The sequence below is a fragment of the Brassica napus genome, chromosome A6 (assembly GCF_020379485.1).
Source record: "Brassica napus cultivar Da-Ae chromosome A6, Da-Ae, whole genome shotgun sequence".
Taxonomy (NCBI): domain Eukaryota; kingdom Viridiplantae; phylum Streptophyta; class Magnoliopsida; order Brassicales; family Brassicaceae; genus Brassica; species Brassica napus.
This window is the reverse complement of record NC_063439.1, coordinates 5,693,435-5,963,216: the sequence shown is the minus strand read 5'-3', so window position 1 is coordinate 5,963,216 and position 269,782 is coordinate 5,693,435. Positions and strand designations below refer to the sequence as shown.

General features: G+C 35.8%; 48 protein-coding genes, 2 long non-coding RNA genes, 1 other non-coding gene and 2 pseudogenes across 71 annotated transcripts in view; 32 read left to right on the top strand and 21 right to left on the bottom strand.

The window, feature by feature from the left end:
• Positions 1 to 2,948, top strand: part of LOC106346619 (putative clathrin assembly protein At1g14910) — a 3,879-nt gene extending 931 nt beyond the window's left edge. Inside the window, exons 5-15 of one of the 2 annotated variants that reach the window (XM_013785990.3) lie at positions 1 to 129; positions 202 to 294; positions 415 to 465; positions 557 to 622; positions 717 to 782; positions 862 to 942; positions 1,033 to 1,113; positions 1,203 to 1,364; positions 1,454 to 1,532; positions 1,619 to 1,734; positions 1,846 to 2,948. The exon at positions 1 to 129 is cut by the window's left edge and continues 2 nt beyond it. In XM_013785990.3, coding sequence (XP_013641444.2) covers positions 1 to 129; positions 202 to 294; positions 415 to 465; positions 557 to 622; positions 717 to 782; positions 862 to 942; positions 1,033 to 1,113; positions 1,203 to 1,364; positions 1,454 to 1,532; positions 1,619 to 1,734; positions 1,846 to 2,772 — 1,851 coding nt within the window. In that variant the 3' untranslated portion in view covers positions 2,773 to 2,948. Of the gene's footprint in view, positions 295 to 414; positions 466 to 556; positions 623 to 716; positions 783 to 861; positions 943 to 1,032; positions 1,114 to 1,202; positions 1,365 to 1,453; positions 1,533 to 1,618; positions 1,735 to 1,845 lie in introns of both variants that reach the window. The other variant, XM_048782314.1, reaches the window with a different exon arrangement.
• A 795-nt stretch (positions 2,949 to 3,743) lies between these two features.
• On the bottom strand, positions 3,744 to 4,652 carry LOC106399415 (21 kDa protein-like). Its single transcript, XM_048782313.1, has one exon. The coding sequence runs from the start codon at positions 4,635 to 4,637 to the stop codon at positions 3,876 to 3,878; it is 762 nt and encodes a 253-aa protein (XP_048638270.1). The 5' UTR covers positions 4,638 to 4,652; the 3' UTR covers positions 3,744 to 3,875.
• Positions 4,653 to 11,043: 6,391 nt separating this feature from the next.
• On the top strand, positions 11,044 to 12,402 carry LOC106346618 (protein PLANT CADMIUM RESISTANCE 2). 2 transcript variants are annotated; one of them, XM_013785989.3, is made up of 4 exons: positions 11,213 to 11,367; positions 11,590 to 11,661; positions 11,781 to 11,993; positions 12,085 to 12,402. In XM_013785989.3, exons 1-4 carry the CDS (start codon positions 11,280 to 11,282, stop codon positions 12,165 to 12,167), a joined length of 456 nt encoding a protein of 151 aa, XP_013641443.2. In that variant the 5' UTR covers positions 11,213 to 11,279; the 3' UTR covers positions 12,168 to 12,402. The 2 variants fall into 2 exon arrangements, with proteins under 2 accessions (XP_048638269.1, XP_013641443.2); XM_048782312.1 differs by having other exon boundaries at positions 11,044 to 11,367; positions 11,781 to 12,402.
• Positions 12,403 to 15,057: 2,655 nt separating this feature from the next.
• On the bottom strand, positions 15,058 to 16,561 carry LOC106351305 (nudix hydrolase 18, mitochondrial). Its single transcript, XM_013791121.3, has 4 exons — positions 16,234 to 16,561; positions 16,029 to 16,134; positions 15,829 to 15,912; positions 15,058 to 15,735 (listed from the first exon to the last, which is right to left on the bottom strand). Exons 1-4 carry the CDS (start codon positions 16,302 to 16,304, stop codon positions 15,463 to 15,465), a joined length of 534 nt encoding a protein of 177 aa, XP_013646575.2. The 5' UTR covers positions 16,305 to 16,561; the 3' UTR covers positions 15,058 to 15,462.
• A 4,159-nt stretch (positions 16,562 to 20,720) lies between these two features.
• On the top strand, positions 20,721 to 21,972 carry LOC111198266 (UV-B-induced protein At3g17800, chloroplastic-like). The gene has a single exon (XM_048782311.1). It carries the CDS (start codon positions 21,343 to 21,345, stop codon positions 21,916 to 21,918), a length of 576 nt encoding a protein of 191 aa, XP_048638268.1. The 5' UTR covers positions 20,721 to 21,342; the 3' UTR covers positions 21,919 to 21,972.
• A 449-nt stretch (positions 21,973 to 22,421) lies between these two features.
• On the top strand, positions 22,422 to 24,032 carry LOC106413219. 5 transcript variants are annotated; one of them, XR_007340235.1, is made up of 5 exons: positions 22,422 to 22,478; positions 22,586 to 22,822; positions 23,007 to 23,064; positions 23,168 to 23,516; positions 23,655 to 24,032. It is a non-coding gene; the product is annotated as an uncharacterized LOC106413219 (long non-coding RNA). The 5 variants fall into 5 exon arrangements; XR_007340234.1 differs by having other exon boundaries at positions 23,165 to 23,516; XR_007340233.1 differs by having other exon boundaries at positions 22,995 to 23,064.
• A 4,898-nt stretch (positions 24,033 to 28,930) lies between these two features.
• Positions 28,931 to 35,649, top strand: LOC106349823 (nuclear pore complex protein NUP155). The gene is made up of 13 exons (XM_048782310.1): positions 28,931 to 29,315; positions 29,453 to 29,622; positions 29,687 to 29,813; positions 29,932 to 30,194; positions 30,347 to 31,952; positions 32,047 to 32,259; positions 32,355 to 32,602; positions 33,027 to 33,390; positions 33,532 to 33,725; positions 33,830 to 34,178; positions 34,499 to 34,717; positions 34,807 to 35,132; positions 35,241 to 35,649. The coding sequence occupies exons 1-13, from the start codon at positions 29,157 to 29,159 to the stop codon at positions 35,347 to 35,349; spliced, it is 4,347 nt and encodes a 1,448-aa protein (XP_048638267.1). The 5' UTR covers positions 28,931 to 29,156; the 3' UTR covers positions 35,350 to 35,649.
• Positions 35,650 to 36,409: 760 nt separating this feature from the next.
• LOC106346617 (microtubule-associated protein 70-4) lies at positions 36,410 to 39,832 on the top strand. The gene is made up of 10 exons (XM_013785988.3): positions 36,410 to 36,776; positions 36,851 to 36,936; positions 37,207 to 37,272; positions 37,341 to 37,511; positions 37,602 to 37,928; positions 38,011 to 38,157; positions 38,494 to 38,565; positions 38,649 to 39,167; positions 39,244 to 39,437; positions 39,517 to 39,832. Exons 1-10 carry the CDS (start codon positions 36,593 to 36,595, stop codon positions 39,551 to 39,553), a joined length of 1,803 nt encoding a protein of 600 aa, XP_013641442.2. The 5' UTR covers positions 36,410 to 36,592; the 3' UTR covers positions 39,554 to 39,832.
• An 807-nt stretch (positions 39,833 to 40,639) lies between these two features.
• LOC106346615 (CRAL-TRIO domain-containing protein YKL091C) lies at positions 40,640 to 42,201 on the top strand. Its single transcript, XM_013785987.3, has 6 exons — positions 40,640 to 40,857; positions 40,933 to 41,188; positions 41,388 to 41,424; positions 41,518 to 41,635; positions 41,731 to 41,841; positions 41,941 to 42,201. Exons 1-6 carry the CDS (start codon positions 40,786 to 40,788, stop codon positions 42,082 to 42,084), a joined length of 738 nt encoding a protein of 245 aa, XP_013641441.2. The 5' UTR covers positions 40,640 to 40,785; the 3' UTR covers positions 42,085 to 42,201.
• A 180-nt stretch (positions 42,202 to 42,381) lies between these two features.
• Positions 42,382 to 44,526, top strand: LOC106346612 (aspartate-semialdehyde dehydrogenase-like). Its single transcript, XM_013785984.3, has 7 exons — positions 42,382 to 43,053; positions 43,156 to 43,242; positions 43,344 to 43,388; positions 43,473 to 43,568; positions 43,684 to 43,785; positions 44,042 to 44,196; positions 44,293 to 44,526. Exons 1-7 carry the CDS (start codon positions 42,493 to 42,495, stop codon positions 44,372 to 44,374), a joined length of 1,128 nt encoding a protein of 375 aa, XP_013641438.2. The 5' UTR covers positions 42,382 to 42,492; the 3' UTR covers positions 44,375 to 44,526.
• Positions 44,527 to 44,971: 445 nt separating this feature from the next.
• On the top strand, positions 44,972 to 49,101 carry LOC106346610 (RNA-dependent RNA polymerase 1). The gene is made up of 4 exons (XM_013785982.3): positions 44,972 to 45,334; positions 45,441 to 47,816; positions 47,910 to 48,060; positions 48,154 to 49,101. Exons 2-4 carry the CDS (start codon positions 45,454 to 45,456, stop codon positions 48,970 to 48,972), a joined length of 3,333 nt encoding a protein of 1,110 aa, XP_013641436.2. The 5' UTR covers positions 44,972 to 45,334; positions 45,441 to 45,453; the 3' UTR covers positions 48,973 to 49,101.
• Positions 49,102 to 50,361: 1,260 nt separating this feature from the next.
• On the bottom strand, positions 50,362 to 53,739 carry LOC106346611 (MACPF domain-containing protein At1g14780). The gene is made up of 8 exons (XM_048782307.1): positions 53,324 to 53,739; positions 52,984 to 53,228; positions 52,329 to 52,512; positions 52,168 to 52,242; positions 51,903 to 52,086; positions 51,646 to 51,815; positions 51,496 to 51,560; positions 50,362 to 51,076 (listed from the first exon to the last, which is right to left on the bottom strand). Exons 1-8 carry the CDS (start codon positions 53,588 to 53,590, stop codon positions 50,410 to 50,412), a joined length of 1,857 nt encoding a protein of 618 aa, XP_048638264.1. The 5' UTR covers positions 53,591 to 53,739; the 3' UTR covers positions 50,362 to 50,409.
• Positions 53,740 to 55,417: 1,678 nt separating this feature from the next.
• LOC106351304 lies at positions 55,418 to 57,270 on the top strand. Its single transcript, XM_048734971.1, has 5 exons — positions 55,418 to 55,635; positions 55,732 to 55,940; positions 56,021 to 56,128; positions 56,231 to 56,534; positions 56,819 to 57,270. Exons 1-5 carry the CDS (start codon positions 55,494 to 55,496, stop codon positions 57,268 to 57,270), a joined length of 1,215 nt encoding a protein of 404 aa, XP_048590928.1. The 5' UTR covers positions 55,418 to 55,493.
• A 3,697-nt stretch (positions 57,271 to 60,967) lies between these two features.
• On the top strand, positions 60,968 to 61,870 carry LOC106351303 (protein KNATM). Its single transcript, XM_013791118.3, has 3 exons — positions 60,968 to 61,190; positions 61,271 to 61,396; positions 61,574 to 61,870. Exons 1-3 carry the CDS (start codon positions 61,029 to 61,031, stop codon positions 61,700 to 61,702), a joined length of 417 nt encoding a protein of 138 aa, XP_013646572.2. The 5' UTR covers positions 60,968 to 61,028; the 3' UTR covers positions 61,703 to 61,870.
• A 948-nt stretch (positions 61,871 to 62,818) lies between these two features.
• LOC106349822 (defensin-like protein 201) lies at positions 62,819 to 63,511 on the bottom strand. The gene is made up of 2 exons (XM_013789790.3): positions 63,387 to 63,511; positions 62,819 to 63,092 (listed from the first exon to the last, which is right to left on the bottom strand). The coding sequence occupies exons 1-2, from the start codon at positions 63,439 to 63,441 to the stop codon at positions 62,905 to 62,907; spliced, it is 243 nt and encodes an 80-aa protein (XP_013645244.2). The 5' UTR covers positions 63,442 to 63,511; the 3' UTR covers positions 62,819 to 62,904.
• A 1,904-nt stretch (positions 63,512 to 65,415) lies between these two features.
• On the bottom strand, positions 65,416 to 71,475 carry LOC125575844. Its single transcript, XM_048734970.1, has 2 exons — positions 69,598 to 71,475; positions 65,416 to 69,471 (listed from the first exon to the last, which is right to left on the bottom strand). The coding sequence occupies exons 1-2, from the start codon at positions 71,221 to 71,223 to the stop codon at positions 65,416 to 65,418; spliced, it is 5,682 nt and encodes a 1,893-aa protein (XP_048590927.1). The 5' UTR covers positions 71,224 to 71,475.
• Positions 71,476 to 71,500: 25 nt separating this feature from the next.
• On the top strand, positions 71,501 to 74,713 carry LOC106351302 (cyclin-SDS). The gene is made up of 7 exons (XM_013791117.3): positions 71,501 to 72,675; positions 72,792 to 72,959; positions 73,219 to 73,385; positions 73,648 to 73,776; positions 73,860 to 74,040; positions 74,148 to 74,192; positions 74,287 to 74,713. The coding sequence occupies exons 1-7, from the start codon at positions 71,800 to 71,802 to the stop codon at positions 74,311 to 74,313; spliced, it is 1,593 nt and encodes a 530-aa protein (XP_013646571.2). The 5' UTR covers positions 71,501 to 71,799; the 3' UTR covers positions 74,314 to 74,713.
• Positions 74,714 to 76,451: 1,738 nt separating this feature from the next.
• Positions 76,452 to 79,401, top strand: LOC106346608 (protein OBERON 3). The gene is made up of 2 exons (XM_013785980.3): positions 76,452 to 78,343; positions 78,741 to 79,401. Exons 1-2 carry the CDS (start codon positions 76,633 to 76,635, stop codon positions 79,211 to 79,213), a joined length of 2,184 nt encoding a protein of 727 aa, XP_013641434.2. The 5' UTR covers positions 76,452 to 76,632; the 3' UTR covers positions 79,214 to 79,401.
• A 247-nt stretch (positions 79,402 to 79,648) lies between these two features.
• On the bottom strand, positions 79,649 to 81,097 carry LOC106351301 (probable transmembrane ascorbate ferrireductase 3). The gene is made up of 4 exons (XM_013791116.3): positions 80,796 to 81,097; positions 80,626 to 80,674; positions 80,216 to 80,415; positions 79,649 to 80,138 (listed from the first exon to the last, which is right to left on the bottom strand). Exons 1-4 carry the CDS (start codon positions 80,958 to 80,960, stop codon positions 79,878 to 79,880), a joined length of 675 nt encoding a protein of 224 aa, XP_013646570.2. The 5' UTR covers positions 80,961 to 81,097; the 3' UTR covers positions 79,649 to 79,877.
• Positions 81,098 to 88,090: 6,993 nt separating this feature from the next.
• Positions 88,091 to 91,388, top strand: LOC106346607 (RNA demethylase ALKBH10B). 2 transcript variants are annotated; one of them, XM_048782306.1, is made up of 9 exons: positions 88,102 to 88,482; positions 88,593 to 89,279; positions 89,451 to 89,549; positions 89,630 to 89,733; positions 89,819 to 89,936; positions 90,007 to 90,114; positions 90,193 to 90,305; positions 90,383 to 90,537; positions 90,619 to 91,388. In XM_048782306.1, exons 2-9 carry the CDS (start codon positions 88,712 to 88,714, stop codon positions 91,160 to 91,162), a joined length of 1,809 nt encoding a protein of 602 aa, XP_048638263.1. In that variant the 5' UTR covers positions 88,102 to 88,482; positions 88,593 to 88,711; the 3' UTR covers positions 91,163 to 91,388. The 2 variants fall into 2 exon arrangements, with proteins under 2 accessions (XP_048638262.1, XP_048638263.1); XM_048782305.1 differs by having other exon boundaries at positions 88,091 to 89,279.
• Positions 91,389 to 91,616: 228 nt separating this feature from the next.
• LOC106346604 (putative clathrin assembly protein At1g14686) lies at positions 91,617 to 92,993 on the top strand. Its single transcript, XM_013785975.3, has one exon. It carries the CDS (start codon positions 91,723 to 91,725, stop codon positions 92,776 to 92,778), a length of 1,056 nt encoding a protein of 351 aa, XP_013641429.2. The 5' UTR covers positions 91,617 to 91,722; the 3' UTR covers positions 92,779 to 92,993.
• Positions 92,994 to 93,108: 115 nt separating this feature from the next.
• Positions 93,109 to 94,996, bottom strand: LOC106346606 (protein BASIC PENTACYSTEINE2). Its single transcript, XM_013785977.3, has 2 exons — positions 94,771 to 94,996; positions 93,109 to 94,236 (listed from the first exon to the last, which is right to left on the bottom strand). Exon 2 carries the CDS (start codon positions 94,225 to 94,227, stop codon positions 93,418 to 93,420), a length of 810 nt encoding a protein of 269 aa, XP_013641431.2. The 5' UTR covers positions 94,228 to 94,236; positions 94,771 to 94,996; the 3' UTR covers positions 93,109 to 93,417.
• A 394-nt stretch (positions 94,997 to 95,390) lies between these two features.
• On the bottom strand, positions 95,391 to 96,554 carry LOC106346605 (girdin-like). The gene has a single exon (XM_013785976.3). It carries the CDS (start codon positions 96,438 to 96,440, stop codon positions 95,571 to 95,573), a length of 870 nt encoding a protein of 289 aa, XP_013641430.2. The 5' UTR covers positions 96,441 to 96,554; the 3' UTR covers positions 95,391 to 95,570.
• Positions 96,555 to 103,693: 7,139 nt separating this feature from the next.
• Positions 103,694 to 108,555, top strand: LOC106346603 (sodium/hydrogen exchanger 8). Of its 6 annotated transcripts, none has more exons than XM_048782300.1 (19): positions 103,696 to 104,146; positions 104,228 to 104,278; positions 104,561 to 104,652; positions 104,756 to 104,833; positions 104,902 to 105,059; positions 105,138 to 105,239; positions 105,325 to 105,442; positions 105,526 to 105,578; positions 105,654 to 105,719; positions 105,814 to 105,858; positions 105,977 to 106,029; positions 106,135 to 106,319; positions 106,464 to 106,476; positions 106,543 to 106,691; positions 106,991 to 107,219; positions 107,301 to 107,603; positions 107,776 to 107,873; positions 107,954 to 108,085; positions 108,161 to 108,555. In XM_048782300.1, the coding sequence occupies exons 1-19, from the start codon at positions 103,927 to 103,929 to the stop codon at positions 108,254 to 108,256; spliced, it is 2,241 nt and encodes a 746-aa protein (XP_048638257.1). In that variant the 5' UTR covers positions 103,696 to 103,926; the 3' UTR covers positions 108,257 to 108,555. The 6 variants fall into 6 exon arrangements, with proteins under 6 accessions (XP_048638260.1, XP_048638256.1, XP_048638257.1 ...); XM_048782301.1 differs by having other exon boundaries at positions 103,697 to 104,146; positions 106,464 to 106,508; positions 106,584 to 106,691; XM_048782304.1 differs by having other exon boundaries at positions 103,923 to 104,157.
• A 1,087-nt stretch (positions 108,556 to 109,642) lies between these two features.
• LOC106346601 (probable splicing factor 3A subunit 1) lies at positions 109,643 to 112,542 on the bottom strand. The gene is made up of 3 exons (XM_013785973.3): positions 112,376 to 112,542; positions 110,166 to 112,266; positions 109,643 to 110,079 (listed from the first exon to the last, which is right to left on the bottom strand). Exons 2-3 carry the CDS (start codon positions 112,251 to 112,253, stop codon positions 109,822 to 109,824), a joined length of 2,346 nt encoding a protein of 781 aa, XP_013641427.2. The 5' UTR covers positions 112,254 to 112,266; positions 112,376 to 112,542; the 3' UTR covers positions 109,643 to 109,821.
• A 2,099-nt stretch (positions 112,543 to 114,641) lies between these two features.
• On the bottom strand, positions 114,642 to 116,131 carry LOC106351300. The gene is made up of 5 exons (XM_013791115.3): positions 115,976 to 116,131; positions 115,597 to 115,781; positions 115,413 to 115,464; positions 115,193 to 115,279; positions 114,642 to 115,054 (listed from the first exon to the last, which is right to left on the bottom strand). Exons 1-5 carry the CDS (start codon positions 116,052 to 116,054, stop codon positions 114,783 to 114,785), a joined length of 675 nt encoding a protein of 224 aa, XP_013646569.1. The 5' UTR covers positions 116,055 to 116,131; the 3' UTR covers positions 114,642 to 114,782.
• Positions 116,132 to 120,969: 4,838 nt separating this feature from the next.
• On the top strand, positions 120,970 to 126,790 carry LOC106346598 (valine--tRNA ligase, mitochondrial 1). The gene is made up of 21 exons (XM_013785972.3): positions 120,970 to 121,120; positions 121,197 to 121,262; positions 121,643 to 121,705; positions 121,799 to 121,977; positions 122,069 to 122,141; positions 122,321 to 122,386; positions 122,464 to 122,547; positions 122,698 to 122,775; positions 122,864 to 122,947; positions 123,040 to 123,119; positions 123,268 to 123,325; positions 123,398 to 123,700; positions 123,793 to 123,963; positions 124,102 to 124,301; positions 124,380 to 124,782; positions 124,887 to 125,138; positions 125,239 to 125,739; positions 125,825 to 125,931; positions 126,024 to 126,123; positions 126,197 to 126,345; positions 126,436 to 126,790. Exons 1-21 carry the CDS (start codon positions 121,001 to 121,003, stop codon positions 126,620 to 126,622), a joined length of 3,324 nt encoding a protein of 1,107 aa, XP_013641426.2. The 5' UTR covers positions 120,970 to 121,000; the 3' UTR covers positions 126,623 to 126,790.
• A 207-nt stretch (positions 126,791 to 126,997) lies between these two features.
• Positions 126,998 to 129,699, top strand: LOC106351299 (protein NRT1/ PTR FAMILY 8.3). The gene is made up of 5 exons (XM_013791113.3): positions 126,998 to 127,273; positions 127,501 to 127,603; positions 127,689 to 127,906; positions 127,991 to 128,541; positions 128,855 to 129,699. The coding sequence occupies exons 1-5, from the start codon at positions 127,223 to 127,225 to the stop codon at positions 129,657 to 129,659; spliced, it is 1,728 nt and encodes a 575-aa protein (XP_013646567.2). The 5' UTR covers positions 126,998 to 127,222; the 3' UTR covers positions 129,660 to 129,699.
• A 7,098-nt stretch (positions 129,700 to 136,797) lies between these two features.
• Positions 136,798 to 140,103, top strand: LOC111198841 (putative Myb family transcription factor At1g14600). 2 transcript variants are annotated; one of them, XM_022688164.2, is made up of 6 exons: positions 136,798 to 137,682; positions 137,877 to 137,953; positions 138,116 to 138,155; positions 138,596 to 138,716; positions 138,906 to 139,029; positions 139,790 to 140,103. In XM_022688164.2, exons 1-6 carry the CDS (start codon positions 137,541 to 137,543, stop codon positions 140,021 to 140,023), a joined length of 738 nt encoding a protein of 245 aa, XP_022543885.1. In that variant the 5' UTR covers positions 136,798 to 137,540; the 3' UTR covers positions 140,024 to 140,103. The 2 variants fall into 2 exon arrangements, with proteins under 2 accessions (XP_022543885.1, XP_022543884.1); XM_022688163.2 differs by having other exon boundaries at positions 136,801 to 137,682; positions 138,593 to 138,716.
• Positions 140,104 to 146,318: 6,215 nt separating this feature from the next.
• On the bottom strand, positions 146,319 to 146,425 carry LOC125576038. Its single transcript, XR_007314572.1, has one exon. It is a non-coding gene; the product is annotated as a small nucleolar RNA R71 (small nucleolar RNA).
• Positions 146,426 to 154,792: 8,367 nt separating this feature from the next.
• LOC125610211 (protein indeterminate-domain 6, chloroplastic-like) lies at positions 154,793 to 156,714 on the bottom strand. Its single transcript, XM_048782298.1, has 3 exons — positions 156,504 to 156,714; positions 155,821 to 156,217; positions 154,793 to 155,610 (listed from the first exon to the last, which is right to left on the bottom strand). The coding sequence occupies exons 1-3, from the start codon at positions 156,676 to 156,678 to the stop codon at positions 154,872 to 154,874; spliced, it is 1,311 nt and encodes a 436-aa protein (XP_048638255.1). The 5' UTR covers positions 156,679 to 156,714; the 3' UTR covers positions 154,793 to 154,871.
• A 186-nt stretch (positions 156,715 to 156,900) lies between these two features.
• Positions 156,901 to 162,426, bottom strand: LOC111198840 (protein indeterminate-domain 6, chloroplastic-like). The gene is made up of 4 exons (XM_022688162.2): positions 162,380 to 162,426; positions 161,762 to 161,959; positions 161,082 to 161,481; positions 156,901 to 160,814 (listed from the first exon to the last, which is right to left on the bottom strand). Exons 2-4 carry the CDS (start codon positions 161,931 to 161,933, stop codon positions 160,034 to 160,036), a joined length of 1,353 nt encoding a protein of 450 aa, XP_022543883.2. The 5' UTR covers positions 161,934 to 161,959; positions 162,380 to 162,426; the 3' UTR covers positions 156,901 to 160,033.
• Positions 162,427 to 164,678: 2,252 nt separating this feature from the next.
• On the bottom strand, positions 164,679 to 167,724 carry LOC125575039 (plant UBX domain-containing protein 7-like). Of its 3 annotated transcripts, none has more exons than XM_048782294.1 (10): positions 167,568 to 167,724; positions 167,304 to 167,435; positions 166,811 to 166,938; positions 166,612 to 166,716; positions 166,085 to 166,307; positions 165,931 to 166,008; positions 165,775 to 165,843; positions 165,443 to 165,692; positions 165,095 to 165,372; positions 164,679 to 165,006 (listed from the first exon to the last, which is right to left on the bottom strand). In XM_048782294.1, exons 2-10 carry the CDS (start codon positions 167,403 to 167,405, stop codon positions 164,839 to 164,841), a joined length of 1,401 nt encoding a protein of 466 aa, XP_048638251.1. In that variant the 5' UTR covers positions 167,406 to 167,435; positions 167,568 to 167,724; the 3' UTR covers positions 164,679 to 164,838. The 3 variants fall into 3 exon arrangements, with proteins under 3 accessions (XP_048638251.1, XP_048638253.1, XP_048638254.1); XM_048782296.1 differs by having other exon boundaries at positions 167,304 to 167,430; positions 167,567 to 167,658; XM_048782297.1 differs by having other exon boundaries at positions 167,304 to 167,430; positions 167,548 to 167,624.
• Positions 167,725 to 168,230: 506 nt separating this feature from the next.
• LOC106382325 (mitochondrial carrier protein CoAc1) lies at positions 168,231 to 170,452 on the bottom strand. The gene is made up of 7 exons (XM_013822332.3): positions 169,965 to 170,452; positions 169,782 to 169,867; positions 169,513 to 169,720; positions 169,301 to 169,433; positions 168,842 to 169,026; positions 168,615 to 168,749; positions 168,231 to 168,515 (listed from the first exon to the last, which is right to left on the bottom strand). Exons 1-7 carry the CDS (start codon positions 170,106 to 170,108, stop codon positions 168,423 to 168,425), a joined length of 984 nt encoding a protein of 327 aa, XP_013677786.3. The 5' UTR covers positions 170,109 to 170,452; the 3' UTR covers positions 168,231 to 168,422.
• Positions 170,453 to 172,622: 2,170 nt separating this feature from the next.
• Positions 172,623 to 174,502, top strand: LOC111198839 (peroxidase 4-like). The gene is made up of 4 exons (XM_022688161.2): positions 172,623 to 173,280; positions 173,379 to 173,570; positions 173,795 to 173,963; positions 174,050 to 174,502. The coding sequence occupies exons 1-4, from the start codon at positions 173,080 to 173,082 to the stop codon at positions 174,439 to 174,441; spliced, it is 954 nt and encodes a 317-aa protein (XP_022543882.2). The 5' UTR covers positions 172,623 to 173,079; the 3' UTR covers positions 174,442 to 174,502.
• A 1,674-nt stretch (positions 174,503 to 176,176) lies between these two features.
• LOC106380891 (protein TOM THREE HOMOLOG 1) lies at positions 176,177 to 178,368 on the top strand. 2 transcript variants are annotated; one of them, XR_007340230.1, is made up of 12 exons: positions 176,177 to 176,465; positions 176,546 to 176,636; positions 176,719 to 176,771; positions 176,847 to 176,939; positions 177,011 to 177,082; positions 177,190 to 177,262; positions 177,349 to 177,394; positions 177,529 to 177,592; positions 177,686 to 177,739; positions 177,829 to 177,906; positions 178,006 to 178,149; positions 178,229 to 178,368. XR_007340230.1 is itself a non-coding variant. In XM_048782291.1 (11 exons), exons 1-11 carry the CDS (start codon positions 176,289 to 176,291, stop codon positions 178,096 to 178,098), a joined length of 894 nt encoding a protein of 297 aa, XP_048638248.1. In that variant the 5' UTR covers positions 176,177 to 176,288; the 3' UTR covers positions 178,099 to 178,368. The 2 variants fall into 2 exon arrangements, 1 of the variants encoding a protein (XP_048638248.1); XM_048782291.1 differs by having other exon boundaries at positions 178,006 to 178,368.
• A 1,290-nt stretch (positions 178,369 to 179,658) lies between these two features.
• On the top strand, positions 179,659 to 181,710 carry LOC125610207 (inositol oxygenase 1-like). Of its 4 annotated transcripts, none has more exons than XM_048782289.1 (8): positions 179,659 to 179,964; positions 180,117 to 180,228; positions 180,342 to 180,610; positions 180,700 to 180,812; positions 180,894 to 181,016; positions 181,098 to 181,167; positions 181,258 to 181,418; positions 181,492 to 181,710. In XM_048782289.1, the coding sequence occupies exons 1-8, from the start codon at positions 179,931 to 179,933 to the stop codon at positions 181,516 to 181,518; spliced, it is 909 nt and encodes a 302-aa protein (XP_048638246.1). In that variant the 5' UTR covers positions 179,659 to 179,930; the 3' UTR covers positions 181,519 to 181,710. The 4 variants fall into 4 exon arrangements, with proteins under 4 accessions (XP_048638246.1, XP_048638247.1, XP_048638244.1 ...); XM_048782290.1 differs by having other exon boundaries at positions 179,665 to 179,964; positions 180,123 to 180,228; XM_048782287.1 differs by having other exon boundaries at positions 179,678 to 179,964; positions 180,324 to 180,610.
• Positions 181,711 to 182,642: 932 nt separating this feature from the next.
• LOC125610209 (PHD finger protein ALFIN-LIKE 7-like) lies at positions 182,643 to 184,366 on the top strand. Of its 2 annotated transcripts, none has more exons than XM_048782292.1 (5): positions 182,643 to 182,924; positions 183,116 to 183,148; positions 183,391 to 183,619; positions 183,729 to 183,849; positions 183,925 to 184,366. In XM_048782292.1, exons 1-5 carry the CDS (start codon positions 182,846 to 182,848, stop codon positions 184,213 to 184,215), a joined length of 753 nt encoding a protein of 250 aa, XP_048638249.1. In that variant the 5' UTR covers positions 182,643 to 182,845; the 3' UTR covers positions 184,216 to 184,366. The 2 variants fall into 2 exon arrangements, with proteins under 2 accessions (XP_048638249.1, XP_048638250.1); XM_048782293.1 differs by having other exon boundaries at positions 182,644 to 182,924; positions 183,946 to 184,366.
• A 175-nt stretch (positions 184,367 to 184,541) lies between these two features.
• LOC106346595 (AT-hook motif nuclear-localized protein 28) lies at positions 184,542 to 185,842 on the top strand. The gene has a single exon (XM_013785970.3). The coding sequence runs from the start codon at positions 185,046 to 185,048 to the stop codon at positions 185,661 to 185,663; it is 618 nt and encodes a 205-aa protein (XP_013641424.2). The 5' UTR covers positions 184,542 to 185,045; the 3' UTR covers positions 185,664 to 185,842.
• Positions 185,843 to 187,005: 1,163 nt separating this feature from the next.
• On the top strand, positions 187,006 to 188,434 carry LOC125610210. Its single transcript, XR_007340231.1, has 3 exons — positions 187,006 to 187,379; positions 187,457 to 187,603; positions 187,929 to 188,434. It is a non-coding gene; the product is annotated as an uncharacterized LOC125610210 (long non-coding RNA).
• A 3,634-nt stretch (positions 188,435 to 192,068) lies between these two features.
• On the top strand, positions 192,069 to 192,668 carry LOC125575843 (ankyrin repeat-containing protein BDA1-like). Its single transcript, XM_048734969.1, has 3 exons — positions 192,069 to 192,118; positions 192,169 to 192,279; positions 192,335 to 192,668. The coding sequence occupies exons 1-3, from the start codon at positions 192,069 to 192,071 to the stop codon at positions 192,666 to 192,668; spliced, it is 495 nt and encodes a 164-aa protein (XP_048590926.1).
• Positions 192,669 to 192,872: 204 nt separating this feature from the next.
• LOC125610206 (ankyrin repeat-containing protein BDA1-like) lies at positions 192,873 to 196,446 on the bottom strand. The gene is made up of 2 exons (XM_048782285.1): positions 195,491 to 196,446; positions 192,873 to 193,641 (listed from the first exon to the last, which is right to left on the bottom strand). Exons 1-2 carry the CDS (start codon positions 196,085 to 196,087, stop codon positions 192,952 to 192,954), a joined length of 1,287 nt encoding a protein of 428 aa, XP_048638242.1. The 5' UTR covers positions 196,088 to 196,446; the 3' UTR covers positions 192,873 to 192,951.
• Positions 196,447 to 196,905: 459 nt separating this feature from the next.
• On the bottom strand, positions 196,906 to 198,652 carry LOC125610205 (annotated as a pseudogene).
• Positions 198,653 to 201,067: 2,415 nt separating this feature from the next.
• On the bottom strand, positions 201,068 to 203,177 carry LOC125610204 (ankyrin repeat-containing protein BDA1-like). The gene is made up of 3 exons (XM_048782284.1): positions 202,935 to 203,177; positions 202,185 to 202,833; positions 201,068 to 202,007 (listed from the first exon to the last, which is right to left on the bottom strand). Exons 2-3 carry the CDS (start codon positions 202,779 to 202,781, stop codon positions 201,267 to 201,269), a joined length of 1,338 nt encoding a protein of 445 aa, XP_048638241.1. The 5' UTR covers positions 202,782 to 202,833; positions 202,935 to 203,177; the 3' UTR covers positions 201,068 to 201,266.
• An 807-nt stretch (positions 203,178 to 203,984) lies between these two features.
• On the bottom strand, positions 203,985 to 205,452 carry LOC106346597 (annotated as a pseudogene).
• Positions 205,453 to 210,660: 5,208 nt separating this feature from the next.
• On the top strand, positions 210,661 to 214,873 carry LOC106346588 (protein STICHEL-like 1). Its single transcript, XM_013785963.3, has 6 exons — positions 210,661 to 212,638; positions 212,713 to 212,932; positions 213,210 to 213,677; positions 213,751 to 214,273; positions 214,355 to 214,436; positions 214,537 to 214,873. Exons 1-6 carry the CDS (start codon positions 210,917 to 210,919, stop codon positions 214,618 to 214,620), a joined length of 3,099 nt encoding a protein of 1,032 aa, XP_013641417.2. The 5' UTR covers positions 210,661 to 210,916; the 3' UTR covers positions 214,621 to 214,873.
• Positions 214,874 to 214,968: 95 nt separating this feature from the next.
• Positions 214,969 to 216,729, top strand: LOC111198838. The gene is made up of 2 exons (XM_048782282.1): positions 214,969 to 216,141; positions 216,439 to 216,729. The coding sequence occupies exon 1, from the start codon at positions 215,222 to 215,224 to the stop codon at positions 215,459 to 215,461; it is 240 nt and encodes a 79-aa protein (XP_048638239.1). The 5' UTR covers positions 214,969 to 215,221; the 3' UTR covers positions 215,462 to 216,141; positions 216,439 to 216,729.
• On the top strand, positions 215,851 to 216,729 carry LOC106351298 (NADH dehydrogenase [ubiquinone] 1 beta subcomplex subunit 3-B). The gene is made up of 2 exons (XM_048782283.1): positions 215,851 to 216,141; positions 216,439 to 216,729. The coding sequence occupies exon 1, from the start codon at positions 215,890 to 215,892 to the stop codon at positions 216,112 to 216,114; it is 225 nt and encodes a 74-aa protein (XP_048638240.1). The 5' UTR covers positions 215,851 to 215,889; the 3' UTR covers positions 216,115 to 216,141; positions 216,439 to 216,729.
• A 3,975-nt stretch (positions 216,730 to 220,704) lies between these two features.
• Positions 220,705 to 223,365, top strand: LOC111216261 (zinc-finger homeodomain protein 4-like). Its single transcript, XM_022720724.2, has 2 exons — positions 220,705 to 221,599; positions 222,141 to 223,365. Exon 2 carries the CDS (start codon positions 222,203 to 222,205, stop codon positions 223,136 to 223,138), a length of 936 nt encoding a protein of 311 aa, XP_022576445.1. The 5' UTR covers positions 220,705 to 221,599; positions 222,141 to 222,202; the 3' UTR covers positions 223,139 to 223,365.
• A 1,755-nt stretch (positions 223,366 to 225,120) lies between these two features.
• On the bottom strand, positions 225,121 to 227,360 carry LOC106351297 (aldehyde oxidase GLOX-like). The gene has a single exon (XM_013791111.3). The coding sequence runs from the start codon at positions 226,925 to 226,927 to the stop codon at positions 225,251 to 225,253; it is 1,677 nt and encodes a 558-aa protein (XP_013646565.1). The 5' UTR covers positions 226,928 to 227,360; the 3' UTR covers positions 225,121 to 225,250.
• A 488-nt stretch (positions 227,361 to 227,848) lies between these two features.
• LOC106351296 (probable pectate lyase 3) lies at positions 227,849 to 229,851 on the top strand. Its single transcript, XM_013791110.3, has 3 exons — positions 227,849 to 228,162; positions 228,241 to 228,925; positions 229,185 to 229,851. The coding sequence occupies exons 1-3, from the start codon at positions 227,954 to 227,956 to the stop codon at positions 229,665 to 229,667; spliced, it is 1,377 nt and encodes a 458-aa protein (XP_013646564.2). The 5' UTR covers positions 227,849 to 227,953; the 3' UTR covers positions 229,668 to 229,851.
• A 1,568-nt stretch (positions 229,852 to 231,419) lies between these two features.
• On the top strand, positions 231,420 to 233,146 carry LOC106346586 (ubiquitin-conjugating enzyme E2 1). The gene is made up of 6 exons (XM_013785961.3): positions 231,420 to 231,667; positions 232,092 to 232,232; positions 232,326 to 232,351; positions 232,425 to 232,514; positions 232,621 to 232,709; positions 232,809 to 233,146. Exons 2-6 carry the CDS (start codon positions 232,108 to 232,110, stop codon positions 232,935 to 232,937), a joined length of 459 nt encoding a protein of 152 aa, XP_013641415.1. The 5' UTR covers positions 231,420 to 231,667; positions 232,092 to 232,107; the 3' UTR covers positions 232,938 to 233,146.
• A 179-nt stretch (positions 233,147 to 233,325) lies between these two features.
• Positions 233,326 to 236,447, bottom strand: LOC106346585 (probable LRR receptor-like serine/threonine-protein kinase At1g14390). The gene is made up of 5 exons (XM_013785960.3): positions 234,791 to 236,447; positions 234,590 to 234,711; positions 234,266 to 234,518; positions 233,991 to 234,184; positions 233,326 to 233,916 (listed from the first exon to the last, which is right to left on the bottom strand). The coding sequence occupies exons 1-5, from the start codon at positions 236,040 to 236,042 to the stop codon at positions 233,545 to 233,547; spliced, it is 2,193 nt and encodes a 730-aa protein (XP_013641414.1). The 5' UTR covers positions 236,043 to 236,447; the 3' UTR covers positions 233,326 to 233,544.
• Positions 236,448 to 269,782: the final 33,335 nt, after the last annotated feature.

Genomic DNA, 269,782 nt, shown 5'->3' with positions numbered 1-269,782 from the left:
TGGGATTGTTCTGTTTGGGTACGCGCTTATGCTTTGTTTCTGGAGGAACGGCTTCAATGCTTCAGAGTTTTGAAATATGATATCGAGGCTGAACGTCTTCCAAAAGTTTCCCCGGGGCAGGAGGAGAAGGTACCAACTTTTTTTGGTTTCTGTGGCCTCATGTACGTTAATGGTATTCTGTTTTGGGAATTTGATTGCCAGGGGTATAGCAAAACAAGGGATTTAGATGGTGAACAACTCTTGGAACAGTTGCCGGCTTTACAGCAGCTTCTGCATCGGCTCATGGGTTGTAAGGTGCTTCTTTGATGTCTTTTCTTGTGTCGTTCTTTAAAGTTTATTTTATTGTGAAATTGTATTGGAGCAGCTTTCTTTGACGAATGAACTGAGTTTTGCTATTTTGAGTTTTTTTTTCAGCCAGAAGGTGCTGCAAAGCACAATCATATCATACAGTATGCACTCGCTTTGGTATGTTAAACTAATCCCAGGCACACAACTTACATGTTCACATTTATCCCTTGAGTTAAGTTCTGAGATCTTTTACATTTTCTATTTGCAGGTATTGAAGGAGAGCTTTAAAGTGTATTGTGCCATCAACGAAGGTATTATCAATCTAGTAGAAAAGGTAGGCTCAGTTTTTTCTTCTCCCTCAGAAGTTACTCGCTCTCTTCATGTGGTCTTTGCTTTTTCCCTGTCTCATATATATGCATATATTGCAGTTCTTTGAAATGCCAAGACATGATGCCATCAAGGCCCTTGATATATACAAGCGCGCGGGTTCGCAGGTAACTTTGTTGAGTTTTTTTTTTCTCTCTATTGGGTCCATTTAGATTTCACTTAACGAGAGCTTGTCTATCTATGCAGGCTGGCAACCTTTCTCATTTCTACGAAGTATGCAAGGGATTAGAAATTGCTAGAAATTTCCAATTTCCTGTTTTAAGAGAGGTATCAGATAATAACTTATTTGTTACATTTCAATATTTAAGGGCAGGGACAATATTATTACGGTATAACTGTGTTTTTTCTTTTCTCAAGCCTCCACAATCTTTTCTTGCAACTATGGAGGAGTATATGAGAGACGCACCTCAAATGGTTGACGTCTCAGATGGGCCATTGGTATTGTCTATATTCTCATATTTATGGTCCTACTGAAACCATTACTTTTCTTTTGTAACTTATTTTCTAAATTCTCTGTCAACATACAGCTTCTGACGTATAGGCCGGATGATGAACTTTCTGATGAACCTGCGCATGAAGAACATGAACAATCATTGCCTTCAGATAGTACTGTTATTCCCTCTGAGGAGACCCAACCTCCTGCTTCAGCAGAAACTCCACAGAATTTAATTGATACAGATGATCTATTGGTGAAGTCTTATTGCAGATGATCTAGATTTTAGATTTTTTTTTATGTCCTTGTCATTCTCCTGTCTCTGATTCTCTCCGTGTTGCGCAGGGTCTAAACAACGATGCACCTGATCCATTAGAAATCCTGGATCAAAATGCGCTTGCTTTGGCGTTGGTTTCTACTGATGGTCAGCTTCTTAAACTACACACTGGAGCGCTAAGTTCGCCTTTTGTTGTTTATCTTTCGCATTTCTGATTCAGTTTCTGTTTCCAGTTGAGTCTTCGTTCTTTGATTTGGGTCAAGCAAGAGATTCGGATCCGTCAGGATGGGAGCTTGCCTTGGTTACAACACCTAGCAGTGATATATCCGCAACCACAGAGAGGCAATTGGTAAGATAATATTCCTACGTTAACATGCATCATTAGTTGCCATTATCCTGTTTGGGGCTGGTATATTGAATTCGTGGCTTCTTAGTTATAACCGTTTTTGTCGAATGCTAGGCGGGTGGCTTAGACACGCTCACCCTGAACAGCCTATATGACGATGTAACCTACAGAGCAGCCCAACAGCCTGCTTACGGGGCGCCAGCTCCAAATCCGTTTGAGGTTCAAGACCCGTTTGGATTTTCCAACAGCGTTTCGGCCCCTTCAGCCGAAAGCAACCCATTCGGCCCCTACCAGCCAGCCTATCAGCAACAACAGCAGCAAGAGCTTCAGGTTGCACCAGGCGCTGCAAATCCTTTTGGTGACTTTGAAGAATATCCGGTAGTTGCACTTCCAGAACCGCAAAAGACCATCGGTTTTGGGCAATTTCCAGTTGTTTCAGAACCACAGATGACCACCGGTTTCGGGGGAAATCCAGTATTCGCTGTTTCAGAACCACAAGTGACCACCGGTTTTGGGGAATTTCCAGTAGCAACGGTTTCAGAACCGCAGATGATGACATCCGGTTTAGGGGAACTTCCAGTAGCGGCGGTTTCAGAACCACAAATGACCACCGGTTTTGGGGAATTTCCAGTATTCGCTGTTTCAGAACCGCAAAAGACATCTGGTTTTGGGGATTTCTCAGTAGCTGCGGTTTCAGAACCGCAGATGATGACATCCGGTTATGGCGAATTTCCAGCATTCGCTGTTTCAGAACCGCAAAAGACATCTGGTTTTGGGGATTTCCCGGTAGCTGTGGTTTCAGAAGCGCAAATGATGACATCCGGTTTTGGGGAATTTCCAGCATTCGCGGTTTCAGAACCGCAAAAGACATCCGGTCCAGTAGTCCCAGTTTCAGAAGAGCAAAAGAACTCCAGTTTGGGGGAATTCTCAGTAATCACGGCTTCAGAGCCGCAAAAGACCACTGGTTTCGGGGAATTTCCAGCTAATGCAGCAGGTGCTCATAAGCAATATAACAGCAGCAACCCTTTTGGTGGCATGTGATCGCAGCTTAAGGTAAATGCTTCGTTTGTCACAAGTTTGCGAGTTATTTGTAAAGAAAGACTCCGAGAAACACACATAATTGTAAAACTGTCTCTCTTTGGTTGGGGTGAGCAAAGAAAGAAATAAGGTATCTGTTATGCATTTAAACAAATACAATCACTCCTAGTTCGCAAGCATTGCTTTGTTTTGAATGAGATTTACAAGCTTTGCAAAAATCCTACGCTTGGTGTAAACTGTTAGAGAGCATCATTAGTACCCCTCACTTTCTGAATAAATGTCAAACAACATTTTTCACACGGAGACCTTTTTCACACTGATTAAAAAAATTGTTGAAATATATGTAAATTGTTAATAGTTATACCTTTCTGTCTATTAGTGATGGACCTAACTCACACCCAAAAGCTAACTCAAGAGTGGAGGATTGCCCATACATATATATATGCCCAAGGACCACACATCTTTAACGATGTGGGACTCTAATAGCCCCTCTCGAGATGTGGATGGGAAACGGTCTAATCGGAAACAACCCAAGTCCAACATCTCGGAAATACCACAGCAAGATGGACCATTTTTATAGGCTACATAGGTAGACAACTATTTATATGGGAAATAATCTGCTGGGCTTAACCATGGGCTCTGATATCATATTAGTGATGGATCTAACTTACATCCAAAAGCTAGCTCAAGAGTGGAGGATTGCCCATACATATATATATGCCCAAGGACCACACATCTTTAACGATGTGGGACTCTAATACTGTCAAATAATAATAAATAAAATTATTTATAAATTTAATGTATTTTGCAATTAATTTTCAGCTGAAATTGTAAAATGATATTTTTTGTTTAACAAAAAAAATGTTAGAATAACATTTATTATGAAACAGAGTGAGTATTTAACGTATAGAATTATAACATTATTTCTTTTTGTAATCAAAGATTTTAACTAAATGAATAGTAAACTAGCAGGGGAAAGGAACGTTAGACTTGGTTTTGAATATAATTAAACTTTGCTTAATGCAACACAAAACTCGGAGTTCCAACGCAGTAAACTCTAAGCACACTGATCATACTTTATTATACACAAGTATTATAAATTCATATCAAGGCCTATAGTGGTAGGCTCCACTATTGGCGTATGTGTTGACTATAGCAAGCGCATTACTCGTGAACCTCTTGACGTCGGCGACTTTCTCGCAAACGGCTGTCTTCGTCTCTCCTTCCTCCATCTCCTCCGTGATCCCATCAGTACACGTCTCCTCGTCCGTCAACGCTGCACTCATCCACGTCTGCACGTTACTCATCTGGAACCTAAACGTCGGAGCTCCGGGACGACGGTGGTTCATCTCTCGGAGTTGACGGAGCGAGCCACGCATCTTCTCCATGGCGTCTCCCACATTTGAAACGCAGTCGTGGACGGCGGCGGAGGCTGAGGCGCGTGAGAGTTTTGAGAGATAAGTCGCCGTGTGTTTTGCGCGGGAAAGGGAAACGCCGACGGCGACCCTAGCTAGCCTCGCCGGGTTATATTGTACGGAGGAGGCGTAGCCAGCTAACGACGTGAAACACACGTCAGGGTAGAGCGTTGCGTTGCAACTCGTACGGATGAAATCTAGGTCGTAAGTTGTTGTTGGTCCAGGAGGGAAACGGACGGCTGAGATTGTCCGGAAGATGAAGAGTAAGCTGGCGAAGTGAAGAAAGGCTGACGTATAAAGCTGCCTTGCCATCTTTAAGACTTGTTTATGTTTTAAGGTTTTTGGTAGTTTACGAGAAAGATTGGAGGGTTTATGTAGGCATTGAGAAATGGAGATATCTGACATGTGTGCCCTTACAATGTTCATTATAATCACATTATTGCCACTAATCATTTTGTCTGGTGCATTTTATTCATGGCTGGTGTGTAAAAGAAGGCTTGATAGTTTTCAACTCTTACCTTTAAAGAAAGCCCATGCTTTTAGGTTTTTTAGGTGTGCACGTGAGTGAGATTTTGGATGGACATAACCAGTTGCAATTCGACCACGATAGAATCGTACGGTGAAGAATAAGATGATGGGATTCACCAAATTACGGAATGGACTATGCGGAGATTCGCCTACCCGCAATGTTTCTGCCCATATAAAAAGTTGTCCAAGAAGAAAATGTACGCACGCGTAATTATTAAACATTTCTAAACTTTTTTTTCAGAATGCTCCAACTAGAATGGGATTAAGATACAATCATATAGGAGATCAAACTATTAGGAAAATTTCTTATTTACTTTGTAGTCTCAAGAGACTATCATCGATTTGATAATAGAAACTAATATAGTTCATATAAGCTGTTGGAATTATACACAAAAATATATCGCTTTTAAGTTAGTGCGAAATATATATACGGGAACACAGGTTCAGGCATCTCTGCCGTCAATTCCTGGAAAATGGTGTTTTACAGATGGATCATGGAAAGAGGGGATATGTTTTCTGGTCAGGGCTGGTTCAGTGTTTTAGAGGGTTTTGAAGGTCTAATGGAAGCCAGGAATGTAAGGGATTCTTTAACTCCCTTGCATGCAGAGATGGACGCGCTACTATGAGCTATGGAATGTATGAAGAATTTACGTCAATTATAGGTTACATTTGCAACGGATTGTTCTCAATTGGTGAAGATGGTTTCGGAACCAGAAGAGTGGCCAGCTTTTGCAAGTTATTTAGAAAATATCAAGAGTCTGAAAGAGAGCTTCACACGATCAGAGATTATACATGTACCAAGAACGCAAAATACAAAGGCGGATAACCTAGCACGCAGTGTCAGGAAACAAACGTCTTTCGTCGTTCACATGGATCAATATCTTTCGGTGTGGTTTATAGAGTCAATATGAGTCTGTAATGTTATCGACAAAAAAAAAATATATATATATATATGTGTGTATGTGTGTGTGTGTGTGTATGAGTGAAAAAACATGTGATGCCACCATCGTTTTAGTAAGTGAAAAATCTATCGCTTCTCACCATGTTGCTTAAGAAGTAAAGTCCACTTAGAATGCCACTTCCGAAAAAATGAGTGTGTATAGCATGTAGTGGGGAGGTAGCCGACATTACATATAGTATATTATAAAACATCTGATTGGTAGTATTGTTTGAGGTAGGCTTACTTTTTGTGTAAATATTCAATAAGATGATGCAAAAAGTTAAAAAAAGAAGATATTTTAAAGTCTGTGGTAGTACACAATTTTGATGTATATATTTCCAATATAGTGTCAATTGTTGGTCTTCGAGAGAAATCTATTATGTTGCTGACTTGAATTGAACTTGTCCAACGACAATAAGAAGATTGTAATGTATCAGAAATAGGGAAGACTTTAGCAAACCCTACTACACTAGGCAAGAATGTGGTATTATGAACACAACAACAACACAACTATTGTGTATATTACTCTAAGGCCCATTACCACCAACCCTTTAGTTTTTATCATAACTAATTAACTATCACTGAAAGCCCGAAAGATGATTACCATGATGCTGTTAATCATTTTATCTTCCTTGGCCATGTACAGCATGGATTATCATTATGTCATTCCTACACTTTCTACAAGTGATCCACCTTCCAGTATGTGAAGGAAATGATTTCGATATATTATATAATATGTTTCTTTTCATTCTTCGTGAGCAATTTATTTCTCCATAAACAAGAAATCAAAGTGATTTTCCTCTTTTTTTTCCAATAGTCCGACGGCCTTACACCGTTGGGATACTTCGAATAAACTAGCATACAAATAAGATATTCTAGTGCTAAGAACTTTTCTCAAGAGATTTTCCAAACTGTTGGGTCCTTGCTTTGGATGGTCTTTCCCCGTGTGAAAGCAGTTGGTTCCATAATTTTAGAATTCTGATGATCCCAAGTATTACATCCCCGTCATTGCATTTAAAAGACTGAAAAGTAATATTTTATACCATCCCCATCATTGCATTTACGTGTTTTGGATTTTCTTGGTCATTTCTGAGTCTTCTGTCCAAACGAATTAAATTCCATACTATAATAAGAAGCATTTGTAATGAATTTTAAAATTAAACTTTTGCAAACCTTTTAAGTCATTGTTCAATTACTTTTTTTTATTTTTGTTAAAAATGTAAATATCATTTCAAGAAATGAAGATAAGCTGTTACAATAAGTTGTTGACAAACTGTAAAATCTAAGGTAATTGGTTCCACTGCAAAAAAAAAAGATAAAAAACATGGAAGCAAACGACAATCGGTAAAACCCAAAACTTCAACTTGTAAGGATCAGTAGAGAGTGATAGCGATAAACGAGCAAATTTCTAGCTAAGGGTAACATGAGAGAGCAGCAAGGAAAATATATGCCCAACCGCAAAGAAGGCAAAATGAATTTGTTTCATCTGGCAGCAATAGCGAAGTTCCTTTTGGGGACAAAACACCAAGACAACACAAACTAACAGAACTTAATAGAGTTGACAAAAAAAAAAAACAGAACTTAATAGCAGGAGCTCAATCGCGAAATCGAGCCGCATCTCCACTCCCAAATACTAACTTAAGTGCTTAATAGCAGGAGCTCGCACCAACCCAAGCCACATCTCCACCTCCAAAACCAGATCAAAGGGAGCTTAATAGCAGAAGCTCACTCACAAAGACAAGCCGCATCTTCCTTCTGAAGCCTTACTACCTCCTCCAAAAGCTAAGCAAAGCGGTAAGCAAAACCAAAACCAAGAGGTCCCCAAAGTCCGCAAAGCTGAACCGAGAATACTCCATATATGAACAAAAAGCGGGTCCAAAAACGATGTTGCATCGAGAGACCTAAGGACACATCAACCTTCACAAAGGATAATAGAGAGCTACTACCAACGGTTGCCAAGCGACCACGCCGGTGGCACTGGGATGCAGCAACTCCAAAACAGTGGAGCCAACGAAGAGAAAGCAACAGACCCAACAAACTAGTCTCTAAGCCACTGCTGCCTTTGAGAACCAAAGAGCTGTTTCACAAAGCAAAGCTGAGCACCGAACCCTATAAACCGACCATTGACTCAACAGTCACCACTCTCGACTCTTCTTGACACCAAAACGGAGGAAGAGACCACGGATTTACACCATCCCGAGCTGGAGGAGACGCCGGAGAGCTTCACACGCCCAGAACCAGAGACATATCGAAGAGAGAAGGTGAAAGGCAAGACAATAGCAAAGAGAACAAGAGGAAGGGTAAGAAGGAGCGCCTCCGGCACCGCAGACACCGGAGCAAGACGAAACAGAGGTTTGGGGGCTGGAGAGAAAGATTGGAGGAGAGAGAAAAGCTGGTTCAATTACTTCAATTACATTAAGTTTTTAACCAATTCACTTCAATTACATTAATTTTGAGTTTTTTTTTTCAGGTTAGTAAAGTGGTATTAAGATAAAAATAAGAATAGCAATAAACCAAGTTTTTGTTCCCAAAATAGCACTCAAGGCTCAAAGTCACAAAAATAGGTTTCATTAAAGAGGTAAATATACACTTATACCCCTTGGGTTAATTAATCCAAACCTTAGGGTTTAGAGTTAAGGGGTGAGGTTTTGGAATTAGGGTTTAAAATTTTATAAAAAATAAAATAAAAAATAAAAAATAAAAATTTTAAAAACAGTTTTAAAAAGTATTTTTAAATTATAAAAAAAAAATTTGAAAAAAATAAAAAAACAATTTGGAAAAAAATTTGAAAAAAAAATTTATAAAAATTTCGAATCTGAAAACATATAATCTGAAACTATAAAAAAATTCTTTTTTTATTTTATTTATTTTTATTTATTTTTGTTTGTTTATTTAATTTTAAACCAAGAGTATTAGGGATATTTTACCCTTCAATGAATGTCATTTTTGTGACTTTCTCCTTCTAGTGCTATTTTTGAGACATAAACTTCAAAAGGTGCTATTATTGACAATTGCCCAGGTATTAACTAGGGGCGGGAAAATAACCGAACGGAATGAAACCGAACCAACCGAACCGAAACTAATTCAAACCAAACCAAAGTCTATTTCAAACCATTCGGTTGAAGATTTTCCTAATCCGAATGGTTCGGTACGGTTTTAAACCGAACCGAGAAACCGATGTGTTTTTGTAATTATTTAAATTAAAAATATTAGTAATACCAATATACTAAAATTTTAATACTAAACCACATATTTTCCATTTTTTATTCATTAACATATATTCTTCTAACCTAATATGTAATCATCAAACTATTTGATTTAAAATATTTCATTCATTCTAGGCTTTTTAATTTTAATGATATAAGAGACATTACTAATGATGTTGTTGTTGTTTTTTTTTACTTTAGTTAACTTTCATTTGTTTTAATACTTATATACACTTTTTTATTTTTTAAAGTTTTTTGTTTCAGTTTTATATTGAATTTATTTCACATCGTTTATGTTTACATAAATTATGTTATAAAACATAATTTCTCTTCGAAAAGTTAAACTAAGAAGAATCTAATTAAACTGATTCGAAAAAAAAATAAACCGAACTGAATACAAACCATATTGAATATAAACCGAACCGAATACAAACCGAACCAAACTAACTATGGTTTACTTCAGTTGAAAATATACTAGAACCAAACTAATTAAACCGAACTCGAACCGAATCGAGAAAATAACCGAAGTGCCCACCCTACTATTAACTTCGAACATATAGAAAGAAAGTCTACTATGGTTAAAACTTTAAGTTGAGCCGTTTATAACAGTGGTCGGTAGATCCGCAAAATTTAATTTGAAGTTTCATTCTCAAATCTTATATGGCGGCTCAATAAGCTCCACCAAAGACTTTAAAGTATATCAAAAGCAAAAGTCCACTTGAAATATTATCAAATAAATAACATCTTACATACATGGCGGGTCCTATATCTTACTGGAACATCTTACGTTTACTGATTTCAGGTTTTGCCCCTCTTCAATCTTGTATATACTCATACATAAACAGAATAAACTATCATTATGCAATGTTATTTTAGTTTCCATGATTAATTTTACCTTTTTATTCTACATAAGTATTTATTTTCCACATTATGACAAATTGAAGCCTTTGTATTTATATTGTCTGAATGCTGGCGCGACTTCATCAATATCCTCGCGGCTCCACTGATCATGTTGTTATTACTTACTGATAGACATAAAAGGTGGCCAATGAGCTAGTATATGGTCCATGTTTAATAATGATACATACGCCTATAAGATTAATGATACATACATCCACTTGATTATCCAACTGAAACATAAAAGTTGTATGGCTAATAAATTCAACCCGTCTACTTGTAATTCATCAATGCCCCATTGATAGGAAGGAAAACAATACACAAGGTTTTAACCTCTCGAGATACTTTAGATACAAACTATATGAGACATCATATATAATATATTGGGTTAACATGTTAGCTTAATTAGTCTTCTAATATTCTCTCTCTATATATATTCTCCTACTTTAGTAATATACAGATATTAAAAATATATATAGATAAATTGTATGACACTAGTTTGCAAAATGATTGACGGGGACCTGGAAATAAAGATATTGGGTCAAAGATATGAAAATAGAAATAGTCACTTGCGTGCCATCAGACATCTTCTATATGATCCGGTCGTGATTTCTAACTAGAGATAATATTGAAACCGTCGACGTGAAATATTCATTCGTAATAACATTTTGGAGCAAAAACTTTCATGAGTTTTTTTTTTCTGAAAAAGGGCTTAACTTTCATGAGTTCTCACACATAGTTTTTTTTTCTTTCTAAAATTCCCCAATTTTGATATTTTAGAGTCATGCATGCAGGATTTCTTAACACATGGATAATGTAGTAAATAACTAAAGCCTATCTACCATATTGATATTTCATGTGGATATCTATAGAAAAGAGAGAGAGAATTAGGTTTATTTTTATTTTCCAAAAAAATAGTTTATAACTATAAACTTTTCTATCACTCTGAAATAGTAAAACTTACTTAAATAAATTAGAAAAGTCTTCTGATTAATTTCTTTTTCCCCAATGATACAGACTGTTTGGTTTAAAGACTTTACATATTCATAGTCATAGTTATCATTTCTAGCTCCATGTATCTAAATCTAAAATGAATTTTTCTGTTAGAGTTGATTGTTTTTATAAAAAAGATATTATATATTTTAATAAAATGAGTAGAGTTTCAAAGAAGTGCCGTCGTAGAAATGATTTTTTTTGTTGGAAATGATTAAAAACAGTGTTATATGTGTGTGTCATCAATCATCATCATCCATTTTAAATAAAATGGATTCCTTAAAACAAAACCTTAGAAGAAAGGGTAATTAAAGTCAAGAAGATATTAAGTAATCGCGATGGCTATATACTTTCATTTTAACAAATATAACTTATTATAATTTGAAATAGTCGAGGTTAATCCTGACGAGTTAAAAAGATAATGGACTCTAGTGTCCTTATAAATACAAGCATCATCCTTCGTTTTTTATCAAGATATTAAACATATTTTTCGTTACAAAAGTATCCTTCTCTCTATCACTCTCTTTCGTGATGGAAGCTAAACACCTTCATGACCAGCCTCAAGCTGAAGGAGAATGGTCCACAGGCTTCTGTGATTGCTTCTCCGATTGCGGAAACTGTAATAGCAAAAATCCGGCCGTTTTTATTTATTTATTTCCCTATCTCTTTGAACATATTTAATTGTACGTATGAAAAGATAATAAATAACTAATCATATGGTTGTTATCAGTCTACAGTTTATACTTTGATCTATTTTTAGTTAATTTGTCACCTGATACTTTATTATGGAAAAAAAGAACCCAACAAAACTTACTACTGATCTTCCAAAATGAATGAACAGGTTGTATCACATGCTGGTGTCCATGTATTACATTTGGCCAAGTCGCTGAGATTGTTGATCAAGGATCAACCAGTAAGTTTAATTACTTAAATCTTAGACCATATAACAAGACATATATATAAAATATTGTCAAATTTAAAGAAAGGCAGCAAGCGGTAGCGATAAATAAATTGCTGTTTTGGAAATCTCAGCGTGTGGTACGGCTGGAGCACTATACACGTTGATAAGTTTTTTCACGGGTTGCGGATGTCTCTACTCGTGTATCTATCGTGGAAAGATGAGAGCTCAATACAATATTGGAGGCAATGATTGTGGAGATTGCCTTAAACATTTCTTCTGCGAACTCTGTGCTCTCACTCAACAATACCGTGAACTCAAGAACCGTGGCTACAATATGAAACTTGGTATTGATTTCTTTATACCTGGTTTTTTTTTCTCATTTTGTATTGTAATCTCCAAACATTCACATTCACTAAAATTAATGTGGTATTTTAGGATGGGCCGGGAACGCACAGTTGCAACAGAACCAAGGCGTGGCGATGGGTGCTCCAGTCTTCCAAGGCGGCATGACCCGCTAAGACTCATTCCTTTACATGTAATTTATATATTATAAAGTGAGGTCTAATCTTCCGTGTGGATTTGTGTAATATGCTTGTTATGATTTATGAAAATGATTGTATATGTTTGTATAATACTCGGTCAAAGATATGTTACTTGGACTAACATGTCATTATACGTCTGTGATTTGGTTTGGTCGAGAATGTAATTGTGAGGTTGAATAGTCTACAAAAAATTTGCTTTTTTCTTTCAAAATTTATAGATTTGTTTATAGCTGTCGTTGATATTACCGTTCACTTTCTCCTTCAACATAGGAAAGGCAAATTAACATCCACGAATTATTGGGTACGCACCAATTTATTCGGATTTGGTTTAAATGATTTGGTTTGGTTCGATTTGATTTTATCAGTGTTTGATTCTGATGTACTTAACTTGGAGATGTGTAGAATTTGATGAAATATTATAATTAAAATGTGATTAAGATTGAGAAGTAAGAGCTGGATTAATTTTACACTTATTCAAGATGAATAATATAGTGTGTAATACTCCCTCTGTTTTTATATGATGTTTTAACACACAAATTAAAAAAAATTAATTTTAATAAAAGCACTTGATTACAACAAAAAAGTAACAAAAATTTACTAATCATTGCTATTCTGAACTAATAAGACAAAAACAACATATTAACATTTAATATTTTAATCATTTACTTTAATAGTTTTACATAAAAAAATTCAAAACATCATATATATTGAAACAAAAACATCTTCTAAAACATCATATAAAAAGAAATGGTGGAAGTATTAAATTCTATAACTGAAAACATTATCTCCTTTTATCTATTTCTGAAAAACAATTAATTACACTTACATGTGCCATTTAATGTACGAAAATTAATAACTAAACACAATGCTGATTTTACAAAATCAATTATGTTGCATGCATCACATGTTGGTGCCCGAATATTAACTACCTTTAGCCAAATAGATATAACTACTGATCGCGAGTCCACCTGTAAATTATCTAGACACATTCCATTGTGAGATAAGATTCCACCGGTAAATGATCTAGACACATTCCATAGTGAGAGGGTTCTTTCAAGTTATTCTAAATGTGAGATATAGCAATAAGTAATAGCGGTTTGAAAACGCAGCGTTAAGGTTGGAGCCTTCTATGCGTGTATAAGCAGTAACATGATGTATCTACTCATATTTGTACAGAGACAAAATGAGAGCTCAATACAATCTTCGTGGTGGTGATTTCGGAGATTCGTGTAGACATTTTTATGCAAGGTATGCGGCAGGCGATTTAACTCAAGAATACCGCGACCGCAGGATCAGTATAGCTTGTGGTATGTATTTTGCTCTTTCATGACCCCTTTTTAATGCATGCATTTTTTACATAGAAGTGTACGAGGTTTAAATTTTTGATGCAAGCTTGGCTCCAGTATTTTCAAAAGAAAAAAAGCTTGGCTCCAGTAGGACTCTTTTAGCTATTCTAGTAGGCCAATCTCTGTTTTTATTTCTTTTGGGCTCATATTGGCCTCTTGTCTACTTCTTTTTGTAATGTTACAAACCTTATCATTTGATAATGAAATTCACAAACTTATTTTAAGAAAGAACTACGGCATGACCTAGCAGTAGGCCGTTGCTAGATTTATTCATGCATTTTTACATAGCTATTTACTATTTTTTTAAAAGAAATTAACGACCAGTTTTTAATTATAAAAATTAACTTCATAGCAAATAGGGTTGTAGGAGTCGCCTTGTTAATTTTACAAATTCCTCAACTTAAGATTTGGGTCGGTCGGTGTCACAAAAAAAAAAAAAGATTTGGGTCGGTCTATTTATTATTGTGACCAACCTGAATCAGTTTTGAGTGGCAGACGGAACCGAGTTACTTTTTGCATGATCAGGAAGGTGTCAACAAAGAGTAGTGGGCCCGAAACAGTCGAATACTTCGTTTATCCCAATAAATCAATACTGTGTCTACGTTAACAACTACTAAGTTTAATAAAACTTGGATGATTTGGAAATTGTGGATGGCGTGTTTCGCACCGGATGGTATTTTTTTTCTGTGTACCGACAAAGCGGATGACATTTAAGACGTGGAACATCCGAGTTTCCACAAAATCGCTGTTTAACTAGAAGACTTATAAGTATTTTTGAACTTTTTTAGTTTTCATTAAAGTTGATGAAAAGTACCAATCAATGTAATATTTATTCAATGTTCTTGGCTGATGACACCTTCATGTAGTCGGGCAGAAACATGTTTATACTATATCTACAAATGTGAACGGAAGTTTTCCAAAAGATAAAGTCGAAGAAGCCAAATTTCAGTGGACGAGCTCACCACGTGTAATACATCACCCTCATCATGTCATCAATCATGTTCTTCGTGTTAATTTCATCGTCCTAACCTAATGTTACAGAATACTTGGTGGCATGTCTCTATTTAAACTAAAAATACTATTTTTTAATAAAGATGATATTTTTTTCTATTGTTAACATATACTATTAAAAAGAAACATTAATTTTATATCATAAATCCAACATTTTTATGTTATTATCAGTTCTCAAGAAAATTTAATCGATGGTAAATCAATTATCTCAATTTTTTTTTAAATATTATATTATTACTATTAAATAATAAAAATAGATTAAAAACACAAAAAATAGCTTTGTGAAATTTTTTCTTTTTCAAAACGTTTATTTTGGAACAGATGTATCGCTTCTTATAGGTATGCGTTGGTTTTGCAAAAAAAAAAACTTCACTTTATCATAAACATTATTTAAAAAAAAACTGTATGGTTACGAGTTATATAGATAAACTTAGTGTATTAATTTTGGCAAAATTATTTCATTTTCTAACTAATTATTTGGTTCAAAAATAAAATTAATTGCATCGTTATAAAATCCAGAGAGATTTCTTGTGAAAAATTATGTTCTACACATTATTATCGTTATAAGTTTATTTAGATCATAGTTACATTGTAAAATGACTCAGATCAGAAGATGGGGAGAGATCCAAAGAGAGAAAAGATAACTATACAACTTTTTGTTTGCGGTCTCTACCTTTTTATAATCTTCTTCCTCCCATCTTAAGCAGTCGCACAAGCATTATATAACAACAATCACAAAACGTTTTTCTTTGGTAACAAACCGAAGTTCAAACTAACCCCATGTGGCCACGTATCTGTCGGTCGGTCGAGTTCACATGGTGTAATGCTTCAAGCACCTAAAAAACTACATTCTTCTCGTTGCTCTGGCATAAGATGTTACTAATAACCACGAGCACGTGAGAATGGTCTTTATTTCAGCAGGTGGAGATCAATTGAATCTTCGTATCTTCTTCCATTGGCTTCATTGATGGTGATGAAGAAAGCCTGTCGACCAAAGCATCCAAAGCTTCTTTCATCCACCAATCTCTACAAGCTTCTCTTGCTTCATCTACTTTCATCCACATTCTTTGACGAAGATGTTGTTCAGGCCAAAGCTCAAGCTCTTCTTTCACAAGCATCGGAAACATAAGTCCTTCATAGAATGTTCCTCTGCTTTTGCTCAAAAAATCCCATTTTCCAAGTTGTCTCTGCTCGAAAATTAATATTTAAGAACTTAGAAGATCATCCAAATAAAATAATACCAAAAACGGTATATATAAAATGAGCAGCTTCAAGTTTACCTCAACGTTTCCAATAACTCCAGCTTCTTCCAGAGACTCTCTTGAAGCAGCTTCTTCTACAGATTCATCGAGCTCCCAACCACCCTGACATTATTCAAATAAATTAAAAGTACATAGTTAACACCCTGAAGACTAATAACCACAACTTAGGGTATTTTTTGTACTTCTTGTTGGGTGTTAAAAGTTAAAATAGTTATTACCTTTGGGAACATCAGAGCATGACCCTTCTGTGATGAGATAACCAATACTTCAAATTCTTCGCTGATCGTGCCATCTGTTGAAATCTTGAGTCTATACGGAATACACCTACAGTTTCACCCAATCTTCAAAAATCAGAAACTTAAATCACACGAAAGTCAAACCCTAGATTAGTTAATTTATATGATTTCAGATCTGTCTACGTACCCTACGACTAGACGGCGTCCCTTGTTGTACCTTTGGAACTGACGACCAGTACGAGAAACCACGCACACCATTTTTTTTAAAACAAATGGCTTGAAGAATCTGAACCTAAACTTTTGGATTGTATAAAAGAAGAATGGTCACGGTTTTGTCTGGACGGCTAAAACGGAAGATGAATCTGGACAAGAAAGAAGAACCCACGAATGTTTTGCCGGTTTGGAGATCGAAGTTACAAAAACTGTTTTGAGTGTTATAAAAAAAAAGAGTGGATAGGAGTTATGAAGTTATGATAGGTGAGTGAGAAACGATGTAGATGAGACAAAAGGCGTTGTCTCTAGCCTCTTGTGTGGCTTATCGTTTTTATAGAGAAACGGCCGATTTTCTAATCCTTTTTAATTTTAATTTTATTGTTTTTTATATTTGTCGTAATATTTTACTTTTAAAACATTTCTGTCGGTTTTCGATCGGATTTCGTTTTATTTGGTATTCTGTATTACCATGGTGGGGTAGATGTGTAGATTGTGTCTAGTGTAAATCTATTTAGAGAAAAAAGCAGGTGCAGTGAAAATTATGAATGCTGAATGACGTTACGTCGTTTCATCAACCATGCATATATACCTCAATGATTATGTTTTAGCACAAAATATTAAAATCAGTTGATAATGCATTTGTTGTTTTCAAAACCTAATTCGCTATTTCTATTTTCAGTAATTTTTTTTTGAACATAATTTCCATTTTTCAATATTTCTTGAGATATTTGGTGACTCTCTTTAAAAAAAAATCAAATGCAAATATGAACGTGAATAATATATAAAAAATTGTTGACGTATATCGATTTTTTTTTCTTTTTTATTTTGAAGTTTTGAACACTCGCTGACGTATATCGATTAAATGTGAATTACGAATTGAAAGTAAATATGATTTTTAAATAATGGAGGCCCATATAGTTGCGTAGCTAGAGAGTAAGGCATAAAAAATAAACAGAGGTATGCAAGAAAATGATAGAAGTATTAATAATTTAGAGCCGATGAGGACATCAGATAATAAAGAACACCATCTTTCGCGACTAATCGATGAGACTTCTGCAGAAATTTTTTTTTAAAAATTAGACACCGCATGTAAATTTCTCTGTCGTTTCGTGGTTTAGGTTGATGCATTATGTGGGTATTTAATAATGAAAGAGAGAGAGACATTATGTAATCATAATCTTACAGAACAAAATAAAGAAAAGTCGCTATCCGTACGCGGCTCGTTAATGTTTACACCAGGGACGACATCGCCTCTTTTGCCGCATCTGCGTCTAAGTCTGTTTCCGTAGCACATGAAAAAGGAAATACTGTCGACATGGAACAATGGTTTCACCAACTAGTGACAAAAGTGAAAATGTCACTTTACAAAAGGTCATCAGCTTCAAGATGTATTTCATTACGGTTTATTCGACAATTGTATACTAATAACAAGTTATCATTTAACCAGTTCACAGTAGTTAGAAAAGAGGTTAAATGGCTTGTCTTGAAAGTTGGAAGGGCCAAAGTTGGAATCATTCCATTATATATAAACCCTAACCATGTTTTGATACTACTAGTGCATTTTGATAAATAAGGCTATTTACAAATTAAAAGCCTAACTGATATAAGCAATCCATCTTGAATCATGTAAACAATCAATGTCAAATGAAAATTGAGAGGTATGTATGTCCGCTCAGGGCCGGACATTGAGATTTTGGGAACTGTAGACAACTTATTAAAGATTTCAATAATTTTTTTAAATAAATATTGTGAATCTTTTTCTATAATTTTGGGAATCTATGTTAACTTACTTTTTTCTCAAAAGAAAATTAGAGATCCTATACAAATGTTTCATCCGGCTTTGCCCGGGACCGGACGTACGTGTGTGTTGTTCAATGAGTTTTTAAGTCAGAATTACCAAAATGTAAAAATGATGATAAAGTAAGCTGTGAATACGAAACATATTATTTTCTTGCTGTTTTCAACTTTTAGCCACTCTTTTAGGAATTTTCATCCAAAATTGTTTCACTATCTTTCAAGTTTATATAAGATCCTGAATGATAAGATTCTATCTAAATACGACGACTCAAGAAATAACTACATGAAGTTTTGTAATATGTTAAAATGCTTAATCAAAAATTGTTAACAAGATAAAAAAACATGGGTTTAGGTTAGGTCAAATAAACTGGAGACGACATGGCCGTTAGTTCTTGAATCTTGAGAACACAAAATCACTTATATTTTTTTTTTGTTGTTACACAAATTTGATACGAACAATATTATATAATTTTCAAAAGAGAAAAACGAAATAACTTTTGTATCTTATTGACATGAAAACAAAAATATGCATAATAATGAGTGACATGCTATTTTTTTTTACATGCTATTTATTTTGTTATATATTTGAAATGCATTTTTTTGCCAACTTTGAAATGCTTTTAACCATAGAACATTAGGAATATATGTGACGTTATTAGCCTATGATACATATATATATATATATATATATTTCCTATGACATATTTGTCCATGTTTATTTGTTGTCGAACTTTAATATTGTTTATGTAATATGATTTTTTGTCATTTTGTACCTAGATGCAAGAAGGTTCAATGAACTTCAGTTCTTTATTATGTTTAATCAGAATGATCAAATGTGAAAATTGTGTATAAGGTAAGTGTGGATACAAATTCTAATTCTTGTTTTCCACTGTACCGCCACTCATTTAGAAAATTTCATCCCAAAACTATTCACCAGCCCACAGAGTTTATATGAGGTAAGTGGTAACGAGTGATTTGTTGTTCAAAGAAAAAAAGCTAACGAGTGATAAAATCCTCTCCAGATACGGCAACTCACATCACAACAAATGATGCATGAGATTTTAATTTAAATTGTTAGAATTCTAAATCTGTTTACAAGTAAAAACCCAAAGTAATAAAGGCATTTGAACCTGGAAATATAATGCATCACATATATTCATAAACATAATACTTTAAATCTTTAATATAACCCAAAAATGCAAATGCCGACAAACTCTGAAGTAGCCACGAGCACACGAGGCTATCCTATGATTTTATATGGGCACTGCCATAACTGTATGTTTCTTGTCATTTATCATTGGTTACTATAGTTTAATTTAATTATTTTCTATAAATCGTCAATGATTAATTACCCCGAAGGATCCTACTACTACTAAATTAAGAAAACTTGATACATGACTTTGTTTGGAAAATAAGTCAAACTAATTTAAGGCTATGTTAGTTAAGTGTTTGATCATCCTCCAACACGAATTAGGATTATGTAGCAATCATAACTAAAATATGATAATAAAAAAATGGTTAAGTGAGATTCAGTCCTGATTCTGCCGGTGAGGTTGTTCGTGCTTAAAACATGTGCACTGATAGACTGTCCCTAGACCAGTGACCAATGTGGGGGCAATTTTGTTGAACCAATCAAACATTTATTTGAAAAGTATATTTACAACAAGTATTACTACATTATTACAACCAATCGGTTGGGGTCAATTAGCATTATATAAGAAGTTATGCATGGTCCCAAAATCATAATAATATAGCTACTTAATTTCCATCAAAATTCATCATTAGTTAAGTGACTAGTTGACGTCATATTTAACCAGTGAATATTAAGTTGTTAACACATACGTTTAAAACTACTTGGTGATTTTTTAGAAGAAGACTTTCATATTTACCTTTTCTAAATGGAGGAGAAATTAGAAGTCAGTATTTTTGGGCCTAACTTAGTTCAATTCAATTGTGAGCTGCTTAATAAACAAAGATCTTAAAAGAACCAACTATAGCTTAGGGCCCAGCCCAACACAGAGAGAAAATATTTCAGTCGAGAGAGGAGGAGAGAACCGGTGAAAGGAAAAACACTTCAAAATTCATAATATTTTTTTGTATTTATTTTTAAAATAAAGTTTTTTTATCAACTTTTAAAATCAAGTTTATAATGGCAAAAACATAAAGTAAAAAACATAGGAACAAATACTAAGGGATAAAAGAAAACATGTTGATATTGTAAGACCAATAGTTTAAATCAATCAAAAGAGAAGTAAAATCAAATAAAATTTACCCCAAAATAATGAGTAAGTAAGTATATCGATATGAAAATCAAATATTAAAAATACAAGATGTTAAAGAAGATATGAAAATCAAATACATGATTGTGCATATACTAATTATTTTACTTCATACTCAATATTTCATAAATACTATCTCTGTTTTATATTAAATATCATTTTAACATTTTTTTGTTATATAAAAATTATAGTTCTACAATTTTAATGCAATTTATACTTATTTTTAACTAAATATTAATTGTAAAATGCATTGATCTTATAAATAAATATATTTATCTAAAATGTTGGTTAAATAGATGACATTAATAAAAATATAAATGTATTTTGAATTAGTTTTTTGGTACGTGTGAAAAATGTATAATTGATAGTTAAACAGAGATAGTATAATTGATAGTTAAAAATGTATAATTGATAGTTAAATATTGAGATAGTATTTATTAATTGAAATCTGAGATAGTAATTAGTTTTATTTTGTATGGTTTGTAAGAAGTGATTTTAGGTTTAATTTTCATCTACAACCTTAAATACTATCAATCATTTTTATCTTAATTTTTAAAGTTACAATAAAAAAACTAAAGGTACAACAAAAACACACAAAAAATCTAACATATACTAAAAGGGTTATATGAGGAGTACAGAGTGTGTCCACGTAGATAAATTAAATCTGCCAATCATATGTTCCCGTTTTCCCACGTCAGCATGGTTCTGAGTTCCTTTTAAACCAAAGTAATATGTCTTCTCCAATTCTTGCACTTCATTTTCATGGTTACGAATCCCTGCAAATTTTGGCATTTAATTGAAGATATTTACAGATCAATTCTATTGAGATTCACATAAATTCGACGATTCATGTCCTATATCTCTCCATCATTCTTAAAAACCGTGAGGGTGATCTCAACATTGTAGCGCAAATAAGCAAGCTCGGGGTTGGACAGGTGTACGCTGCCTCTGTGATGTATGTGTATTTCCTGAAGCGGATCGACCAAAGGTTTTAGCTCGAGAAGGCCATGAAGATTCTCCCAGGCGGGTCGGATGAAGGTGAGACTAGCATTGAGCAGGCGGGAAGGGAAGGAGAGAGAAGGTTCTATGAAAAAACGGAAGAGACGTATCAAGCTGTTTCCTCAAACCAAGAAGTTGGTTCGTTTGTGGGAGGGATCAATGCGAGGGGTGGTTCCAGCAGCGAAATGAAACAGTCCCGGTTGAAGACGTACGTCATGTCCTTTGACGGAGAAACTCTTCAGAGATACGCTACAATTAGATCAAGAGAAGCGGTTGGTATAATTGAGAGGCACACAGAGGCGTTGTTTGGGAGGCCAGAGATTGTGATAACTCCGCAAGGCATTGATTCGTCCAAGGACGAGCATATACAGATCAGTTTCAAGGGACCAAAGAGGCTTCTGTTGGAGGCTGTGACGTTTGGTTCGTTCCTATGGGATGTGGAGAGTCATGTAGATTCAAGGTATCACTTCGTACTGAACGGTATATATAAAGTTTTGACCTTTTGTGTGTGTTTTGTTGGTTTGTTGAATAAGCTTTGTGTGTTAACAGATAACAGAAAGTTTCGAGCTTTATGTGTTCTGTGAATCTATCGCTTGATCAATCATTGTATGAGAAGCAGTTTTACTCTTTGTGTGTGGTTTGTTCAGTTATAGGTATTAGCTGTTTCCTTTTACTTTATTCAGTTACACTTAGAGAACATGGTTACAAATTTTCTTTTTGGTATGTCAGTTTTTTGAAAGGACATGACCAGAAAGTAAACATTATTTATGTGGAAACATTCTTCAGATGGCTTGAGATTGGTATATTATCTGCTAAAAACGTGAAAGAGATGTCTGCAATAGTTTCCTGTTGATTGCTTGATTGGGTATAAGTTTTGTAAATATTGGGTATCTCCTTTTTACCGGTTGCTGCAGAGAAGGAGCTTTGGCCAAGGAAAGAGAAGAGTGAACAAAAGAACCAGCTTGGCTCATAAGGAAGATGTAATCAAAAGAACTGTTTATGTCTCTGACATCGATTAACATGTTAAAAAAGGGGAATCTGTTGGTTTTAACCTTTCGTCATTGGGATGGATCTACCCAGTACAAATTACTCTGTCATGAAGAGAGCATTTGATGAATGTTGTAGAAGCGTCATCGCTAAAACGGTAAGATTTTCTCAGTTTTAGAGTAGTTGAATCTTTTTTGTGCATGTTGACAAAATGTAATTGGAATTGAGATCACGTCATCACTCATATTGTATGCTAAAGAGCAGAATCAAAACAGCTGCTAGACAAGTTGTGCGCTTCTGGAGGACGTTTGCGGATGGATTAATGCTAAAGCCATTGTTCCAGTATGGGCTGAGAGCCTAAGATGACTTTTAACAGAGGTGTGTGGCTTGTGCCTGATTCTGACACTACATTTTTAGCCAATTAAATAGTTTAATCAGTTCTGATCATTTAGTATTCTGCTTCAGGGACGGACATCTTCCTCGCAGGCGGCTCAGATCATGGTACGTTCATATATTCTGTTTTTTTTTCAATTAAACAGGAGCCTTAGACATTAACTAATAACAATAGTTTCCTACACAGGGGAGATCACATAGTTAAATAAAAACTCTGTTTTTTTTTGCCAATTATCTCTAACAGTTTCTTCGTCCTCGGCTCTCTTAAAACACTGTTAAGTTATGGTTGTAGAGCTGTGAAGTTTAAGACAGCCGAGTCTATGTTTCCCAGTGCAGATCGAAGCTCTAAGGTAAGCTGTAATAAATAATTTTGCTTTTGTTAACGTTTTATGATTTGTAACAAGTGCCTCTTTGAGGACTTCTAACAAGCTGTTTTGAACTGTATTGAAGTAGGAGGAACAAGAGAATGATAGAAATAGATCTGTTATGGTTCAGAGCAGAACAGATTTAGATTTAAGTATGTGGATCTCATCAACAAATTGAACAAGTACAATTCCAAAGTTTAACATCTTGGGGGTAATGGCGGATGGGAGTTATAGGTTGCTGAAACGAGAGCGCTGAAGAAGGATTTAACAAATAAGGTGCAAGCTTCATTTCATAAACATTAACACACAGTCTTTGCATTGGCTGATGGAACAAGCTTTATTTTTCTTTGTGGTTACATGAATCTACTTGCTACTGGTTCGGGTTTGGTTTTGAACATGTTTCTGAGATTGACCTTGACAAAGATCCGCTAAAGAAGGTAAAATTGTAGGTGTATTTTTTACTAAAATTAGAATCACTATATTAGTGTCTTGCTCTTCCTCTTATTCTCTGTTTTATGAGTAGTAGGACGAACATAATATTTCTTGGAACAAAAATCATTGCTTTCTTTTTGTAGGACGGTTCTTCTTGAACGCCACGTCAGGGAGCAATATATTTTTCGACAAAGAGACTAATGCAGGGGAGAACATTGATTGTGGGAACATCTTCAAGTGGTCTCACCTCCAAAAGGTGGACGTAAGTGGTAAGATCGTTGGAAATCAGCAACTGTGAGAACATCTTCAAGTGGGCTCACCTCCAAAAGGCTAGCAATAGCAACTACCAAGGTGACCAAGAAGGACGAGTGGCTTAAGTGAAGATGATGAATTACCTGGATGCAGTACTTTTTGAATAATGCTTTGTATCGATGTTGTTTTTCTTATTTTTTTTAACCTTTGAGTACTCTAATGGGTTTTGATATGGTTTGAAACTCTCTATAAAATGCTTATTTATCAAATTTATCACATCTCATTAAATCAATAAGATTGGCTTCACATGCTAGCACATATTTTCATAACAAAATTAAAAATACTACATCTAAATAAGGATTAAAAACGATGTAATTCATATATGAGCTCTTCTGTGTCCAATGAACGTTCAATGTAGTAAAATGTGCGTCTAACAATTCAGGAGCATTAACAAATTTAACAATATATGTACATACATGTATGCTTTGAACATGATAACACCCTCTCTATGTACGCACATTTCAAAAGTGTTGAAAATTTATAACATACTTAGAAAAAAAAATTGTATAACAGAGGTGTTGTTATGCTTTCGTAAATGATCATGCATTACTTTCAAATATTTGTTATGCTTTCGTAATGGTGGTGACAGAGTGGCATTTGTACTCTAGGCACAAGCTTAAGACATTTCCAATATATATTTGAAATATAGGTGGTACAAATAAATCAAAATATATGTAGAACAGGTTGAAGAAAAAACTCAAAAAATAAATATTCTAAGACCCTTAAAAATTACTTCTAAAGCCAAAGTAAAATTTAGTTCGTGTATCTTTAACAATTATTTTAATTCATTATTTATTCGTTTTGCTCATTATGTAATACATAGCTTTTGATGATAAAAATAGCAAGTTTTTTTTCTGAAACACCTAAAAAGGTAAGTTTTATTATTAAAAATTTAGTTAGACAAAACAATGAAAATAACTAAGTTCAATGTTAAAAAACTAAGTTCAATACGATTTACATTAGATATATGATTGAATATGATTCCAAGTGTTGATTATATTAACTAAGTTCAATGTTAAAAAAACTTCATAAAGCCACTTAGAAATATACATATTCATAACCAATTTTTAAGGATTAAGTGTCTGTATTTTCTTGAGCCCTCATATAATATTTAAACTGAAATTATTCATATATACAATAAAAATTATCCCCTCCATAATACTTAAGAGGTATATTGTATCTTACAATCTGTTCACTGATAAATTCAGAATGTGGATAATATAAGGGCTACACGAGTATTTTTCCTGCAGCTTTTGAAACTGAAGGAATGGTGGAGAGCAACTATGATGCTGCTTCCAAACTAACTGGTGGACGTAGCTCTCAGGGGTCAATCATCAAGGGATCATCTCTTTTAGGGAGGGTAGGATCGGATTTAGAGTCAGAAGCAATGGTACTACTCTTAATTATTCCGAAGCTCATGTAATATCACCTCCTCCCCACCAAGCGCATGCTTATGAGATCATGAATATAAGCAGCAATATCAAATGGTGCGCCACGAAAAATATTTTACCGGAAGAAGATTCCTTTTGTGTTGCTCTTCGTTCTATCAATCACAACGCACATGATAATCCTATATGTATAAGTACATATGAGTCTTAATATTAGAAATTATGTGATGTAGCATAAATTTAATATTTTAAGAGGAAATTTATCATTTTAGTTATTAATCTAGACGAGATTTAAAACAATGCAAACATATCTTTTAATAAGAAACTAGGATTCAAATATTTTTTAACAGACAAATATAAATTATATTTGAAAATAATTTTTTATTAATACTGTAAATTTTCTTTTTTATCATTATTTTAATATATATTTGATTTAAATAAACATAAAATTTATATAAAAATAAAATAATTTTGTTTTTTTAAATTATATTTAATAATATGCATGTATATATTTAAAATTAATAGATAGATTTTATCTATTTATTTTAATTAAATATATTAAATAAATTTGTTAATTTTTTTATAAAATTATTAAAATTTAAAATTAAACAAAATTTATAAATATATATATATATAAGAAACTAATGATTTTACGATTAAATTTTTATAATTTTCTAAAAAAATCTATATACATTTTTGAAAATTTTAGTAATACAATTGTATAATTTAAAAATATATAATTAAATAATATTTCAAAATTTGTAATGCCTTATTTGAATATATTTATTTTAATAATGATTTATGAGTTATTATGATATTCTAAAAAATCCAAAAATATAAATCGACATTAAATGTAATATATGAGTTGTTACCATATTTTAAAAAATTTACAAAAAATATAAATTAAACATTAAATGTAATTGTCCATGTCATATTAAGTTATAAGCCATGTCATCAATTTTAGTAACTATGACATACTATTTTTGTGAAAATAATTGTAGAAAGACATATGGCAAAATCACTTCTCAAATAATGTAAAGTGGATGATCATAAAAATTAAACTGTTGACAAAACCTAAAAAAACAAAACATTAATTAAAAGGATTAGGGATGGTAAGTATAAGCTAAGAAACAAAGTTCTAGATAAGGAGGCCGGAGGCGCTATTTGCTCAAAAAAAAAAAGACAAGGAGGCCCTCAAGTTAAAGTGGCTGATTGTAACCCCAACTAAGTTGAATTGGAAACTGTAAAAAGATGTTTTAATTGTGAATGACACCATTTCTAAAGTATTTTCTATTTTTAATCTACAAAATATTAGATATCTATAACAGAAATGGAACTTACTTCAATGTATTATTATAAAATAGCAATTTCTATTTATAGAGTAGAAAATATAGGATTTCTACCTCTATTTCTATTTATAGAAAAATAGTAATCTCTATTTATTTAGATTAGAGTGAATTTACTTCTAAATGCTAGAAGCAAATATAAGGGTGGTTAGAGATGTAGTCGGAGCTAAGACTCTATATTTTCTTTCGGAATAGTTTGAACTAAGAAAATATACTTATTTCTAAAATTAATAATATGCTTGATTAAATTGACTATGAATAAATTGTTAAGATTTTTTTCTTATAAAAAAAATAACAAAACTGTGGATTTTGTAGGGCAAAACATACTATTATTATGTTTTTGATATTTTTATTTTGAATTTGTTTGCTGCATGGAAAGGAACGCATTTGACATGATCTCAGGATTCTTTTAATGTACATTGCTCTTAGATTTCAGCTGCTATTCATTTAGCCACTGCTTTTAACACAAGAACAAATTTATATTGATATTTTAGTAGCAAAGAATCAATAATCAATAGTTAAAATTTAAATATTCATATTGGTTAATATTAATATTAAAATAAAGTGAATTATATATTAGTTTAACCATATTTTCATTAAAAAAATTAATAAACGAGAAAAAGAATAATTGAATTTTAAATAAGAATAATTAAAAAAATATTCAACATGCGTACCAGCTTATGTGTATTTTCTGATATTGAAAAAAATATATTGAAATTTCAATAATTTCAAAATTGTTATTACCAAAACAATACAAAAAACTACAAATTTTTCTAATAGTTTTTATAGTGTAATTAGTATCAGTGAAAAAATATATTAAAAACACAAATTATAAATAATCTAAATTTAATTTGAATATACAGAAATCGCACTCTATAACCATACAAAAAACTAAAATTTGCCAAGTAACCAAAATCTCATTCTTTCTCCTCTCTTTTCTTCCTATCTCTCTCTATAAATTTAATTTTGTTTGTTTTGGTTATTTCACTAATTCACTTTTGAATATATGGGAAAAAAAACCCGGGCGTAGCCCGGGAAAATCTCTAGTAGTTATAAAAAACTTATTTTCTAAAGCTCCATCTTTTTAGCTGTAAAAAATTTTAAAGTTACGTCCATTAAAACTAAATCAGAAAATTCTACAGACTAAATTCTAAAGTAAATTTTCTATAGTTATAGTCCAACCAATCGCCCCCATAATTTGATAATTCAACGTTCGAAATAAAAGATACACACAAAAGACCTGTGCACTGCATATAGCAAGTAGACGAAAATTTAAAAGATGCTGAAAATTCTATAAATACAGCATGTGCGTGTAGTAAATCCGTTCTAAAACAAACAAACAGATTAACAATACAAACATTCGTGACATTTGTATTTTCCATGTTTTGATATTCACATTCAAAATTAGTGTAGATAGATCCACATTCAAAATTCAAACCCGTGATAATTAGAAAAAAAGACAATAATAATAAAAATCAAATGGATGATCATCAGTTTGCTCAGATGAATCATCTTTTTTGGAGAGTCTTTCTTCAGATGGATGATCATCAGTTTGTTTGGATATTATAGTACATTTGGAAATGAATGAATAATAAAGTCTTTAGCAATCTGGACATTGATCCTAGGGACACCCTTAAGTTGGCAGCAACAGAATCAACACTTTGGGCTGAGGCACAGATATTGAACGAACAGTGGACAACACAAACTGTGGAGGATAGGACACCCCCGGCGATTTCAGGCAGATGGTGTTTCACAGATGGTTCTTGGAAAGAAAATGATACCTTCTCCAGACAAGGTTGGTATAGTACGTTAGTAGGATTTGATGGGTTGTTGGGGGCGCGAAATGTTAGAGCTAGTCTCTCTCCTCTCCACGCAGAGATGGAAGCACTAATATGGGCAATGGAGTGTATGAGGAATTTACGGCAGTTTCAGGTCACGTTTGCAACAGATTGTTCTCAATTGGTGAAAATGGTTTCGGAACCAGATGAATGACCAGCTTTTGCAAATTATTTGGAAGATTTGAAAATCCTGAAAGCAAGTTTCCTCCGATCAGAGATTATCTATGTACCAAGAACGCAAAATACCAAGGCGGATAGCCTCGCCCGCAGTGCAAGGACACAATCGTCTTTCGTTGTTCACATGGATGCAGATCACCCGATGTGGTTTACAGAGTCAGTATGAGTCTGTAAAAGTCGATGACAAAAAAAAAAAAAAAACGATAGTTAAACAGAGAGAGTAATAATTTTCTGATAATTTCATAGTTAGCAAAATTAGAAATAGAAAGCTTGACCCGACCCGGAAAGCAACAAAGTTCGACCCGAAAAACTTACCAGAAAAAAAAAGGAAAGGCGAAGTTAGTCATAGTCATACCGAGAAGCCCTCCGTACTTAAATCATAAACCCTCTCTTACTCTGGGCTTTTGCTCGCACACACTCTCCCCCAATCGATTCTTTTCGCTCCGAGATTTGAACCAAAAAGTTCGAACCTTTTCTCTTCTTCCCGCTCTCTCAGGGAAGCCAAATTCGATCTAGGGTTCTGGGTCTCTCGCCCTCCAAGTATCCACCCCAAAAACTCGATTCCTTTTCAGATTTCAATCAACATGTCGCAAGACGAGGAGATTGTGATGCGAGACGTGACGAACGCGGGTCTCTGTGTCGGTGACCGCATTGGTCGAGAAGCCGCATCTCAGCTCGACCTAGAAGAGGCTCTAGAAGCTTCCAGATACGCTAGTCATCCGTACTCCACTCATCCCAGAGAGGTGAACGACTCGAGTCCCTCGTATATGGTTTTAATTGAAGAAGCAATTAGCTTGGTTTCTTGACATTACAAGAAGGGGATGTGTCGTTAGGGTTTTGAGCATTGACATGTATGTGTGTGTTTTATACTTTGATGCAGTGGCCACCGTTGATCGAAGTGGGTGACACGTGGGAGTTGCCTTCTGTACTTATTGATAGGTATAATACGGCAGGTGGCGAAGGGACGGCCTTGTGTGGGATTTTCCCAGAGATTCGACGGGCTTGGGCCTCCGTTGACAACTCTCTCTTCTTGTGGCGTTTTGACAAAAGGTAATTCTTTTGGAGTTTATGCCTTGTTTTCGTTGCTTTGTATTGATAAAGGAATGTATACTAGGGATGGGCAGTGTCCTGAGTATAGCGGGGAAGAGCAGGCTATTTGTGCGGTTGGATTAGCTAAATGTAGACCTGGAGTTTTTGTTGAAGCTATTCAATATCTTTTGGTGTTAGCCACTCCTGTTGAGGTAGGTGACACTTCTTTTTTTTTTTCTTTTTCAAAAGGCGCAATCTGATCACAACTTTTGTTAGTTTTGTGGTATTTTATATAATTTTCTGAGAGTAAAAACTGTACTTTCTTATCAGTTGGTTCTTGTTGGAGTTTGCTGCATTGAAGGACCTGATGGTAGAGATCCTTATGCTGAAATTTCAGTACAGCCTTTGCCTGACTATACAATATCGTCAGATGGAGTAGCCATGACATGCGTTTCATGTACTAATAAAGGGCGCATTTTCATGGCTGGACGTGATGGTCACATATATGAGCTTTTATATGCAACTGGCTCAGGCTGGCATAAACGTTGCCGTAAGGTGTGCCTTACTGCAGGTGTTGGTAGTATGATCTCGAGGTACCTATATTCTTTTTGTCTTTTCCCCCTTCTTTTTGTTCTCTTTGATTTATGGAATAATCTAGGACAAAAGCAAGATTCTAGCAATTATCTCTAACTCATTGTACTTCTGATCGTTTTAAAACATATATCTCTGATTCTGTCAATGTTAGGTGGGTTGTACCAAATGTATTCAAGTTTGGAGCTGTTGATCCTGTTGTGGAGATGGTAATTGATAATGAAAGGCAGATTTTATATGCCCGTACTGAGGAGATGAAACTTCAAGCATATGTCTTTGGGCCGAATGGGGAAGGCCCTCTCAAGATGGTTGCAGAAGAAAGGAATCTGTTAAACCAGAAGGACGTGAGCCAGTCAGCAGCGGCAGGTCGAGCTAACAAGCCAACTATAGTCAGCCTTTCACCATTGTCCATGTTGGAATCCAAGTGGTTGCACCTTGTTGCTTCCTTATCAGATGGTAGGAGGATGTATCTCTCCACCTCTTCAAGTGGAAGTAGTTTCAGTGGGTTCAGCAACCACCGCCAGGCTCCGAACTGTTTAAAAGTCGTTTCAACTAGGCCATCTCCTCCATTGGGGGCCGGTGTTGGGCTAGGTTTTGGAGCTGCATCTCTTGCTGGTAGAACTCCGAATGAGGATCTCTCCATGAAGGTTGACACAGCATTTTATTCTGTTGGAACCCTTGTCCTTTCAGATTCATCGCCACCTGCTATGTCTTCTCTTCTGGTTGTTAGCAAAGATTCAAGCGTGCATTCTCAGGTTGGCGGCACTTCAGGGTCAAGTTCAAGGAGTTCTCGGGCGTTACGTGAAGTAGTCTCCTCTCTACCCATTGAAGGCCGTATGCTTTTTGTAGCAGATGTGCTCCCCTCTCCCGACACTGCTGCTACTATTCAATCATTATATTCAGAACTTGAATACTGTGGACTCGAAGTCTCGGGAGAGTCTTATGAAAAGGCTTGCGGAAAACTCTGGGCCAGAGGTGATCTATCGACCCAGCATATTTTGCCAAGGAGAAAGATTGTCATTTTTACCACCATGGGTATGATGGAACTGATCTTTAACAGGCCTGTTGATATCTTGAGAAGACTTCTAGAATCTAACTCTCCAAGGTCCCTTCTGGAAGATTTCTTCACCCGCTTTGGAGCAGGCGAAGCAGCTGCAATGTGCTTGATGTTGGCTGCTCGGATAATAAATTTTGAAGATTTAATTAGTAACATTGTTGCCGATAAAGCAGCTGAGGCTTTTGAGGATCCGAGAATGGTAGGAATGCCACAATTTGATGGCAGTAGTGGATTGTCAAACACTAGAACAGCAACTGGAGGTTTCAGCATGGGCCAAGTTGTTCAAGAAGCTGAGCCCATTTTCTCAGGTGCTCATGAAGGGCTCTGCCTTTGTACGTCAAGATTACTTTTTCCCATATGGGAACTTTCTGTGATGTCTAAAAAACCCAGTTCTGATGCCATGTCTGGGGACGGTCTGGTGGTTTGTCGACTTTCTACCAGTGCTATGCATGTGCTGGAAAGCAAGATTCGATCTTTGGAGAAATTCTTAAGATCTAGAAGGAACCAGAGAAGGGGGCTTTATGGATATGTTGCTGGGCTAGGAGGTGCAACTGGCTCTATTTTGTATGGTACTGGTACAGAGTTGGGAGCAAGTGAAAGGAATATGGTTAGGAGCTTATTTGGAGCCTACTCCAATGGAGGCGAATCAGCAAATAAAAGACAGCGCTTGCCATATAGTCCTGCTGAATTGGCTGCCACGGAGGTAAGATTTGTTGAATTCTTAGAAATCTAGTGTACTTTCGTCCTCTTCAGCTGGTCCGTTTAGTAAGTCTTTAATTAGCCTTTCCCTCCTGCAGGTGAGGGCGATGGAGTGTATTAGGCAGTTGCTTCTCAGATCTGCAGAAGCCCTTTTCCTACTCCAACTTCTTTCTCAACATCATGTTGCTAGATTGGTTCAGGGCCTTGACGCAAACTTAAAGCAAGCTTTGGTTCAGTTGACATTCCATCAGTTAGTTTGTTCTGAAGAGGGTGACCAAATTACAACAAGGCTCATATCTGCCGTGATGGAGGTATCTCCCTTTATAATTTAAACTAGCCTTGGTGTCCCCCTCTTCTTAATTGTTTTGATTGTCTAACTTAAATCTGCTTCTATTGTTTGCCTCAGTATTATACTGGCTCTGATGGGAGAGGAACAGTCGACGATATTAGTGGGCGACTACGTGAAGGTTGCCCAAGCTACTTCAAGGAGTCGGATTACAAATTCTTCTTAGCTGTTGAACGCCTTGAAAGAGCGGCTTTAGCTGTAGATGCTGAGGAGAAAGAGAGTGTTGCTAGAGAGGCGTTCAGTTTCTTGAGTAAAGTCCCCGGATCTGCGGATCTCAGAACCGTCTGCAAACGTTTTGAGGAACTGAGGTTAGTTTTTCATTCAAGTAGATGTCCACACACTTGGTTAGTTTTAGTTTATGATCGTTAGTCGATAAACCTTAGTTTCCTTTTGCTTGTTAGAATTGTGTTAAAGCTTGTATTCTTAGTAGCAGTCAAAGGAAAGTTGAATCCTTTAAGCCCTTCTGAAACGAAGTTCAAAGAATATTCCAAAATTCTTTCTCAGTGACAGTCAAGCTAGCTTCTGATTAGAAAAAAATGTATTTGTAAAGATAGACAATGGAAGATAAATCTAGAAATTCGCAGTTAAGCATTCACACAAGAGTAGGGTATAAATCCTAAATCTAATTCATTGAGGTGAAACGGTCAGCTTAATGCAGATACATGATGCATGTTTTTTGCCTTTCTTCTAATATTTCATTTATTTGATATACACTTGAATCATTTTCTACAGGTTCTATGAAGCTGTTGTATGCTTGCCTTTGCAGAAAGCCCAAGCCCTTGATCCTGATGGCGATGCTTTCAACGACCAAATTGATGCTTCCATCAGAGAGCATGCTCTTGCCCAGCGAAAACAATGCTATGAAATTATTGCCAATGCCTTGCGATCTCTAGTTAGTTCCATGCTGGACGAGGCTTCACGTAGACAATATATATGCCAGATCGTTCATCTTGGTGTGCAATCAACTGACAAGGCATTCCGGGAGTACCTATATACGGCCATGATAGAACTCGGTCTTGAAAACGAGCTACTGGAGTACGGAGGTCCAGATTTGGTACCTTTTCTACAGAATGCTGGCATTCCTTCTGCATCAGAAGTATGCTCTTTATACGCTAGCGGCTAGCTCTTTAAATTATTTCTAATGTTATATTGTCAGGATTCCTATCGAATTTTGTAAATAAACGAGGTATAGGCAACTGTTTTCGAGGAATTATTCATTTCTCTTCTTATGCCATAGGTCGGAGCTGTTTCTGGATCATCTCCGCTGGGTCACTCAGGGACACAGATTTCATCAAATCAAGCAAAATACTTTGATCTACTTGTGAAATACTATGTGTCGAAGAGACAGCATGTGCTTGCTGCTCATGTGTTTCTACGGCTTGCAGAAAGACGCGCAATTGTTTCAGGGGACAATCCTACTCTTGAACAAAGGTAAGCAATCTATCTCGAACGTTGCCCTAGGTCACACATTACCTTGATTCTTTTACCCTCCCTTCTTTTTCTATCTCTAATGGGTTGCTGCCTTGTGAATTTAGGCGACAATACCTTAGTCACGCAGTTTTACAGGCCAAGAATGCAAGTAATAGCGATGGTCTAGCAGGTTCTGCTCAAGGTGGTTGTGACAGTGGGTTGCTTGATCTGCTTGAAGGCAAACTAGCAGTTCTTCAGTTCCAAATAAAAATCAGAGACAAACTTGAAGCTATTGCCTCCAGTTTTGAGTCCTCGGATGCCATGCAGGACTCTGAGCCAGTACTTAATGGTGATTCTAGTGATGATTCCAGCTTAGCAAATGCAGCAAATGAAAAGGCCTTGGAGCTCTCCGTGGAACTGAAAAGCATAACGCAGTTGTATAATGAATATGCTGTCCCGTTTGAGCTCTGGGAGGTAAGTTTAAAAATCATAAACTATCGTCTTTCAATGTAGTTTTGGACCATGTTTCTGGTTAACTGGTTTTCGAGCACTAAGTTTTGGAAAAGGGGAAGCCGATACTTCTCCATATCTATAACTTAGCTAATATTCTGTAAATTCATACGAATCTTTAGGCAAAGACAATAGTGACTGCTTCAGTATCCTGGTTTTAAAATGGAAATCATAAGATCAAACTATTTACATGGAGAGATTCAGTGCTTGTATCTTCGACTCTTTGTGAAGGCTCTATTTATATTGAATGTTTGCTTATCTGGCCTCATTCATATCATATGCAGATCTGTCTGGAAATGCTCTACTTTGCCAACTATTCTGGGGATGCTGATTCAAGCATAATAAGAGAAACGTGGTCTAGACTCATGGAGCAAGCTCTTTCACAAGGCGGGATAGCTGAAGCCTGTTCAGTTCTAAAGAGAGTGGGATCTCATGTATATCCTGGCGATGGAGTTGTTTTACCGCTCGACGTTTTGTGCCTTCACCTCGAGAAAGCTGCACTTGTAAGCTTCTCTCTACTCGTTATGTCGTTGATTCTTTCCATCAGGTTAAGAAACTAGATTTGAATACCAAACTGTGGTGGATTTTACAGGAGAGAGCAGAGAGGAATGAACTCGTAGGGGATGAAGACATAGCTCGAGCTCTACTAGCCGCCTGCAAAGGCGCAGCTGAACCTGTGCTCAACGCTTATGACCGTTTATTATCCAATGTAGCCATTGTACCATCTCCGAATCTAAGAATCCGTCTCCTTGGTTCGGTTCTGGTGGTGCTCCTGGAATGGGCAATGTCTGTATTGTCAGACAGAATGGGATCGAGTCCAGCCAGGTCTTCTCTGATACTAGGTGGCTCGTTTGCGCACGAGAACAAAGCCGTTGTTAACCAAGGGGCCCGTGATAAGATCGCAAGCGCCGCAAACAGGCAAGTTTCTCTCGCTTTCATCTTAAGTAGGTCTAGAGGCATTCACTCGTGTTACATATATATGTTCGGTGTTATCAGATGTAATTTTGCTTTTGGGATAATGGACAGGTACATGACAGAGGTTAGGAGACTGACTCTGCCACCGACGATGACGGAGAGTGTATACGCAGGTTTCAAAAAACTTGACGAGTCTCTTTTAAGTCCATTCTCCTTCTGATCCATCCATCATCACTCTTGTTTTTTTTCCCTCTCTATTTGCATCCAGTTTCTTCACTCTATATTAGGTGGCTTTTAGCAGCTTTCTTGTAACTTTAAAATCACTCCTGGGGGGAAAGTTCTCCCCTCTTTAGTTTGACTCTTGAGAAAGAATCAAAATACTAAAAGAGAAACAATTTTATTCTCTAGTTCCTCTTAAAAATTTGAGGCCTTGTGTGTCATTTTTAAATCTGTATTCTGTAATTTGTTTATCGAATGTTGTTGGTTATTAATGGCATACCGTACACTATTCAAGTGTTTAGTAAGTTTATTGTATTTGTGCTTACCTTTAAAAATAATGTATCAGAAGGTCTTTGCAAGTGCTAAGAGCATCTCCAATGTAAAACTCTATTTTTTCTTTTAAAATAGAGTAAAAGTGAAAATATAGTAAAATTGCTCTAACCCTACTTCATTTTCCACTACTCTATTTATGGAGTAAATTTCATTATGGAGTGAGATATGGAGTTGGGTTAGAGCATTCCTTACTTCATATCTATTTTTATTCTATTTAAAAGGAAAAAATGGAGTTGGGATGGAGATGCCCAGCACACTATTGTACACTTAATGAAATAATGATAAACAGTTATTCGTAATAATGTTTAAAGGTATGCGATTCTCGCCCAGTGTCGTATAATATGTGGATTGAAGAACATTTACACATGCTCCAAAGTTAATCTAAAGCCTGATAACAAAAATGTGATTAGGAGTAAACCCGGAATGATAAAACATGATGGTCTCTAGTGATTTGTCGTACATGTGTTTGGACAGAATAGCAAAATGGTCCCTAATAATCTGACAACACATACAAATCCAGATGGTCCCTAATCCTTCAATGTAATTATACGAACACCAGTGTTATCGATAAGCTATAAGATAAAACTTTGATTAAACGTTTGCTAATTTGTGACCATTAAACAAAACAAAATACCTTTTCAGATAATTGTTCATTATGCAAAAAAATAATAGTGGTGAAGCGAAAAGGACAAAATACTATTTCCCGCTAAACAAGCAGAAGGTACAATTAAAATGGTACACACTAAGATTAAACGTAATTAACAGTGACACGCCTATCGTTGTCAACCTCTAAACCTCCTCATTTAAATCTCTCTCTTTACCTTTCACTTCACAAAACTAAAAACCAAAAGTGTTCTTTCCTCTCGCGATTCTAAAAACCCTACTCTGCTTTGCGCCGATCTCCCTTCTTAATGGAGGAAAGAGGATTCATGTCACCTTCATTGGCGTCTTATCGAGAAGGAGGAGGAAGCAAGGGCTTGTCTCGACGGAGGCCAATGAGGCCGAGCTTTGACGCTGATAACGAGTTCATAACTTTACTCCACGGCTCGGATCCCGTCAGAATTGAGTTAAATCGTCTGGAGAACGAACTCAGAGGTAACTAGAATTGAAATTGTTTTTTTTTTAGATTATGATTCTAGGAACGTGTTGTTGACTTGGTGTGTGTACAGACAAGGATAGAGAGTTGTCTGAAGCTCAAGCTGAGATCAAAGCATTGAAGTTGTCTGAACGGCAAAGAGAGAAGGCTGTTGAAGAGGTTCATCATCCCTGGCTTACTTAAAAAAGCTCAAAAAGCTCCCAACATTTTTTTTAATTTTTTTTTAATTTTGCATAATATTTACTTCACTTCCTATTGAAACTTATGATATTCATATTCACAGAAGATGGAGTAGTAGTAGTCATGTACAATTATTTGGATAGTGGACAACCATCATATAGAAGAGCTTATAAGATCATTTAATTCTTACAGTTGCGTCCGTGTACTGACCTCTCTCTCTCTCTCTTGTGTTTAATTTGTGTGTTGAAGCTCACGGATGAGCTGGGAAAGATGTCGGCAAAACTCAAGTTGATTGAAAATCTTCTTGAGACTAAAGTATGTTTCTTTATTCATCTCTTTCGTTCCTTCTCTTGGATTCTATGTTTAATCGTTTGTTGTCACAGAACCTTGAGATCAGGAAAATTAATGAAGAAAAGAAGGCTTCCATGGCAGCTCAGTTTGCAGCAGAAGCCTCTCTCCGTAGGGTGCACGCTGCTCAAAAGGATGATGACATGCCTCCTATTGAAGCCATTCTTGCTCCTTTAGAGGCTGAACTCAAGCTCGCAAGACAAGAGGTTTTTTCCTTTTTTTTAATGTATCTTTGCTTAGTTTGATTCAGTTAAGCCATGAGACACTTTTAAACAGCATTATCATCTGATTGGTAGATTGCTAAACTTCAAGACGACAACAAATCACTGGACCGCCTTACCAAATCAAAGGAAGCAGCTTTGCTAGACGCTGAAAGGACAGTTCAGTCTGCATTGGCAAAGGCTTCCATGGTTGATGATCTACAGAACAAGAACCAAGAGTTGATGAAACAAATCGAAATTTGTCAGGAAGAGAATAGGATTATTGACAAGATGCACAGACAGAAGGTTGCAGAAGTTGAGAAGCTTATGCAGAGTGTGCGGGAGTTAGAAGAAGCTGTTCTTGCTGGTGGTGCAGCCGCAAACGCAGTGAGAGATTACCAGAGGAAATTCCAAGAAATGAATGTAAACTAACAACTCGAACGCTTCTAAAGTGCCACGGTAACTGTTTATTTCTTCTTAGTTTGGTCTTGTCTTTGTTCCTTAGGAAGAGAGAAAAATTCTGGAACGGGAACTGGCCCGTGCTAAGGTCAATGCAAACAGAGTTGCTACTGTAGTAGCAAATGAATGGAAAGATTCTAACGACCAAGTGATGCCTGTAAGACAGTGGCTCGAGGAACGGAGATTCATGCAGGTGTTGTTTTCTGTTTCTTGCTTCTCTTGTTGCTTCGAGTAGTATAACATAATTAAGCAGCTCAAATCGGTTTAAGCCGTCTTAAATCGGTTATAAATAGATCTAAATTTGTGCAAATTTTAGTGTAAGTCCACAAAATTATCTGGTTTCGTTTTTTATATATCTAATTTTTATAATTTATTAAAATAATTTTCCCCTGAAATCTAAAAAACTTAGAATATCGAATTTAAACAAATAATTCATAGGCCTATACAAAGCACTTAGTTACAGTTACAGTCTAGCCATTTCTTGAACTTTGACTAAAACTATAGTCGTCTCCTGTTTTTGTCTTGACAGGGAGAAATGCAGCAACTACGTGACAAACTTGCCATAGCTGACCGAGCTGCAAAATCTGAAGCTCAGCTGAAGGTAGAAGAACTATAGCTAACGGCACATCTGTAGATTTCTTTTTTTTATACGGACTTAATTTGGGACTGCTAATTTTATTGCAGGAGAAATTTCTACTGCGGCTTAGAGTGTTAGAAGAGAGTCTAAAGAAGCCTAGCAACAGAGGCACGCCTGGTGTTAGAAGTTCAAGCAACGGGCCTACACGAAGACAATCCCTTGTTGGAGCCGAGACGAGTCCAAAATATTCATCATCAAATGGTTCTGTGGCCAAGAGCAGACCAAGTTCTCAGCCGAGATCATCAACCGCTAGTGCGAGCACTGTACTGAAGAATGCTAGAGGAACATCTTCATCGTTCGATGGGGGAACCAGATCATTGGATAGAAACAAGGTGCTAATGAATAGACCTGGATCAAAGTTTCCTTCGAACCACCAGTCTTCTGAAGGAGCTAGCAGAGTCGAGTCGCCCAGCTCAATAAAAGTGGAAGAATCAGATGACAAGTCAACGGATAACGATAGTGTCCCAGGTGTGTTGTACGATTTGCTGCAGAAAGAGGTGATAACATTAAGAAAAGCTGCTCATGAGAAAGATCAAAGCCTGAGAGACAAGGATGATGCTATTGAGGTTGCTTACTTTAGCCTTCTCCTAGCCTTTAACTGAAATGTTATCTAACGTATTTGGTGTTTGTGATGTGTTTTAGATGTTGGCGAAGAAGGTTGAAACATTAACAAAGGCGATGGAAGTTGAGGCAAAGAAGATGAGAAGAGAAGTCGCTGTAATGGGGAAAGAAGTTGCTGCCATGCGAGTGGATAAAGGACATCAAGATACTAAAACCAGACGTCCCTCCTCCATCTCTAAAGGATCTTCAAACACTGCTCAACTGCTTTCTGGAAGGTATGGTAATCATATACTATGAGCTTTTATATATATAAGATGATGTCATTTTGTTTTACGTGTTTTGATTCTTTCGCAGAGTGTCTGGACGAATTGGGATGACAAAGAGCACATAACAACAAGCTCAACCAATTCGATCAATAACCGGTTGATCTATGTTCTTGTACCAAATGTGATGAACCATCACTAGGAAGAGGGGTTGGATGTGAAAGCTGAAAGAGAAAAAACCGGTTTGGTTCTGTGTAAAAAGAAATTGGCTTTATATATATTTGCCTGATAAGAGAGGTAAGGAGTAAATTTTCTTATTTTGTTGTGTTGGTATAACCGTATAAGAGAGGTGGTAAGGCTTTGTATTATGTAACGTTTTAAGCTTTTAGTGTGATTGTTTGTCCCTTGTTCGGTTAGTCAAGTATTTGGTAGCCTTAATATTTTCTTCCTTTTTCTTAAGAACTGATAAAACCCAAAACCAAATCTGGCAAAATGAGAATTGGGTCACAATTTAACCGAACTTAACCACATAAATTGAACCGTTTCCGTATCATTTCACCGGTACGCGTATCCCGGTTGAGTCATATTGGAAGTAGCTCGCATTAAGATCTTTAAGATAAAGAAAGAATTTGAGCCGCGGTTTGTATACTAATTAAGATTGTGATAGTAAATGAAGAAGAGAGGAAGTTGGACTAGATGCCTTGCAGGAAGAATACTGTGGCCGAGCTAATCTCACACTCGCAGCACTCACTACAAGATGTTCTTCTTCCTCAATCTGCTCAAGGAATAAACAAATAAAAACAAATTTACTAATGCGTAACTCTTAATTTTTTGGACCATTTAAACATTCAAACACTAAGCCTTGGCGCCGTGCACATTATTTAATTTTCGTACTGATTTATTTACTTAATTTATTCTCTCATTATGTTTGAACTTTTCAACTAGTTTAAATTTCCAAAAGAAGCAATCAAACACGTTAGAGAGTGGATTTAGTAGTTAAGTCATTGAATAAATCGCAGCTGTGTAGTGATTATAATAATCTTCAAGGGAATCAAATAAAAGTCAAAATGATAGAGAGAGATTCAACTTCCAGCCTGTCTGTTTTTGCCGTGAACCGGGGTAAAGACACACGAGTACACAAATCCTCTGTCCGGTCTTTTTGATATTTTTCAGGCTTCTGTCAACATCACAAACATAAAAGCTATTTACTTTTCAACTGACTTATTCGTATGTGCGTACTAGGTCTAGTGTGTGTACATAAACATCCCAACACACAAAAGGCTGTCTCTCTTTCTCTCTCTCTCCCTCCCTCTTTATAATCTTTGCAGAAGCCTTTGAAGATCTGAGAGCCAAAAAGACAATGGATGAAAGTCAAGAACTTGCTTTGACCCAGTTGAGAACATTGGTCGAGAAACTCTCTTCTTCCACAGAGGTAATTAAAGTTGTTGGTGTTCTTTTAGCCATTCTAATCCATATCAGAAAATCTGATTGTTTTTTCATCTGTAAGGGATATGAGAAACTGACGTTGATGAGGTTCTTGGTGGCAAGATCAATGAACCCTGACAAGGCAGCAAAGATGTTTGTAGATTGTCAAAAATGGAGAGCCTCCATGGTTCCTCCAAATGGGATCCCAGACGAAGAAGTGAGGGATGAGTTGGAGTTCGGAAAGATCTGTCTTCAGGGTCCAACCAAATCCGGACACCCTTTGGTGCTTGTCTTATGCTCTAAGCATTTTCCTGCCAAGAATGCAGTGAACTTCAAGAGTAATCAATCACCTCTTACTCTATTTTTGAATATAACTGTTCATTGAGTAGATAAGTATTCTGTTTGGGAACCCTAGTAAGCTTTCATGTTCTCTTGTTATTGATAGTCTACAAATGCAGAAAGTTTAGAGTAATTGAATTAGTGAATTTTTAAAATTAGTATCTATGGACTAATCTTTTAATGTGTTTGGTGTTGCAGAGTTTGTTGTTTATGTACTAGACAAAACAATTGCAAGGTTAACACACATCACTTTAACCAAAAACATTTCAAAACGCTGATATTTCGGTTCCTTGATTGTATTACAACCTTTTTGGTTCGTATGTTTCAGTGGCATCAAAGACAAAGAAGTAGGAGATGAGAAGTTAGTAGCCGTTTTCGATCTTGCAAACATTACTTACAAGAACCTTGATGCTCGTGGACTAATCACCAGCTTTCAATTCTTACAAGTAACTATCTCATCTTCCTCTCTCTAAAAAAATTGTCGATCACAACCAAGAAAACTCAGCATCTTGTTTTTAAATCTTGAACATGTTTTGTCCAGTCTTACTACCCGGAACGCCTTGCAAAATGCTACATGTTGCATATGCCTGGATTCTTCGTGTCCGTTTGGAGATTCGTCTGCCGTTTTCTAGAGAAATCTACTCAAGAAAAGGTTTTGATCTCTACTCTTCTAATGATGATGATCTACATATCTCCACATATTCTTGAGCAAATCTTAAGAACGTTACCTTTTTGTTTTGTTGTTGTATAGATTGTGATAGTAACGGATGGAGAAGAAGAGATAAAGTTCAAGGAGGAGATCGGAGTAGATGCCTTGCCGGAAGAATACCGTGGCCGAGCTAAGCTCACACTAATCCAAGATGTTCTTCTTCCTAAGACTGCCCCAGAAATGTGATGTGAACAAGCAAAAAATAATCATGTTTTTAACTCTTCTTGGGAGCAATTATTAATTTCAGTACTGCTTTAACTCTTTTTGTTCTGTAATGACTAGAACAAAAATATCGTTACAACTTTTCAACTACTTAAAAGTTCTCAAAAGAACCAATGGAACACACATGAGAAAAAGTTGTGGAATATATAACTCTGTTGCTTACCACTTTCAAACATCCTACTGTTTCACTATTCCAGATATAAAAAGCGTGTTGTTCTCATTTACTATATTAAAAAAGCCTGATGTTTCATTATGAAAAAATGATTAGTACTCTAAAGTCTCAACCTTTCTTCTTCTATCATCGCCGCCGCCAAAACCTCTCTGTCTCTCTCCCACTTCTTCTTCCTCCTCCTCCTCCTCGCGACGGCGACAATGGCGACACTCACTCATCAAACCCCACAGACCCATTTCCTCTCCAACCTTCCTCTCAAGCCCAAACCCAGAGCCATCTCCGCAAGAGTCAAAATGTCTCTCCACGAATCCGCGCCCTCTCTCGCCGTCGTCGGCGTCACCGGCGCCGTCGGGCAAGAGTTCCTCTCCGTCTTATCCGACCGAGACTTCCCTTACAGCTCCGTCAAGATGCTTGCCTCCAAACGCTCCGCCGGGAAACGCGTCGCCTTCGACGGGCGCGAGTACACGGTGGAGGAGCTCACGGCGGAGAGCTTCGACGGCGTCGACATCGCGCTCTTCAGCGCCGGAGGATCCATAAGCAAGGCCTTTGGGCCAATGGCGGCGGAGAAAGGAACCATCGTCGTTGATAACAGCTCTGCTTTTCGTATGGTTGACGGCGTCCCGCTTGTGATACCTGAAGTGAACCCTGAGGCGATGAGAGGGATTAAAGTCGGAAGTGGTAAAGGGGCGTTGATTGCGAACCCTAATTGCTCCACCATTATCTGTTTGATGGCTGTTACGCCTCTTCATCGTCACGCCAAGGTTCGATTTTTTATGAACGCTGAATCAATGAAACGACGACGTTTTTGATGACAAAGTATGCGTCTTTGTGCTCTGTGTAATGATCTTATTGGTTTGTAACAGGTGAAGAGGATGGTGGTTAGTACGTATCAAGCAGCTAGTGGCGCAGGTGCTGCAGCTATGGAGGAGCTCGTGCAGCAGACTCGCGAGGTTTGGTTTCTATTTAGACATTTTATTGACTTTGGTCTTAACGGTTGTGGTGAGTAGTGATTCTGAAGAAAGATTCTTTTTTTGGGTTGGTGTTGTGTTAGGTTTTAGCGGGCAGACCGCCGACTTGTAACATCTTCGGACAGCAGGTGAATACTCCTCTTCAGTTTCGTTATAGAATTATGTTTCGAAATGTTTTGATTCTGAATTTGATGGTTGTATGTTTTCTACAGTATGCATTTAACCTGTTCTCACATAATGCTCCCATTACTGAGAATGGTTACAACGAAGAGGAGGTGAAACTTGTTAAAGAAACAAGGAAGATCTGGGTGAGTGTCTTTACATAAAGAGCTGGCTACATCTAAATATCCACTTCACTGTGATCTTTTGTTCAAAATGTTGGTTGTATTAAAGAGGCTTCTTACCTTTCTTGCACTTTCCCAGAATGATACAGAAGTAAAAGTAACAGCGACGTGTATACGTGTTCCGGTTATGCGTGCTCATGCAGAGAGTGTGAATCTCCAGTTTGAGAATCCCCTGGACGAGGTAATAATAATACACATCAAACCCTTTTTTGCTACTAAATTTGTTATTCAATAGTTATTTGAAGCATTGGTTTCTTTAAGATTGTAGACTTGGATAGTGTTCTCTGAAGTTGTTATTTGGGCTTTTATCTGCTAGCTTGCATGTTAAGACGCTAGTGAGTAAATAAGTTTTGTGATTCTTCTTGGCGGCAAAAGAATATTATGATCAGTTTTTTTTATTCGGGCTATAACGGTTTTTTGTAACTGTAAATTAACAGAACACAGCAAGAGAGCTGTTGAAGAAAGCACCTGGAGTTTATATCATAGACGACCGCGCTTCTAACACCTTCCCTACTCCACTTGATGTCTCTAACAAAGACGATGTCGCCGTTGGTAGGATCAGGCGAGACGTGTCTCAAGATGGCAATTACGGGTAAGTAAAAAAAGCTTCACTCTTTCTATTGAACCGGTTGAGATTTTTACCATTTGGTTATTACTTAATAATAATAATAAACTTTGTGAAATACAGGCTTGACATATTCGTATGTGGAGATCAAATACGCAAAGGAGCTGCTCTCAATGCTGTTCAGATCGCTGAGATGCTCTTTTGATTTCGATTCTCTCACTTGCCATGACATCTCTGTATGAGATTTGAGCGAAGACTTTGTCTCTTTTTTTTTTGTTTCCCTTTGACGAATTTTTGTTACTTTCTTATACACGAAGTTGTCTCTGAAAATTAATCCATCCCTACGCTTGAACCTTACCAGTTACCGGTTCGAACCAGTACCGGTTTGGTCAATGGAAGATTCAATTTAGCAGGTGGTCTTCAGAAGTTCAGATTGCTTTATAATAGGTCTAGCCACAGAGGATCAAATCTTATGGTCCCTCAATTATTCTACGCACTAACCAGTCACCAATAGGCCCACATTGTCCTTCCTTTTCGCTTTGTAGTTTAGTTAGCCCGTACGATTCCTGCGAAATATTTTATTTTTCTATTAAGATTGAATAAAGTGTTATCCAATACTGATCAACTCCTTCGCTAAGAAGGTTGGTTACTTTGTCGTTATATCATTACCCCACATCAGAAAAAAATGATGAATGAAAAACAGAAAGTAATATCGTGATTATGAAAACGAATATCTCTCTACTTTCTGTTTTAATTGGCTCTTTAAATATTTAACCTATCTCCTCTTCAAATCTATGTTTCCTTTATCCTTTTAAAAATTCCTTTTTTACTAAAAAAAAAAATCTTCTAAATTGCGTCCTATAAACGACGCTTAATTCACATCATTGAGAGTTCCCGACCGTCCGATTAAGTTTCTAATACGATGACGTCAGCAATCGGACATAAGCAATTCGGGATACTCGAAGCAGAGTATTGAAGCTCAAACTAGTGGGACCCTTGAAGACGACGACGAAGAAGACGAAAAATCAAAACACTGTCTTCGGTCAATTCAGTGTTTATAAATAAGAATAAAATAATTGAGAATCCTAAAGCGATCACTCATCATCTACTTACTCGGCGACTATATCGGACATAAGTGATCGTAGATCTCTCATCTTCGTCTGTGGTAAGTCCTCTGTTTCCTTTTCACTGTCGGAAACCGCACTCTGTAGGTCGCGTAGTGATATTAGATTGTTTAGTAACATCGAGTCACTTGTTGTTGTTGTTGTTAGGTTTAATTCTAGAATGGGGAAAACGATTCAAGTGTTTGGTTTCCCTAACGGCGTGAGCGCAGAGGAAGTCAAAAACTTCCTCGAAAGACTCACTGGCCCAGGCACGGTCTACGCAATCAAAGTCAGACAACCGAAAAAAGGCGGTCCTAGAGTCTACGCCATCGTTCAGTTCACATCCGAGAGACTCGCTAGGCATATCGTCACTCTAGCCAGCCAGCGTCTCGACTACGGAAGATCTTACCTCAAGGCCTTCGAAGTCGAACAAGACATCGTCCCCAAACCTAGAGCTTCGTTGCACAACATGCCGAATTTAAAAATGTACTTCGGATGCCAAGTCTCTCCCATGAAGCTTTCCGTTTTCTGGAGTGCTCAAAACGTCGCCGTATCGTACGGAACGGGGATGCGGAAATTCCACTTCTCATTGTCTTGGTGCGAGAAAGAGTATCGCCTCGAGCTTCCTTACGAAAACATATGGCATATCGATTTGCATTTCCCTCAAGGACGTAGAGACTCCAAGTTTCTTGTGATTCAGGTCATTGGTGCTCCGAAGATCTTCGAGAAAGAAGATCAACCTGTTAACCTCTTGTTCGGGTTGCTAGACTTCTACCGCGACGGGTCCGACGAGCAGTGGATAAGAACTACAGACTTCACTTCCTCTTCATGTATAAGCCAATCATCAGCCTTCTGTTTAGAGCTTCCCTTTAATCTCAACGTCTCTGACTTCAGAGAGAACTTCGCCAACTACGCGGAACACGAAGCCAGCACTTTCGCCCTCGAATCCGGGCGTAGCTTCTCATCAAACGCGAACAAACTCGTCCCTGTTGTTGACCCTCCTCCAGGGTGTTACCTCCCTTTCGAGATCTTGTTCAAAGTCAACACACTGGTCCAAAACGCGTGCATCCCAGGGCCAGCTCTCGACCCCGCCTTCTATCAGCTCCTTAACCCGCAGAGATTCGATAGAGCTCTCATAGACCACTGCCTCGAGAAGCTTTTTCACCTTCCCGAATGTTGCTACGCTCCTGCTCGTTGGCTACGCGAAGAGTACTCAACATGGGTAACGAAAGGGAAGCTTCCACAGTCTCCTATGATATCTCTAGACGATGGGCTTGTGTACATGTATCGAGTTCAAGTCACGCCTACGAGAGTCTATTTCTCTGGCCCCGAGGTGAACGTTTCGAACCGCGTGCTACGTCACTACTCAGACTACATCAACAACTTCCTCAGGATCTCGTTTGTTGACGAAGATCTTGAGAAAGTTCGCTCCATGGATCTCTCTCCACGCTCCTCTACCGTGAAAAGAACAAAGTTATACGAGAGGATTAACTCTGTTCTTAGGGACGGCATCGTCATCGGTGATAAGAGGTTCGAGTTTCTGGCCTTCTCTTCCTCCCAGCTGAGGGAGAACTCCGCGTGGATGTTCGCGCCGGTCAACGGGATCACAGCAGCTAACATCAGAGCTTGGATGGGGGATTTCGACAATATACGAAACGTGGCTAAATACGCTGCGAGGCTAGGCCAGTCGTTTAGCTCGTCGAGGGAGACGCTTACTGTTAGGAGAGATGAGATTGAAGTGATTCCCGATGTCGAGATCAGATATTCTGACGTTCACTATGTGTTTTCCGACGGAATAGGGAAGATCTCAGCTGAGTTCGCTAGACGCGTAGCTAAGAAATGCGGCTTGACGGAGTTTTTCCCGTCTGCTTATCAAATCCGTTACGGCGGGTATAAAGGAGTGGTGGCTGTTGATCCGAACTCCTCGAAGAAACTGTCTTTGAGGAAGAGTATGAGCAAGTTCGAGTCGGAGAACACAAAGCTGGATGTGTTGGCGTGGAGTAAGTACCAACCTTGTTATATGAACAGACAGCTGATCACGCTGTTGTCTACTCTCGGAGTCGAAGACAATGTCTTCGAGAAGAAACAAAGAGAAGTTGTGAACCAGCTCGACGCGATCTTAACCGATCCTCTTGAGGCTTTTGAGGCTCTCGGTATGATGGCTCCAGGGGAGAACACGAAGATTCTCAAGGAGCTGATCTTGTGTGGTTACAAACCCGACGCCGAGCCTTTCCTCTCGATGATGCTTCAGAATTTCAGAGCGTCGAAACTGTTGGAACTGCGGACCAAAACTCGGGTTTTCATTCCTCGCGGAAGATCGATGATGGGATGCCTTGATGAGACCAGAACGCTTGAATACGGTCAAGTGGTGGTGCAGTATACGGATCCCACTAGGCCGGGAAGTAAATACATCGTCACGGGACTTGTTGTGGTTGCGAAAAACCCGTGTCTGCATCCCGGTGACGTGCGTGTTCTTCAAGCTGTCAACGTCCCAGCTTTGAGTCACATGGTGGATTGTGTTGTTTTCCCGCAGAAGGGCCCGCGGTAAACTCTTGTCTAATCTTGATTATAATTTTTGCCAAACTTCTTTAATAGTCTAGAACTTACATTGGAATCTGATGTTATTTTTGTGCATAGGCCACATCCGAATGAGTGTTCCGGGAGTGATTTAGATGGAGATATATACTTTGTATGTTGGGATCCTGAACTCATTCCACAAGGAACGTCTAACCCAATGGACTACACTCCTGAACCAGCTCAAATCTTGGATCATGATGTCACTATTGAGGTAAAAATATCTTTGATCGCTTGTTTATTTTATTTTATTTTTTGTTATTTTTGCATTTGGATAGTAATTTTGATATGCTAAACCTTTTTCCAGGAAATTGAAGAGTATTTCACGAACTACATTGTGAATGATAGTCTTGGAATCATCGCAAATGCTCATACCGCTTTCGCCGATAAGGAACCTCTCAAAGCATTCAGTGACCCGTGCATTGAGCTTGCACGAAAGTTCTCTATCGCTGTTGATTTCCCAAAAACAGGTGTTGCAGCTGAGATACCTCAGCATCTTTACGTGAAAGAGTATCCAGATTTTATGGAGAAGCCAGATAAACCAACGTACGAGTCGAAAAACGTGATTGGTAAGCTTTTCAGAGAGGTGAAAGAGCGAGCTCCTCCGTTGATCTCGATCAAATCGTTTACTCTTGATGTGGCCTCCAAGTCTTATGACAAAGACATGGAAGTCAACGGATTCGAGGAGTATGTTGACCAAGCTTTCTTCCACAAGGGAAATTATGATTACAAATTAGGTAATTTGATGGATTACTATGGGATTAAGACAGAGGCTGAGATACTTAGTGGCGGTATCATGAGGATGTCGAAGTCATTCACCAAGAGACGGGACGCGGAATCTATTGGAAGGGCGGTTCGGTCGCTTAGGAAAGAAGCTTTGTCGTGGTTCAATGCTTCTGAAGATGAAGAAGAGGTGGTTAATGAATCTGCAAAGGCCTCGGCTTGGTATCATGTGACGTACCACCGAAGTTACTGGGGAGTTTATAATGAGGGTTTGAACCGTGACCATTTCTTGAGCTTTGCGTGGTGCGTTTATGATAAGCTTGTGAGGATTAAGAAGGCTAATGTTGGGAGGCGTCAGCGGCAGGAGACTCTTGAGCGGTTAGGCCTCATGCGTTTGAGTTGATTCTTAGCCAGATTCTTTTAAGAACTTTTTTTTATCCTTTGGTTGGGTTTTTCTATGTACAAAATGTTTGGTGTGGAGTGCTCGTTGTACTAAATGTTTGGTTTGGACTTATAAATCGTAATTTTCGTATCATGCAATCAAATAAATTATGCTAATGACTAAGAATCTTTTTTTTATCACAAGACTAAGAATCTTATATATCTATAACATATAGCAGAAGACAAAAGCTTACTACAATAAATAACCTCATGAAAGCCTAAGTTACAAAAACAAAAAAAAATAACCCCTCAACATTATACGTACATGAACACTTTCTCTGGAATAGGCCAGGTCCATCAAACACGGACAAAACTTAGATTCACCTCCTAAAATGAACCTTTAAATTCACCCTACCATTTATAACCAATCAAATTTCCACTTAGATTATTAATTAAAAAACATTAAAATAAACAAAAAATAGCTATAAAAAATAAAAATGATAATTTTAGCGACGCTAACGTTTCCAGCGAACCCTAAACCCTAAATTTTAAATTCTAAACCCTATACCCTAAATTCTAAACCTAAATCCAAACCCCTAAACCCAAACCCTATACCCTAAACCCTAATCCTAGACCCCTAAACCCAAACTCTATACCCTAAACCTTAATCCTAGACCCTAAACCCAAACTCTATACCCTAAACCCAAAAACTAGACTATAAACCTAAACTCTATACCCTAAACCCAAGTCCTAAACCCTAAACCCAAACCGTAAACCTTAAACCCAAATTATATACCCTAAACTCAAAACTTTAACCATAAGTCCAAACGGTAAATCCTAAACCCAAACCGTAAATCCTAAACCCAAAACCTATACCCTAAATCTAAATCTTAGACCTAAAATCCAACCGGTAAACTCTAAACCCAAACCCCAAACTTAGATGCTATAGGGTTTGGGTTAAGGTTTACGGTTTAGGTTTAGGGTCTAAGACTTGGATATAGGGTTTAGAGTTTAGGTTTATAGTCTATTTTTTGGGTTTAAGGTATATAATTTGGGTTTAGAGTCTAGAATTAGGGTTTAGGGTATATAGTTTGGGTTTAGGGTCTAGGATTAGGGTTTAGGGTATAAGGTTTGGGTTTAGGGGTTTGGATTTGGGTTTAGAATTTAGGGTATAGGGTTTAGAATTTAAAATTTAGGGTTTAGAGATTCGCTGGAAGCGTTAGCGTCGTTAAAATTAGCATTTTTATTTTTTGTAGCTATTTTTTGTTTATTTTAATGTTTTTTAATTTATAATCTAAGTGAAAATTTGATTGGTTATAAATGATGGGCTGAATTTAAAGGTTTACTCTAGGGGGTGAACGTCCATCAAACACGCATGCGCAGCCTCCACATATACACACATCAAAATCAATAAAGAGAACAAACAAAATTATTCTAATCTTTTTGATATTTTTTTTTGTCAAGAAGCGCCAAGAAGGCGTTGGTGATGTAGTAGAGCAAACTTGACATGCAAGCAAAGTTTCCCTTTATCCAAATAAAGCCTAACACCCGTGACTAACCAATGACCAGGACTGTTTTGAGGTCCTCGACACAACTGCGAAAGATCCACGAATTTCACGATCTTGTTATTCGCCGGCACAGGAGGTCCTCTTGGGTAGACACCAGAGTCCAAAACGACCTCGTTTTTGTCTTTGTTAGTGACCATATTATGATGAACACTCCCACTGGTCAACGGTAAGCTCATGGAAGAGAAGATTCCAGATCTTTGGGAAGTTCCAGGTCCATAGGCCCAATCTTTCTGAACGACGTAGTGATCAGAGACTCCGGTAAAACGGAGACGGAGATGGAGAACGGATTTTGAGCCGTGTCTCTTCACTTCGAGCTGAGCTCCGGTGACTATGTAAGCTACGTTGCTTGAGTGTTTGCTTGTTGTTGTTGTTGTGGTCCAGTTTGGGTCGTACTTCACTGGAGCTGTACACACGTGTGAAAATTTCTTACCGTTTAATGGTTCGAAGTAACGATTGCTATCAGATATTTCGTCGGAGCCTCTCCATCTATGATTGTCGGTGATCTTTTCACCAACCGTTGTCCTCGTATTTTCTAGATGTTGCAAGTGTATAGCCAGCCTGATGAACATAACACATTACTATATTATATCGACGATATATAGCTACGTATATGAAGAGATATTTAATTACAAATCGCCTCGTTACGCAAATGATCAAACCTAGTTTCTTTTTCTTTTTGATAACCAAAAGTTTCTAGACTTCAAGCCATATATATATTATCTTCTTTTTTTCTTTTTGACAACTGTTGAATTAGTTCCTTCTCTGCGGCTCTGCCTAGTTTATGTTTGGCCAGCCATATTATCTTCAATTTTTTTTTTTTTTGAACTGATATCATCTTCAAGTTTAGCTCTAGACTCTAGTTCTAGACTTGATTCTTGATAACCAAGAAGTTCTAGCCAGTCCCTTCTTTGCTTAATAATCACAGTAATTTTCTAAAAACAAATGTCAAGTTTAAGTTTGCTTTGGTTGACTTTTACCTATTGCATTTCTTGCCTTCGAGGAACATTCGCAATCCTGTTACTGGGTTCTTCTCCGTGGTCACCTATAATTAGTTAACAATGTGAGTGACATTGTGAAAGAACTAAAAAGAAATGCAAGCAAGAACTAGGGATGTAATTTATACGTACGGGAGTGGTATTAACGTATAGTTTGGGACCCATGAAGTTGATATGAAGAGCTGGATACGCGGAAGCCATATTTGGCGCCGCGCCAAACGGAAGGTCGTTATGAATGGGAGCCCACGTTCTAGGCCCAGAGAAGTCCAAAAAGTACTGTAGGTCCATTAACGGCGGCTTGTCTGTCAAAATTACCAAATTAACTCCTTCAAAACTACTACTCCCTTCAATAGTCAAGTATTAAGGTTAGAGTAGGTAAGTAAAGTTACATCTAAGGTAGAGGGACATGGCATGAGCTAAAAGACCAGAGCCAGGGACGTCTTTCAGCAGTGATGTGATCGGAATAAAGTTGAAATTGATGGCGTCGGGCTTTTCCGGAACTGTTATTAGCCATTCGCTATGGCTTTTTGCTCTTCCGTCGCCCCCTCTTTTGGCGCATATAACCGTTATCCCCTGAAAATGTAAATGGCTTTTTCTAGTGATGAAAATGTTCATCATACAATATGTTGTTTAGCTTCTGTGAAACTTACTTACATCTTTGGAGTTCATCGAGAAATTATTGAAAGCGACCGTTTCTTTGTCGTCAAAGACATTGAACGCCTCTGGAAACTGCAATACCAAACTCCAATAATGAACAACAAAAAAAATGTGTTGTGCTTAAGTTGACTTTATCGACAACTTAAAATTGTGCTGACCTTATTAGGCCGGCGAGCGGAGAGAAGACAAGAGCCTGTGAACAATTGGTCGCCGAGATCGTAGAGATGGTAACGGAGGAGGTCGGTATCGAGATCGGATGACTTGTCTTGTCTCACAACAACCACGTCTTGTCCTCCTACGCTCACCCCAGTTATTACGTGTGTCCCATATCTCTCTATAAATCTATTCCATTTTTTTTGTCAGCAAATCTTATTACATTTAAAAATTAATTATTTACTATTACGATAATGCTGACAAAAATATTTTAACAAAATTATATACAAAAACAAGCTAGTGGTGGTTATAGTTTACATTATCGTTTAAAAGTCTTCGCAAATACTAACATCCAGTTCCTTCAGTTTACAGTTATTCAAAGTTTAATTAGTTTCTTAACCAAGTTTCTTCCTGATTACTCGGTATGATCTTTAGTTGGAAACGTTGAATTTGAGTAGTGAAGTTGAAAAAAATATTGAAGAAATACAGATATATTCCACATTAAATTATAACATAGAATTAGTCAAAAATGTCCCAACTGTTCTATCAGAATTCAACCCAGAACTTGAAATGTGTGCTCTTAGCGTAATGTGCCACCCCACACAATCGAATGGTAAAAAAAAAAGGTTTTATAAATAAGGAAAAATGCAATTATAATACCTGGCAAGTAACTGCGGGTTCCAGGAAGAAGGAACGGCGTTTCGAACACGATCAGTGAGACGCAAACGATTGGGATTGTGGATGTGTAGATTAAAAAGCGTTACCATAGAAGCGTCAAGACCTAAAGATTTAACGTTTGCGGCGTCAGTTGCCCATGACCCACTTTGAAACCCGAACGTCGCGTTGAAATTTCCCGACGGTATTTTTCCGGTCACCGACGATCTCTGATTAAAATACTCCGACATCTGAACTCCAAAAACAACACACACATATAAAACATATATATACTAATAAGAGTTTGATAGTTTTATATCAATAAAAACATGAAATGATCGAGGACCTTGTTGAAATCAAGAATGTCTGAACGGAACCGAGTGCGTTCTCCTTTGTCGCAGTTGATATCGGAGGAGACATTCTGAATAGCTCCGAAGCCAGGAACATGCAGTTCTCTGTTTTGAGTTTCGTCGAGGACAACCAATCTGTCATCTCCGGCGGCAGCGTCGCCTTCTTTGCAATATTTTAACCGGAAATCCGCCGTTAAATCGAAACCTTTGCCAAGACTCTTGACCACAGTTTCGACCACATCCCCGCCGCCTCCTCTGTTCATTTCTGTTTCCTATGGTAGTTATTAAGCTGCGAGTCTTCTGTAGGAAAAATGCATCATATATATATAGACAGGACTAAATAATGGTTGATTGCTTGTAATGTTGGTTAATCATCTACTTAATTATTATATAATAATTAATATATAATCTTGAACATAAGAAGAAAAAGAGCGTGATACTTTGATTTAAGTATGAAAACGACGAGAAACTTCAGCGTTTACGCAGTCTTCGGAGGAACACGCAAATAGATTACTTGCACCGGTGTAATTTCTAAAGTTATTATGATTTTGATTAGGTTAAATTGATTAGTGATATTAACTGAAAACCCTGATTAGTAAAGTGATTAATTTTTGCAAATTTGCTTTTTATTTGATTGGTCATGCTTACTGAATCATAGGAATCAGACATAGAATTGTATAAATACTAAATTAATATACAACTAGATTCTGAAATTTAATAATTTATATTTGTGTTTTTTTGTCATATTTGTGTTTTTTGTATAATATTTATTTTGAATGATTAATAATTTTATTAAAATAGTTGGATCACACTTATATCAATAGGTTATGTTCTTGTTTTAATAAAATAGATCTACGCAGTTGTTATGGTTGATGATGTAAATCGTCAGTATCGCTGTTGATGCGGTTTAAATGACTGTAATCCGGTCTAGATACCAACAGTTCCGGGTAAAATTGTTTTGTCGTTAAGAAAAGAAACAAAATAAACAACTTTGACCCTAACCCGCGTCTCAAGAACAATGGAACTTTCAAAATCCTATCACATGTCAACTGATATCGGTTTAGCTTAAATTATACTATGTATAAACAATTCGTACATGAGCTTCACAAGTAATCAAACAAGCTTACTGATTTTTTAGTCGATTCAAGTTCAATATGCGAGATTTAATCATTCCATTTTTGTAATGAACTAAAGTGAAAAACTGTACTTAAGCGTTCATCTGTAAAATATACTGAATATAATTAGTACTTAAGGGAGAAGTAGTCCGCACGGTCAGTTAACCCGATCCAATATAAGTGACAACACTTAAATGTAATCTGAACATGACTCTTGTTCAAAAGAGATATGACTCTTATTTCAAAACTTGTTTGACTGTTTTGATGGATGTGGATAACAATGTCTAAGGTCGCTTTCTTGCGTAATAAAAGCATCTTCAGAAAAAACATAAGAAGTTGCCTCCTATTCTTCTTTATGTACTCGTGCTTTCACACGACTATACAGAATCCCGTACACGCATTAAGGTACATATTATTATTGTTATGTCGGTATAAAGACCACTTCATTATTTACCTCTACTCAATATCATTTTTAATAAGTGGTTTTTGACGATGGGGGGTTTGGTCGTTTGTTTCGATGCGAGGTTACAGACAATTGAGAAACAGTAAAAAGAATATTTTTTTGTTTTTGAAAAAGGTGTCACAGACAGTGACAATAAACAAAAGGACACAAATGATTTGAATTGATATCAAACAGCTAATTTGCGTCTGTGTGAACGCGCAGCTAACGCGACGCGTCTTTTGTTGATTATATTTTAGTTTCTTTCCTTTTCATGCAGAATGGACTCCAACTAATGGGCCGGGCCTTTTTGAAATAATATTGTTATTTTGACATGGCCCTTTTACGGCCCATTTGTCTCTTCGTCTTCAACTAATCGATTCGAACATGGTGATTGAAGGCCGGTGAAGAAGCTCGCCGATTCAAAAGAAAAGTTTGAAATTCCAGGCGGGAGATTCGCGAATCAACAAATAACGGTTAGTAAATCGTCTCTCTGTTTGTGTATTTTCGCTTCTCCTGCTCTAAATCTGCAAATTCTACCGTTGCTAGTCTCTATGCTTTTGCCATTTAGTACGAATTGAGAGTTTTAGGGGAAGTGCAGATCTTGATGCTATGAATGACCATGGTGGAGCTTATGATTTGAGCCTTGAGGAACTGATGGATGAGTATGCTTCTCGACCTCCACAAGTAGCTGAATGGTTGTGGTGTATCGAATACGTAGCCAAGTTCGTTAAAGATATACGTTGCATTCTCGGTTTAACTTGATTCTTTAACCTTGCTTGTGGTTATTGTGTATGGATAAGAGCAAGTTTTTTTTTAAAACATGAAATCTCTTTTTTTTTTAATTCAGATTTGATGAACATGGGGTATCAATACTCGGATGATTATGGGAGGAGGATTAATGAAGTTTTGTCTCTTAGAGTCTTGGAGTTCATGTTTGATCCAAGCAAGAATGATTCTAGTGGTGTTGGTGTTGGTGTGGCTTCTGCTTCTGAGGAAAGAGTTGAGTTTGATTTGTCTTTAAGCAATGCTGATGTCCTCAGAGCGATTCTGAGAGAGGTGTGTGGAAGATGTAGATAAACTTGACTTGTAATATAGAATTAGGGTTCTGATTGTAGTCTTTTGTTTTCAAATGTTAGATTCCAGCTTCGGAACTGCGAGCAGGCATGCCGGAGTTATCAAAGTTCAACGTTCTTCCATTTATTGCTTACAAGAACATGTGTTTGCCACAGTGTGCACTGGAGAAGGTGATGAAGATTCCTTTTAACTTTATTCCTTTTGTTTCATGAATGCTTAATTAAGTGATTGAGATAGTGTGCGCTATTCTTTTTCTGTTTGGATTCGTGTAGCTGAGAGATTTGAGTTTAATGGAGAATGAGACAAGTGCAGCTCCTGAGATAGAAGCAAATGATCCTGTTTTTGGAGGTGATGGACCAGTGCACATGGATGCATGCGAGGAGGAGCCGATAGATGAGCAACAAGTGCATATTGGTTTGGATAAAGTAACTCTCACCGACGATGAAGATGAGGCAATGCACACCAATGGAAAAGATGAAGTCATTGTGATCGATGAAGATACAGAGAATGATCAAGACATAGATGGTGAACACATTAGCAACGGTTATACTCAGGGCCGGCTCAATACTGGTAGGGGCCCTAGGGCAAAAAAAATTTTTTACTCTCTAAAATTTATATAGAGATAATGTTTAAAATATTTTTATAATTTAATCAATAATATTTTGTATATTTTGTAATGAAAATAAAACTATATACATATCAAATAATTTTGGGCCCTTTTCAATTTTATTTATTGTATTTATAATTTTTTTATATATAAAAATATAGATTTATAAAAAATTGGGCCCCTTATTTATCATTACACGGGGGGACACGGGCTCGGACCCGGAGCGGTCGCACCGGTTGTCCCCCCTTGTAAGCCGGCCCTGGTTATACTACTGGTAATACATTTCTTACAAGCTCAAGGAGATGGCCAGAGAACGCACGTGTGAAATGTACAAAAGATGGAACCTGTTTAGTCGGTGGAAGCGATGATGATGTTGAGTCAGAAATGGTCAAAGATCCAGCATTAGCCAAGAAGAATAAAAACAGTTACACAAACCTTCCAAGAGCCGAGAATGTATGCTGGAAATGTGGAAAAGAAGGAACGTTGTTGAAATGTAGCAGAAACGAGTGTGCATCAAAAGTTCACAAGGAATGCTTGAATTGTGCGGTTAACTTTGATGAAGACGGGAACTTTCACTGTCCTGTGTGCTGGTATGATGGAGTCGTTGCAGAGTACTTAGAATCTCAGAAGTTGATGAGCTCTGCCAAGAGAAGACTGATGAATTTTATGCCTCTGCTTTCAACAAGAAGCAAGAGACTCAGGTGACTATAACTAAATATCGTCTCGTCTTTGAGGGTAACTGAGGTGGTCAATATTAGATCATGGATTTATAGATGGCAGTGTTTTTTTGTGCAGATCAATCAAAGCGATCTGAAACTCCCTTGTTCGTGGTGGATTTTGGTTAGGAGACGAGTTATGTTCATATGTGTTCTCTGGTGTAAAGAATTGAAGAGAATGGGGGGTAATTAATTAGAGGTGAAACTTAAAGGGTATGATTTGTTATTATTTAAAACTAGCGGGAAAAGGAGGAGTCTAATCGAACTTTGACTGAAGTTTTTCTTATTTCATCAGTAAAGATGAACACATTAATTGTGAAGCTAATACGAAGTCACTCATGAAATTGTTTGTTACAGAAAGCGAGGTTATCGGAAACTTAAGCTAATACTCGAGAACTCAAACTAAGGTTTATGCTAATGTTTTACACTGCAGAATGATTGGTTGATGGGCTACCACATGTAATAGTTAAATTTTATTGAACACTATAACGTGTAAGTGTTCTATTCAATTAAATTTAATCAATTTGGAAGCTTATGCGCAGTTTAACTAGTTGGTGTTCTTTTGCTATCATAAAAACAAAAAAAAACACATCAAATTTCTTAATAAAACAAAGTTAAAACAGTAATATAGCAGCAATATATCCGATTTCAGCTTTCTTATTCATCCAATGTCAGACAAAGATATCCAAAAACCGAAACAGAACGTCAGTTAATTAAAGAGATACCTCTATTGTATTATTTTTCCAGCTATTAATATTTAAGATGTACCTAAAAGCTACCCTCTCGATTATTAACACGAAGTTTCTTTTGGGCCTGTATTAGTATTTGAAGTATTATTAGTATTTTTTTTGTTTTTTACTGAGAAAATGGGTGAATATACTTATTTTAATCTGTGTGAAAAGGAAGAAGAAAGTGGATAGTACGAAAGGTCGTTATCCAGAGATCAATAATAGGGTTTGGGGCTCCAAAACTGGCAAATACATTACTCATCAAAGATGGAACCGTCCCATTGATACAACAGTTGTATTCCTATTTATGATCTTCTCACTGTTCACTATTCTGATTTTCCTTTTTCTTTCTTTCTTTCCAGCTTCCTTCATCTCTCTCTCTCTCTCTTCTCCAATATTCAAGATTATGCAAATAAAAAACAGCTTAATCGTTAGTTATTTCGTTAATCATGTGGCTATTTTATTGTTTCGGCCATCATTATAAAGCGTTTTGATTTCTATTAGCATACAAACACGCCAAATATATCAATTATAGGTCGGGGTATTTGGCCAAACAAGTATAATTTTTTTTAATTTATAGAGATATTAATTTACAAAAAGTTTTCTTATTTAGTTTTTATTTTATTTTAAGATATATTATTCTAAAAATATATATATATTTGATTTTGGTGTATAGACATTAATTGTTATTTTTTGAAATTTGACATTTATATTAATTTTATTATTATATTATTTTATGTATATAATATATATTACATAAAACTTAAACGTGGTTTTAGATATAATATTACTGAATCTCATCAAAAATATATGCAGTGTTGAAAAAATATAAAAATAATTCCATTGTAAATATAATACAAACAATATAATAATAAGTTATTACTTATATAAAATATGTATACATATAAATTATTAATTTATGCTGTCAAAAAAATATAAATTATTAATTTATAATTTCAAAGGGACTATATATATTTACATAGAACTTTTTTTAAAAAAATTATCTTATTATTTTATCGATTTGTGTCAAATTTTGAACCACCCCAAGTTAGGACCGGCCAAATTTATTAATTTATAGAAATTATTAATTTATCGAGTATTAATTTATAGATGTTCAACTGTATATGTATGAAGTATTGTAAATTTCAGATTATTAAGCAGTAGTTACAACTTATGAGCTTGTAATATGTAGATGCATGAATTTATAGAGGTAAGTGTCAATAGCTGTTTTTCATGTTTTGACATGTATTAGTTATATAAAATATTTTCATGTGTGACGATTTATCAAATTGCATTTTTAAATCGTTTGAAAATTAAATATGGATAAATTATACAAACGTTGTTCACCTTCTTATCCATATCTCAACTCTGAAGCCCCCATCCAGGATGGCGACAAAGAATGGTGGTGGTGGTCATCTCTCGGTGTCTACTAGCAACACGTCCTTCGCCGTCAGGCTCCTTTCTCCTGTGGTATACAGGTTCTTATTTGGGTTTGGGTGTGTCGATGACACTTCCTTTGCCTATGGGCTCCATTCTCATGTGATATACATGTCTCTATTTGGGTGTGTCGACTGGCCTTCCATCAGTTCTTGTTTCGACCTCCTTACCAATCGTCCTTGTAAGGTCCTTCATGCTCATCTTAACTCTTTATTTTTTACTTATTCTGCTACTGTATAATGGTTTAGACAGCTATTTGTATGGGTGATGTTGGAATTGAGGTTCATGATCTTAGCTGGTGATATAACAATGGGTTTAGTCTCATTTGGTTTTACCTTCGCGACCTCTAGTAGCATTTATATCGCCTTGGCGCGAGCATCTGCAATATGCAGTTTTCTTACGGGTTCCATTCTGGATGTTAGTGTTGTGTTTGTGTATCTCTCTTTTTGGTGGCAGATAGAAGAGAAGCTCATTGTCATCTTTATCCCGATGAATATAGATGTGGCGGGTTATGATTTTCCGTTTGTCCCCCGTTTGAATCAGTCTTCTTTCCTAATATTTCTTCTTATATGGAGTGAATTGGATAAACAAGTTTCGTTGGTATTGCAAGAATTTTCTTCCCATCGAATGCTCTTTTCTGCGTATGGTGCAGTATGTGTGGTCCTACCGATTACACTAGATGCAGTCTTTAAAAAAGTTTATGATGTTGTTGTGATACGATTTCATATGGCTCTTTCTTGTGATTTGTATCACCATTCTATTCCTTATGTTGTTTTTGTTTGTTTGGTTGTCAATAGTCTAATTGTATCCTTATTTGTTGAAGTGTAAACATATTTAAGATTAATGCAAGTTTAGTTTGATAAAAAAAAAAAACTATACAAACATTGTTTAGTCTCCTTCGTTTTTACATGTAATTTCCTATGAAACGAACTCATTATCAGCTATTATTAAGCAAATTTTAATTATTGGATAAAAACTGATGAAAACAAAAAAGGCAAAGATGGAAACAATGAAACTTGTGCATAATTCTATTTATCGACAGTCTGACTCAAAGTGCTTTCGTAAGCAACACCATAATGCTTCACCCTTTTCTTGATAATATTTTCTGCTTCCACTGTTCCTCCACTCTTCCCTCTCCTTTCACTTCATCTCGCCTTTTTCATTCTCATCCTTATTTATTTTCTTGATTAAGTACTTATATCATGTGATTAGTTTCATATACAAAGGAATCACAATCCAATCTAATAACTTGTTTTTTTTAAACGATTTATTTTTTGGTCTAATAAACGATTTTTTGTATATGAATATACATACAATCGCTTAATAATATGATATATATGTATACATGTTGTGATGTTGACCATATATAGTGTGACCGTTGACCAGTGACTAATGTAATCGTGATAATATATGTGTACAATAAATATGTGTAACAGTAATAAGAGTCTCGTATACCGACAAACAGACCAAAAGGTAATCTTAAACCCCTAGATTCACAAGCAGATTACATGTCTCTATACTATATATATGCATGTTATATATTGTATGTACTAGTAGAGCTTCTGTAATAAACTAACGAAACATGGAAATGAAGAAAGACGAGAACAGTTTCTTACAAAACATGAAACACGAGATCAATCAGAAAACAAAAGAAGAAGAAGAAGAAAACGAGATTCTAAAGGAGAGAATCTCAAGCCATCCTCTCTATGGGCTTCTTCTTCACTCACATCTCAGTTGTTTAAAGGTCCTCCTCTCTCTATCTTATTCAAATGGAATTTTATACACTATTTTAATTTCTAACGTATTTGGACCCATCAAAACCAGGTGTGTTCCGGCGACTTTGACTTGCCGGAGATGGTAAACACGGTGGATGATCTTGCCCTAACTAAACTCTCTCTCCACTCTGATTCTCCCTCCGATGCTACCTCTTCAGAGCTTGATCAATTCATGGTAATTCTCCCTTTATCTCCCTTTCTGTAAATTATAAACAATTTCAGCGAAAATGTAGTTCACAACAACAAACAACATTTTCACATGCCTTTTAAATTCACGCTTTTTTTTTCACAATTCTGATTTGATATTGTAGAAAAAAATATATAATACATGTCAAAATTGATTCGCATATAGGAAGCTTACTGCTTGACTCTACGGGAGTTGAAGGAAGCAATGGAGAAGCCTATTATCGAAACCCACCGTTTTATGGATGCGGTGTACAATCAGCTAAACGACATTGTTCTCTCATCATCACCTCCTTAAAATAGGGAGAAACGTGACAACGGTATTCGGTGCTATTAATTATGTTAAACGCATTTCGCCAAGTTTGTGAAATTACTAGTTTACTCGTGTTTTATTATGCTTCGTTTTGTGGAGCGCTTTGTAGAATCATGCAACGACAATCGTAATTTGAGAATTAAAAGTTCTATAGCGCGCGCATGCCGTCCTGCTTTGCGTTTAAGAAAAATAAAACCAAAAGTTTTTCGAAAATATTCACAGTTAACAACATATCTTTAGCAATTAGCATTGGAGAACGTGCATAAACCATTTAGATCATCTCCAATGTATTTTTCTATTTTATTTTTTATAATAAAAGTGAGTTTTTTTCCAATGTGTTTCTCTATTTTTTTCTCTAAAAAGGAATATTTTTAAGAGATTCTTATAAAATTTTACAATTAACACATTTTAACTTATAAATATTGAAAATTGACATATTCATTATATCTTTTGGATCTTTTTCATAAAAGTGCAATATTATTTAATTTAAACAGTTTGTTACAAAAAACATCAAACAAAAATAATAAAACAAAGTATACATTATCTAACCATCATTATGGAGATCCGGAAGTAATTTACCATAATATTAAGGTGTTTTAATATGTTGTATTAATTAATATTTAAATAAATATGTTATCAATATGTAAAGTTTATGTAGATTTTTTTAGTAATTAAACTATAATTAATAATTTTAGTTTTAAATATAAAATTAAGTATTATTTGTTAAAAATTAGACTTTCACATAAAATAATGTTATTATTTATTTATTTTATTTACTTATAACTGTAAAAATTAAAAATATTATGTAAACAAAAGATAATTGCGTTTTATATGTAAAATAATGTATTTCTACATAAACATGTATTTTCATTATAACTACAAAAAGTTAAAGGACTATTGTGTAAATAAAAAAGTATGTCTCTATTATAGAGGAATGCTATTTTTTTTTTTTTTTTTTTTTTTTTGGAACAGAGGAATGCTATTTTTTCCCCTAAATATAGAGGAGAAAATAATAATCTCTATTTTAGGAGAATAAATATAGGAGTGGGTTGGAAATGTTCTAAGAATGCATGCTCATCTACCTATGTTAGTAAAACAAAGTAATTAACGGTTGTTGTATAACTTATTTTTGGGTTACATAAACACACGATAATGCCTGTTAATGGATAAATCTATCTTAAGCATTATCAACAGTCTGTAAAAACACATACACATTGAGCGTTTGGGTCTCCGGGTTTATCACAGTAAGAGGAGGACACCTGTAGACCGTAAAAGTCAAGACACATCTTCTCGCATTTTTTAGCATCGCATGGAACCATTGGCCAGTACACGGGACAAGTTTTTTTCTCCTGATTCATTCGCATCTCTTTCGCACCTCAAACAATAAATAAAAATTCAGAATATTAATTAACCATAAGAATAAACACAATTTTGTGGTATAATGCACAAAGAACTAAACTTATAATTAGGTCATATTTCAGTTAGGTAGATCACCTCGTTTACATGTGCCAAAGTTTTTCAGAAGAGTCTATCACACAACCAAACCAATTGATTGATCTTATCAAACACATACAATAAATAAAGATCCAAGTAATTCTCAGCAATTATAACTATTTTGGTGTTAACCTTTACTTACGAGTAATTCATATACCTAAGATCAATTTAGTACCTGAAACAATGAAGATAGCCATGAAAAGAACAACAAAAAATTGGAGGTTCCTCATCCTTCTGCAGCTTTTGAAAAATACTAATCCAAACGTTATTGGGACCTTTAGTGAAAATGAAACTGATATATAGGGAAGATATAAGATATATACATATATATATTTTCCTTTAAAATATATCATAAACTTTTCTGTTGTAAGATTTGTTTATTTTGGAAAGTAATTAATTAATCTTTGGTCAAAGGGACTGGATCATTGACCTGATTAAATCAGAGTCCTTCAAATCTGTACATACCATATAATAAATCTTTTGATAACGTCGTAGTTATGAACTTACCAATTAAAGATTGAAATGGAGAGATATTCTGTAATGTATTTAAGTTTGGTTCGTATGCTGTAGTGTAATCCTAATCAGTGAATATAGATTTAAGTGGACTAAAATATCAGATTCAACTAAGGAGATTCACATTTTTGCCATCTTTGCCCCTTTTCAAAAAGGTTTTGGGTCCAAGTCTTATAAACTTAGAGCACCATTATCGCGGGCTCTTAAGGCCCGTATTCAATGTTTTCAGATTTAAAAAAAAAAAGAAAAATTAGCTAATTAAAGAGGAGACGTCGCTTAATAAGCCACACAAGAGACGGGTTTTGTGAACACGTGTCATTATCTCATCCCTCTCTCTCTCTACCAAAGCATTCTCTCTCTTTCTTTTGTGTCTCCTCGGCCACTCCGACTCCATCTGCTGATCTCTCCTCCACGATGACCTATCAGCAACGACTCCGACTCCATCAACCGGCGACTCCGACGATGACCTCTCCGCGACGACTCCGACGCCATCAGCCGACTCAGAGACTCACTTCTCGTCAACCTCACGTTTTCCTCCGCCGCCGCGTCTTCTTCGTACACAGGTTTCAAAACTCTCATCTGATTCTTTACCAAAAGTGATCGTAGACTTAAATCTAAAATCTCATTTAAATCCAATTGAATAAAAGATTAAAACGAGGATAGCAGCCGATAAAAGAGAAAGAAGTTAAAGAGAAAAAGGAGAAGAACGTGAGATGGAGAAAGGTGAACTAGAGAAGAAGAAGTACACAGTTTGAGATGGAGTTTCGAAAGAGAGATCCGGATCAGATATGAGTTTGGGAGATCACATGGAGTTTCTCTTAATAGAGGACGTGGCAGGGAAACCATAGAAACTGACGTCTCTGTCATTGGAGTAACGACTTCGTTGTGGTGTGCCTTGCTTCCTACGCAAGCATCAGAAGTAGCAGCTCAAATCTGGGAGGTTCAACTGTTCTGTTGCAGCAAATTCAAGAGAGCGTGGAAGGTTCATTTGTATGCTGATCTGACTGAAACTTTGTACAGATGTAGGGGACACTGCAGACTCAGAATTCAACGGTGTGATCGAAAAGTGGACGGTCAGTTTATTAGTTATTCATGTATTTCTGAACCGGTTTGGTACATTGTGAAACAGAGTGGTATGTTGATGGATCGTCTTGTTTGGTTGGGAAAATGAGCTCGGACTGAGCTCATATTTGGCAGGAACCTTATGGACTCGTGGATATATGTTCAACTATAAGGAGAGAGGGTCTGGAGTTTGGGAACATGGAAAACGAGCGGTACAACGGATCTGTCCAAAGTTGAGAAAATGAAAACTTGTTGTCAAGTGGCTAAGGTGAGGGATTTATGGGAGCATAGTTCATATTTTTCTGTTATACTACATGAGTTATAATATGTAGGCTTAGATCTGATTGTTAGTTAGGAATTCTATGATTATATGGTGAAGGTTGCAAAGTCTGTTACACTTAATAAGCTTAACTTTACTTGCTATCTCCTTGGACTTGTTATTAGTGAAATTGTTATAGGGAACATTGTTTTGAAGATGGTTAAGCTTTCTTATTTGTTTGTCCAGTTTATTGGTCTATACTTTGGTTTGTTTGGCTCCTTGTAGCTTTATTGTATCTTCCATTGATTTTTTTTTGGTAAACGGCAGGAGACCTGAGTCTCCTACACTTTATTTCAAAATAAATCAACAACTACAGGTAAACCCGCCGAGTTCTAGACATCCCATTACAATCCTCCAACAAAACAGGAGCAACATGCTCTGGAGCCGACTCAAAATAGTGTAAACCAAACGGTAAAGAAAACGCATAGTTAGCTAATTCATCTGCTAGACGATTAGCCTCCCTATACACGTGAGAAAATTTGACTAACCAGTCTCTTGAAACAAAGCCATAGCACAAACGTACTAGGAAGGACAAGGGATGTGCATCATGAATCCCTGTCTGAAGAAAGCCCACCACACTTTCAGAATCTACTTCAACCTCCAGCTGCCGAATACCACGGTCCCATGCTATGCACAGGCCATAGTACACACCCCACAATTCTGCTAACGGAGCAGAGCAAATACCAATGTTAACCGCAAAGCCCCCTTCCCACGTCCCGTACTCGCCCCGCACAACCCCTCCCGCAGTAGCCAGACCAGGATTACCTCGAGCTGCTCCATCCGTATTTAGTTTATACCAGCCACTCTCAGGACACTTCCATGCTATCTGCTTCTCTACCCGACCCCCAGCAACTGATCTCTTACTTAGGATCTTGTTCGCGTCCATCACTTCTCGGGCTTTATCTCTAACATACTGCACTCTATCTCGACATTTCCCTATATCACCGAAAACATACCCACATCTCCATTTCCAACACCACCACACCGTAACTGCAAAGATTGTTGGCCACTGGCTCCCATTACCTGACCTATCACTCGCGAGATTGTCATAGAGCCACTCTAGAAGAGGTAGGCTGAAGAAGCGATGCTGTCTACTCGGCATAACACTTTTCGTCCATAATCCCGCTGCTGCCGGGCAATCTCGAAGCACATGGAGGATAGTTTCATCTCCATTTTTACACAGACTGCACACTCCATTATCACTCAAGTGTCTACGCTTCCTCTCCATATTTGTCATGATAACCTGATGAGACACCAACCATAAGAAGACACGGACTCGTTCAGGAGCCACTAGGCGCCACACGCGATTATACAGAGCTTCCATATTCGGTCTTGGTACTCTATCTCTAGTCAAAAAGGCATATGCAGACTTAACCGAGAATAGACCATCCTTACTCTCCCCCCACGACATTCTATCACGGGCCCCAGTAACATCATCAATAACCATTGCAGCCAATCTTAACCGGTCATGTATTGATGTATATGGTTCGATAACTTGAGTTACCCAGCCAGTTCCACTGTGCCATAAATCCCGAGCCCTTGCCTCTAGTATCAGCTCCGGTATGTGCACCATACTCAAGTTCTGCAGAGGTTCGTCTAACAACCATTTGTCTTTCCAAAACCGGACCCTGCGACCATTCCCTAAGATCCAACGCGTCCCCGGAACAATCACATCTCTGATACCCACCGCTATGCTTCTCCAAGTCGGTGACCAAGTCCCCTGACCTATCAGCCATGTTGGATCATATAACTCACCTACTTTAAATTTTTTCCTCAGGATCTTGACCCACAAAGCATCCTCCGTAGTCAACAATCTCCATCCAAGTTTCGCTAGTAAAGCAATATTCATCTCCTTTGCCAACCTAATGCCAAGTCCCCCTTCTTTTTTAGGCTTACAAATTACGTCCCAAGACACCAAGTGTTGCTTTCTGTTCCCTTCACTACTTCCCCATATAAAGCCTCTAGCGATCTTATCCAGTTGGTTTAAAGTTGATATCGGCAGTGATATAGTGCTCATCGTATGAACCGGAATAGATGTGAGAACAGATTTGGTGAGCGTTATCCTTCCTGCCAAACTCAAAAATCTACTCTTCCATCCAGCGAGCTTAGATGAAATCTTCTCAATCACTTCCCCAAACGTCTCCTTATTAATTCTTTTCTGGAGAACTGGCATACCAAGGTACTTACCCAATTCCTTCGTTCCTTTGATACCACTCTCATTGCTTATCGAATTGGCTAGATCCCGGTGAATATTCTCAGAGAAAAAGATTACAGATTTTTCCAGATTAACTTTCTGCCCCGAAGCCCCACAAAACCTCTCTAGGACCTTGCGTATTACTCGAATCTGCGCTATCGAAGCCTCTGCAAATATGATCAGATCATCTGCGAAACAAACATGAGATAAAGATGGTCCACCCCTAGATAATCTGATCGGCTTCCACTCCTTATTAGCTACTGCGAACTCAATCTGATGGCACAGTCTCTCCATGCATAACACAAATAGGTATGGGGATAGGGGATCACCTTGTCGGAGTCCACGCTGAGGCGTAAATGATTCTGTCCTTTCTCCATTCCACAACAGGCTCATTCCAGGATTCGTAACACATTCCATGATCCATTTAATCCAAATCTGAGGTAGGTGTGCTGCATTGAGAGTATCTTCCAAGAAATCCCACCTGATTCTGTCATAAGCCTTCTCAAGATCCAGTTTAAGAAGCATCCAGCCTCTTCGCCCTTTCTTCCTCCTCATTGAGTGAACTGCTTCCTGGACGATTACAATATTATCCTGACTCAGACGACCAGGAATAAAGCTTGCTTGCGCAGGTCCTATAAGTTTAGGCATCAGATGCTTCAGTCTCAGCACCATCATCTTTGTTATGATCTTGAAAAGAACATTGCATAAGCTTATAGGCCGGAACTGCATAATTTTTTCTGGCTTGAGGACCTTCGGTATAAGAACCAGCATGGCATCATTCATGCCCTCTGCGAGAATTCCCGTTTCAAAAAACTTCAGCCCAAATCTAGTCACAGACTCACCCACCACGTCCCAGGATTCTTGGTAAAAGATAGGTTGGTAGCCATCCGGCCCTGGGGCCTTGTATTTACCCATCGATCTCACAGACCTCTCCACATCTACTCCCGAGAACTGTTTATTCAAACTCACCAACTCCTCCCGTGTAAAATCAGTGAAGCCTTGCTGAGGGAGCTTCTCTGTAACAAGATTGAGGTCCTCAGTCGAATACAGTCTCTTATAATATTTTGTAGCTAGCTTTTCCAGTTCCTCGGACTGATCCACCCAGCGGCCATCCTCATCCTTTAGCATCTCTATCTTATTTCTCTTCCGCCGTACTATTGTAGTTGTGTGATAGTACTTTGTGTTCCTGTCGCCCAGGACTATCCATTTTTCACGCGATTTTTGATACCACAAAACCTCCTCCTGCTCGAGGACCACATCAAACTCTTTCTGCAATACCGCTTCCTTCAAGAGTAAATCATCACATGGATTTCTCTCCAACTGCTCCTGAATCTCTTTAATATCTCCTAAAAGCTTTTCTTTTCGTTGAATAACATCTCCAAATATCTCCTTATTCCATTTTTTAAGTTTGGATTTTAGAGATACCAATGCCTCCGGAGTACTCAGTTCACCATTCCAAGATGTCGAGAGTAGCTCTTTAAAGCCTTCATGCTTGAACCACGCGGCTTCAAACCTAAACGGTCGCCTCTTCGGGTTCCCCCTCTGCTCAGGTTCTAGCTGCAGGTAGAGTGGTGCGTGGTCTGATGCCAGGAACGGGAGATGTGAAACCGCTGCCTCCTGCCACCTTACTCGCGCATGGGCATTACATAAGACCCTATCCAAACGCTTCGCCACAAAGTTCTGCGTCTCCTTTCCTCTTTTCCATGTGAATTTATTCCCCTTAAATCCCATGTCCACCAATGCAAGCTCATTAATCCATTCCCCAAATGTCAGAGAATCTGGTGAAAGCCTACCATTACCTCCAGTTCTTTCATCCAATCTCAAGATAGTATTAAAGTCTCCACCAACCAACACCGGTTCATCAATATTCTCCACTACTCTTTTAAGCTGCCCCCAAAGCCCACTACGACGACTTACTGTAGGAGCAGCGTAAACAGCGAGGAGATGAATGCCCTCCGTCCCAATCACCACCCTAGCATGAACAAACTGATCCGACGATTCCAATACCGTAAGAGCTCCCGCCTGATCTCTCCACAATAGCCAAATTCCACCACTTTGACCAGTGGCATCAACCCGAAAAGAATTATCAAATCCCAAATTCTGACATATCTTTCTCGCTTTTTCTCCACCCGCATGAGTTTCGAATAGCGCCAGGACGTCAGTATTGAACTTCTTCAAAATGTACCGAATCGAGCGTCTGAAATTGGGTTTATTTGCCCCCCGGCAATTCCAAAATAAGCAATTCATCATCATCAATATGTCAAGGTATATACGAATTACCGGGGCCCCCTGTTATGCAAGAGAGAAGATCCCTCCATCTCCCTGCAGGTTCGTCTGTGTATCAGCCATTTTTTGTTCCGCCACGCTGATAGTACTCTCCATGGGATTATCCACCTCTTCATCACGCAGTAGCAGAGTTTTAGATCTAGTCTGACCATTCTCCACGCTATTTTTGAACACACCCCCAGCTCTCCCTGTCGTAGTATTTTCCACTCTCAGTCTCTTTCCAGATTCTGATAGGCTAATTTCTCCCTTTGTCGGCCCAAACACCAGCCCTCGAACAGGCCTATTGTTCACTTTCTTGGGCTTTCCTCTACTACCCTCAATCAATTTTCTGTTAGCGGCCCACTTCTCCTTATGCGCTCCTTGTGAACTAGTTGAAGTACTAGCTTTCCCGCCAAAGATCAAACCTTCTTTCACTTGCGAGAAACCTTTACCTTTCCTGTTCTGAATATTCATGTCCTGATTCTCCTTATTCCCTTCACCAGTAACCATATCCTCCTTTGCTCCATCCACATTCATAGTCATCTCAAGGCTGCTATACTTGTTCGACAGTGCAATATTCGCGGTCTCCTTGATATTAGAGGTCTCATGAAGGCTCTGCTTAGTTACCTCACCTGGTTCTCGTATCACAATACCCACCTGCCTCGACACTTGCGTTCCTCTTCTCACTCCCTTTACTTGAGTAAACCCATCCTCCTGCGGAGAGATTTGTTTAGGTACCGATGTAGGGAGTACTGACGTCTCCGTCTGTAATGCCATATTAGCCACTCTCTCCGCAATAGTTTTTGGACACCCATGGACTAGATGTCCGTATATTCCACATTTAGAACATATTTCAGATAGCCCTTCATACGCTACAAAGTATCTCTCACCATTAATCAGCACTGTCCCTTTCAATGGCTTTGCTAAGTTGACTTCGACACAAATTCTTGCAAATCTTGCTCTCTCAAAGTTCAGTGTGGTTATGTCTACCCGAACTGGCTTCCCCAAACCCTTAGCAATCCCCATCAGGATCGACCGGTGATAGAAGTTCACTGGGATATTTTTTAGTCTAACCCAGACCGGCGTTGTAGCAATGTCATCTCTTAAGGGATCAAATTCTGGTGACCAAGCCCTCACCATGAGATAACTACCGAAAACTCTCCATGGACCTCCTGTCAGCGCTGCCATATATTCATCCTCCTTTTCGAAACAGACCATGAAAAACTGCCGAGGCAAGTCCATGACGTACATTGCTCCCTTCGGATTCCATAACTCTCGTAACTTCCTACTCAAGGCAGATATCGCAACACTCCTTCCCAGAACCCTAACGATCATGCACTGTTTCCACATCCCATTCATCGCTTCCAGCACCTCTGTCTCAATCGTGATAGACGGTTCACCATCTTCTCCATTAGGGAACTCCACTCGAAGTCTCTCCGTAATAAAGTCATCATCGATCAGTTTCTCCGGAACCGGCATCCCTCCCTCACTCGTCCCCGCTACCTTGGATGCATACGAGGGCACGCAGTCTGGTGGATCCCCTGGTGGTCTTGCTCTCTCTCCCACATCCATCATGGTCGCATCTCGATCTCCTGACTCTGAAACCCTAGTTTCGCCAATCGCCGAAACCCTAACGCCGCTCATCTCTGTATCTTCCATTGATGGAGTTGAACTCTTCTATATTTCAATGAAAGTAGTTTGATAAAAAAAACTTGATTTTAAAATACATTTAAGTTTCAGTGAAAATAGTTTTAACTTTTAAGAAACCTTAATTAAGAGACTTGCATTGGAGCATATAAATGTTCAAGTCTCTTAACTAAATCTCTTAATTCACTTTTACTACTTAAAAGTATTAAAAAAAAAATAAGAGACCTTAAATGGGTCTTTGGGATAATGATGCTCTTAGGCCATTGAAATTAGCGCAATCAGTCGCTCGGAGGTTCCAAACCGAAATAAACCGGTTTGCAATTTAAACCAGTTCAAGTAATCATCAAACCGCATGAATTCAAACGCAAACGCTAGCGTCAAGGGTTGCGATTTTCGACAGCTAAAAAACCAGATGAAAATGACGTTCACGTGGACGCACTCGCAGGGTATAATAAAAACCTCTCTCACTCGCCACCATCTCCTTCACACTCCTCTCTCTTTAACTTCCATAACTGCATCCCACTACTCTCTAACGCAACGAACCATAACAAACTTCCATTTTCAAAATTTCAAATTTTCGTCGAAAGCATGAAGGTGATCGCGTCGAGGAATTCAAAGCGTAAGGCTGAGGCGTCGCCGTTCGCCGGGAAGAAGCTTCGCTCACGCCAGAAGAGAGCTCAGATCTCTCCCTCACCTCTCCACCACAAGGAAGTAGGAGCACCCGCTGCTTCTGTAGATTCCTGCTCTGCGGTCGACGACACTGTTTCATGCGGTTCAAGCATAGTCGAGAAGAGCTCGAAGCTGAAGAAGACTCGAATCGAAGAGGTAGAAGTTTCTGATCGTGTGATTGCTGATCCGAAGTTTCGGAGGATCACAAGATCATACTCTAAGCTAAACAGGGAGAAGGACGCAGAGGAGATCGAAGTAAGCGAATCGTCCTTCACGCGATCCGACGTGACGTTCGCCGAGCACGTCTCCGATAGCCGGAATTTGAATTTCGTTTCGGAGAGCGACGTCGTTTCGTTCGTATCGGGTGTGGACTCTTGCTCCAAGTTCGGGAGCGTAACTGGAGGAGGAGCCGATAACAACGAAGAAACTGAAATCTCGAAACCGAGCGGATTCGCGGAACTGAAGCCGGAGCTCGTGACAGTCGGACGCGTCTCCGATCTCGCTTGCACGGAGACGTTCTCCGGCGAAGAGGTTTCGGAGTACGGCGAGGATGAATCGTCGGAGCCACGTTCCGAGACGCTTTCGCAGTACTCCTCCGACTTCGGTTTCTCGGATTACACTCCGTCGATGTTTTTCGATTCCGGCAGCGAATTCTCCGAGAAATCGAACTCTGACTCTCCCGTTTCGCATACTCGCTCTCTGTACCTCCAGTTCATGGGGCAGTTCTGTAGATCCACCGTTCCGAACGATCTCGAATCTTCTCGCCATGAAGAACACCGTGATATCCAGTCTGAAGTAAGTGTGGTTGATTGCTTGAGATCTTCACTCGATTGCTACTCTAATTTGATTTTGATGTTCTGATATGTCCTTAACATTTGAATCTGAATCGTAACTATACATTATTGTTTTAGCGGCTGAGGTTTGAAGATGAAGAGGTTGAAGAGAGCTATCAAAGGCTGAGGGAAAGGGAGAGAAGTCATGCATATCTGCGTGACTGTGCTAAGGCTTACTGCTCCACCATGGACCATACTGATCTCATCTCTCGTCTACGCTTGATCATGGTTCAATGGATTGTGCAGGTGAACATCATCATGATCTTCTTATATGCATTTGGCTATATAATTAGTGAACCCGAAGCTAATAAATATGTATGAGTGGAAATGCAGTTTCTAGATCGATTTAAGATAGTTACTGATGTTAAGAATGAATATTTTGAGATCTTGTTGCTGGCTTGTATGAAATCTATAGCTTATCTCAGAATCTTATACTGTGAATGGATGTATCAGTAAGCTATGGTATTCTTTTGTTGCTGATTGTCTTTTCGCTGACTATACGCAGCAATGTTCTGAAATGGAGCTTCAGCCAGAGACATTGTTTCTAGGAGTTAGTCTGCTGGATCGATTCCTGAGCAAGGGATCCTTCAACAACGAGAGGACTCTAGTACTAGTGGGGATCGCGAGTCTTACTCTGGCCACCAGAATTGAAGAAAATCAACCTTACAATAGGTACAAACCATTTTCGAGCTTCTTTATTCTGACTTCCAGTGTTCATTAGGTTGATTTTCTCAATAGGAAGAGTGCCATTTCAAGAAACTGAGTTTTACACTGAACAAATTCAGGGACTAATGATAGTGTAATACAAATCCTATATGGTTTCGATATTCACAAATCCTATATAGTCATGTTTGTTAAATATTTGATTCTGTTTCTCAAAAGCTCTTTTCTGTAAAAACCTTATGCTCGCCTGATACTTCCTCTATTTGATTAGCATCCGGAAAAGGAACTTCTACATCCAGAACCTAAAGTATAGCCGGCATGAAGTGGTGGCAATGGAGTGGCTGGTTCAAGAAGTCCTCAACTTCAAATGCTTCTCACCCACAATCTTTAGCTTCTTATGGTAAAATCCTCTGGTACTGTATGTTTTCTGTTCCAATACACATATACACACTGAAATATACAAATATCATTTGTGCATCTCAGGTTCTACCTAAAAGCTGCCCGAGCCAACCCAGAAGTTGAAAGGAAAGCCAAATCCTTGGCCGTTACCTCACTATCCGATCACACCCAACTCTGTTTTTGGCCCTCAACTGTAGCAGCCGGACTCGTAGTTCTCGCCTGCATTGAACACAACAAGATCTCAGCCTACCAACGAGTCATAAAGGTACCAAACTATTCAATACTTGAAAGGCTTTTTTATTTATTTCAAGAAAATACAGAATATTCACAATCCCATAACCTCTCTCTCTCTCTCTCTCTCTCTCTCTGCAGGTTCATGTTAGAACAGAAGATAACGAGCTGCCTGAATGCGTCAAGGTATGTATTAACATCACTCCCATCGTATGAGACCTTCTTTTATCTACGAAAAGGGTTTAGTGAATGTGTTTATAATTTATCTTTCTATATACAGAGCCTGGAATGGTTGCTTGAGCAGTAAGCAATCCACAACAACAAATACCCAACACCAGACCACACAGTATACTCAAACACGATCTCACAGGTTATTATTACAACTTACAAATATCATATATATGGTATATATAGCAATGCCTCTACAGCTTTATATACTTGATCTCTGGGCTTAATTACCTCTTGTTTTGGCATACTAATACCAATTACTAGACCACCATTTGTGTCGCCACACCCATTTTCTTCAACGAATATTTTTCGTGATCAGTATTTTTCCTCTTTCATAAAGTCTGATAGATTTATTCAGTTTCCTAATCGTCACTGTTTTTTAAGATCAAATGAGCCTTTTATCAGGTTCAGTGTGACTTTCTTTTTCCATGTAGTGGATGTATCGATATTTTTTTGGTTTATATTGTTTTCACCAGTCATAAGGCGTATTGCAATAATTTTGGATTCAAACATTTTCACTAATCGTGGTTCATGGCGCGAATACTTGTGATCCACGTGTTCACCAGTAATCACGAGATTGCCATCGCTTTGATAATGGGCCTTCGTTATTGCAGTTATCTTTTTTTTTTTTTGTTCTTTTTTTTTTTTTTTTGTCGGATTAATTATGTTGTTACAAATTATGAGAAATATTACATAGACGATATTACAGCCGACAATTCTACCTGTCTTATGAGGATTCACGCCTGACTGCATCACTCTGAGTAGTCCTATGAGATCCATTCCTGACGGTATTCCTTGCGCCATGCTGAAGATCTCTTGTAAGCAGTTTCTCTAATTTTCTGCATAATTCGCCTTCTCCGGGAATTGAAACCCAGACCTCTTCCTGTAGAAATTGCATTGCTTGGGGTTTGAACCCCATACCTGGATGTAGAAGCCTTTAAACCTTGACCACTAGGCCACGGTGCTTCCACATCTTTTTTTTTTGTTCAACTTCGTTATTGCATTTATCTTTTTTTTTTGTCGGAGATTTATTTAGATATTACAATTATGAGAAAGATTACAAAGACGATTCGATTACCGACAATACTACCTGCTTTATGAAGATCTACGTCTAACTGCCTCATTTGAGCCGTCCTATGAAGATCACGTCTGGCCGGATTTACTTGCACCATGTTGAGAAACTCTTGTAAGCCTTTCTTCCGTAATCGCATAATTGTTGAATAAATCGCTCGCTCCGGGAATTGAAACCTGGATTTCCTGTGCAATCTGCAAGAAATTGCATAGTCTGGGATTTGAACCCCAGACCTGGGTGTAGAAGCCTTTAAACCATAACCACTAGGCTACGGTGCTTCCACAAGTTATTGCATTTATCTAAAAGGGCAGAATCTTAGCTTGAGCTCAGTTACATTTACTGAATCAAGTAATAAAAAGTTAAAACCCCATGACCATAAATTGAGTTTTGTGTACGTATCTATAGTGATTATATTTATATCTAGTCATGCAATACATATCCAATAAAATAAGAATATGACAAGTGGGCATCAATAATACATAACGTGTTGACTTTTTAATCAAATTTATATATTTCGGGCCAGGTCCACTGTCCCATTATATTCTTGAGGCATACACCTCATAGTATTAGATTACAAGTTTGTTTTACCGATAATACAGTTAAAAATCTATTAATCAGCTAAGCCATTCAAGCTCTTACTTTATTCCTACGTCCGTCGATACTCGTATTCACCTTTTCTCGATCCCATTTATTTGTGTAGTGGAAATGATTATTAATTGTTTTCTGTAAACTTAGTTTTCTTTACAGCCTTGGATGGAAGTGGAACACATGTTTAATTCAATCAATTTTTTTCCGTTTTTTTTTCGTAGGTCTTAGATATAAATAAACGGCGTTATATTTTAAATGTATATTTTAGTATTTGTCAAAAATCATTATAATCTCTGGTCAAACAGACTAAAACATGGAAACTGTCAAAAAGAACAAATAAAATCAACGAATGTACTTGATCGTAGTAGCTAAAACATAACCACCAAAAGCTCTGTGTAAACTATGATTGAGTAGATGGAAATTATCGAAGGGAGGAAAACCCACAAGACATGACAAAAAAACCGCGTCTCGTGACCCGTGTGAAACACTTCGAACCAAAATTAAATTAAAACAGCCGTTAACTTTATTATGCTTGAAGTTGCTAAACGCTAATGACAATAACACCCTCGAGACTCTCACATTATTTCAGCTTCTTGCCATTGAGAGAGACGACCGAACTTTTCCCACCTTTTTACCCTCTCTCTCTCTCCGCATCATCGTAAAACTCACACACTCTCTCTCTCTCTCTTCGCCTCTGTTCATCCTCTCTTTCTCTCTCTTCATTCTCTCTCCATCACGATGAACGGAGAGAAAGATCTCGCCGGAGACGGAGAGTGCTCACGAACCAAAACCTCAAAGCCTCGATTCGCTCATCTCAACACCGACAACCAAGACGACAGAACCAACCAGTTTCAGAAAGGCGCCCGATCCAGCAACAACGTCGACGCGTTCTCCTCGAGATCATCGCCCAGATCCGGAAACGAGCTCACTCTCAGCTACCTCTGCGAGAACCGCGACCTCTCCGAGAGAATCGCCGAAAGTCAAAAGGGCAAAGAGGTCGTAACCTTCTCCGAGAATCCGACCCACCACCACGACAACGAGGAGGATGAGAAATGGATCGAGAGAGACTTCTTCAACCTCAGAGAACCCAATCCGAATCCTTCCAAGCGAAAGGCTCACGACGAGGTCAAACAAGAAGCGGACGAAGAAGAAGAGAAGAATAAAAACAAGATCGAGACTTTAAACCTCTCTCTAGCTTTACCCGACGTCTCTCTCTCGCTAACGGCCTCAAACGCCGTCAAAAGACCGAGGGTAAACAGCGAAAGAACAACGACGTCGTTTTCCAACGACTTCACGGCGACGACGGCGCCGTCGATGTCTTACTCCTACTCCCACCCTTTCTCCCACAACCTCAGCTGCTCCGCCGACTTCGACTGCTCCGTCGAGAAAGACGACCGCATCTGGTGCGCCGGCGAAGGAACCAACGGATCCGTTCACAGCCGGTTCAGACCCGTCGGCGACGGCGGCGTCGCGCTCGCCAGAACCCCAATCTCCGCCGCCAAACCGTCCTCCTCCTCCGACTACTCCTTCTTCCCTTCCGAGCTACCGGCTCGCCCGGGGATGGAGGTGACTCTCTCCGGCGACTCGAGGAAGAAGTTAGAAGAAAGCGATGACGTCAGATCTGAGAGGGTCCTATACGACATCGTTTCGAAGTCTATCTCCTCGGCAGCGTTGATTATTCAAGGGATGGCTGATGAGACACTCGAGTCAGCTAAAGAGTATTTAAGGAACCTGATCGATTCGCCTGAGAAGAAGGAGAGGCTGACGAGTCTTCAGAGCCAGATAGACAAAAGATCCGATCTTTGCAAAGAGACCTTGTCCAAATGCGTCAAGGATCAGTTAGACATCTTGGTCGCCGTGAGAACAGGGCTTAAGTACTTCCTCTCTGGTAAAATCCGTATCCCTATGAACGAGCTGGTGGAGATCTTTATGTTCCTGAGATGTAGGAACGTGAACTGCAAGTCTTTGTTGCCTGTTGATGACTGTGAGTGCAAGATCTGTTCCAACAACAAAGGCTTTTGTAGCTCGTGTATGTGTCCTGTCTGTTTGAAGTTTGATTCGGCTAGCAATACTTGTAGTTGGGTGGGATGTGATGTTTGTTCTCATTGGTGTCACGCTGCGTGTGGGATTCAGAAGAATCTTATCAAACCGGGACTTAGCTTGAAAAGTCCTCGGGGTAATAAGACGGAGATGCTGTTCCATTGCATTGGGTGCGCTCACAAGTCGGAGATGTTTGGTTTCGTTAAGGATGTGTTCGTGTGTTGCGCTAAGAATTGGGGACCTGAGACTCTGGTCAAGGAGCTTGATTGCGTTGGAAAGGTTTTCAGAGGGAGTGATGATGCTAAAGGCAAAACATTGCATCTCAAAGCTAATGAAATGGTCAAGAAGCTAGAGAGTAAACAGATTTCTCCTGCTGATGCATCTAACTTCATCATTCAGTTTTTCAACTGTAAGTTTCCACTCATCATGGTTCAGATCAGTGCTAAAAAAAATTTGTTAGACGGCAATTAGGCATTTTAAAAGAGATTATTGCTTAGGCGTACGTCTAGACCGATTTTTGTAAGGCCTACGGATTTATAAAAGGTCATTCTATAAAAGTTATAGAACTGTGTCATGCATAGACCGGTTAGAACACTGGTTCAGTTCAGAGATTAGCAACCTCAAGGCTTATGGATTCTATAGGTTAAAGTTTGACTTTTTCTTTCTTTTTCTTGTCACTTATTTTTTTTTTTTGATAAACTTTATATTACCAAAAGATCACGGTTACAAAAGCTATGTTAGCCTAAAACTTCTATGGCCCAAAGTTTGACTCTTTTTTTTCTTTCTCTTGTCACTAATTCTCGCAGATGCGGAGTCGGTATCAGAGTTTCCGGAACCTAAGGAGCAAACAGTTGTAACAGAGACAAGCTACAGAAAAGATGAAGCATCTGTGACGCCTTCAACATCCAAGGATCAAATTAAGAAGAGCTTTGCGTTGACCGATGCAATGATGAACAGTTTCGATAGTTTAGAGAGCATGGTGAGAATCAAGGAGGCTGAGACAAGAATGTTTCAGAAGAAAGCTGATGAGGCGAGGATAGAGGCAGAGAGTTTCAGGAGGATGATAGAAATGAAGACTGAGAAGATGGAGGAGGAGTACACAGAGAAGCTAGCGCGGCTGTGTCTGCAGGAGACGGAGGAGAGGAGGAGGAATAAGCTCGAGGAGTTGAAGAAGCTCGAGAACTCTCACTGTGATTACAGGAACATGAAGCTGAGGATGGAGGCTGAGATTGCAGGATTGTTGAAGAGAATGGAAAGTACAAGACAACAATTAGTATGAATGAATCTGAAATAACAGAGCTTTCTTAATTATCCATTTCTTTGTTTCTTGTTGTCTTTTTTTTTTTTGTCAAATGTTTCTTGTTGTCTTTTGTGGTAAAAATATCAGTGATAACTTCTTTATTTCTAAGGTTTTTTAAAATCTAAAACTTCAGTTATTTTACTAATAATAATTACACATAATTTTTATGTTTATATTTTCATATGATACATTTATTTTGTATAAAGTAAATCATATAAAAAAAATTTGAGTTAACTTACCGCGTAAAGAGATTTAAAAGTATTCTTTTGTTTCGTGGAACTTTGATTTTGTTTGTAAAGAAAAAATATTCTTTCGATAGAGAGTATAATATAGACAAGTGAATAATAGTGGCTGAATATTTTCTGGACCGTTGTAATTGCTTTATGACGTGGAAAATTAGCACTATAGTTAAAATATGCAAATAATAGCTTTTTTCGTAAGCATCAAAGATAAACAATATCAAGTTATCAACAAAAAACATACAAAAAGTAAAAAGAATCAAATATCAAGTAATCAACTCTCAGGGCCCAATCAGATATCACACCAACCACATTTTCACACCAGCACAAACGAGCAATAATTCATTGAATGATACAATAAAGAAAGATTTATTAAACGGTAGACTAATTAATAGAGGAATCCATCAATTATAACGGCCAAGAGCGACGGAGAAGTCGACTGAAACGCCAAAGAGTAGAATAGCTAAACCGGTGAAGTTAATGAGGCGTGACTCAGCGTTTGTGCTCTGACCAAGCATCGTGGCTCTCTGCGCGAGTCCTGTAAGTGCTGCGACAATACCCATATAAAGTAGAGCTCGACCACCTAAGACGTGCGACGGCATCATCCTCGTTCTTGTCCCTGATGAAGATTGTGGCGCAAGGAATGTGAACGCCCCGAGCAGCCACTATAAGATTACCACAATTTTTAATAATTTATGGTTTAGTTAACGTTATGATCCATATTCTATGAATTTAAGCTAACCTGGAGGCCGAGGAGGATGAAAGTGGTGAGACCGATCCAGGAGTGAAGAGAGACCATGTTTTTAAGGTTTAATTTATCGTGGAATCTAAAGGCGGCGCAGATTCCGACAATACCTAGAACTAATCCTATTAAGTGAAGTCCACCGTGAACCATTTTCTGTACTTGGTGCGAGGCATACGCCGTTTTGTACATCATCATCGCTGCACAATTGTTATTTTATGATTAACTCAGCATAAGTACGAATGTAACCCTTTTTTGGCAACGTGAATCATACCATTGATTACACTAAACCAAAAAAATATTAAATACTCGAACCATCCGTATACGAAATTAAATTGCATTCGCCATAAACCATAATTATACCTTCAATATTTCTTTTTGTTGTTTCTTAGGCAGTGATAAAAAATTACCTTGGCCCACGAGGAAGAGAAAACCACAGTACATGAGAAATGGATGCACCTATATATCAACCATTTCCGAACCCAAAAAAGACTAATTAGAAATATGTTAACTCAGTTAAAACATGATTAAGTATATATGCATACATACATGTACACAAAATTTAACAACAGAAACTTACATTTAAAACCTTAAGGGGATTGTCGGAGCCATACTCAATACCTTCACGGTAATGAAGAAGCCATATGAGCATTAGAATAACGGCTAAGATGCCAAAGAAATGAGCCACAAGTGTAGAAAGCGACGAGTGACGCTTAAAAGTTGTTCGATCTGCTGAGTGGTCCATTGTCTGATTTTAGTTTTGACTCAGACCACTTCTTGTGTCAAGAAGATGATGACTCCAATCAATGGTGGGAGAGAATGGAAGAGAAGAGAATGTGCTAGATTGTGTAGTACCTGCTCGGGTAAGGATGATATCTTAGAGGGTACTTTATACTATAATAATTGAGGTGTCAAAACAATCCGAAACTATATAAAACTAGAATTTTAGCAAAAAAAACCTATATAAAAATAGAAACATAAATTCGCACGTAAGTGTTTATGCCACATATATAATCTAATATACATTCCAAGACACTCTAACCAATGGCGTTGTTAAAGTTGGTCCGGCCGGTACGATTGATTTGACCACAATCCGGATAAAAGCTCAGTTAAAGCTGTGGTTTTAGATGAACAATCTTACCAGTCACACGATGCTTATTTTTCCTTGAAGGAAATAATAATATTTTAAAATTTTTAGTTCATAATTTGGTTCAAGAAAGTAACCAACAAATCAGCCAATTATACGAGAACAAAATGAAAAGATGACACATTTATTTTGCATTTTCACTATACAACAACAACTATACATACAAGTACATAAAACTGATTCGACCAGTACTGACCTACAACGCTACAATTACTATGACTGACTGACATAAAATATAACTTAATTCAGCTTTGATACTGTTTTGACTTTTGAGATTATTATTTGTTCCTAGCACTTTTTAATTAGTGTGACTATTCATGCAATATATTGGTCAACAAATGGATGAGTTGCTTACGTACAAGGGTTTGGAATATAAATGAAGGAGTTTCTATAGGGAAGACAGCTAAGGGTTTAAATCTTTTCGTAAACTTTCGTACGTTTGATTCTAATCTCATCTATCTACCTCACTTTGGCCCTACGTTCTGTTGCCTTTTTCTAAGATTGTAATCTTAATTGTTTTATGTAAGATACTGTTATTTATCTATAAGCTGTATAAAGAGAGAGCTCGGAGACGGGAAAATAGAGGTGTATTGTTTATTCTTGTGAGCTGAGAGGTGGGGAAGAATTAAAAGAGGAAAGAAACAAGGCTGGTGATCGCTTTTTGAACATAAAGAACTGCGTAATGATTAATCTTAAAGATGGATTCAAGTTTCAAGCAGGGTGATCAGGCAAGGCAAGTATCAGCAACCAAATCATTCCTAACGTTTTTCTATATGATAGTGAAAAAATGACTAAACGTCAGGCTGGCTTGGACACGCAAGAAAAAGTTAGAATTCGAGCCGAGTGTTTTCTTCTAGATTAAATTCCGAAGCAAAGTGAAAGAAAACGCCGAGCTATGATTTAATACGTTATCCACGTCCACGCTAACATTATTTTATGTGTCGACTGTCGAGTACAAGATCTGAATTATGTAAAGTTTCATTTAGCATAACGAAACTTTGAAATAGGTCTCGGTATATAAACCGAGAACCAAAAACCGTATCTAAAAACTTAAATCCAAAATCAAACCGAAATTCACAACTAACCGAACGGTTTCTAAAATTTTTAGAATTGAAAAATCAAAACCAAACCGAATAGATACCCAAATATCCGAAATACATTTTATATTCCTAAACTTATTAGTTATATTTAACTTTAGCATTACCAAGTATTCTGAAAACATTATTTATACACCAAACAACCCGAAAAATCTAGATTACCAAATATATTTTTTTATCTAAAATATTTAAAATTATTCAAATTACTCTTAAGAACTGAATCACTTGAATAATTGTCAATTAAACTATTAAAATTTATCTGAATTGCCCAATTTTTGGTCTGAAAAACCAAAAATTTTGTTCTTTTCATCCGAATTATCCAAATTAACCAAATATCCGGAACTGAACCGTAACCGAATTAGAACTAAAAGTTTATCAAATATTAGCCGATTCTTATAATTGTTACCCGAACTAAACTGAAAACCAAAATAATGAAAGCGAGACCGAACTAAATTTCATAAATAATCTAACGGTTCTTATATCTCCAGAATTAAAAAAAAAAAAACAAAAACTGAAATAACCAAACCGGATCCGAACTGAAAGCCGAACGCCCAGGTTTGAAACAACCCAAACGTAAATGTGGAATCTTGTAAGCCCATATGTTGATCTATATAATGTGTCATAAGACCCATTTGATAAAAAATAACATCATGCGGAATCTCGATTTCGTTACAACTACACTAAATATTGTTGGGAAATTAGGTGACATGTCCATAGCACAAAGAAAATTAAGTTTATAACCATTACTTCTTTGTGGCTATGATACGTTATATATTATGGTGATGTTTGACAAAAAGACCCTTGTTTGCGCGTAAAAAGGGAACCATGATTTTGTCTTTACACAGTAAATGAATCATCATCTTCACTTCTCACCCTTTTGCAAGATCGATGTATACCATGTTTGTTGGTGAATGTGAAGTTGTATTTTCCTGATATTTTTAGCATATATAATTTTGTTGTCATGCATATAGATGTATGCATGCACAGTTAACAGATGTTAGTTAGAAGATGTAGGTGTAAGCTTGAGTGGGTTTGATGGTTTTGAAAGCTCAGGCTATACTATGTGTGGAATGTTTGTAGTATAGTCAAAGAACTGTATTGTGCCTGCAAATATATACTTGGAATTGTATGGTGTATGCGCTAAACCATGTTGGTAGATTATTGTAAAGTAGTTGTGTTGCAATTGTTCTTTTGCATAATCCCAATAACATACTGAAGGAGTTAGGGTTGCCCGAGCGTTTGTATCAAATAGAGTTCAAACATACTGAACGGAAAAGAACCAACAATTACTTCAATTTGTGATGGATAAAAACATTAAAGTAGCTCTTTCAGATGCTCAGGAGGAGCAATAACTCTATTTACTATGGTTCAATAACTCTTATTACATACACTGAATTCCTTTGAACGTGGAGGTCTATGGTTTTTAACGATCTGTCCATACTACACTGAATATAGTATTGTCTCATTTCCGGTACGATTGATTTGACCACAATCCGGATAAAAGCTCAGTTAAAGCTGTGGTTTTAGATGAACAATCTTACCAGTCACACGATGCTTATTTTTCCTTGAAGGAAATAATAATATTTTAAAATTTTTAGTTCATAATTTGGTTCAAGAAAGTAACCAACAAATCAGCCAATTATACGAGAACAAAATGAAAAGATGACACATTTATTTTGCATTTTCACTATACAACAACAACTATACATACAAGTACATAAAACTGATTCGACCAGTACTGACCTACAACGCTACAATTACTATGACTGACTGACATAAAATATAACTTAATTCAGCTTTGATACTGTTTTGACTTTTGAGATTATTATTTGTTCCTAGCACTTTTTAATTAGTGTGACTATTCATGCAATATATTGGTCAACAAATGGATGAGTTGCTTACGTACAAGGGTTTGGAATATAAATGAAGGAGTTTCTATAGGGAAGACAGCTAAGGGTTTAAATCTTTTCGTAAACTTTCGTACGTTTGATTCTAATCTCATCTATCTACCTCACTTTGGCCCTACGTTCTGTTGCCTTTTTCTAAGATTGTAATCTTAATTGTTTTATGTAAGATACTGTTATTTATCTATAAGCTGTATAAAGAGAGAGCTCGGAGACGGGAAAATAGAGGTGTATTGTTTATTCTTGTGAGCTGAGAGGTGGGGAAGAATTAAAAGAGGAAAGAAACAAGGCTGGTGATCGCTTTTTGAACATAAAGAACTGCGTAATGATTAATCTTAAAGATAGTGAAAAAATGACTAAACGTCAGGCTGGCTTGGACACGCAAGAAAAAGTTAGAATTCGAGCCGAGTGTTTTCTTCTAGATTAAATTCCGAAGCAAAGTGAAAGAAAACGCCGAGCTATGATTTAATACGTTATCCACGTCCACGCTAACATTATTTTATGTGTCGACTGTCGAGTACAAGATCTGAATTATGTAAAGTTTCATTTAGCATAACGAAACTTTGAAATAGGTCTCGGTATATAAACCGAGAACCAAAAACCGTATCTAAAAACTTAAATCCAAAATCAAACCGAAATTCACAACTAACCGAACGGTTTCTAAAATTTTTAGAATTGAAAAATCAAAACCAAACCGAATAGATACCCAAATATCCGAAATACATTTTATATTCCTAAACTTATTAGTTATATTTAACTTTAGCATTACCAAGTATTCTGAAAACATTATTTATACACCAAACAACCCGAAAAATCTAGATTACCAAATATATTTTTTTATCTAAAATATTTAAAATTATTCAAATTACTCTTAAGAACTGAATCACTTGAATAATTGTCAATTAAACTATTAAAATTTATCTGAATTGCCCAATTTTTGGTCTGAAAAACCAAAAATTTTGTTCTTTTCATCCGAATTATCCAAATTAACCAAATATCCGGAACTGAACCGTAACCGAATTAGAACTAAAAGTTTATCAAATATTAGCCGATTCTTATAATTGTTACCCGAACTAAACTGAAAACCAAAATAATGAAAGCGAGACCGAACTAAATTTCATAAATAATCTAACGGTTCTTATATCTCCAGAATAAAAAAAAAAAACAAAAACTGAAATAACCAAACCGGATCCGAACTGAAAGCCGAACGCCCAGGTTTGAAACAACCCAAACGTAAATGTGGAATCTTGTAAGCCCATATGTTGATCTATATAATGTGTCATAAGACCCATTTGATAAAAAATAACATCATGCGGAATCTCGATTTCGTTACAACTACACTAAATATTGTTGGGAAATTAGGTGACATGTCCATAGCACAAAGAAAATTAAGTTTATAACCATTACTTCTTTGTGGCTATGATACGTTATATATTATGGTGATGTTTGACAAAAAGACCCTTGTTTGCGCGTAAAAAGGGAACCATGATTTTGTCTTTACACAGTAAATGAATCATCATCTTCACTTCTCACCCTTTTGCAAGATCGATGTATACCATGTTTGTTGGTGAATGTGAAGTTGTATTTTCCTGATATTTTTAGCATATATAATTTTGTTGTCATGCATATAGATGTATGCATGCACAGTTAACAGATGTTAGTTAGAAGATGTAGGTGTAAGCTTGAGTGGGTTTGATGGTTTTGAAAGCTCAGGCTATACTATGTGTGGAATGTTTGTAGTATAGTCAAAGAACTGTATTGTGCCTGCAAATATATACTTGGAATTGTATGGTGTATGCGCTAAACCATGTTGGTAGATTATTGTAAAGTAGTTGTGTTGCAATTGTTCTTTTGCATAATCCCAATAACATACTGAAGGAGTTAGGGTTGCCCGAGCGTTTGTATCAAATAGAGTTCAAACATACTGAACGGAAAAGAACCAACAATTACTTCAATTTGTGATGGATAAAAACATTAAAGTAGCTCTTTCAGATGCTCAGGAGGAGCAATAACTCTATTTGCTATGGTTCAATAACTCTTATTACATACACTGAATTCCTTTGAACGTGGAGGTCTATGGTTTTTAACGATCTGTCCATACTACACTGAATATAGTATTGTCTCATTTCCGTGTATTCCACCAACATAAATGCTGACATATATGTTGTGGTGCCTCCCGCGGCCACCATATTTCTAGTTTCGTTGCACATGTAACTTATGTTTGTTATGCTTCCTTTTGAACCCAACCTTATGCATTTTCCTTTTGTACCATATTTTCCTTTTAACTTCACCAATTATACCATATTTTCCTTTTGAAATCAGTGTAGAACTTGTATCAAACTGTACGTTACTATACTATACAACATATAGTATAGTCTGAAACAGCAACCATGTGTTTTTGCTTCCAGAGCCATCTCACGCGCACGCGCTAGGAGGGAGAAAACGGGAAAAATTAGGCTTTAGTTGTCACATCCATCATACGTTACTGTAGCATGGACATATTCTTAATTCTTTGTCTCTTATGAATATTCAGCAAAATCACCCAATATTGTTCTTTTTACTTTTTAAAAGAATTGTAACAACTTGCGTAATTATCGACAATGAATTAGCACAAGAATTTTCATAGAAAAGAACTAAATAGAATTGAGACAGATCTGAGGTGTGATCTACGGATCACCTTGCCTAATGCCTTGTTCCGGTCTTATAAATCCATGGGAATTTCTATTCAACAGTACCGAGAAAGACACAATCAACACACAAGCCATGATCCAACGAATCCATACTCTGTCAAACCCCATCTTTTCCATAAGAACTTCTAAGAAATTTCAGTCAACCCGATCACATGCTTTGGACATATCGTTTTTAATGGCCATACATTCCTCAGATACCTTCTGGTTAGTGCGCAAACCATGAAACATCTCGTGTGCGATTATAATTTTGTCCGATATCAGACGACCATAAACGAAAGCTCCCTGTGTATCTGATATAATCTTAGGAAAGATGACTTTGAGGCGGTTGCACAAAATTTTAGAGATAATCTTATACTGAACATAACATAAACTTATAGGTCTCATCTCTATCATGCGCGAAGGATTCAAGATCTTAGGAAGAAGACTTAGCGGAGTGTGGTTCCAGCCATCAAGAAGGATCGAAGTTGCAAAGAAATTCTGAATTTTCAGTGTTAACCGAGGGCCAACAATGTGCCAAAACTCTTGGTAGAACATTCCAGTAAGACCATTTTCACCTGGAGCACTGCTACCTTTTACCGTAATAGCTGCGCGTTTTATCTCTTCAGCAGTAACCGATGCAGTGAGGTGTAAGTTCATCTCTGGTGTAACCCTACTATTTGATATTGTTTTGACTTTTGAGATTATTATTTGCTCCTAGCACTTTTTAAAATAGTGTGACTATTCATGCAATATATTGGTCAACAAATGGATGAGTTGCTTATGTACAAGGATTTGGAATATAAGTGAAGGAGTTGCCTTTTTCTAAGATTGCAATCTTAATTATTTTGTGTAAGATATTATTTATATATAAGCTGTTTTGAAAGCTCATGTTTGAAACAACCCGTGGACTCTATTAACATATTACAATAAAAAAGCAAAACCCCTATAAATTATCTTGTAAGCCCATATGTTAGATCTATATACTGGGTCATAAGGCCTATTTGATAAAATAGCATCATTTAAAAGATGCGGAATCTCGATTTTGTTCCAGTTACCCTAAATATTGTTCATTTTACTTTTCAAAAGAACTTGCGTAATCAACGAAAAGGAATTAACACAAGAATTTCATGGAAAAGAAAAAAAAATGAGAATTGAGAAACAACAGATCTGAGGTGTGATCTATCTTATAAGCCACCGTTTTAGACTCTTGAAAACGGATGATGCGTCTTAACTAAGCCAACACTTTCCTCCTAAAAACCCTAGATCTCTCTCCTCTTTTCTCTCTCGTCTTGCCTTTAAGGAAGCTTCCCTTTAATCTATACATACATCACTTAACTCTTTCCTTTATTCAATCAGCGTCACCTTGAAGACGTGCTTACGCGTTTCCCCCTCAGATCTATACTGCTCCACTCTCTTCATTAAAACCTTCACATTCTTCGTGGATTCTTTTGTGAGTTTTCAATTTTCATTTCATCCGAAAAAATTCATCTACTTTCCTTCTGGGTTTTGTTTGAAATTACATTCAATTCGAGTTTTTTTTTTTTAATTTTGATTCTGCAGATCTGTTCAAAGGTCTTGTCTGATATCAAGACAGAACACAAACACAAAAAACACTTTTTTTTTGTTCTGTTACTCGAGATCGTTGCTTCTTTTTCTTCCCTTTATTGTTGCCACCACCAATGGCAATGCCACCTGGAAACGTTGCTCCTCCGTCTGATAAACTCCAGTTTACACCACCCATCGCCGTCGCCGGAAGCTGGATCCCCGACGAGAGAGACGTGTATATCTCGTGGATGCGCGGGGAGTTCGCCGCGGCTAACGCCATCATCGACACGCTCTGCCAACATCTGCAAGCAATCGGGGATCAAAGCCAATACGACGCCGTCATCTCAGCCATCCAACACCGTCAGTCAAGCTGGTCTCAAGCTATCTATATGCAGCCTTATTACACGATTGCTGATATTTACAAGGCTCTTCAGCACGCTGCTTGGGGGTGGAAACTGAAAACGCCTCAACAACAACAACAACAGCCTCAAAGGCATTACAATGCTGCTGATCAGAATTTGAAGTTTGGAGGAAAGAGATCAGGTTATGGATTTAACAAGCATCATCATGGTGGTGGTGGTGGTTACAGAGGAGCTGAATCTTTGGCGAGAAACGGGCATCACTTGAATTCAGATTCCCACAACGTTGAAGCTAAGCTAGCAAGTGATGTTAAGGGGTTGTCTATTGCTGAGGAGAAGAGAGGTAACGAAATAGTATTTTTTGGCTTGCTTGTTTGCTTGTAATAAAAGTTAACTACTTGGCTGCTAAATCTTGTTTAAGATAGGTGCAATGTGTACTGTAGTCTCTAGACTATTTTGTTGGTTTATATGTAAGTGGGGATGTAATGTACATCTATATCTGTTTGTGGGACAGATGGTAGCGAGAAACCAAAGAGTGATCGTAAAGATCTGGAAGAATCTGAGTCTGCTGGTGGTGAAACTCAAGCGGAGATAGTGAACCATGATTCTAAAGGTACTTTGGAAAACATGTTTCTTTGATATTTCACCTGATGTGTTAGACTTTCTTGATTCTGTGTTGTTTTTTTCTTTCAGATAACAATCTCTGTTCTGAGGAAAAGCAGGACGAGAAAGATAAAGAGTGTACTGCAAGCATGGCTAAGACTTTTGTTGTTGAAGAGATGTATGAAGCGAAAGTGGTGAGTTGATCTTCTTTAATTTCTACTTATAAATTTAAACCTACAACACTAAAAATCTGATTTTTTTTTTTTTCCTTATGTGTAGGTTAATGTCGTGGAAGGACTGAGGCTATATGAGAATATGGTTGACGCAAAGGAAGTTTCTCAACTCGTTTCTCTTGTAAACAATCTGAGAACCGCTGGAAGAAGAGGTCAACTTCAAAGTAAGAATCCTTTTTTTCTTCTTGTTATTATTAAGTCATGTCTTAAAACCGCTGTTTCATGGCAAAACAGCTGAGGCCTATGTGGGTTATAAACGTCCCAATAGAGGACATGGACGCGAGATGATCCAACTCGGTCTCCCCATAGCTGATACCATGCCTGATGATGAGAGTATCAAAGGCAAGTTCTTTGAAAAATGTTACTTTACTTTATAAGTTTCTGTATATTGGTTAACATTAAGCTATGAGTTTTAAGCAGGTCGAAGAATAGAGCCAATCCCGTCGTTTCTTTCGGACATCATTGAACGTCTGGTCACAAAACAAATCATACCTGTGAAACCAGATGCATGCATCATCGACTTCTTCAACGAGGTAAATTAGTTTAGTGTTCTTAACTAATTAATCTGTTTCTTTAACTAAGTAAAAGTCTTCTTTTGGAACTATAATAGGGAGATCACTCGCAGCCGCATATGTTAGCTCCATGGTTTGGAAGACCAGTTGGGATCTTGTCCTTGTCGGAATGTGATTTCACATTTGGCAGAGTCATTGTCTCTGATCATCCCGGTGACTACAAGGGCTCTCTCAAGCTTTCTCTCACTCCCGGGTAAGCGTTTCTCATCTTTCTCTCAAACACCTGAGATCATCATTCAAGTCAGTTAATCATCACATTGATGGTTTTGAACAGATCGGTTCTTCTGGTGGAAGGCAAATCAGCAGATCTTGCTAAGTTTGCAATTCACTCAATCCCAAAGCAGCGGATTCTCATCACCTTCACCAAATCTCAGCCTAGAAACTCCATAACCGGTTCTAACTGGGCTCCACCACCTAGCAGATCTCCACCGAATCAACACCACAACCGTCACCCAACCGCCCCACCTAAACATTATCCTGTCATCCCGACCACTGGTGTCTTCCCACCAAACGGAGCTGTTCAACCGATTTTCATAGCCCCTTCTCCTCCTCTTCCCCCTCAAATGCCTTTCCCAGGCGGTGTCCTTCCCGGGGCAACGGTCTGGCCTCATCCACGACATCAGCCACCACCACAGCCTAGACTGCCTGTTCCTGGCACCGGTGTGTTTCTCCCACCCGGTTCAGCACAAGAACAGGTGTTAAAAGGCTCCACGGAGAAATCCAACGGAAGCAACGCAGCAGAAGGAAAGTTGGAAATGAAGACTAAAGAAGAAGAAGCTGACAATAGCGGTAGCGGTGACGGTAAACAAAGCAATTAGCTAAAAGAAGAGAAGATACATAGAGAAACATCTTGGGAGATGAAATCTTGAACCTGCAGTTTGTAGAAACTGTGAACAGAGCGGCAAGAGTTCCACCAAACCCTGTCCTTTTTGCCACTTCAGACATTGTTTTTAGGAGAGAGACTAGCAAAATGTTACCACGTTTTGGCGTTTTATACTCTCTATAATCATTTTTATCTATCAATTTCCATTAAAATTATAATTATCTCCCTCGTGTCGCTTACACTTGACTAAAATATACATATACTAGAGAATTAAATCGTATCATAACCTATATAATTCTGTAACTATATGTATTTGGTTGAAACCGAAAAGAATGGAATGTGAAAGATAATACAAATTTAGAAAAACCAACAAAATAGAAGAATTCCCCTAGAAAAAACAAAAATGAGATTTCTTATTTTAGCTTATCCTTTATCTAATTTGTTTTAAAAACAAGCGAATACTTTTTTTTATTGGTTTTAAAAACCAGCAAATATTTCGAACTTATAAAGACTAAAAGAAAAAAGAAAAGTTTTAAAAAACCAAAAGCGAGGGAGATGAATATATGGAAACGAGCTTCCGTAGCTCTCAAGGACGGAACTAGCCTCATCGCGGCGGACGACCTCCTCAAGGCAGCCGTCGTCAAAGCCACAAACCACGACGAGTACTCCATCGATCCAGAGAACGCTCTCTTCATCTACCGCCAAGTCCGCGCCACCCCGGCCAGCCTCAAGCCTCTCATCAGCGCCATCTCCTCCCGCGTCACGCGCACGCGTAGCTGGGTGGTGGCGCTGAAAGGCTTGATGCTGATGCACGGCTTCTTCCTCTCCAAAACTACCGCCGCGGAGTCGATCGGACGGTTACCGTTCGATCTCTCCGCGTTCGGTAGAGAAGGAAACTCGCGCACTACCAGCAGCAGATCCGGCGGGTTCAACCTCTTCGTGCGCGCGTACTTCGCGTTCCTCGACAGGCGCTCGATCCTCTTCCACGACGGGAACCGTCACCGGTACGACGAGGAGTCGTCGGTTATGATAAGGCTCGTGATCATACGTAAGATGCAAGTTATCATCGATTCGTTGATTCGGATCAAACCTATCGGGGAGAGCGTGAGGATACCTGTGATCAACGAGGCGATGGAGAACGTGATCAGCGAGATTCTGGAGATCTACGGTTGGATCTGTCGCCGGATCGCGGAGGTGTTGCCGAATGTTAACTCGAAGTCGGGGAAACGGCAGGCTGACGTGGCGTTGAAGATTGTGGCGAAGTCGATGACGCAGGGGGAGGAGCTTGTGAAGTATTTCGTGTTCTGCAGAGATCTTGGAGTGGCGAATGCTCAGGAGATTCCGAATTTCGTGAGGATTCCGGTGGATGATGTGATTCATCTGCATGAGATCGTGTGGACGGATAAAGAAGAGGAGCAAGGGGGAGAGGAGGAGACGGATGAGGGTGAGAATGGTGAGGAGAGGACGAAGGGTTTAGAAGAGGAGATGGAGCGTGAACTGATTCCTGAGATTGATGATTTGATTAAACTTGATGATGATGAAGCCAAGGAGGAGGAGGAGAACTCAACTGCTCCTCCGGTAGTTAATGTTCCTGACTTAATTAGCCTCTAATTATGTTTATATTCTCTGTTTTAATTAACTTGGACTGGTTATTATCTTTGTTTATATGGTCCAAAAACTATAATTAATTTCATGATTCTACGATAATATAATGTTGTTGAACACGCATTGATTTTTTCAGTTTTTTTTTTTACAAATCAAATATATTGACGACAAAAACAATTTTATTACAACCACTAATTCAAATATAGATAATTCCAATAAAACAGTGGAGAATAACCAAACTTTCTTAAAGAAATCACAAATTAATATTTTTTTGTTTGAATATATGTAACCAACGTCAATATCAATATAGGAAAATTTAATTCAATTTATTGCTGATAATCTGAGAAATAGAAACATTTAATTAAAAGAATATCTGTTACAACTTACAAGTCAGTAAAATGTTTATAACGATAACAAAAGGAGGGAAAAATCAAACTTCATTTTCTAAGTCACCTTCTTCCCTCAGACAAACAAACAAACAAACAGACTCCAGCAAATGGTGGTTACCTGAAACCAGAATCAAACTCAGATTGTAGACAGAACTCAACAGGTCATAGACATCAGATTTGGTCTAGCATATACACGATCACTGACAGTCCCGGAAGAGATCTCTCCTTTTTTCCTTCTTTTTACTAATAAACTAAATCATCTGATCGTGACAAACTTGTTAGTCCCATGTCTAGCCCAATGGCTCTTAAGATCAATCGGATTCCCAAAGTTAAACCCATCAGAAGCGAGTTTCTCAAGAACCTTCTTAAACGCGCCTTGACTCATCTTCCTACCCGAGATCCTCGCTCCACGACGCTTAGTACTCATCGGTAACGGATGCATGGATATGTTTGTGGTGCAACACGCAGATTGCCAACCTCCACAGCCCCACCGGTAACACTGCTGAGGAGCTCCAGTGCAAGTGCAGACCGGTACAGGTAAACCCGAAATGTCCATGTTCACTCCGTTAATAACGAAGTCTACACTTTTCTTTGCCGGTTTCACTTTAATGCTCTTGTCACTCTCCTCCTTCGGTTTCCGAGGCTTCTTAGCCTTAGTTGTGGCGCCAGGTTTAGTATTAGGCTTTCTCTTCTTATTGGTCTGAATAATCTCTTCTACTTGTTCGTGTGTACCTGGGTATTCATCGGTGGTTTGATGATGACGCATCGACGGGGCTGATGAAGTTTCGGGAAGGATGTTTCCGTAATTAGGAGTTGTTGTTACAGGCAACATGTTGAAGAACTTATCCTTGTGTTGGTTAATCCAATTGTAGCTCATGTTGATAGGAGGCTCAGGGTGGTGGTGGTACGGTCCGTTTTGGCCGATCATTAGATTCGGGTCACGACCGGTTAAAAACGGTTTAGTGTTCCGATCAATGCTTGGCATTAGCTGCAAACCGAGATTACCTTTGAATGTAGCAGCTGCTGGTTCGTAGTAACCCCAGTTGCGAAACCCATCATCATCCATTTCAAAGATCTACAAAAATTGTCATTACAAAAACCCCAAAGATATTAAAAACAATTTCAGACAATCAGAGAATTTCAGACAAGACTGTTAATCTATGTTCGAATGCAAAATTCGAATTAGCCAAACTCGTAATATTTTTGATATTCACGGACAATGCAAATCATTAGAGTTGCATAGATAAACAACAGATCAGATCTTGGAGATGACCAGAAAACAAAATTAGAGTGTGTAAATCATGAGATCCACATATGAAATTCCGACAGCTTTTTGACATTTCTACCAGGAAACAAGCATGCATATGCAATAGAGCTTCTAGATCTGGAGAAACCAGAGCTAGATCTATGGAAGCTGGACATGGATCGAGTAATTCCGCAGCTGAATTCTAAGAAACCTCAATATATATGGTTCGATGGAGAGAGGTTTGAAAATTAAAAAAAAAAAGGCGTAGGTACACAGTACACAAAAAGGTCCAATTGTAAATTTTCAAAGGCGAGGAAAAGAGAGAGAGAGAGATGGAAATCGATTAGGAGAGAGAAAACTTACATGAGGATTGGGTTAAACGAACGGGGCTCTTTTAGGGAATTTTTTGCCTTGCTGAAGAGAGAGGAGAGAGAATTCTGAGAGAGATTGAGGAAAGAGAAGGAAGAGAGAGAAATATTTTATGAAAGAAGATAAGAAAGAAAGAGAGAGAGGAGAGAGATCTGAAGAAAGGGAAAGTTATAAAAAAAAAAAAATTTTGAGTGGAACAGAGACAGCCCTAAAAATGAAAACAATTTTCTAATTAAAAATAAATAAATAGCCTTCTTCTAAACTAAATAAATATCTAAAATGGCTTTTCCCATGCCATGAAGAAGACTATTTTCTAATGCTTGGTCAGTGTACATACAAAAAGATTAAAGCCATTTGTGAAAAAGACAAACCAAAGCCCACACTTCAAATCTTTGTTTGACTTCTTTTCAAAACGTATTTTAAAGGCAACGAGATTGTTCTTGAAAAAGGAAGAGATTAGAAATTTATTTGAATGAAACATATTCTTACTAAGACCTTCTTGTTCATTAAACTCTGAATGTACCATATGGATCGTGGATGTAACTAGGACATGTTATTAAAGACAATATATTAAAAAATACATTTCCAAATCCATTAGTCTAGTTTTGGCAACATATAAAATTGTATGTTCAGTGTAGTTTCATCTGTTACAATCTCATATTTTTATACATATTGCTTGTAGTCAGAGATTGTCCCTCAAAACAACAATTAACTTCAATTCGTCACTGATCTCCAGAGTTATCAAATCAGGTTCAAATAAATACATTGCAAAATGTATCATTCACTACACTACCTTATAAATCGTTGATAGATCCTGGGCTGCTGCTGCTCATCATCTTAGGACTCTTTCTCTTCTTGGACTTGCTTCTCTCAGCAGAACACTGTAGACAGCCACTACTACTGCATTGCTTCAACAGCTTTCGGTTCTCTTCATCTAGCTCTCTGTTTTGCTCGCACACAATCTCAACTTCTTGCTCCGCTTTCGCGAGATTCAAGATGAGGCACTCTTTCTCCTTTTCAATCCTCTTCACCATCGCAACCAAAGACACAGCCTTTCGCGTCGACGGCTTCAACTCCTCCCATCTGCTCAACAAAGACTGGTCTTGAATGTTCGCCTCCAAGAACACACGCCCGAACTTAATCTCCTCTTCGCTAACAAACGATGCCAAAACTGAATCAACCAAACGTTCCTCTTCTTCTAACTTCTTCTCAGATTCCACTTTACTCTTCTTCATTACATCAGACATCGTTCTCACTTGTTCCTCTAATTCCCGAACCTTAGATTCACTTTCTCTCGCCCTCTCGTCCGATTCGTTCCCGAAATCCATCAAAGCTTCACGGTCTTGATGGTAAAGAAAGCACTCTCTTTCCCATTTCTTACACTGCTTCACCAAATCCTCGCACTCGCCGCTCAGTTTCCGATTCTCTTCGACGAATTTCTTGACGGCCTGCGCGTTGATGCTCGATTCCGATCTCGCGAGTTCGATTACTTGTTCTTTCTCCTTCAACCTGGAGACTAGAGACGAGTACTGTTCGCGAAGACGACGCTGAGACTCTTGGGCCGCGGAGAGTTTCTTCTGGAGAGCGTCTATGGAGATCGGGATCCCTAAAGAGTGGTCGATCGTGTCCTTGATGTAGTCGTCGACGTCTCGCGGAAGATCCATTGTCGCTTGATCCAAAAGATATCTCGAGAAATCGCACACAGAGTTAGTTCGCCGAAGGATTCTAGGGTTCCTAAAGGAGGATCTGTAAATTCAAAATTGAAGAGGTTCTGTTTGCGAATCTATTTACTCGAAGAACCTTTTACTATTGGGCCGAAATTAAGTTTATTATTGGGCCAAAATTAAAAGCGCATACAGTTTTATTTCAATTTAAATAAGTTAATGACATTTGTTATTAGATTTTACTACTGGCAAATTTGGTAACTCTTTCATCAAAACTTTCAATTAGTAATTGTATAGAGAGAGAGAGAGAGAGAGAGAGAGAGACTCACCTAAAGTTAAGTCTCTAGAAGAGATGCTTTTCTCAGACAATAATCAGACATTTGTCTTTGTGTTTTCTCTCTTTTTTCTAACAACCAACCTTTCTGTCTTCTTTGTTCTAGCAAAATTCTTGAGGCAAAAGAAGGAAGATAGACTTCTTCTTACTCGCATTTGATCGACCGGTAAATGTGACGAACAAAGAGAAGTGCTGCGCGGAAGCCAGCAGGCAATTAAAAGAATCTGTAGCAAATGCAAACCACGTATCCGAAAAAGAACGAGGTTTGCATAAAACCTGACATGTCAGATCGTGCGTAGTAATAGTATAAGCAGTACGCGTAGATAAACAAACCAGTCGATCCACCACATAGGAATGATCTGCAAAATCGTTATTCAATAGCATCAGTCTCAGGTTATATTAATAAAGATAGAGACAAATAGACATAGTTTTAACGAACCTTCACCACCACTGGTGATCTTCAGCAACGAGCTGGAAATAAGTCAAGACAACGGCTATAAAGTCGTGACGATGATGAGGATGATGAACACGATGAAGAGGAGACTGTATATGGTGTAGATCCGGTGACCCCACACGCTAGCGAATATGTAGTAAAGCTCGATGTAGATGGCGCTGAAAGGAAGGAAATCAGCCATCGCCATCTGAGGAAGAGCGCTTCTGTACCAAGGGAGCGGCAGAACCTCGCGTGGGTATTTGATCGTGCGGCACGGTGCTTTGACCTCGGATTTACTGTTTTTACCGGCGATGCCACTTAAGACGAGGAGAGGAGACGTGACTAGTGTCCATATGCTAAGGTCCCTCTTCAAAGCTTAAAGAGATTGTAATAACACAAGTACTCAAGATATTTGTTGGTAGATAAGTCTACCTTTTTCTGGGTTTTTCATTAGCTTAAATAAGAAAACAAATGGAGTCATGACTCCTTACAATACGTGAATGAGGGAAAGTGGAAGTACTCAACTTCCTATAAAACAGGAATGCAACAAAGTGGAGAACTATCTCCTCAAGACTAGGTCTTTTATTGAATAAGAAATAACAAAATGAAATACTCCTTCCTTAGTCCACGTATCTTCTTGTTGGTACCTTTGCTCTAGTTGACTTACGTAGGACCATCTTGTCAACTCTGTTCTCAACTCCACCGTGTGCTATCCTATCAACACTCCCGCTGTCCAAAAGAACCTTGTCCTCAAGGTTCGAGACAAAGAAGGGAAAGCTCGCCACCAGTTGATCATATTCCTCCCAAGTTGCTTCCTCAATTGGCATGTTCTTCCACTTAATCAATGCTTCCTGAACTTCCTTAGTACCATGTTGAACTCGGCGCACAGACAATACTTCCACTGGTTCCAAGTGAAAAAATCCATCAGCTCGCAGCGGAGGTAACTCTACCGTCGACGGCTCATCTTCGCCTAAACGCTTTTTCAACAATGAAACATGAAACACAGGATGTATCTTGGCTCCCTCTGGTAACTTAAGACGGTAGGCTACCTGACCAATACGTTTCTCAATCTGAAAAGGACCAAAGTACCTGTTGGATAACTTCTGCGAAGATCGCCTGAAAACTGTTTTCTGCCGGTACGGTTGCAGACGCAAGAACACCCACTCCCCTTCTGTGAACTCAACATCTCTTCTCTTACGGTCAGCTATCTGTTTCATGCGGTTATTGGCTGATGCAAGGTGCAACTTCAGGTCTGTGAGTAGCTCGTCACGAGCTTGCAGCTGTTCATCAATTTCTTCTACTAAAGAAGATCCGAGCTCATACCGCGGCATCAGCGGCGGTTTGCGACCATACAAAGCTTCAAAAGGGCTCATCCCCGTAGAGACATGGAAGGTGGTATTGTACCAGTACTCAGCCCAAGGTAAGAAGACACTCCACTGCTTTGGTCGGCTCTGCACAAAGCACCGCAAGTACTGTTCAATACAGCGATTGACCACCTCTGTCTGTCCGTCCGATTGGGGGTGATAGGCTGTTGATCGTCGCAGTTTTGTGCCAGACAATTTCCACAACTCCGACCAAAAATTGCTGAGAAATATGGCATCGCGATCACTGAGGATTGATCTTGGGATTCCGTGAAGGCGAACCACCATGTCCACGAAGTGCTTAGCAACCTGAGATGCCGTATATGGGTGAGTAAGAGGCAAAAGATGTGCAGACTTACTGAGGCGATCCACCACAACCAAGATCGATGAGTATCCATTGGAGCGAGGCAAGCCATCCACGAAATCAAGTGATATATCTTCCCAGACTTGATCAGGCACTGGCAGTGGCTGCAAGAGTCCAGCAGGAGACATGGTCTGCGTTTTAGCTCGCTGGCAAGTGTCACAGCTTGATACGTATTCCAAGACAACCCGATGCATCGATGGCCAGTAGAACTGCCGAGATAAGCGCTTGAAGGTTCTGAGAATCCCGGAATGACCTCCCATCGTTGTGTTGTGATGCTCATAGATAAGTTGTTTGACGAGATGAGATGTTGGTGGAATGACTATGCGATTGTTGTAGCACAACAATCCATCTTTCCAAGCGTATGGCTTTCCTGGATTTGCTGTTGCTGCCTTTCCAATACGAAGCAAGTAAGGATCTGTTTGTGCTAGTTGGCGTAGTTCCTCCCATATCGTGACTGAAGGAGCAGAAAGAGTGTTGAGGACAGGGCTATCTGGTCGTCGTGACAATGCATCTGCTGCAGCGTTAGCTTTTCCCGGCTTGTAAACAATCTCATAATCATAGCCCACCAGCTTCCCCATCCATTTTTGTTGTTCGGGGGTGAGGATACGTTGCTCCAGGAGATAACGCAGGCTGCGTTGATCGGTCTGAATGATGAATCTGCGGCCAAGGATGTATGGTCTCCAGGTACGAATGGCCACAATGATAGCTAGCATTTCCCGAGCATAGGTTGACCAACTCTTCTTTGCCACACCCAATGATCTGCTCATGAAGGCGATGGGTTGATCATTTTGAGAGAGAATAGCCCCAATACCGTCGCCTGACGCATCGGTCTGAATGACAAAGGATTGTGTAAAGTCCGGTAAGGCCAGAGTCGGTGTTGTTGTCATAGCTGCCTTAAGTGCACAAAAACCTTGCTCCGCTTCAGAATCCCATGTAAATTGGCCTCTTCGCAGTCTGTTTGTCAAGGGACGAGCAATAATCCCATAATCTTTGACGAACTTGCGGTAGTAACCGGTTAAGCCCAAGAATCCACGAAGCTCTGTGATGTTTGTCGGAGGTGACCAGTCGAGCATGGCTTGAACCTTCGATTGATCCACCTTGACTCCTTGGCGAGATATAATATGCCCCAAGTATTCCAATTCTTCTCTGCCAAAGTCACATTTTTTGAATTTCACAGCAAGCTTGTGTTCACGCAAGAGTCGAAATACCTCATGTACATGCCGTAAATGGGACTCCCAATCTGAGCTGTAGATTAGAATGTCGTCGAAGAAGACGAGAACTGATTTGCGCATCAATGGCCGAAAGATAGAGTTCATGAGCGCCTGGAAAGTAGATGGTGCGTTGCACAAGCCGAACGGCATGACCAGATACTCATAGTGTCCGTTGTGTGTCCGAAAGGCTGTCTTAGAGATGTCGTTGGGGTTCATGCGAACCTGATGATACCCAGCAGTAAGATCGAGCTTGGTGAAGTACGCAGCGCCGTGTAGCTCGTCCAACATATCGTCTACGGTCGGGATTGGAAAACGATCCTTGATGGTTGCAGCGTTAAGAGCACGGTAGTCAGTACAAAAGTGCCAAGTTCCGTCCTTTTTCTTGACCAGAAGAACCGGCGACGAGAATGGACTGGAGCTAGTGCGGACGATTCCCGATTTCAGCATGTCTTCCACTTGTCTCTCGATCTCTTCTTTCTGGAAGTATGCATATCGGTACGGCCGGACATTCACAGGATCGGTTCCTTCCTTAAGAGTGATTGTGTGCTCAATCTCATGGTGTGGTGGTAGACCAGTTGGGGCCTGAAACAAATCGTCGAAGTCATGAATCAATGCTTTCATGTCGTCGGCTACTTGAGAAATCTGTGTCTCGGTGTCGGAGAGACAGAGAGCATACAGAAGGTGGCCTTGACGGGCTTCCTTAATGATTTCTTGTGGCCCAATTGCGTGAATGGTTGCAGCTTGGATCCCTTGGAGAAGATGGGCTTGGCCTTCCCACGCTATCTGTATAGATTGGGCCTTCCAATCGCAAATAGTTGGGCCTAGGGTTTCCAACCACTTAACTCCCAAAACAATGTCGAGGCCTGCTAAGGGAAGGACATGTAGGGTTATCGTGAAAGACGCCGTCCCAATCCTCATAGCTACTGCTTCATATCGCTGGTGACACTTCAGCGGAGTTCCGTTGGCCACCCGGACCGTGAAAGGCGTCGTACGCGTCGCTGATAAGTGTAATCGCTGTGCTGCCTTGTCGCTGATGAAGTTATGTGTGGAGCCACTGTCCACAAGAGCTAGCAAATGTTGCTGTTCGATCTTAGTGTGGAGGCGAAGAGTTGATGGTGTATCCCATCCTGTCAAAGCGTGTAATGAGATCTCAGGTTGCTGCTCTTCCTCGTTTTGATCCTCATCGCTGCTATCACCATCTTGTGTACTCTCCATGATGAACAACTGGGGTTGCTTACACTTGTGACCCGGAGCGAATTTGTCATCGCAGCTAAAGCACAATCCCAAACTTCGCTTCCTCTTCATCTCCTCCCACGTCAATTTCCGCGGCTCTGTTGGTGATTTCTCACTTCTGCGCTCCTGATTAGTTGGAGCCGATGAACTTGATGGATATTGTCGGGGATTATTCCAACGTTTCTCCTTCTGTAGTTGATCGTCCCGTAATCGTGCGAGATTGATGATCTCTGTCAAGGTTTTGGGCTTGAATATGCGTATAGCATTGGAGATGTTGGTGTGGAGACCTCCCATGAATGCACCAACCAGAGCTTTCTCCGTCCAGCCTTCCACCTTGTTCTGGAGTCGTTCAAACTCTCTCTGGTACTCCAATAGTGATCCTTTTTGTCGTATATGCGAAAGCGCTTCGTCGAAGTTTTCGCCGTCCATTGGACCAAACCGGGTCCACAACTCTGTGTCAAACGTCGCCCATGGGACCTGGGATGGATCGGTTCCCCGTGCTTTGGAAATCGCCTGCCACCACTCATTGGCCTCGTCGGTGAGATGATATGAGGCAAAGCTCACGCGTTTCTCCAGCGACATCTCATGGTACGCAAAGTATTGTTTCGCCTTGCTTATCCATTCGGTGGGATCTCCTCCACTGAACTTAGGGAATTCCAGCTTCACACGGTGCGGATTATATCGAACCGGAGCGAAGGGATTCACCGTTTCCTCCTGAGGAGTGGTTTGTGGTCGTATGTCAGGCTCTCTGCTCTGACGTGTTGCACTGGAGTCACCTGCACGACTATTGGCGACCATCTCCCGCATTCGTCCTAGAGTTTCCTCTAGAGTTCGTTGGAATGAGCTCTCAATTCCTCGGAGTCTGTCATCGATCCCGACGGTAAGCTTCTGGAACTCATCCTGCATCATTCCCAGTCCTGCTTCCAGGTCACCGAGTCTCTCCTTGTTGGTCATGGTCGTATCTCTTAGATTTTTTTTTTTTGGTTTTTGTTTTGTTTTTTTGTTTTTGTTTTGTTTTTGGTGATTGTAGATGGAATGGTGGTGGAAAAAAAATGAAATGGTGATGGAAAGAAAATATGTTCTTGATGGACGTTGATTCACGTGAATGAATGTCGTCGCAAGAACAAACGGGCTTTGATACCAAATTGCTAAGGTCCCTCTTCAAAGCTTAAAGAGATTGTAATAACACAAGTACTCAAGATATTTGTTGGTAGATAAGTCTAGCTTTTTCTGGGTTTTTCATTAGCTTAAATAAGAAAACAAATGGAGTCATGACTCCTTACAATACGTGAATGAGGGAAAGTGGAAGTACTCAACTTCCTACAAAACAGGAATGCAACAAAGTGGAGAACTATCTCCTCAAGACTAGGTCTTTTATTGAATAAGAAATAACAAAATGAAATACTCCTTCCTTATTCCACGTATCTTCTTGTTGGTACCTTTGCTCTAGTTGACTTACGTAGGACCATCTTGTCAACTCTGTTCTCAACTCCACCGTGTGCTATCCTATCACCATATAAGGACGATTACAACGATGGTTCCGAAGGGTAGTGCTGCGGTTGCGGTGTAGGTGATGGTGACGGTGTTGAGAAAGCAGAAGGTTAGGAATAGAGGAACGCATAAGAGACATCCTGTGAGTAACAAGAAAGGGAATTTTTTTTTTTTTTTAAACTAAAACCTATAAAACTGGGCCTGACTGGTTCAAACGCAGCGGTTGCAGTTGCGGTTGCGGGAGTTTGTGGATGCGGACGGTTGCGGTTTCTAGCGGTTTTAAGAGATTTGTACGACTGGTACTGTGGTTAAAAATTGGTGCGTTTGCGGGTGACTTATGACTGGTTAACTACCTAATGTGGTAACAGTCAAATAATAAATTAACAATATTTATATTTAATATAATTATAAAAATATCAAAAATCATAAAATTATAATAAATATAAAATTTATATTTAGAAAGTTATAATTTTAATTTTTGAAAATTTATTGAAATTTTTTTTATTATAAAATTTTATAATATTATTTAAATATAATAGATATATTTTAATATTTTCATAATTTTAATTTTAAATTTTTTATTAAATATTTTTACTTTTGTATATATATTGTTTTAAAAAAAAAGAAAAAAATTTACTCTTCCGTAACCGTCCCAACCGCAAACGCTAGCTGGAGCCAGCTTTTGAATTTATGAGATTCAGAGCGGTTTGAAGCAATTTAGAGCGATTTGAATGATTGTTGCAAACCGTCGATAATCAATACCAATCGCAAAAGCTGCGTTTGCGGGTGGTAGCGGAAAAACCAGTCGTCCCAAAATCAGGATGCGAGCCAATTAAACCTTATCCTAGTCGTTATTCAGAAACCGTACAAAAACCGGTATACGCAAACAAAATTCGGTTGGACATCGATTACATTCGGTCCAATAAATAAATTTCGGCTAGGTTATTTTAATTTTCGTACCAAAGATAAACACAAACCGCTTCAGTCCTCAGTCACTACCCCCATTAAATCGAGAGTCCCCCCATTCATTTATCTTCCTTCTGCTTCCGTTTGACGGAGATGACGAGTATCACCGACGCGGCGTTGCCGTACTTTTCACCGGAGAAAACAAGTTTGTCGTTGTCGTATTCCGCCGAGAGCGGTTCGAGACCTGTAGATGCAGTTATATTCGCGGGAGTTTCGCTGGTTCTCGGCACAGCCTGCAGACAACTGTTTAACGGCACCAGAGTTCCGTATACCGTCGTTCTCCTCGTCATCGGCATCGTTCTCGGATCTCTAGGTTTTCATTAGGTCCACGTTGCTGTTTCTTTGTTTGCTTCCAATACTACTAATATCTCAGTATATATATTTGATTCTGCAGAGTACGGGACTAATCACAGCCTTGGGAAGATGGGCCATGGTATTCGTATCTGTAAGCTGACGTGTTCTTTCTCTACACTGTTACATTACAAGCTTTTGAACATGACTGGCCATAAACATTTTAAAATAATTTTTAATATTAAAATTCTTAGAACATTTTCTCATGGTGGGATTCTTAGTAAAATATAAAATACCGTTTATTAATTTTTTAGTAACCTGTTCTTACATTCTTTTAGTTAAAAGTTAAAAAACGGTTTCTTATATTCCGCTAATAACTCTACCTAAGAATCTCTCATTAATCATGCTCTTATAATTTAAGGTTTCTTTTATACAGGGAATGATATTAACCCTGACCTACTTTTGGCTGTTTTTCTCCCTGCTCTTCTTTTTGAGAGCTCATTCTCCATGGATGTTCACCAGATCAAGGTTTTCTTTCTTATCTTATATGTAAAGTCTGTGGTTTTGAGCTACTTTTTTGGTGTTTTTGGTTCTTGCTATTTGATTGATTGATTGTCTATATCATTTGTAGAGATGTCTTGGACAAATGGTTCTGCTTGCTGGCCCTGGAGTTTTGATTTCCACGTTTTGGATTGGTTCTCTCTTGAAGGTATGTATGCGTTTGATATGGAGACCTATCTAGTCCATGACGTTGTAAGTGTGTTGTGTTACCTGCAGCTTACTTTTCCATATAACTGGGATTGGAAAACATCATTGTTGCTTGGAGCACTTTTAGGTGCTACCGACCCTGTGGCTGTTGTTGCTTTGCTGAAGGAGCTTGGTGCTAGTAAGAAGATGACCACTATAATTGACGGGGAGTCCTTGATGAATGACGGGTAATCATCTCAAACGTGCCTAATCTAAAGGTGACTTTATGTCTTTTATGCTCAGCCTTGATTGTTTTATAAATTCAGGGTGTCAGTTGTGGTCTTCCAGTTATTCTTGAAGATGGTGATGGGGAGTACCTCTGATTGGAGTTTCATAATCAAATTTCTTACTCAAAACTCGTTTGGAGCGTATGAACTATTTTTCCCTTTGTTAGTGGCTTCGTATGTCATTGCTATTTTCTCAGATTATGTTGTTTGGTTCTTTTTGTTTTAGTGTAGGCATTGGTGTAGCTTTGGGCATTGCATCAGTTTTTTGGCTTAGATTCGTGTTTAATGACATAGTGGTTCAGATCACTGTAACGCTTTCAGTTAGCTATTTCGCGTATTACACTGTATGGTCTCTTCTCCACACGTTAATCTCCAATGCGAGAATCTTAGATCTCTAGAAATTCTGAGAGTTTTCTAACATGTACAGGCTCAAGAGTGGGCTGGGGTTTCTGGAATTTTGACTGTGATGACTTTGGGGATGTAAGTCGTGGTGAATTATCCCTTCTTTCTTTTTTTTTTGTATTAAAAAGTAACTTTGGTATATACTTGTTATAGGTTTTTCGCTGCATTTGCAAGGACAGCATTTAAGGGTGAGAACCACCAGAGTTTGCATCACTTCTGGTATTTTACAACTCAAGAGTTCTTACGTTCATCATAAGTAAGGAAATTATTTAAATATATATGTAAATATATGACTGTCTTCTTGATTATGTAGGGAAATGGTCGCTTATATTGCAAACACATTAGTTTTTATACTCAGGTAAATGTATCTGGAATCGTATATCTTTCATCTGTTATGAACTCTTCTTGCTATACTGCTGTCAATGTTTAGCTGGTTGATACAATTACATTGGATTTGTTTCTCTTGTGAATTGCAGTGGTGTTATTATTGCTGTAGGCGACTTTAGCAGTCGGAAAATATCTTACGAAGGTGCCTTTCACATTTGATGTGATTTAGTTTTTGTTCTGTTTCCTCTTTTTTTACATAATATTTGTTCCAAGGAACAATCATGACTCATTAGCCTTTTCTTACCAGGAGCCTCGTGGGGCTTTCTTTTCCTCTTATACTTGTATGTCCAACTATCCCGATGTGTAATGGTTGGAGTTTTGTACCCATTGCTACGTCGTTTTGGCTATGGCTTAGATTGGAAGGAATCCATCATACTCACGTGGTCTGGATTAAGGGGTGCTGTGTCCCTATCACTCGCTCTATCTGTAAAAGTGAGTTCTGTTATAAACGATCATTTTGTTCTTGCAAGAGCTATATGAACTTATATCTAGTTGTGTCTCTTTTTGCTGTCCTTTATACTCATGTCCTCAGTTCCTTAGCTTTGACACACTATGGCTCTCTGTCATAAATTTCAGCAATCAAGTGGCAATTCGTATATTAGTTCGGAGACGGGAACAAGGGTGAGGTTTAAATTTTATTTTTATTTTTGGGATTATTTTTTTTTGGGTTATCTTGAGGTTGCAGCTGTTTTGCAGTTTCTGTTCTTTACTGGTGGGATTGTGTTCCTAACTTTGGTTGTTAATGGATCCACTACCCAATTCCTCTTGCACCTTCTTCGCATGGACACTTTAACGGGCACCAAGGTGTGGATTTTAATCATATGTTCTCTTGAAATGCTACTTTTCAAAATTTAGATGCTAATGTTTGCGATCTTACTCTGGTAGATGATTGAACTTTTGATCATTTGTGTTTGTGCTTATACATACACAAGTGACTGCATCTTTCCATCAGTGTGTGTATATTGTCTTACGTTTGTGTGTGTTTCACCATCCGGTAATAGTATACATTGGATTCAACCTGATTCGGAATGTTTCTGATTCCTTATGTAGTGTTTTATAATGATTGTGTGTTTCCCCTCTGATTTGTGTTTTCCTGTTGGCAGAAAAGAATACTGGAGTATACAAAGTTTCAAATGATGAACACCGCCTTCAAAGCTTTTGAAAACCTTGGAGATGACGAGGAGCTTGGATCTGCTGACTGGCATACAGTTATAGGACATATTCCAAGTTTGAAAAATTTACAAGGGGAACAAGTTGATCCTCATGATGGGTGTGAAGCTGGCAATGTTGACCCAACGAATATAATGGACATACGTATACGCTTCTTAAATGGTATTTCACAATGCCTACATGAATCTTCTTGTTGTCAAACTATTTAGCTAGCTATCGATTCGAGACCCTTGCATGTATCAGGTGTTCAGGCAGCTTACTGGGAGATGCTTGATGATGGGAGGATTACACAAGGTACTGCCAACGTTTTGATGCAATCAGTAGATGAGGCACTCGACCTTGTTTCTACAGAGTCTTTATGCGACTGGAGAGGTTTAAAACCGTGTGTTCATTTCCCAAAGTACTACAAGTTTCTTCAATCAAGAATTATCCCCCGCAAGTTCGTCAGTTATTTAATCGTTGAAAGACTCGAATCTGCTTGTTACATTTCCTCTGCATTTCTCCGTGCTCATAGGATTGCGCGACAGCAATTGCATGGCTTTCTAGGTATGCGTCACCCCTGTTGTGTTATATCTTAATGTTTAATATTGGTTAAAACTCTGGACAACATTTCGGAAATAAAGACTAAAACCTTACCGGTTAGATCTATCTGATGTGAGCCTCAAATGAAACCATTTGCTTCATCATTTACTCAGTCATATTTGTTTCCTTTGCACAGGTGACAGTGACATTGCTTCTGTTGTAATCAATGAAAGTGAGGTGGAGGGAGAAGAAGCAAAACAATTCTTGGAAGATGTCCGAGATTCATTTCCTCAGGTTTGTTTTTTGAAACCCATGACATACGTTAGGTATTAGTTTATATATTCCTATATTACATCTAACTTGTGAGCGTCCAGGTTTTGAGTGTTTTGAAAACAAGACAAGTAACACATTACGTGCTGAACCATCTAAATGGGTATATCAAAAATCTTGAGAAGGTTGGGCTTTTAGAAGGAAAAGAGGTTTCTCATCTTCATGATGCTGTCCAGGTACGGTACCCACACAATTGTTTAGATTCTTTTGTCCTCACTGTTCTTTATATTTTTGTCTCTTAAATTTTTCAGTCTGACTTGAAGAAGCTCCTGAGAAATCCTCCTTCACTAAAACTTCCAAATGCACACGATTTGATCACCACCAATCCTTTATTGAGACCTCTCTGAGCATTAGCAATGTTAGCTCAAGCTTCATGGATTTTTTGGCCATGGACGAGACAGTCATGAACCTTTCGTGTTCGTTTCATGATTTCAATTAAGACTCTCCTTGTCAGAATCAACTCGAGAAGACTCAGTTTCATGAGCGGTTCAGCAACTCGTTCTTTTTACTTTTTTGAGTAGTTTAAGGATCCGAGTTCGTATGCGTATAGTTTTACTTGTAGGGAAAATACATTTTCAAGGGGAAATTGTAAAATAGTTATTGAATAAATTTGAGAGGCAAAAAATAAATAAATAAATTTAAGCTATTATGGTTTAATTGGGACTCAAGGAAAATTAATATCAATATTAATAACAAAACTAAAAACGCGTTAACTTGGTACCATAGAAAAAAAGAGAGTCTAGGACCACTTCAAACTATGAACAGTAACTATTCGAAAATAAACCTATCAAGTATTAATCACTTTTATGCAACATATATTATCCCAAAATATATACAAATTTCCAAAATCATAAATGAATTTGCATGAAAAGAAGAAAAATAAGAACGAGCCAACGCGTATTGAGAATTTTAACGCGGTCACTGTATATCGTTACAACGCTTCCTATATTAGAGTCATGTCGGCAGTTCCAGCTTGCAGACACATATCTCATCACTACTACTACTAAACCAAATCAAACCGACATAAACCGAGCAGAAAGACAAAAAGAAATGGCTGGAAGAGGAGCTAGTCTAGTCCCAAAGAGAGGAGAAGTCCTGAGAAGAGTTTTGAGAGTTGTTTTCTCTTCTTGTCTTTGGTTCTCTTCCCGGACAAGTGGACAGTCTCGCGTCCGATCATCTTCTTTTGTCACACCTTCTCTTGAAATCATCAAGCATTAGGGAAACTTTATTATATATTAGGATCAACCAAATAAGGATGAACCCCAACTCTCTGTTTTCTTCTTTCAACTTGTTTCTTGATAAAGAGTCGACGACCCATACGATACACGATGGTTTCAGAGTCATCCAGAGGGCACTTCAAAAATGTTCTAGTAGTTATTTATAGGCCACTGTAGTGTTTACTTTATTTTTTTTGTGTAGTCGTAAATCTCATTATAGAAACTTAAAGTCTGTTTTATTTTCTATTAATGTTTCATATTGTTTCAAACATGTCTCATCTATTTTTACGTTGTTTGATACAATCGAAGTGAAGCAAGTAAAATAGTACCATGGTTAAAAGCAAGAGTTTGGTTCTGCGAGCTTATGCTGGTAATTAACCATGCTATATGTTTCAGTATTGTAATATCGTGTACCATAGTAGGAAGACGCATGATTAAGGCAAATGCAAAACAAAGTATCAGATGGTAAAAAGGAGTTTGCCAAAACGTTACCTCAGAAACTAGCTGCAAAACGAATTTAAGTCTGTAATAATCTTTCCTCTTCAATCTAAAACTTCAATAGATACTAGATGCAATGGGCCAAGAGTAAGGATGTGCGAAAAAGATAGCAGTACATATAGTTTTGGCCACCAAGTTTTGAAAACATCTAAAGAAGGAATAAAAAGCATTTCTCTGCGTCCAACAGCTTACCCTCTCTATCTCTTTCTCCCACCACGTTCTCTCAAAGACAGTGTTAACATTTCACCTGCTCCAACATTGTAATGTGCAAGTGACAAGTTGTCCTTTAAGAACCCAGCTTTTCCACTCAACTTCTGTTTGTTTGCTGGAATCTGTGTTTCACCAGCTATCTTCTCTTTCAAACTTCCCACGTTTTCTGATAATGAATGCACTGTGATCTCAATGACTTGCCCATCATCCACGTTTGGAACAGAGACCCTGATCGTAGCAGGACCCTGCATACATAGAAAACAAATTATGTAAGATATAACTCAGACAAAAGATAAAAGAAAAGGATTGAAGGGTTTATAGAAAACATTACCGGATGCTGAGCAAGGAATTGTTCTTCTGGAACGAGAGCTGACTCGTCGAATTTCTGTCTCTTTGGCTCTGGCTCCTCAGGAAGAGGTGGTGCCTCCTCATGTGGTGGTGGAGGCGGCATCCCATGCATAGGTGGTGGTTGCATCATCCCATGCATAGTTGGTGGAAGCTGACCATAAGGTCTTGGAACTTGAAGATGAGCAAACTGTGATCCCGGTGGAGGTGGCACAGGCATGCCATGCTGCATCTGTGGAGGCCGGTTCATCATCATCGGCTGGTGTCCAGGTGGCCCAGGCATCGAGAGCTGGTGCTGTGGATGCATGGGTTGCATCATTGGAACACCTAATGGCCTGGGGGGACCGGGGTACTGAACAGACGGAGGAGGGCGAGGGAGGTTCAAGGCGAGATTGGGAGGTGGTGGCAATGACCTGATTATTGGGACACCTGGTCGAGGAGGAGGAAGAGCAGCTGGACCAGGGAAGCTATTCGGATCTCCATATTGCTCCTCTCCATTAGCATTCTGAGCCAAGGCTTGGTTTGCTGTGCGACCTATACTTCCTGTGTGACCATCCCATATTACTTGACTTGGCTGCTCATCTTTCTTCTTCTCAATCTCTGCTTTTACAGCGTTTGAGACTTCTTCTTCAGTTGTCCCGAAAATATCAGGACGCAGACGCGCAAGCCCGACTATGTTCTTTGCAATCTCGTCGTCTTGCGCAAGAGTAGTCTCGCGAATCTTAGCAAACATCCGATCCTTCTGCTCTTTGAACTTAGGATCAATAAGCGAGATCCGCATGTGCTCAGACATCTCGCTAATGGGAATCAGCTCGCCAGTAATTGGAGATATAACAACTTTAGTAGGATCTCTCTCTGTCGGGATCCTATCTTCTGGCCTCTTCCAGTTCTTAACAATCCTCATAGGTGCTTCCTCATCGTTCAAAGTTTCAATCTTTACAGAGCTACCGTTAGCTTCCAAGTTCGCTGCTCTCATTCCTTCCGCAACAAGCCTGACTTCTTCTTCATCCATTTCCATCTCGACTTCCTTGCCAGGCTCCACAACTTCATCCTCCTCCATCGCTGATGATACTTTGCTCCTCCTTATGACTTCCTCGAGCGTCATAGGCGGTGGCAACTCATCGTCCTCCTCGTCAGCAAAATCAATCGATTCAACAACCACGAAATCATGCCAATCAATCATAGCCATCTGCACTCTCTCCTGCTCTTTCTCGTCCTCTTCCTTCTTCCTCTGCTGCTCCTGAGAACGATCCCATTCAAGACGATGCAAACAACGCTCAAGAACAGTAGTCAAATCAGCAGCGCTCTTCCTCAGCTTCTCCTTCAAGTCTTCCGGAGGCTTTAACACATCAAAATACGCATCAACCAGAGCAGTGAAAAAAGAGAACAAACTATGAGTCGGCTTCATAAAATGAAACTGAGGATTGTTACTCTCCCTACTCTGCAACCCAGTCAAGAAAGACTTGCCATTCCTTGCCACAAACTGCGCCGTGAGCTTAATATACTCAAGCTCCTCCCCTGTAATCCCTTCAGGAAGTCTAACAGTATACTTCTCAGGCTCAGGAGGTTCCAAAGGCTTAGGAGGAACCCGAAACTGAGCCTGAAGGTCCGGCTGTCCCTCACCTGCTTCACCATCACCACCACCACCAGCATCAAGCTGAAGACTTGCACCATCAGGACCATCAGTATCATCACCCTGAGCTCCATCTTGATTCTGAGCACGGTACTCAGCGAGCTTGTGCTGGTAAAAGGCGTGATAAGGATCTGAGCTCGTCAAAAAGTTGAACTTAGCGTTCTTGGCATTGCTGGCGATGATCCTCTTCTCAAACTCCAAACCGTTCTTGGAGACGAACTGAGCAGTCTTCTCTACAATACTTCTGATATCCGGAGGCGGGTGGATGATTCCGATGGTCCTCGTGTGAGTCGCTACAGACTCCGGAGCTTGGTTTGAGCTGCTGCTTTGAAGCTCTCTCTCTTCGGCTTCCTGATCCGTTAGCTGCGAAGGAGGAAGTGGACCGAGGTTCCCGTCGGTGGGAGGAGCCTCGAGTGGGAGTATCTGCGACGAGCTGAACATCTTTTTTTTCTTCCTGCGAATGGATTCAAATCAGATCTTCGTTTCGACCTAATTGAACTCGGCTCTAGAATCTATCGAAGATGCGATAATCGATTTGGAGAGAGGGATGAGAAACTTAGTACCTCAGCTGTTAAGTAAGAGCTCCGCCGCGAGAAACGTCGTGAAGTAGAGGAGAAGCGGAGGAGGAAGCAGTTCGAGATTCGACGAGCAAACGGGAAGGAGATGGAGAAATCCTCCTGAGTAGAATTGAACTGAGCCCTAGGAGATTAATGAACAAGAGAGTTGTATTCAGATTTTAAATGGGCTTTTAAAAATGGGCTTTTAAAATTGGGCTGCAAGACGGCCTTTTAAGTAGTTCGCCTCCATTGTATTCTTTTCAATGTAAATTTTTATAGTTCTAGCCTGAACTGAGATATTAATTTGAATTTTGGTCCAGTGAATCTCTGTGTCAAATTAATGTAGTTATGTTCTAATACACTACTGATTTAAACTTTTACTCAAGATTAAGCTTTATTAGATCGAAAGTTAACAAGCCTGAAATGATAATTGCAGTTAAATAATACACAAACTTAAGTGTGAGGACAAACATAAATTATTTTTAACGGGATACTAAATATACTACTAGTTAGAATTTCACACGTTTGATTTTGAAATTGTTTGTTTCATTATAAATTAGTGTAACTTTACAAGATCTTTAAATTGCTCTATTGATTTACACTGTAATTTTCTAATAAAAAGACTTGCGGAGAGATCATTCAAAATATTATAGTTTTTTTCTCATCGTTATTAAATTTAGCTAGTGGTCTTATGAAGTGGACCCAAGCCACTAAGGTCAAAAGCTACACTGGTCCTTTGCAGGAGGAAAAATAATCGTAGCGACCAGTCGATTAGTAACTAATGTTCAATTTAATTTTGATTAGTCTAGCAAAGAGCACATTAAGTATTGTTGATTTGTTAACCAATCCACGTCACTTTCCACCTGAAGATATGTATGTTTTGTACACATGCTAAACACTTGTTTATCAGAGGAAACAGCAGTGCAACTTAAATTTTTTGCAGTATAACCCATGTTCGAAACTACGCTAGGCGTGAGTCGGGCGGCTGGTCCAAGCCTAGCGAGTTAACAGAAAATCGGAGAGTAATCGGACATTAATCGGCGCCTAGTTTTAAGTGATTAACCAATTTATATAAATAAAACGGATATTGTCTTGTAGTCTGGTGGAAGGTTAGCTGCTTTAAAAGCATTGTTTCACGTCTTCAAATCCCTAGAAACGTGTTTTTTAATCATTTTTTAAAAATAATGGCAAAACTGTAATTAAACTTTCTTCTTCCTTTACTGTCGCTTGGAGTTTCTGCAACTTTCACCATAGACATTAATTTAGATCCATCACCATTCACTCAAATCTTGCATTTTTCTTATTATTTTTTCATCAAACTCGTAGATCTAGCCTGTACAATTCGATTTAAGCATTTAAAATCTTCAAAAATCGAATTTTTTTGGTGAACCCGATTTTTTAACCGATTTTCATGAAATCGCCGCGGCTGACCTCCGCCGAACGCTTCGACGCTGCGTAATCGCTCTCCGCGTCCGCGTTTTCGAACATGGAGTATAACTCATGCCGACAAACGTCAGTTTTCATAAACATGACGCCATGTATGTATCTGACTGAGGGCAGATCGATCTGGGTCTTATCATAAATTATGTTGGATTTGGTTTCATTTTAATAAATTATATATACTTTGGAATAAAGTTTGAACTAAAGAGTGATTCAAATTAAAAATGATATTTAAAAATCATCAAGTTTATACGGAATTAAAATTTCTTCTCTTGTAACTTTTATTTTAATTTAAAATTTTCCTATGCCCTTTTGCACTTACTACATGGTAGACAAAAAGAATCAAGTATGTTGAACATATATGTAAGATAGTAATGATTTGTTGCCTTACAACTCTCTTAGAACATTGGAATTATAATGTCCTAAATACTCTCACTTTTTTTTCTTGCTTTTCAATACATTGATCTCTTTTACTTTATTTTCTGTAGTATTTATTCTTCTTCACGCTTCGTTTACTTATCGGGACCTTTATTTATTTATTTTGGGGGTAAAATTGGACCTTTCTTTATTTGTTAGTCTCTACACTCTACTGGATATATTTTCTTAAAGAACAAAGGTGGGATGCTATGGTGGAAAAGAGTAAAGAACAAAAAAAAAGCACGAACATGCAAACACATAATAAACCGAAACGAATATTTTAGAACTTTTTTGTTGATTCAAATTTTTGGCTAGTAAGTTTGTAAATAATTCTTGGTTCTTTGTCGAATAAACAAAAAAAAACAGAAAAAAAAATCTCAATAGCAAAAAAAACACGAACAAAAAGAAACAGAAAAACGCATAACCATTTTTTCATTATACACACGAAGACGTTTAAACATGACAACCAATGATTAACGTTGTTTTATCATCTCGAGTACACACTACTTACTATCTATAAAGATTGCCCTGTCTAGGTACTAGTATTACATATATCTCATCCCTTGGTTCTTATTATAGTAATTGTACCCCTCCCTGATGTTTGTATCTTTGTGAAAGCAACCACGGCTTTGCCTGAAAGACCCGGTCCATGAGCAGAGAGACACGGACGGCATGCAAAGGCTCCAACCGGATGCCGAACTGGCCGAGCCGACGGCATGAGAATCTTCTTATTTATGTCGTTTAGGGTTACATCTTCTTCTCGACCACCTGGTTTCACCAGTCCAAATGGATACACTACTCTCTTCTTATTGTCACAGTAATGTTTCTCTGTACACATGTGAAATTAGTATGTATTTAAAGATTAACACAGAATATCATATTATGTAGACAGCTAAACGCAAATGAGAATAAATAATCTGATCCCAGATTATACAATTCATTCTGAATGAAATAAAGCATACATACCTGAAGTGGATGAAGATGGCTCGAAAGAGTGCTTCGGCTGATTTGAAGATTCTGGAAAAATATTAATGGATGAATTTGGAGATTCATCTGCTCAATATATAAGAAAATCAAGTCAAAAACATAAAATTTATTCACGAAGACTGTGAAACACCAGTACTAAAATAGTAAGCATACACACACACATATTATATGGGTGACAATTATAAAAAGTAGAACTCACCTGCAAACTGACTACTCGTGCAGCTATAATTCTCAGAGATTCTCCAATCATTCTGCATAATTATAATCCGCAGTCAACCAAATCAGTTTCACAATAATTTTAAAATGTCATTTAACCAGATAGTTAGAATTTTTGAACAATTATGTTAATGACTAACAAAAAAAAACAGAGTAAATATGCAAACCTGATAATTGTCAAAGTGATTATTTGGTTTGTCCTCGGCGTTGAACGAAAGACGTCTCCGCTTGCTTTTCACACGGAATTCGATGAGTGCGTCTTCGAGGTAGCCGGTGGATACATCACCGATAATATCCACCTCCGGCGAACGGAGTATATGCTCCGGCGATTCATCAATGTTGTAACATGCATCTACAAGTACATTGCACGGCCAAATTCCTCGCGAGCATTATTATATGGAATTTATAGAATTACTCAAATACATCATATTCAACAAAAAAATACATTATTTTGTCTGCATGAAGCCATCCACTTATGTATATCAGCATGCCTAACATAAATCATACATATATATACATACATGAGTGTGTGGCAGTTGTATATACCTAAGTTGAAGTTTTGGTTGAAGAGTGATCCAAGGTTATGGAGATCCCAAGTGGGGAGAGTGTCGAAAAGCTCACTCATTGTTTTTATTTTCTTTACGAGATGTTCGTTGTGTGAATATGTTGAATTCAGGGGATACCATGTACCTATTTATCTTGGTGGGTTGTGAGGAAAAAAATTAAATTAAATTAAATAACTAAAAAGGAGAAAAAGGCAAACCACTGAAGAAATTAAGGAGAAAAATTATTTCTTAACGCAGTCAAATTGTAAAGAATATGTTGATGACAATAGTGGTTGGATAGTGTGTGTCCATCATCACGATTAATTTCAACAAGATAAAATTTACTGGTTTATCCGTGAGATAGTGAATTGTCATTTTTGTATATACTAATTCTTATACCGCATTGTAAGTTTTTTTTAAGAAAAATATCATTTATATGTATTCCTCCAGTACAGATTTTACAATATATTGACATTTACCAGTGTATAAGACAAAAATGAAAAAAAAAAAGGACATTAACGTTTTAAAATTTGAGTGTGGTTAGGTAAATAGGGAACTGAATGGCTAAAGGCGATGATATTATCATCATGATTTCTATGTTCTATTGCTTCTCATGCATGTTATTCATGGAAGATAGATAGCGTGGTAGATACATGACATACAACTTGATTTGTGGTTCTGTACTACGTACGTACTAGACTATTAGTACTACATATAAAGCAATGATATGTTATTTTATGTTTGGTTTGTACATCTACATGAATGAGATCATCAATAATATTTATGATGGTTTCAGAAGGAGAAAGCTACTTATCGCCAGTTGTGAATATTGTCCTTGAGCTGGGTTTTGAAGTTTGAATTAGACTGCTAGTGAATATACAAGACCTTCAAAATTAGGAACATGAAAATTAAAGTGGGTTCAACTACAATAAAAACGTAAAAGAACAAAAAATGATCAAAATCTAACCAAGGCTCTATAATTGAAACGAGAAACTTCGTTAATTAATTAATTTTTGATGTTCATGTTTGATCCAACCACATAATGCGAAAAAAATCTGCATATTCTTCATTATTTGTCATTGTGTACTGTGAAAGATTCACATTATATAAAGAAAAATGTAACTAGTAAATAAAACGTCAAGCCATTTAAATATGAACGTAGCAAGTTGTGAAGTAAAGAAAGAAGGTTTATCAGGGTCATGCATGCTGATCAGTTGTTGACCAAACAAAAACATAAAAATTCAAAAGTTACAAGATAAATTCAAATTTGCAGCTTTATCTTTGTATGTAATATTTATTCTTCGAAATAATTTTTGCTTTCAGATTTGGGGAACAACCTGTTCTTCTATCATTAGGTACTTTTTCTAATGTTTTTACTTTCATTTCTTCGCCATCGTGGGGTCATGTCAAACCTATCACGTTTACTCCATCATTGCCCACCTTTATTTATTTCAATATATTGTTATTTATATCTTGCACATCTCTATACTAATATGATGAGAATATAGCAAGCACATCACAAGCATACTAATTACTAACTCTATGACAATTTTAGCGTTATAAGATTAATGAAGCTTATGTTTGAGGTCATTGGATTATAAGATTATATAATTTAGCTATTTGTTTGAAAAATGTATAATTATGACTTTACACGTATTTATACAGTGACTATTAGTGCGACAAAAGAAAAACATATGTCTTTTGTCTCCCAGTATGCTTTTTATCGATTGCAATGCATATAGCCGGCACATAATTTTCAGTGGGCCCGAATGTATGCATGCCGGCGGGGCCCATTTGGAAAATCAGAAAGATGGCAACCGGATCATTTGTAGGGCATACTTCTTCAAATTCGCCTTTGAATGGTCCAAATGCACACCTAGGTTTAAAACCATCTATATATTACAGTAACTCTTTGGTCAAGTTTGATGATTGTAGTTTACTTAATTTTCTTCATGGTGATGCGTAAAAGTGAGAATTATGTACATATATCAGTCACATGGTTATATGTTGTATTATTTTCTCATTTTTTAAATTATGTTTATATATTAAAGTTTGGTTGACAATCCTTCTTTTTGTTTGGTTGTTTGTATCGAAGTCAATAACAATAAACATGCCCCACCACATAGTTACTCACTTGATTCAACCATTGAGGCTCGTATACTTAGTGCAATATATGTTGTATATAATGCAGAAATAGCCGGTTGTTGAAAATCACAAACCATTAGATTTATTTTCATTCGCAGCACAGAAAATACATACAATTTTAACGATATGATTGATCCATGATATAAACATCTTTTATTTTGTATGGGTCCGAGTTGGATTTTCAAAATCTTATGTTGCTGGATCCTGTGATTATGCACCAACACACTGTTTATACATAAATATTTTAATGGGGGTAGATTCCAACCAAGGTTTTCTGGCATTATGATATAATTACACAATATAGGACATAAAAAGTTAATAATCAGTAGCTCAAACAATAATATATATATATATATATATATATATAATATTTACTAAACCTAATCATCGATAATTTGAATCTTTGTTTCAGTAACAATGATTTTCATTCTACTTTTTTTTTTGCATGAAATTCAATCTACCTTCCAAGACTTGCAACTGCTATATAAAACTTGTAATTAGAAAAACATTCAAACGAAAAATCAATGTTTAATATCAACCAGAAAAGTACGACGGATACATTCCCTTTTCATTATTAATTTGGGGTATTCTGGATCTATAGAAATGCAAGATCTTCAAATGGAGATGTAATCCATGAATATATTCTTTTTTTTCAGGTATTTCAATAGGCCAAAAACAAAAGTTCATATTCATACAGTTGTTCAGAAAAGATGTGACTTAGTTTCGAATAACAAATTGATCGAACCTAAAACATGTTAACGTATCAATTATGTTCCTTTACACTCAATCACAAGATCCCAAACACTAAATAATTGCCATATATCAGTTGAACACCTTTTTGTAAATTATACATTCATAAACAAATCCATTATATATTAAACGAGAAACATTGTAATAAATGCGTTAGCACTATGATAGATATGTGACAGCCTCACAACGATTTGAGAATGAGCACGTTGACGTGTCACGTGTAGAAAACTTCTCAGCCAAACTCTACATAAATGTATTCATACTATATACTTTACGTTTTGTTCTAAGTGGGGGTTATTGGTTGGTGTATTTTGATGGATTTGAAAATCTAAACTAAATCTAGTGTTATTAATTCTATGATTTTAAAATATGTATTGAAATCATGTGTTATTCGTTTAATGATTCATAAATTCTAATTCAAATCAAGTGTTATTCAATCATACGGATTTATTAATAGATTTGATTTCATAATGTATTTGAATGAATTTGTATGAATTTCTTTGTTAAAAATACAAAGGCTCAAATCCGAGGGAAAACCTCCGGATTTGTAAATACTAATCCGAGAGAATTAGAAAATTTGTATATTTTACTTGGATTTATAAATATTGTATGAATTTCTACATCAATCAAAATATATAAACCAATAATATCTCCTAAATATAAAATTCACATGTAAGGTTCCAATAAAACTCACACTATCCATATTTTTTTATTCGAATCAAAACGGACAATGAATCGAAATTCCAATTATACATATATTACTTTTATTATTTACGGATAAGTTGGACAAAATATTTGTAAATTTTTTGTTTTGATTCGTTATCCATTTTGATTCGAACAAAAAAATTGGATATTCGTAACACTACGAAGCAAATCAAATACTAAAATGCACTATCTGTAAAACATGAAGCAAATAAAAAATACTAATATTTTTAGGAATGTATATCCGATTCGATCCGATTTATGCATATATATACATATATTAAAAATATATATATATATATGTTATAAATATATTATAGTTTATATAATTTTTAGAATATTTTTTGTATTAAATTTATTATATTAGGTATCAGAATTTTAAAATTTAAATAATAATTTATTTTTGTAAAGAAATATTATTATTTTATATTATTTTTAGATTTTCATTTATTTTTTAAAAAATTATTTTATTTACGTATCAAATCGGATATTCGTGAAACTAAAATTTTCTGGATATCCGAGACACAGGATATCCGAGACACCAGATATTCGGGTAGCTACGAATCAAATCGACACTAATACCTCCAAATATCTGGATATTCGATCCGTACCAACCCCTATTTACGGATACAATTTTATTTTCTTTATATGAAAGAAAATTCACAAATGTCTAGGCTTATTTTATTTTTTGTTATCACCGGAAAACCAAAAAACATCAACGATTTGAACCGAACAAATTAAAATAAATATTAATTTAGAATTATAGCTATATTTTAGGAGATTTAAAAAACAACATAAAACCGAACCGATATTCAAATTAAAACAAATTTAATGTCTTTTTATTAAAAAATAACAAAACTAATAATCACATTCTATGGAGAGACGCATGTTATTACCTAGTTCATATCAAGAGAGCTTTTGTCTTTATTAAAGATAGTGCTATATTTATCGTTGCATGTGTATTTGTACGTAGAGTTGCGCATCGGACGGTTCGAGATCGGTAATTATGGTGAATCAAACGGCCATGATTGATGCCCATGTTCATCTTCAGTTGAAAATTTTGGCCGTTGCTATGACTTGGACCCATTGCTTTCAATACTATCCAAGTAAAGTTATGGCCACACTAAAAGTTGCCTTGAGTAATTTTCACAATCTACAAATGACATGAGACAAGAACTCCAAACACATGGACTCTGTCTTCTCGTGTGTTGCTTGCTTGCTTGTGTTCTGCTCCCAGCAAATCGACGTTACACAAATATAAGTCAAACTTACGTTAGTCAAATATAAAATCACAAGTCTGAAAAAGTCAATTGTAATTCCTAGCCCACTGGGCCTAAACGACCCGTTTTACTAACCCAAATCTCTATTTTTCTTTCAATAAAAATAAATATAAAACATTTCAATCAGCCCTAGCAGGTTTGGTTAGTCTATGTCACTCTTCTTCCTCAGAAGAGCCAAGCCGTTATTTACATCTCCTTCTCAGGCCAGCTTCGTATCTCCGACGCTTACGAATCTAATCCATCGTTCGTTTCACGGTTCGAGAATAATGGTACGGATGATTCTGAATTGTTTCTGCCTGTTGTTTAAGCTCAGAGAATCTAATGTTTGTTTTCATGAATTCGCAGTCCGAAGCTGAGAAGAAGATCCTCACAGAGGAGGAGCTTGAGAGAAAGAAGAAGAAGGATGAGAAGGTTTGACTTCTTAATCTTCTTTTTTTTTTACAGTTGTGATAAAGTTAGAATCAGCCTTGTTTATGTTGCTCTCCTGCAGCTTGATTACAAGAATTTTAACACTTCGAATCTTATAGACCAATGCAGTTTGATTTTGTTGCTCAATCAAAGAGATCCTTAGAGAGATTAGATAGTGATGCAATTGATGAATGACGATAAGGACATTGATAGATAGATAGATAGATAGATAGATAGATAGATAGATAGATAGATAGATAGATAGAATACGTTGTTGCTTAAGATAAGAAAGTTAGTTCAACTGTTCAACCATCTTTGCTATATCAGAATTTAATTAGTACAGTATCAACTTTGAAAGTGACTTTTAAAGAGCATTTTAATAGGCTAGAGAAAAGGAGTTGAAGAAGCAAAAGGCTGCGGAGAAAGCAAAGCTTGCAGAACTCAAGGTAACCTCTGAGGAAAGATACATACTTTTTTTTCCCCTGGAACATGGAATAATGAATTCGTTTATCATGGTGATGGTGTGATTGTGGTATTAGGCAAAGCAGGCGAAAGATGGAACCAGTGCCCCTAAAAAGAGCACAAAGAAGAGTTCCAAACGGGATGCAATCGAAGAGAATCCTGCGGATTTTGTTGACCCTGAAACTCCTCTTGGTGAGAGGAAAAGACTCTCTTCACAGATGGCTAAACAGTACAGTCCTGCTGCCGTTGAGAAATCGTAAGTGTGTAGAGCTTTGAGCTTTTTGTGTTCATTAATCTCACAAAACAACTCTAGGTAATCTTTGTGTTATACTTTGATTGCGTGTCAGATGGTATGCTTGGTGGGAGAATTCTGACTTCTTTAAGGCGGATGCTAAGAGTTCTAAGCCACCGTTTGTTATTGTAAGGCCTCATTTCTTGAATTCATGTTCATTCTGGATTAGACCTTGTTTCTATTGTCTTCACGAATACTTTAACCGTCCAACGAAATTCAGTTGAGAAAGTCTTGAGCATTTGGAAGTTATTAGTTACAATTCTAAATTCTGTAAAGGGTTTCTCTAATCCTATTGTTGATTGTGCAGGTTCTTCCTCCTCCAAATGTGACTGGGGCCTTGCATATTGGCCATGCCCTCACATCTGCCATTGAGGTTTCATTTTATATTGGTGCTATTGCTCTGTCTATTGTAACTCCTGATGATCACCGACATGAAATTATCTGATGCAGGATTTGATTATTCGTTGGAAGAGAATGTCTGGTTATAATGCTCTGTGGGTGCCCGGGATGGACCATGCTGGTATTGCTACACAGGTTCGTCATTACCGTCATTGTTCTTAACTTATCTCTGGTCCCAAATTGATATAAGTTTAGCCTATAGAGCAAACATCTTCTTTTGGCATGATTGTAGAATATTTTTATTTGCACATTGTTATATGCTATTTGATTGGATGTACATTCTAGGTTGTGGTTGAGAAAAAGCTCATGCGTGAAAGAGGATTGACTAGGCATGACGTTGGCCGTGAAGACTTCATAAACGAAGTAAGTTGAAAATAAATTTCGCTCACGAATCATTTTCCATTTTGCATTGCTAAAAAACATTTGTGGTTCCTTTATGATCATGTAAAAGGTTTGGAAGTGGAAGAACCAACATGGTAGCACGATTCTAACACAACTACGGCGTCTAGGAGCTTCTCTTGATTGGTCTCGTGAGGTAAAATTCGCTGAACCGACCTTTGTTGGTCAAATGTTATGGAAAATTGGCAATGTTATTATTTACTACTACATTCTGCCTGTATTTTGTAGTGTTTTACAATGGACGAGCAAAGATCAAAAGCTGTTACTGAGGGCTTTGTACGGTTATACAAGGAAGGGCTTATCTATAGGTTTGTTTAAGACTGACTTTGTTCTTTTAGGCTATAGAATTACCTTTAGTAAAAGTACTTGGAAACAGAAATGTACAAAAACCAGGAGTAGTACTCTTTTATTTTTTCAGTTACTTTGTTGATAGAAACCACATGTGAACTTGTGCAGGGATGTTCGACTTGTTAATTGGGATTGTGTTTTGAAAACAGCCGTATCTGACGTTGAGGTAAGCCAACAACTGTTGGACTATGATTATTAGACGGCATCCTTCTTATACGGAGTGTGTCTGTTTCTGTAGGTTGAGCATATCGATATCAAAGAAAAAACGCTGTTAAAAGTTCCTGGCTATGAGAAGCCAGTAGAATTTGGTCTGCTAACTTCATTTGCTTACCCTCTGGAGGGAGGCTTGGGCGAGGTTGTCGTTGCCACTACTAGGGTGGAAACAATGCTTGGGGATACTGCCATTGCTATTCATCCTGATGATGCAAGATACAAGCATCTTCATGGAAAATTCGTTGTGCACCCATTTAATGGACGGAGGTTGCCAATTATTTGTGATGGTATACTTGTTGATCCAAACTTTGGTACTGGTTGTGTTAAGGTACATGCTCGCTCTTATATATTTCGATGCTTCGTTTGTGCCTCTATTAGTTGGTTTACTTGCGTTAAAGTTGCGTTATTCTTCTTTTGTAGATCACTCCAGCCCATGACCCCAATGATTGTGAGGTCGGAAAGCGTCACAATCTTGAATTTATAAACATATTTACGGATGATGGAATGATCAACACAAATGGCGGTTCTGACTTCACAGGGATGCCACGCTTTGCAGCGCGTGAGGCAGTTGTTGAAGCTCTGAAGAATAAGGTAATTCACTAATACTTCACGTAACAAATCATAGCAACTTGATTCTTCGTTTGAGAAGATATTGTTACCGAGGGTGGTTGCTTGTAGGTGTCTTTCATATCTTACCTTAACTGTTTCTTTCACTATATAATATTCCAGGGGCTGTACAGAGGTGCCCAAAACAATGAAATGAGGCTTGGACTTTGCCAGAGAACGGGTGATGTCATTGAGCCTATGATTAAGCCTCAATGGTACGTCAACTGCAGCATGATTGCAAAGGAGGCTCTCGATGTTGCCATCACTGATGAAAACAAGAAGCTCGAGTTTATACCAAAGCAGTACACGGCGGAGTGGAGAAGGTTTCTTTCATTTACCATTTTCTCTATGGTTCTATCATTAGACTACCATCTATTAATAATTTCAATGAACCTTAACAGATGGCTAGAGAACATACGTGACTGGTGTATTTCAAGACAGCTTTGGTGGGGCCACCGGATTCCAGCATGGTACGCAACACTATTGGAAGATGAGCGCAAGGAGGTCGGTGCGTACAGTGACCATTGGGTTGTTGCAAGAACCGAGGAAGAAGCTCGAAAAGAGGCTGCTGAAAAGTTTTCTGGGAAGAAGTTTGAACTCACCCAAGATCATGATGTGCTTGATACGTGGTTCTCTTCTGGGCTCTTTCCGTTATCTGTTCTGGGATGGCCTGATGAAACTGAGGACTTCAAAGCCTTCTATCCGACATCTGTCCTAGAAACTGGGCATGATATTCTCTTTTTTTGGGTTGCTCGTATGGTTATGATGGGAATGAAACTAGGTGGTGACGTTCCATTCAGTAAGGTACGTGTGGGATGTTACCCTTCTTAACAATCCTTTTCGATGCCAAGTCTTATCTTGTGACCTCTCGTTTATATGCCTAAACATATTTGTTGTTTTTGCTGTAGGTTTATTTGCACCCTATGATACGTGATGCACATGGGCGTAAGATGTCAAAATCTCTTGGAAATGTCATTGATCCGCTTGAAGTAATAAACGGGGTAACTCTCGATGGTCTTCATAAGAGATTAGAGGAGGGTAACTTGGATCCGAAAGAGCTGGTTGTTGCCAAAGAAGGACAAGTGAAGGACTTTCCAAATGGTATTTCCGAATGTGGTGCGGACGCTCTTCGGTTTGCACTCGTCTCTTACACTGCTCAGGTACTATCCATTGCACGCAGCGTCAGAACCTCTTATTTGCTCCTTCAGTTTGTTGTCTTGTAAACTAAGAATATTGCTCTACTCTTGCTTGTTTTTATAGTCTGACAAAATAAACCTGGACATCCTCCGAGTGGTTGGTTACCGTCAATGGTGCAACAAGCTTTGGAACGCTGTCAGATTTGCGATGATGAGGCTTGGCGATGATTATTCACCTCCCCTGACTCTAAGCCCTGAAACGATGCCATTCAGCTGCCAGTGGATTCTCTCTGTACTGAACAAAGCAATATCAAAGACAGTGGATTCACTAAATGCATTTGAGTTCTCGGATGCTGCCAACACAGTATATGCATGGTGGCAATATCAGTTCTGTGATGTGTACATTGAAGCCATCAAGCCTTACTTTGCGGGTGACAACCCTGCGTTTGCTTCGGAGAGGGCTCATGCACAGCATGCTCTCTGGGTATCGTTGGAGACTGGTTTGAGACTGCTTCACCCTCTGATGCCTTTTGTTACGGAAGAGCTATGGCAACGTCTGCCTTCACCCAAAAACTCTGAAAGAAAGGCGTCTATCATGATATGTGACTACCCCTCTGCTATAGAGGTTTGTAAGATCTTCTTAGTGACTTTTCTCTCATTGTTTATTCGGTTTTAAAACTCTTTTCTTCTGATGTTTGATGTCCGCTCAGAATTGGACAAATGAAAAAGTGGAGACTGAAATGGAAACCGTTCTAGCGAGCGTGAAGTGCCTGAGAGCACTCCGTGCAGAGTTGCTAGAGAAACAGAAAAATGAAAGGTCTGAGTATCTTAATTAATGTCCCATTCGAGCAACACTTCGAGACATTTTTATAACCATCCTGCATTCGTTGTTTACATTTTTTGTCTCAGGTTACCTGCCTTTGCTCTCTGTGAAAACAACGTAACTTCTGAAATTGTAAAATCTCACGAGTTGGAGATTAGAACACTTGCAAATCTATCGTCGTTAGAGGTAAGACAAGTCCACCTTTGGTTATGGTTACTCTACTTTTTTTCTGTTTCTTTTCTGAGTTATTTTGGTATAGGTTCTGTTAAAGGGAGAACACGCAGCCCCAGCTGGATCTGCAGTTGAGACAGTGAACGAGAACCTTAAGGTGTATCTCAAAGTGGACAGAGCCATTAACACAGAAGCAGAGCAAGAAAAGATCAGAAACAAGATTGACGAACTACAAAAGTAAATCCCTTAATCTCATAACCAAATCAAAACAAAAATGTTTGTCAGAACGTAGATCTCGTTTGACCATTTGATTTCTCTTTTCATCAGACAAAAGGAGAAGTTGCAGAAGATGATGAGTGTGTCCGGGTACGAGGAGAAGGTCCCCGCAAACATTAAAGAAGACAACGCCACAAAGCTCGCTAAGATTCTCCAAGAATTCGATTTCTTTGAGAAAGAGAGTGCTCGTCTCGTTGCAGAGACAGAAAACTCGGGAAATGAACAGCAGAAGAAGTGAGAACACACAAAGCCACGGTTTGGCTGGAAAAATGTTGATCCACAACTAGATGTTTTTGTGAACCGGGTTTTACTACAGTTTTTGAAATAAAGGAAAAATGTTGTGGACTAATTTGTTTTTGTGAAACGTCAAGATCACTTTGAATCGTTCTTATAAGAGTTGATTACATTAAGAGACACTTTTGAGCTTAGGGGTGATATGTATCTAATGACTAATGAGACGAGGAAGGGGGATAATTGTAGTTAGAGAAGTTTATGGGTCATGTGTAAACAAAACAAAATATATTGGTCAAAAAAGATATTTTATGGTCTTAAATGGGGTTTCGTGTATGATTAATCACGTGGCTTGAATGTCCTCACACAGTTCACCGTTTGTCTCTATACAGTTTCATTAGATAGGAAAAGTAAAACAAGAAAAAAGTACGAGAAAAGGACACTTTATATCAAGTTTTGAGAGATTCTCCTAACACCTGTCGCTGTTTCAACGGTCAATTTTTATAAAATATTGGAATGACTTTGTCCGATAATGATTACAACACCAACTAAAATGCACAATTGAGTAAAGGAGTTGTTTTCATCAAAGTTTGTCTGAAAAAAAACTATGGGTTCCGTTGAAGAAGAGCAATCCCTCATCGAACAAGGTTCAATACAGGTTCAAGCTCTCCTTGGGATCGCTTTTGTGTATTTGTTCATTATTTTTTTTCCATCTGGGTAAAGCTATGTGATGGTCTTGTGGATTGTGTACATCAATTCCTTATTAGTTTGCTGATTTTATTCATAATATTGTCTCTCTAATTCTACTTAATTACTCTACCATATTATGACTAAAGTTAGATTAGTGTGGGCTAAAAATTCGATTGCATTTTCAAATTTTACTAGGAGGAACTGAAACTATATGCAGAAGATGGCTCCATCGACATCAATGGAAACCCACCGTTAAAGGACAGAACTGGGAACTGGAAAGCTTGTCCTTTTATTCTAGGTCAACACTTTGACTTGCTTCTGTTTGTCATAACTTTTTAACTCTTTTTTTTTTTTTTGAGTTCTCGTCTCTGTAAAATGTGCAGGCAACGAATGTTGTGAGCGGTTGGCTTACTACGGTATTGCTATTAATCTCATTACTTATCTCACCGCTGAACTCCACCAAGGAAACGTTTCCGCCGCTAGAAACGTCACGACATGGCAAGGAACTTGTTACATCACTTCTCTCATTGGAGCCGTCTTAGCTGACGCTTACTGGGGTAGATACTGGACCATTGCTTCTTTCTCCTCCATTTATTTCATCGTAAGTCTCACCTTTTACAAGCATATGCTAGATCCCTCTTTTTTGTTGTTCTTGAACTCTGTTTTGGTCTTTCTTGATGTTTAGGGAATGTCTGCTCTGACTCTCTCCGCAACAGTTCCATACCTGAAACCCTCTGACTGCATCGGAGACTTCTGCCCGTCGCCAACAACACCTCAGTACTTAACCTTCTTCCTCGGGCTTTACCTTATAGCTCTTGGCACCGGGGGAATCAAACCGTGCGTCTCCTCCTTTGGTGCAGACCAGTTTGACGAAAAGGACCCGAGTGAACGTGTTAGAAAGTCTTCTTTCTTCAACTGGTTCTACTTCTGCATCAATACCGGAGCGTTTGGATCCTTTCTTCTTGTCTTGGTTCAAGAGAATATCGGCTGGGGGTTAGGTTTCGGGATACCGACTGTGTTCATGGGATTAGCTATCATCAGTTTCTTCTTTGGCACTCCTCTTTATAGGTTTCAGAAACCTAAAGGTAGTCCCATCACAAGGATCTGCCAAGTTCTTGTGGCTTCATACCGTAAGACCAATCTCAAAGTCCCTGAAGACAGAACACTTCTGTATGAAACTGAAACACAAGAGCTGTTCGTTGCAAGTAGGAAACTCGAGCATACAGATGATTACAAGTAAACCTTTTGTCCTCTCATCATTCACTTGGTTCGGTTTGTATAAGGCCGGTTCTAGGCACAACCGGATGAAACATTCGTCTCGGTTCCCAAATTTTAAAAAGCTATTATATGGAGTCGAGGCGAAAGTATATAGAGCAAGATCCTTAGAGTTATACAATCAATTGAAACATTCAAAAATTAAAAAGCTATTATATATTGTTACATTCAAAATCTAAATTGTCGATTTTTTTTAATTAAGATTAACCTAAAAATGTTTATGGTCCTATAAATATTTGTTTAGACATAACTCGTATATACAATGTCCATGCAGGTATCTTGATAAAGCTGCTGTTTTATCATTAGAAGAAGCAAGATCCTTAGAATTTTTCAATCCATGGAGTCTATGCACCGTTACACAGGTCGAAGAAGTCAAGATTCTAATCCGAATGCTCCCTATATGGGCTTCAGGTATCATCTTCTCATCTCTCTACGCCCAAGCAACCACCATGTTTGTCCAACAAGGAAGAGCCATGAACTGCAACATCGGCTCCTTCAAGATTCCACCAGCGACTCTCGGGGTCTTCGACTGCGTCACCGTCCTTATTTGGGTCCCACTCTACGACCGGTTCAACGTCCCGGTCGCTAAACTTCTCACAAAAACCGATAATGGGTTCACCGTGCTTCAACGAATGGGAATAGGTCTTTTCATTTCTATCTTCGGTATAGCAGCAGCAGCTGTGGTTGAGATGGTTCGGCTCGGTATGGCGGAAACCGGAACCGATGTTTCTTTAACCGTGTTTTGGCAGGTTCCGCAGATATTTATATTTGGTGCAGCAGAGGTTTTTTACTTTGTAGGACAGCTTGAGTTCTTTTATGGTCAGTCACCAGACTCGATGAGGAGTGTGTGTAGTGCGTTGGGACTACTGGCTAATGCGTTGGGGAGTTACTTGAGCTCGTTAATCCTCACGGTGGTGACGTATTTCACGACCAAGGACGGTGGAGATGGGTGGATTACGGATGATCTTAACGAGGGACATCTTGATTACTTCTTCTGGTTACTGGCCGGTTTAAGCACTTTGAATGCATTGGTTTATGTTTTTTCTGCTGTTAATTACAAACAAAAGATAACGTCGTAATTGTAGCTTTTGTTCCCCTTTTTTAGGAAATTGCCACAAATACCACATTCATAGTACCACTTTTCATGTTTACACTAACCACTTTTACCCTCACTTTTAATGAAGGGTAAAATACAATTATACCCTTAGGGTTAACTAATCTAGACTTAGGGTTTAGAGTTGAGGGGTGGGGTAGGGTTTTTGGAATGTAAAATTTATGATTCTAATAAATATATAAATACTTAAAAAACATAAAAAAAATTTAAAAAAAATAGTTTCAAACATAATTTTCGTTTTTCAAAAAGAAATTTGAAAAAAATTAAAAAAAAAATTCGAAAAAAAAAATTTGAAAAAAAAGTTTTATAAAAAAATTCGAATTTGAAAAAGTATATTTCGAAAAAAAAAAGTTTATTTTTTATTTTTTATTTTTTATTTTTTATTTTTTTTTTATATATATATATTTTTTATTTTTTTTTTATTTTTTTTTTATTTAAATAATACTTTATTATATATATAAATAACAAGGACATAAGAGTCTTTTGTCACTTAATGAAGAAGGTATTTTTGAAAATGTCTCATTAGTGATGGTAAAAATGAAAAGTGGTAGCATGAAAGTGGTAAACATGTAATTTTCCCTCGTTTTTTGCCCTTTATTTTTTATTTTTTTTGGTTTCCTATCAGAACATAATAACAATTGTCATATTTATCTGTAGAATTTAGTCACTTTCATTTGTAGTTTTCTCAATCTTCTGATTTATGATAGAAAGTTATCAAAGCTGACCAAAGCTTGAATGAATGATTCAAACCAAAACCGAATTAAATTTAAATAAACCAAATCTAAACGATAAGAGGATTAATGATGTTCTCTCACCAAAAATCGAATGGAATGTAAACCGGTTCGAATTAAGTTATTTGGCAAAACTAAAGTTCAAAATTGGTTAATGATATAGCCGGTATATATCGGTAAAAATTTTACAAATTAATAAACACGAATAAATTTTATTAATGAATTGCTAAATGGGATTTTCTACTATATAATCCCAAATTTGCAAAGCCTAAGCATATAATTATTGCCTTGTTTTATTTCCCATCATAAAGTATTTTCTTCCTTTTGCTTATGTTCTTCTTATTCTGGAACATTAGATCTGGTTTCAATAACTTGAATAAGTATTATTGGACCCACGATTACTTTGCCGCAGCCTTTTCATTTCTTCAGAGTATTATCTAACATTTGGTCTCGGTTTCATTCTTTTATGTAATGATACTATTTCTGATAACTCGTTGCATATTTCTTTATGCCCATTATTCCTCGTTACCGCTTTTCCCTGGAACATTAGGTAAGTGTCTGATTTTCTCTTTGTTGAGATCATTTGTTTGGTAAGAGGTTATTATTATTAGGCTGGTCAGGACTCCAAGTTGGCTATGTATGCACACTCTCATACGGTCATACCTTTATCTATAGATTTGAAAACATGTTTTCTGTTATCTAACAAATCGTGTAATGCAAATTTCCATACCAAATGTTGTGCATTCCAACAAATATATAGAACCAGAACAGATAGATACCCTCCTTCCTTATGGTCTAGAATACATGGCTTTGGCATCAAATCTTTAGAAATACGTCTTGATATACGTATATGTACGTTAAAGAAAATGAAATGAGCACATGTTTTAAGTTTTGGGCAGGGGCTACATAAACACTAGACCCGGTGTTAATAAGTTTTTAAGTAGACCGCCTAAAGACTCTGCATTTAGATATCGTATAGAAGAATCTGCAAAACAAAAAAAATGCAATTATGGATTGGTGGATAAGAGAACTTATATACAAAGCCTGTAAAGGGGGAATTATTCTCTCTATGTCCCTCTCCTTCTTCCTCTTCTCACCTGCCATATTACAATCTACACAATCAAACTTGTGTTGTTCTTCAATTATCTCTGTTGCTATGATTACAGCCATGTGTGCTGCCTCTTGAAAACCTAATTAGCTTCTCTCGAATTTTCAACGTGTTATGATTTCCCTTTATTTGAGTTATCTCATACTTTTGATATATCTGGACAGGAAGGTCTCAGCTTATGCTCCCAGTGTGCTATGTCATCAAATTCAATTGTGTGTCCAAAATTCTCCTTGTGACCTTTTTTCAGTGTTGCGTCTATTGTTTACATAGCCGTATCCTATGTCAGGATTCGGGTGGATTTAAACAACAATCTTAGAAGGATCTTCATAGTAAACTTCCAATTTTTAAGGAAAGAAAAAGTCAAAGGGTTGTTTGGTTTTTATTCCTACTAAATAGATATTCACATTACAACATCAATATCATTGTATATACTGAATAGTAATAATAACATACTAGGTTACGATCCGCGCCTTGCGCGGAATGAACATTATATATATAAATTATTTTATATATTATATGTTTATAACATATTATGAAATAATTAATATATATTAAATAATTAAAAAGTCATTATCTACTATTTATATAATTAAATTGGCGCGAACATATAAATAAATTTTATAAATCGAAATAAATATTTTTTCTATTTAATATGATATATAATTAAATTTAAATGATAATAACATATATATGGTATATTTTAATATTAATATTTATTAGATGATGCTTTTTGCTCATATTTTTTTTATCATTTGTATTTGTTATAGCAAAAAATCTAAATTAGTGATAACAAAATTTTCACTGTGGGATTAATGGTTTAAGTAATTTATAATATTTTAAAAAATTAAGTTGTCAATATTTTTTCAATTTTTTTTATCAAAAAAATGTTCAAAGTAAATTTCAAAATTAAAATATTTATGTATTTTTATATGGCATATAGTTTAAAAAATGATACATATATTTATATATCTTTTATTTTTGGTACTTATTAAATGAGACTTTCAACTTATATTATTTTCTAATTATTTGTATTTTAAATCATAGATCACAAAATTTGAATGTGAAACTTTTAACAGTTTTTGTAATTTATAGTCGTTTTTTAAAATTAAAAATATAATATATAAATAATTTTTTAATTTTTATTATATGGTTACTATGATTGTTTAATTTATTTTAATAGCTTAAAATATAACCAATATAATTATAATACACATTTATTTTTATCAAATTTTTATTATTCAAAATCATTAATTGTCATATATATACTTTAGCCACATTAGGCAATTTCGTAATCTTATTTAAGGAAATAATGAAACACATTAATAATGTATTTATTGTGGTTTAATGAAAAGTTTATTATATATTTAGATTGACCACCTATTTTTCTAAGGATTCTAAATATCATTCTAGTGATGACATGTGACTACAAAAAATGTTGCAATTCTTCTCAAATAATATATAAGGGATTGTGGACATATCATTTTATATATGGATTAGTAGTAATAGCATACTCTTTGGCATATTTTTTTTTATGTTAAACTGTTCTAAGTAGAAAGTTACGTATTAAATATGTTAATTTTGTGGACCATTTATTCTCAAATCACACTTTTAAACAAATCCTCTCCAGGTGTCTTTCTCGCTCGGTTGATTACACCTTTTATTATATTTTTCGAATTTTCTGTCGCTCGTGCATGTGCTATGATTGAAATCAATTAAAGTGTTTTTTTAACAATTAAATACCTCAAATAAAGTGTTAGGGCATCTCTATCTTTACTCCATTTTTTCTTTTAAAATGGAGTAAAAGTGAATATGAAATAAAGAATGTTCTAACCCAACTTTATATCTCACTCTATAATGAAATTTATTCCATAAATAGAGTAATATATTTTTTGTTTGTTCATCACTCCATTATGAAGTGAGAAATGAAGTAGGGTTGGAGTAATTTTACTCTATTTTTACTTTTACTCTATTTTAAAAGAATAAATAAAGTTTCACATTTGAAATGCTCTTAGGGAAATAATACGGTAAATAAAATAATCCTAATAATGGTCAATTCTTAATGGTTGGTTCGGTGAGAATTTCTGAATCAAAAATAGAATTTAGACGTTCTGATAATCCAAAACCTTTTCTCAACAGTCCTATATTGTCAAGCACTAAGGCTGGATTTATATACATATCCAAACACAAAAATATAATATCAGTCAAAGAAATTTATTGAATGTTGGATTGTAGCAAAATGCTAAAAGCCATGAATCATGGACTTCCAGTCAATTTCACATTAAAATTCTTTTGGAATTATTTGGGAATTCATTGCATGTCTGATTTTTCATTTTTCGTTTTCATAGATTTCAGAAAGCAAGACCAATGTGCGACATGTAGTCACAGAATCAATTTCTTCGTACCAGCTTAGTATGTGATAAATTGCTCTACGTAAGTTCAATATGAGTACAAACTTAACCAATCAATAACATTAATATTATATGTTAAAAGTCTTTATCTTGAAGGTCAATAACATCACCTTGACATATTCAAGTATGAGGTTCCGTGATTCATATGAGGTAAAAAGGTCCACTTTGTACGTAACCTCCGATTGGTTTTAGTATCATGGCTTGGTTTGATTTTTAGAATGTTATACGTAAAATTACTCATCTTGGTCGGGTTTGTTGGAATTCGTGCATATGTAGTTTCGTTGATTATATGGCATCTAAATGATACATATCTGAAAACAAGTATGAATGAACATTTTGAAGAAATGGTGTAAAATAAGTCCAACATGCGAATAAGTTATGCATACTGCAAAGCAAACGCAATGATTATAAAAATTGTCTAGATAATTTTGTCTACTCTATGCTTAGGCTCCGAATGGTGACTGCGGTTTGAGCGGTGCGGGACAAGCGGTTCAACTGCAGTGCGGTTTTAACAGTTATAAAAATATATAAATATATAGTATATGTATAGATTTTTGTTACTGTTAAGTGCGGGGCGGGACAGGACGATGGTCACCATTCAAAGCCTTAATTTCATTATTCTACAAAAACATAGAAAATCCCAAGGCCAGAGAAAAAAACTGATATAATATATAAATAAACAAGAGATTTTTTTTTTTTTTGAGAAATTAATTCAACCCTCGATAGTGTTGGACCGAACAGTCCAACACTACATATTTGTTTGGGTACTGGGGGTAGACTTAGAAGAATGCCTACCCCTTAGATTTTTTTTTTTTTTGATCGAAAATAATCAAGAGATAAAAAATAGGGGTTACGGTCAAGAAAACGACTGTGTACTACCAACATACTCATTTGGCCATTTCGTCATAGACGAAATTTACGTCCCACCTTCCCACTTTGAGCAACATCCTACGTTTTTCTCTTCCTCCTCCTCTTCTTCTTTTTATTTTATTTGGAATTTAATTTATCTGTAACAAATGACAGGATCACTTACACCAACGGCTAAGAGTTAAGATCACAATAGTTTTGCGGAAGCATTGCAATTTAATTTGCTGGTTTATTACTTTTACATGTTTAGATATCATCCCTTGTTGTTTAGGTACCCTATTCTTTAATACATTACGATGGATGCAAAGACTATATTTATTTAAAATATGAATATGAATTTGCACTAAGAAATTAAGGAAAAAAAAATCGGTTGAAGGAAAAAACGAAAAAACAAGAATTTCAAACCAGTTGTTTTAATGGGCTACCACATAGGGGGAATCATTTTGATTTGTTTCTCAATATGCAGGAAGAGATCAGATAAAAGTAAAAGGACAAACTAGAAAGAAGTATAAGCATAGGGGCATGTGTAATAATATCATTACATTTTTATTTTAAATTGCGTACATAGCTACAATATAGAAAAGAAAAACAAAAAGGAAAAAGAGAATTAATTGGAAATGGACGAAAATGAAAAATAGGGGAATGAAGTCAAAAGGTTTGGTTTAGATACGTACGAAGGACCATTAATATAACTTTTAGGGGAAGTGAATATTAAACAACACGAAAACCGAGAAAGAAAATAAGAAACTTAAAAACAAGGGAATGATGATCCTAAGGTCAAAGCTTAGCAGTTGGCCTATTTTCATTTTTGTTATATTTATTTTAATTTGGTCTAAAGAAAAATAAAGTTAAGCTTCTTCTTATGGGTAACTCCCAAATCCCAATATGGTAATTCTTTTAAGCTATTAGGAGACTGGACAAAACAAAAGCAATTATTTTGTTTTTCGCATTTCCAAAAAAAAAATTATATTTTACAAAATTTTATATTTAAAGTTTAAATGTGTTTTTTTTTCAAAAGCAAAACTCCAAACCTAATTTTAAAACTATTTGTATTTTATAATATAGTTCTTATATTTGTGATAACTAATTTGAATTCATAAAACTTTTGTATATAACTAGAACATATATAAACATATTACAACAATATTAATTAATAAAATATAAAATTAAAATATAAAATTTTAAACAAAATAACTTAATTAATATTAAACTTCAAGCAAAATATCATATTATTCCATAAAGTGATTTTCGTAATGCATATATGATATAGTAGTGCATTTCGAAGTAAAAATAACTCTCCTCATTTTTAATTTGTAGATTAGAGATAAAAATTGTTGAAATTGGGAGATATTAAACTTGTAAATACATTAGATCAGAACAAAAAGTAAAAGAGAAACATAAAATATTGCTAAAAGTCTAACTTTTATCGATGATATTAATACTCGTGAATATATTCAATATGAACAAGAAAGAATTGTACGAAAAGACATCATCAACAAAACCATCTTCACACCAAAAAAAATTAGACAATATTTAGAAATTTTGAAGGTTCCAGATCAAACTTACACGACTATTAGTGTTGTTGCAATATTTAAATCTGTGTAATAGTTATGTCTTCATGTAATTTTTAAAAGTTTTGTTGTTAAGTTTTTTTTTGTATATTTTTGTTATCTAAATCTAGTTTTAAATATTTTAAATCTTCTTTTAAAGTTTTATTTAATTTTATGTGTAAACTTAAATTTTGAAAACAAAACTTAAAATATTTATGAGATATAATTTTTATAAAGATTAAAATAATAAACAAAAAAATATTTATGAATTATAAATGTGATGTGTAATTGTAGGAGCCAAAATACAAATAAAAATATTGTTTTTTTGGAGAGTAAAAAACTTTATATTTTTGAAGTTATAAAATATCTTTTAGAGATGCTCTAAATAAACGGTGCTGGACTACTGGTTAATATTGTAGTGGTTGTTTACACTTTTTTAATACTATAATTAAGAAAATTGTATACTTTGGAAACCATTTCTCTGGTTAGTACTTAATTAACTTCGAAGAACAACATTCTCCAACGGGAGTGGTCCATGGATTATAACACCCAAAATTCAAAAGATTTTTAGAAAGCTGTTTTATACTAATGCATGCAAAGTCAAATGTATCATAAATTTGTGTTGAATGTATTATATTCTGTTAGGTCAAAAACACATGTCACCTCAAACTATATAAAAGTATGACAACAATCCAGCTGGTTACTAATTATAAAAATAAATATCCCATCCTTCCCTTTTTTCTATTTGGTCGACTAAGAGGTTATTTGGTCGACTAGAGGTTACTTATCATATCACAATTTCTATAAAAAAATTATTTTCTTTGCCCTTTGTGCACACACATATAAAAAATAAACGTATTCATATTATACAAACACATTTCTTTTTGTTCATCCTAGACAGCCACATAAACACGTACATATAAGCACGAGTTCTTCCAAAAAGAGACAAAAGGGACTAGAAGGAAAATAGAAACATTTATCTTTTGTAAAAACAGAAAAGTTTCGTCCTTATTAATTAATCTTTAACCTTACTTCACTCGCAGAAGATCATAATTTCCTCTTAGGATTCTTATTCTTCACCATCTCTCTTCTTCTGCTTCTTCTCTTCTTCAAGAAAATAAAGAAATAGTTCAGAGAGATACAAATCAAAAGGATTAGGGTTTTTCGTGGGTTCATATCTAAATGGGTAAGTGCGGAAGGAGCAGCGACGGAGGGATTAGTGGAGTTAGGCCGTACGTACGGTCTCCGGTTCCTCGCCTGAGATGGACGCCGGAGCTTCACCGGAGCTTTGTTCATGCCGTTGATTTGCTCGGTGGTCAATACAGTCAGTCTCATCAAACCAACTTATAACTTTTTTGCTATTCTATTTTCGAAATATCTTAAGTTCGGTTCTTTTACGTTTAATTTATAAAGTTTGGATGTTTTGTTTGCAGTATATAATTATCTTATCCATATTGATTATCGTCATATCATCTTGAAGATTTAATGTTCGTGTGTTTTTGGGTTTGAATGAAACAGAAGCAACTCCAAAACTTGTTCTTAAGATAATGGATGTGAAGGGACTAACTATTTCACACGTCAAGAGCCATCTCCAGGTCAAACCAATTGATAATAACATTACCATTTTTTTTACTGTCTTCTACTGCTTTGCACCGTCACGCTGCTTTCTTCACCTGAAGTTTCAATAATTTGATTTGTTTTGTTAAATTTTATGGTAATCTGAATATCTAAAATTCTTTGTTTTTATCATACCGCAGATGTATAGAGGATCCAGACCCACTCTTCTTGGAAGACTAGGTAATAAATTTTACATATGTCTTGGTTTAAATAAGACAGCATATTAGACTTTTAATTCTAATGCATAAATTTCAACTATAGATACACATCAAAACTCTAAATGTATAAATTTATTTAAGTCTTACTAGACCATTGTCATAAATAAACATATGCTGGTGAAATGTTAGCTAACGCAAGGAAAAATAATTTGGGTATACAGTTCTTGTCACCATTCACATTAAAACTGTAATCGTAATAAATGAAAGTATCACTAGACCGTTGCCATAAATATAAAAATGCTGGTAAATATTTATTAAAACAAAGAAAAAAGAATTTGGCTATAGCCTAATAGGTAAATAGATGTTTCTTTAATTTAATGGAACGACAACGATAGGGTGAAGAGAATATTCATCATGGTCATATTAATAATGTTTTTATTATATATTTTTGGGGGACAGAAGAGAGTTCTTCATCATCTTCAAGAAGAAGAAGAAGACAGGACAATGGAGATCAGCTTCATGACAACTTGTCTGAACACGCAAGGAATGATTGTCTTTTTGGGTTTCACTCTTTTAACTTCAGGTAATTTTTATTTTTGTTTCGTTTTACTTTTTGCAAGAAATGGAAAGACAATATTAATTTGTTTCTGACAAGTGTTTTAATTTTATTCCAGAAAATAGGTGTGCTATCATACAGTTTTGTTTGAATCTGAATTGTCGAGTTTCTATAATTTTTGTTTTCTGTTTTCTTTTTCTTTGTTTGGGCGAGAAGAGAGCAGAATTTAGGGACTGATAATGATGACGATGACTTTCTTAACATCATGAACATGGCGAGAACGAAGACATTTGCAGGCAATGGCGAGTCCATCAAATTTCAGCCTCATCAGTTTTTCGAGGTATTGAATATATTTAATTTTAATGTTTCATAAATAGCCGTTACGAAAAGTAACATCATTAGTAAAAAAATATTCAAGGCTCAAAGATAAACACTCTCTAGACCATTGAACATTGGTATGGGTCAACAGTAGGGTAGGAATGGGGCTGAGTACTGAATTTTTTAAAGATACTCAATTATCGAAGACTTATTTAGTAGTAGTAAGCAGTAAGCACTAATTGTTCAATTCTTTATCATTGTAAATTATTGTAAGTAATGATCTTTAGAAAAATAAAATCATCAGATATTGGAAGCATTGGATCAGGTTAGGCTAGTTCATTGCTTTTGGAATCCTAGACATGTCTAAGATTTTTCTTTTACAATGTTGATTTATGTCGAGGAGTTACAATTTTTTTTTTTTTTTGAAAAAGAGGAGTTACAATTATTGCAATACCGAATGTTATGTTTCACATTCTCAAATACATTTGACTTGTGACGATGCAACTCATCAATCAATTTCCTCATACAATAAATGGCCTCTAAAAATTAAACTAATAAATAAAACTAGGCCCCATTTTCTGATTTTTTGATAGAGATATTTATTATGCTCCATCAACAGTCAGTCAGTACGCGACGTTCCTGCGTGAATCATTGTAGATTTTATAACCTAATCGTAATATTTTCCGATTTTATTACTTACCTAGAGTATCTGTAATAAATATGACACATTTTAAAGTTTCGATTAGCAGAAACTAAGAACTTACTTCTTTGGAACTGATTAGGCTCAGAGCATGAAGAGTAACATGGGAAACGAACACGAAGAAGAAGAACTATCGCTCTCTCTGTCGTTGAATCATCCTCCTAATCATCAACAACGTTGGAGAAGCAATACGTCATCGTCACTCAGTGAAGCAAGCGAAGCAGTCTCATCTCCTTTCACCTCCAGAGATTGTTTTGCTTCTTCGAAGATTGATCTTAATCTTAATCTCTCTTTTTCTTCTCTATTCCGTAGCTGAAGCTTTGTTCTTATGTGTCACCATGGTCCTCGGATTACATTTGTTCTTGTATGAATGAAAGTTAACGTTTCATTTGGTGAGTAGTATGTGCGCGTCAAATTCTGTTGTATTCAAGAACAAAGCTGTTGACCGCATCGTTTTGTTCCTAAAACGCGCCGTTTAGTTGTAGGCGTGTGAATTATGAGACGCATTGATTTTTGTAAAGGTTTCTTTTGCGGACGAAAATGATAAAATAAATTAACTTAAATTAATAATAACTAGAAAAAGCGCCGGATAGCTATTTGGTTAAATTTTTCAATTCGAAGGTTATTAATTTTTTGGTTTGAATTTTACTATTTTAGTTTTGACATCTATAACTGAGATCAAATTAATTTTGATATCTTATAATGATGGTCATTCGAGTTTTAGATTTGTGTCGGTTCAGGTTATTCGGTTTTCAAGTTATAGGGGTTAGGTGTTTTAGACCCGTTTATGAACCACATTTTTCGGATCAGATCAGTTCGGTTAATGTTGGGTTTGAGTCGGTGTTTTACTATCCATAAATCCATAAACCTTGAAGTGAACCAAATTAAAAAAAAGTTTGGGGTTAATTTAGGTTTAAACCCAAAAATCTGACAAAAATCCAAAAATCCCAAATTAAATCTGAAAACCTGAAAAATTAGTTAATTCATGTAATTGGTGGTTTTAGATATTTGTATTTATAAATTAAATTATATATATATATATATATATATATATTATATTTTAGATATCCGGATACCCGTTAGTATTCGATGTGATTTTAGTTTTTCTAATTTAGAAAAATAGGACCTGTCCAGGTTATTGTAAACAGGCATGCGGGGGTTGTACATCGTAACTGATTTCGTTGAGCAGTTTCAAGAAACTTTGTTATTTAGAAAATTTTATTAATAAATTATTTTTCCTGTGGAGGTTCCTGATTCAAAACTCTCGAATGGCCTGGAATGCATTTTGATAGAAATTGAATTCATTAATTTTAAAGGCCCAAATTTAAATTCATACCTTTGTTTATATTTAGTCATGCAAAATGCCGTCTCCCGTAAGCCATGGCTAAACCATTCTTTATTTCTTATTACTCGAAGTCATCAGTCAAACTTTACAATAAAAACTGCGGGAAGTTTGTTTTTATCGAAGAAACCGTAATAAACGTTTCGAGTCAAAGACGGCCCAAAGAGACCTAAAATGCAGCTCGAAGCCCACTTACGATTTCTTAACCAAAAACCCATAAGCCTTATGATGGTTTATGCCTGGTTCGTAAGGCAAGATAAATGTCAAGTTTTCGTTGATAAATGTGAAGTTTCCGAAGATAATCACGAAGATCGGAAAAATCAGAATATCTCCATTTTTGAGCTATGACGGCTTAAGTGCAGAATAGAAAAAGCTAAAACTAACTCTGGAGGAGTATATAAGGAGTCCTAGGCGAGAGGCACAAGAGGATCCGTGATACACAGCAAACTTAGCACTTAGAACAATTTAGATAATTTTCCGTTTTTGTTATTCGAGCTTCGACTCAATTAGGTTTAGCAATTTTAGGGTTTTAGAACTAGGAATCTCGCCGACAGCTCTCGTGGTCCAGGCTCTTACCTTGTTGTAACGCTCAAACGCAAATTCAGAATAAGATCTACTTTGCTCACTCTTTTCGATTTCTTATCTTTTATTGTGTTTATTTCGTGTTCTGATTGCTTGACATGTGGTATTAGCAGATATCCGAAATTTCTGAAAAATTAGGGTTCTCCTACTTTTCTTATTTAAACAAAAATCGACAGTGCAAATTTCGGTTCCCCCAGCTATGCATAGGAGCGCAAGTTATTCAATATTAATTAATGAATACTTTTTTATAATTAAGGCGATTTGCTTTATCTAATATACCCTAGACCTTTATCATTACATATATAAATACAGAGTCGTATATCCACATCTCCTCACCACCGTCTGTTTCTCAAAACATCGTTACCAAAACATTTTCACAAGCACAAGACTCAAGGCATGCTTTAATTTCGTAGCTGATTTGAAACCTTTTAAGACAATGTGGAGTGTGAGGGTGAGTATTGTTCGATTGTGGAAGCAATACTCTGCTGGTGGTGGCCTAACCTGAAGTGGTTCTCATTGATTCTAATATAAGTTTCTACAATCTTCGCTATGTTAAATTATATTTATAATTTATTTTATAAAAATAATAATTTTATTGTCTATGTTTCGTTTTATCTTTACTTCATAATTTATTTTATATAAGTTTTAGCTTACTCTCGTAGATTCACTTCCACTAACTATAAATCAATTAAACAAAACAAATACACAAGTTTTAAAACAAATTGAAGCTTACTTTATATAGACATACACAATTTCGTTGAATCCTTTATTATATAACATGTAATATTTATTTCCATGACTTTTTATCTTCTAATACTTATAGATTCAAAGATATAATCACTTTAAGTCTCTTCATTCTATGCGGGGCGCAGATTATAACCTATTAAATAAATATTTCAAGAAATTTATTCATTTGTTATCCCAGATTTTTTTCTTTCAAATACTGTATATGCATATATTGTAACTTTTTCTGCTAAGTTTAAACTCCTATCCGGGAATGCACTAGATGCTAGTCGGATGGTCGGGTTGGACCTAGCGCCTAAAGAGAAAATCGAGGATTAATGGAAATTATGCGGACGAAATTTTTAGATTGTTTACTATGTTATAAAACATGTTAATCTTTAATTGTGTATAACATTAATACATTTTCATGTTTAAGATTGTATAAAATACACAAATAGATTATATATGTATACAATGTTGCAGTCATTAATTTATATTAAAATTAATATAGTCACTTTCCAATAATTAATGGAATTGACTCAACAGGTTGAAGAGATCAAATTTTACCAGAGGAACTCTGGTCCGAGATTCCCATTACATCATTAATAACAACTTAAAGGGATACTTATATATAGTTTTTTTTCTTTACTTAAAGATATTTTTTTTCCATACTTATAGATATTTTTTAATTAATAGATAGTTATATAGGCTTAAAAATAAAATCTCCAAGGAGCCAAGCAAGAACATAGGAGGTGTACGATCTCCTCAAACATTTCCGAATGGATTATTTGGATCTGAAAACTTCATGTCAAGGTCCAAAGGAGGTTCATTACGGCCACCACGACCATTAACGCCAAGAAAGTCCAAAGTCCGCCTATCAGGGCCTTCGATGCTTAGATTTGCGCAAGTTCAAGAAACTTTACTGAATTATATTAAACTTGCTTGATTTACAAAGATAACAATGATGCCAATATATAGGCTACAAGAGAACGATCTAGGTCTTTGAGCTAACAGCTGTAAAGCTAAAGCAGCTAGCCAGCGCAGCATATTGACAGAAGAGCAAATGAATTGTGAATCGGGAGCTGTGAGGTTGACTCCGTACTGAGCCTCTCTGTTACAGAAGACGACAAGACTTGATCTTGTTGAGAAGATGACCGTTGATGAAGGTGGGCTCTCTCGCTCGTATTGGGCTGGGCCTTGACTCGCGTAGATCCACTAACATCCCCCCTCAAACTTTGCGTGGGATTCACTTCAACGCCAAGTTTGCTTCGAAGATGTTCAAAAGCTTTCCGTGGCAAAGGCTTTGTGAAGATATCAGCTACCTGCTTCTCAGCCGGAATGTGCCTTGTTTCAATCAATCCTAGAGCCACTTGTTCTCTAGTGTAGTGCCAATCTCGCGCAAAATGTTTTGATTTCTTGTGGAGAGCTGGATTAGTTGTCAGGTACACAGCCGATAGATTATCACACAGCATTAAGGTAGCTTGGTCTTGAGGAATGTGTAGATCACGCAAAAGCTGAGAAATCCATGTTACTTCCTGAGCTGTCTCTGCCAAGGCCCTATACTCAGCTTCCGTAGAAGAACGTGACACTGTATCCTGCCTCTTAGCCGACCACGACACCAGATTAGACCCAAGAATCGTACAAAAACCCGTAGTCGATCTCTTCGTTTCTTCACAACCTCCCCAGTCACTATCACAGTATGCCATAAGAGACAAGTCTTCACACTTCTTGATGTGTAAACCATACTCCATTGTGCCCTTCAGATATCGGAGTATGCGTTTTAACAATGCAAAGTCTGTCATTGTAGGAGCATGCATTCTTTGACATACCAAATTGACTGCATACTGAATATCAGGGCGCGTGATTAAAAGAACAAGTTTGGGGGAGTTGATATCTTGCATATTTACATTGTTTTATCCATTCATTCATAAACATTTTCATCATATAGATTAGGATTTAGACATGTTTAGGTTGCATTTTGCATACATATATCTCTATCAGGTATTTGAGTACCACATCGAGTTTCTGGAGACATTTGGGTGCATTTGGAGCTCAAAAAGGAGTGTTTAGAGTGGTCATTGGGCGAGCAAGGCATGGAGCGACCAGTCCGGAGCGACACCACCAAGTCGCTCTGACCTCCCTATTGGAGCGACCTTACCAGAGCGACAGGGAGAAGTCGCTCGCGGTTTCATCACTCGGAGACGCGAGAACGAGCCCGGAGCGACCTCCCGGAGCGACACCCCGAGGTCGCTCGCGTCTCTATGGCGAGACGACACGAAGCGAAGCCTGAAGCGACCTCTCAGAGCGACCCACTGAGGTCGCTCCCGAAGGCCGGAGCGACATGCCGAGGTCGCTCCGCGCCTATTATCTGCTCGATTTCTATTTTACTTAAGGGCCTTTTGGTCATTTCATTATGCACGTTTTACATTTCAAAAACCTATGTTTTAAACATCTTTTGTAGCCACCAGTGGCAGATTATCTTTTATCTTTTGATCTATTGAGAAATACACAAGAACTCTCTTGAGAAGTTCATCTCTTGGATTTTGATTTGTTATGATCTTGTGTTCTTGTTGATTTCTTATCTATTTCTCTACATGGTTAATCTAAAATCCAATATGGGTTTAAGAGGAATCATGGAGATTAGTGAGTAATCACCTTTTGAATTCATGGGTTAGAGAGATTAAGGGTGATTAGGTTAGTTCTAGGATGTTTTAGTGTAGATCATTCTTGTTCCTTGCTAGTAGAGTATTCATAATGCATCTTCTGAGTTGGCCACTCAAAAGTTGATCAATAGACATTTCCCACCCAAAAGGTGTTTGATGAAATGCCTGAGACAACTCTCCTAGGCTTTTAGTATACTTTGCCAAAGACATTTGTTGTTAAAGATGCTAAGATAGCTAATAGACTTGTTAGTAATGATTGCTTTCATATTATTCAACCAAAGACATTTGATGTTTGAGATATGTTAGCAAATGAGCATTCATCTAGACATAGAGCTTGCTTAGAATTGTGTCTAGGCTTAAGGTTGATAGTTTGATTGATCATTTGCCATCCTTAGTTCGATACTTGATCACCCAAGGTCTAATCCCTATGCCCATGAGTTCTCTTTTCCCTTAGTCAAGAAAGTATCATTCTGTTATTGCTTTCTAGTATTAGTAGTAGTTTAAAACTCATCTAAATCATTGGTTGCACTTAGATTAAGTGAGTACTTGCATTCTCAGTGCTTTGATATCCCTCAGAACTGGTTCGACAATCATTTATACTACAACATTTGTCTTAGGAGCCTTGAAAACTCCTAACATCAAATTGGCGCCGTTGCCGGATTCTGAGTAGATTTGAACATTGAGATTTAGTCACTTGCTTGAGACTAAGTCATTTTTATTTTCTTTTGTTACTGATTCTCTTTCTTCACCTCCCTTTAATCTACAGGTGTATGAACTTGAGGAGCAGGGGTCCATCAAACCTAGTTCCAATAGCTGCAGACATCAGAGCTTTAGAGAGAGAGTGTGCTAGAAATAGAAGAGACGAAGAGCAACAGGCTCACTTGCAGAGATTGAGTACTGATATGGGAGACATACCTCAAAACCAACAGCGAGCAGCTCGACCCATTGGCACTTACGACCGCCCAAACATTCATGGTCATAGATTGGGAATCCGAGCACCCGCTGTGGCAGCCAACAACTTTGAGATCAAATCAGGACTCCTCAACGTGATCGAGAATAACAAGTATCATGGCTTGGCTCTAGAGGATCCATTTGATCACTTGGACAGGTTTGACAGCTACTGTGGGTTGTCAAAAACCAATGGTGTGTCCGAAGATGCCTTAAAGCTCAAGCTATTCCCTTTCTCTTTGGGGGATAAGGCACGTCAGTGGGAGAAGTCTCTGCCCAGCGACTCCATCACCACTTGGGTTGACTGCAAGAAAGCATTCTTGGAGAAGTTCTTCTCTACTTCAAGAACTGCTAAGCTGAGAAACGAGATTTCCAGCTTTCAACAGAAGAACTTGGAAGGCTTCAGTGAAGCCTGGGAGAGATTCAAGGGCTACCAAGCTCAATGCCCACACCATGGCTTTTCTAAGGAGAGCTTACTGAGCACATTCTACCGTGGTGCTCTTCCTAAGTACAGAGCCAGACTGGATACAGCTAGCAATGGGTTCTTCTTGGGAGAACTGAGGAGGATGCAGAAGAGCTGGTTGACAACATGGTAAAGAGTGATGCAGTCTACAGTGGAGACCACGACAGAGGCAGTAGGACAGATGATAAGCAGACGAGGAAAGAGATCAAAGCTTTGGAAGACAAGATCGACCTACTCATTGCTGAAAAAGCAACCCAAGAGCAGCTGAAGTTTGTTGGTAACTCCAAGCAAGAAGATCCACTTGCTGTCAATGAGGTTGAGGGTTTGGAAGGTCAAGAGGAGTTGTGTTTCATTAACAACAATGGTAGCTGGTACAAAAAGGAGCCCAACTTTCAGTACAACAACTACTAACAGAAATCCTATTCCAACAACCAACAGAGTGGTTATCCGCCTAGAAATAACCAGCAAGGCAGCTATCAGCCTCAGCAAAACCCCTCGTCTGGTTTCTCTGCTCCTCAAGAGAGCAGCACTGATACCTTACTGAAACAAATCTTGGAGTCTCAGACTAGAAGTGAGAAGCAAGTTGGTTATGAGTTGAAGAACCTTCATTCCAAGATTGATGGGAGCTACAATGAGCTCAACAACAAATTCTCACACCTTGCTTCTACAGTCAGGAATTTAGAGAATCAATTTGCTTCCATGAACACTCACCAGAATCGCCAGCAAGGATCTCTACCTGGAAAGTCTGACCAAAACCCCAAGGAGGCCAAAGCTATCACCCTTAGGAGTGGTAAGCAGTTACCTCCTAAAACCCTCACCAAGGATGCTGAGAAATTAGGTGAGGGGGTTGCCATCAACATAGATGATGAAGTGGTGATTGTTGATGAGAAGATCAATGACGAGATCTTGGAGAAGATAGTGGAAGCCAAAGGTAAAGGAAAGGTTGGAGAGGAGAAGAAGACAGTAAAGGATGGTGAAGTTGTTACTCCAGCAAGTGAAAGTTCATTTGTTCCTCCTCCCTATGAACCCAAACTTCCATTCCCTGGTAGATTCAAGAAGCAGCTGCTAGAGAAATACAAAGCTCTGTTTGAGAAGCAAATGAGTGAAGCTCAGGTTGCAATGCCCATCATCGATGCTTTCATGTTGATTCCTCAATACAACAATTTCCTGAAAGATGTTGTAGCTGCAAAGAAGAAGGAGATGGAAGGCATGATGATTCTTACCCATGAGTGCAATGCCATCATCCAGAGGCTTGATGTTCCAGAGAAATTAGAGGATCCAGGAAGCTTCACACTACCTTGTGCTCTTGGACCTATGGTATTTGAGAAAAGTCTCTGCGATTTGGGAGCTAGTGTCAGCTTGATGCCTTTGTCTGTTGCAAAGAAGCTTGGATTCACTCAGTACAAGAAGTGTAGACTCTCTCTGGTGTTAGCTGATCGTTCAGTGAAGTATCCTGTGGGCATCTTAGAGGACCTCCCTGTGAAGATTAGAAGGTATGAGATACCTACAGATTTTGTGGTGCTTGAGATGGGTGAGGAGGCTCAAGATCCATTGATTCTAGGAAGGCCATTCTTAGCTACAGCAGGAGCTATTGTTAATGTGAAGGAGGGCACGATTGATCTCCATTTGGGTAAAGAGAACATCCTCCACTTTGACATCAAGAGGAAAATGAGGAAACCAACTGTGTTCGGGCAAGCCTTCTACATTGAAGAGATGGGCACTCCTGCTGATGAGCACCTTGAAGAGTTACCACCTGAGGACGACGAGGAGGGAGCATCTCCCTCTACTCATTCCCTATAGAAGGTAACCCACCACACTCCCTTGTATATACCATTTCATTTTTGCATATTAGTCTTCTTTTCGGTATCTCTCTCTCTACTTGACGACACAGAGACTGTGTCACTCAAGTTTGGGGGAGGTACCAAGTATTTGATCATGTTTGCTTTAATGTTGTTTCATTGAGTCATGCATGGCATACCTATTTGCATAGATAAAAAAAAAAATCAATCATTTAGTTTGCATCATTTGCATTTTTAGGAGAGTCTAGAGCATATAGGTTGCATTCACTTGCATTGGGAGCAATGATTTTGAATGCCTTGTAAAGAACACTACGTTGCACTTGACTAGCTTTTGCACCTCTCAAAAAGACTTGTATGTTTCGAGCCTTGAAAACTCTTCCTGAAACTTGTTGATTGCTGAAACTCAGTATTTGAAGCCAACTACAACCTTATTTGAACTGAACGAACTTAATGCTTCTTGCTCATGGTCCCTTGTGTACTGAGTCATGGCTATACACACTTGAGTTGTCACATCTTTTATACCAATCTTTTTGACAAACTCTAGTGGTAGACCACTCCCAAAACCTTTTCCTCCTTTTAAGCTTTCATTGTTTGATGAGTGAGGCCTTTTTCGGAAAGTCTTACATGTGCATAATGTTGAGAGTATCAGGAACGACAATGCTTGATCTTCATTCTTGCTAGATTGGACACTCTATTGTCTAGCTATAGGTGGGGGTGAGTGTTGTGATTATGATTTGGGAGAAATGAAAAAGGAAAAGAATAGACTCTTTGTGCTTAAGTGAATTGTTTTATTGGGACCAGTATAGAAGCCTCTAGCTCAAGTTTTGAAAAGTCTTGGCCCCCAGCCTAAAAAAAAAAGGGAAAAAGAAAAACGAAAAAAAAAGAGAAAAGAAAAAAAAAAGAAAAAGAAAAGAAAAAGGGGGCTAGCAAAGTTGTTAGGAGCTAAGAAATATTTTGAGGTTGTGAAAAATCCCTTGTAGATTTCAAAGAGAAGGAGTTAAAGTTCTTAGGATCTTTTGGTGAGAGATGTGAGTTGGGTTTGACATTTGTGAATGATTGTGTAATTGTATGTTTGGGAAAAGGGTAGAACAATGGAGATTGAGCATTGTATGCATGAGTTGGTCCCTTTCTTAGATAAATTATGTGCAATGTCAAGGCTACTTGTTTTGAGAGTAAACCACCTTAAAGATCATATGTTTTGAACCTCTTGAATCACTTGAATAAAAGCCTTCCCTTACCCAACCAAATGACTTGGACCAACTGACCATTTGCAAGAATTCACCTGATGTTTTGTGCTTAATGAATGTGAGAGTTGGTTGATTTGAATGTGTGGATGCTTGATGATGAGTGTAAGAACAAAAAGAGTTAAGATAGGCCTAGAGAAGCTAGAGTGTAATAAGAGAGTGTGCTAGTTGTGTTTCTTTTGGCTATGTGCTCCCACCTTCAACCTCTCTCCCTATGAGTTCTAGAAAGTTCACTTGTGGACAAGTAAAAGAACAAGTTTGGGGGAGTAATTTGATGTTAGGAGTTTTCAAGGCTCCTAAGACAAATGTTGTAGTATAAATGATTGTCGAACCAGTTCTGAGGGATATCAAAGCACTGAGAATGCAAGTACTCACTTAATCTAAGTGCAACCAATGATTTAGATGAGTTTTAAACTACTACTAATACTAGAAAGCAATAACAGAATGATACTTTCTTGACTAAGGGAAAAGAGAACTCATGGGCATAGGGATTAGACCTTGGGTGATCAAGTATCGAACTAAGGATGGCAAATGATCAATCAAACTATCAACCTTAAGCCTAGACACAATTCTAAGCAAGCTCTATGTCTAGATGAATGCTCATTTGCTAACATATCTCAAACATAAAATGTCTTTGGTTGAATAATATGAAAGCAATCATTACTAACAAGTCTATTAGCTATCTTAGCATCTTTAACAACAAATGTCTTTGGCAAAGTATACTAAAAGCCTAGGAGAGTTGTCTCAGGCATTTCATCAAACACCTTTTGGGTGGAAAATGTCTATTGATCAACTTTTGTGTGGCCAACTCAGAAGATGCATTATGAATACTCTACTAGTAAGGAACAAGAATGATCTACACTAAAACATCCTAGAACTAACCTAATCACCCTTAATCTCCCTAACCCATGAATTCAAAAGGTGATTACTCACTAATCTCCACGATTCCTCTTAAACCCATATTGGATTTTAGATTAACCATGTAGAGAAATAGATAAGAAATCAACAAGAACACAAGATCATAACAAATCAAAATCCAAGAGATGAACTTCTCAAGAGAGTTCTTGTGTATTTCTCAATAGATCAAAAGATAAAAGATAATCTGCCACTGGTGGCTACAAAAGATGTTTAAAACATAGGTTTTTGAAATGTAAAACGTGCATAATGAAATGACCAAAAGGCCCTTAAGTAAAATAGAAATCGAGCAGATAATAGGCGCGGAGCGACCTCGGCATGTCGCTCCGACAAGTCGCTCCGGCCTTCGGGAGCGACCTCAGTGGGTCGCTCTGAGAGGTCGCTCCAGGCTTCGCTTCGTGTCGTCTCGCCATAGAGACGCGAGCGACCTCGGGGTGTCGCTTTGGGAGGTCGCTCCGAGAGGGGCGTGAGATGCGAGCGACTTCGTGGTGTCGCTCCGGGAGGTCGCTCCGGGCTCGTTCTCGCGTCTCCGAGTGATGAAACCGCGAGCGACTTCTCCCTGTCGCTCTGGTAAGGTCGCTCCAATAGGGAGGTCAGAGCGACTTGGTGGTGTCGCTCCGGACTGGTCGCTCCATGCCTTGCTCGCCCAATGACCACTCTAAACACTCCTTTTTGAGCTCCAAATGCACCCAAATGTCTCCAGAAACTCGATGTGGTACTCAAATACCTGATAGAGACATATGTATGCAAAATGCAACCTAAACATGTCTAAATCCTAATCTATATGATGAAAATGTTTATGAATGAATGGATAAAACAATGTAAATATGCAAGATATCAGTGATGGTGAGATACTGAAGCTTACCCGCAAGGCTGCGAAAGTATGTTGGTTCAGGGAAGAGACTCCTATCTTGTGCTTCAATACGTTGAGGCAGAGGAGTGGGCATTGCGTTACAATCTGACATAGCCGTTGTGTGCAGTATCTCCTTTATATACGCCTTTTGATGAAGCATAAGATCTGCTTGACTTGTCTCCATTTCAATACCCAGGAAATAAGAAGGCCTTCCCATGTCTTTCATTGAGAACCGAGTAGATAGAGATTCAACTAACTCTTGAAGCAGACTCTCTGAACTTCCAGTTAGTAGAATGTCATCCACATATAACAGTAACACCATGAAGCTGTTGTTTCTGTTGTACGTAAACAGAGAAGGATCAGACATACTACACACAAAGCCAAAATCAATCAGATAGTTTCTGAAAGTATCAAACCACGCTCTTGGTGCTTGTTTGAGTCCATACAACGCTTTGGTGAGTTTACACACATAGTCTGGTTTCTCTGGATCTACAAACCCAGCAGGTTGATGCATATATACCGGCTCTTGTAGCTCCCCATGAAGAAAAGCACTCGATACATCTAACTGCTTGATTATCCAACTTCTGGCTGTAGCTATATTTAACATCAACCGTATGGTAGCTGTCCTGACTACCGGACTGAATGTTTCCAAATAGTCTAGTCCTTCTTCTTGAGCACATCCCTTAGCCACCAGTCTTGATCTCAGCTTCTTGACTGTACCATCAGGGTTCAGTTTTACCGTGTGAACCCATCTGTTACTTAGAATGTTCATATCTTCAGTCGGTGGCACCAAAGACCAAGTGTTCAACATGTGAATGATACGCATTTCTTGAGAAACAGCATCATTCCACCCTGGGTGCTTCATTGCCTCCGCTATATTCTTCGCTATTGCTACTGAATACTTAGGAGCAAGCAGAGCATATTTGGTATTTGGTTTATGTATCCCCGCTTTAGCTCTTGTTTGCATTGGATGAGCATTCCCCACTGGAGCAGGTTCTACTGCTGGAGGAGCATTCTCCACTGGAGCAGGTTCTACTTCTGGAGGCACTTGGTTCTGGTTATTATTGACTTCTTGATCCATAACAGCTGGTACATTCAACGGAGGAGCAGTTTGAGCCTGTGGTGCTGGAAACACCTGAGACATCCTTGGTGCCTTTACTTCTTCTCCCATTGATTTTGTCATCAACTGCCAGGCCTTTAGTAGTGATGTATCATAGCGAGGTACCAACTGCTTATACTGCTCTCTAAACGGATACAACTCTTCATCAAAGATAGCATGCCTTGTGATATAGACTTTCCCTGTTGGAGGAAAGAGACATCGATATCCCTTATGCATACTGCTATATCCTACAAACACACACTGCAGAGACTTAGGATCAAACTTGTGGTCTTGTCTATCTCTCAAGCATGGGTAACACGCTGATCCAAAGGCTCTCAATGCTTTATAACTCGGTTTCATTTTGAATAAAGCTTCAAATGGACTCTTGTTGTCTAACGCTTGTGATGGCAGAATGTTACTTATGTAACTAGCCGTGGCGAAGGCTTCAACCCACAAGTGTAGAGGTAGATGACTCTGAAACATCATAGACAGTCCCAACTCAGTGAAGTGCCGATGTCTTCTTTCAGCAAGACCGTTTTGCTCAGGAGTGTAGGGGCATGACACTCGATGCAGAATACCATTTTCTTGTAGCATTGTCCTCATCTGAGTGTTTACAAACTCTCCACCATCATCAGACTGGAACACTTTTATTTTAGTATCAAATTGTGTCTCCACCAACTTCTTAAACGCCACAAAGATTTGAAAAAACTCTGATTTATTTTTCAACGGATATAACCAAGAGAAGCGAGTACAATCATCCACTAACACTGCGTAATAACGAAACCCTTGGCTAGATAAAACAGGAGAAAGCCCCCAAAGGTCACAATGAATCCTTTCTAATGGTTGAGAAACATGAGAATGTGACTGAAAAAACTGCAATTTATGACTTTTCCCCATCTGGCAAGGCTGACAAATGTGGCTTGTTCTGCTCTTATTTATATTTATTTCCTTGCTGCTCTGAAGTTGTTGAAGAACTCTGAAGTTTGCATGACCTAGTCTGAGATGCCAGAGATCTTCAGAAGCTGCAACTTGACGATCTGAGAAGTAAGCTGCAAACTCTTCATTCTTCAACATATACAACCCCTTATTTCGAGTTCCCTTTGCCACCACTTTCTCCTGAAGGAGATCAATGATACATACACTGTTAGCATCAAAAAATACTCCACAGGGATACTCTTCACACAGTTTTGATACTGACAATAGTGACTTCTGAATATTAGGACATACGAGAACTTCATTTAGCGTTATATTACCTGAAGTAGAAGACAAAGTGGTTGAGCCAACATGGGTTATGGGTAGATAAGCTCCATCTCCCACCATAACCGCATCTGTGCCTTCATAGGGATGAACTTCTTGTAGGTTCGTAGAGGACGAAGTGATGTGAGCAGTTGCTCCAGAGTCAGGATACCACTCTCTATCGTCTGATACACGCAACGAGTTGAACGCAGCTGTGGCTGACTGATAGTTGTTGTCAAACCTGTTGTAGCACTTCAACGCCGTGTGACCAACTCTACCACAGATTTGACATGTAGGTCTCTCTCCCTGCGTGTTGTTGCCACCAGACTGATGCTGAGGAAACCCTCGACCCCGACTCGTATAGCCTCCACGTCCTCTGTACTGTCCTGATCTGCCTCTTCCTCTGTAGTTGGGGTTGTAACCCGGACCCACGTTCTGAGAGTTAAACGCCATGTGAGTGTTAACAGCAGGAGTATCTTCATATGACTTCAACTTCAGATCAAATCCTTGAACTTCAGACACCACATCATTAAACGTTGGAGCCGGGAACTTCGTCAAGGAACTTTGGATCACCGTCGTGATGGGATCAAACTCACGTCCAAGACCGTTGAGAAACCCAAAAATCTTCATGGATTCATCAATCGGTTTCCCAATAGCACTCAGTGCATCACAGATTGCCTTGAACTCCCGACAGTAGCTCGCTACCGGCTTGTCTTTTTTCACCAAAAGCTGAAGACTTCTTCTCAACGAAAACTCTCTCGAGTCTGAGCTCTTGTTGAAGTTGTCCGCCAATGAGATCCACACATCACGCGACGTAGACAGTGTGTGAACCGACCCCAGAACTTCTTCAGACAGCGTACCGAACAACCAAGATCTGATTAACTGATCAGTGCAGAACCACGCTTCGAACAAAGGATTGGGCTCTTCGACGTTCTCCATGCCGTGAAGCACCACTCGAGTCGCCGGAGGAGACACCACTGCACCATTGACAAACCCCAACAACTTCTGACTCGACAAGAGGGACTCAAACTGGGTTTTGCACAGTAGGTAGTTGCTGTCATTGAGCTTGAGTGTTACACAGCTCAAGACATGAACTTTACTGGGAAAGGGATATGGGTTCACCGGATCTGCCATACCTGTTAAGGTTAAACCTGGCTCTGATACCATGCGCAAGTTCAAGAAACTTTACTGAATTATATTAAACTTGCTTGATTTACAAAGATAACAATGATGCCAATATATAGGCTACAAGAGAACGATCTAGGTCTTTGAGCTAACAGCTGTAAAGCTAAAGCAGCTAGCCAGCGCAGCATATTGACAGAAGAGCAAATGAATTGTGAATCGGGAGCTGTGAGGTTGACTCCGTACTGAGCCTCTCTGTTACAGAAGACGACAAGACTTGATCTTGTTGAGAAGATGACCGTTGATGAAGGTGGGCTCTCTCGCTCGTATTGGGCTGGGCCTTGATTCGCGTAGATCCACTAACAAGATTGTTTCCCAAACGATGGTCGAAAATGCTGCTACCGGGCCGGCCTTGTTGACCACTTGTCGCAGCTAGAGAGTTCATTTGACCTTGAAAGTTTACATTACCACTGCCTCCAAAGTTATTAGCGGCCACACTTGACCCTCTAAGCTGAGCAGAAGGAACGTTGTTGTTGTTGATCAGACCGTGTTGGTTCATGAGATTCTGGTCGTTCCGTGCCAATAGTCCTTGGTTCGAAGGGTATTGCATGGGGAAATTAGTAGTAGGACCATGGTTAGGGTTTGTGGACTGAGGAAAAAAGTCTTCAAACTTTGGGGACGATGAACGGTTCAGATTGAAACCTGCGCCTGGAGGGGCAAAACCAGAGTTTGAGTTGTCACCAAAATGGTTGTGAGAGAGGGCAGAAGAAGCACCGCCGTGTAAGCCATCTCTGCTACTGCCATCACTTCCACCAGCGGCTGCTAACATTTCCGTGAAGCTCAAGTTAGGGTTTCCTGCTGACTCTTGTGCTAATGCCTCACAGAATGCCCTATGCGTCTCGTAACTGTCGCTTCTGCAATATTATCAATTCACCGTATTAAAAAAAAACTGCATTTGGAATAACAAATGTTAATGGCTATAGACTATTACACGTTTTTAATGTTTATATCACATTATAGTTTAACCGATTCTTATTCAATATGATTCATAATATGAACAAAACTATCAAAAGGAAAAATAAAAGATTATAGAATGGAACCAAGAAAGACGTTATATAGTTTACCTTGAGAATTTGGTACCACAAACACATCGATACTCTTTGGTACCACAAATCTTAGAGTGGGCTTTGCAATCAGATTCTACAGCGTAAAACTTATCGCATTTCTCGCATTTAAACTTCTTCTCACCGTGCTTCCGGCAATAATGCTTCTTGATTCCTGTGAGGTCTCCGAGAGCACGTGACGGATCATGGTAGACGCACGTGGGCTCGGGACAAACATACACCTTCCTCCTTATTTCTTCGTCAGACTTTTGTTTCAGGTTAAATGGAAGGTTGTGTCCTCTCCTGTGAAGCTGGAGATTCTGTTGTCTTTGAAATCCTTTTTCGCATACTTCACATTGGAACCTGTTCGTCGCCATTATCTCCTCGGGAGTCAAGGCTATCACTTCAGCATCTGGACCTTATGAATCACCACAACAAATTCCATTAGCCAAGAGACAATGATATATAAGTAATTGAATAGACTAATCTTCTTGTAAAAAAAATCTAATAATATAAAATATAATCTGGTCAAATGATGATAATATTAATACTTATATTATCAATAATAACTACAAAAAATTAATTAACTCAAAGGTTATTTGGAACAACACTTCATTTATAATAACAGATGATGATAAGAGTTCAAGGTTTTTTGGAACAGTTCATTTATAACAGCATATGTTAATAAGAGGTATTTAATTTACTTGGGTTTCCTGGTTTGTTTCTTAGTCTCCTGGGTGGTGGAGAAACGGAGTTGGGACGTTGTTGATTCATTGTCATCGCCGTCTCTTCACGGTTAAAGTTGTTTGCTCCGATGGCTAAGAGGGGGAAAGACTGAGTGGAGGATGATGAAATTGTGTTGTTGTACGATGAAGACATCTTCTCAGGGTTTGCTTTTGCTTATTCTACAAAAGTCCATTAGTAAAATAATTTGTAAAATAAAGGTAGAAATGAAATATGATTTAGAATAAAACGAAAGCAGATATTTAGATGAACAAGAACACGCCACATATATAGATTGACGACACGAAAGGAAAAAAAGCCACTAGAAGACATTTACGAGTAGAGCAAATATAATTCCAAAGAGTTAGATTTCATTTGTAACTTTTTGAAAGAAGACATGTAATAAGTTGTTTTCTTTTGTACTCCTAGTGTTGAGGTGCAAAGAAGGAAACCAAGAAAAAAAGGTCAGTAAATAGCTAAAGTTTAGAGACAACGAAAGACGCCAAGTAGATGATGATGATAATGTTTGAAGGTGAAGAAGAAGAAGCCTTATGCAAATTATATTTATAAGTATACTGTATACAAATACACACCTCAAACAATCCTATCTCTCTTTTATTCTGTTGCTCTGCTCTTGAATATGTAGAAGTAAGCCTTGCAATATCTCAATATATATAGCCATAGTCCATTTCACCTTTTCTTAAAAGGACTTTTTAATACATTAATTAATTTTTGAATACGTTTCAACTCTGTAACCGTTCGGTAATTAATCATTGAAAATTAGTCGTAGATATTGAAATCATTGTTCAAACTTATCCATTGTAATTTTGACCATCATTAATTAGCTATTGTAAATATATGACATAATAACATATTATTATTTTATTTTTAAATTATTTTAGATTTTACATATTTAACGTTTTGGTTATAAAATAAAAAATAATATATATATTTGTTTCAATTATTATAAAATCATATTAAATTCACTTAGTCTTCATAGAAGTATAATATCAATTTTTTTAAATCATTATTTTCTTTTTTAAAAACTGGTTTTGAATATTTGGTTAAAACCATTTAAAAAGAAGTTTATTGTATAATTTTTTTCTTAAAATCTATCACTTCATTTAAATCATATCTTTTTGTTTTTTAAACAACTAAAACATTCACTATTTTTTATACTTTTCCTACATTGAAGGTTATACTTTAAAAGAAAATATTACTAATTTGGTTCAATCGTAATATTTAGCGTATTATTTGATATCATTTTTTATAGTTGATTATAAATGTGAGACATATATTTTAAATAATGCACAAATGGTTTAATTCGCAAAACTAAATTTTATCTAAACCGCTTTAATCGTCATTTTTAAAGAAGGAAAATACATTTATGGGGTAGAATTTTTGGAATGTGGAATTTAAGGTTCTAATAAATATATAAATTAAAAAACTAAAGATGATTATATTAAATAGAGTGTTTTACAGCAGGTACAATGATCAATATCAACCCTGGCGGAAATAAAGGATTTCCCTGAATTTTAGGCCGGCAGAAACATGTTCTCTAGAAACAAAGCCCTCACCAAGAGAAAGAGATTAACACAAACTAGATAAAACTTACATGGTGATTAAGAGGTTCAAAGCTAAAGCAAGAATAAAAGTAAGCTAACACTAAGGCGAAGAAAGTTCCAAACTGATAAACACTACACTCCAAGCGCAAATTTGAAGAAGAACATGAGACCTCCCAAAGTGAATAAGCATAACAAGTTAACTAAAGAACCTAAGCTTTAACCGGACACATCATTCTTTTTTTTACCCGAAACGGCAGAGTCAGACTCGATGAAGGAGTGACAAGGAGATGCCTTTGATGAAGCAAGTGAGAGACGAGGACTCGATCAGACCTCTGAGTTGTAGACAGGGAGCGAATCACCATAAACCATTCAAACATCAGATTGAGAAGTAACCGGATGAATGATCGAAACGGAGAGCAGGCAAAGACATCAGCAAAGGAGATGGGATACATGCAACTTAAGACCAACCTCCACCGTAGTTCTTGCAGATCCAGAACCTCAACGCAAGCTAACACAAAACAGATCAAGGACAGATCTGAAGGTTGAGCTTATCACCATCAAAATCAACATGCAAACCACCCGATGAAAATCAAAAGCAAAAAAAAACATAAAACTAAAAACGAAACCCAACTCCGGCTCTGAGGAAGCAGCCGGAGCTGGTGAACGAAGATGAAGTTTTGAAGAAATTTTAGAGAGAATGTGGAGAGATTAAGGAGAGGTGTTTTTTAGTTTGTTCTTTTTTTTTAAGATTTTAAAAATATTTTGAAGAAATTTTAGAGAGAAGGTGGAGAGATTAAGGAGAGAGGTTTTTTTAGTTTGTTCGTTTTTTTAAAGATTTTAAAAATATTTCTAAAATAATTTTCGAATTCCAAAAAAGAAAACTTGACAAAAAAATTCGAAAAAAATATTTATTATATATATATATATATAAAAAATAAGATTATAAGAGTCGTTTGCCTCTTAATGAATAAAATATTTTGAAATGTCTGTTTATTGATGGTAAAAATAAATAATGATACCAACAATGTGATAAACATAAAACTTCCCCCTAAGAAAATAGTTTAATAATTTCCATATACTTATATATACTATGTTGTTTAAAATAATAGTTTAAAGGGATGATTATTTATTTTCAATTTCAAATTTTTTGTGAACTTTTTTTTTCCTGAAAAGCAGTGTATATAAAAATATATTTTCATGCTCATATATTTGTAGAATCTATTATAATAAAATATATGGTCAATATTTCCAGGCTTTAAGAACCAAGCATTTCAACGTTTTCTGTTAGTGGGATCTACATCTATTTTGAGATATTGACCATTTGTTTTTATTTTTTCGATTAGAGGAAGAGTAATCTCTGACACTAACAGTATTGTGTAGTTTCTCGTTATGAATTAGCTTTATCGAAAACCTTAGATATAGGAATTGCAGGTTGAAAACCCAATGATGTAACTCGATCATGTAGATTGGTTATTCTGAGCATGCAACAATTCATATATTAGACGTTTGCATGGTTGCTAGTAAGGTAGTTCTTCAGTGAAGTAAATTATTGCAAAGCCACTAACGTTTTCTGGTTATTTGTTTCCAGGCTTTAAGAAACAAGCATTTCAAAGTGTTTTGTTAGCAGGATCTAATCTTGACCACTGTTTGTTTTTGTTGGCGTAGAATAAGAGCAAATAATATAGTTATTTTCCAATAAAAATATATATTAACGGGGATTGACTCAACAGGTTGAAGAAACCAAATTTTACCAAAGAAACTTTGGTTCGAGATTTCCATTACATCATTAGTAACAATTTAAAGAAATAGTTATATATAGTTTTTTTTTCTCATAGATATTTTTTTTCTTTACTTATAGATATTTTTTTAATTAATAGATAATTATAAAGGCTTAAAAATAAAATCTCCAAGGAGCAAAGCAAGAACATAGGAGGTGTACGATCTTCTCAAACATTTCCGAATGGATTATTTGGATCTGAAAACTTCATGTCAAGGTCCAAAGGAGGTTCATTACGGCCACCACGACCGTTAACGCCAAGAAAGTCCAAAGTCCGCCTATCAGGGCCTCCGATGCTTAGATTGTTTCCCAAACGATGGTCGAAAATGCTGCTACCGGGCCGGCCTTGATGACCACTTGTCGCAGCAAGAGAGTTCATTTGACCTTGAGAGTTTGCATTACCACTGCCTCCAAAGTTATTAGCGGCCATACTTGACCCTCTAAGCAGAGCAGAAGGAACGTTGTTGTCAGCATGGTGGAAAAGAGGAGGACCACCTGTCTGATCAGAGAGGTTCTGAGTGTTGGCTTGAAAGTATCCGGGATTGAACAAGTTGTTATTGTTGTTGTTGCTGTTGATGAGACCGTGCTGGTTCATGAGATTCTGGTCGTTCCGTGCCAATAGTCCTTGGTTCGAAGGGTATTGCATGGGGAAATTAGTAGTAGGGCCATGGTTAGGGTTTGTGGACTGAGGAAAAAAGTCTTCAAACTTTGGGGACGATGAACGGTTCAGATTAAAACCTGCGGCTGGAGGGGCAAAACCAGAGTTTGAGTTGTCACCAAAATGGTTGTGAGAGAGGCCAGAAGAAGCACCGCCGTATAATCCATGTCTGCTACTGCCATCACTTCCACCAGCGGCTGCTAACATTTCCGTGAAGCTCAAGTTAGGGTTTCCTGCTGACTCTTGTGCTAATGCCTCACAGAATGCCCTATGCGTCTCGTAACTGTCGCTTCTGCAATAACACCCCCCAAAAAATGTAATTAAGATAAGCTCAGTATTATCAATTCACCGTATAAAAAAAAATTTGAATTTGGAATGACAAATGTTAATGGCTATAGACTATTAACATGTATGGCTTAACCAACACGTTTTTAATGTTTATATCACACTTATAGTATAACCGATTCTTATTCAATATGATTCATAATATGAACAAAACTATGAAAAGGAAAAAAAAAAGATTATAGAATGGAACCAAGAAAGACGTTATATAGTTTACCTTGAGAATTTGGTACCACAAACACATCGATACTCTTTGGTGCCACAATTCTTAAAGTGGGCTTTGCAATCAGATTCTACAGCGTAAAACTTATTGCATTTCTCGCATTTAAACTTCTTCTCATCACCGTGCTTCCGGTAATAATGCTTCTTGATTCCTGTGAGGTCTCCGAGAGCACGTGACGGATCATGGTAGACGCACGTGGGCTCCGGACAAACATACACCTTCCTCCTTACTTGTTCGTCAGACTTTTGTTTCAGGTTAAATGGAAGGTTGTGTCCTCTCCTGTGAAGCTGGAGATTCTGCTCTCTTTGAAATCCTTTTTGGCATACTTCACATTGGAACCTGTTAGTCGCCATTATCTCCTCTGGAGACAAGGCTATCACTTCAGCATCTGGACCTTATGAATCACCACAACAAGACCCATTAGCCAAGAGACAATGATGTATAAGTAATTGAATAGACGTAATCTTCTTGTAAGAAAAATCTAACAATATAAAATATAATCTAGTCAAATGATGATAATATTAATACTTATATTATCGATAATAACTACAAAAAATGAATTAACTCAAAGGTTTTCTTGGAACACTTCATTTATAATAACATATGATGATAAGAGTTAAAGGTTATTTGGAACACTTCATTTATAACAGCATATGTTAATAAGAGGTATTTACTTGGGTTTCCTGGTTTGTTTCTTAGTCTCCTGGGTGGTGGAGAAACGGAGTTGGGCCGTTGATTCATTGTCATCGCCGTCTCTTCACGGTTAAAGTTGTTTGCTCCGATGGCTAAGATTGGGAAAGACTGAGTGGAGGATGATGAAATTGTGTTGTTGTACGATGAAGACATCTTCTCAGGGTTTGCTTTTGCTTATTCTACAAAATTCCATTAGAAAAATAATTTGTTAAAAATATATAATAATAATAATTTGTAAAAAAAGGCAGAAATGAAATATGATTCAGAATAAAACGAAAGCAAATATTTAGATGAACAGGAACACGCCACAGAGATTGACAACATGAAAAGGAAAAAAGCCACTAGAAGACATTTACGAGTAGAACAAATATAATTCCAAAAAGTTAGATTTCATTTGTTACTTTTGAAAGAAGACATATAATAAATTATTTTCTATTGTACTCCTAGGTGTTGAGGTGCAAAGAGAAAAAACAAGAAGAAAAGGTCAGTAAATAGCTAAAGTTTAGAGACAAAGAAATACACCAAGTAGATGATAATGTTTGAGGGTGAAGAAGAAGAAGCCTTAGGCAAATTATATTTATAAGTATACAAATACACACCTCAAAGGCTCAAACAATGCTATCTCTCTCTTTCTCTGTTGCTCTGCTCTTTAATAATTTGAAGTGCCTCTTGCAATATCTCAATATATATAGCCATAGTCCATTTCTTTTTTTTTGGTCTAAGCCATAGTCCATTTCACCTTTTCATTAAAGGACTTTTTAATACATTAATTATTTTTTAATACGTTTCAACTCTGTAACCGTTCGGTATTAATTATTGAAAATTAGTTTTAGATATTGGAATCACTGTTCAAACTTATCCATTGTAATTTTGACCACCGTTAATTAGCTATTGTAAGTATATGAAATAATAAAATATTATTATTTTTATTTTAACTTTTACGTATTTAGCATTTTGGTCATAAAATAAAAAATAATATGTATTTTTTAAAAATTTGTTAAAAATCGTATTAAATTCACTTAATTTTCATAGAAGTATAATATCAAAAAATTTAAAATCATGGTTTTAAAAAAAATGGTTAAGAATATTTGGGTAATTATAGTTCTACACCATTTAAAAAGAAGTTAAAGAAAATTATAATTCGAAACCATTTAAAAAAAATTGTTACTTCATTTAAATCGTATATATTTGTTTTTAAACACCTAAAACATTCACTATTTCTTATTCTTTTTTCTACCTTGAAGGTTATACTTTAAACAAAAAATATTACTAATTTTTTTCAATCACATTATTTAGTGTCATAATTTAACTATTCAAAATGTATGATCTGATATAATTTGTTAAATATGATTAGAAGTGTGAGATATATATTTTAAATACTGCACAAATGGTTTAATTGGCATAACTACAGTTTAAGGAAAATAATCTAATTAAACTGTACAAAATGTCTTTGGCATTTAGAAATGATGATTAATAAGAAAATAAAAAATAAAAAACCAGTTTGACCAAAAATAGTATATTATAAATAACTATAATTATTAACTTTTGTTAAAACAAAATTTCAATAATTGCATTCACTACAATTAAACTTAGTTGTCCCAGTGTGCTCCAGTTTGTGAGTGTAATAAAAAGTATCAACTCAAGTATTACTATTTATGACTATATTCATTAAAAAAAAATTAATATCCTATGATTGCAATACTTTATTTATATAATAAAATTAGGTGTTATTAAAATTTACAATCTTATTTAACTTGTGAAATGTATATATTGGATATAAAAAATAATTTTCATTAAAATAATTATATTCTTCATATTACATATACATACACGTGTTCTTCAGTAATATTATTGGATTAATTCAAAGTTAATATTTTTAACTTTCTATTAAAACCTAATTAATATCATAATAAATACTTATTACTAATTCATATGTAATTTTGCTCTTTTCTTATTTTATACTAGTTCATTTATATGTATTGTATTTTTATTCTACAAATTTACTACTGATAAAAAAAAGTTATGTAAGTAATCAAAATTTCAAGCTTACAAGTGTGCTTTATTTTAACACACTAGCAATTTATTTACGATAATCATATACATGTGATATAACACAAGTTTTTGACTCTTGACTAACAAAATGAAAAGATATTTGACCTTTTAGTCTTTCTTTTTTCTTGTGGAAAATCCTTAATCTAACTAAAGTATATAGATTTAAATGATTATTGAATCTAACAAAAGCAACATAGTGGCCAATATCTATACTATTATTTGCGAAGTAATTTTTAGCAACGGAGCTTCCACGTTAAAAGTTAGATATATCAATTATATCCTTAATAAATTAAATGTATAAATTAAAAAAAATAAAAACGAATTTGATTTTTTATTAATATAAGTGACTAAAACTAAGAATTATTCAAAATCTAAAAATATATTTAAAAATAAAAAGATAATTCATGTATATTTTATAATAAGATAATTCGTATTATACTGTGTTGTTATCTTATATATTGTATTGTTATCTTGAAATAATCTTTTTTTATTAGAAAAATTGAAAATTAAGATATGAAATTATTTATAATTAAATATTAATAAAAAACATTTGTATAAATAAAAATATTTGTCATATATAAACAATTTGATGTTTGATTTAATTAAAAAAAAATATATAAATAAAAAATTATCATTTTGATTTTTGAATTAATAAAACATAAACTAATAAATATTCACAAAAAAATACCTAGTAATATAAAAAAAAAAGTTAACCCATCAAAGTTAATAGACGACGGAATCTTATTTAAGCTCATAGTGACCATTTAGTACAAACATCATCAATCCAATTAAATTCATTGAGATTTTTATAATATTAAATTTCAAATTTAAATTTAAAACCTGCAATAATCTGATGATAGGTATATATATTTTTCCAATTCGTAGCAAATAAAATATCACAAATTTTTCATTGTCTCAAAAGGTCGAATCTCAAAAGAACAAATCTAATAAACCTTAAAAGTTAAAACACAGCATCATAGGATAAAGTTTAATAGATATGATTTTGTCATTCCCATGTAGCAGAGATCATGGAATTGGCAACACCAGATTGCTCCAAGGTTAAGTTAGATTCAAACTCCAACGTCTTTGATTCACCTGGAATCGCCTGTGTTAGCTTCAGTGGCTTCTTCCTCTCTGATTCCTCAAGCTGAGAATAGCAGAAAGACCAGAGAAGCTACAATGGAGACGACAGCAACAACATCTCAGAAAACCTCAGACAAATAACAAGAGTCAATGTTTGTTTCTTAGGAGGATTTGCAGACCTGAATACTGTCGGTTTTGAGGAAGTTTCTCTGGACTCTCTGTCCGTTTGGTAAACGGATCCCAACTCTGCATTGAACGCTGCGGTCGCCTCCCTTTGGTTCTTCCGGGAGAGGTGGGAACGTTGGCAGCACCGTTGTTGTAACAGCTTCAACAACTACTTCTTCTTCAGGTATTATTGCTGATTTGTCATCTGAAGACTCTTTCATGTCGTTGTCTTCCAAGGAAGCAGCCAATGCTCGTTGCAGTTCTTCTTCTTCCTCATCTTTTGCAACAACCTCTAAAGGAGGAACAAGTCAGTTTCAAAAGACCAAATCAGTTGCTGAAAAGTTTTTTAAAACTAACTAAACCTTTGGGTTTGGAATGAGGAGCCAATGAGAAGCTGCCTCTTGGCCGCTTCTTTGAGAGAGAAGCAAAGTGTTCACGAGGACCACCGTCCATGAACGGCACCAAATCCTCAAGCAAAGTCTCGGGTTCGACCATTCCAGACCACATTCTCATCTTTTGACCAGTTGTGGGATCAATCACAAGCACCACAGGAATGGATTCGAGCTTGTAGTAAGTGCAAACCTTCCTTCCTTCCGTGGTATCATCATAGACCTTAGTACCGGAAACAAAGCAGGAACTTAACCAATTCTGTAAAAAGATAGTTTAGGTTTAACCAATTCTATACTATTAATACCTGCCAGAAGATGAAGTTGGCCTTGATAGTCTGAGAAACAGCTTCATTTGCCCAAGTATCTCGGTTTAGCTTTGAGAAACAAACAAAAAAAAACTGGATGTGAGTGATTGAGTTTGCTTAGATGTGACTATCATTAAGGAAGTTTTAGAGAGTAACCATGTGAGAGCTAAACTCCGTGGTAGATTGGAGGTTGACGAGAAGCCATTTATCTTGAGAAGATGAAGTAGCTTTTGCCTGTCAATAGAGGAGGTCTAGAGAGTAAAGAAAGCAGACAAGCAATTAGCAAAAGCATGAAAGTTTGTAGAGGAACCTGCTCAAAGGAGCCGTGTAACATAAGATGGAAAGGAGGACGGTACAAGGAGGCCAAGCTATCACGAGGAGCTGATGCTGCCTCTGGTGCAGAAGCTGAGCCAGAGGCAGAGGAAGCACCCTCATCTGGCTCCCAGATTCCAGGGCTTTTTGGCTCTTCACTGAAGTTACGGAAAGCAATCAAAGAAGCTGGTTCACGCTGAGAGCTTCCCACTCTCGTACCCCTAATCACAAATGCAAGTGAATTAGAACTTAGAAGAGTATCCCATCAGCATTAACCGTACGGAACTAGCAGGAAGACAAGTCTTTTGACCAGAGACCAGGACCTGATTTTGATTTTGCAGTATTAACGTAATCTAGATATTAATCATGACCAGAGCTAACTGAGACAAAAGTTAATCCGAAAACTGCAAGTAGATGCACAAAACATCAACTAGACCCCACCTCTGAATCCAGAAACTAAACAGAATCGTTTAGTAGTTAAGATCCTAAGTAATGAGGGTGAAAAACAAAAAAAAAGAGACTAACCCATAATACATAGAGTCACCGTAAAGAGTCTCCCTCACAACAGGTAAAGGAGCACGCACTTCATCTACTTCGTTCTGCATCCTTTCATTTCCTGTCTCAGCCGCCCTACAAATTGTAACACAAAACCATTAGCTTCATCAAACCAAAAATGGATAAAACTTTGCAGTAAAAAAATGAATATTATAACATTGATTCATACCCCCAAGAGTGTGCAGCCATGGGATCGTCGACCGTTGGCTGAGTGTGTGTACCACCAGATGGAAGAACACCAACTTCGCCTCCCACGTAGAAAAGCTGAATAGCTTCCTCAAGTTTCCAGCTTGTTGCCTTTCATACAACAAAATCATCCTAATGTTAAGTAGTTTTACACAAGTGTAGAGAAAGCAAAACAAACTATCAACAGAAGCGTGGTGAGTCACCAACCAAACAGAAATTAAGAATCTCATCACATAAACTCTCAATCACAATGCCAGATCGTAACACCACAGAGAATAAAACTCAATCTAATCTCCATTACAGAGATCTTATTACACAAAAAGGAACAATCTGTGTTCCAATCTAGGGTTTCAATCCCAAAAGTGTCAGTCTTTCGATATTATCTAAAGCCCTAATCTGAAATCAGAAACTCAATCAAGGGTAACCTCACTCAGACCAATCACATCAGTTGACTAGAAACAGACAAATCTACGAACCTCTAAGAACTGGCGAGCAGTTTCAGATGTCTGCCCGACAGCGATCTCAAGGAAAGAGGAGACTAATCTCTCCTGCTCACTCGAAGAGAGCATTCCCTCCATTGCTGCTCAACTCCGACAAACAAACAAACCCTGAAGAAGAAATTGAAAAAAAAACATCTAAATATGTGAGAAAAACCAAAAAAAAAGGCGAGATTTTTTCGAATGATCTGGAGAAAATAAGAAAAACCCATGAATCAAAATACCAAAGAATCGGACTTTTACCAGAAGATGAATCTGTAGAGTCGAATCCTGCCGGAGGAGAAGGAAAGAGATACACCGATGATGATATTTGTTCTCACTGCCAACAATATTTATTTACACGCATCTATATATATATCTCTCTCTATCTCGGACTTGTCACCTGAAAAGACGGTTTTAACCCTACAAGTCGAGAGTTATTTTTGACGGTAAGTTGAGGGTTGTTTGTGACATTTCCCAAACGCATACACGCATGTGAAATTGGCCCCATCATTAAATGTAACTATCAAGTTCATTTTAAGACATTGTCCCACATTATTAGTCTTTAATCATATCATTAACTTGTGGTATAACTAATACCTCCATTGCTATTTAAGTTTAAAATTTTCATACTCATTCCCTTTCACCAAGATGCATATTTAAAAAAAAAAAATTTCAAAAAGATACTTTTATATTTTTATCAATTATGATGATTAAATTATAAATTTCAAAAAACAAATTTATTAAATTTTTATTGGTTAAAATTATGAGAAAGAGATAATCACAAAGTTTTATGTAATTATAATTAAATACTCATCAAATATGTGAGAAAACTCGTTATTTTAAAATGAAAAAATACAAGTTATTTTGAAACAGAAAGAGTTCAAGCTAAGAAAAGTGAAATCTTTTAATCAGCTGCACAGCATATAAATCAAACCTTTTTTGTATATATATGCGTTTGGTAACAAATTTATAAACTTTTGCTTCATGTATCCAAAGAATATTATCACTACAAAGTAAAAAAGAATAAGGGGCCAATTTGCCTGAGAAAGTAAATAAAAGAACTGTGTTATCTTGTGTGTTCTCTGCTTTAAGAGTGTGCCAATGAACAAAAAGCCCTTATGCTGGTTTTGATCTCTCTCGTGGTGGAATCCGCAACCATGACTTCATTGACTCATACACTGCGAAGCCAATTGCAACCGATGGAACAATCTAACAACACAAAGACAAGTCAATGGAAGTAGATTGAGTTTTCTTGGTGTCATTCTCTTAAAACACTTGAAAATTGAAAACTTTATACCAGATTTTTACCTTAATGTAGTTGATACTTAAACCAGCAAACAACTGTCTCCAACCCTGAGTTCGAACAATCGTGTTAAGCCCATCAAATGTGTTCTTGTAACGTTTGTTGCTGCCATCACCCGTCATAGGCAGCAGATTCTCCACCTGTTGTCACACGAGAAACCATATAGATTTTGAAAAATTATTGCAAAGTTTGAATCTTGTTTCTAGTTTGATTATTATTATTTTTTTTTAACCTGCATTTGTCTCCTAACAACATCTAATGGGTAAGTCAAAGTCTGGCCAAATAAACCAGCTAAAGCACCACAAGGTAGATGCATTCGAACAGAGTTTTGATGCTCTTCAGGAACATGTCTTTTCAGTTCTTCGTATATGTAGAACTTAAGCCCCGCGTATGGAAGGATGCCGATCAGCGTTGGCCCTGCAAAACACACACAGGAAAGTCCAAACCTTTATTATCATCTTCAAATCCAAATTATAGAGTATATTGCAATGCACAACACACAAATAAAAAGTTTAAGAGTCATTTTGTTAAGCTAAATCAACAAAGTTTAGACTAATAAATTCCTTATAGAGTTGGTGTTGCCTTGATCCGAACGTTTAATAACTATTGATGAAGTGGGCTGCCTCTGTCAAGTGTCAACTTGAAATAGTACACTTTAAACATTAATGCAAGCAACTTTTGAGAGTGTTACCTATGCCTCGATATAACCCACGTGGTCCCCCTTCTTTATAAGCCATTGTAAGCACCTCTCTAATGCCTGAACATGCAGGTTGGCGGTAAAAGCCAATGGTACCACCTCGGAAACTCTGTCCTGTATCAGAAACCTTTATATACAAATAATAACAGCGATCAGCAGAGAAACTAAAAAGTCTATAGAAGATCGAGATAATAAAATTCAGGCACCTGGTAAGCTAGCTTAGTACGAGCTAAATCGAGGGGGTACGTGCACAAAACTGCAGTTCCACCTGCGGCTGAACCAGCCACAAGATCAACAACGGGACCAGAGCCTAAAGGAAGGTTGTTTTCCAAAATCCAGTCACGATAGACTTCATACGTCATGTAATGAAGAGCGGCGTAAGGGATAATCCTAATAACACTCGCTCCGTTTCCTCTGCAAGAGCTCAAGAGATTTAGCGCAAACATAAGAGTTATGAAACCACAAAGGAACTTACTTGTAGAATCCGAGAGGACCGTCGCATTGTAAGACCTTCTTTAGTGAGTGGGTCAAACCAAGGGACCTGAAGTCGTTGGTTCTAGTCTGTGGAGTTGATCATTAGATGGTGAAAACTTAAAAACATTTCATATGTAATCAGAGGCACTGAAACATTTTGATGAATAAAAAAAGGCCACCTCACCTGCAATAGAATTTTGATTCTTTCCAAGGGAGCAACAGCAGTTTTAGCAACTGCACCAGCAGCTCCACCTGCGATAAGGGTTTTGGCAAGAACAGGCAATGTATCCACAAGGCTCATCACGTCAGAGCCTTGTGAAGAAACCATCTCAAAGTTATCAACACACGAAGAATCTCTGCCTTATCCCATCTAAATCTAGGGTTTACGTTGGAGGCAGGTTTCTTCTCAAAACTCAAACTTGTGATGAAGCTGAGAGGTTTCAGAAACGAACACTGAAGCAGATTCTCCTCCTCCTCCTCTGTTACAGTAATATTCATCAACTGAGTGAGACACTCTGCGACGATCAACGAAGATCAAATCATTCCAATCGCATAAGAATAAAACCAATCTTCAGATCCAATTGAAAGATATCACGTAGTTATCGGAGAAGATTCAAACTTGGTCTCTGCTCTGCTCTGCTCTGTTTACTTTATTGGTCGCGCATTCTCTCATAGGCTTTCTTCAAGAAACAGAGATGCTTTTCCTTTTTTTACGAGAGGTCAAAGTATATTCCATGTGCGGGCACTGAAAACGACCTTGTCCTCAACGTGACACCATTTTATGTACACTAGTTGGCCCATACACATAAGGCCCGCCTTGTTTTTGACTTTATCCGAATATCTCATTGTCCGAAATAATCAAATTTGGTATTACAAGACTAATAAAATTTTATATCAACATAATTTAATATTTTTTTTAACTAAAATCAATTACATTTGCATGCATGTTACGCTAAATTTCAAACGTTTGTGTTAATTAACAAAACGTTATCTATACAAATTTTTGACCGACCAGAGAGAGCGATCGGCGAGATATCTTTTGTTGCGGCCTTTTTTTCGTGAAAAAAACTAGAAAGTTGATCAAGTCACTACTATTTGCTAGAGCCTCAAATGCCAGCCATGGAATCTCTCATCCCGACTCATGAGCAATGGCGGTTCTAACTTCTAATGTATGATTGGATCCTAGACAAAGCGTTTTAAGAAGACTGATGATCCTAGAATGTTGGAGTAAGTTGTGTTTGATAGATCGAGAGTATTAGGATTTAGGATGATGCTCATCATCATCAGCACGAACCTTAGAGAAAATCGCATCATAACTTGGTCTCGATCTCTCTATTCCGTACGCAAAACAGAAAAGTGAATTTTCTTCTTTCTTTTTTTGTTTAAAAAAAAAAAACTGATTATCTTTTCTTGTTAGGGAATATTGATCAAAAATGATATTTGAGATGTTGAGTGTTACAAGCCCTAAGAGGTTTCATCTACACAATCCAAAATTGGGTAAATTATAAACGAAAATAAGTAAGAAAATTGAGGAAGAAGGAAAAGAGAACATCATTAGTTAGCGATTATAAAGACCTCTAACCAGCAATTATTTAGTGCAATTAGTTTGAAAGGAATAATTGACTACCAAAAAATTCAAAGTCAAAATTTGAAGAACACTATATAAAATAATGATCAGAAGTTTTTAATTAGGAAAACAGTTCATAGCCATACTAACAAAATAAGCCTCAACACCGACGAATGGTAATTTTTATTTAGCAAATATAATTGGGATTGACGTAAAACTATTGTGTGGTTAATGAGACTTGCGATGCCCCTGAGCTGTCAATTTGTAGTGCTGTAAATAGCAATACAAGGTCAATTGCGTTAAAACAGATCATGTTGATATGTACTGTCGCTATTCATATGATTTCCCTTAATCTCTTTAAATCACATAGTCGAGTTTTGTGTTGTTAAAACTAACTATTACAGTGTATAATTCCACACCCATCACTATAAAATACAACATTTCCTGATCACTATACCCATGTTTATGATTGAGATCAAAATTTTATTCATCGATCAGTAATTCTGTTTGGATCGTTAATATGTGTACGGACGACGGTAGACAGAGATCAAGCATAAAAACATCATAATATTTGTATCCAAACGAAATTGTGTTTTAGTATTTTCAGGGGTTTCGATTAATAACTTTCTTGTTTTATTAACATCATGAATTAAACTTTGATGACACGTTAAAAAAATTACATGACATGTAGACTAAATTCTTTGTGTTATACATGATTTTGCTTTTCTTTTGATTATTTCTTACATTTCATTAGAACTTAACGTCAAAAAACTGTAGAAGGGATAAAAAGGAGATATCATGTGACATGAATACATGTCACGGTGGAAACCTAAGACCATTATAATTTCACACCATATGTGTGGCCACCACAAATGTATAGAACAGATGCGTAGTACATATATATGAATGTGTTTGTCTCGAACGTTCATTTTTAATTGTTTGTATGAAAAGGCCAATTCAATTATGTTCGTCTAGTAAGCTCCAAACTGTCTTCCCAAAATAGGAAGGCAAAGAAGAACAAGTTAAGAAGCAACCTCGTCACCACTTATGGTTATGGTATGGACAATTCCTCAAAACACTAGCCTATCAAAGATGCTCTCTCGCTACTTTTCCAAAGTCAAAAGTCAATTTTCAAAATTTTGCGTAACCATTTTAATATGTATATTGAACTATACTCCATAATCTAAACCTAATTCGGATACTTTACTCAGTTTCCTTTTGATTAAAATGTTAAAGTGATGCAAGAGTAGAAAATGAAGGGGAAATAATCAAATACTCCTGAATATACATGACTCTTCTCTTAAAAACAAACATCTTATAATCATAAAATTATAATTTAAGTTTAGAATGTTCAATATTTAAAACAAGCTATAACTCTTAATTAAAGTAAATTTACTAGAGTTTACCTAAAAATAATATTATAATTTCAAATTATTGAATCTAAGAAGAGAATATAATCATTTTAGTTTGTTTCACTATCAAGCAAAATAATAAAAACAATACGTAAAATAAAAGGCAACGTATTTGAAAAGGTCAGAAGGGCATATATACTACCACGCGTTCCCGCAGCTAAAAGGGACCGCACTTTGATTATTTCGCTAGTATATATCAGGGCTTATTTCGTCTCATTTCTATCACTCACATCAAATATATTCAGCTCATCAAATCACTTATCCATTAGCTCTTTACAAAATTTGTTTTAAGTGAGAAAACTTCTTGTTATAACACTACTATGGCGATCTTCAAGATTCTTGTGTTGCTATTATTAAGCTTCTCTTGTTTCTGTCAAGCACAGCTCTCTCCTACTTTCTACGACCAAAGTTGCCCAAACGCTCTATCAACCATCCGATCCTCAATCCGAACCGCCATCAGCCGTGAACGTAGAATGGCTGCTTCTCTCATCCGTCTCCATTTCCACGACTGCTTCGTTAACGTATGTATATTAACATATGATCGTCTAATGCATGTATACACACCATGTTAATAGACAGCTCTTAAATTTATGTTTGGTTTTGATTTTTTCTTTTGAAGGGTTGTGATGCATCGGTCATGCTCGTGGCAACTCCTACCATGGAGAGTGAGAGAGATGCAGTCCCGAACTTTCAATCAGCGAGAGGGTTTGAAGTTATCGACCAAGCCAAATCAGCTGTTGAGAGAGTGTGTCCTGGTGTCGTTTCTTGCGCTGATATCATTGCCGTTGCTGCTAGAGACGCTTCCGAATACGTAAGTACTTAGTAATATATGTACGCACGATCACAAACATATATGTTCACTAAACGTTGTGTTGTGCGTTGTTAATTTTGGGGAAACCACATGCACTTTTTTAACACTATATTATAACAGCTAAATGAAAAAGCCAACATAAAACAATTGCATTATAACACTTAATTCGATTTTTCATAGTTCTAACTAATTCTTAAGTATGTAAAATTTGGCATCATCAATAGGTCGGAGGTCCAAAGTATGCAGTAAAGGTTGGCCGGAGAGATTCCACCGCTGCGTTTAGAGCTATAGCAGACAGTGGCGATCTCCCCAGTTTCAGGGCAAGTCTCGACGAGCTCTCTGATCTCTTCCTTCGGAAAGGTCTCAACACTAGAGACCTTGTCGCTCTCTCAGGTCAGTCCCAATAAAAAAAACTTATTTGTTATCGATTTTTCTCCTAATGGCTTTGCTTTTGACACACGTGAACCCTATATATACAGGAGCTCATACATTAGGGCAAGCTCAATGCGTAACGTTCAAGGAAAGGCTGTACGACAACTCGAGTGACATCGACGCCGGTTTTTCGAGCACACGTAAGCGTCGCTGTCCGGTCAACGGTGGGGATACAAATCTAGCACCTCTTGATCAAGTGACACCAAACTCGTTCGACAATAACTATTACAGAAGCTTGATGCAGAAGAAAGGACTTTTGGCGAGTGATCAGGTTTTGTTCGGAGCCGGGGCTTCTACGGACAGTATTGTGTCGGAATATAGCAGAAACCCTTCTAGATTTGCGTCTGATTTTGGAGCTGCAATGATCAAGATGGGAGATATTCAGACACTCACCGGCTCAGCTGGACAAATCCGAAGGATATGCACTGCGGTTAATTAATACTTCTCTCCAGGAAAGTTTGATGACTTTGTAAAATTCATGTTATTATTTTTTACATTTACCCATTAAATTTGTTTCATTGTTGTAATTGTATGTAACTGATTTCTTCAATAATCCATTTGTCATCTGAATATTATTGGAATAAAAATTTATGTTTTTCATATATTACACGGTTCTAATCTTTAAAACTAACCAAACCGAATTTTTCCAAATCAATGTTCAGTTTTACTATGTTAATGTTATTAGTTACAAATTCTAGGAGCATTAGCTAGGCATCAGTAAAAAGTCTAAAACTCATATACTATTATCTAAAAAAGAATAATATAAATATTCTTATAATTTAATTAAATTTTAGTTTCAACAAAAAATCAATAATTGAGGATAAAAGCATGTTTGAGTAGAAAGTTGGACTGTTTAAGGTTAACTGTTTTCGACGAAAAAAAGGAGGACGGAGACCGGGACTTCTCTCTCTCATCTGTGAGATGAGATGAAGCTTTCTCCGGTGTTCTATCATTCCCGTTTTTTAGGTTTTGCTTCTGAGAAGCCGTTGTTCCTTATGCAGGTTTCGCTGGCACTGTTTTCGGTAGAAGAAAACTTCTCTGGCTCCGTTCTCGCCGGCTTATGATCCCGGGGGTGGAGACTTTCTCAGTCCTACGACGCCGACTATTTGCAAAATACCCGTTGTGTTTGTGTTCTAAATATCTTTTGTGATTAGTGGTGTGAAGGTCCTGGATGAGATCTCGAAATAGGTTTTGATGGACGTTCTCCGTGGAAAGGGCTCAGGCGCTGATGGTGGTGAGGTGATTCCAGGATTTGTGATGATGTATGGATCGTGTGGGTGTGGTGGTTCTACGATTGGATGATATCTCGAGGTTCTCGATGGATGCTCTCCGGTGAAAGGACCAAAGATGATGAATTTGAATGAGTTGGAGTTCATGGTTCCGACGGTTTCCGGTGTCTCGGTGAAACGACGTTCGGTTTCCCGGTGGTGACTCAAAGCGGTGAAGGAGCAACGGTCTTGTGACGCGTGTCCATCGCTTGCTAAAGCTTCAACACGTGTTTCGTCCTCTCAGCGCGCGGTGCGGCGCCTCTTTTGTTTTTAGGGTTTCGGTGTAATGGGTTTCCGGCTAATGGGCTGACGGCCTAGGTTTATGTTAAATTTGCCTATTCTGTTTCTTAAACTTTCTGTGTATATTTTAAATGTATGATTTTTTTTGTTGGGCTTAATCCCTTAATAATAACTATCAGATGGAAAAAAAAAAGCATGTTTGAGATTTTAATAATTTTCTTAAAATTTGTGCATTCACCTAAAACTAACTACATTAAAAAACAGAGGGAATATTCTCTAAAAAGAATAATATAAATATTCTTATAGTTTAGTTAAATTTTAGTTTCAACAAAAAAATTCAATAATTGAGAGATAAAGCATGTTTGAGATTTTAATTGGGAGATATCATTTGAGAATTCATGAGAGGTGTTGTAAACTTCAATTTTATTTCCAGCTAGCCTTGGCTTTTCCACGTGGAACAATGACAACAACTTAGCGTGTCGGTCACCACAACTTGTCCTCTTCGAAAGAATCACCGGCTACTTCAAGTTACTTTATAAATCTGCTCTTCTATTGCTTCCACGTCATTCTCGGTATATTTCCCCATCACGGTCGTTCTCAATCTTATTTCTAGAACACTATAAAAAAAACAGGAAAAAAACAAAAAAAACTAAACAAGGAAGGAAGGAGAAGGAGAAGGAGAAGGAGAGAGGAGAAGTGATTCGATTCTATTCGATTCTCTATTCATTGATCGAAGCTAAAACCATCAACGAATCCGACTACATTTGATTCCTATGAGATGAGAACCCGCGGCTTGTTTCTGATGCACTCTCTGTCGTCGTCTTCCTCGGCATCATCGCTTAACCTCAAGGAGGCTACGAATTGGTGGTGGGACGTGAACGAGTCTCCGGTCTGGCAAGACCGTATCTTCCACATCCTCGCTTTCCTATACGCTGTCGTTTCCGTCATTGCTGTGGTACGGAGATTATGAATCGAACTTTGCTGATAAAAATGTATAATTTTGATTTAAATGTTACATTCTTTTTATTTGTGTAGATTCAATTGGTAAGAATACAATTGAGAGTTCCAGAATACGGATGGACGACGCAGAAAGTCTTTCACTTTCTCAATTTCGTCGTGAACGGAGGTGTGTGTTAGCTGCAAAAACGTGATCTTGTTGTCTATCTTTTAATTTGTTGATTGTTTTGTACTCTTCTTCCTCTTTGTAGTTCGAGCTCTAGTGTTTGTCTTCAGGCGTGATGCACAGAACATGCAGCCAGAGGTTTGTTTGTTTGTCTTCATTGACTTTTTGTGATTATATATCAACCTCGTTGACGGTCTGATTTTGCGCTTGTAGATTCTACAACATATCTTGCTTGACATTCCAAGTCTTGCTTTTTTCACAACGTATGCGCTTCTTGTCCTCTTTTGGGCTGAGATTTACTACCAGGTAGAGTCTGATTTTTGGTGTATATGTTTTAATTAGTGCGTTGTTGTTTAATGTTTACTATGTCCCAACAGGCACGTGCTGTATCAACTGATGGACTGAGGCCAAGTTTCTTCACTATTAATGCCCTTGTCTATGTAGTTCAGGTGAAAATTAATACTATTAAACTTGTTGTTATATTGCCTCGCATCCTTTGTGTCTGATTGATATGGTTTTCAAGCTCTGATCTTTCGTGTGAATGCATTAATTTCAGATTGCACTTTGGTTGGTATTGTGGTGGAAGCCTGTTCACGTTACGGTTATCATTTCCAAGATGTTCTTTGCATGTAAATAGCTTGAAGTGTTATTCATCCTTGTAGATAGTTTTTTGTATTCGGTTACATCTCAATTCTTGTGAATATGTATATTGCAGGTGTGTCATTGTTCGCTGCCCTTGGATTTTTACTATATGGAGGAAGGTAATAATAAGTCGTTTGTCACTTGCAAATGCTACACTATGATGGTAGCTTCGTTTATATTCTTGTTACCTGCTGCCACAATTGAATTTGATGTTTGATATCATTTTTGTTGATGATAAACTATCTCCTCGCAGGCTTTTCCTAATGTTGCAACGGTTTCCAGTAGAATCCAAAGGGAGGCGGAAGAAGCTGCAAGAGGTGAAACGTGAATTTCAAACTAGAAAGTTGACAGATTAAGTTTCATATTTACTTTACCCAATTTATGTGTTGTTGTTTATGCGTATGACACAGGTTGGTTACGTGACAAGCATATGCTTTACGTGTTTCCTCATCAGATGTATCATGGTAAGCATATTAGTGATACTAGTGGTCAAATTTTGAAGCTACAGCTAACAAAGAGCTTTTTATTTCATCTTTTTTCATTAATGGTGTAGATGTGCTTTAATGCGTTCGACGATGCAGCGGATCTTGATGTCTTGGATCACCCCATCCTAAATTTCATATATTACCTGGTAAGCTATATACATAATGGATCATGGATGTAAAAATAGAAGTGTGAAACTTGTTTTGAAAATCTCTAACAGAAGTCGTGTTATCTGGTTTAATTACAGTTGGTGGAGATATTACCTTCTTCTCTGGTCCTCTTTATACTAAGAAAGCTTCCACCAAAACGCGGTATCACACAGTACCATCAGATTCAGTGAAACTGAGAGTGTATCCCATGGAGATGGATGCAAACAATTGAAACACCTGAGGTAATACAATAATAGAGAGAGAAACAATTCAAACAGCTGAAAATGGTGGAACGTTAATATCTTCTTTTTTTTTAAGCAGGAGTGTTAAGATCGTGTAGGTAAATCGTGGGGAGGATCTTGCTCCTCTTCATAGATATAATTGTACATGTAAAGGATTGAAGAATGATCAGTTGTGAGATATCTTCTTAAACTAATTGAATATGGTTTAACTAGTAGTTATAGTCTCTCTTGTTCTTATTAACTAATGGTCTCAGAATGATAAGAGTTCATACCTTGCAATGGTTTAATTGAGATTTCCAACTTTGTGTTTAAAATTCAATGATCATTGGTATTTATGGATCATTGCTGGCTATGCATTCAGTGTTTGCTTTTAAGAAAAAATTAAATGCAGTTCGTCGCTTTCGGCTGGTTGGTCATCTTGCTACCATTCTTTTCTTCTCTATTCGACTTTTGACATAATTGAAGCTTAGGTGAAATTTGCTTTGCTACAATTATGCCTTGGCTTGATTCTAATTCTGTAATTAGTTTGAAGTTTGTCTGTTTACAACGCTATTTATTTTACCTATTTTGTGGCAATTTAGAAGCATGTAGAACTTACGAAATTAGTGGTATATAACGGTTAAGTTGATAAATTTGAGATTGTAGGAAGAGTTAAGAATCATCTTACAAATTTATTATGATCTGTCGATTGATTAAAAAACAATAGTTCTAATTAAGCTTACAACAAAGTTCAAATGAAGACGCAACCAGTGGAAACCGTGAATTGTAGGGGATTATTTTGTTACGTACTGCTAAGATTAGTAAGCACACATGCAATCGAGACGTCTTCCTCTTTTTAACTCTCTTACTAAATTTTTTTGTCGTATAAGCACACGTCGTCGCCGGATCAGTAAAAAACAAAACTTACCGATCCAAGGACTCATAAGAAATAGCCTCCATCGCGTTTCTCAAGAAAATGACGGTGTGATATAGGACAAAGACAAAAACTATCTAGTTAAGACAAGAGAAGCACCACGTCATGTGGAGCCAACCGAGTTGGCTTTTTCTTCCTTTTTTTTGTGAATCTTACGTTAAAGTGACGTGGTTGTTCAGCAATCTTTTTACGGCTCACCTTCGAGATTTTAAACAAGAGAAAATAAATATCAGAAGATTCGTTACATTTTAGGCCCTTCATCATTTTATAAAAGGAACTTTATGTTTTAACATCTAGTTATTGCTATGTTTTATTATGATTTGGTTTAATAACCTTTAGATTTTTTATGGACCAGTTAGTTTTGTTACCACCTTTTTACAAAACATAGGTTTATTGTATACTTCAAAACAAAAGTAGTTTGTCAACTTTTAAAAGCCGAGAATAAAGCAAATTTCAAAGTAGTTAAAAAGCAAAAATGTAAAATAAAAAGTTGGTTAATTAATATTTAATCACTAAGATCTGACAAATGTACAAAGAAATAAATTAAAACACGCACTTAACCACGCACCAAGTCATTGTCTTAACTCATCTCCACTTTTAGTACAGCTGTTTCTTTTGTCTGTTTTGTCTGCATGAACACTAAACCTAAAAAAGAGGGAGATTTTGAACTTATTGCCATCGAAGGACTCTTTCCGAGTCCTGATTCTGAAAACATGGCGAAGGGCTCACTTCCTCCTTTATTCACACTTCAGGACTCACTTCCTCTCCTATATAAACCATCACACTTCCTTTCGCCGTCTTCACCACCAAACCCTAGCTTCGTCTCCCATCCTCATCCTTTACCTTTGGTTTATTCATCTGAATCTCCATGACGATTCTCATCGACCACTCTGATCACAATGGTTCGTGAATCTCTTTACCTCTCTAGTCTTGAAATGATCTGCTAATAATATTGTGCAATGAATATTTTGGATTAAATTTCAGCTTATATTCTTTTGTGGGTTTGCTTGGATTATGTTTTTAGAATTTGATGATTGAATTTGAGTTTACGAAGATGCAGGTAATGATAATGTAGAGAAGAATGTAACAGAGGAAGAAACAGAGTTGGTGTTAGATGATGGAGGTTTTGTGGCTCCTCACACCAACTCTTTTGGTCACACCTTCAGGTAAATTTCTCTCTTTGAATATTTTTCATATTTTTATTATTACCTAGGTCCATATACTGCAAGATCGAAACTTCTTGTTGTCATATAAAAAAAAGGGATTATGATGCTCAAAGTGAGAGGAGGAGAAGTGTGGAGGAGTTTTACAAAACAAATCATATTGGCCAAACCGTTGACTTCGTTAGGAGGATGAGAGAGGAATACGGAAAGCTAAACCGAACCGAGATGAGTATTTGGGAATGCTGTGAGCTTCTTAACGAGTTTATCGATGAGAGTGATCCTGACTTGGACGAGCCTCAGATCGAACATTTGCTTCAGACAGCTGAAGCCATCAGAAAAGATTACCCTGATGAAGACTGGCTCCATTTGACCGGTCTTATCCATGGTAACTTCTATTGATAGCATATTAAATATATTTTTTAATTACCGGCCGTTTTGTAATGATTTTGTTTTTGGTGTGTGTATGTGAATCAGATCTTGGAAAAGTTCTTCTCCACTCTTCATTTGGTGAGCTTCCTCAATGGGCTGTTGTTGGTGATACATATCCAGTGGGATGTGCTTTTGATGAGTCTATTGTTCACCACAAGGTATATATATAAGAGATCCCCTTAATACACTTTGAAAAACTAAAAACATTTTAAAAACTGATTCCATGTTTCTTGATGCAGTACTTCAAGGAGAATCCAGACTTCAACAGCCCGAGTTACAACACCAAGTACGGGATATACAACGAAGGCTGTGGGCTTGACAACGTGTTCATGTCTTGGGGGCATGATGATTACATGTACCTGGTATAAGCAAACTACAGTCTCAACACTTGTTTACGTTTGCATATAAGAATCTTTGTTTGATGCAGTCGCTCTGTTTCACAGGTTGCCAAGAAGAACAAGACTACATTACCATCGGCTGGCCTTTTCATTATCAGATACCACTCGTTCTACGGTATATGGAATTTACTAGTGTCTGATATGTTCAAATCCACCGATAAATAAACGAGTCAAGATTATCTTATTCATGTTTGTGTGTTGATAGCGCTTCACAAGTCAGAAGCATACAAGCATTTGATGAACGACGAGGACAGAGAGAACATGAAGTGGCTGAAAGTGTTTAATAAGTTTGATCTCTACAGCAAAAGCAAAGTCCGTATTAAAGTTGAGGAAGTGAAACCATACTATCTCTCCCTTATCAACAAGGTATGTATATTTCATATTTACAATTTTGAAGCAAACCTGCGGGTTAGTAATAATCGGTGTTTATTGTTGGCAGTACTTTCCGGCAAAGTTAAAATGGTGAAACTCAGTCACAAGTAGGAGGAGGAGGCTTTCTAATAAAGTTGGATGTGATGAGAATGTGACTCAAATATGTGTAAACTTAAAAGGCAGAAAATGTGCCTTGATGAATAAATCAGAGTGTTGTTTCATTTTTGCTAATATTATTTCCCAGTGGTACATTTCGGTTGAAAGTCTAAAAAGTATTTGTCACTCATTATAACAGTTCTAACTATGCTAATATAATTAGACCTTAAGACTTGTAATATCAGAGAACTAAAAGCAGAGGTCATCACTCATCAAAACCTTAACTCCCCCTCTAAAAGAAATATGATAATTACTCGCCTACCAAGTAAAGGACCATGAGATGGTTCTTACTCTTGACTCTGATTTGAAATCTCTTAGTCAACGTTTATATATTCAGTAATTTTTTTTGTTTAAAATTTTAATTATATTACTAACTTACACTACAGCAGAGGTCATCAAAACCTTAACCCCAACTTCAAAGAAAATAAAATTATGATAATTATTCCCCTACCAAGTGAAGGATCATGAGATGGTTCTTACTCTTGACTCTGATTTCAGGTTGGAAATCTCTTAGTCAATGTATATATCCATTAATTTTGTTGTGTTTAAAATTAAATTATATTACTAACTTATACTAAAGCAGAGGTAATCAAAACCTTAACCCCAACCTCAAAGAAAATAAAATTATGATAATTATTCCCCTACGAAGTGAATGACCATGAGATGGTTCTTACTCTTGACTCTGATTTCAGGTTGGAAACCTCTTTTAGTCAATGTTCATATGTCCATTAATTTTTTTGTTTATTTTTTTTAATTATATTACTAACTTTTTTTTTTTTTGAACACCTATGTTACTAACTTATACTCCATAAAAAATACTACTAATATTAAACTGTTGACTTAAAAATTTAAAATAAAGGAAAAATAGGAAATGACAGTAATAAAATATTGGAATTTAGAACTAGTCAGCTAGACTAAAAAAACAAAGAGACAAACAGTAGTATAATTAAATTTAATATAGAGATTAAATATACATGTTGAATTGTTGAGTAAAAAAAAAAAACAAAAAAGAGTCGCCGCTGTTAATCTGATACATACAACATAGCGCTCCCCCGAATAGTCTTTCCTTTTTCGTTTCTAGGGTTCTCTCTCCTCTCTTCTCTCTCTCACAATATATAATCTCTCTTTCTCTCTCTCTCCGAATCCAAAATACAGAGCTTGGCTGAAAGAGAGGGAAAAATAAAATAAAAAACCGATCTTTGGCTGCTCTTTTTTTTTTGTTGGTTTCTCTCCGTACATTCTCACCGCCGGTGTTTTGCGAGCAGATGGAGGGACGCGCGGCTGAAGATGTGTTTAAGGACTTTAGGGGAAGAAGAGCTGGTCTCATCAAAGCTCTCACTACTGGTTAATACTTCCCTTCTCTCTCTCTCATCTCTCGAATCTTTGTTTCCTGTCTTCGAATCTAAAGCTTGTTTCTTTCTCAAGCCTTGTAACCGTTTGTTCTTCATTCTTAAAGCATAAAGTTAACACCTTTCGTGTTTTATTTTGCTGGGATTTTGACTGATTCATGATTTTTTTCTTTTCTGTGGGTGCAGATGTACGCAAGTTTTACGATAAGTGTGACCCTGGTGAGTTTTATCCTCCCGCATTGATTCTTCTCTGCTTTATTTCACAAAGTTTTTATCTTTCAAGTAGTTTGAGGTTATGGATTAGTTTGTGATGATGAACTCTTGTTTCTTTGTTTTTTTTTATGTACAGTTGTTGTCAGTGTCCTAATGTTGTAGATCTTTCATTATCTTCCTCTTCGGAGTAGTTTGAGTTTGTCTCCTTTTCTAAGGGTAATTCTGTTTTTTTTTTTTAATGTGTGCAGCCAATGAAAACTTGTGTCTCTACGGACTTCCAAATGGGTCGTGGGAGCTTAATCTTCCTGTCGACGAGGTCCCTCCTGAGCTTCCTGAACCAGCTCTTGGCATCAACTTCTCAAGGGACGGTATGCCAGAGGAAAACTGGGTCTCTTTGATTGCTGTTCACTCTGACTCTTGGCTCATCGCTGTTGCCTTCTACTTTGGTGCTCGTTTCTCTTTTGATAAAAACGAGAGGTATAATAGCTTCCTTTCTCTGCTCTGTGTTCTATGTTCTTGAGTACACATGTTTGGTAACGCCACATGTTTGTAACTGGTGGTATTATATAATTAAATTTTGTTTCAGGATGAGGCTGTTCAAGATGATAAATGATCTCCCAACCATTTTCGAGGTTGTAACTGGCAACGCAAAGCAATCCAAGGATCAGTCTGGTAACAGTGGCAGAAGCAAGTCTGGTGGTGTCAAGGTATAATAGAAGCCTCCTGTTTAATTCTCAGTCTATTTATCTATCTCTCTTTGTTAACGTTCTCTCCTCATGCAGGCTCGCCAATCTGAATCTCAGACTAAGGCTGCAAAGAGATCCCCCCCACCACCATCAAGAGAAGAAAGTGAGAGCGGAGATGATGATGGGGAGGAAGGCGAGGGGCAAGGTGAGTTTTGTGGGGTCTGTGGAGAGAGCGATGATGGAGAAGAGGAGTTCTGGATATGGTGTGATACTTGTGAGAAATGGTTCCATGGAAAATGCGTCAAGATCACACCTGCAAGGGCTGAGCACATCAAACATTACAAATGCCCTTCTTGCTGCGGTTCCAACAAGAAACACAGAGCTTGAAACAGTTGCATTTGATTGTGTAGTCTGAATGTGATTGAAACTACAGTTAGTAATGTCTCTTTTTTTTTTCTTGTTGATCTTTACTGTTATTATCAAAATGCTGTGACTAATTTTGTCTTGTGATTCTTATAAAAATTATGTCTTTAAAGGAGTCTATAGTCAATTAGCTATTACTATTTCTCTTCTTGGTATGAGACTTCAATTTTGGCTCTTTATGCCTGTCTAAAATGGTTGATGTGATTAGCTTTTATACGTTTACATTCTCAAAGGCGTCTTTGTTTCACTAGTGTTACAAATATTCGAGTTAACTGTGTAACCTTCAGCTGGCTCAGCCTCAGTGTCATCAAGAGATACAGAGGAGAGAGGAGGTACAAGTCGAAGGCTGTTGCAGATAAACAACAACACAGGAAAGAGCAGGTGCCTGGAGCGGAGTGTTACAAATGGCACGGCCTCGATGTTATCAACAATGTAACATATTGAACGCATTTACACCCACCAAAAAAAAAAGAAAATATATATATATATATTGAACGCATGAACAACGCATGTAATGTTACTGTAGTAGAGATAGAGAGAAAAAAAGCAATACTTTCTGGTCAAATTATATAATTAATCAAAATATACACCACTTTTGCCCATTAAAGAGACAACGACTAGTCTTCGTACACTATTACCAACAAACTCTGCATCTTCTTCCTCTTTTACTTTTCACCATTTTACCACACAAATAAAAAGGTCAAAAAAAAAGGAGACATTGGACCTCCAAGTTCCCTCAACACCAACACGCTCTTTCCTCCTCCTCCGACTCCAACTTCACCGCCGCCGTCTCAATGGAACCCGTCCAGCGTCAGCGTCCACGTGGCAGACCCCAAGGTTCGAAAAACAAACCGAAACCACCGGTCTTCCTCACCGTGGAGCCTCCCATGAGTCCTTACATCCTCCAAGTCCCCTCCGGAAACGACGTCGTCGCCTCCATCAACCGCTTCTGCCGCGAAAGATCCATCGGCCTCTGCCTCCTCAGCGGCTCCGGCTCCGTTGCTGACGTCACGCTGCGCCAGCCTCCCCCTGCACCTCCCGGCTCCACCATCACTTTCCACGGCAAGTTCGATCTCCTCTCCGTCTCCGCCGCTTTCCTCCCTCCTCCCGTCTCCAGCTCCTTCACCGTCTCGCTCGCCGGACCTCAGGGGCAGATCATCGGCGGATTCGTCTCCGGTCCGCTCATCTCCGCCGGACCGGTCTACGTCGTCGCCGCGAGTTTGAACAACCCTTCGTATTACCGGTTACCCGCGGAGGTGAAGCAAGAAAACTCCTCGGCTTCGGCGGAGGCAGAGGAAGGGAAGGGACAGTCGCCGCCGGTCTCTGGAGGAGGTGGAGAGTCTTGCCACATTGAGGGCTCTGATGTTGTCTGGACCCCCGCCGCCGGCATACTAACCAAACCTTCCCTTTAGAGTTTCTGCTATTAATCATCAAGAATCAATTTGTTTGCTTTTAATCTTTGTTCTTCATGCTCTCTGTCACTCTTTAAGTTCGACATGAGTTTATATGATTCGCATTGTCTTCTAGAGATAATTAGAATGTTTGTCCCCTAATGATTGGTTGGTTTATTTAAAACATTTCTTTAATCTTATCGCATTGTTTATTTTATTGGATGTCTGGTAGTTTGGCTGTATAGTTATATGGTTTTATATTGACTTCTCCAGCAGAAGATATCCTTTGGGCAATGGTTAAGTGGTCTCATTATTACATGACAACATCTCTCGCAGATTAAACTAGTGGCCCAAAAGGTCTCATTAATTACTACTTGGAACATATCATATCTATACTATACTAAAAGGGAGATATACTCCATTCTAAAGCTGTCCACGTCGGATAAATTAATTAGCCAATGAGAGAGAAGTTTTTTAACACGTCATTATCAACTACGCTGGGCTTCTTCCCATGGCCCAAAACGAATCCACTTGAGTAATCTATTGTCTGGCGATTTCTATCGATTTCTCCGTACTTCGTCTTCTCCGCTTCGACTTCTTGCAACCTCAATTACCGCGATCCCACTTCTTATCAATCAATAGGTTTTACCGTTTCAATCACTCATTCAGTTCTTATATCTCTTCCAAGACGTTGTATCTCTATCTATAAAAAGGTGAGGATTCATCCCTTCAGAATCATCCTTTTGAACGCCTCTCTGTTTCTACCATTGTAGTAGGTGGATCTTCAGCCATTCCGTTTAGTTTGATATGTACGATCGAGCTAGCATCAACAATCGGAGCCATAACTACCCTAGATTGTATCACCGGAACCGTTCTCATCCCCTCCTTGGATCCACAAGTGTCATCCATCTTCCGTTGGGTCTGGCGATTGCTCCGGGAATGAAGCAAACGAATGAGACGGCGGAAAGAATAAGCTGAGGAAAAACTCAGGCTTTTGGAGAAGGATAGAGGACAAACAGCGACTGAAAGGATTTCGGATACGAGAATTAAGATGTGTACGATAACGGCGAAGACGGTGGGATGTGAAAGCCGTAGGAGATTTGTTGGATAGAGAGTGTGTGAGGCCTGATGTGATATTAGCTGAGGGAGAAGAAGACAGTGATGATGAGGATGATGATACTGTGTTATTGCAATGGGATAAGAACGAGGACGTTTGATATCAGCCGAAGTGATCAGCATTTTCTATAAACTATGAAAATAATTTTTTATTTGTGATCACATGAAATCCAGCGATTAACTCTGTTGCTTCTTAAAAAGATTAATAAGACTAACTCTGTTGCTTCTTAAAAGTCTAGCAATTTTGCTGTTTGGAGATTTTGCTCACAGGACATCGTTGCCGATGTAGAAAGTGGAGGAATTGTGGCGGAGGAAGAGCTTCAGCTATTGAACAAGCCTAATCATGTATCAACACCAGAGGAGGCCGAAAATCAGTGTGGGAAAGCAGGCTGTGGCCAGGTCCTGCATGAGCCCTTTCTGAAGTTCTTAAAGCATGAAGAAGAAGATGAATCAGAGATTTCCCAGGACATGGAGAGACTCGCCCTGGAGTATTACGATCCCAAACCAGGTGAATTTGTGGTTGGTGTTGTGACCTGTGGTTTCTGGTAACGAGAACAAACTTGATGTGAGTATAGTTGCGGATATGTTGGGGACCATAATGACGAATGAGAAAGTTCCATTGTAAGACAAAAAATTTGATTATTTGCTTTGTGATTTAAAGTACGTTGCTGAAGAATTCTTGGTTCATGGTAAAATAGGGATTGTTAAGGATGATGATGAAGATGGTGTTTAAGTTGTGTAGTTTGCAACGCAAGGCATGCATGTGGTGGAGATAGGACGTTGAGTGGAAGGTCTTTGCTTTCTTCTAGACGTTACTTTAGAAGAATAGCTTGGCACCAAGTGAGGTAGGTCTCTTTTTGTTCCTTGATTTCAAGAACTGTTACTGGTTGATGTATCAAGAAGATTCTAATGAAAAGTAGGTTTTTATGTGGTAGACCAAACAGCTTAATGAGCCCACTGATGTTAAGATAACTGAGTGGAATATCTCTCACCAGAATTGAGGTCGGCTTCACATGTTTGCTTAGAGTTCATGCCGTTTACTGGATTTAATAGTTAGTTTTTTTGTTTAATCTCAGGGCTTGAGAGGTTCTATATAGTTGAAGAAAAAAGTAAAGCAAGAGCTCTTTTTTTGCTGACTTGCAGTAAGCTTTTTGGTTTCACTGTTTCTAGGATGGAAGCATGATAAGGCAAAACGTCATTCGATTGAAGAGTTTCAGAGATAACAAGGAATTGTTTTCAAGATTGACGAACTCGAGATACAAGCCGAACATAGCGAGCTTTTGCAAGGATGTGTTGAAAACTGGGTAGTAGTAAGCTATGACAAGACAAATCATTAAAAATATGGATGGTAAATGATGATGGAAAGACAGATGGAAATGAGGGAAGTTGATGATTGTGTGTGATATCAGTAGATAAATACAAAAGAAACACGTACGTGTTATCCACGTTAAATAGCTGAGTGTATCTTGGGTCTTTTTTGTATTTAATTCAGCTTGAGTTATATATGTGTTTGTTTTAAGACTTTTAGTGCAAGTTTTTTTTTCTTCTCTGTTATTGTTGTAAACTTGTGATGTGATCATCTTTGATAAATAAGTTGGTACAACGTGGGTTTGAGACTTCTTTTGAATGTGGTGTAATATGTTAGAAAATGAATATTAGTTTGAAACTTTGATCAATGAGTACAATTATTTCTAATAGGTGAAGTAAAAACGGACAGGTCAGCCAATTATTTAAACAATTGTAAAATCTTCCATAACTTTTGTTTAATTAACATCTAAACCAAATACTTTAATACAATTTTATGAATATATTCCATAATTTAATGGTACATTTTGAACAAAAAATATATTTTTGTCAATGGAATATAAAATAATGATAATTTCTAAAATCATGAACAAAATTCACAAATTATAAAAATAAACTTACTTTTATTAACAATTAAACCAAATATTTTAAACAATTACATCATATATATTTCATAAATATGTTTTTAACCATGAGTACATTTTGAACCAAAACTATTTGTCAATTTTAAAATCATAAATTAAAATTTCAAGAAATTTTCTAACGATAGAAAAAAAAAACAATGGTAGAGTATAAGGTAACTTGAATCCCTAAACGGAGCTAAGGAGGCTGAAAAAGATGTTTGAAACATGAAAGAAGAATCAAGGAAGGAGACAAAGGGAAACAAAAATGATATTTGATTATTGAGCAAAGTGAATAAACTTTTGGAGAGGGTGTAGCTTAAGTGGTGGGGGAGGTTAAGGAGTACCAGATATTGATGGTCTGTTTCTGTTCTTGAGACGCACGTCTCTTTTTAACATGTTTGGTGTTAATAAGGTTTTGGTTCTGGTTTACAAATAAGTCATATTTCTCATGTCCATCTAAATCTACTGGCAAATTCTGTTAATATTTTATATTAAACATGTATTTTAATATCGATTTGTCAAAGGTTCAAAAGTCATGTGGACAGACCAGTGTTGCGTACTGTTCTTTTTTTTCATTATTTAGAAAAAAGGTCATGGATCCTGAAATCAGAAAGCATAACGTCAAGACTTTTCAAACATCATATTTAGAAATTCAATTTCATATTGTTTTTTAGAAAAAAAACTTTAGAATATAAGCTTACATAAATTTATAGAATTAAACATTTATAACACTGCATGCAATGTTCTTAACATAAATTTTTTGACATACAAATAAAATAATAGACAAACAAAATAAATGAATATATAAATATAGATTTGTAATAAATAAATATCAACACTTTTTTTTTTGAATTGTTATGATTTGTCAGTTACCAAAATTGCAAAACCTTCCAAATTCAATTCAAAATAACTATTTTCAAAATTTTCTCAAATAAAATGATCTGTGTTCGTATATTATATTTTTTACCTTTAACACATAGTCTCTTTGTTTAATATTAGATGATATTTTACATCGGTGAACATATATTAAAAAAACTACTATTTTTGAAAGTAATATTAAAATATAATTTAGATATAGTTTCACCAATTAAAAATATAAATAATAAAAATATAATTAGTTACACCATTTTTAGTAATGTAAAGTTATTTAGATACTTGAAAACATCGTCTGATGTTAAATAACAAAAACATATATAAAAACATCATGATTAGTAAATCACCTGAAACGGAGGGAACAGTAAAGATGTGTCAAAATAATTTTTAACTCAACTGAAAATGATTTATAGCCATTGTGTTAGAAGTCTCCATTATGAGTGGCTGATGAGATATATTTCAAACCTTACGGTATTCAAGAAAAAGGAAAATGAAGCAGTCGTAAGTACTTACAAAAGTCAACCCAAAACAATCGCATGTTTTTAATTTTTAAAATAGTTAAATTGTAAATATTATTTGTTCGTAACAAAACATATATAAAGGATGTGATTGGTTAATCAATAGAGTAAAACGGTGGAAAAGAAAAGTGAAAGTAGGATGAAACAAAACAATACAGTTGGCGTTAACTTTTCCATTTCATCCAAGGTGAGAACAATTTTACTCTACTTTATTCTTATTTTTAGAGTATGGAAGAATGAGAGTAAATCAGCTGAAACTGAAAATATTTTTCACATTTTTCACTTTACTCTAATTATACCATACAGTCAGACTCAAAATCTCATAATAATAAGTTTAAAATTTACAGAAAATTATTCATACATAAACAACTAATTTGGTTAGTTGTACAAAAAAACCTTCTAAATGCCTAATAATGATTAAATCTACCTTCTTCTTTAATATTTTAACATTAATCTAAGATAGCTAATAGTACTACTAATTTTTGTGAACATTATTTATAAAAAAACTAAATTGAGGTTTCTGTTTATGCGTCTATGAAAAAACTTAAAACTGAAAACTACAAAGGGATAGTCAGAAAGAATGAATTGTTAGGAAATATTTACATGCATTATAATTTTAAATATATTTTCTAAATATATTTTTTCATTTTATTATACACCTATTTCATTTTAAATCATTAAGAGTATAACTATCTTACACTGTCAAGTAATTAAATTTTATTTAGAATTAGCATGAACGAAACACTCTAATAACATGATCTTGCTGGATTCTCAACCCAATTTTAATTTTTATGTTAAAAAAAAACAACAATTTCACTTAAAAAAAATAAAAAAAACAACAATTTCATCTAAAACAGTTTTTGCATTTCCACTATCATAGGGGACGAAGAAGTGAAAGTTTTAGATAATTATAAAGCATACAGATTTAAATACAAAAATATTAAATTATTATGTACGGTATTTTAAATTATTGAAAAATAGATATATTGTTTGCTTTAATACCAACAACACGATTATACTTCAACAGTTCCAATTACATTAAAGATAAATTGCTTATAATACCACAAATTAGATATAACTTTCCACAAATGCATTTAATCAAAACTATCCTAACATTTGAATTTAAGATTTAATTGGGGTTTATTATTTAAAGGATGGAACTGGGTAAAAGTCCATAAATAATTCTTACATATTTAAAAATGATTATGAGGGTTAGTTTAGTTTTTTATTACAAATTTAAAGTATTTATGGAAAATTATTCTTTAAAGATATTTGAAAATAGTATCAATTCAATAGTAAAATTAGAATTTCCCCTTAACATTATTAGAAGAACCAGGAAAAATATGCAAAACTAAATTAATGTACGAAACACAGTGATCACCATGTTAAAGAAATCACAATTAAAAATATCCCAAACTACTTTATTATTATGTTAGAGATACTAGAGTATTTCTGATCAAATATTATGTAAAACTATTTTCAAATATAATATAAATTAAAATGGTGAAAATTATTGTATCTAATCCGCGCGTAGCGCGGAGAAAAGATCTAGTATCTTTAAGAAGGGGTTACAGCATTTGCATTCTCAAAATATAAGCCATATATTATGCTAACGGTAACGTTAAAACCAACTTGATCGGGGCTCAGGCCTCAGACTTAACACTGGTGTCTTGACAAGCTTGCAGCGGCTTAAGACTATAAAATATTCGAATGATTAAGAAACCCATAGGTAAATCGCTTTGCTTGAATGGATAGGATGATTATGTGTGGATAAGCAAAGATATTAGTTTTTTTTTTAAAGCTAGTGTGAACTTCATGTGTCAAAAGGTCTTTCTTTATTATTTCTCTTACTTACATAGTTACATGTGAAAAGTCACTCTCTTCGTTTAGTCATCTCACTTACTCACTGGTTCTTTTGCCTTTATAATCACTTTAACTTCATCAAACTTGTAGAGTTAGCTCCATAATAAACCTTAAAACTTGTTTTTCCAATGGATCCAAGACTTCAACAAGCAGCTGAATCTGGAAGCATCGATGAGCTGTATGATCTTATTGATGAGAATCCATACATACTTGAGAACATTGATGCAGTACCATTGTGACCACTCCCCTCCACGTAGCTGCAGCTTCTGGGAACTTACCATTTGCCAAGGAGATGCTGAATTTCAAGCCCTCTTTTGCCAGAAAGCTCAACACAAAAGGGTATTAGTCCGTTGCAACTCGCTGTCAACATGGATCAAGATGACTTTGTTTGCAGGATGATCTGGCTTGACGGCGGTCTTGCCCGCGTTAAAGGGAGAAACAGCATCACGCCGTTTCATTTACTAGCGCTAAAAGGAAACGCAGACCTTGTGGCAAGGAGCCTTCGTAAATCCCCTGAGTGTATCCAAGATGAGAGCGTAGATCGCCAGAATGCTCTGCATCTTGCTGTGATGCATGATAGGTTTGACGTTCTCCAAGTCCTCACAGGATGGATCCAGAGAATGAGCCAAAGAGACGCTGACTCCATTGAGAGTCGTGTTTTGAATAATGTGGATATTGACTACAACATGATCGCCAGGCATGTTTTTCTTTTCTTTTTCTATATTTAAAACCAAAGTTCTAAAATTTGGTATAGACGGTCTTGCCAGAAACGATTTTCTTAAAACCAATTCATACAATTCAAATTGATTGAAACTGTTCTAAATTGGTTAAATCGATCTAGGTTAGTTTCTGCTTTTAAATTAATCAATAATGTTATTATAAATCTATAAATTTGTCTTATTTCTTTTGTTTTGTACATCTAATTATAATAATTCATCACAATAATTTTATAATTAAACTTAAAAACTAATATATGTCATAGTCTGTTGTAAAAGCGACACACATGTTGTATCAAACTTTCCAAAACCAGCTCAATTTGGGATCAGGTGCTACCGTCTGATGCCTCCGCCATTGCCTTAGGAAAACTTCCATCAAAACATATAGAGGAAAAAGCAGGTACAAGGCAAAGCACGCGGTAAGAAACACTAAAGGCTGCGGTGAAATTACAGCCATTGCTAATGCGTAAGAAACACACAGAGACGCTCCTATATAGAAAAACCACAGTGTCAACAAACCTCTAGCTGGTAAGAGAGAATAGGTGTAGAATAAAGCGCAGCAGAAGCCTATGGTATTGGAAAGCCACAGCACGATGAAGAATGTCTGTTTCATCACCGCATGACCCTCTGATTGGGTTACACCTCCTGGAGGCTGGAGGGAGGTCTGGTAAGTGGCTGTGATTAGCAAAGTGCATATAATTAAGAAGACTCCACGAGCTTCGTCTGATGTGTCCGAACTTATGCGTCTTGTATGCGTGGAGCAGTAAGCCCAAAACGTGATTGGTAATTTGAAGAAGTCGTACGTTTTTTTCATCAGTTTTGGCAGAGAAGCTGCTTCCATGCACCCGGTTTTTAGAGCAGCTTGTTCTAATTCTCCACCTTCATCAATTTGTCCATGTGTTCTTAAGATATCAAGGAATGTTAAACCATCACCATTTACTTCGTTCCGTTGAACCATTCGACATTCTAGTAAAAGTTTCATCATCTGCATAAAATGACTAATCAGTTTAGGGGCCGGACATCATTACTTGGTATTCGTACTTGATCCATACTCGCCTTAAAAAGTCAAGTACTGCCGTTGTCAAGACAAATAATAATTACTCCTTTATTTGCTAATTGTTATATGCTCTATTAAATACTTGTTACTTCCTAATAATACTTATCTTATTTTTTTATTTTTATTTAAGGTAAGGCACAAATATTCATTACTCATCTTATACTTGTTACTTGTTTCGTATCTGTCTTAATTTTGCAAGTATCAAATAATTGGACGGAGCAAAGAACCCGCAAGGAATTCATTTTTGATCAAATACTCAGAGATAGCAAGTATTCGTTTATAACAAGTAAATCTTATATATTAAAACAGAAGTCACAACCTTGATTCATGTGTGATTTTTTTAAAAATAGACCTAATGGACCTATTCATAGAAATTCATACTATATTTTAATTCAGACTAATAATAAATATAATTTTTAAAATACTTTAATCATAGTATCTTTTGATATCTTTTCATTTTAAATATAAATATATTTATTTTAAAATTCTAACAAATCTGTTTAAAAAGATTTTTACAAGATCTTCATTTTCGAAATTATATTTAAATATTTTCACTAATTTCGAAATTAGTTTAAAATATTATTATACATTAATATATTTAATTATATAAAATGAAAAATAAAAAAATCTATAACATTTTAGTTATTATATAATCATAATCAATCATATTAAATTAAAATTATTATATTGAGCTAAATATAATAAAATTGTATTAAATTTACATATTTATATATTTTATTTTCGTAATTATAAAATATTTATGTTCAAAAATAAAATCTAATATGTTGGTAAGATGGGTTAACATTATCAAACTATATAATACATGTATTTTTAAAGTTAATAATATAAAATCTTTGCAACTACTTTAATCATAATATATTTTCATTTTAAATATAATATATATTTATATATTATATTTTAAAAATTCTAATAAATCTGTGTAATATTTAAACAATAACTTAATGTATTTTAAGTTATCGTTTAGAAATAAAAATAAATAAATTATAGTCATGATCACGTTAAAATATAATTATTATACTAAAATAAATATGATAAAATTATATTCAATTGATAAATTTATAAATTTTATTTTCATAAATATAAACTATTTATTTAAAATATAATATGATGATAGAACGGCTGAAAATTAACAAACTATATAATACATGTCTAAAAATTAACATATCTTACACTTTTATATATACAATAATAAATTATCTAAAATGAATAAGCATAAAAATATTGGTAAAAAGAAATCCAGTTTTGAAATACGGGTCAGAATTTAGCATAAATTAAATACAAAATATTTTTTAAATATATTTTCTCATGAATATATTTATTTGCTTAATAACTAAATGCAAATACAATAAGATAAATATATAATAATAAGTGGTAAATACATAAGGTTTAAACAATTAATTAATTATAACATGTAAATTATAAAATTATTGTATTTGAAATAGTTATATAAATATTTATGTATATGATTAACATCAAAAATATATACCACTTATGTTTTTTTTTTTTGTAACATACCACTTATGTTCTAAAACAATAATTTATGTATAGAAAAGTGAAAACAAACACCCGTGCGGTTGCACGGGTCAAAATCTAGTACAAGTTTAAATTGTTATTACTCATGCAATGCAAGTCAAGTATCAAGTACACCTAAAATAGCGAGTAAGCTACTTACTCCCAGCCCTATTAATCACAGCTTTGAAAATATTGTTAAATCTTTGGCTTCCTGTCTCTTGTGAAATTAGAATATAAAGCATACCTGATGATCATTCTTATATGCTGCAAGGTGCAAAGGCGTGTTGCCGTTTAAATCCATCTTATTCAGAACAGAATATTCGATAGATCGAGCATTTCTCTGACTCATTCTCTGGATCCATCCGGTGAGAACCTGCAGAACTTCAAATCTTTCATTCATCACAGCAAGATGCAAAGCATTTTGGCCAGTCACGCTCACATCTCGAATACATTCAGGAGAAGTTACGAGGCACTCCACCACAAGATCTACGTTCCCTCTTAACACTAGGAGATGGAACAGCGTGATGCCTTCTCTGCCTTTAACACCAGCAAGGCTGGGATCAATCCTGAGCAGCCAGGTGACGAGCTCTTGCTGATCCTTCTCCACAGCAAGGTGCAACGGACTGCACCCGTTTGTATTCAGTTTTTTGGCAAAAGACGGCTTGAGATTCAGCATCTCTACGGAAAACGCTATTTTCCCACAAGCTGCAGCTATGTGAAGGGGAGTGTTCACGAATGGCATGGCGTCGATGTTCTCCAGTATGCACGGATTCTCATCGATCAAAGCATAAAGGTCACTGATGCTACCTGATTCAGCAGCCTGTTGAAGTCTTCGATCCATATAGAGCTTCGGGTACTCAAGTAAGAATACTACAGTAAAAGTATAGGGTAGCAGAAGTAGGCAGAAGCTCTATCTTCTGTAAAATTAAATTCTATCCTATTCTGGCTACCAGGAAGTTTCAAAGCAAAGAACCATTCAAACTTGTCGTTACAGATGGTTTATTTCCGTATGTACAGGAGGTGGGTCCTAAAGAGTTTCCTACCACACGCCATTTTATCAATCAATGATATGCCCATCCATGTCAACAAGAGCTCTTGAATGACTTGTCCCATTATAGGCCTATGAAAAATAAACATGAATGTCCATCCATGTTGATTCTCTACCCAATTGTTTGCTGGTTAGATTTGTGTATCAGAGTTTTCATGCTCTTAATCTTTGTCTCTCACTCTTTCAGTCTGAATTTTGACATTAGCTTAGTCTGACTTATTAATATTATATGATTCACATTGTTTTCTAGAGATAGTCAGAATGTTTGTCATTCATGATTGGTTGGTTTTAAAATTTCCATAACCCTTATTGCATTGTTTTTTGGATGTCTGGTAGTTGGCTGTAGACATGTCAATTAGGGTAAGACATGTTAAACCATCACCATTTAATTTGTTTTCACGAACCGACCGGCATTCTAGTAACTCTGATCTCGGCGGAGTTTCTTTTGATCTTTTGCTGGATCCATCCGGTGAGGACTTGGACAACTTCAAATCTGTCATTCATTACAGCGAGGTGCAGAGCATTTTTGCAATTCACGCTCACATCTTGGATACATTCAACAAAGATGGTGTTGAGAGTCGAAGCAAATATCAGTGCATATTTTTCACATGCATGAAATCATTTCCTTACAATTATATTAAACAACATGTACAGCATAACAAACATAAAATTCAATAAATTACAAAACTGAACATTATGGCAATTTAACGAAAAATCTAAACAAGGGGCATGGCATATGTTTTTTGACGGTTGCATTTTTTACCTTCTCAGAATCAATCATCTCTTCTCCTGTAATAGAAGTAACACATGTTGTATCAAGCCTTCCAAAACCAGCTCAATCGGGGCATAGGGGACACATTCCGATACTGTCGTATGAAAATTTCGAGCAAGAAATAGAGAGCAATGAGCAGGAAGAAGGCGAAGGTCGCGGAGAGAAACACTAGAGGGTGCGGTGAGATTACTGCCATCGCCAGAGCATAAGAAATGCACAGAGATGTGCCAATCCAAAAGAACCAAAGTACAAACAAACTACCAAGTGGTATGAGACAAAAGGTGTAGAGTATAGCGCAGCCGAAGCCTAAGGCGTTGAAAAGCCAAATAAGGATGAAGAATGTCTGTTTCATCACCACGGAACCCGCATTCGAATCCCCGAATTGATGTACACCTCCGGGAGGCTGGAGGGCAGTCTGGTAAGTGGCTGTTATTATCAAAGTGCATACAATCAGGAACGCTTCACGGGTTTCTTCTGATGTGTTAACCCTATGGCGTCTCATGAATGTGGAGAAAAATGTCCAGAAAAGTAAATGGTGATTTTAAAATATCAAACCAAGTTTTTGCAACAATTTGTTCCAAATCCAAGTCCTCTCTTAAGTCTCCACCTGCGTCTCTTCGTCCTTGGTTTCTTAAGATATCAAGGAAAGTTAAATTTTCACCATTTACTTCATTTCGCTGAACCGACCGACATTGCAGTAACAGTCTCATCATCTGCATAAAATGGATAATCATATTAGGAAAGAATCATAATGCATAGGAATCTTACATTGTTCACTCATCCATTGTTTTTTTTTTTTCATTGTTACTTAAGTTTGAGATGGAAGCCCATCCGCTTCACATGGTAGAACTTGTTTTTATATATAATTTTAAATAAGAATTGAAGAAGAAAAGAAAAACATGCCTGACGATCATTCTTAGATGCTGCAAGGTGCAAAGGCGTGTTGTAGTTAAGATCGAATTTATTCAAAACACGATACTCAATGGTGTCAGCGTCTCTTTGGCTCATTCTCTGGATCCATCTTGTGAGGACTTGGAGAACTTCGAATCTATCATGTATCACAGCAAGATGCAGAGCATTCTGGAAATCTACGCTCTCATCTTGGATACATTCAGGGGATCCACGAAGGCACCTCGCCACAAGATCTGCGTTTCCTCTTGACACTAGTAAAAGAAACGGTGTGATGTCGTTTCTCCCTTTAACGCGGGCAAGATCGCCATCAAGCCAGATCATCCTGCGGACAAACTCATTTTGATCCATGTTGGCAGCGAGATGCAACGGACTGTACCCTTTTGTGTTGAGCTTTCTTGCAAAAGAGGGCTTGAGATTCAGCATCTCCATGGCAAATGGTATGTTCCCAGAAGCTGCAGCTACGTGGAGGGGAGTGGTCACAAACGGTAGTGCGTCAATGTTCTCAAGTATGTATGGATTCTCATCAATAAGAGTACACAGCTCATCGATGCTTCCAGATTCAGCTGCTTGTTCAAGTCTTGGATCCATTGGAAAGAAAAGTTTTAGGTTTATGATAGAACTCTGCAAGAATGATGATGTTGAGTAAGGGAGGGGACTTTTATTTTCTGTCGTGGCCTCGTTACCTACAATATTCAGATTTATATACACTCTTGAAACAAAAGAAATTAAGTATCGACCTTGAGTGTGTTAAGAGGGAGCTTTGGAGCAAAAGGCAGGAAATGAAACATGCACCACGCGGAATGAGTCCCATTTTAAAAATAAAGAAAAACCTTTTATAAAGATATTATATTCCCACATGGTGTTCATACCGGAGTGGAGAGAGCAAACAACTAAAGACAAAAAGTGGAACCTAACAAGATAATCATAAAAGATCTGCAATCACTAGCATTTCCTCAATTAATCTCTTTTGCTAATTACCCACATAAAATCATCCATCCAAGCATAGCAATCTCCTGATGGGTTTCTAATTGATTCGAATTATATTAAGGCCTTCTAATAATCCTGAACGGGTGCAAGATACCAGTGTAAGTCTTCCTCTATGCCAGCTAGTCTTTTCTTCTTGGCATGGCATTAAACTTATTCACTAATCATTCGCAACTTTTAACTCCGAAAGCCTCATAAAACTCATGAAACACACCAAATTTTCTACATATATATATACACGAGGGAAAGCCACTCAATGTAAAATTTATAGACAATATTTTTCGGTCTATTTTTTATTGGTTAAAATATCTTTAAATTAGATGTATAGTTAATGATATTTTTATTTTGAAAATATATAAAAGTAAGTGTTTTATTAATGGATCTCACAAGACGGCTCAAGGTGAGGCAGTCAGACGGGTAGAATTGTCGGCTATAGTATCATTTATATAACGTTTCTTATAGTTTGTAATAGCATAATCAATCAGTGTTAAAAAAAATTAAAATGACAATTAAAATGAAACAAAGAGAATATATCATATATCATTAGTTAGACATGCTCTTCATTTTATAAAGTTATAATTTCATATCTATAAAACTGTTTCTTTTGAAGTAAACAAATTAATCTGATAGACGAACTAATATGTAACATGTTGGAACTTTAAAGAATTCTACAAAATTGGATATTTTAGAGTGTAAGCATATACTGTATTTTAAAACATTTACGGGCATGGATTATGATTGTAACTGTAAAGACATTTTATATGAATGACTATAATGCATTATCAAAGAACACCGAGTATAAGCAGACAAGAGTTTGGTCCAATGTTTTGAAACCCGATCCGGACCCGCGGTTGAACCGGTAAACCCGTCGACCCATAAACAATCCGGTTTGGGTTTTATGAAAAACCCAATATTTAGAAACCCGTAAAAACCCGCAAAAACCTACTAAAACCCGGAATCCGATACCGATTAAACCAATAAATAACTTTTACTCATTTTTTAGTTTTTAGATTATATTTTATATTCTAAGTTTTCAATTAAAAAGTTAGGTGCTGACAAAAAACAAGTTAGGTCTTCTACTTTCCGTTTTATATTTGTGATTTTTAGATTTTGATGAATATTCACTATGCCACCTAAAAAAATGAAGTGAACGATGATAGAGATAATCAAAATTAGTCGATGTGATTTGGTGTTAATTTATTTATGTTATTGACAATTTATTACAATGATCTTTTACTTTTAGTTTATTTTGAATTTGAAGTTAATTTATTATTCACATTAGATATTTAAATATTTGTAAGTTTTATATCTTGATTTTTTTAGATGTCATAACTCTTACTTTGTTACAAAAAATTTTAAATAGTCTAAACTATTTTTTTGATATTTTGCATGTCAAATAAAAATTAAAATATAGAAACTAAAGTTAAGTATTTGTTAAATATTTTTTAAACATAAAGTATATACATATCCAAACTATTATTTTATGTTTTAAAAAACATTTAGAAAATATTAAATTTTAGTTTTTATATATTTATTTTCATAGCTAATATAATATTATTTAATAAAATTAATTCATTTATTAACCCACGGTTCATCCGCGGTCGATCCAGTGACCCGGTAAATCGTCCGGTTCAGTCTCCGGATTGGGTTTAAAAACATTTGTTTGGTCATATGCATGATATTGATAGATAATAATATAATACATATCTGTGAGTATATAAACTAACGTGACCATACCAAAAAACATAGCGCTATACTATATTTTATGAATTCACATTTCTCGCATATCTATTTATACTTAGCACTAGTTAAAGTGAATAAGTATTGAAAATTGAAATTCATACAGCAATCAGAAACACTCCACGAGCTTCATTTTTAAGAGTTTGCCTTTGGCCTCTCAAGACCGTGGAGTTATATGTCCAGAAAGTGACTGGCGATTTAAGAAGATCAGACCTTGCCTCTAGTTTGGATTTTTTTGGCATAGAATCCGCCTCTTTACACCCTGATTTTGATATGGATACATTCAACAAGAGAGTTTTTTTTTTTGTAGAAGCTCTGTGAGCAGGAGTCCTTTTCTAGGCCATAAAGTTTGAGCAAGAGGACAATAGAAGCAAAGATGGTATCAAGATTCCCATGCATGAAATCATTTTTTACATAGCATAGTATATATAAAAGTCAATAAGTTACAAAACTGAACATTATTGCAATAAAAGACTAAACAAGGGGCATGGCATGTGTTTTGACGGTTGCATCTTTTACCTTCTCAAAATCCTCTCTTCTGTAATAGAAGTGATACATGTTGTATCAAACCTTCCAAAACCAGCTTAATCGGGTCTTAGGGGCCATAGATCGATGCTTCCGCCATCGTTGTATGAAAACTTCAAGCAAGATATAGAGAACAATGAGCAGGAAGAAGGCGAAGGTCGCGGAGAGAAACACTAGAGGGTGCGGTGAGATTACTGCCATTGCTAGAGCATAAGAAATGCACAGAGTTGTCCCAATCCAAGAGAACCAATTTTCAAACAAACTACCAAGTGGTATGAGACAAAAGGTGTAGAGTATAGCGCAGCCGAAGCCTATGGTGTTGGAAACCCAAATAAGGATGAAGAATGCCTGTTTCATCACCACGGAACCCGCATTCGAATCCTCGGATTGATGTAAACCTCCGGGAGGCTGGAGGGCAGTCTGGTAAGTAGCTGTTATTATCAAAGTGCATACAATCAGGAACACTCCACGAGATTCATCTGACGTGTTAGTCCTTAGGCGTCTCATGCCCGTGAAGCAGAATGACCAGAAAGTGAATGGTGATTTTAAAATCTCAAACCTTGCCTTGGGTCTTGGCAAGGACGCCGCCTCTTTACACCCGGTTTTTGCAACAACTTGTTCCAAATCTAAGTCCTCTCCCAAGACTCTCGGTCCCTGGCTTCTTAAGTCTCCACCTGCGTCTCTTTGTCCTTGGGTTCTGAAGATGTCAAGGAAAGTTAAACCATCACCATTTACTTGGTTCCGCTGAACCAATCGACATTCCAATAACAGTTTAGCCATCTGCACAAAATGGGTCATCATATTAGGAAAAAGAATCTTAACTTATAAGAGGAATCTAACATAGTTCACTAGTTCATTGTTACTTAATTTTGAGATGGGAGCCCATCCACTTCACATGGTAGAACTTGTTTTTATATACAGTTTTAAATAAGAAATGAACAGGAAAAGAAAACATGCCTGGTGATCATTCTTATATGCTGCAAGGTGCAAAGGCGTGTTGTTGTTAGAATCCCATTCATTCAGAACACAATACTCAATGGAGTCAGCATTTCTTTGGCTCATCCTCCGGATCCATCCAGTGAGGACTTGGAGAACTTCAAATCTATCATGTATCACAGCAAGATGCAGAGCATTCTGGCTATCTACAGTCTCATCTTGGATACATTCAGGGGAAGTAAGGAGACACTCTGCCACAAGATTTGTTTTTCCTCTTGACACTAGTGAAAGAAACGGTGTGATGCCGTTTTTCCCTTTAACGCGGGCAAGACCATTATCAAGCCAGAGCATCCTGCCGACAAACTTAGTCTTATCCTTGTCTACAGCAAGATGCAATGGACTGTACCCGCTTGTGTTGAGCTTTCTAGCAAAAGAGGGCTTGAGATTCAGCATCTCCTTGGCAAATGGTATGTTCCCAGAAGCTGCAGCTACATGGAGGGGAGTGCTCACAAATGGCACTGCGTCCATGTTTTCAAGTATGTATGGATTCTCATCAATAAGAGCATAGAGCTCGTCGATGCTTCCAGATTCAGCTGCTTGTTGAAGTCTTGGATCCATTGGAAAGAAAAATTTTAGGTTTATGATAGAATTTTAGGTTTATGATAGAACTCTGCAAGATTGATGAAGTTGAGTGAGGGACTTTTGTTTTCTATCGTGGCCTCATTACCTACAATTCAGATTTATACTCTTAAAACAAAAGAAAGTGTCGACCTTGGGCGTGTTTAAGAGGGAGCTTCCGAGCAAAAGCCAGTAAGTCAACCTCCATGCGGAATGACTCACATGTAAGAGAAACGACAAAGAAAAACCTTTCATCAACCACTTTTAAAGATACTATATTCCCACATGAAGTTCATACTGGAGAGCAAGCAACTAAAGACAAAAAGTGGAACCTAACAAGAAATCATAAAAGCTCTGCATCCACTAGCATATTCTCAATTAATCTATATTGCATACCCACGCAAAATCATAAAGACAAGTATTGCCATATCTTGACGGGTTTCTAATTGATTCGAATATATTAAGGCCTTCTAATAATACTGAACGGCTGCAAGATACCAGTGTAAGTCTGGCTCTATGCCAGCTAGTCTTTTCTTGTTGACATGGCATTAAACTTATTCACTAACCATTCGCAACTTTTAACTCCGAAAGCCTCATAAAACATGAAACACACCAAGTTTTATATATCCAGAAATGATTGCATTCCAGAAAACAAGATTACTCTGCGGATCCAACTCGTTCTAAATTCTCCTAGCAGATAGAATATCTATGTACTTAGCAAGCATTTCAAGAACAAGAGAAGGATATACCCGAGAATACGCAGTAGCTTGGATCAACCAGTACACACATCTCCAAGCAAGACACAGCTGATTTGTTACGTCCTCGGAATTGAAGTCATTATGAAGACCCATATAGAATGACCAAAGAGATCTGTAGAAAACATAAAGACGAGACAGATCAAGATGCTAAACCATTCATACAGTCATATCAGACATCCGCACAGACGCATTATTCTGAAATGATTTTGCATATTTTTTTTAGAAAAAGACCAATTCACAATCTTCGTATTTACATTACATTGAAAGTAAAAAAAGGAGGTTATCTTTGCCTTCACAAAGTGTTTCTTTGTTTCAGCAAAGTGGCAAATGCTCAGCCTGGGATGTGATGCCGCTGCCTTCTTATTAGGCCTATGAAAATACTCCTGAAAGTCCCATTCATGGGGATTCTCTCAATTACTCTGTTTGTCTCACTATGCTTGCCAACTCACCCCAGTAAATCCGCCGATGGATTTCTTATTAATTTGAATATTTTCTGACCCAAGTAATCCTGAACGGCTGCAAGCAGTCAAGACATCAGTCTAAGTCACACGGTCTGGCTCTATGCCTTCTTCTTTCATCTTTGAGAATAAATTCAGCGTTTCAGCTCTTTCTCCATTAGCTGAAAAGGCTGAGATTAACGTATTATAAGAGACAATATCTCATTCATTCATTTCTTCCAAGACCCGTTCTGCTTCCCTCAAGTTTCCACACCTTGCGTGCATGAAGATCAAAGACCTGTATCCCGAAATGCTTAGCTTGATCTGGTTCTTAGCAGTGTAATCCACAATCCAATCACCTAATTTCATATCCCCCACATGTCCACAAGCCGAGAGAGCAGTAACCTTGTCACTTCATCCAGTTTGGAATCTCCAGAGTCAATCATCTCTTTGAAAAACTCTGCACAGTGCAGGCTGTCCGTTATGAGCAAAACCAGCAATCATCGAGTTCCAAGAAACAACACTCCGCTCAGGCATTGCATCAAAAAGCTGCATAGCCGAACTCAAATCTCCCATTCTGGTATGTCCCGAAATCATAGCGTTCCAAGTGACAAGATTCCTCTGAGCGCCTAGCTCGTTGAAAGTTCTCCTAGCAGATAGAATATCTTTGCACTTAGCATGCCATATCAAGCAACGCCCTCTTCACATAGCAATTCAAACAGACTCTCTTATCACCAATCAGTTTCACCAGTGAATGAGGAAGGGAAAGAACACGCGGATATAACAGTGACCCATGTGGTCTCATTTGGCCTAACTCCAAGTCTCAACATATCGTTAAACAGCCTCAGAGCTTCCTCTGTAAACCCATCATGTGCATAACCTGAAAGCATCGCCTTCAATCCAACTCACAACGCTCTTCTCACCCATCCGATCAAAACACTACCTTGCTCTTTCCAAATCCTTGAGCTTTGCGAAACCAGTAATCATCACCGTCCAAGAAACCACATCTGTTTAACTCTCAGGCATCATATCAAAAAGCTTACAAGCTTCCTCCTTATTCCCACACCTCCCAATACCCAGAAACCATCACATTCCAATAAGAAACCTTTCTCTGAGTAAATTCATCGAACACCTTGCGTGCACTTCCCACTGACTCATACTTCCCATACATATCCATCATCCAGACCTTTGATGGTAGAGACGAAGATCATCGTTCGCCATACCCACCAGCTAAAAGTATCTAAACACCGAATTGAAGACTACGACGTTGGGGAACGCCACTGAACGTAAAACGAGCCGCGCGTAGTGAGACGGCGCTCGGCGGCGCGTGCAGGAGGCGATGAGACGCGAGGCCCAGTAGCTTTGTCGATGGAGGGAGTTGGAGATGACGAACTGACCATGGAATTGGTTTAGTTGAGTGAGTGTTAGAGCTTGTGAAGATATGGCGGCAAGAGATGAAGTGATCTCTCGAGACATATATATATAGTTTCCCGCTGTCTTCTCTCTTCGGTTCAAATTGAGGGGAGAAGTTTTTTTTTTTTTTTTTTTGTCACTGTCAGGGGAGGGAGAAGTTTAAAGTATAATATATATATATATATATATATGTGTGGGTAGAGTTGGATTTTGAAAGCCCGTAAAGTCCATTACTTGGACAAAAGACCCATCTATTTAAAACAAATATTTAAGTGTCCATAAGATTTAGATTTTCTTTTCTAATTTCGTAAGGCAGAAAGCAAATCAATTACAAATATACTCCATGTTTCAGTTTAAATATAGTTTTATAATAAAAGTTTCGTTTAAAATAAATATTATTGTATAATTTTAGTGTAAAATTTATAGACAATATTTTTCAGTCTATTTTTTATTAGTTGAAATATCGTTAGATATATAGTTAATAATATTTTTATTTTGAAAATTTACAAAAGTAAGTGTTTTATTAACAGATCTCACAGGACGGTTCAATGTGATGCAGTCAAACGGGAATCTTCATAAGGCCGGTTGTAGTATCGTATATGTAATGTTTCTTATACTTTGTAATAGCATAATCAACAAGTCTTAAAAAAAATTAAAACAACAATTAAAATGAAACAAAGAGAATATATCATATGTCATTAGTTAGACATGCTCTTCATTTTATAATGTTATAATTTCATATCTATAAAACTGTTTTTTTTAAGTAAACAAATTGATCTGATAGACGAACTAATATGTAACATGTTGGAACTTTAAAGATATTTTTAGAGTGTAAGCATATACTGTACTAGGTGTTTTGCCCGCACATGCGGGCATTATCTTCTTACGAATAATTTTTGGTTTATGTCTTATTAATTAAAAAATAATATAATAAATAATTATTAATGATTTAACAAAAAGTTTAATATTTTTATTATATATGTTTATTATTGGGATAATTTTTGATATATTAATATTTAATTATAAATGGTTCTATATCTTAATGTCTTATAATAAAAAAATATTTCCAGATAACAACTGTATATATATATATATATAAAAGAATTATCTTATTTATTTTTAAAAATATATGTTTTTATTTTGATATTTTTTCATATTAGTTTATAATCAATTAGCTAATATAACTTATAATCTATTATTATTAATATAAAATTCTTTTAAATTATATATTAAGCAAAAATATCTAAAATCATGAAGAATACGACACACAAACAAAATCAGCTTTTGATTGATTAATATTTAATTAGAAATTGTTCTATGTCTTAATCTCTTATAATAATAAAATTTTATTTTCCAGATAACAATAAAATATATATGTAAAACAATTATCTTTTTTTTTTTAATTTTGATAATTTATTATATTAATTTATAATCAATTTAGTAATATAAAATATAATCCAATATTATTAAAATAATAATTCATTTTAATTATATAATTAGCTTTTAAAAGCACTTATATATTTGAAATATTTTATAAAAATATTTTTGATTGATTAATATTTAATTATAATTTCTTTATATCTTAATGTTTTATAATAAAAATATTATTTCAGATAACAACAAAATAATATGTAGAAGATTTATAGTATAGAAAAATGTATTTTTGTTCATTTATCATATTAATTTGTAATTAATTAGGTAATATGAAATACAATATAATATTATTAATATAAAATTCGTTTTAATTATATAATAAGTCAAATACCTAAAATTATGGAGAACTTGACACATAAGCAAATTCACTTCTCAAATAATAGTATAGATGAGCATTAAGCAATATCATTAAATAAAACAGGGCATGGATTATGATTGTAACTGTAACGACATTCGGAAAGGAGCGTCTATGATTAAACCCCGACCAGATTGATCAGTAGCTTGTCTTGGTTCTTCCTTCGGTATTGACTAAGGTTCTCTAACATGTTATCAACATAGAGACAACCTTTGCTAGTTGTTTTTCTTTTCTTCTAGGAATTTAGAAGACTAATAAATTTAATTTGAGTGGCAATGAAAAAAGCTTCGAAAACAGACAAAATAGCGGCATGTGCATTTCGTCGTTAATCTGTTTATTGCTTATATGAATGACTATAATGCATTATCAAAGAACACGGTATAAGCAGCCAAGAGTTTGGTCATATGCATGATATCGACAGATAATAGTATAATACATATCTGTGAGTATAAACTAACGTGACCATAGCAAAAAAAAAACAACTCAATGATTCCTGGAAAATAACTCCGGTCTATGTAAAAAAGCAAATTATTAACACATCTAGTAATAAGTTCCGATGTGTGAAATATTGACCAGACAAAAAAACATAGCTCTATACTATATTTTATGAATTCACATTTCGCGCATCTCTATTTATAATTAGCACTAGTTAAAGTGAATAAGGAGTATTGAAGAATATATGATAGTATTCAAAAAATATTTCTACATAGATATATATGTGTGCAAGACTGGGATCCCTTTAGTTGTGTATGTCAGTATGTATGGTATGGTATATATATTTGAGAAAAAGATCAACTTCATATTCCGATTTGTAAGGTACGTAAGATTCAGTGAATAGTGAATACATATGATCCTTGTATAGTATTGTGGTGGTTGTAAGTTGTAACTTGTAAGACTATAATTACTGGTGTAATAATTTGGCAGTTGTAACATTTTGTCCAATTATTAAAAACAAGATGAGTTGAATGTGGTAAGTAGTTACATTAAGATCACTCACGATGGAAAACAAAAGAAATATTTTTAAAACGACTTATTCTTGGGTTCACTCCCTAAGGTGAACCTCTAGGTTCACCCACCAATAGGATTGTGTTATTTCATATTCGAAATCTTTTAAAGGAGGAAACAAAATATTTTCTCAAGATATAAGTTATATTATATTTTTAAAATAAAAAGGTAAAAATAAATAAATTAAAAAAGTAGTAATTAAAAAAATATATTTTTAACGTCCTCAGAAAAATACTAAACCCTAAATCCTAATCCCTTATCCCTAAACCCTAAATCATAAACCCTTGGATAAACCCTAAATCCTTGGATAAATCCTAAACTCCAAATCAAAAACACTAAACACTTAAGGGTTTAGGGTTTTAGGATTTAGTGTTTTTGATTTAGAGTATGAATTATTCAAGGGTTTAGAGTTTGCCCAAGGGTTTATAGGGTTTATGATTTAGGGTTTAGGGATTAGGATTTAGGGTTTAGTGTTTTGCTGACGACGATAAAAATATATATATTTTTTAAATTCGTTTTTTCTAACTATTATTTTTTAACCTTTTTTTTTGAAAAACATAATATATTTTGACAATATTTTGTTTCATTTTCTAAAAGATATCGAAATTGAAATAATGAAATTCTATTGGTTGGTGAACCTAGAGGTTCACCTTAAGGGGTGAACCCAAGAATCAATACTATTAAAAGAGAAGGAGTATTAATAAATCTACTTAAAAAGTTGTTTGGACCCTTTCATTAACTAATAATATTTTTGGTTTTACATTATTTGGACAAACAATATGTTGCCTTAAATTTCTCTAACAATCATTTAGTCAAATTTTTATTTATTGGACCCATATCTTTTTGTAAACAAAAAGATTATATCATATATATACGATCACATAAATTTGGTTCACGAAAATATTATCACATACACTTTATTATATTTTTCTCTAAATATGCCTCATTAACTTCATAATTAAAATAAGTTTAAAAATGATATATTATGTTAATTTTATTTTATTGATAAATAACAATTTAATATTTAAGATAAGTTTAAAATTATCAAAAACCCAACAAATCTTTTTTTAGTGCTCAACAAAAAACCTACAAATCCATACTGTTAAATTAGCCAAAAACCTCTCAAATAAATTTTAAGTTTCACCAACTAATCAAAAGTAACTTTTATAAAATGCACAAAGATATAATGAAATGTGAGATTTGGGCATTCGGGTCTTCGGGTCAAATATAAATCGGTTTTTTTCAGGTCCAAGTTCTTTGGGTCTTGGCATTTATATCCAACTAGGTATTTGAATATATTTTTTTTGTTAAGATTTGTTTCTTTTAGTTCCAGGTAAGTTTGAGTCAATATTCAAGTATTTATAAAATTTACTATGTAATTTGGCTACGTAATGAGTCTAGCTCGGTTCGAGTATTTAGGACAAAAAATCTAAAGAATCCTAAAAGCCAAAAAAATCAAAACACGAAAATACTCAAAATCAAACATATACCAAAAATAACTAAATATCTAAAAGACCAAAATCTTACCCGAGAACCAAAAATATCCAATATTTTAAATATATTTTTACAATTTGAAATTTTACCCAAAACCTGAAACTATAACAGAAAATACGAATCCAAAATTTACAATAATATTTTTATACTGAGAACATATATGAATTACTCAAATATACATAATATGAACAAAACATTCTAGGTACTTTGGATACCCGGAGTTCAATAGAGACCCGCATGTCCAAAAAAATCTAATAGGTACTTTTTCTCAATCTTGAACTGAGCCTGTATTTCGTATTAGTTTGGTTCGTTTATCAAATTTAGGTAAAATTTTTATACTTAAGAAAGCGTTACATAAGAGTGTATATAAAAAATCTCGAATAAACTTATTCATAAGTTATATAATTTTAAACAAATTTATATATTTGATATAATACGATTTTATAACATAATAATACACAATATACTCAAAATACTATCTCATATCCAACTTCGTATATAACCCATAAAATCCGCGCTTTCGAAGCGCGGGTCGAAATCTAGTGACTCTTTTAAAACAATGGAATAAACTAGGCATGTGATTTTTTAGCCGTTTTCGTTCACAGCATTGTCAAACGGACCAGACGATAACACATGAGAGAACTAAAGAGTGAAGGTATGTATGTATATGTCACCGAACTGAATATTAATAAATCATTATATACATGTGATGCTACGACAAGGAGGAAACGAGATATGTTTCGTATAAGCACAACATGTAAATCATCCAAGCCTAATAAATGGTTTCAAATTAATCTAACAGAGTTTTAGACAAAGTTTATTTTGCTGGTCAGTATGTACTTGCTTTGGTCTGTTATGTATAAAAAACACACCAAAAATGGATTATTAAAAAAAAAAAGGTCAAAGAAGACAGAGAAGAAACGTGAGGAGTGTGAATTGGATCTGACAAGAAGAGAGAGAGCCCCCAGTAAAGGAGGAATCCCGAGCGTCACCGCTCCTTCCGACCCAACTTTCACTTTTTCACATTTCTTTTCGTGTGTCCTTTTCTATTTTCATTTATTATTTTTATTTTATTTTAAACAATTAAATCATCACCAGTCATCATCAACACCTTGATTTTATTTTTTTTGAATTTCTCAACAATCGCTTTCTTCATCCATCGCTCTCATTGTCTCTCAACAGAGATTCTTCTTCTTCTTCTTCTTTTCAAACTTGAACAAGAAGAGTTAGCTCTGAAGAATGTCGGGTCTAAAGATATCGGATCCGAGCAAACTGCATCTCAAGAGAGAGCTAACTCAAATCAGGAAAGTCTCCAAATGCTTACGCGATCCCGGAACCTCTTCCTCCTGGAAATCCCCTCTCACTTCCTCCAGATCCGTCCCAGTGGAAGAAGAGCTTCCGCCGAGCAACAACAACAACGTCGCCCTTCTCAATCAGTTGGATTCACAGTTTCGAGCTGAGAGTAGTCGAGGCAAGGAGAAGGAGAAGAAGGTCTTCTTGTATAATTGGAAGTCTCAGAAAACTTCTAGCGACAATGATGATGATGATGTGAGTGATGCTAGGAACGGTGGAGACTTGATGATGTTCAGAGACAAGAATCGTTTTACCAAGAAGAAGAATCGATATCATCATCAACCTAAAGAAGCAACATCAGGTGAAGAAACAGAGGATTTCAGCAATTCAGAGAGTCTTGGCAAGCTCACTCAAATGCTGAAGCTCAAGCACAAGAACTGGTCACGCTCTTCTTCTTACAAGTTCTTGAGAGCTACAAGCAAGAGAGACTCCTCTTCTTATACTTGTAACAGCACGCCTGCACTGTCCACCACCTCGTACAACAACCTGTACGCTCTCCGTAGCCCCAGCACGGTGGAATCTTTGGATGATGATGAGTTGGATGTTACAGGGAGCCAACAAGGCTGTGGGATTCCTTTCTACAGGAATCTGAAACATAGAGGTGGGTGTAGGAGTTGCTGTTCACCTTCGTTTTCGGATACTCTTAGGAGGAAAGGAAGTAGCATCTTATGTGGTGGGAGTCATTATCGTAGACATTCACATTCTTCTGGGAGATGTAATAAGAAGCTGAGTGTTGTACCTTTGCTTAAATACGGTGGTGATGATGATCTATCAACTGATTTTGGAGAGCTTGATTTAGAGTCTCAAAGTAGATTAGATGGGAGAAGATGGTCTACTAGTTGTAAGAGTCATGGTGAAGAAGAAGGAAGTACACCGGATAATATGCAGAGCTTGAGCATAAAGTACAAACCAATGTTCTTTGATGAACTCGTTGGTCAGAGTACTGTTGTTCAGTCCTTAATGAACGCTTTGAAGAAGGGTAGAGTTGCTGGTGTTTATCTCTTCCAAGGCCCTAGAGGAACTGGGAAGACATCTACTGCGAGAATCTTCTCGGCGGCTTTGAACTGTGATGTGTTGGCGAATGAAGAGATGAAGCCTTGTGGGTACTGCAAAGAGTGCAGTGACTTCATGTCAGGGAAGAGTAGGGACTTGTTGGAGCTTGATGCGTCTAAGGAGAATGGAGGTGAGAGAGTTAGGTACGTTTTGAAAAAGCTGATGAGTTTGGCTCCTCCACAGGGTTCAGCAAGGTACAAGGTCTTTGTGATTGATGAGTGTCATTTGCTGCCGTCTAAGACTTGGCTGTTGTTACTCAAGTTTCTTGAGAAGCCTCTTCAGAGAGTCGTCTTCGTATGTGTGACTACTGAGCTTGGGAACGTTCCTCGGAGTATTCAGTCAAGGTGCCAGAAGCTACTCTTCAACAAACTCAAGGATGGTGACATTGTTGTGAGGTTAAGGAAGATTGCTTCAGATGAAAATCTAGATGTGGAATCTCAGGCGTTGAGCCTGATTGCTTTGAATGCTGATGGCTCGCTTAGAGATGCTGAAACCATGTTGGATCAGCTGAGTTTGATGGGGAAGAGAATCACTGTTGATCTTGTAAATGAGCTAGTAAGTTTTGGTGTTTGCTCTATGTTTCTTTTCTTTTCCATCAACTCAATGTGACTGTTGGGTGTTTTGTGCAGGTGGGTGTTGTTTCTGATGAGAACTTGCTTGAACTCTTGGAGCTAGCGTTAGCTTCTGACACGGCAGAGACCGTGAAGAAAGCTAGAGAGTTACTGGACTTAGGAGCTGACCCAATTCTCATGATGTCTCAACTAGCTAGCCTTATCATGGATATCATTGCTGGAGCATACAAGGCCTTGGATGAAAAATACAGTGACGCCTTCCTTGATGGACGTAACTGTGAGTTTTCTAGAATTTTTAGATTTGTTAGTTCTAATAAATCTTGAATGAAACTGCACAAAGAATGGTTTTATACAATGTTTTAGCCAGGCTCTAAAAATTGGTATAGAAGACGCCCAGGCACCGAATTTTAAAAAAAAAATCTGATTTATACTATTCAAATCGGTTTAAATCGATCTAAATTAGTCTAAATTTATTAAATTATGTAATAATGTTAGAACATTGGTTTTAGCTTATTGATGCCTCTTTGTGCCAATCTTGTTCTCTCTTTTTATAGTGAGTGAAGCAGAAATAGAGAGGCTAAAGCATGCTTTGAAGATTCTTTCAGAGGCTGAGAAGCAGCTACGAGTTACTACCGATCGTTCAACATGGTTCATAGCTACCTTGCTGCAGCTTGGTTTGATGCCTTCTCCCGGAACCACGCACACCAGTAGCAGTAGAAGGCAAAGCTCTATAGCAACTGAAGAACACCCCTCAAGCATTTCAAGAGAAGTTATTGCTTACAAACAAAGATCAAACCTTCAATGTAGTAACTCAGCTTCCCCAACTTCCATAAGAAAAGGCGAAACTACCGTTCATGAAGTGACGTCTTTCTCCTCATCCAGCGAAGTTGTAGAGAATGACGCTTCCATTTCAGAGAAACTAAATGATATCTGGATGAAGTGTGTTGATAAATGCCATTCAAAGACATTGAAGCAGCTGCTATATTCTCATGGGAAGCTATTATCTATCAGTGAAGTTAAAGGTAAAGCCTAAAAACTGCTCTGAATAAGATAAAGTCAACCACTTGTAATATACTAATAAGATCATGTGAGCAGGTATTCTAGTTGCTTATATTGCGTTTGGAGACAGAGAGATCAAACTGAGAGCTGAAGGGTTCGTAAGAAGTATCACAAATATGATTGAGACTGTACTAAGGAGAAACGTAGAGGTGAGGATGATCCTCTTGTCTGAAACGGAGTTACTCAGCTCCAAGCAGACAAGAGAAACAGAAGTGGCAGATAGTTCAGATACTGAAAGTGGGTACGAGGTTCCAATGAAAAGGATTGAAACGATCATCCAAGAACAGAGATTAGAAACTGAAAGGTTACAGAGGACTCCTGGCTCACAAGGACTGTTAAAACCTGAAAGGAATCAAGTTTCACCTCAAGAAGACACCAGTTATCATCATCACCAACCAAACATTGGTTCTGCAGTTTCTTCTGGACTAAACAATGAAGTTTTGAAGATTTGCAAAATGGATGAGGCTCAGGAGAATCAGACCGGTAAAAGAATGGAGCATTGTCCTGTTTCACCGAGTATACTCCACGATAGTAACTTCACAAACAACAAAGACAATCTGTAAGTAATCTTGGTTCAGTATGTATGAATAAAGTGAACCTAATTTTCATAACAAACATTTGTTTTGATTGGTTTGTGTAGAGGATATGAATCTGTATCAGGAAGAGGAGTTTGCAGTTTGCTTTTCTGTTGGAAAACACAGAAGTCTCCAAGAATAAGCAAGGTGAGTTCATGGGCGAAACGTTACTTTAATGGTGAAATGAGAGGAAACACGAAACCTTTTTTTTCCTTTTTGTTTGACGTTTTTGATTGTATGATTATAGATCAAAGGGACCTCTGTGCGTTCACGAAGAAGTCAAAAGAGAAGATTCTTGTTGTTCAGTGGATGTGCTAAGACAAGGAAGTGAGAAAGGTTACCGTGTGGAAGAAGAAAATATTTAAGAGCCAAGAAATCTCAGCTCTTCACAAAAATCGCCGTGGTTTAATTCGTTTTATTTTTTAACTGTATTATAATTATTTTTATGAAAATAATAGGATAATATTAATTACAGTAACTCAGTATTAAATTTGAATTTGATAGCAAATAATGAAAAACTATAAGATATGTAATTTTAAAAGGAACTTTATATTATGATTTTAAGATTTAAACATTGAATACCATCAAGATAAGTTTTCACTTTTTTTTGTTTGTAACACGATTAGTTTTAACTTCTTCAGGAGAATCTTTAAATAAAAATTTCCGATAATAGATTCAATAATGTATTATTAATTAACAAAGTAGAAAAAATGAAAATAATCATTTCAAATGATAAAATTTAGTATATTCATCTTTCATTTTTTTGCTTTCTTAATATATGTAGAAAAATAATCACATTTTTGTGTCGTGTACTTTATCTCCAGTTCTCCACCTATTTTGACTGACATCGACTGATCATTGGCTTACATATACAAATACAAGTCCTCTGCTAATCTCATCACCATTTAAACATACAAACACAAAACAAAAACATGAAGTTCTCTGCAACAACAATGAAGATTGCTCTATTTCTTCTTTGTTTAATAGCCGTCCAAACAATGGCCGAACAGTTCGAAGAGAAAACTGGTGAAATCCCACCAATCCCATCGGATCCTACACTAGATCCTCCTCCTCCAAGCCCATCCTCTAACATCGAGAACACCATGTTTATGCCTGAAAACAGTTTCTTCGATGACATCACCATGCTATTGTCCCCTGAACCAGAAACCTAAGCTGGAATGATCATAAAATATTATTATGAATGAGATATCAATGCAATTAGCTTATATTTTCATATGAGTGCAATATGCAATATTTATTATATAAATAAGTAAAAAAAAAACATTTCCTCAGTTATTATTTTGACTGTCACTTCGAACAAATTATTCATCTTAGACCCAAAACATATTCATCAAAACCAACATATGTTCACAGCTACATGCAATATGACGTCAAGGTATCTGTTCACAAATAAATTCTCTGTTAATAAAATAAGGTACGGAATTTAAAAAAGCCCAATAGTGACTAATTTTCAATAAAGCTTGTTAATGGGCCAAAACAAGGCCTATACATAAAAACAAGCCCATGATCTATCATAAATTAGTAGTAGTTGACGAGAACGTACGGTCGCAGGAGAGATTCCAATCGAACACGGGAGAAAATGGCGAAGCCTCTAGGTACCACCGGCGAGTTCTTCCGGCGAAGAGATGAATGGAGGAAGCATCCGATGCTTTCGAACCAAATGAGACACGCTCTTCCCGGTCTCGGCATCGGCGTCGCGGCCTTCTGCGTGTACCTCGTGGGTGAGCAGATCTACAGCAAAGCTTTGGCTCCTTCCAAATCATCATCCCACCACAATCAGAAACAGCCTGCTCCCTCTCACTGAATACCATCGATCTTCTTCTTCGATCAGGTAATTTATTTGTCCGTTGATTCATCTTCAATGCTGACTTTTGTAATTTTTATCCGCTTGATCGAAAAAAAAAATCAGATTATATTTGTTGACAAGCATGAACTCGTTTTTGCATCGTTTGGTTTTTGGTTGATTTTAGTTTCCAAGTTTTAATTTTGATGGCAAAAGCATAGAGGCACTTACTAGTCGACGTTATGTTATATGTTATATCCATTATAGCCAATGCGTGCGTTTGTTGTAGAGTGTGTAGTTTGTATTAGATCTCTTACACCTACAAAGTTCTTGTCTTTATTGCAGATGCTCCAAACAGTGGCACAAGTTGAAGGCAAGGCTTCTTGTTGGCTTGTCTTACTGGCTTTCTTGGCTTGTCTTAATAATGTTGGCTGTGTTGTTGCGCACAACAATTTTAATTTCTCTGTTGAACTTTAAATTTTGTTGGGATTAAACGTTCTTTGTCTCTCCCACAAGTTATGTTTTGCTTCTAACCTGGCGTTGAATGTTGCTTTGTATTGTGGGATTGTCTTTGCAATTGTGACTTGTTGTGAGTAGACACTCAGATAAAACTGCGTCGTGTTGGAGATGGTAGCATTCAGGTTTATGCATACGTTAGTTTAGTACTAGTGTAGCAGTAGTTTAGTTTTCAAAATGGGCCTGCACGTAAAACAAAAGGCTAAGTATGTTAAGCAATGTTATCACATATTGGAATTAGTAATTCCAAGTAAGGTGCGTGATTGATATGTCATCGCAGTATACTCGGAATATTATATAACTATTTTCCAATTATTATAACGTCTTAACTTTATCCTTTATACTATAACTTTGTGTATTCTTACACGTTACGTCCATTTCACCTACAAACAGAAAAAGTGAATCAAACATATAATAATAATGCATCTTGGAGGAGAAATCAGATGTCAGTAAACTGATTGCACGTAGAACCCATAATAGTGTTAGAAAAACCAGGTCTCGTGCGTTTGCTTTGTTGGAAAGTTTGTCGATAGTAAGGGAAAATGATTTTCTCAAAACGAAAAACACTAAACCAGAACAAAATTCAGAATGTTTTTTTTTTGCGTTTACGTGTAAGTTCTCTCATATACGGTTATCAGATTAGATAAGAAGTGAAAATTTATGTTTATATATCATATATAGTATTCTTCAGAAAGTAGTTTGCTGAAAACCACCATTTTCGTTCTTTTTTCGAGAAACAAAATCACCATTATCTTACGAAAATTCCTTTTTGTAGTTTTTATATAAACTGATTTTATAATACTGAAGCAATATAATCTGTTATATGATTACTGGTCTTAATTTATCGATCCATGCATATATTTACAACATATGATGTTTGTTATTTATATTTTTAAATTTTGGTTAAGCCAAACTACACATCTGGGTCAAAAAGGGTTTAGAGCTAAATTTATTTCTGTTTTTAAATACACTTAATTAATAATATAATTTTGTTGCACTGTAGGTTTCAAAGTTCGTAGGATTTTTAAAAAGTTCATGGTTTTCTGTATGTTATACAGTGCCGAATCTACGTTGAGTAAAAGAAGAAAATAATCTACATTGAGTGTGGATTATGTTTAAAAAAAGAGTGTGGTATAGGTCCCTACCATGAATTTGTAATCTTTTAGTGTAGTTTTTAGTTTTTAATTGTGTCTATTTTAATAATTCAAATTTTTAGTGTTGGCTAATTTTTTGTAATTTTTTCTCGATAGAAATTACTTCTAGCTCCGTCCTGATAAATTACAGTTTGGAAATTCAAAGTTCACATAGCCTATGATTGGCAATCGAACAACTCGATAGAATGAAATCAAAAATTTACTGAACATTATTTTGCTTTTTTGGATTGACGTAGTGTGGGGCTTTTGAATCTCATGCCAAACGTTTAAACGGAATTAGTAAAAGAAAAAGAAGTACATACAAAGAAAATAAAGATCTTACAAAAATTAAAGTGTGTAATTATACGAACTTACGAAGTATCGTAAACCCCCATAAAAACGGATCAAACATGTGCTTCCAAATTTTGAGATAAATCGAAATGGTGTGTGAGAAAAGCAAAGACACACATGCAAGAAACTGAGGAAGAGTATGAGTAAAAATTGAAATTTAAGAATCATTTATTGTTGCTTTCAAGTTAAATGCTTGTTGCTGTATACATATAATGATGGAACTTACAAAAATTGATGCATTATGATCAAGGAATTTAAGAAAAACAAAGAGATTGTATTACAAAGAACATGTAATAAGTACGTACAATACAATGTTGAACTTTTGTTTTTATACTGGTTTCATATGCAAAGTGCAAACCGTAGCAAATATGATAACTCCCATAAGGCCATAACCACGACTCCACGAGATAACTAATGCATGAGATTATGAAATCTAACAAACATAAATTACGAGGTATAATCAATACCTTTTTAATCTAATAAAATAGCAAATGATGTCGTTTATCATAGTTTTTTCTAACCAACTCTAAAATGAACTCATCATTATATTATTTGCCAGTGTGATTGTGTCTTGGATCTTTATTTTGATTAGCTAACATAAAAATGATTAATATGAATTCCCTTAGTAAAAAAACATAAAATGATTGAAACCGTGATTATACATAAGATCATATAAATCTTTTTTTTTTTTGATAAAGATTGTTAAAAGAAAGTTGGCATCTTAAAAGAAGTTATTATTGTTTTTAAGGGTACAAGCTTTGGTTGGCCAAAAATTGATGTTTCCATCTAAAAAAGAAATCAACCGGCTGCCTTTGCACGCTTGTCACTTCAAAGAGATTTAAAGATTTTTTATTAATATTAACACTACAAGAGTATTATGATTTTATAGTTTTTTTTGTATGAATGTTAAGATTATGATTGTATAGTTTAGCCCCCAAAAGTAAAACTACAAAAGGCTTTGGATTCTACTTTTTGTTAATTTATTTACAGAACCAGCTAATTAATACAGTTTCATATACGAATTAATCAAGACGACTAATGAAGTATAAATAGACATTTTAGATACAAATTTAATATAGAATACAAATAGATCAGTATAGAGTTTAGGGTTTACAAAATTTAGCCGTCTTTTTAAGAATTTTTTTTGTGTAAGCCTAAAATATGCTCCACTCTAGAATCTTATTTTTATTTCTTGTTAACAATATTGATACATATAAAATTTAGAGATACAAATACTAATATGTCAAAAAATATAGCCAATTGATCTTAATTTAGTGGTAAAAAGTTCACAGCTGTAAATACCGTCATCAGTTCGATTTTTATGGGTCATTTGGAACATTTGAAGTGGTAAGAAAATCTGGATCATGAGTGTTCGCATGGTGTTTATTCTTTGGATTTAAAATTTTTCTTAAATTGCGGATAACAAAAAAAATGTCGTATATAAAAAGGGAACAAGTAAATACGAACATCTTGAAAATTGTGAACAACTTTGGACCATCGAGCTAACGTCATTTATTCATGTGGACCCTTTTATTTTGTTACATGCGTAAAGTACATAAAATATGGAAAAGAATAACTATATCAAAACGAATATTGTTGTTCAAAAAAAATCAAAACGAATTTATTAACCTATTTATAAATGCTCTAAATTATCCCAAGTTTTGGTTTAGCCTATATGCTCCAGACCGATTTATTGTCAAGTCAAAAGCCTATGTGAAAGTATGAGTTTAAAACTTTAAATACCAGGTATCCGAAATATACAAATAAAATTTGAGAAAACTCGAACAACGATTTACAAAATTTATTATAAGAAAACAAAACAGAAACCAAAATATTAAATAAAAGATAACGCATCTCAAGTATGTGATCCAATGTACTAAAGAATAAGGAACATATATGGGGTATTAAGGATAGATGAAGAACAATGTGATTCTTAACATTAATAATCTAAAATATTGGCTCATTAAACGACTGCAATTTCAAACTGATGTGGCTAGCCATTACATGATTACTACTGCTAAGCGCAGTATGTCTGAAATGTTAAGCAAGATTCTCCATGTTACCACGACTTCCTATTTTCAGGCAAACGAACGATTAGCTTTCGATATTGATTAAAACATGTTTTTAATAAATACTTCCTATTTACCTAATCTCATTATGGACACTATACAGAATACACTTTACAATAAATACGCGAATATTTGTAGGGCCATATTATTAATAGTAACTTCTGGTTAATTATATAATTCACATGCATGGCATGACAAACTCGAGAGTCCGAGTCTTATAACTGGTAAAAAAAGATAGTCCAAGTTCTTAAAACTGGTAAAAAAAGATAGTCCAAAGATGAATTGTATATTACTCCTATGTGATTATAGGTAAATAAAGCGTGTAATTTCAATATATGTATAATATAACCACTCTCAAAAGTCCAGTTAACGAAGATTGAAGTTTACTGACAAAACGAGTTATAACTACAAAGGTTATGAATCTTTTGATATTATCAAGTATATATTTTTTTTTTCTCTTTTTACTGACGAAACGAGTAACTACAGACGTGTCTTATATATATATATATAACATACACAAGCACATTTTTTTTGCTAGAATGTTAATATCATATAAAATGAACAAAGAACTTACATAAGAGTTCTAGACAAAATGTTTTGGAGACAAAAAAATAAAACAAGGAAAACATTACACACACCTAAAAAGGTAAAATTTGAGAGATGACTGATCAGCTTAATCGCAGCCACAGAGATAGAAGCGCAAAGAACTCCTTCCTGTGTGTCGTCTGCCAAGAATGATGTTCCTTATCTCACGATCAAGAGACTTGAAAACCGACGTCGCCGGGAAGAACTTACACAAGCACGTTTTGTTTAACATGTTGCTTACTAATTAAAAACTTTTTTTTTGGCTTTTGTAAACAGCTTTTTTTTAGCAATGTAAACAGCTTTGTAAATCCATGAAAGGTATTTTATTTGATTTAATATTACTTTTATCCTTGTCTCACTGCTTCAGTCTTCTCCCCACCAGTCTCTGACACATTTTATCTCTCTAAGAATGGTGTAAATTTGATGTCTGATAGTGCAAGCAAAGCAATCACCCATTACCTTTAATTTTCTTCGTTTCTCCCCTTCTCTGGACAATATTTGTTTTAGGGTATTTTTATTCTTCATCCTACATAGTTTATAGAGAGTAAAAATGTAGAAAATTTGTAGTTTGGTATTTGCACAATACATATAGTTTGTTTTCTCTTTCTCTCTTTTGCTTTATTAGTCCTGAGACTTCCACTATTAATACCCTAAGTCTTCTTAGTTTACCACATTGCCTTCACATCCAAACCCAAATGCAAATCGTTGTCTCCTCTCTTCCTTCAAAGTCTCTCATTACAAGACCCTAATAAATATCTAATCTTTCCTTTGCTGATCCTGACTATATCTTTAACAATGTTCTGACCTTTTGAAGCATATTAAGATCAAAGTCTACTGCTTTCAGTTGTGTGGGTATGTGTTCTTCTTCACTTCAGTCATCAACAACTTCATTCTATTTTCTGTCATAGCCACTCTTTAACTTTTCTCTTCCTCTCTATTTAATTTCTCATCAAAGTTTGAGGAGGAACAGAGATTGATAATCAAAGAACAGTTCCTTTATGACCAATTTCTTGTTTAAAATTTTGCCCACCGTAAATCTCACTTGCATTGAAGCAGATGACTTGTTTTGAAGTGCGTTTGTCAGCTTTTTATCGAGCAGGCTTGCAAAAAGAGTTCTTACCTTCCCTTTCTGGGATATTCTTCCATTTTGTCCTTTAATTAACTGGATTTTTCTAAACTTTGGGTTATTTTTGTTAGCAAAAAAAAACTTTGGGTTATTTTTCAGTAAAATCATTTAAAATAGTTTTATTTATAAAAATGTGGTCATTTTTCAAGAAAATTCCTTAAGATCTATTTCAAAGAAGTATCCACCTTTAATAGTTTATAATCATTTGTGGTCTTAGTTTAGTTACTAATGATTCTTCTCCAACTGTCTTGTTTACTCCTTCGCTAGCGTCTTTGTCCCCCAAATCAAGCACAGTTTGCAACACTTTTTGTACAAGACCTAATAATAAAATGGAAATTGCAAGTCAAGAAGATCATGATATGCCCGTCCCATTAAGCACTACATTTGTTGGTAGTGGTGGCGGTCATGGTCACATGATCCATCATCATCATGATCATCATGCTTCTGATTCTGCTCCTCCAACTCACAACCACAACAACATTACTACTACTCAACCACCACAAATGCAGTTACATGGTAATGGTCATGGCAACAGTCATGATCATCATCATCATCAAGATCCTCATCATGTTGGTTACAACGCAATCATCAAGAAGCCTATAATAAAGTACAAGGAATGTCTCAAGAACCATGCAGCAGCAATGGGAGGCAATGCCACTGATGGGTGTGGAGAGTTCATGCCTAGTGGTGAAGATGGCTCCATTGAAGCTCTCACTTGCTCAGTTTGCAATTGCCACAGAAATTTCCATAGAAAAGAAGTCGAAGGTGAAACAACCGCCACCGCCATTTCCTCTTACCACCAACCTCCTCCACCACGAAAACTCATGGTCAACCACCATAATATAAGATCAGCCATGCCTCACCAAATGATCATGCCGATAGGAGTTTCTAACTATCGGTACATGCATAACTTGGAGTCCGGTGACTTCATGGAACAAGACGGCGTAACCACCGCGTCTAGACCCCCACCTTACAATCAGAAGAAGAGGTTTAGGACGAAGTTCACGCCGGAGCAGAAAGAGAAGATGCTGAGTTTTGCTGAGAAGGTTGGGTGGAAGATACAAAGGCAAGAAGATTGCGTTGTTCAGAGATTTTGTGAAGAGATTGGAGTGAAGAGAAGAGTCCTTAAGGTTTGGATGCACAACAACAAGCTACATTTTTCCAATAAGAACACTAGCAACAACATTAACCTCGAAGGCAACGACAATGACAAGATCAACAACGTTAACAATGTTGATGTGTCCGGTAATAACGACATGATTTAATATTAATATTACGTTTTTTTAATGATTTGATTATGATAAGTCATCTTTATGTGAGCTACTAGGGTTTGAATCTTATTTTCTAGTAAGTGTGGGGTTATATTTATATATAAACTCGTTTGCTATTTATCTTTTATTTTCTGGTCGATGTAGTGTCTATTATCCTTTTGGAATTTATATATATTGAACTTCTTGTAATAAATGTATGACCAGTCGTTTTTGTTTTTCTTCTTCTTTTGGGTATGTAAGAAAATCTACTTTGGTTATATCGTTTTGAATCATTAGAGCATCATTATTGTTGAGATAATCTCGGCAAATATAAGACCAAAATTTACTATATAGCTTAGCTATTTAATTAAAGTCTAAGTGATAAAATAAATTGAATCAATAACAAAGTGATAAATTGAATCAATAACAAAGTGATAAATTTTCTATTTTTTTCTTTCTTTTTATTTTAATGTGTATATACTGTTTGGGAAACCACCAATGTGTACTCGCGAGTTGTAAGTCAGGTCCTTCTGTGCGTGAAGGTTGAGTAAATATGCAGTTGGTTTGTCACAAGTGATCACATTTATTAACCACTTCTTAGGTATTTTATACTAGTAACTAATTAGTACCAACTCCATTAATGTGCTATTGAATAAATTAAAGAATTTGTCGTTAAGATGAGATTACTTATTGTTATGTCACATGATTCAGTTTTCTTTGGTTTCTGTATAGAATAGTTTTCATGTCTTGCATGTGTTATTGTTAAATGCATTCATAAAATTCATTCTTTTATTCTCTTTCAACCGATTTTGTGAAAATGCCAATTCGATTTTTTCAGGTTTAAGTTAATTTAGAGGTTTTTTTCTGGCCATAATTTTTTAGAAATCGTTGAAGTTTTAAAGTATCGCTGTATCGGCTCATAATCGCATCCGTTAATAACATGAATCATATACTCTCGAAGATGGAGTATTATGCTAGCTAAATTCGTGTTATCGATATATGCTAGACAATAATCGTGATACCTATAGTGCAATCAATCGTACTAAAAACAATAATAAACACTTTACAATCTTGGAGTATAAGAATAGTTCACACATTTTTACGTCAAGTAATTTTGATATCTAATAACCAACTCATCGTGTTAAAAGAAAGGACAAACTTTGTAGGATGAAGAGTCGTCGCTATTACATTTATTGGAGGTAAATAAATAAGAAAATATGAAATTCTGAGCCCTATTTATTATGTTTTGTGAATGAAACTCCATTAATGTAGCTGTAAATAAGGTCCCCTCTTCTTCTTACTCTAAGCTTTGTCAATTTGATCGCATTATTTGTTAGGTTTAGCCGTGAAAAGAGGATTGTACACAACCCGTCTCAGATACAATAGATTTGGCATCAGATACATCTACTTGCAAAGCATCAAGTAGAATTGGTATAGCAGGGATCATATACCACCATGCATTGGTTGCGTTTGTGTAATATCCATTAGTAGAAAACCTCTTATTCTCATTTTTCTTCTTCTTTTCAAGAACTGCTAATGGTGCGAGTGCCAATATTTGCTTCCCAAACCAAGATTAGGCAGATTTATCAAAATACTTTTTTCCAATGTCTTCTTACCTGAATCGAGAGCGACCGTATCACTTGGTTGAGAATTTTTTTCTTGGATACACACAAACAATTATAAGTGTTGCACATGACTGTCTCGCAGTTTAAACTTTCAAAAGGAGGCTAAGGAGCCTTAAGATAACTTGAAAAGTTTTGGTGTAACGATCTAGAAATCGCACTTTGTATCTTTATATTCATGAATCAATTAAGCGATCCATCTAGTCGCATGATTGACTACATGGCTCAAACTGCACTGTAATGAGTGTACGTGCATATGACTTGATAGGCTGATACCAAAAAATAATGGAGCTGAAGCAAGTAAATAAAGTTTTAAAATATGGATTAATTTAAGAATATTATAAGAGAATATTATAATCTCTTATTGTTTTAGTCTTAGCAAAATCTCTTACTTTCCATTACTAACTCTTACTTTCACCAAAACAAAATGTTTTATTTTCAAAAAATGAATCTGTAAAAAACAAAGAGTCAAACGCAAAGTCCACGGTAAAAAAGAAGAACAGCTTCAAAGTTTAACCCAAACAGCCTCGCTCGGAATTCCACGGTGAACCACGAACATCATATAATACCCAGGTGGTGCCACGTAGGAGTTCGTCGGGCCATCCACGTCAGCTTTGTACGCGAAAGCAGATAACTGAGCGACGCGCCTCACGCGCAAGACCAGCAACCTCTGGTTCATCGCCGTCGAGTGCGTGCTGAACGGCGGAGCCACGAGCCGCACCGACACTCCTCCGTCGAACATTCCAAACGCCGGAATCACGAACGTAACTGAAAATGACTTTCCGTACATCATATTGCCGGCGAGTTCCACCGTGAGAACTGACGGCCTCACTCGCGCGTACTGCGGATCGAGGTAACGCGGGAGATAGGCCTCGAGACTGAGCTCCGTCGGGTACGGCCTCGCCGTGAAATTGTAACTCCGGTGAGGATTGCTTCCCCCGATCAAGACTCTGCCGTCGGAGAGGAGGAGAGACGCCGAGTGGTACATCCTAGGGATTCGAGTTGGCGCGAGAATTTCAAATCTCCGGGTCGGGTCGGGTTCGTTGGGTAAGTATAGAATCGGGTTGAGAACAGCGTTTGTAGCGTCTTCCCAACCAGCGGTTCCATTCGCCGCGCCGTTAATGATCAAAACGTCACCGTTCGGTAGTAACAGCATATCAGGCATGACACGTGGCGACGGCATCTGCTCCATGACCCATATCGGATCCGGGTCGGTCACTTTCAACCTCCCGCACGTGCGAGACGCTCCGACGAAGATTCTAGGGATCGTCCTCGCCGCCTTTAGAAACGCTCCGGGAGGAGAACCGCCGCAAACCAGAACTTCCGCCGATACCTTCGATCGGTTATTCTCTCCGGTGAGAAAGAGAGGGAGGAGCACGGAGGAGCCGGTGCTGGGGTAATTCCGTTTATCGCCGCCGGGAATCTCCGGAAACTCCTTGACGATTCGGTGATTGACGAAATCGAACAGGATCGATCTCCGGTTAGCGAAGATGAATAGGTTGCCGTCGGGAAGAAGATGAAGAAACGGATAAAGATTGTTCTCTTCGTTAGGATCTCTCGTCTCCGCCAAGAATCTGAGGTAGAAAACAGATTTTCCGGGATTCTTGGGGTAAAACTCGTAGGTGAAGGCTCTTCTTCCGCCGACGATGATGATCCGGCCGTCGGGGAGAATCTGATTGGTGGAGTACCACCGGCGAGAGGAGAGATACGCTCTGTTCTCAACCCAATCGCAAGAAACGCCTTCGCAAGGTGTGAATATCCGTACAGCTCGTTCGCCGACGCCGTAACCGCCGGTTTGGATCAAGGAGCCCGAGGCGTTCAATGAGCCGGAGGAGCACCACGTGTCGGATTGGAGAGTGAGTGGACGAAATGTGTTTGAAGCGACGTCGTATAGGAGAGAATGAGCAGAGCAGTCGAAAACGGTGGCGTTTCGGCAAGTTTGAGAAGGGAGGGAGAGGTTCGAAGGGCCGTAGTCGGTACGGTCGAAGATGACGACTTTGTTGTTGTGGAGGAGTTGCATGTGCATGGCGGAGATGCCTATACTCGGCTGCAGGAGATCCCACCTCCCGCCGGTGAGAATCGCTAACGGCGAACGTGGGAGGAGCAAGTCCGACGTGGAACAGAGGAAGAAGAAAGAAAAAATGACTGCGTATAAGTTCTTCTTGAATCTTTCCTCTTTCATATCTCGTCTTCTTCTTTTTTCAGCTCTGAATCTTGTTTCACCGGAGAACGAGATTTAACAGTTAAAGCTTTTTTGGGTAAGTATTGTCTTTCTTGAAATACTTAAAAACATTTATGGTGTTTTTTCTTTCTTGGTGAAATGTATAATCACAGACTCGCGGTGCTGCTGTGTAGTATGTACATAATGACCTGTAGATTTATTATCATCATAAGGGTCAAGAAATGATTTATTGCTTTTGAAATGTAAAACTAAGTTGGTGAATCTGGATCTGTATAAATTGATCACGGACTATCTTTTCAGAGATAAACAGTATGGCGATTATCAACTTGCTGTGTGAAATATTTATGAGATTTGAGTTTGCATTTCTTGTTCTGTTGGGGGAACCGAGTGTCCCGCCATTAATAAACTTCTGACTGCAAGAGTACAATTGTAGTTACTTGGATGGCAAGAACAGGGGTTCCCTTAATACTTATATGGGCCTAACTTATACTCGGTATGACACCAGCTGATTCAACCCATTGGGCTTTTGAGTCTGTACTCTGCACTGTAGTAGTACGTTAAGGTGTACTCATGTAACTTCTATTTTTAGTAAGAGTATGAAATCCAGTTATGAAGATGCTAACTTCCCATTATTATTTCAATAGTTTGGAATCATGTATACACAGGACTTGTCAAATGTATGGGTGGTAAAACCAAAAATAGTAAGCTCAAGTTTAAAAGGTGCTATTAATTTATCTATCTCACTAAAAATAATGTTAGGAAAAGGCACAAATAACTTAAAATAACCCACAAAAGAAGGACAAACACAAAGGCATGCAAATGTTTTTGAATCAATGGTTGATTAATCTGTGTTAATTCTTAATCCTCCATTGACCCCCTCTCTCTCTTCAGTTCCTTGCTATAAAAGCAATCTGTGATTCAGACATACAATTCTTAACCCGGCAACCCGATCTGAAAACCACAAACTCTCCTTGTGGTTTTCACCGGGAAAAAAAATCTCAGCTGTTTTCATCTCTCTATTTGCAAATGGCCGCAGCGTTTTTGAATATTGGCAGCTACATTTTCGTCTTCTTATTATCGTCATTAGCCACATTAGCACCACAGGTTCAAGCCAATATTGCCGTCTTCGACGACTACTGGACGCAGCGTCAAGGCGATGCGTTGAAACAAACTTTGGCCTCTTTCGATCCTTATCCTCTTAACGTTACCAACCACTTGAATTACCATGTCGCTTTGTGAGTTTTTAGTTAGTCAATATTAACCTAACGTGTTAAACAAGTAACCTTATAAAACAAATTTGTTCTTCTTAACAGAGCACTTGACACCACGGAATCAATCAACAGCACAAGAAGAGAGCTTTCACAGGCGAGACGTGGTCGTAAAATGCAAAACAGAGGAAAATGCGTAGCTCATAACCCGATAGACAAATGCTGGAGATGCGACCGTGATTGGGAGAAGAACCGTAAGAAACTAGCGGTCTGTGCCCTCGGATTCGGCAGGAGAACCACCGGAGGAAAAGACGGACCGATCTACGTAGTCACCGATGCCTCAGACGACGAACTTATCAGCCCTAGGCCAGGAACATTAAGACACGCGGTGACACGAGACGGACCGCTTTGGATCATATTCGCAAGAAGCATGGTTATAAAACTGCAACAAGAACTGATGATGACGAGCGATAAAACGATCGACGGACGTGGAGCTAGGGTGTACATCATGGGAGGTTCTGGACTAACGCTGCAGTTTGTGAATAATGTAATCATACACAATATCTACATCAAGCAGATTGTTCCCGCGAACGGCGGTTTGATCAGAGACTCCGAGCAACATATAGGGCTCAGGACAAGAAGTGATGGTGATGGAATCAATTTGTTTGGAGCAACTAATGTTTGGATCGATCATGTCTCGATGACGAGATGTTCTGATGGTATGATTGATGCGATTCTAGGATCCACTGCAGTGACTGTCTCCAACAGCCATTTCACAGACCACCAAGAGGTAGTATAATAATAAAATTTCTTACAAGCATTTTTTAAAAAGTATTATTTCTTACAAACTATGCATAGACTATAACCGGATGAAACATTTGGCTTGACCCACAGATTTTAACGAATTATTATTTATAGTTCCAAATTATCATTTTTTTTACTCAAGGATAACTTAAAAATGTTTAATGGTCCTCTAATTCATAGTTTAATTTATATTTTTAAAATGAATCTTTTAAGCTCTTAGTTGAATTTGGTTTGTGAGAAAACAGGTGATGCTTTTTGGGGCCAATGACAAACACGAGATCGACAAGAAGATGCAGATAACAGTTGCATTCAACCACTTTGGTAAGAGACTGGAACAGAGAATGCCCCGGGTCAGATTTGGAACGATACATGTGGTGAACAATGACTACACACATTGGGAAATGTATGCAATTGGTGGGAACATGAACCCTACAATCATTAGTCATGGCAACCGTTTCATTGCTCCTCCCAACGAACAAGCCAAACAGATCACAAAGAGAGAGTACACTTCTTACGTTGATTGGAAACTTTGGAATTGGCAATCAGAAGGAGATTACTTCCTGAATGGAGCTTACTTTGTGCAATCCGGTAAACCTAATGCGTGGAGCCCTAAACCGAAGAACCCTATCCCAAACAAGTTTGCGATCCGACCTAAACCGGGAACGATGGTCCGTAAACTCACCATGGATGCAGGAGTACTGGGCTGCAAACAAGGTCAAGCCTGCTGAGTGAAATAACCATTTTGTTGCCTTCCAACAAACAAAGCTTGTGCTCTCTGTATTTGCTTGTTGACCAAGAAAAGAATGAGAGAAAGAGAGGTGAAAAGCAAATGAAACTGGTTTTTCTATGAATGGGGTTTTGTAATATTATTCTTGTTAGGATTCAGTTTCCTCTATATACAATTTTCCCATATATTTTCACTATCTCTCGTCTTGTCTTGTGTTTGCTCGGTGCATTAAGTTTTTGTTGGTGTTCTTGACAAAATTACAACGAAATGAAGCTATAGTACGTTAGATTTCTAATGGTTTAGAGAAGGTTACTGGTTGTTTAGATAGTGATGTTGTCCAGGAATTGTGTGTCGTTGATGGAACTCTGTCATATAGATTATAGAACATTATGCCATAGACAGTTTACACATTATTAGCCTAATCAACAACAAAATAATTGGATTCTTGGGTTGCACTATTGTAGACGGGATTGAGAACTAGGGGCTGCTTGGCTAGCTGGCCTTAAGGTCCAATTCTTAATGTTCGTCTTCTGGTGGTTGCTGCTTCTTTTCCTGCTTTTAGATATGATTAATAGACGATATATAATATACACTTACACAAGAGACTGGATTCAAAAAAAAAAAAAAAGAGAGTTCGAGGAAAACAAATCACAATGGGACTAATTGAAGAATCGTCAAAATGTCTCTTTTTCACATTACTTGCCTTGTGGACATGTGACTATGCATCTTTACTTAACTCGTTTTTCTTGTATCGTAAGTTTGTATTGCCTTACCTTATCAGCTAGCACGCATATGCAAACTCCATCAAACAAAAGCACTCAAACCGGATGAACAATGCTTCGCCCTAACTATGGAGGAGACTTCGCATGGAATAGATGATGAATCTTAGGGCCATAGGCGAAGTTATCAGGGATTATCTCATCTTTCTTTTTGTTTGCTGATAGGGTAAGATCTTTCGTGTTAGAAATTCATAGAACACATGATGCATTTTTTGTAAAACAAAAATTGAGTTGAATAAATTTAACATTCATTAAAAATAAATTTTTTGTGCCACTTGGATGTTACGAGTATAAGGCGAGTATCAAATCACGAGTATAAGGCGAATATCAAGTATTCTTTTATTTTTTTGGTATTTGCTTCGTTAGTCGTTCTATAAAATATTTGTTACTTGCAAAAAATATTTGGAACATCGAAATAAAATGGATGAACAAAATGGAAGAGCATTGAGTTTCAATATTTTGAACGTTTATTTCATTTTTATTTATTTCTTGGAAAATTCATGTGACTTATGGATATTAAAAATCTAGAATATGTGTCTTTTTTGTATGTAATCAAAGAGGCAATTACTTGGTTTAGCAAGTAACAAATCAAGGTAAATTACTTGCAAGTATCAATTTTTTTTCAAACAAGCCAAATATCGAATCGTAAAAAGAATTACTCGGACAAAGTAAGTCAGTAGCAAGTAACAAGAATCGACAAGAATCGACAATTATTTACCTCGTGCCCACCCCTAGGATGTATTGCCTTATTTAATTTTTAGCTGTTTTTTTTTTTCATTTTAAGAGCAACTCTTAAAATGATTCGAGTTGAGAGAGTACGAGCTATAGTATAATCCAAAAGCCTCAGGATTTGAGAAGAGGGGTATAGATTCTCAATTGTTTATTTCGGTTCAGCAACTATAATCTTCGCGTTGTTTAAGTGTAATCGATTAAATCCGGTTAACGGTACAGTACTCCCTAACGGTTGATACCGGTTTAGAAGCCAGGCCAAAGCAAAGCAAAGCAAAGCAAAGGCAAGATCATATTATACCCTTTGGTCCCAAAATCATTCAACTTTTCAATTCCTCTCGCTGAGATCGAGAACCGACCCACCTGTTCCTCTGATCACCGGCGGTCACCGCCGCTACACAGATGTTCGCTTGACGACCTCTTCTCGCCGCGATCTTTGCCTCTTCCTGTAATCGCCGTCTTTTGCTCAACAACGAGATCTGTTTTTTCCACGGTACCCTTTTCATCTCTCCTCGATGTCGCTTTTGCTGGATCCGTGAATTTTACTTTCATCCGAGCTGGGTCTTGTCATGATTATAGCTATTTTTGGTGAATTGATAAACTGTTTCTAGGTTAAATTATTAGTTTTTGGTAATTGGTTTCTTCTTTATAGAATAAAGGTGCTGTCTTTTTTTTTTGTCATTCTTATATCTGAACTGATGCGACCTTAGGCTGTGTTCTAGGTTCAAAGTCTTAGTTTTGATGTTGCTTCTAAGCTAATCTAGCTGCTATATGTTGATTACACTCTGTTACATGTTGGTTAGCATACCCAAACCATTGAGATTCAGTTTTATATTAACATATTCAGTAGATGTTTCGAGATTCACAGAGGTGTTCAGACGTTAGAATGATGGAAGTTATGGGTTTTTGTTTTGTAGAGTAAAGGTAAGGAGGATGTCGACTCCAGCAAGGAAGAGGTTGATGAGGGATTTCAAGAGGTTGCAGCAAGACCCACCTGCGGGTATCAGCGGTGCTCCTCACGACAACAATATCATGCTCTGGAATGCTGTTATATTCGGGTAATGAAACAAGTACCGTAGATACTGGCTTGGTTTCTAGAAAATTGGTTGTTTCTGTACTTACTTTGATCTTCTTGTTTTGTGGATTTTCAGGCCTGATGACACCCCATGGGATGGAGGTAAGGTTATATTGTTGTGATTAGGATCAATTATTGTAGTAGTTTTCTTATTCTTGCTTGATCTTCTTGGCAGGTACTTTCAAACTCTCACTGCAGTTCTCTGAGGATTATCCAAATAAACCACCGACAGTTCGCTTTGTGTCACGGATGTTTCATCCAAATAGTAAGCTTATAGAGATGCCGCCTTCTCTTTTCTTCCACTCTCGGTTAATGTTTAGCTTTTTTTTTGCTCGCATTAACTTTCTTCTTCTTCTCTACCTGCTTTGCAGTTTATGCAGATGGGAGTATTTGCTTGGACATTCTACAAAACCAGTGGAGTCCAATATATGATGTTGCTGCTATACTTACCTCCATCCAGGTAATAATATTGAAATGTCACTACCAATATCTTTTAATGCCCTGAAAGCTTGTGATTACTCCGTTCTTCTCTGATCCATTTTCCTCTTTTTAACTACAGTCATTGCTCTGTGATCCAAATCCAAATTCCCCTGCAAATTCGGAAGCTGCTCGGATGTACAGCGAAAACAAGCGTGAGTACAACAGAAAAGTGCGTGATGTTGTCGAGCAAAGCTGGACTGCTGATTAGTATTAGTTAGTTGTAAGCTCTGCAACTCTCTCCTACTCTCAATTACTCAATGTCACCATTAAAGCAACGGCTTTCTTATCTTTTCATTCATGTCTTTTGTGTGTGTTTCAAAACTCTACTGATTGAATGCTTTGATGGGTTCTCTATGAAGCCTAACGTCCTTGTAAAAACTTTGTACCAAACCTTCTGAATTGTTCACTTTTTTTTGTGTATGTGTTGTGGGTTTCTTGCTAGGTGCCAAAACAATGTTGTACCAAAATGGCAAAAAGTTATGATTTGAATATTAAAGAGTGTGTGGCCTTTTCCCTCTATCACTCATCCATGCCTTTTCAATTACATTTCCAATATAATGTTTTTACCAAAATCTGAGTCCTGACATAAGACTAAGTACCAGAAGTTCCAACATAATGTATTATTTATTATGTTTGATTTGTTACAAATTCAGTGCTTCTGTTCTGGACATTCAACTGACATATATAGCTTTTGCAGCTCTGCCTCTCTTTTTTTCTGAGGTTTTACATTCATCTTCCTATATGGGTTTTGAATTTTTCATCAAGCTGTTTCTCTATTTCAATCAGGGATGATGAAGACATATTCCTCCTTGCATCTATGTATCACCAACCCCAAGGTTTCCACTGCTTGTCCATCCTTGCTGCACCTGAATCGTGTACTGCAGATTCCACACAACATCCTCTATCGATGGCCGCTTCCTCTGATCTTCACAAAGACAGTTAATGGCAAACTCGACTGTGGTCCTCAGTGACTCATACGCATACGTTCCCCTCACGCTCGGATCTGCTAAGCTACGCAACACCGATGGTTCCTCTCTCAAACCATTCTCCAGCTGAAGCTTCAAGCTTCCCAACTCTGAAGATGCAGCCGCCATTACTTTCCCCGTGATGATCTGAAGTAGGATCACTCCAAACTGGTACACATCTTCCTTCTCTCCATCTTCATTGCTAGTGCTTTCTGCTCCAACCTGCAAGATTCCCTCCAAGAGATATGAAATTAGAAATAAGAAGCTAAGTCTTGTTATCTCTGCTTTGTTCATACCTTGGATGGTAAAGGAATAGTATAGCCACTGAGTTTAACAGTGAGTGTTTCATCAAGCAGGACATTCTCTATATCCAAATTGTTCCCAAATATTCCTGGTGCCACTCCTGTGTGCAAAAACTGTATCCCTCTAGCTACTCCAATGGCTATAGACATTCTCTGAGGCCATTTCAATACCTCTTTTTTTCTCCAATCTGCCAAAAAAACATTTCTAAACAATTAGTTTCCTAAACCAAAACTCTTGTAATCCATCTTTTTTTCTTTTAAGGTGTTACCAGTGAGGTAGTCCCTCAAAGACCCGTTAGAGATGTATTCTTGGACTATGAAAATGGTGCTCCCGGCGTATGGATGATGATCTTGGTAAGTACCAATGCAGTGTCCAAGAACACTGGCCAAATGCATATGCCTTAGCTTTGATAAAACTTCCATTTGTTGAGCCAAGTTCTGTGTTGATGTTGAACTCTTCTGTTTCAGCTTAATACACCTCACCGTCACTGGAATGCCTTCTCTAAGATAACCTTTGCACAGCTGTTTTTAAATTACATAATTAGAGACTCAAATGGAGTTATGATCATGTTTTGTTTGCTTTTTCACTTTACCTGTTCTCCACAGAGTCTTGCTGCATCAAAATTGTTGGTGGCTTCTTCCAGCTCCTCCAAAGAGAAAACACGGTATGGTGATAGTCCAATCACAGCAGATCTCATTGTTTGTGGTACACGTCCTGCATTTGAAATTATACTTAGGTTAAAGTTGTGAAAAATTTGATTCAAGAATTTAATGTAATAGCATTTATTATTTACTTGGATCTGGTACTGTCTTTGATGTAGTGGACCTTGTGGCTGTGCTACAAACAGAGACCTTATCGACGTTGCTTGCTTCTAAAGGTACTTCTTTTGATCTTGACTTCCTCATCCTAACCAGAACCAAACCAGCCAAAACCGCTGAAACGAGGACCACACCTATGATAATGCCAATCACCAATCCAAGTTCTATTCCTTTATCTTCTTCTTCTTTCTTTTCCTGATCCTTAGTGTCAGACTTCACAGCAGAAACCGCTTGCTTTGCTTCGTTTTCGCAGAAGGAAACAGGACGTTGATACTTTGCAGAGGGAGAACCTTTTACAGACAAGCAATTGAATGTGTAGACCACTGTCTGATTATGGAAAGTCTTGGAAGACAAGCAAGATGGAAGCTTTCCAGTTAGAAGATTCCTGGAAACATCTAAAACTCTAAGCTTGGAGCTGCATAGAGATGAATTTGGAAGTGATCCACTGAACAAGTTCTGTGCCAAAGTTAGATTCTGTAGCGAAGGAAGGGAGAACATGAATCTTGGGATTGATCCAACGAACTTGTTGGAAGAAAGATCCAGGCTTTGAAGCTTATTCAGCTTCTTGATCTGTTCTGGGAGCTTTGATCCAAAAGAGTTGTTCTTCAATGAAACAGTGATCAGGTTACTTGCGAGCGAAGTAACAACGCCAGGGCCGAGTTTATTACCGTCTAGATTCAGCTCTTGAAGATTGGACAACCCTCTGAGATCAGGAACACTTCCGGTGAACTCGTTATTCGCCAGAACAAGACTTCTCAGGCTCTTCAAGGACGAGATCTCTTTAGGGATTTTTCCAGAGATGAAGTTAGAGCTGAGATTCAGAGCCTGGAGAGAAGAAGAAAACCTGGTGATCTTTGGAGGGAGGGGACCAGAGATGCCGAGAGAGACGAGAGACAAGGTTTTTAAGTTTGAGAGTTTTGTAAGAACGGTGAAGAGCGAGTCGGTGGAGAATGTTTTGGAGAGCTTGACGGTTCTGTTCCCTGTGACGGTTAGTTCGGTTACGTGGCCGTTGAAACAGAGGATTTTGAAGGAAGGTGAAGATGGGAGGTAGCAGAAGTTGGTGAAGTTGGTCCATGATCGTAGAACTGGTGGATATTGTAAGTGCTTCTGGATTTCTAGTAGAGTTCTTGATTCACTTGACGTTAGCTGTGATTCTGAGAGTGATGTTAGAAGAAGAAGGAGAAGGAAAATGAGAGAATAGATGTGGCTTTTGGAGGAATTCTTCATTTTCTTGGGGAGAAATCACAGAGTAAGGATTAGTTTTGTGGCTAGAGGAAGAGAAGGAAAAAACATGTCACTGATTCTGAGATTATTGTTGTTTGATTAATACTAGTTGTAAAGATGCAGGGAGAGGTGCTTTAGTACATAAATTCTTGGGATTTTTAATGATGCAAGGCAGCTTTTTCTTGGGAAATTGATAAGACAATAAATACAAATATTTGTTTTTTGAGTTTTGTTTTTTTCTTGATGGTTGATCAGTTGCTGCACATTGACAGACTGTTTAACTGCATGGAAGGAAGTGAGTAATGTTTTTTAAAAGAAAAAAGATTAACTAGATCCTTAAAATACGTAAAATCCACATGAAACATCCGACTATTTATCTACTTTTGATCGAAATTTTCCACAATTAGATTTCATTTTGTTTAACTAATTCAACTTGGTTTTAAGTATTGACTCATTTCTCTGTAGTCAGCAAGTAAAATAAATATGCACTCTGTACTGGTCAGACCTTTCTTTATAACACGCATTTATTAGATACATAATAGATGCATATACACCTGCAAATACATAAACCCACAAGAACCTATATACTACACACACCCTACATATATATATATATATATATATACATGTTTGACGAATAAATGTTTGTACTTGTTCTTCTCTTGAAAACCGTATATGTCTTTCCTAATGTAATTCTTTCATCCTTACCAATTTTTAATATTCCAAGGTGATATGAATGGTAACAAGATTAGTTTACATGCTATCAAACTCTCTTCTATCTTATAAAAACACCTACCTATTAAAATATGGGAGAGTAGATCTCTGAGATGTAGTAAAAGTCAACCAGGGAACGTTGTTTCTTTGTTACGGTTTATCACTCAAGTCCTACGCGCGGGACGATGAAGTCACGTGCTAACTAACCCTCTTGTCAACGTAATGATCGACGTTACTTTATATCAGATCACGTCGTTAAGGATATAGTATCAGTCATCGTCGCAAGGAAAAATCTAACGGTGGTCGCTTGATTAAATCATTATTAGCTTGTCCGAACCAAAATTATTTATCGAAATTCACTTTTACACCCTCTGTTTAATTGATATATGATGGACATATCAAATGATCAATACTTGTTTTGTTTGGTTATCAATCAATATCAAACTAATGATACTAGCAACTAATTTGGACGAAGTATATTGTAATCATCTCTATTATTTGATGATAGATGTTTAGTTATTCGTCGGTGAGATTAAAGAAATGTGTTTCGTTTTTGTTTCCGTGTGTTCAAAAGTATTGAGATTCTAACAATTTTTCGCTGTTTTCCCTTACTTTCTCCTTTGATGAACTGTCCATTACTTTCTCCTTTGTTCTTTTATTCGTTTTACATTATGATTATTCATTCATTTTCTTAAAAGTGGCTTGACTTGTCTAAATAATGAAGTTTAGTTATTAAACAAAAATAAAACAGCTGAAATCGGTTAAAAGATGGTTTCAAGTGTAAATGAAAGACTAGCCCATATATTTTGACAAAAATTTCAAAAAAATATGACAATATTGTTTTAATGCCTAGTTGCATTCTGCACTAACATATGATGATGTTCAAAGAGGTTTGGAGCCTTTATGCTCTCCGTTTATCAAGAAAATAATAATTTATAATGGTTATTCCATCGATTTAGGGAGTATTATGAAGTTTTACTAAATTAATTGATAAAAACAATTGAACGATGCTCATTTACCATGAAAAAGAGTTTAGCATACATTAATACAAATGTAGAATATGGTAGAAATTTTAAAACAACACTAAAGATTATAGGCTTTAATATATAAAGTATTTACCAAAAACTCAATATTTTTGTAGGGGTTAGCCCATAGATTTTGAGAAAATTTCAAAAAATATGACAATATTGTTTTAATGCCTAGTTGCATCCTGCACTAACATATGATGATTTTCAAAGAGGTTTGGAGCCTTTGTGCTCTCCGTTTATCAAGAAAATAATAATTTTATAGTGGTTATTTTATTGATTTAGGGGGTATTATGAAGTTTTACTAAATTAATTGATACAAACAATTGAACTATGCTCATTTACCATGAAAAAGAGTTTAGCATACATTAATACAAATGTAGAATATGGTAGAAATTTTAACACAACACTTAAGATTATAGGCTTCAGTATATAAAGTTTTTACCAAAAACTCAATATTTTTTTAGGGGTTAGCCCATAGATTTTGAGAAAATTTCAAAAAATATGAATTATTGTTTTAATGCCTAGTGGCATCCTGCACTAACATTAGATGATGTTCAAAGAGGTTTTGAGCCTTTGTCGTCTCGGTTTATCAAAAAAATAATAAATTTATAATGGTTATTCCATCGATTTAGGGAGTATCATGAAGTTTTACTAAATTAATTTATAAAAACAATTGAACGATGCTCATTTACCATGAAAAATAGTTTAGCATACATTAATACAAATGTAGAATATGGTAGAAATTTTAAAACAACACTTAAGATTATAGGCTTCAGTATATAAAGTATTTACCAAAAACTCAATATTTTTTTAGGGGTTAGCCCATAGATTTTGAGAAAATTTAAAAAATATGACATTATTGTTTTAATGCCTAGTGGCAACTATGCATCCTGCACTAACATTAGATGATGTTCAAAGAGGTTTTGAACCTTTGTCGTCTCCGTTTATCAAGAAAATAATAAATTTATAATGGTTATTCCATCGATTTAGGGAGTATTATGAAGTTTTACTAAATTAATTTATAAAAACAATTGAACGATGCTCATTTACCATGAAAAAGAGTTTAGCATACATTAATACAAATGTAGAATATGGTAGAAATTTTAAAACAACACTAAAGATTATAGGCTTAATATATAAAGTATTTACCAAAAACTCAATATTTTTGTAGGGGTTAGCCCATAGATTTTGAGAAAATTTCAAAAAATATGACATTATTGTTTTAATGCCAAGTGGCATCCTGCACTAACATTAGATGATGTTCAAAGAGGTTTTGAGCCTTTGTCGTCTCCGTTTATCAAGAAAATAATAATTTTATAGTGGTTATTCCATCGATTTAGGGAGTATTATGAAGTTTTACTAAATTAATTTATAAAAACCATTGAACGATGCTCATTTACCATGAAAAAAGTTTAGCATACATTAATACAAATGTAGAATATGGTAGAAATTTTAAAACAACACTAAAGATTATAGGCTTCAGTATATAAAGTATTTACCAAAAACTCAATATTTTTGTAGGGGTTAGCCCATAGATTTTGAGAAAATTTCAAAAAATATGACAATATTGTTTTAATGCCTAGTTGCATCCTGCACTAACATATGATGTTCAAAGAGGTTTGGAGCCTTTGTGCTCTCCGTTTATCAAGAAAATAATAATTTTATAGTGGTTATTCCATCGATTTAGGGAGTATTATGAAGTTTTATTAAATTATTTGATAAAAACAATTGAAAGATGCTCATTTACCATGAAAAAGAGTTTAGCATACATTAATACAAATGTAGAATATGGTAGAAATTTTAAAACAACACTAAAGATTATAGGCTTCAGTATATAAAGTATTTACCAAAAACTCAATATTTTTGTAGGGGTTAGCCCATAGATTTTGAGAAAATTTCAAAAAATATGACAATATTGTTTTAATGCCTAGTTGCATCCTGCACTAACATATGATGATGTTCAAAGAGGTTTGGAGCCTTTGTGCTCTCCGTTTATCAAGAAAATAATAATTTTATAGTGGTTATTCCATCGATTTAGGGAGTATTATGAAGTTTTACTAAATTAATTGATAAAAACAATTGAACGATGCTCATTTACCATGAAAAAGAGTTTAGCATACATTAATACAAATGTAGAATATGGTAGAAATTTTAAAACAACACTAAAGATTATAGGCTTCAGTATATAAAGTATTTACCAAAAACTCAATATTTTTGTAGGGGTTAGCCCATAGATTTTGAGAAAATTTCAAAAAATATGACAATATTGTTTTAATGCCTAGTTGCATCCTGCACTAACATATGATGATGTTCAAAGAGGTTTGGAGCCTTTGTGCTCTCCGTTTATCAAGAAAATAATAATTTATAATGGTTATTCCATCGATTTAGGGAGTATTATGAAGTTTTACTAAATTAATTGATAAAAACATTTGAACGATGCTCATTTACCATGAAAAGAGTTTAGCATACATTAATACAAATGTAGAATATGATAGAAATTTAAAAAAACACTAAAGATTATAGGCTTCAGTATATAAAGTATTTACCAAAAACTCAATATTTTTGTAGGGGTTAGCCCATAGATTTTGAGAAAATTTCAAAAAATATGACAATATTGTTTTAATGCCTAGTTGCATCCTGCACTAACATATGATGATGTTCAAAGAGGTTTGGAGCCTTTGTGCTCTCCGTTTATCAAGAAAATAATAATTTTATAGTGGTTATTCCATCGATTTAGGGGTATTATGAAGTTTTACTAAATTAATTGATAAAAACAATTGAACGATGCTCATTTACCATGAAAAAGAGTTTAGCATACATTAATACAAATGTAGAATATGGTAGAAATTTTAAAACAACACTAAAGATTATAGGCTTCAGTATATAAAGTATTTACCAAAAACTCAATATTTTTGTAGGGGTTAGCCCATAGATTTTGAGAAAATTTCAAAAAATATGACAATATTGTTTTAATGCCTAGTTGCATCCTGCACTAACATATGATGATGTTCAAAGAGGTTTGGAGCCTTTGTCGTCTCCGTTTATCAAGAAAATAATAATTTTATAGTGGTTATTCCATCGATTTAGGGAGTATTATGAAGTTTTACTAAATTAATTGATAAAAACAATTGAACGATGCTCATTTACCATGAAAAAGAGTTTAGCATACATTAATACAAATGTAGAATATGGTAGAAATTTTAAAACAACACTAAAGATTATAGGCTTCAGTATATAAAGTATTTACCAAAAACTCAATATTTTTGTAGGGGTTAGCCCATAGATTTTGAGAAAATTTCAAAAAATATGACAATATTGTTTTAATGCCTAGTTGCATCCTGCACTAACATATGATGATGTTCAAAGAGGTTTGGAGCCTTTGTCGTCTCCGTTTATCAAGAAAATAATAAATTTATAGTGGTTATTCCATCGATTTAGGGAGTATTATGAAGTTTTACTAAATTAATTGATAAAAACAATTGAACGATGCTCATTTACCATGAAAAAGAGTTTAGCATACATTAATACAAATGTAGAATATGGTAGAAATTTTAAAACAACACTAAAGATTATAGGCTTCAGTATATAAAGTATTTACCAAAAACTCAATATTTTTGTAGGGGTTAGCCCATAGATTTTGAGAAAATTTCAAAAAATATGACAATATTGTTTTAATGCCTAGTTGCATCCTGCACTAACATATGATGATGTTCAAAGAGGTTTGGAGCCTTTGTCGTCTCCGTTTATCAAGAAAATAATAATTTTATAGTGGTTATTCCATCGATTTAGGGAGTATTATGAAGTTTTACTAAATTATTTGATAAAAACATTGAACGATGCTCATTTACCATGAAAAAGAGTTTAGCATACATTAATACAAATGTAGAATATGGTAGAAATTTTAAAACAACACTAAAGATTATAGGCTTCAGTATATAAAGTATTTACCAAAAACTCAATATTTTTGTAGGGGTTAGCCCATAGATTTTGAGAAAATTTCAAAAAATATGACAATATTGTTTTAATGCCTAGTTGCATCCTGCACTAACATATGATGATGTTCAAAGAGGTTTGGAGCCTTTGTGCTCTCCGTTTATCAAGAAAATAATAATTTTATAGTGGTTATTCCATCGATTTAGGGGTATTATGAAGTTTTACTAAATTAATTGATAAAAACAATTGAACGATGCTCATTTACCATGAAAAAGAGTTTAGCATACATTAATACAAATGTAGAATATGGTAGAAATTTTAAAACAACACTAAAGATTATAGGCTTCAGTATATAAAGTATTTACCAAAAACTCAATATTTTTGTAGGGGTTAGCCCATAGATTTTGAGAAAATTTCAAAAAATATGACAATATTGTTTTAATGCCTAGTTGCATCCTGCACTAACATATGATGATGTTCAAAGAGGTTTGGAGCCTTTGTCGTCTCCGTTTATCAAGAAAATAATAATTTTATAGTGGTTATTCCATCGATTTAGGGAGTATTATGAAGTTTTACTAAATTAATTGATAAAAACAATTGAACGATGCTCATTTACCATGAAAAAGAGTTTAGCATACATTAATACAAATGTAGAATATGGTAGAAATTTTAAAACAACACTAAAGATTATAGGCTTCAGTATATAAAGTATTTACCAAAAACTCAATATTTTTGTAGGGGTTAGCCCATAGATTTTGAGAAAATTTCAAAAAATATGACAATATTGTTTTAATGCCTAGTTGCATCCTGCACTAACATATGATGATGTTCAAAGAGGTTTGGAGCCTTTGTCGTCTCCGTTTATCAAGAAAATAATAATTTTATAGTGGTTATTCCATCGATTTAGGGAGTATTATGAAGTTTTACTAAATTAATTGATAAAAACAATTGAACGATGCTCATTTACCATGAAAAAGAGTTTAGCATACATTAATACAAATGTAGAATATGGTAGAAATTTTAAAACAACACTAAAGATTATAGGCTTCAGTATATAAAGTATTTACCAAAAACTCAATATTTTTGTAGGGGTTAGCCCATAGATTTTGAGAAAATTTCAAAAAATATGACAATATTGTTTTAATGCCTAGTTGCATCCTGCACTAACATATGATGATGTTCAAAGAGGTTTGGAGCCTTTGTCGTCTCCGTTTATCAAGAAAATAATAATTTTATAGTGGTTATTCCATCGATTTAGGGAGTATTATGAAGTTTTACTAAATTAATTGATAAAAACAATTGAACGATGCTCATTTACCATGAAAAAGAGTTTAGCATACATTAATACAAATGTAGAATATGGTAGAAATTTTAAAACAACACTAAAGATTATAGGCTTCAGTATATAAAGTATTTACCAAAAACTCAATATTTTTGTAGGGGTTAGCCCATAGATTTTGAGAAAATTTCAAAAAATATGACAATATTGTTTTAATGCCTAGTTGCATCCTGCACTAACATATGATGATGTTCAAAGAGGTTTGGAGCCTTTGTCGTCTCCGTTTATCAAGAAAATAATAATTTTATAGTGGTTATTCCATCGATTTAGGGAGTATTATGAAGTTTTACTAAATTATTTGATAAAAACAATTGAACGATGCTCATTTACCATGAAAAAGAGTTTAGCATACATTAATACAAATGTAGAATATGGTAGAAATTTTAAAACAACACTAAAGATTATAGGCTTCAGTATATAAAGTATTTACCAAAAACTCAATATTTTTGTAGGGGTTAGCCCATAGATTTTGAGAAAATTTCAAAAAATATGACAATATTGTTTTAATGCCTAGTTGCATCCTGCACTAACATATGATGATGTTCAAAGAGGTTTGGAGCCTTTGTCTCTCCGTTTATCAAGAAAATAATAATTTTATAGTGGTTATTCCATCGATTTAGGGGTATTATGAAGTTTTACTAAATTAATTGATAAAACAATTGAACGATGCTCATTTACCATGAAAAAGAGTTTAGCATACATTAATACAAATGTAGAATATGGTAGAAATTTTAAAACAACACTAAAGATTATAGGCTTCAGTATATAAAGTATTTACCAAAAACTCAATATTTTTGTAGGGGTTAGCCCATAGATTTTGAGAAAATTTCAAAAAATATGACAATATTGTTTTAATGCCTAGTTGCATCCTGCACTAACATATGATGATGTTCAAAGAGGTTTGGAGCCTTTGTCGTCTCCGTTTATCAAGAAAATAATAATTTTATAGTGGTTATTCCATCGATTTAGGGAGTATTATGAAGTTTTACTAAATTAATTGATAAAAACAATTGAACGATGCTCATTTACCATGAAAAAGAGTTTAGCATACATTAATACAAATGTAGAATATGGTAGAAATTTTAAAACAACACTAAAGATTATAGGCTTCAGTATATAAAGTATTTACCAAAAACTCAATATTTTTGTAGGGGTTAGCCCATAGATTTTGAGAAAATTTCAAAAAATATGACAATATTGTTTTAATGCCTAGTTGCATCCTGCACTAACATATGATGATGTTCAAAGAGGTTTGGAGCCTTTGTCGTCTCCGTTTATCAAGAAAATAATAATTTTATAGTGGTTATTCCATCGATTTAGGGAGTATTATGAAGTTTTACTAAATTAATTGATAAAAACAATTGAACGATGCTCATTTACCATGAAAAAGAGTTTAGCATACATTAATACAAATGTAGAATATGGTAGAAATTTTAAAACAACACTAAAGATTATAGGCTTCAGTATATAAAGTATTTACCAAAAACTCAATATTTTTGTAGGGGTTAGCCCATAGATTTTGAGAAAATTTCAAAAAATATGACAATATTGTTTTAATGCCTAGTTGCATCCTGCACTAACATATGATGATGTTCAAAGAGGTTTGGAGCCTTTGTCGTCTCCGTTTATCAAGAAAATAATAATTTTATAGTGGTTATTCCATCGATTTAGGGAGTATTATGAAGTTTTACTAAATTAATTGATAAAAACAATTGAACGATGCTCATTTACCATGAAAAAGAGTTTAGCATACATTAATACAAATGTAGAATATGGTAGAAATTTTAAAACAACACTAAAGATTATAGGCTTCAGTATATAAAGTATTTACCAAAAACTCAATATTTTTGTAGGGGTTAGCCCATAGATTTTGAGAAAATTTCAAAAAATATGACAATATTGTTTTAATGCCTAGTTGCATCCTGCACTAACATATGATGATGTTCAAAGAGGTTTGGAGCCTTTGTCGTCTCCGTTTATCAAGAAAATAATAATTTTATAGTGGTTATTCCATCGATTTAGGGAGTATTATGAAGTTTTACTAAATTAATTGATAAAAACAATTGAACGATGCTCATTTACCATGAAAAAGAGTTTAGCATACATTAATACAAATGTAGAATATGGTAGAAATTTTAAAACAACACTAAAGATTATAGGCTTCAGTATATAAAGTATTTACCAAAAACTCAATATTTTTGTAGGGGTTAGCCCATAGATTTTGAGAAAATTTCAAAAAATATGACAATATTGTTTTAATGCCTAGTTGCATCCTGCACTAACATATGATGATGTTCAAAGAGGTTTGGAGCCTTTGTCGTCTCCGTTTATCAAGAAAATAATAATTTTATAGTGGTTATTCCATCGATTTAGGGAGTATTATGAAGTTTTACTAAATTAATTGATAAAAACAATTGAACGATGCTCATTTACCATGAAAAAGAGTTTAGCATACATTAATACAAATGTAGAATATGGTAGAAATTTTAAAACAACACTAAAGATTATAGGCTTCAGTATATAAAGTATTTACCAAAAACTCAATATTTTTGTAGGGGTTAGCCCATAGATTTTGAGAAAATTTCAAAAATATGACAATATTGTTTTAATGCCTAGTTGCATCCTGCACTAACATATGATGATGTTCAAAGAGGTTTGGAGCCTTTGTCGTCTCCGTTTATCAAGAAAATAATAATTTTATAGTGGTTATTCCATCGATTTAGGGAGTATTATGAAGTTTTACTAAATTAATTGATAAAAACAATTGAACGATGCTCATTTACCATGAAAAAGAGTTTAGCATACATTAATACAAATGTAGAATATGGTAGAAATTTTAAAACAACACTAAAGATTATAGGCTTCAGTATATAAAGTATTTACCAAAAACTCAATATTTTTGTAGGGGTTAGCCCATAGATTTTGAGAAAATTTCAAAAATATGACAATATTGTTTTAATGCCTAGTTGCATCCTGCACTAACATATGATGATGTTCAAAGAGGTTTGGAGCCTTTGTCTCTCCGTTTATCAAGAAAATAATAATTTTATAGTGGTTATTCCATCGATTTAGGGAGTATTATGAAGTTTTACTAAATTAATTGATAAAAACAATTGAACGATGCTCATTTACCATGAAAAAGAGTTTAGCATACATTAATACAAATGTAGAATATGGTAGAAATTTTAAAACAACACTAAAGATTATAGGCTTCAGTATATAAAGTATTTACCAAAAACTCAATATTTTTGTAGGGGTTAGCCCATAGATTTTGAGAAAATTTCAAAAAATATGACAATATTGTTTTAATGCCTAGTTGCATCCTGCACTAACATATGATGATGTTCAAAGAGGTTTGGAGCCTTTGTCGTCTCCGTTTATCAAGAAATAATAATTTTATAGTGGTTATTCCATCGATTTAGGGAGTATTATGAAGTTTTACTAAATTAATTGATAAAAACAATTGAACGATGCTCATTTACCATGAAAAAGAGTTTAGCATACATTAATACAAATGTAGAATATGGTAGAAATTTTAAAACAACACTAAAGATTATAGGCTTCAGTATATAAAGTATTTACCAAAAACTCAATATTTTTGTAGGGGTTAGCCCATAGATTTTGAGAAAATTTCAAAAAATATGACAATATTGTTTTAATGCCTAGTTGCATCCTGCACTAACATATGATGATGTTCAAAGAGGTTTGGAGCCTTTGTCGTCTCCGTTTATCAAGAAAATAATAATTTTATAGTGGTTATTCCATCGATTTAGGGAGTATTATGAAGTTTTACTAAATTAATTGATAAAAACAATTGAACGATGCTCATTTACCATGAAAAAGAGTTTAGCATACATTAATACAAATGTAGAATATGGTAGAAATTTTAAAACAACACTAAAGATTATAGGCTTCAGTATATAAAGTATTTACCAAAAACTCAATATTTTTGTAGGGGTTAGCCCATAGATTTTGAGAAAATTTCAAAAAATATGACAATATTGTTTTAATGCCTAGTTGCATCCTGCACTAACATATGATGATGTTCAAAGAGGTTTGGAGCCTTTGTCGTCTCCGTTTATCAAGAAAATAATAATTTTATAGTGGTTATTCCATCGATTTAGGGAGTATTATGAAGTTTTACTAAATTATTTGATAAAAACAATTGAACGATGCTCATTTACCATGAAAAAGAGTTTAGCATACATTAATACAAATGTAGAATATGGTAGAAATTTTAAAACAACACTAAAGATTATAGGCTTCAGTATATAAAGTATTTACCAAAAACTCAATATTTTTGTAGGGGTTAGCCCATAGATTTTGAGAAAATTTCAAAAAATATGACAATATTGTTTTAATGCCTAGTTGCATCCTGCACTAACATATGATGATGTTCAAAGAGGTTTGGAGCCTTTGTCGTCTCCGTTTATCAAGAAAATAATAATTTTATAGTGGTTATTCCATCGATTTAGGGAGTATTATGAAGTTTTACTAAATTAATTGATAAAAACAATTGAACGATGCTCATTTACCATGAAAAAGAGTTTAGCATACATTAATACAAATGTAGAATATGGTAGAAATTTTAAAACAACACTAAAGATTATAGGCTTCAGTATATAAAGTATTTACCAAAAACTCAATATTTTTGTAGGGGTTAGCCCATAGATTTTGAGAAAATTTCAAAAAATATGACAATATTGTTTTAATGCCTAGTTGCATCCTGCACTAACATATGATGATGTTCAAAGAGGTTTGGAGCCTTTGTCGTCTCCGTTTATCAAGAAAATAATAATTTTATAGTGGTTATTCCATCGATTTAGGGAGTATTATGAAGTTTTATTAAATTATTTGATAAAAACAATTGAACGATGCTCATTTACCATGAAAAAGAGTTTAGCATACATTAATACAAATGTAGAATATGGTAGAAATTTTAAAACAACACTAAAGATTATAGGCTTCAGTATATAAAGTATTTACCAAAAACTCAATATTTTTGTAGGGGTTAGCCCATAGATTTTGAGAAAATTTCAAAAAATATGACAATATTGTTTTAATGCCTAGTTGCATCCTGCACTAACATATGATGATGTTCAAAGAGGTTTGGAGCCTTTGTCGTCTCCGTTTATCAAGAAAATAATAATTTTATAGTGGTTATTCCATCGATTTAGGGAGTATTATGAAGTTTTATAAATTAATTGATAAAAACAATTGAACGATGCTCATTTACCATGAAAAAGAGTTTAGCATACATTAATACAAATGTAGAATATGGTAGAAATTTTAAAACAACACTAAAGATTATAGGCTTCAGTATATAAAGTATTTACCAAAAACTCAATATTTTTGTAGGGGTTAGCCCATAGATTTTGAGAAAATTTCAAAAAATATGACAATATTGTTTTAATGCCTAGTTGCATCCTGCACTAACATATGATGATGTTCAAAGAGGTTTGGAGCCTTTGTCGTCTCCGTTTATCAAGAAAATAATAATTTTATAGTGGTTATTCCATCGATTTAGGGAGTATTATGAAGTTTTACTAAATTATTTGATAAAAACAATTGAACGATGCTCATTTACCATGAAAAAGAGTTTAGCATACATTAATACAAATGTAGAATATGGTAGAAATTTTAAAACAACACTAAAGATTATAGGCTTCAGTATATAAAGTATTTACCAAAAACTCAATATTTTTGTAGGGGTTAGCCCATAGATTTTGAGAAAATTTCAAAAAATATGACAATATTGTTTTAATGCCTAGTTGCATCCTGCACTAACATATGATGATGTTCAAAGAGGTTTGGAGCCTTTGTCGTCTCCGTTTATCAAGAAAATAATAATTTTATAGTGGTTATTCCATCGATTTAGGGAGTATTATGAAGTTTTATTAAATTATTGATAAAAACAATTGAACGATGCTCATTTACCATGAAAAAGAGTTTAGCATACATTAATACAAATGTAGAATATGGTAGAAATTTTAAAACAACACTAAAGATTATAGGCTTCAGTATATAAAGTATTTACCAAAAACTCAATATTTTTGTAGGGGTTAGCCCATAGATTTTGAGAAAATTTCAAAAAATATGACAATATTGTTTTAATGCCTAGTTGCATCCTGCACTAACATATGATGATGTTCAAAGAGGTTTGGAGCCTTTGTCGTCTCCGTTTATCAAGAAAATAATAATTTTATAGTGGTTATTCCATCGATTTAGGGAGTATTATGAAGTTTTACTAAATTATTGATAAAAACAATTGAACGATGCTCATTTACCATGAAAAAGAGTTTAGCATACATTAATACAAATGTAGAATATGGTAGAAATTTTAAAACAACACTAAAGATTATAGGCTTCAGTATATAAAGTATTTACCAAAAACTCAATATTTTTGTAGGGGTTAGCCCATAGATTTTGAGAAAATTTCAAAAAATATGACAATATTGTTTTAATGCCTAGTTGCATCCTGCACTAACATATGATGATGTTCAAAGAGGTTTGGAGCCTTTGTCGTCTCCGTTTATCAAGAAAATAATAATTTTATAGTGGTTATTCCATCGATTTAGGGAGTATTATGAAGTTTTACTAAATTAATTGATAAAAACAATTGAACGATGCTCATTTACCATGAAAAAGAGTTTAGCATACATTAATACAAATGTAGAATATGGTAGAAATTTTAAAACAACACTAAAGATTATAGGCTTCAGTATATAAAGTATTTACCAAAAACTCAATATTTTTGTAGGGGTTAGCCCATAGATTTTGAGAAAATTTCAAAAAATATGACAATATTGTTTTAATGCCTAGTTGCATCCTGCACTAACATATGATGATGTTCAAAGAGGTTTGGAGCCTTTGTCGTCTCCGTTTATCAAGAAAATAATAATTTTATAGTGGTTATTCCATCGATTTAGGGAGTATTATGAAGTTTTACTAAATTATTTGATAAAAACAATTGAACGATGCTCATTTACCATGAAAAAGAGTTTAGCATACATTAATACAAATGTAGAATATGGTAGAAATTTTAAAACAACACTAAAGATTATAGGCTTCAGTATATAAAGTATTTACCAAAAACTCAATATTTTTGTAGGGGTTAGCCCATAGATTTTGAGAAAATTTCAAAAAATATGACAATATTGTTTTAATGCCTAGTTGCATCCTGCACTAACATATGATGATGTTCAAAGAGGTTTGGAGCCTTTGTCGTCTCCGTTTATCAAGAAAATAATAATTTTATAGTGGTTATTCCATCGATTTAGGGAGTATTATGAAGTTTTATAAATTATTTGATAAAAACAATTGAACGATGCTCATTTACCATGAAAAAGAGTTTAGCATACATTAATACAAATGTAGAATATGGTAGAAATTTTAAAACAACACTAAAGATTATAGGCTTCAGTATATAAAGTATTTACCAAAAACTCAATATTTTTGTAGGGGTTAGCCCATAGATTTTGAGAAAATTTCAAAAAATATGACAATATTGTTTTAATGCCTAGTTGCATCCTGCACTAACATATGATGATGTTCAAAGAGGTTTGGAGCCTTTGTCGTCTCCGTTTATCAAGAAAATAATAATTTTATAGTGGTTATTCCATCGATTTAGGGAGTATTATGAAGTTTTACTAAATTAATTGATAAAAACAATTGAACGATGCTCATTTACCATGAAAAAGAGTTTAGCATACATTAATACAAATGTAGAATATGGTAGAAATTTTAAAACAACACTAAAGATTATAGGCTTCAGTATATAAAGTATTTACCAAAAACTCAATATTTTTGTAGGGGTTAGCCCATAGATTTTGAGAAAATTTCAAAAAATATGACAATATTGTTTTAATGCCTAGTTGCATCCTGCACTAACATATGATGATGTTCAAAGAGGTTTGGAGCCTTTGTCGTCTCCGTTTATCAAGAAAATAATAATTTTATAGTGGTTATTCCATCGATTTAGGGAGTATTATGAAGTTTTACTAAATTAATTGATAAAAACAATTGAACGATGCTCATTTACCATGAAAAAGAGTTTAGCATACATTAATACAAATGTAGAATATGGTAGAAATTTTAAAACAACACTAAAGATTATAGGCTTCAGTATATAAAGTATTTACCAAAAACTCAATATTTTTGTAGGGGTTAGCCCATAGATTTTGAGAAAATTTCAAAAAATATGACAATATTGTTTTAATGCCTAGTTGCATCCTGCACTAACATATGATGATGTTCAAAGAGGTTTGGAGCCTTTGTCGTCTCCGTTTATCAAGAAAATAATAATTTTATAGTGGTTATTCCATCGATTTAGGGAGTATTATGAAGTTTTACTAAATTATTTGATAAAAACAATTGAACGATGCTCATTTACCATGAAAAAGAGTTTAGCATACATTAATACAAATGTAGAATATGGTAGAAATTTTAAAACAACACTAAAGATTATAGGCTTCAGTATATAAAGTATTTACCAAAAACTCAATATTTTTGTAGGGGTTAGCCCATAGATTTTGAGAAAATTTCAAAAAATATGACAATATTGTTTTAATGCCTAGTTGCATCCTGCACTAACATATGATGATGTTCAAAGAGGTTTGGAGCCTTTGTCGTCTCCGTTTATCAAGAAAATAATAATTTTATAGTGGTTATTCCATCGATTTAGGGAGTATTATGAAGTTTTATTAAATTATTTGATAAAAACAATTGAACGATGCTCATTTACCATGAAAAAGAGTTTAGCATACATTAATACAAATGTAGAATATGGTAGAAATTTTAAAACAACACTAAAGATTATAGGCTTCAGTATATAAAGTATTTACCAAAAACTCAATATTTTTGTAGGGGTTAGCCCATAGATTTTGAGAAAATTTCAAAAAATATGACAATATTGTTTTAATGCCTAGTTGCATCCTGCACTAACATATGATGATGTTCAAAGAGGTTTGGAGCCTTTGTCGTCTCCGTTTATCAAGAAAATAATAATTTTATAGTGGTTATTCCATCGATTTAGGGAGTATTATGAAGTTTTACTAAATTAATTGATAAAAACAATTGAACGATGCTCATTTACCATGAAAAAGAGTTTAGCATACATTAATACAAATGTAGAATATGGTAGAAATTTTAAAACAACACTAAAGATTATAGGCTTCAGTATATAAAGTATTTACCAAAAACTCAATATTTTTGTAGGGGTTAGCCCATAGATTTTGAGAAAATTTCAAAAAATATGACAATATTGTTTTAATGCCTAGTTGCATCCTGCACTAACATATGATGATGTTCAAAGAGGTTTGGAGCCTTTGTCGTCTCCGTTTATCAAGAAAATAATAATTTTATAGTGGTTATTCCATCGATTTAGGGAGTATTATGAAGTTTTATAAATTAATTGATAAAAACAATTGAACGATGCTCATTTACCATGAAAAAGAGTTTAGCATACATTAATACAAATGTAGAATATGGTAGAAATTTTAAAACAACACTAAAGATTATAGGCTTCAGTATATAAAGTATTTACCAAAAACTCAATATTTTTGTAGGGGTTAGCCCATAGATTTTGAGAAAATTTCAAAAAATATGACAATATTGTTTTAATGCCTAGTTGCATCCTGCACTAACATATGATGATGTTCAAAGAGGTTTGGAGCCTTTGTCGTCTCCGTTTATCAAGAAAATAATAATTTTATAGTGGTTATTCCATCGATTTAGGGAGTATTATGAAGTTTTAATAAATTATTTGATAAAAACAATTGAACGATGCTCATTTACCATGAAAAAGAGTTTAGCATACATTAATACAAATGTAGAATATGGTAGAAATTTTAAAACAACACTAAAGATTATAGGCTTCAGTATATAAAGTATTTACCAAAAACTCAATATTTTTGTAGGGGTTAGCCCATAGATTTTGAGAAAATTTCAAAAAATATGACAATATTGTTTTAATGCCTAGTTGCATCCTGCACTAACATATGATGATGTTCAAAGAGGTTTGGAGCCTTTGTCGTCTCCGTTTATCAAGAAAATAATAATTTTATAGTGGTTATTCCATCGATTTAGGGAGTATTATGAAGTTTTACTAAATTATTTGATAAAAACAATTGAACGATGCTCATTTACCATGAAAAAGAGTTTAGCATACATTAATACAAATGTAGAATATGGTAGAAATTTTAAAACAACACTAAAGATTATAGGCTTCAGTATATAAAGTATTTACCAAAAACTCAATATTTTTGTAGGGGTTAGCCCATAGATTTTGAGAAAATTTCAAAAAATATGACAATATTGTTTTAATGCCTAGTTGCATCCTGCACTAACATATGATGATGTTCAAAGAGGTTTGGAGCCTTTGTCGTCTCCGTTTATCAAGAAAATAATAACTTTATAGTGGTTATTCCATCGATTTAGGGAGTATTATGAAGTTTTATTAATTATTTGATAAAAACAATTGAACGATGCTCATTTACCATGAAAAAGAGTTTAGCATACATTAATACAAATGTAGAATATGGTAGAAATTTTAAAACAACACTAAAGATTATAGGCTTCAGTATATAAAGTATTTACCAAAAACTCAATATTTTTGTAGGGGTTAGCCCATAGATTTTGAGAAAATTTCAAAAAATATGACAATATTGTTTTAATGCCTAGTTGCATCCTGCACTAACATATGATGATGTTCAAAGAGGTTTGGAGCCTTTGTCGTCTCCGTTTATCAAGAAAATAATAATTTTATAGTGGTTATTCCATCGATTTAGGGAGTATTATGAAGTTTTATAAATTAATTGATAAAAACAATTGAACGATGCTCATTTACCATGAAAAAGAGTTTAGCATACATTAATACAAATGTAGAATATGGTAGAAATTTTAAAACAACACTAAAGATTATAGGCTTCAGTATATAAAGTATTTACCAAAAACTCAATATTTTTGTAGGGGTTAGCCCATAGATTTTGAGAAAATTTCAAAAAATATGACAATATTGTTTTAATGCCTAGTTGCATCCTGCACTAACATATGATGATGTTCAAAGAGGTTTGGAGCCTTTGTCGTCTCCGTTTATCAAGAAAATAATAATTTTATAGTGGTTATTCCATCGATTTAGGGAGTATTATGAAGTTTTACTAAATTAATTGATAAAAACAATTGAACGATGCTCATTTACCATGAAAAAGAGTTTAGCATACATTAATACAAATGTAGAATATGGTAGAAATTTTAAAACAACACTAAAGATTATAGGCTTCAGTATATAAAGTATTTACCAAAAACTCAATATTTTTGTAGGGGTTAGCCCATAGATTTTGAGAAAATTTCAAAAAATATGACAATATTGTTTTAATGCCTAGTTGCATCCTGCACTAACATATGATGATGTTCAAAGAGGTTTGGAGCCTTTGTCGTCTCCGTTTATCAAGAAAATAATAATTTTATAGTGGTTATTCCATCGATTTAGGGAGTATTATGAAGTTTTATTAAATTATTTGATAAAAACAATTGAACGATGCTCATTTACCATGAAAAAGAGTTTAGCATACATTAATACAAATGTAGAATATGGTAGAAATTTTAAAACAACACTAAAGATTATAGGCTTCAGTATATAAAGTATTTACCAAAAACTCAATATTTTTGTAGGGGTTAGCCCATAGATTTTGAGAAAATTTCAAAAAATATGACAATATTGTTTTAATGCCTAGTTGCATCCTGCACTAACATATGATGATGTTCAAAGAGGTTTGGAGCCTTTGTCGTCTCCGTTTATCAAGAAAATAATAATTTTATAGTGGTTATTCCATCGATTTAGGGAGTATTATGAAGTTTTACTAAATTAATTGATAAAAACAATTGAACGATGCTCATTTACCATGAAAAAGAGTTTAGCATACATTAATACAAATGTAGAATATGGTAGAAATTTTAAAACAACACTAAAGATTATAGGCTTCAGTATATAAAGTATTTACCAAAAACTCAATATTTTTGTAGGGGTTAGCCCATAGATTTTGAGAAAATTTCAAAAAATATGACAATATTGTTTTAATGCCTAGTTGCATCCTGCACTAACATATGATGATGTTCAAAGAGGTTTGGAGCCTTTGTCGTCTCCGTTTATCAAGAAAATAATAATTTTATAGTGGTTATTCCATCGATTTAGGGAGTATTATGAAGTTTTACTAAATTATTTGATAAAAACAATTGAACGATGCTCATTTACCATGAAAAAGAGTTTAGCATACATTAATACAAATGTAGAATATGGTAGAAATTTTAAAACAACACTAAAGATTATAGGCTTCAGTATATAAAGTATTTACCAAAAACTCAATATTTTTGTAGGGGTTAGCCCATAGATTTTGAGAAAATTTCAAAAAATATGACAATATTGTTTTAATGCCTAGTTGCATCCTGCACTAACATATGATGATGTTCAAAGAGGTTTGGAGCCTTTGTCGTCTCCGTTTATCAAGAAAATAATAATTTTATAGTGGTTATTCCATCGATTTAGGGAGTATTATGAAGTTTTATTAAATTATTTGATAAAAACAATTGAACGATGCTCATTTACCATGAAAAAGAGTTTAGCATACATTAATACAAATGTAGAATATGGTAGAAATTTTAAAACAACACTAAAGATTATAGGCTTCAGTATATAAAGTATTTACCAAAAACTCAATATTTTTGTAGGGGTTAGCCCATAGATTTTGAGAAAATTTCAAAAAATATGACAATATTGTTTTAATGCCTAGTTGCATCCTGCACTAACATATGATGATGTTCAAAGAGGTTTGGAGCCTTTGTCGTCTCCGTTTATCAAGAAAATAATAATTTTATAGTGGTTATTCCATCGATTTAGGGAGTATTATGAAGTTTTATTAAATTATTTGATAAAAACAATTGAACGATGCTCATTTACCATGAAAAAGAGTTTAGCATACATTAATACAAATGTAGAATATGGTAGAAATTTTAAAACAACACTAAAGATTATAGGCTTCAGTATATAAAGTATTTACCAAAAACTCAATATTTTTGTAGGGGTTAGCCCATAGATTTTGAGAAAATTTCAAAAAATATGACAATATTGTTTTAATGCCTAGTTGCATCCTGCACTAACATATGATGATGTTCAAAGAGGTTTGGAGCCTTTGTCGTCTCCGTTTATCAAGAAAATAATAATTTTATAGTGGTTATTCCATCGATTTAGGGAGTATTATGAAGTTTTATTAAATTATTTGATAAAAACAATTGAACGATGCTCATTTACCATGAAAAAGAGTTTAGCATACATTAATACAAATGTAGAATATGGTAGAAATTTTAAAACAACACTAAAGATTATAGGCTTCAGTATATAAAGTATTTACCAAAAACTCAATATTTTTGTAGGGGTTAGCCCATAGATTTTGAGAAAATTTCAAAAAATATGACAATATTGTTTTAATGCCTAGTTGCATCCTGCACTAACATATGATGATGTTCAAAGAGGTTTGGAGCCTTTGTCGTCTCCGTTTATCAAGAAAATAATAATTTTATAGTGGTTATTCCATCGATTTAGGGAGTATTATGAAGTTTTATTAAATTATTTGATAAAAACAATTGAACGATGCTCATTTACCATGAAAAAGAGTTTAGCATACATTAATACAAATGTAGAATATGGTAGAAATTTTAAAACAACACTAAAGATTATAGGCTTCAGTATATAAAGTATTTACCAAAAACTCAATATTTTTGTAGGGGTTAGCCCATAGATTTTGAGAAAATTTCAAAAAATATGACAATATTGTTTTAATGCCTAGTTGCATCCTGCACTAACATATGATGATGTTCAAAGAGGTTTGGAGCCTTTGTCGTCTCCGTTTATCAAGAAAATAATAATTTTATAGTGGTTATTCCATCGATTTAGGGAGTATTATGAAGTTTTACTAAATTATTGATAAAAACAATTGAACGATGCTCATTTACCATGAAAAAGAGTTTAGCATACATTAATACAAATGTAGAATATGGTAGAAATTTTAAAACAACACTAAAGATTATAGGCTTCAGTATATAAAGTATTTACCAAAAACTCAATATTTTTGTAGGGGTTAGCCCATAGATTTTGAGAAAATTTCAAAAAATATGACAATATTGTTTTAATGCCTAGTTGCATCCTGCACTAACATATGATGATGTTCAAAGAGGTTTGGAGCCTTTGTCGTCTCCGTTTATCAAGAAAATAATAATTTTATAGTGGTTATTCCATCGATTTAGGGAGTATTATGAAGTTTTATTAAATTAATTGATAAAAACAATTGAACGATGCTCATTTACCATGAAAAAGAGTTTAGCATACATTAATACAAATGTAGAATATGGTAGAAATTTTAAAACAACACTAAAGATTATAGGCTTCAGTATATAAAGTATTTACCAAAAACTCAATATTTTTGTAGGGGTTAGCCCATAGATTTTGAGAAAATTTCAAAAAATATGACAATATTGTTTTAATGCCTAGTTGCATCCTGCACTAACATATGATGATGTTCAAAGAGGTTTGGAGCCTTTGTCGTCTCCGTTTATCAAGAAAATAATAATTTTATAGTGGTTATTCCATCGATTTAGGGAGTATTATGAAGTTTTATTAAATTATTTGATAAAAACAATTGAACGATGCTCATTTACCATGAAAAAGAGTTTAGCATACATTAATACAAATGTAGAATATGGTAGAAATTTTAAAACAACACTAAAGATTATAGGCTTCAGTATATAAAGTATTTACCAAAAACTCAATATTTTTGTAGGGGTTAGCCCATAGATTTTGAGAAAATTTCAAAAAATATGACAATATTGTTTTAATGCCTAGTTGCATCCTGCACTAACATATGATGATGTTCAAAGAGGTTTGGAGCCTTTGTCGTCTCCGTTTATCAAGAAAATAATAATTTTATAGTGGTTATTCCATCGATTTAGGGAGTATTATGAAGTTTTATTAAATTATTTGATAAAAACAATTGAACGATGCTCATTTACCATGAAAAAGAGTTTAGCATACATTAATACAAATGTAGAATATGGTAGAAATTTTAAAACAACACTAAAGATTATAGGCTTCAGTATATAAAGTATTTACCAAAAACTCAATATTTTTGTAGGGGTTAGCCCATAGATTTTGAGAAAATTTCAAAAAATATGACAATATTGTTTTAATGCCTAGTTGCATCCTGCACTAACATATGATGATGTTCAAAGAGGTTTGGAGCCTTTGTCGTCTCCGTTTATCAAGAAAATAATAATTTTATAGTGGTTATTCCATCGATTTAGGGAGTATTATGAAGTTTTATTAAATTATTGATAAAAACAATTGAACGATGCTCATTTACCATGAAAAAGAGTTTAGCATACATTAATACAAATGTAGAATATGGTAGAAATTTTAAAACAACACTAAAGATTATAGGCTTCAGTATATAAAGTATTTACCAAAAACTCAATATTTTTGTAGGGGTTAGCCCATAGATTTTGAGAAAATTTCAAAAAATATGACAATATTGTTTTAATGCCTAGTTGCATCCTGCACTAACATATGATGATGTTCAAAGAGGTTTGGAGCCTTTGTCGTCTCCGTTTATCAAGAAAATAATAATTTTATAGTGGTTATTCCATCGATTTAGGGAGTATTATGAAGTTTTATAAATTATTTGATAAAAACAATTGAACGATGCTCATTTACCATGAAAAAGAGTTTAGCATACATTAATACAAATGTAGAATATGGTAGAAATTTTAAAACAACACTAAAGATTATAGGCTTCAGTATATAAAGTATTTACCAAAAACTCAATATTTTTGTAGGGGTTAGCCCATAGATTTTGAGAAAATTTCAAAAAATATGACAATATTGTTTTAATGCCTAGTTGCATCCTGCACTAACATATGATGATGTTCAAAGAGGTTTGGAGCCTTTGTCGTCTCCGTTTATCAAGAAAATAATAATTTTATAGTGGTTATTCCATCGATTTAGGGAGTATTATGAAGTTTTATTAAATTATTTGATAAAAACAATTGAACGATGCTCATTTACCATGAAAAAGAGTTTAGCATACATTAATACAAATGTAGAATATGGTAGAAATTTTAAAACAACACTAAAGATTATAGGCTTCAGTATATAAAGTATTTACCAAAAACTCAATATTTTTGTAGGGGTTAGCCCATAGATTTTGAGAAAATTTCAAAAAATATGACAATATTGTTTTAATGCCTAGTTGCATCCTGCACTAACATATGATGATGTTCAAAGAGGTTTGGAGCCTTTGTCGTCTCCGTTTATCAAGAAAATAATAATTTTATAGTGGTTATTCCATCGATTTAGGGAGTATTATGAAGTTTTATTAAATTATTTGATAAAAACAATTGAACGATGCTCATTTACCATGAAAAAGAGTTTAGCATACATTAATACAAATGTAGAATATGGTAGAAATTTTAAAACAACACTAAAGATTATAGGCTTCAGTATATAAAGTATTTACCAAAAACTCAATATTTTTGTAGGGGTTAGCCCATAGATTTTGAGAAAATTTCAAAAAATATGACAATATTGTTTTAATGCCTAGTTGCATCCTGCACTAACATATGATGATGTTCAAAGAGGTTTGGAGCCTTTGTCGTCTCCGTTTATCAAGAAAATAATAATTTTATAGTGGTTATTCCATCGATTTAGGGAGTATTATGAAGTTTTATTAAATTATTTGATAAAAACAATTGAACGATGCTCATTTACCATGAAAAAGAGTTTAGCATACATTAATACAAATGTAGAATATGGTAGAAATTTTAAAACAACACTAAAGATTATAGGCTTCAGTATATAAAGTATTTACCAAAAACTCAATATTTTTGTAGGGGTTAGCCCATAGATTTTGAGAAAATTTCAAAAAATATGACAATATTGTTTTAATGCCTAGTTGCATCCTGCACTAACATATGATGATGTTCAAAGAGGTTTGGAGCCTTTGTCGTCTCCGTTTATCAAGAAAATAATAATTTTATAGTGGTTATTCCATCGATTTAGGGAGTATTATGAAGTTTTATTAAATTATTGATAAAAACAATTGAACGATGCTCATTTACCATGAAAAAGAGTTTAGCATACATTAATACAAATGTAGAATATGGTAGAAATTTTAAAACAACACTAAAGATTATAGGCTTCAGTATATAAAGTATTTACCAAAAACTCAATATTTTTGTAGGGGTTAGCCCATAGATTTTGAGAAAATTTCAAAAAATATGACAATATTGTTTTAATGCCTAGTTGCATCCTGCACTAACATATGATGATGTTCAAAGAGGTTTGGAGCCTTTGTCGTCTCCGTTTATCAAGAAAATAATAATTTTATAGTGGTTATTCCATCGATTTAGGGAGTATTATGAAGTTTTATAAATTATTGATAAAAACAATTGAACGATGCTCATTTACCATGAAAAAGAGTTTAGCATACATTAATACAAATGTAGAATATGGTAGAAATTTTAAAACAACACTAAAGATTATAGGCTTCAGTATATAAAGTATTTACCAAAAACTCAATATTTTTGTAGGGGTTAGCCCATAGATTTTGAGAAAATTTCAAAAAATATGACAATATTGTTTTAATGCCTAGTTGCATCCTGCACTAACATATGATGATGTTCAAAGAGGTTTGGAGCCTTTGTCGTCTCCGTTTATCAAGAAAATAATAATTTTATAGTGGTTATTCCATCGATTTAGGGAGTATTATGAAGTTTTATTAAATTATTTGATAAAAACAATTGAACGATGCTCATTTACCATGAAAAAGAGTTTAGCATACATTAATACAAATGTAGAATATGGTAGAAATTTTAAAACAACACTAAAGATTATAGGCTTCAGTATATAAAGTATTTACCAAAAACTCAATATTTTTGTAGGGGTTAGCCCATAGATTTTGAGAAAATTTCAAAAAATATGACAATATTGTTTTAATGCCTAGTTGCATCCTGCACTAACATATGATGATGTTCAAAGAGGTTTGGAGCCTTTGTCGTCTCCGTTTATCAAGAAAATAATAATTTTATAGTGGTTATTCCATCGATTTAGGGAGTATTATGAAGTTTTATTAAATTATTGATAAAAACAATTGAACGATGCTCATTTACCATGAAAAAGAGTTTAGCATACATTAATACAAATGTAGAATATGGTAGAAATTTTAAAACAACACTAAAGATTATAGGCTTCAGTATATAAAGTATTTACCAAAAACTCAATATTTTTGTAGGGGTTAGCCCATAGATTTTGAGAAAATTTCAAAAAATATGACAATATTGTTTTAATGCCTAGTTGCATCCTGCACTAACATATGATGATGTTCAAAGAGGTTTGGAGCCTTTGTCGTCTCCGTTTATCAAGAAAATAATAATTTTATAGTGGTTATTCCATCGATTTAGGGAGTATTATGAAGTTTTATTAAATTATTTGATAAAAACAATTGAACGATGCTCATTTACCATGAAAAAGAGTTTAGCATACATTAATACAAATGTAGAATATGGTAGAAATTTTAAAACAACACTAAAGATTATAGGCTTCAGTATATAAAGTATTTACCAAAAACTCAATATTTTTGTAGGGGTTAGCCCATAGATTTTGAGAAAATTTCAAAAAATATGACAATATTGTTTTAATGCCTAGTTGCATCCTGCACTAACATATGATGATGTTCAAAGAGGTTTGGAGCCTTTGTCGTCTCCGTTTATCAAGAAAATAATAATTTTATAGTGGTTATTCCATCGATTTAGGGAGTATTATGAAGTTTTATAAATTATTTGATAAAAACAATTGAACGATGCTCATTTACCATGAAAAAGAGTTTAGCATACATTAATACAAATGTAGAATATGGTAGAAATTTTAAAACAACACTAAAGATTATAGGCTTCAGTATATAAAGTATTTACCAAAAACTCAATATTTTTGTAGGGGTTAGCCCATAGATTTTGAGAAAATTTCAAAAAATATGACAATATTGTTTTAATGCCTAGTTGCATCCTGCACTAACATATGATGATGTTCAAAGAGGTTTGGAGCCTTTGTCGTCTCCGTTTATCAAGAAAATAATAATTTTATAGTGGTTATTCCATCGATTTAGGGAGTATTATGAAGTTTTATTAAATTATTTGATAAAAACAATTGAACGATGCTCATTTACCATGAAAAAGAGTTTAGCATACATTAATACAAATGTAGAATATGGTAGAAATTTTAAAACAACACTAAAGATTATAGGCTTCAGTATATAAAGTATTTACCAAAAACTCAATATTTTTGTAGGGGTTAGCCCATAGATTTTGAGAAAATTTCAAAAAATATGACAATATTGTTTTAATGCCTAGTTGCATCCTGCACTAACATATGATGATGTTCAAAGAGGTTTGGAGCCTTTGTCGTCTCCGTTTATCAAGAAAATAATAATTTTATAGTGGTTATTCCATCGATTTAGGGAGTATTATGAAGTTTTATAAATTAATTGATAAAAACAATTGAACGATGCTCATTTACCATGAAAAAGAGTTTAGCATACATTAATACAAATGTAGAATATGGTAGAAATTTTAAAACAACACTAAAGATTATAGGCTTCAGTATATAAAGTATTTACCAAAAACTCAATATTTTTGTAGGGGTTAGCCCATAGATTTTGAGAAAATTTCAAAAAATATGACAATATTGTTTTAATGCCTAGTTGCATCCTGCACTAACATATGATGATGTTCAAAGAGGTTTGGAGCCTTTGTCGTCTCCGTTTATCAAGAAAATAATAATTTTATAGTGGTTATTCCATCGATTTAGGGAGTATTATGAAGTTTTATTAAATTATTTGATAAAAACAATTGAACGATGCTCATTTACCATGAAAAAGAGTTTAGCATACATTAATACAAATGTAGAATATGGTAGAAATTTTAAAACAACACTAAAGATTATAGGCTTCAGTATATAAAGTATTTACCAAAAACTCAATATTTTTGTAGGGGTTAGCCCATAGATTTTGAGAAAATTTCAAAAAATATGACAATATTGTTTTAATGCCTAGTTGCATCCTGCACTAACATATGATGATGTTCAAAGAGGTTTGGAGCCTTTGTCGTCTCCGTTTATCAAGAAAATAATAATTTTATAGTGGTTATTCCATCGATTTAGGGAGTATTATGAAGTTTTATAAATTATTTGATAAAAACAATTGAACGATGCTCATTTACCATGAAAAAGAGTTTAGCATACATTAATACAAATGTAGAATATGGTAGAAATTTTAAAACAACACTAAAGATTATAGGCTTCAGTATATAAAGTATTTACCAAAAACTCAATATTTTTGTAGGGGTTAGCCCATAGATTTTGAGAAAATTTCAAAAAATATGACAATATTGTTTTAATGCCTAGTTGCATCCTGCACTAACATATGATGATGTTCAAAGAGGTTTGGAGCCTTTGTCGTCTCCGTTTATCAAGAAAATAATAATTTTATAGTGGTTATTCCATCGATTTAGGGAGTATTATGAAGTTTTACTAAATTAATTGATAAAAACAATTGAACGATGCTCATTTACCATGAAAAAGAGTTTAGCATACATTAATACAAATGTAGAATATGGTAGAAATTTTAAAACAACACTAAAGATTATAGGCTTCAGTATATAAAGTATTTACCAAAAACTCAATATTTTTGTAGGGGTTAGCCCATAGATTTTGAGAAAATTTCAAAAAATATGACAATATTGTTTTAATGCCTAGTTGCATCCTGCACTAACATATGATGATGTTCAAAGAGGTTTGGAGCCTTTGTCGTCTCCGTTTATCAAGAAAATAATAATTTTATAGTGGTTATTCCATCGATTTAGGGAGTATTATGAAGTTTTACTAAATTATTTGATAAAAACAATTGAACGATGCTCATTTACCATGAAAAAGAGTTTAGCATACATTAATACAAATGTAGAATATGGTAGAAATTTTAAAACAACACTAAAGATTATAGGCTTCAGTATATAAAGTATTTACCAAAAACTCAATATTTTTGTAGGGGTTAGCCCATAGATTTTGAGAAAATTTCAAAAAATATGACAATATTGTTTTAATGCCTAGTTGCATCCTGCACTAACATATGATGATGTTCAAAGAGGTTTGGAGCCTTTGTCGTCTCCGTTTATCAAGAAAATAATAATTTTATAGTGGTTATTCCATCGATTTAGGGAGTATTATGAAGTTTTATTAAATTAATTGATAAAAACAATTGAACGATGCTCATTTACCATGAAAAAGAGTTTAGCATACATTAATACAAATGTAGAATATGGTAGAAATTTTAAAACAACACTAAAGATTATAGGCTTCAGTATATAAAGTATTTACCAAAAACTCAATATTTTTGTAGGGGTTAGCCCATAGATTTTGAGAAAATTTCAAAAAATATGACAATATTGTTTTAATGCCTAGTTGCATCCTGCACTAACATATGATGATGTTCAAAGAGGTTTGGAGCCTTTGTCGTCTCCGTTTATCAAGAAAATAATAATTTTATAGTGGTTATTCCATCGATTTAGGGAGTATTATGAAGTTTTATTAAATTATTTGATAAAAACAATTGAACGATGCTCATTTACCATGAAAAAGAGTTTAGCATACATTAATACAAATGTAGAATATGGTAGAAATTTTAAAACAACACTAAAGATTATAGGCTTCAGTATATAAAGTATTTACCAAAAACTCAATATTTTTGTAGGGGTTAGCCCATAGATTTTGAGAAAATTTCAAAAAATATGACAATATTGTTTTAATGCCTAGTTGCATCCTGCACTAACATATGATGATGTTCAAAGAGGTTTGGAGCCTTTGTCGTCTCCGTTTATCAAGAAAATAATAATTTTATAGTGGTTATTCCATCGATTTAGGGAGTATTATGAAGTTTTATTAAATTATTTGATAAAAACAATTGAACGATGCTCATTTACCATGAAAAAGAGTTTAGCATACATTAATACAAATGTAGAATATGGTAGAAATTTTAAAACAACACTAAAGATTATAGGCTTCAGTATATAAAGTATTTACCAAAAACTCAATATTTTTGTAGGGGTTAGCCCATAGATTTTGAGAAAATTTCAAAAAATATGACAATATTGTTTTAATGCCTAGTTGCATCCTGCACTAACATATGATGATGTTCAAAGAGGTTTGGAGCCTTTGTCGTCTCCGTTTATCAAGAAAATAATAATTTTATAGTGGTTATTCCATCGATTTAGGGAGTATTATGAAGTTTTATTAAATTATTTGATAAAAACAATTGAACGATGCTCATTTACCATGAAAAAGAGTTTAGCATACATTAATACAAATGTAGAATATGGTAGAAATTTTAAAACAACACTAAAGATTATAGGCTTCAGTATATAAAGTATTTACCAAAAACTCAATATTTTTGTAGGGGTTAGCCCATAGATTTTGAGAAAATTTCAAAAAATATGACAATATTGTTTTAATGCCTAGTTGCATCCTGCACTAACATATGATGATGTTCAAAGAGGTTTGGAGCCTTTGTCGTCTCCGTTTATCAAGAAAATAATAATTTTATAGTGGTTATTCCATCGATTTAGGGAGTATTATGAAGTTTTATTAAATTATTTGATAAAAACAATTGAACGATGCTCATTTACCATGAAAAAGAGTTTAGCATACATTAATACAAATGTAGAATATGGTAGAAATTTTAAAACAACACTAAAGATTATAGGCTTCAGTATATAAAGTATTTACCAAAAACTCAATATTTTTGTAGGGGTTAGCCCATAGATTTTGAGAAAATTTCAAAAAATATGACAATATTGTTTTAATGCCTAGTTGCATCCTGCACTAACATATGATGATGTTCAAAGAGGTTTGGAGCCTTTGTCGTCTCCGTTTATCAAGAAAATAATAATTTTATAGTGGTTATTCCATCGATTTAGGGAGTATTATGAAGTTTTATTAAATTATTTGATAAAAACAATTGAACGATGCTCATTTACCATGAAAAAGAGTTTAGCATACATTAATACAAATGTAGAATATGGTAGAAATTTTAAAACAACACTAAAGATTATAGGCTTCAGTATATAAAGTATTTACCAAAAACTCAATATTTTTGTAGGGGTTAGCCCATAGATTTTGAGAAAATTTCAAAAAATATGACAATATTGTTTTAATGCCTAGTTGCATCCTGCACTAACATATGATGATGTTCAAAGAGGTTTGGAGCCTTTGTCGTCTCCGTTTATCAAGAAAATAATAATTTTATAGTGGTTATTCCATCGATTTAGGGAGTATTATGAAGTTTTATTAAATTAATTGATAAAAACAATTGAACGATGCTCATTTACCATGAAAAAGAGTTTAGCATACATTAATACAAATGTAGAATATGGTAGAAATTTTAAAACAACACTAAAGATTATAGGCTTCAGTATATAAAGTATTTACCAAAAACTCAATATTTTTGTAGGGGTTAGCCCATAGATTTTGAGAAAATTTCAAAAAATATGACAATATTGTTTTAATGCCTAGTTGCATCCTGCACTAACATATGATGATGTTCAAAGAGGTTTGGAGCCTTTGTCGTCTCCGTTTATCAAGAAAATAATAATTTTATAGTGGTTATTCCATCGATTTAGGGAGTATTATGAAGTTTTACTAAATTAATTGATAAAAACAATTGAACGATGCTCATTTACCATGAAAAAGAGTTTAGCATACATTAATACAAATGTAGAATATGGTAGAAATTTTAAAACAACACTAAAGATTATAGGCTTCAGTATATAAAGTATTTACCAAAAACTCAATATTTTTGTAGGGGTTAGCCCATAGATTTTGAGAAAATTTCAAAAAATATGACAATATTGTTTTAATGCCTAGTTGCATCCTGCACTAACATATGATGATGTTCAAAGAGGTTTGGAGCCTTTGTCGTCTCCGTTTATCAAGAAAATAATAATTTTATAGTGGTTATTCCATCGATTTAGGGAGTATTATGAAGTTTTATTAAATTATTTGATAAAAACAATTGAACGATGCTCATTTACCATGAAAAAGAGTTTAGCATACATTAATACAAATGTAGAATATGGTAGAAATTTTAAAACAACACTAAAGATTATAGGCTTCAGTATATAAAGTATTTACCAAAAACTCAATATTTTTGTAGGGGTTAGCCCATAGATTTTGAGAAAATTTCAAAAAATATGACAATATTGTTTTAATGCCTAGTTGCATCCTGCACTAACATATGATGATGTTCAAAGAGGTTTGGAGCCTTTGTCGTCTCCGTTTATCAAGAAAATAATAATTTTATAGTGGTTATTCCATCGATTTAGGGAGTATTATGAAGTTTTATAAATTATTTGATAAAAACAATTGAACGATGCTCATTTACCATGAAAAAGAGTTTAGCATACATTAATACAAATGTAGAATATGGTAGAAATTTTAAAACAACACTAAAGATTATAGGCTTCAGTATATAAAGTATTTACCAAAAACTCAATATTTTTGTAGGGGTTAGCCCATAGATTTTGAGAAAATTTCAAAAAATATGACAATATTGTTTTAATGCCTAGTTGCATCCTGCACTAACATATGATGATGTTCAAAGAGGTTTGGAGCCTTTGTCGTCTCCGTTTATCAAGAAAATAATAATTTTATAGTGGTTATTCCATCGATTTAGGGAGTATTATGAAGTTTTATAAATTAATTGATAAAAACAATTGAACGATGCTCATTTACCATGAAAAAGAGTTTAGCATACATTAATACAAATGTAGAATATGGTAGAAATTTTAAAACAACACTAAAGATTATAGGCTTCAGTATATAAAGTATTTACCAAAAACTCAATATTTTTGTAGGGGTTAGCCCATAGATTTTGAGAAAATTTCAAAAAATATGACAATATTGTTTTAATGCCTAGTTGCATCCTGCACTAACATATGATGATGTTCAAAGAGGTTTGGAGCCTTTGTCGTCTCCGTTTATCAAGAAAATAATAATTTTATAGTGGTTATTCCATCGATTTAGGGAGTATTATGAAGTTTTATTAAATTATTTGATAAAAACAATTGAACGATGCTCATTTACCATGAAAAAGAGTTTAGCATACATTAATACAAATGTAGAATATGGTAGAAATTTTAAAACAACACTAAAGATTATAGGCTTCAGTATATAAAGTATTTACCAAAAACTCAATATTTTTGTAGGGGTTAGCCCATAGATTTTGAGAAAATTTCAAAAAATATGACAATATTGTTTTAATGCCTAGTTGCATCCTGCACTAACATATGATGATGTTCAAAGAGGTTTGGAGCCTTTGTCGTCTCCGTTTATCAAGAAAATAATAATTTTATAGTGGTTATTCCATCGATTTAGGGAGTATTATGAAGTTTTATTAAATTAATTGATAAAAACAATTGAACGATGCTCATTTACCATGAAAAAGAGTTTAGCATACATTAATACAAATGTAGAATATGGTAGAAATTTTAAAACAACACTAAAGATTATAGGCTTCAGTATATAAAGTATTTACCAAAAACTCAATATTTTTGTAGGGGTTAGCCCATAGATTTTGAGAAAATTTCAAAAAATATGACAATATTGTTTTAATGCCTAGTTGCATCCTGCACTAACATATGATGATGTTCAAAGAGGTTTGGAGCCTTTGTCGTCTCCGTTTATCAAGAAAATAATAATTTTATAGTGGTTATTCCATCGATTTAGGGAGTATTATGAAGTTTTACTAAATTAATTGATAAAAACAATTGAACGATGCTCATTTACCATGAAAAAGAGTTTAGCATACATTAATACAAATGTAGAATATGGTAGAAATTTTAAAACAACACTAAAGATTATAGGCTTCAGTATATAAAGTATTTACCAAAAACTCAATATTTTTGTAGGGGTTAGCCCATAGATTTTGAGAAAATTTCAAAAAATATGACAATATTGTTTTAATGCCTAGTTGCATCCTGCACTAACATATGATGATGTTCAAAGAGGTTTGGAGCCTTTGTCGTCTCCGTTTATCAAGAAAATAATAATTTTATAGTGGTTATTCCATCGATTTAGGGAGTATTATGAAGTTTTATTAAATTATTTGATAAAAACAATTGAACGATGCTCATTTACCATGAAAAAGAGTTTAGCATACATTAATACAAATGTAGAATATGGTAGAAATTTTAAAACAACACTAAAGATTATAGGCTTCAGTATATAAAGTATTTACCAAAAACTCAATATTTTTGTAGGGGTTAGCCCATAGATTTTGAGAAAATTTCAAAAAATATGACAATATTGTTTTAATGCCTAGTTGCATCCTGCACTAACATATGATGATGTTCAAAGAGGTTTGGAGCCTTTGTCGTCTCCGTTTATCAAGAAAATAATAATTTTATAGTGGTTATTCCATCGATTTAGGGAGTATTATGAAGTTTTATTAAATTATTTGATAAAAACAATTGAACGATGCTCATTTACCATGAAAAAGAGTTTAGCATACATTAATACAAATGTAGAATATGGTAGAAATTTTAAAACAACACTAAAGATTATAGGCTTCAGTATATAAAGTATTTAC

What these genes read in the sequence shown, in the direction of transcription:
- LOC106399415 (XM_048782313.1), bottom strand. Translation starts at nt 4,637, where the DNA reads ATGATTAGTGGCAATAATGTGATTATAATGAACATTGTAAGGGCACAC.
- LOC106346618 (XM_048782312.1), top strand. Translation starts at nt 11,280, where the DNA reads ATGGAAGCTAAACACCTTCATGACCAGCCTCAAGCTGAAGGAGAATGG. An exon ending in CTTCTCCGATTGCGGAAACT is followed by an intron (nt 11,368 to 11,589) that starts GTAATAGCAAAA and finishes ATGAATGAACAG; the next exon opens with GTTGTATCACATGCTGGTGT. An exon ending in TGTTGATCAAGGATCAACCA is followed by an intron (nt 11,662 to 11,780) that starts GTAAGTTTAATT and finishes TGGAAATCTCAG; the next exon opens with CGTGTGGTACGGCTGGAGCA.
- LOC106351305 (XM_013791121.3), bottom strand. Translation starts at nt 16,304, where the DNA reads ATGGTGTGCGTGGTTTCTCGTACTGGTCGTCAGTTCCAAAGGTACAAC. An exon ending in GGACGCCGTCTAGTCGTAGG is followed by an intron (nt 16,135 to 16,233) that starts GTACGTAGACAG and finishes GTGAAACTGTAG; the next exon opens with GTGTATTCCGTATAGACTCA. An exon ending in ATGCTCTGATGTTCCCAAAG is followed by an intron (nt 15,913 to 16,028) that starts GTAATAACTATT and finishes GAATAATGTCAG; the next exon opens with GGTGGTTGGGAGCTCGATGA.
- LOC111198266 (XM_048782311.1), top strand. Translation starts at nt 21,343, where the DNA reads ATGAAGATTCTCCCAGGCGGGTCGGATGAAGGTGAGACTAGCATTGAG.
- LOC106349823 (XM_048782310.1), top strand. Translation starts at nt 29,157, where the DNA reads ATGTCGCAAGACGAGGAGATTGTGATGCGAGACGTGACGAACGCGGGT. An exon ending in GCATTCCTTCTGCATCAGAA is followed by an intron (nt 33,391 to 33,531) that starts GTATGCTCTTTA and finishes CTTATGCCATAG; the next exon opens with GTCGGAGCTGTTTCTGGATC. An exon ending in ACCTCGAGAAAGCTGCACTT is followed by an intron (nt 34,718 to 34,806) that starts GTAAGCTTCTCT and finishes TGGATTTTACAG; the next exon opens with GAGAGAGCAGAGAGGAATGA.
- LOC106346617 (XM_013785988.3), top strand. Translation starts at nt 36,593, where the DNA reads ATGGAGGAAAGAGGATTCATGTCACCTTCATTGGCGTCTTATCGAGAA. An exon ending in AAAATCTTCTTGAGACTAAA is followed by an intron (nt 37,273 to 37,340) that starts GTATGTTTCTTT and finishes TTGTTGTCACAG; the next exon opens with AACCTTGAGATCAGGAAAAT. An exon ending in ACAAGGATGATGCTATTGAG is followed by an intron (nt 39,168 to 39,243) that starts GTTGCTTACTTT and finishes GATGTGTTTTAG; the next exon opens with ATGTTGGCGAAGAAGGTTGA.
- LOC106346615 (XM_013785987.3), top strand. Translation starts at nt 40,786, where the DNA reads ATGGATGAAAGTCAAGAACTTGCTTTGACCCAGTTGAGAACATTGGTC. An exon ending in CTAGACAAAACAATTGCAAG is followed by an intron (nt 41,425 to 41,517) that starts GTTAACACACAT and finishes CGTATGTTTCAG; the next exon opens with TGGCATCAAAGACAAAGAAG. An exon ending in CCAGCTTTCAATTCTTACAA is followed by an intron (nt 41,636 to 41,730) that starts GTAACTATCTCA and finishes TGTTTTGTCCAG; the next exon opens with TCTTACTACCCGGAACGCCT.
- LOC106346612 (XM_013785984.3), top strand. Translation starts at nt 42,493, where the DNA reads ATGGCGACACTCACTCATCAAACCCCACAGACCCATTTCCTCTCCAAC. An exon ending in TCGTGCAGCAGACTCGCGAG is followed by an intron (nt 43,243 to 43,343) that starts GTTTGGTTTCTA and finishes GTGTTGTGTTAG; the next exon opens with GTTTTAGCGGGCAGACCGCC. An exon ending in AAGAAACAAGGAAGATCTGG is followed by an intron (nt 43,569 to 43,683) that starts GTGAGTGTCTTT and finishes GCACTTTCCCAG; the next exon opens with AATGATACAGAAGTAAAAGT.
- LOC106346610 (XM_013785982.3), top strand. Translation starts at nt 45,454, where the DNA reads ATGGGGAAAACGATTCAAGTGTTTGGTTTCCCTAACGGCGTGAGCGCA. An exon ending in TTCCCGCAGAAGGGCCCGCG is followed by an intron (nt 47,817 to 47,909) that starts GTAAACTCTTGT and finishes TTTTGTGCATAG; the next exon opens with GCCACATCCGAATGAGTGTT. An exon ending in ATCATGATGTCACTATTGAG is followed by an intron (nt 48,061 to 48,153) that starts GTAAAAATATCT and finishes ACCTTTTTCCAG; the next exon opens with GAAATTGAAGAGTATTTCAC.
- LOC106346611 (XM_048782307.1), bottom strand. Translation starts at nt 53,590, where the DNA reads ATGAACAGAGGAGGCGGCGGGGATGTGGTCGAAACTGTGGTCAAGAGT. An exon ending in TATACGTTAATACCACTCCC is followed by an intron (nt 51,561 to 51,645) that starts GTACGTATAAAT and finishes AACTAATTATAG; the next exon opens with GTGACCACGGAGAAGAACCC. An exon ending in GAAGGCAAGAAATGCAATAG is followed by an intron (nt 51,077 to 51,495) that starts GTAAAAGTCAAC and finishes TATGTTCATCAG; the next exon opens with GCTGGCTATACACTTGCAAC.
- LOC106351304 (XM_048734971.1), top strand. Translation starts at nt 55,494, where the DNA reads ATGAATGACCATGGTGGAGCTTATGATTTGAGCCTTGAGGAACTGATG. An exon ending in AGATATACGTTGCATTCTCG is followed by an intron (nt 55,636 to 55,731) that starts GTTTAACTTGAT and finishes TTTTTAATTCAG; the next exon opens with ATTTGATGAACATGGGGTAT. An exon ending in CCGGCTCAATACTGGTAGGG is followed by an intron (nt 56,535 to 56,818) that starts GCCCTAGGGCAA and finishes CCCCCTTGTAAG; the next exon opens with CCGGCCCTGGTTATACTACT.
- LOC106351303 (XM_013791118.3), top strand. Translation starts at nt 61,029, where the DNA reads ATGGAAATGAAGAAAGACGAGAACAGTTTCTTACAAAACATGAAACAC. An exon ending in CACATCTCAGTTGTTTAAAG is followed by an intron (nt 61,191 to 61,270) that starts GTCCTCCTCTCT and finishes CATCAAAACCAG; the next exon opens with GTGTGTTCCGGCGACTTTGA. An exon ending in CAGAGCTTGATCAATTCATG is followed by an intron (nt 61,397 to 61,573) that starts GTAATTCTCCCT and finishes ATTCGCATATAG; the next exon opens with GAAGCTTACTGCTTGACTCT.
- LOC106349822 (XM_013789790.3), bottom strand. Translation starts at nt 63,441, where the DNA reads ATGAGGAACCTCCAATTTTTTGTTGTTCTTTTCATGGCTATCTTCATT. An exon ending in GGCTATCTTCATTGTTTCAG is followed by an intron (nt 63,093 to 63,386) that starts GTACTAAATTGA and finishes TTATTGTTTGAG; the next exon opens with GTGCGAAAGAGATGCGAATG.
- LOC125575844 (XM_048734970.1), bottom strand. Translation starts at nt 71,223, where the DNA reads ATGGAAGATACAGAGATGAGCGGCGTTAGGGTTTCGGCGATTGGCGAA. An exon ending in ATGGAGGGATCTTCTCTCTT is followed by an intron (nt 69,472 to 69,597) that starts GCATAACAGGGG and finishes TACATTTTGAAG; the next exon opens with AAGTTCAATACTGACGTCCT.
- LOC106351302 (XM_013791117.3), top strand. Translation starts at nt 71,800, where the DNA reads ATGAAGGTGATCGCGTCGAGGAATTCAAAGCGTAAGGCTGAGGCGTCG. An exon ending in GAAAATCAACCTTACAATAG is followed by an intron (nt 73,386 to 73,647) that starts GTACAAACCATT and finishes CTATTTGATTAG; the next exon opens with CATCCGGAAAAGGAACTTCT. An exon ending in CCTACCAACGAGTCATAAAG is followed by an intron (nt 74,041 to 74,147) that starts GTACCAAACTAT and finishes CTCTCTCTGCAG; the next exon opens with GTTCATGTTAGAACAGAAGA.
- LOC106346608 (XM_013785980.3), top strand. Translation starts at nt 76,633, where the DNA reads ATGAACGGAGAGAAAGATCTCGCCGGAGACGGAGAGTGCTCACGAACC. An exon ending in CATCATTCAGTTTTTCAACT is followed by an intron (nt 78,344 to 78,740) that starts GTAAGTTTCCAC and finishes TAATTCTCGCAG; the next exon opens with ATGCGGAGTCGGTATCAGAG.
- LOC106351301 (XM_013791116.3), bottom strand. Translation starts at nt 80,960, where the DNA reads ATGGACCACTCAGCAGATCGAACAACTTTTAAGCGTCACTCGTCGCTT. An exon ending in ATCCCCTTAAGGTTTTAAAT is followed by an intron (nt 80,675 to 80,795) that starts GTAAGTTTCTGT and finishes GTTGATATATAG; the next exon opens with GTGCATCCATTTCTCATGTA. An exon ending in TCATCCTCCTCGGCCTCCAG is followed by an intron (nt 80,139 to 80,215) that starts GTTAGCTTAAAT and finishes GTAATCTTATAG; the next exon opens with TGGCTGCTCGGGGCGTTCAC.
- LOC106346607 (XM_048782305.1), top strand. Translation starts at nt 88,712, where the DNA reads ATGGCAATGCCACCTGGAAACGTTGCTCCTCCGTCTGATAAACTCCAG. An exon ending in TATTGCTGAGGAGAAGAGAG is followed by an intron (nt 89,280 to 89,450) that starts GTAACGAAATAG and finishes TTTGTGGGACAG; the next exon opens with ATGGTAGCGAGAAACCAAAG. An exon ending in AAGAAGAGGTCAACTTCAAA is followed by an intron (nt 89,937 to 90,006) that starts GTAAGAATCCTT and finishes ATGGCAAAACAG; the next exon opens with CTGAGGCCTATGTGGGTTAT.
- LOC106346604 (XM_013785975.3), top strand. Translation starts at nt 91,723, where the DNA reads ATGAATATATGGAAACGAGCTTCCGTAGCTCTCAAGGACGGAACTAGC.
- LOC106346606 (XM_013785977.3), bottom strand. Translation starts at nt 94,227, where the DNA reads ATGGATGATGATGGGTTTCGCAACTGGGGTTACTACGAACCAGCAGCT.
- LOC106346605 (XM_013785976.3), bottom strand. Translation starts at nt 96,440, where the DNA reads ATGGATCTTCCGCGAGACGTCGACGACTACATCAAGGACACGATCGAC.
- LOC106346603 (XM_048782299.1), top strand. Translation starts at nt 103,927, where the DNA reads ATGACGAGTATCACCGACGCGGCGTTGCCGTACTTTTCACCGGAGAAA. An exon ending in TGGATGTTCACCAGATCAAG is followed by an intron (nt 104,653 to 104,755) that starts GTTTTCTTTCTT and finishes TATCATTTGTAG; the next exon opens with AGATGTCTTGGACAAATGGT. An exon ending in ATCTTCATGATGCTGTCCAG is followed by an intron (nt 108,086 to 108,160) that starts GTACGGTACCCA and finishes TAAATTTTTCAG; the next exon opens with TCTGACTTGAAGAAGCTCCT.
- LOC106346601 (XM_013785973.3), bottom strand. Translation starts at nt 112,253, where the DNA reads ATGTTCAGCTCGTCGCAGATACTCCCACTCGAGGCTCCTCCCACCGAC. An exon ending in AATTCCTTGCTCAGCATCCG is followed by an intron (nt 110,080 to 110,165) that starts GTAATGTTTTCT and finishes CTATGTATGCAG; the next exon opens with GGTCCTGCTACGATCAGGGT.
- LOC106351300 (XM_013791115.3), bottom strand. Translation starts at nt 116,054, where the DNA reads ATGAGTGAGCTTTTCGACACTCTCCCCACTTGGGATCTCCATAACCTT. An exon ending in CAACCAAAACTTCAACTTAG is followed by an intron (nt 115,782 to 115,975) that starts GTATATACAACT and finishes ATGTACTTGTAG; the next exon opens with ATGCATGTTACAACATTGAT. An exon ending in CACGAGTAGTCAGTTTGCAG is followed by an intron (nt 115,280 to 115,412) that starts GTGAGTTCTACT and finishes TATATTGAGCAG; the next exon opens with ATGAATCTCCAAATTCATCC.
- LOC106346598 (XM_013785972.3), top strand. Translation starts at nt 121,001, where the DNA reads ATGTCACTCTTCTTCCTCAGAAGAGCCAAGCCGTTATTTACATCTCCT. An exon ending in TTCACGGTTCGAGAATAATG is followed by an intron (nt 121,121 to 121,196) that starts GTACGGATGATT and finishes ATGAATTCGCAG; the next exon opens with TCCGAAGCTGAGAAGAAGAT. An exon ending in TTGGTACTGGTTGTGTTAAG is followed by an intron (nt 123,701 to 123,792) that starts GTACATGCTCGC and finishes CTTCTTTTGTAG; the next exon opens with ATCACTCCAGCCCATGACCC.
- LOC106351299 (XM_013791113.3), top strand. Translation starts at nt 127,223, where the DNA reads ATGGGTTCCGTTGAAGAAGAGCAATCCCTCATCGAACAAGGTTCAATA. An exon ending in TCTCCTCCATTTATTTCATC is followed by an intron (nt 127,907 to 127,990) that starts GTAAGTCTCACC and finishes CTTGATGTTTAG; the next exon opens with GGAATGTCTGCTCTGACTCT. An exon ending in GAGCATACAGATGATTACAA is followed by an intron (nt 128,542 to 128,854) that starts GTAAACCTTTTG and finishes ATGTCCATGCAG; the next exon opens with GTATCTTGATAAAGCTGCTG.
- LOC111198841 (XM_022688163.2), top strand. Translation starts at nt 137,541, where the DNA reads ATGGGTAAGTGCGGAAGGAGCAGCGACGGAGGGATTAGTGGAGTTAGG. An exon ending in ACGTCAAGAGCCATCTCCAG is followed by an intron (nt 137,954 to 138,115) that starts GTCAAACCAATT and finishes ATCATACCGCAG; the next exon opens with ATGTATAGAGGATCCAGACC. An exon ending in TTTCACTCTTTTAACTTCAG is followed by an intron (nt 138,717 to 138,905) that starts GTAATTTTTATT and finishes TTGGGCGAGAAG; the next exon opens with AGAGCAGAATTTAGGGACTG.
- LOC125610211 (XM_048782298.1), bottom strand. Translation starts at nt 156,678, where the DNA reads ATGTCTTCATCGTACAACAACACAATTTCATCATCCTCCACTCAGTCT. An exon ending in AAACAAACCAGGAAACCCAA is followed by an intron (nt 156,218 to 156,503) that starts GTAAATTAAATA and finishes GTGATTCATAAG; the next exon opens with GTCCAGATGCTGAAGTGATA. An exon ending in TGTGGTACCAAATTCTCAAG is followed by an intron (nt 155,611 to 155,820) that starts GTAAACTATATA and finishes ATAATATTGCAG; the next exon opens with AAGCGACAGTTACGAGACGC.
- LOC111198840 (XM_022688162.2), bottom strand. Translation starts at nt 161,933, where the DNA reads ATGTCTTCATCGTACAACAACACAATTTCATCATCCTCCACTCAGTCT. An exon ending in AAACAAACCAGGAAACCCAA is followed by an intron (nt 161,482 to 161,761) that starts GTAAATACCTCT and finishes GTGATTCATAAG; the next exon opens with GTCCAGATGCTGAAGTGATA. An exon ending in TGTGGTACCAAATTCTCAAG is followed by an intron (nt 160,815 to 161,081) that starts GTAAACTATATA and finishes GTGTTATTGCAG; the next exon opens with AAGCGACAGTTACGAGACGC.
- LOC125575039 (XM_048782294.1), bottom strand. Translation starts at nt 167,405, where the DNA reads ATGGAGGGAATGCTCTCTTCGAGTGAGCAGGAGAGATTAGTCTCCTCT. An exon ending in CGGAGTTTAGCTCTCACATG is followed by an intron (nt 165,844 to 165,930) that starts GTTACTCTCTAA and finishes TGTTTCTCAAAG; the next exon opens with CTAAACCGAGATACTTGGGC. An exon ending in TCAAAACCGACAGTATTCAG is followed by an intron (nt 165,007 to 165,094) that starts GTCTGCAAATCC and finishes TCTCCATTGTAG; the next exon opens with CTTCTCTGGTCTTTCTGCTA.
- LOC106382325 (XM_013822332.3), bottom strand. Translation starts at nt 170,108, where the DNA reads ATGGTTTCTTCACAAGGCTCTGACGTGATGAGCCTTGTGGATACATTG. An exon ending in TGGGTTATATCGAGGCATAG is followed by an intron (nt 169,027 to 169,300) that starts GTAACACTCTCA and finishes TGTGTTTTGCAG; the next exon opens with GGCCAACGCTGATCGGCATC. An exon ending in TAAGTATCAACTACATTAAG is followed by an intron (nt 168,516 to 168,614) that starts GTAAAAATCTGG and finishes TTGTGTTGTTAG; the next exon opens with ATTGTTCCATCGGTTGCAAT.
- LOC111198839 (XM_022688161.2), top strand. Translation starts at nt 173,080, where the DNA reads ATGGCGATCTTCAAGATTCTTGTGTTGCTATTATTAAGCTTCTCTTGT. An exon ending in CTAGAGACGCTTCCGAATAC is followed by an intron (nt 173,571 to 173,794) that starts GTAAGTACTTAG and finishes CATCATCAATAG; the next exon opens with GTCGGAGGTCCAAAGTATGC. An exon ending in AGACCTTGTCGCTCTCTCAG is followed by an intron (nt 173,964 to 174,049) that starts GTCAGTCCCAAT and finishes CTATATATACAG; the next exon opens with GAGCTCATACATTAGGGCAA.
- LOC106380891 (XM_048782291.1), top strand. Translation starts at nt 176,289, where the DNA reads ATGAGAACCCGCGGCTTGTTTCTGATGCACTCTCTGTCGTCGTCTTCC. An exon ending in GGGCTGAGATTTACTACCAG is followed by an intron (nt 176,940 to 177,010) that starts GTAGAGTCTGAT and finishes ATGTCCCAACAG; the next exon opens with GCACGTGCTGTATCAACTGA. An exon ending in TAAATTTCATATATTACCTG is followed by an intron (nt 177,907 to 178,005) that starts GTAAGCTATATA and finishes GTTTAATTACAG; the next exon opens with TTGGTGGAGATATTACCTTC.
- LOC125610207 (XM_048782287.1), top strand. Translation starts at nt 179,931, where the DNA reads ATGACGATTCTCATCGACCACTCTGATCACAATG. An exon ending in CGACCACTCTGATCACAATG is followed by an intron (nt 179,965 to 180,116) that starts GTTCGTGAATCT and finishes GAGTTTACGAAG; the next exon opens with ATGCAGGTAATGATAATGTA. An exon ending in CAGATACCACTCGTTCTACG is followed by an intron (nt 181,168 to 181,257) that starts GTATATGGAATT and finishes GTGTGTTGATAG; the next exon opens with CGCTTCACAAGTCAGAAGCA.
- LOC125610209 (XM_048782292.1), top strand. Translation starts at nt 182,846, where the DNA reads ATGGAGGGACGCGCGGCTGAAGATGTGTTTAAGGACTTTAGGGGAAGA. An exon ending in CATCAAAGCTCTCACTACTG is followed by an intron (nt 182,925 to 183,115) that starts GTTAATACTTCC and finishes CTGTGGGTGCAG; the next exon opens with ATGTACGCAAGTTTTACGAT. An exon ending in TCTTTTGATAAAAACGAGAG is followed by an intron (nt 183,620 to 183,728) that starts GTATAATAGCTT and finishes ATTTTGTTTCAG; the next exon opens with GATGAGGCTGTTCAAGATGA.
- LOC106346595 (XM_013785970.3), top strand. Translation starts at nt 185,046, where the DNA reads ATGGAACCCGTCCAGCGTCAGCGTCCACGTGGCAGACCCCAAGGTTCG.
- LOC125575843 (XM_048734969.1), top strand. Translation starts at nt 192,069, where the DNA reads ATGGATCCAAGACTTCAACAAGCAGCTGAATCTGGAAGCATCGATGAG. An exon ending in TCTGGAAGCATCGATGAGCT is followed by an intron (nt 192,119 to 192,168) that starts GTATGATCTTAT and finishes ACATTGATGCAG; the next exon opens with TACCATTGTGACCACTCCCC. An exon ending in AGAAAGCTCAACACAAAAGG is followed by an intron (nt 192,280 to 192,334) that starts GTATTAGTCCGT and finishes CTTTGTTTGCAG; the next exon opens with GATGATCTGGCTTGACGGCG.
- LOC125610206 (XM_048782285.1), bottom strand. Translation starts at nt 196,087, where the DNA reads ATGGATCGAAGACTTCAACAGGCTGCTGAATCAGGTAGCATCAGTGAC. An exon ending in CATATAAGAATGATCATCAG is followed by an intron (nt 193,642 to 195,490) that starts GTATGCTTTATA and finishes CATTTTATGCAG; the next exon opens with ATGATGAAACTTTTACTAGA.
- LOC125610204 (XM_048782284.1), bottom strand. Translation starts at nt 202,781, where the DNA reads ATGGATCCAAGACTTCAACAAGCAGCTGAATCTGGAAGCATCGACGAG. An exon ending in CATATAAGAATGATCACCAG is followed by an intron (nt 202,008 to 202,184) that starts GCATGTTTTCTT and finishes CATTTTGTGCAG; the next exon opens with ATGGCTAAACTGTTATTGGA.
- LOC106346588 (XM_013785963.3), top strand. Translation starts at nt 210,917, where the DNA reads ATGTCGGGTCTAAAGATATCGGATCCGAGCAAACTGCATCTCAAGAGA. An exon ending in TTGATCTTGTAAATGAGCTA is followed by an intron (nt 212,639 to 212,712) that starts GTAAGTTTTGGT and finishes TGTTTTGTGCAG; the next exon opens with GTGGGTGTTGTTTCTGATGA. An exon ending in CTTCCTTGATGGACGTAACT is followed by an intron (nt 212,933 to 213,209) that starts GTGAGTTTTCTA and finishes CTCTTTTTATAG; the next exon opens with TGAGTGAAGCAGAAATAGAG.
- LOC111198838 (XM_048782282.1), top strand. Translation starts at nt 215,222, where the DNA reads ATGAAGTTCTCTGCAACAACAATGAAGATTGCTCTATTTCTTCTTTGT.
- LOC106351298 (XM_048782283.1), top strand. Translation starts at nt 215,890, where the DNA reads ATGGCGAAGCCTCTAGGTACCACCGGCGAGTTCTTCCGGCGAAGAGAT.
- LOC111216261 (XM_022720724.2), top strand. Translation starts at nt 222,203, where the DNA reads ATGGAAATTGCAAGTCAAGAAGATCATGATATGCCCGTCCCATTAAGC.
- LOC106351297 (XM_013791111.3), bottom strand. Translation starts at nt 226,927, where the DNA reads ATGAAAGAGGAAAGATTCAAGAAGAACTTATACGCAGTCATTTTTTCT.
- LOC106351296 (XM_013791110.3), top strand. Translation starts at nt 227,954, where the DNA reads ATGGCCGCAGCGTTTTTGAATATTGGCAGCTACATTTTCGTCTTCTTA. An exon ending in TTGAATTACCATGTCGCTTT is followed by an intron (nt 228,163 to 228,240) that starts GTGAGTTTTTAG and finishes TCTTCTTAACAG; the next exon opens with AGCACTTGACACCACGGAAT. An exon ending in ATTTCACAGACCACCAAGAG is followed by an intron (nt 228,926 to 229,184) that starts GTAGTATAATAA and finishes GTGAGAAAACAG; the next exon opens with GTGATGCTTTTTGGGGCCAA.
- LOC106346586 (XM_013785961.3), top strand. Translation starts at nt 232,108, where the DNA reads ATGTCGACTCCAGCAAGGAAGAGGTTGATGAGGGATTTCAAGAGGTTG. An exon ending in ACGGATGTTTCATCCAAATA is followed by an intron (nt 232,515 to 232,620) that starts GTAAGCTTATAG and finishes CCTGCTTTGCAG; the next exon opens with TTTATGCAGATGGGAGTATT. An exon ending in CTATACTTACCTCCATCCAG is followed by an intron (nt 232,710 to 232,808) that starts GTAATAATATTG and finishes TTTTAACTACAG; the next exon opens with TCATTGCTCTGTGATCCAAA.
- LOC106346585 (XM_013785960.3), bottom strand. Translation starts at nt 236,042, where the DNA reads ATGAAGAATTCCTCCAAAAGCCACATCTATTCTCTCATTTTCCTTCTC. An exon ending in CAAGACTCTGTGGAGAACAG is followed by an intron (nt 234,519 to 234,589) that starts GTAAAGTGAAAA and finishes ATTTAAAAACAG; the next exon opens with CTGTGCAAAGGTTATCTTAG. An exon ending in CTATTCCTTTACCATCCAAG is followed by an intron (nt 233,917 to 233,990) that starts GTATGAACAAAG and finishes GGAATCTTGCAG; the next exon opens with GTTGGAGCAGAAAGCACTAG.